Source organism: Anticarsia gemmatalis, chromosome 22 (assembly GCF_050436995.1).
Source record: "Anticarsia gemmatalis isolate Benzon Research Colony breed Stoneville strain chromosome 22, ilAntGemm2 primary, whole genome shotgun sequence".
Lineage (NCBI taxonomy): Eukaryota > Metazoa > Arthropoda > Insecta > Lepidoptera > Erebidae > Anticarsia > Anticarsia gemmatalis.
Window position 1 is genome coordinate 607,348 of NC_134766.1, and position 246,887 is coordinate 854,234.

The window sequence follows — 246,887 nt, forward strand, 5'->3', positions numbered from 1 at the left end:
GAGTATTTCATACTCCTTCAGGTACTACAGGCGTGTATTATATGTGTTGGCTATGTTGATTACATATAGATATTTCATGAATGACGGCGACCGCTGATGTCTCAGGTAACCACGTAATAACGCGTAATGGCGGTAATCCCACAATATCTAATGAATAAACCAATATTTTCTCATTCCATTGATTCACAGTAATTCTGTGAAATATACCAAACATTTATATTCTGCTCGCGCCCTTGACCATCATAGGATTTATTAAGGTTGTCACTCAACAACCAATGCAACTTAAGCTTAATTTGTTAATTGAAATTAAAAGTTCTGAAGACCAAAGTCTCTACAAATAAATAAGAAAATACATTTTTTTTAACAATGAACAAAAGGATTTAAAATTTTTAGTACTTTTTTTTGGGTAACGTGTAATGATTTTTGAAAGTTGTCATTCATCTATACTAATATCTATATTCTATATCTTCTTCTATATTATAAAGCTGAAGAGTTTGTTTGTTTGTTTATTTGAAAAATTCTTTCAGTGTTAGATAGCCCATTTATTGAGGAAGGCTATAGGCTATATATCATCACGCTACGACCAATAGGAGCAGAGTAACAGTGAAAAATGTTACAAAAACGGGGAAAATTATGATTATCTTAAATGACGCAAGCGAAGTTGCGCGGGTCAGCTAGTTATAAATAAAGGAGATCATCCATTTTGGGCCTTTTTTCAAAGTGCCGGCCAACAAAAAAAAGTGGCATGTATCGATAGAGCTAGCCATTTGAAGCAATAGTTAGTATGGCACGAAACCGGTAGGATCGCTTTGAACCGAGTTATACAGGTTTGAAGATTCATAATATTCAAAGATTAATTCCTTTCTGAAAGTGCTGTGAAACATAAATAATGATTGATTTTGCTAGAATTAACTATCTAAAACAATTTTCATTGTGAAGCGATCACTCTAAAGTTGATTTAAGCTCGTAAGCACACGTATCAACTCGGAAACGGGTCGTCACCGTATCAACTCGAGCTCATCAGTATTATTTGTATGTTATTCCCTACTGTAACACACTTATCGGAATCGTTATGTGATCGCCCCGGCTCACGACCATGGGAGTGGTGCGTATGCGCATTATGCATACACCAGCACACAGGGTGGAGTGCGGGGCTATGTGCAAATTCCGATAGAAGGGTGGGCATACCTTCTAAACCGCAACATGTGTCCTCATAACAAGGGCCCTAATCACAAATGGTGCCCGAAGCACAAAATATTGTTCCACATGCCGATGAGTCGGACATAACAACCCAACGGCAACACTCTAGATGATCTCTTACCTAGACGATGGTTTGTTAGTTGCACACAATCGAGGGTGCGGCCCCTTGGATTCGCTAAGGGAGGATACGCTGACCTTGCGCTAGTCGCCAGTGACCAGTCCAGTGGCGACGCATTGAGGCGCCAGGGGAATCAAACTCGCACCTAAGGGGCCGCACCCTCGGTTGTGTGCAACTAACAAACCATCGTCTAGGTAAGAGGTCATCTAGAGTGTTGCCGTTGGGTTGTTATGTCCGACGCATCGGCATGTGTAACAATATTTTGTGCTTCGGGCACCATTTGTGATTAGAGCCCTTGTTATGAGGACACATGTTGCGGTTTAGAAGGTATGCCCACCCTTCTATCGGAATTTGCACATAGCCCCGCACTCCACCCTGTGTGCTGGTGTATGCATAATGCGCATACGCACCACTCCCATGGTCGTGAGCCGGGGCGATCACATAACGATTCCGATAAGTGTGTTACAGTAGGGAATAACATACAAATAATACTGATGAGCTCGAGTTGATACGGTGACGACCCGTTTCCGAGTTGATACGTGTGCTTACGAGCTTAAATCAACTTTAGAGTGGTCGCTTCACAATGAAAATTACTTTAGATAGTTAATTCTAGCAAAATCAATCATTATTTATGTTTCACAGCACTTTCAGAAAGGAATTAATGTATGAATATTATGAATCTTCAAACCTGTATAACTCGGTTCAAAGCAATCCTACCGGTTTCGTGCCATACTAACTATTGCTTCAAATGGCTAGCTCTATCGATACATGCCACTTTTTTTTGTTGGCCGGCACTTTGAAATAAGGCCCAAAAATGTATGGAGCGTGGATGATCTCCTTTAACTGATTACTATCCCACTAGTGGGCAAAGATCTTTCTACAAAATGAAGAACAGGTTAGGCTTTGAATTTTAAGCCTTTTAAGGTAAATTGAAATAGTTTTGTATGAAGTGTAGTGACAGCCCTGTTTCTAAGAACTAGTGGTCTCTGAGTTAATGTAGTGGAAGCCGTTATTTTACATAAATAATCAGTTTATAAATATACAAAATATAACCTCACCTTACCTATCTCACCTCAAATTAAAACTTCCTCGTAGGTCAATATTATTTAGTATTTACTTTTTTCTAACTCTTACTGTCCCACTACTGGGTAAGGATCTCCTCTCTTACGAAGGAATGGTTAGGCTTTGAGTTCAGCACGCTGGCCAAGTGTGGGTTGGGTACTTTGCATGCCCTCAAGAAATGTGTTTAACAACTTTTTACAAGACGATTCCATCACAATGATTTCCTTCACTGTTAAAACTAGTGATCATTATTTCTACAAAACCCGTAGCTTGGAAAAGTCATTGGTGTGTCATCGCGGTTTCAAACCATCGCTCATTTAGGAATGCTACCTTAAACCACTCGGCTGTCACTGCTCTAGGAACAGCCGAGTGGTTTTTGTAAATTACATCGTTTTTCTTAAGCCTTTTACATATTGTAGTGACTTGATCTATTGCAGATGACACACGGTACACTATAGTCTACATAAATTTAATAAATAGATAGTGATTCAGTACAGACTATCATCGGCGCCGGTCGCCAGTGATCTGATCATACGGACTTGGAATACTGATGTATACCCATAATGTGCCCGGTGTGGTAGTGACGTCACTGCTATGACGTCACGATGAAACCGCAGAATAAATAGACATGTTGATTCTGTGGTTTTACCACTTCTTAATATTATCATTATAATGGATAAAATTAATTAATTCAACGCGCCTAATATGACCGATCACAGCGCGAAAACTCCCGAGTGTACTTTCGGCAGGTGCGGCGCAATTAAAAAAAAACTGAAACTTTAAACTAACAATATAGTTATTATCTTCAGGATTGTGACGTGTACACTTGTACTTAAAACCCCTTCCTCGTTCAGAGGACCCTTGCCCAGCAGTAGGACAGTAACAAGTTAAAAAAACTAAAGAATAAAACAAAGTTTTATAATAAAACATTATTTTTATTAAAAATAATCTGTTTATTACAAACTACAAGATAATTAATACTAATAAAATAACAGTCATTTATACTTCCACGTGCAAAACATCAAAATAAGGCCAGCATTTTGTGCAAATTGAACGAAAGAGATACTAAAATTAATAGATTCAATTACAGATCAATTTAACAGTTTGTTAGAGAAATTACAATAAGTAAGTTGATGTATTTTTGCTTCTATTTATTATATAAAATAGGTAATTATTATTTAACACTTTCATAATAATAATGGCACTTATTTGTTTATTATTTGTTATAATAATAATTATTAGATGGTTTTGATAGTAGAGTAAGATGTTTAGTAATAGTTATATTAGCTTAATTAATTATTTATGAATTGGTATAATAATAGAGAAAACTTAGAATTATAGATAAAGATAAGAACTTTCTTCCAAATTAAGTCTGAGAGGCTTTTAAAATTTATAAATTGTCATTTGGTCGAATATTGTATTGTTTTAAAATATTAGGTTTTTTAAACTGAGGATGAAAAATATTATTAAGTATGTGAAATATAAAGGAAATAAAACTTAACTATGAATATGGTTTCCATGAATTTGGCCACAATCGGATATTATTCTATTAATTATTTCTACTTTATTCAGATTTAAATCCTAGTAGCGACATCTATTAGCTTAAAGACGAACTAACTATAAAGTTGGTACATTATACCTTAGTCTAACTCAATCGAGATTCATGTTCTTATAGCTAATTTAGAGTCTGTGAAGTTCTATATGCATTACGATACATTATAGTAACGTTAATTTTGATCGTATTTGCCACTTTTCCAGAAAAAAGTAGATTTTGTATCACAATTCGAATGAACGATTAGTTCTTGTGATACACACTAGGGGCGCTATTCAATTTTCCATTTAAAAAAACTCTCGATAGCTACTCGATATATAATAGAACATGGCAATTAACGCGAACACGCATTGTACTTTAAAATGCCTAACGTTTCGGCGCAGGTTGCACTCGCCGTGGTCATCCTGCGACCGTGCGTGCTTTATTCCCGTATTCTATTATACATTAAACATGCAACGCGAGAGTTTAAAAGTTATGAGTTACTCGATAATCGTTAGTAGTATAAACTCAACGTCATGAAACTATATCAGCTGTTTTTTTCTGTGCGGAGTGTGTGGAGTGTTGCGTGATGTGTCAGGCGCTGGCAGCCGTGGGGGGAGAGTCCTCCTGGCGCAGCTGACGCAGGGTGCGGCGGCAGGAGATGCGCCTGGAGCCGAGGCGAGCCAGGCCGGGGATGCGGTCTACTACCACCGGTGCTTCGCGTCTGAAAGAGAAGGAGAGAGTTACATACAGTGATTCTTATAAAACTCGATACTTGTGTGCTTTCATGAAGGAAGTTTAAGTTACATTTTAATTGACGACTGTTACTGTACTGGTACAATACTAAAACAAGGGATAGTCTGTAATCTTCATGGTGGGCTTTTAAAGCCAATAAAATGCCATTGGCTAAAAGTGCCGACGTATTTTGGCATAACTGGTGGCTAAATCACGAGCGTGGTTTGTAGTTTGTAGGATAATAACTACAAAGGTTACACTGCTCGTTGTCACAAGCTGATCGCGGCTTGCGAACCACACTGTTGATATAAGATGGTCCTGTTTCTTACCTAAAGAACATATGATGTTCAACGCTGCAGCGCCACAGTTTCTTGCAGGCGGTGGTGGCTCGTGTCCGGAAGCTGAGCGACGTCTCGAACTGGTCGAACTCGCCCGCGCGCAGCCGCAGCGTGAACAAGCGCTTGTTGTAGCAGATCTTTGTGATCTTCGCCCATGGGAAGCGGTTCATTAGCATACTGGAACAATGGAAGAAAGATTAAGTATAAAATATTTAATATTTCTTAAGTGGTTTCGACTTCCTACGAAAGTAATTGAAGGTTCAAAATTTAGGCAACACAGCTTTTCAGAGTGAAATGCCATTTAACAGTGCAAGAAAGTTTTGTGAAGAAACTTTAGGTATCTGCGAATTCTTGTAAAATTTTAAGAAGTAATGCGAAATTCATGAATAGTTTGTGCCAGTTGGTTAGAGCGTGATGAATTCAAGAGTATACCCCTTTATCCAATAACATTCAGTAAGTATATAAGACTAATGGCGGGCACTTATATTGACTTGTTGTTGTTATATTGACTTGTTACCCTTTAGATCCACCTTCGGTCGAGTTATGCTCATGTGTGTGACTATTAGGTGATTGTTCATACCCGTCTCTATAGACAGCGATGCCAGAATGACTGACGGCGAGCGATATATCCACGTCCTCACTGTCAGTGACCGCGTGCAGCTCGGCGCCGTACAGCGCCAGCCGCTTGGCGCTCTCCAGGTAGTTCAGCTCGGCTTCTGCTGGCGTCTGACCTCTGGAGGCAAAGACAAAACAAACGTGATTAGAGACTGGATGTCATTATATTAAAGGTTAACATTATATGAAAAGTTATTATTAGATTATAGTTATAAGGATGAATAAATAAATAAATAACAAAGTTCTACTTATAAATTTGTTGGAAGAGTATTTGATTTTTAGCCTTGAAATCAGAAATGCTTGGAGTATCGGGGAGTGATATTTTTTTGTTTTTGAGATGGTTTGAATTCTAGTTAAAATATTCGCTTACACTCTGGATAAGGATTTTTTTTAGTTTTTGCTATCTATGGTAAAAATAAGTACTTAAATGGTTTATTGCCCAATTTCGTTAGCGTTCTCAATGGAAATATGACCATGAGCATTTGTTGTGCTTTTACTTCAGTAGTGTGAACAGTTAAATCCAGTTTAAGCCCTATCTCTGTCCACGACTATACTTACTTATGTTTCTTATAAAGGTCCTCAATCTTGTTCTCGAGCTCGGGCGTGATGGCGGCGAGCGGCACGGCCCGGTACTGCGACAGCGTGGACGGCGTCAGGCTGCTCTCCTCGAAGTCGCCCAGCTCCGCCTGCAGCACGTACGACGACAGCAGCGCATACGTTATCTGAGAGCATGTGAGGCGATCTGGAAGGGGGGAAAGTAGTTTTAATAATAGTAAAGAAACTGTGGCAATTTTCTGAATGGAATTGGAAATGTTAAAGGCTTCAATATCGATTCTTGGATATTGAATAAAAGTACGAGTTTAGTGCTTTTGAAAATTGAAAGTAGGGCTAGGTATCCAATTTTAGGGTCAGCTTTAGTGAGCTTGCAATGGGAAATAAACTTTTCTTCAATAGACGAAAACTCTAGATTTAAATATGTGATATCAGAAGTCGCAATTGAAAACCTTATGACAATCAAATTGTTAGTCATCTAAAAATATTTATTTTAAATGTATGAATGGTGATAGTTTGTTATTTGACTGACGCGAAACAAAGCTATAAGCTAGGTAAACGTACTTTCAATGAGATCTCTTCTGACTGCTAGAGCTATCTGATATCTCGTAGCGTCGTCCTTTAACTCTGAAGGTTCTGGCGGATAGAACTTCACAGCGAAACGCACGTCCCATGGCTCATCTGTAATACACAAATAGCAATATAGGTATATAATTTACCTACTGATATATAAAAAGTTTATAATGATAACTTGGTTGGTTTATAGCCTGTTAAAACCAATGCCTGTGTATGTTTGTTGAAACTATAGGAAATAAAAAAATACATCATAATCTTTAAATTCTCATTTACATCGAATAAGTATTACGGTGGCAGTAAAATATTGGGAAGATCCATGGTTTCAATTTGCATTATTTTTATATTATTAGCAAAGATATTTTCGGAAGATCTCTCTTAACTCAACCTCACTTTTTATCCTCGAAGTCTTTGAACTTACTTTTGAAGGTCTTGGCGAGTCTCCTGTTGAGGTCGAGCCAGACCCTGGTGTCTCCGCGCTGCACGTACAGCATGCCGAAGTAGTCCTTCTCTATCACGTCCAGCGACTCGCAGATCTTGTCCAGAAGATCACCGCCACGGGCTTTACGCTGGAATAGGGAGAATTATATGGTATTTGTATTAAAAGCTATTGATTTCATTAATTCTCCAGGCTCAGGTTAATAGAAATATTGTAGCATTTGAAGAAATCAAAAGAAAATGTTTGATAAATTGTAATTTTAAACAGTATCTTCGTGTCTTTCTGCCGTGACTTCTCATTCTTCACGGATCAGTGACTTAAAATAGATCCCTGGTTTTTAAATCTCTTTAAGAATTAGCATGGGTCCGCGTATTGTAACATCAGAATAAACGGCTCAATATAAAATCCTTTTGTCTCATATAAGACTACTATTCTACAAACTAATTCCCATTAAAATCCCTTTAGGTTCGAACTTCGTGTTCCATCCTTTGTGTGTTATTTTATTTATTTACTTGTACTCCATTGTTTATTAGTGTTTGTTCTACAATAGAACAGTTACAACGCTGACCACGTATCCACACAGTCGGTACACTACTGTTATTTACAGTACTCGACACTGGAGAGCTCTCTAGAATATTTTATTAACTGGTCGATATACATTACTGGAATTACTCTCAATTATTTCTTTTAAGATTTACTTGTTGTGCGCTGCTGCTTCAGTTGTGGTTATGCTTAATTTGAGTAGCTCAGTTTAAAAAACCTATCTCATGAATCTGGCTATGATATAATATTATTTGTATCTTAAATTCTAACAAATAAACAAACATAACGTATAATCAAGTCAACTGCACGTTTGGCGCAGTAGTTTAAGCGGTCACCTCGCCGCAATAACCGTAGCGCCGCGTGTGGTGGGTTCGAATCCCACCCGGGACAAATCTTTGTTTGATGAGCACGAGTATTTGTTCTGAGCCTGGATGTTAATGTATCTATATAAGTATGTATTTAGAAGTATATAAGTATGTTTATCAGTTATTTGGTTACCATAGTACAAGCTCTGCTTAGTTTGGAATCAAATGACCGTGTGTGAGTTGTCCAATAATATATGTATATAATAATAATAATCAGCTGTTCTATTAGCTTTATCGTGTTGATAGATCACCACCTTTAACACCATTGTGTTTTTGTGCGATTAGCATTTGAATTATTAATTATTTTGTTCGTGACAACCGCTCTCGGATTTGAACTCGAAACCTCCAGATTGCACTTACCACCACTGCGGCACAGTACATCGCATACTTTTACTACTAACTCTGCTAAGTACACCTTTTATACAATAGTAAATTCATCCCAAACATAGCAGGTGTGGTCTAAATTCCCTACATTCTAACAGCACGTGTGTTTGTCAAGTACCGTGTGTAAGATGTCTGCTGCCCACACGAGTCGTTAACAGTCCACTGACAGGGGGCCAGCAGTGTGCCAGTAGCGGGTCGGCTTTTATTAACACTACAATTACGTAATCAAGATTTGTTGCTGGCTTAAAGGAGAGAAGGACGATTGAAAAACATTAGTTTGAGAGTTGATATTGACAGTTTTTCAAGTGGAAAATGTATTGCTGTGTACGTTTTCCTGTCGAGTCCGAGAATTTTTGTATGTGACATGAATAAAGGTCTCGATTCCTTTAGCTAAGTTAGGTTTTAGTTTTTTTTTGGAATGCAATCCGAAGGTTCTTCAATATTTTGAGCCGTGAGCTTAGTTCTAACTGCATAGGAATTATAATGTGATAATAATAGTTAAAAGTTAATGTCTTTATTTTCAACAAATTCGGATATAACAAGTGGTAACAAGAGGCAATAAAAACACTATCTATACCTAGTACTTACTTACACTATTCCAAGGAAAATGAAATTAGTAAAACGTTACCACCAATCACAGTTTCATAGCCTAAAGTTAAGTGTTGGATAACCAATCAGACAGATATTTTATATTAAAAACTACATGATAATATTCGCCGTCGAGGCAGACCTAAGAAGCACTGGCATGATGAACTTGATGCAAGCAGATAGGGTTGGAAAAAAATGGGGGAGGCCTTAGCCCAGCAGTGGGACAGTACAGGCTAACAAAAAAAAAATACTCACATCAATGTCGATGGTGATGTGTTCAGCGTCCATGAGCTCGACCCGCACTCGCCGTGTGTTGTTGCGTCCGCGCCGCGCCATGTTCTCGTCGGACGAGTGCGCCAGCCGGCGGAGACTCTCACGCATCGTACAACACTGCAACACGGATTAATTGATTGTTTACTGATTGGACTGATTGTTAAAGACTAGTGCCCAGTATCTGAGGCACGTTTAGCGGTAGTTTTTCTATTCAATAGCGTTTAAGCTCATATAAACATGACAGTTTGACATCAAAACATGAAGACAACCGAGGGTATATGCTGCCGGCGAGTTTGGCCGAGTGAGATTTTCTGGGGCAAAAACATAAGATACAACAAAAGTCCGGATATAATGAATTACCCTACAAAAACGATACAGCTATTTTGGGAGAAGGATAGACATTCACATTGAAATTATTATTAGTAAGTATACTCGCAGGACAAATGAACTCTTGCACAGATAACTGATATTATAAATAGTAATTATCTTTACTCTCACGTCTTGTCTCAGTTGAAAAGTTGCTTTTTGTTTGTTTCAAGTCAAGGCAAAATAATTTTGCCTTCAAAAATATTATGTTTGTTTGTTCGTCGTATGGTTAGTGGTCAACCTAGTGTCAAAGTTGTTCAAGCCGCCCGAGAGGCCTTTGACGTGGCTTAACTACTGTTATCTTAGTAGACAACAACCAGGACCGACTTTTAACGTGCTCTCCAAACACGGAGACGCTCGGTTCAAATACCACTATGCGGTCACCCATCTATGGAATGACCGCGCTAATGGTTGCTTCACCCACAGATCGTTTACCGACCGGTGAGCGCAAAATGTAGTATTTTGGTTTTAAACGCGATTTTTTTTATTTTGTATCATACAAATTTTTGCCACTTCACATTTCTGAATGATTTTTTGCCTATATCTGTGATTGCAATCAATAAGAGCCAAGTGTTAGTTAACTACATGGCAGTGCGTAATACTAAACAATCACGTGTTCACAGTCTCACGCTATGAAAGTTCCTAGAAAGTGCTCAGTATTGAGTACTGTGGTACTAGGGAACATGTGATACCTCGTGTGACTAATGACTTTGTCGGCTAGAAACTATTTTAAAACATAAGTGATTGAGGTATAATGATAATAAGTTAATTATTGTCCCACTGCTTTACAAAGCTCGCCTTTAGAGATAAGGGATACTTTACCTAGCTGGCCAAGCTTTATAATTCCTTAAGAACTGTTTTAAAGAACTCCCATACATGCAAGGTTTCTAAATTGTATTTTTATTGACAACTAAATAAAATGATTGTTATCCAAAGAATGAATATCATTAACACACGGTCATTTGATTCCCAACAAAGCAGAGCTTACAATATGGTAACCAAGTATCTGATAAGCATACCTGTGTTCGTCTAAATACATACTTATAAAGATACATTAACAACCAGGCTCCGAGCAGACACTTGTGCTCATCACACAAATATTTAATTTTGTCCCGGGCGGGAACCAAACCAACTACACGTGGAGCTGCGGTCATTCCGGCGACCATGTTGACCACTACGCCAAACGACAGACTCCATTACGCCAAACGATACACACAACTTCAAAAAGTCATTGGTGGTGTTGTTAAAAAATTGCGATAAAATCTTTTAAACAGTTTTAACCGATACTGATCTATTTTTTGTAAAAACTAACAGTAACTGTAATGGATTACGTCAGCTACTGTACTATGAAATAATCTTCTACTTCGTGACTGAGTTTGTTTTCTGTAAAACAATTTGAAAAAAACAACAAAGTATGTAAAAAAGTGTATTGCTAGATGATCGCAACATTTTTTTTTCAATTGAATAGAAAGTCATGAACCTAAGACTTGTAATAACTAGAACCTTCATAAACTAAAAACATCGAGTTCTTTCATAAAGAAGGAAGAATAAGTTTGTAAAGTTTGAGTGTGACATTTCAAAGCTATGTGTGTATTAGAAATTATTATCACTTGTTCCAATGATGAAGAAAAAAAAACAGCTTAAAACACCATTGCATGCCTTAGAGGTCTTTAGAACAATTCTTGAAGATATGCAAAGTCCTAGACCCGCACTTACCCAGCATGGTGAGATCAAGGTCTAACTCCTCATTAGGGAGAAGACCCGTGCCTTGCAGTAGAACATTAATGGGTAAATTGATTGCATCTAAATCTTTATCTGCCTCATAGCACGTGCAGAAAAATGATTACTTCAGATCAGTCGCAATCGTCTGAGACTAGTGAAAGCACATCAGGTCACAGCGCGTGACGGAACAGCTTGTCTGATCAAGCGGAACTACAAGTAACTGGACAAATTATACAGGGAGAGGGTCTTTCATGTGCTTGTCTTTGAACTGATTATTATTCATTCTTAACTGCTTCTGTGTGTGGGTTTGAATCCCGGTTCGAGCAGATTATATCGCAATATATGAGGTGTATATGAGGTGGGTTAAGTAACAAGTATGAGGGGTTGTGAAGGTCCGATAGGCCGGTGAGACTGGAAGGCGACTCCAACGTAGTTGGAAGAAAGGCTAAGCTTAATTTTATTATTTCGAAATAAAAATCGAGGCTCGGAAACATGCCCGATATATTATGATAATAGGCTCGCCCCGTATTCGGACTAACGTAATTGGCGAAACATAAATCTAGTTCATATCTAAATGAGCAATTCTATCAGTAGACTCACTGTAATGTAAATCAATTTTGCGTCTCTGTACAGATGATCAGCCAGCTCTGGTCAATTAAGATTACAACCACACCGTGGATGTGGTTTAACCAACACCGACACTTTTAAACGAAAATTTTATTTAAGTCACACAATAATATAATCTTTTCTTTAAGCGAATTAACGTCTCACAAAATATTTAACACATTCAAAAGAGATCTGTAAAGAATTTTCATTGAATTCTTAAGTAGGTACTTGGTAGTGTAAACATTGAGTGTAATAAATCACTAGATACAACGTTGATGTAATTCTCATTGTTTTGCTACAATCTCAGTGTGCTCGCTCAGTTCGGGCCTTCTGCCAACTATGAGATGTTATTCCACTTCTGCAAGTGAAATATGGATTTAATTGTGATCTTTACAGACTCACAACATACCTAGTCAAAATATTTAGAATAGTTCTAATAATATGTATTAAATTAAATTGAATAGAAGTTTAATTTGTAGATAGTATACGAGTTTAACATTCTTAATAAAAATTAAGAATGTATATTTTTCCCAGATTTTCCGCAAAAACTCTTGGTTATTTCGTTTTTACCTGTTGAATTAGTGGAACTATTAATTAATTTTAGATTCATCTTCAAACATATTTTTTTCATACTTACTATCAATTATTGTTTTATCAATAAAAAAATTTATAACTAAGAAACTAATTTCGTAACAATTCTTATAGTAACTACCATCAAGACGTTACGAAAACGCAAACATTTTCGTCAAAATTAAATTTCCGCTCCCTAAGAACCGACGAAAGACCGAAGAAATCGTATCATAACGGTGTACTAAAATGACTTGTAAACTGTACAGAAATTCATACAATAAGGGCTTGATACCTTCTTGAATCTGTCCTGAATAAAACCAGTTGTTTTGTTTTGAGTCCAAGCTGAGACGCCGGGGAATTTGGCAAGAAACGAGTTTAATAACTCAACTCGGATACTATTGACAGATTGAGAACTGGCTGGGTGAATGGAAGAGTTTTAAGGGTTTATCTTTGATTGTTCGTGGTTCAAATCTTCAGGAGTAAGTTTAAATAGGATTTTTTTAATAAATCTTGCCTCGTTTTTGTTTTCGACTAGGTTGCTGCCATTGACGTTTAACTTCAGAATTTCCCCATACATTTAAGATTTTCGAAGGGAATCGACGTTAGGCAGGCTCCGGGTTGTAAAAGCATCAGCCAAAACCCTTGATAGCATGTTTTAGAAGGAAACCATGCTGTGCGGCCTCTTCTTAATGTGGGATAAGGACAAGGCAAAGAAGATCTAACAATACATGCGAAAGTTAGTTAGGTTTTATTGATACTCTTTAACGCAAAATCCCCAGAATTTTAATAAAATTTCAGCAGAGAGGTAGTTTATAACCTGAATTTTACCAGTTACCCTGGAAAATCTTTTCACTCACGCTTTCCACATTTTACATTGTAGAAAGTTATCAGCGGAACCGATAAACAAACATAATATATTTCGTATCAACAATTACTCCATATAATTTACACAGTATACCTCACAGGTTTGCGCATGACCTAGAACTACATAGTACTCGTAGTTAAGACCTAGATCCCGCTGAACGTGCTAGGAAGGCGTGTAGCAGCTAGATTTTGATTGAAGCAAGATTGGGTCAATGAGATGGACGACACGCGAGAGGGCAGCTGTTTCGTGTGATCTTGACAGAGATTCACTGTTGAGATAGAGTCGCGATACAAATTGGGTAGTTAAGTTAGTAATAGTATTAGTAGTAGTAGTTACTGGGTTAATGAAAAAAATATTAAACTTGTACTCTTAAACGGTTCATCCAAAATGCTCACGCTGTGCAATTTGAAATTGTAATTATTGCAGACTGATTTTTTTCTTAGACACTCATTTAATACCAACGAAAATAAGACACCGAGTTGTCACTATGTCATATTTCTATATTAAAATGTGTTTTTGACATTTCTTAAATAGTAGGTAGCTGATTCGATTGGTATTCAAGTACCGTATTATTTATTCTGATATCTTACTTCAGTTAAATTTTTACATTAATATATTTATTTTGGCTTTGTAAAAATAGCACTGAGGAAAAGTAAAGTAAAAAACGCCACCTGCAACAATTCCAAAAAAAACTGTGTTTTTGGTTTAAATTCACAATTTTTTTCCTAATTATAAAAAAATAATTGATTAATGTTAAAGTCACCTCAAATACAGATCTGTGTCATATTTATCCTCCTAAGAGACAAATAAACACGTCTACATTATTTAATTACCCTCTTAATTTTGCTGCGACTACAGCACCCTTGGGAATAACAAGAAAAGGGATAACTTTCTCGGATGTTGTGTACTAAATCTATACTAATGTATACGTAACTTCCCGTGACCAGAATGCTGGCATTTTCTTGGGACAAAGGTTAAGCATTGCCATACAACGTGGCAATGCTGCCAGCATTCTGGGAACGTTCCCGATAGACAGCGATGTGGAGGAGTACTACGACGCGTAGCGCGCTTCCTTTCTTTTATATTCTTAATGTTTTTTTTTATATATTTGTTTCTTTTTCGTCAATGTGTATATATAGTTTTAATTTTAATAATTTAATGTAAATATTTTGTTTTATAAGTTTTGTATTGTATAATATGTAGTAAATACTAATATTATAAAGCTGAAGAGTTTGTTTGTTTGTTTGATTGTTTGTTTGTTTGTTTGAACGCGCTAATCTCGGAAACTACTGGTCCGATTTGAAAAATTCTTTCGGTGTTAGATAGCCCATTTATCGAGGAAGGCTATAGGATATATATCATCACGCTACGACCAATAGGAGCAGAGTAACAGTGAAAAATGTTACAAAAACGGGGAAAATTATGATTATCTAAAGTGACGCAAGCGAAGTTGCGCGGGTCAGCTAGTGACTGATAAATTGTCAACAGATACTTAAAAGATAGTTAATAATAGCCTAGTCTGTTAAATGGTTATATTTGATTCCTGGGTCAGGCGATATGTATTACTTCCAGAAAATTACCCGATACAAAAAGACGACTACTTAGTGCAATACTTATTACTTTGATCAAACACTTCGGTGTCTTTACCTAACAATAGATAGCAAGCAAATTCAGCGCATTTCTGTTCTACAGCTGGGTAAAGGTCTAAAAATAATTCAAGGCAAATAATACTTACTTTGAACACGAACAAGAATTACCTACTGAACTTTCAAATCTGCGTATACGCACAGCACTCTAGAATTTATGCGCCAAATGTGTTATCCCACTGTTACATACAGTTTGATGTATGAACAATAAACATAAACGTCTTGTTCGTCTTCAAACACTCCCCAACAGAAAATAACACGCGTAACATAGATTTTATATCGCTTTTCATCTTCAATAACACAGTGTAAAGTTGTAGACTTGTAGACAATAACAAACAATACTGTTTTCTTACGAAATTTACGTCAGAAGTAGCCATGGAGAACGTTATCCTCGATTTGTGTTTTAAAAACAAATATATATTTGTTTTTCAAATGCGTAAGGTGCCAGTACTCGTAGCTAGCAATCCATTATGATAAGATATGAATTGGGTGAGGGAAGTTTGTAAGAATCGTACTAAATGACGTTCATTGGTTTCTGCCTACCCCTATGGGAAAAAATTACGATATACTACTGCTGATCACGATACCGCCGATCATGATGTTGCGGGTTCGATTCCTGAGTCGGGCGATGGGCTATAATTAAACTTTTCTTATTGATTCGTAAGGATATTCTTAATAGTAGTCCAGAATCTGGTAACGTGCCCGGTATATATTATGCCAATAGGCTCCCGACTCTTCTATTACTTTGGGATTAACTTTGTTAATGGTGATACGTTGGTGTATTTCATAAACTTCTGTACAGTTATAAATAGAGTAAAAACGTATTATTCCATTCCGTTAAGTTATGTAGCTGATTGAAGACAGCACGCGAAGAGTTTCCGCATCTTTACGTATTGCTGCACGATTTTACTGCTTTAAAATATATGTAAGTATGGGATTTTTCATGTAGGTTATGTACGTAGGACCTCTTTTTAACCCATAATCGTCCCACTGCTGGGCAAGGGTCTCATCCCGAACAAGGAAGGGTTAGGTCCTGAATACGCTCAGGCCTTCACAGAAGCTACTATTTATAAACAATATATATGTTGCTAATAAAATAGCAGCACTAAACAAACTATTACCATTAAATTCCACGTTTTTTGTTGCTTTTTAGACTCCTCCATTTTGTTTTTAAATTGATAAAAAAGCACAGAAAAACACTTTTCCTTTTTCCAATAATCTGTCACTAAGTATAAACGATTACTCTGTCCGATTTTTTTAAGCGTAACAAAATACAAATTTAAACATATCTTATAACTACAAGTCACTTTTACAACTCTTCACTTTACTATTTTAAACTATACTAAAGTAAATACTTCAAAGATAAGAGTGAACGCATTAGCAGTTAAAATTAACCAATATTATTAACTTTAATTAACTTAATCTTTACTCATTAGTTAAACAATAAGTTTGGTAATATTTGTAATCAAATCAAGGTAACTTTGTGGGCTAAGTGCGAGCTGTTGAGAAATGCTAATGGCCCTTTGACATTTGTGTTTAAATATTTACTTGCACATAATGCTATGCAATACAGTGACCTAAAATATATACCCTCTTATTCATAAACACACTATAAACCTATTTTAGTTAAAACATTACTAAAATATGTTTTCTCTTTTTCATTTCGCTAAGGAGTGAAAGAAACAAAACACTTTTTAAGCCGTCAAGCCACTAAACAGCTACGAAGGTCCTGGGTTCGATTCCCATACCAGTGCGATTTATCTTTTTGTCTTAAACAATCCTCGGTGAATTTGTCATTTTAATTCTTTTGATTGAGAGCTGTTAATAAAACTTGCTCGATTCTGTACAGTCGGTAGTTTCGCGTATCGAGAAGTTAACACTTAAAATGTACTGCAAATATAGTTTCTACGAGCCCGCTAGAGACGCTGAACCGATTGTCATACATTTTTTTCGATAGCTAGCCGATTGTCGGTAGCCGATACGGGTAGAGAATTGCGGTACAGTTAATCATGCATTTAGTTAATTTTGAGAAGCAAACATTGAAAATTCGTTATGGGTCTCTAAAAATAACTCGTTTTAACTTGTAGCTTTGTACTAAATATAACAATATATGGTAATTAAACATACCATTACATATTATTGTTAATTTGCATCTGTTTACACAAAAGCGTGTCAAATCATTAACTTTTAAGTTTTGACATTGAATATTAATTAGTTTACTCACTCATTTTAATGTTAATACCTCTTGAAATAGTTGTTAAAGGTGTTCAAAGACCACAACCCACATTTGGGCAGCGTAGTGGACTCTGGGAATAACCTGTCTCTCACTCCGGGAGTATGCTACCTTGCCTCCTAGTGCAGTATAATATAATATTTTATTTATGCATAGGTACTTTCTTTTTAATATTATTAATGCTAAAGTCGATATTATGTCTGTCTGTGATTCTTTTATGAATAAACCGCTGAACTGATTTCGATGGAATTTAGCGTGGAGAATGGAGATAGTTGCATATCCGGGATGAAATATTGGCATATTTTTGGAAAGATCTTTATATGCTAAATTCGTTAAAATTTTGCGCAGAAATACTAGTATATCTGGGGTTAATTTTGGTCAGTTTAACAAGATTAGCTCCCTTAGGGACTGAAATAGGGTAGCTAACATTATTAGGCAAGCGAAGCGGGTTTGCCAGTGCATTACAAATCACTATCCAAACTGAATTACAGTTTGACGGCTATTCCAAACATCTAGATTTATTTACCAAATGAAATATGGCGGCGTAATGAACTGTCAGTGGGGCATTAAAATGGCGGCATTTTACAAGCAATCAAATGAAATAGGCCATTGCTAATGGAAGACAAAGAGTATGTTATTTATGTTTACTTTGTTACTAGGTTTACTGTGTAAGCATGTGGAAATTAACTCGTAAATGACAGAAATAAAACATACTGTGATTTTGAAAAGCATGTTAATAATTCACTGTTTATAGACTACTTACTATAAATTCTATATAATTTACCTATTTCAAGTCCAAAAACCTCCTAGTAGTTACCTAGCCTAGTTATCTAAAAAATACTGGCTTTTGCCCACGATTTATTTCGCGTGAATAGATTTCCCAGGGTAGAAACTAACCTTTATGGTGATACAGATTATAAATAAGTTTTATGAGGGCCAAATTTCATGAAATCAGTTTAATAGTTTTGGCGTGATTTTGTGACAAAGATTTATCCAGAATACATACATTCATACATGAAATCACGTCTTTTTACATAGAGGCAGTCAGAGACCAAAGAACACCACATGCTACGATCTCTACAAACTTCCCTTCCTTCATGAGTAACATTCAAAATTTCGCATTCATAATATATCATTAGCTATAGGTAACTATAATGTAGATGAATCAATAAGCATAGTTCCTATAATCTCATGAGACCCATCTCAGAGCGAATGACGGCTGTCCTTAATCCACAATTAAGCAAGCTATGAGACATAATTCGTTGCTATATGATCCTGCGGCCAGCGTGGTTTCGTCACGTCTCACTATATTGTATGAAGGGCAAGATTATAACAAACAATCCTAAGATTATTCACCTTGGGAGGTTCTTTCTTAGTCCAAATGTTAGCTAGCTTCTTATTTAGATTCGATTACAGATAGTTATCTTTAAATTATTCTCGTAATTGACCGTTGCAAATTATAATACAGGCTTGCATGTTACACTGGGTTCTATTGGACAAATATCTAAAGAACTTTGACCATCTATGAAAATTATCGGCAAAAAATTGATCAAGCTTAGATTTGGCATGAAAAATAATGTAGGTACTAGGTAGAAATGCTTGTAATTAATTAAACATTTAGAAAAAAATTCAAAACGATGAATTTACAAAAAATATTCAGGTAATTTCTAAACAAACTGTACCTGCAGAAATATTAAACTATATCTCTTATGGTCTTAATCAAAGCTTGCACTCTCTACGTTTTCCTGCCATGTGGTTTCGTCACGCTAGCCCTCAGAGGGAGAGGCACATATCACTTACACCTACCTCACTATCTATCGCGGTCGCCGGCCGACTTTTCACGGAGATTTACGAGCACTTCCGATGATAATACGCGACCTGCGTAGATATGGCGACTTACGAGATAAGGGCTTTAAGCTTACCTACTGCTAAAGCTGGTACTTCCTGTAAACTGTCAATGGTAAAGCTCTATTACGATAGACTTTTTAAAGAGGAATGTCAAGAAAAGTAGAATATAGACCCTTTTCTTTGAAATAGTCGGTATAATCAGACGACGTAGAAAAAAGCTCGGTTTATAGTTACTATATACATTTTCCAAGGCATATTGGTTGTCTGTATACGCATAACCACTGTGAATTATCCACGTGAATACTTTCGAGCAGTTTCACAACTCGGTATTCAAACCTAGTAACCTAGTAGTAGGTACTAGGTACTACCTCTAGAGTAGTACCTCTTGACAACCACTGTTTTTATAATGAAATACTAAATGAATACAGCCTACAACAAAATATAGTCTATTTTTATAGACTTTTCGAACAACAGAAACCTCTGATCTTCCGGCAAATTGCTCTGATTCTCCACGCTTTCAAACGCCTCTACGGAAATTCATCTTAGAATCGATTCATCGCAACAAATTTGCAAACGATTTGGACATTGACCAAATCTCATTCGTTTCAGCTCACGCGAGTAATGTGAATAAATGCGAATAACAATGTTGTAGCGTGTTATTATATGTTACTCTTTGACCAAGAGCCATGCGTGATTGGGAATTGCACTTCCTCTCATTTCTACTGGTACCAGATATACTCGTTTTGTTTGCTATTCTTTCATGTTTAAACTACTTAACGTATTTCATAAATATTTGGCATGGAAGTCGTAAAATATCCCCTGTCAAACACAGGCTGTTTTTTCAAATATCACACCCTAAATGGCTGGAATAGCTAGTCTTAAAAAATCTTTTCTAAGTCATATTTTTCATTACTGAAAATCATCCTGGTAAGCCTTGGATAAGCTCATGAGCTGTTACTATCTCACTCTCATCACCTTGTCTGTCCTGTCTTCAGCTTGTCAAAGAAAATCAAAAGCGCGATATTGTACACTCAGTTCCGGCTATCGAGTAGCCAGAGCGTTTAAATACATGAAAACTTGCGGGATACGGTTATGACGTTGAACAGTTTTTCATTAAGGATTTCCACTTCTCTATAGATAGTCAGTAGTGGAATCTGAGAAGAATTTTTTATAGCGTCAGACCATCAGGTAGTAGAGATGTACAAATATTTATATGTTTTGACTGACTGCTATGAAAGATGAAAAGCGTAATAAAATCAATGGTATAAAGCTTGAAGTTTATGTTTATTGTTCTTCCATTAGCTTGTCCATAAATAGAGAATATCAAAACACATTTAGCACTCACCATCAAACGTCTGTGCCCTAGTGAGTTTAAATTTAGCAAGTGAATTTAAGCCTCAGGGTAAGGAATAATCGAAGTCGAACTATAAAATCTTCTGCATAATATAAAGCAGACCTGGAGTCTAGATCGGTAGTAATAACAAACAATTTTTTGTAATGCTTCTTCCGTACTATAAGTAAATATTGTATCTTGTGGGACTCCTAAACAATTCACAAAAGCTACACCAGACTATGATTAAGTTCCCAACTGTTTGTTTGTTCGCAATAAACTCAAAATCTACTGAACAGATTGTCATACGGTTTTCACCAATAAATAGAGCGATTCTCTAGACGGTTTAGGTGTATAATTTGTCAAGTTTTGTTCAAAATAAACGTTTTAGACCGGGGAAAACCAGGACTAATCCTTAGTAAATATTTATTTTGTATCCTTGAGTTTATGTGCTTTTCCAAGTAGGTACCCAAATAAACTGTTTTGCAAAATGAATTACAGATTTTAATAGATTTTGCTTCGATATAACAAATAATGCAAGTTTATCGATAGTTTCTATGTACGAGTCGAGTAGTAAATCATTGTAGATTATTGTAAGGTATCAAGTAATGCGATTTAATCTAACATGACCTATATTCACCTACTATAAAGTTATTTACTAACCAGCGATCGTGCATCATGATAAATTCCATCCAATGGTACTTTTACCTACGTGCTAAGAAGAACTATTCTGAAGGCTCTAAAACAGGTTAAAAGTTGATAATTTGCTTTTAATAACAACTAAAGTTTATCGGTTCGTCCACGAGTTAAAACATCTTGCTATAAATTTTAAAAAAGCCATCCAAGTTATGTTGGGATCCGCATACTCTTAGCGTTGCGTGCCCACAGCCAGCCCAACAGGATTAACATAGTGACATGTATGAAGCAACTGTCCTAAACGTCCAGATTATTCATTGAGAAGAGGTGTAAGTATATAAATAAATAATAAATAATAAATAAATATCATTGGACAACTCTCACACGGTCATTTGATTCCAAACTAAGCAGAGCTTGTACTATGGTAACCAAATAACTGATAAACATACTTATATACTTCTAAATACATACTTATATAGATAAATTGACATCCAGGCTCAGAACAAATACTCGTGCTCATCACACAAAGATTTGTCCCGGGTGGGATTCGAACCCACCACACGCGGCGCTACGGTTGTTGCGGCGAGGTGACCGCTTAAACCACTGCGCCAAACGTGCAGTTTGTATGTCTCATCCATCCATAAACAATCAGTGGGTTAAGTCAATATTGGCGCGGACATTTCATAGAGTGGTATTTTTAATAGTTGGACGTCTTCATGTGTCAAATTATGCGTTAAATGTCGGTTCCAGTCATGCAATTCTCTATAGTCAATACTATCGAGTACCAAAAGTTTGACATTTAAAATGTACTGCAAAAATAGTTCCTATGGCATCCATTACAGGCGTTGATCAGATTTTCTAATGATATTTCTCGATAGATAACCGATTGTTGACAATCGATACAGGTGGAGATTCCCATGCCGCATAAATGTTTTTTTTATCCACAGCCTGCTGTAAAACCCTGGATGGTATCTTTGAAACATCGCTGCTTTTCTTCTAAATTTAGGAGTCAATAAATTAGGCATGTCAAATGCGTAACTAAGTTAATACCTAGTTACGCATTTAACAAGTATGCCTATAGTCTACTAGTCCGGTTTTAACTTTAAATATGTCGAACACATGCATGACATAGCAACGTACGTAAATCAAACGACTTAACGTGACGTCATGTAAATATTATACTGACACAACGTAGACCCTGCCTTCATACCACAGTTAAAATAGTCTACCCAGTCCGGAATGTGCAAATTGTGACTCACTTACGATCTAAAAATAAACAATTCATATGCATTCCCTCGTTTGCGGCTAATAACAGCAATTTGTAAGATAGGAATACTCAGGTAGCATCGATTGAGTAGGCTGTAGGACTCCATCATTGCTATTCTACAAACTTAAAAATTATCATACACAATGCTAAATTAAAATAAACTTTAACGCATAACTCTATGGTTCAAAATTGTTCATTAATTTTACTCAGCCGCATTCCAAGAATTGGCGGCAAAACGTGCAGTTTTTTTTTCTTTTTAGGGTCCCAACTCAGACAGCCTATAGCGTTGTTAAAAATAAGAATCAGGTTTTAAAACGTGGAACAAATGTTTTTGTTCGTTTTGTGGTGTACTAATATCAATTTAATTGCATGTAAATTATAGGTGATGTGTTTATGTATGCATGAGAGAGCACGTTTTAAATTCTTGCATTCATCATTATCAAACTCATAAATGACGAAACCTTTATACCTCAGTAGTTAACATTGAATTCTAATAAGAATCTTGTTATAAACAATTTTAAATGTAAATAAGTCAGTAGCTAAAATATTTAAAGGGCGAAACGTGAATTATTAGAACAATAGAGTGCATCTCCGACTGCAATTAACGGAGTTATGCAAGAAAGTAAGCAGCTAGGCTCGTGTCACGATGCAGTGTGACTCTGCGGTCAACGCCTCCCAGAGTAGTCATACAACTTTTTACAATAAACATTACCTTAAAATATTAACAATGTCCAACAAAAAAATACTTCAAGTACACGACTGCTGAAACTTCGATCAAAAAGTTCGATTGGTATGCAAACTTTTTTAAACAAAAACAAAACACTATAATTAAAAAAAAAAAACAAAAGTCTTCACTCAGTCCACAAACAATTTTTTAAGGTTTTCTTAATGTAGCCCAAGGCATATTTTAATTTATAAAAATAGTTTTTTTATCGATGAATAACTTATTAAAATCAACAATCGCGCAGGCGTTATTATCGAGCGCTATCCCGGCCGGCGCGCGGCGGCAAACTAGTTTCGTTCGCTTGCTTGGTTTCCCACCGCTGCACTCGCATTTCTCTGGTGCTAGAAAGAAAGGTCTATTCTCCTCTCTTTCTAAAGCTTTTTACGTCATTATTTTGTGGTCTCAAGTTGTTTTATCGGGTTGATATTGACACTGATTCCCGGTAAGAAAGAATGCGTGAATTGATTTAGTATGCACGTAACGTAAGAACAATCGTAGTTCACTGCTGTTAACTTTATGTTAATGAGTTAACATTGTGGTTCTAATAATACGTCAAAGAGACTTGTTGGGCAATATAAATCGAGCATGACTGGACTGGACGTATTGAATTATTTATTAAAGAAACTATGTAGTTAGTTAGTTAGGGTACGTTAGGGCCACCGCCTTAGTTCAGGGTTACAATTACTTTAAAACAATGGATTGCATTTTCAGGCTCAGTATTGCAGTTAACATAACATTTATAAGTAAAACAATTCGTATTTGCATAAAAGTGATTGGTGTTACAGGTTCAGTTTCCTAACCAGAAGAATATGACCTTACTTGCATTTTTAACATATAAAAACTGGTCTTTTATAATTTATAACGTTACAAAATATCAATTTTGAAATTTGAACTTTTAAAATAAGGAGACACTCCATGGTTCAACGCGATGATTGATTCATTAGCACTTAAGAGGTCACAAGTTCAAATCCTCCATTCAAATTAGACGCGTTCCAGATAAACATTTGCAATGTTAAGCTTAAAATGAGCTTTCCATAAAAACATTTATACCTATTTAAATTTATAACCTTTCTACAAAATTAAAGACTAAAATTATTTGTTTTGTTCCTAATGTTTGACAAGGTATACTTAAAATAAATTGTAGTCAAAAATAAACAAATGGTCCAAATTATAATGTAATGCTAACTACTAATGTTATATTTAACCTGAAACGCACAAAAGTCAAATCCACATGAGTTTGACTTTGACATTTACATAACCTCTTTAGCCACCTGCGTACGCATTGTTTTGAAACAAATAAACACATTTATTACATACAAAATGAGTGAAGAACACGCAGATACTAATCCTAACAAGAAGAGATCAAGGAAGAAACGTAAGAACTTCCTTTCAAATGCGAAGAAATATGCGAAAAAGGGTCAAATGGGCCGCGGAACAAAGATTCCAGAGGAATTGTATCAATACTTCGTTGGTATCTTAGATGTGATGAAACAGGGCATTGAGAATGAGGAAGAAAGACGTAAGTCACTCTTTACTCCACCTTTGAAATCTATTTTATTAGTAATATCAGTGATTTTGTTAGTTTACTGATCAAAAGTTGCTAAAAAATGTTTTCGTAATTTCCAGATGCCCTAGTCAACAATGTGTTAGAGCGTACTAAAGAAGAGGAGCTCAACGTTATAGGGAATCAGCTTGGCTGTCGAGTTATAGAACTGCTCCTACCATTCGCATCCCCCGAGGACTTAGAACGGTTCATAGAAGTACTCTCACCAGAGATTCGTAGACTATGTTCAGACAACTTTACCAGTCACGTGGTTGAGACGCTACTGAGAGTTTCTTGTGAAAGAGCCACAGCACATTTACAAACTGGAGAAGATAATACTTCAGATTCTGAAGAAGCACCGAAGAAAAAACCTAAATTGGAAGCGAAAACTGAATCAAAATATGAAGAAAAACATATTAAGAGATGTCACGAATTCACTATAACAATGTCAAAATATACACTAAACAATTTAGAAGAATTTGTTTGGGACAAATACGCAAATCATATTTTACGAAGTGCAGTAAAATGTCTGAGCGGTATCACATTAATGCCTGGAGAGAAGCCTAAAGTCAACATCTTCAAGACCACAGTTGACGATGGGAAAGGAATACCACCGCATTTGACTAAAATGACATACAAAAACGTCCCAGATGAATTCAAGGAGCTGGTTAAAGAATTTGTAAACAGAATATCTGCATGGCCTCAGTTCAAAGACTTACCGTATCAGAACAGTACGTCAGGGCTTCTACAAGTGATGTTATATGCTATAAAAAATGTTGATAAGAATATGACAAAGGATGTGATTCGTAAGTTGTTGGATGAGAGCTTTGCGCCCGAGGACTGGGTGGGGAACGGTGATGATGATAAGAAGGACGTGAAGGATGCTGACGCTGAACAGGTGTCAAGTAGTAATTTGCCACCGGTGTTTGAATCTGAACCTGCTGTCAGGTGAAATATTTATGAATTTATTAACTAAAGCATTTTACCAAATAATCTGTACTGTACGAGAGTATAGAAAATGTTGCAAGACCTTGTTGATTTTCATTTTAATATATTAATTAATTTGTACACTTGCCATTTTGCTTGCATAGTAAAGTCTGAAAGTTTTTTTAAATACCTCTATATAGAATGTAAAGTCCTTGCCAGGCACTTTGTGGACTGAAAATTTAAATCCTGTCTTATTTAAAAAAAGACACATATCTCAGGAATGGAGCAGTTTTAATGTATTTGAAATGCTTGTTCTGAATTAATCTGGACCTATTCTCTGCTTCCAGGCTCTTAGAAGCAGCATTATTTGTATCAAAGAAGAAGACATACACTCAGATCTATGCGCGGTGCTTCATCAACCGCCTGGGACAGCTCGCTACTATGCCCATGTTGAACTACACTGTACAGAGACTGGTGGACAACTGTGATGTTAAGGAAGAGGTAAGAACTTATTTATTTTAAATTATTATGGTTAGTAGTCAACCTTTTGGCAAAATTTTTTAAGCTATCTAAATGCCTTTGACTTGATAACTACTTTGATTTACATTTAACCTGCTCTATTGAGCATGAAGCTGTTCTCTAATCAAATTCCAATCTATGTCTGAATGAATGATTAATCCCTAACAGTAGTGGATGCTTCCCGATCTTTCTCCTCCACAAACCTCACACTCACTCAGGTCTTTTCCAAGTGTCAGTATAGCATTAATTTATTTATTTATAGCCTCTTTTCGGGCATGACAGTATTTTCTTAATTTTCATATATTGTTTCTTTGTTCCACTTCTGCGTGTCCGTTTGCCAGGTGGCAAAGGCCTCCTCCAATCTTCTCCATTCTGGCCTTTCTATAGCCACTCTACCCCACGTTGTCCCCGCTACTTGTCTTATATCGTCGTCCCACCTTTTTTGTGGTCTACCTCTCTTTCTCTTTCCATAGCAGCATAGCATTAATACTCATGCATTATTAACTATAGTTGTACAAAGCAGAAGTTTTAAAATTCATGGCTTTGACTATATTAAATAAATAAATAAATATTATTGGACAACTCACACACGGTCATTTGATTCCAAACTAAGCAGAGCTTGTACTATGGTAACCAAATAACTGATAAACATACTTATATACTTCTAAATACATACTTATATAGATACATTAACATCCAGGCTCAGAACAGATACTCGTGCTCATCACACAAAAATTTGTCCCGGGTAGGATTCGAACCCACCACACGCGTCGCTACGGTTGTTGCGAATTAGTGTTAATGACACAATTTAAAGTTAAATAACTGATTGGTTGTTGATTTATTGCAGTTTGAGCCGATGTTCGTGGAGTTATCAGACAAGATGCCAGCACTGTTAGCGTGCGGGAACACCGGCGTGCTGGTCGCGCTCGCTAAGGCGTGCCTCAGGCTCAAGGCGAAGCAGACGCAGTATATGACTGTAATTATAATATATCTTATACCTCTCATTACCACTTTACTAAGCTTACATAGCAAATACTACTGTGACTGCACATATATGCTCGTTGGATTGACGATGTCTATTTTATAATCTTGTAAAGCATTTCATGGATATCATGTAAAAATTATTAACTTTGATGGATTATATGAAATTTAATTTCCTAGTCCTTCTTTGGATTCAGTAGTACTCATAACACAAAAAAGTAGCTATCAGATGTTATTATCATTTATCTTAGAAAATGTATTTTGTAAAAATACTTGTATATCTTATTACTGGGTTTATGTGGTGTTATAAAAAACTCTCAGTAGTATTCTACGACCACCTATCTTTGGTCTCTGCTTGCCCCTATGGGGGAAAGGCGTGATATTATGTATGTAGTATTATAAGTATCGTATTTAATCTTTCAGAGTCTAGAATCAGCTCTCAAATGTTCTGAGGCGGACAAACAGAAGTACTTCTCAGTGTTGTGCCTGCGCCTGCTGCCGCTGGACCGCGTGGACCTCACGGCGCTGGACAAGGAGTACTTCATCAATGTACACGGATCTGTTATATTACAGTGCATACTGGACTTTCAGGTGAGTTCAATTACTTTTACACACGGTTCATTTACTATTTCAGGGCTTTAGGGATTGATTTTGGAAAAAGGCTAATTGTATTCAAAATAGGTTCATCGGTATTGAGGTGAAAGCCTTTCGCATTTATAATACAATAAAAATTATCCATCTGATAGGTTAGATTTGCCTTTGAAATTATAATAATATTTAATGTCAATCATCAAACCAGGTAATATGTATTATTATCTCATATTATTATGTTAAATGGTTCCAGTGGTTGTTTCTGTTATGAATATAAAAGGTAAGAATATTGAAAATAGTATAATTTTCTGACTTTTATTACACAACCCAAGTTTACCAATTATGGAAAATAGCGCCAGGGCATTTAGGTACATGATTTTATAGATTCAGGTAAAACTGTGCATTTGACTTCATCTATTTATTTATTTCTTCCCAGCGTCCAGCGAAGGCCGTGACAGGTCTTCTAGAACTAACGACAGAACAGCTTCTCGTGATCCTGTGTGACGCGAAGGGCTGCCACGTGGCCGACGCGCTGTGCAAGGGACAATGTGTGGGACAGAAGGCACGAGACAAACTTATATGGAGACTTAAGGTATAAACAAAATTTAATTTTTATTGACTAAATCTATATAAATAAAAATGAATCACTGATATGTATATACGCACATAACCTATTAACAACTAAGCGAAATTGGATAACACCTTTTTAGTACATTTGTAACGGAGTCAACGGGATAATATTGTACTTTACCCGGACGAAGTCAGGCCAGTTCGCTAGTTTATTATATAATAAAAATGTCGCGATTCATCTGCTATTCGACATTCCGTTTTTATTTACTAGATGGCGTTAGGTGTCTTATGTTTAACACTTTTAACAGTCAGATTCCTTTATTACCACATTAAAAAAAAACTTCTTGATATTTAGCTTACTCACCTTAAAAACATATATATTAATACTTACGTTAAGTCTATATGTAATTTTCTCTTCCAGGGCTACTACCAACAACTAGCGCTCTCCCAATACGGTTCCCGAGCCTTCGAGCAGGTGTTCGCCGTGGCCACCATGGAACAGAAGCTCAAGATAATGACCGAACTGTCGGACAAGAGCAACCTTCTCAACAGCACCAACTACGGCAGACTCATCGCGACTAAACTAGATGTCGCCACTTACAAACTGTCGCAGAAAAAGTGGGAGGAAACTTGGAAGAAGAAAGATAATAAATAGTTGCTTTATATAATATGGAGTTTTATTATTACAAAACCTTTAAAAGTAAGCGGCAAACGATCGGTATGTTATGTAATAGATAATAGAATACGGAAATTAACGTGAACACGCATTTGATTTTGAAATCCCTGACGTTGTTCGCGTTTATGCCCGTATAATATTAGGCCGGGGAGAAAGTCTTTTCACATTATAGTATGTATGAACTTGTAATAAAATCTTTTCTCTACACAAAAAAGCTCGATATTTGCGTACCTCACGAGCTCATTTGTGATTCTTGAAGCCAATGAGATTTTATTACAAGTTCATACATACTATAATGCGAAAAGACTTTTCCCCGACCTAACACATTGTGCCATTTATAAAGTTAATTTACGACAATACTACTCTCAAAACTTGCTATAGCCGAAGTTGGTCGAACACTGCATCATGCTATATTATATTTTTCCTATAATTTCGAAGAATTTCACAAAACTACAGTTAAAATGACTCACTTAATTACTATTAAGTGTTTAATATTTGCAGTTCATTAGTTGTCCAACGTTAAATATTAGTTTTCCAACTAATAGCATTATGTTAATGAAGGTAATTAGTCTCACTACTCATTACTACGTATTTACTAAGCTTGTGCATTATTTATTCAGCTTTTAAAATGATTCATTGTTTTAGGAGTTAGAACTAAGTAAATTGAGGTTTTAGTCGCTTGCAGAATATGAAATACGTAAGTAAGAAGGAAGTCACACAAATAGGTTATTACTGAATTACAAAAACATTAAAATATAGCTTTCAAACTTTCGCGTTGAATGTTTATAAAGTAGTAGATTACGGGAATTTACGTGAACACACATTTTACCTTAAAATGCCTGACGTTTCGGCGCAGGTTACACTCTCCGTGGTCACAAAATAGTCCAAACTGTACCTAGCTTCGTAGTGTAAGAAAATTCGGAAAGAAATTCTGGAGTTTTTAGCAGGATTAAACAATATCTTTGCCGGTATAAAATAGTTGTTATTACACTCATTACGATTAAAAAAGGACTCAAATCTTAAAATTAGGGGATTTCAAGAGCCAAAAATTTATATATTTAGGTTTTCTTACTTATTTATTACTTACATCTAACTTAACAGTACAAAAACATAACTTATAATATAGGATACTGACATTCACCGTTGCAGTTCTTAGGTTCGACTCCCGGGGGGAGCTTGCACACTTTCTTGCCGCACATGTACTCGCCTTTTTTCAAAGATGGCGCTGTCGTCGTCGGCCGGAAGTTGAACAACGGATGCACTGTACAAAGTTATTAAAATCTTATCAAATCTGTATACATAGGTAGGTAGGTAGGTAGGTTATATTTTTAAAAGAAGGAGAGACTAGTTCTGTAGTTCAAAAGAAGTGCTTTCGACTGTAAATCACGAGGTACCGAGTTCTATTTCCAGTTCGGACAAATTATTTAAAATATTTCCCTTGATAAATAACTATATGCTACGTTTTTAGCGACTACGTTTCTAGACAAATAGAAATTTAAGATTATAATAATTTATATCGGAATATTTATCAATAACGTAACCCGAAGTGTAGCAACTATTATTATACTTATTGCTAGGTGCCCGGTATAATATTATCCCTCTTATTCACAAAAATATATGAAGTTATGAAAGGCATAAAGTGTTTTGTTTCTTTCACTCCTTAGCGAAATGAAATAGAGAAAACATATTTTAGTATTTATTAAACTAAAATAGGTTTATAGTGTGTTTATGAATAAGAGGGTATGACTATAGGCTATTCCCTATTACCGTATAAATGGCGTATAGAACCATGTAAATAGCAAAACAAAGGTGTATTTCATTCACTACTGCCTACACCTTCATGCATAACTGGCGTGATATACTTAATTGTTACCTTTAACTCCTCCCTGCGGTGCCCTCTTTGGTCTGTACCCATAGATATCAATCTTAGGTCTATTGATCAACTTCCGGTCTGTCCTGTTCTCTATGGCCGACGTCAGGCATATTACCGCCAAAATAGCGAGGAATAACAACTGAAATTGAAAAAGATAACGTAATTAATAATATGATAAAGATATTTTAAAGTTTAAAACTTATCTTGAGATATGATTTGTTTAGCTTATTGTTTTAAAGAGAAAAAAAAAAACTAAAATCGTACGATAACCGAATCAAACTTGTAGGTCAAACCTGGTCACCTAGTATCTGTCAATCAAAATAACTGTCCCACTAGCTCATCATCTGATTTAACTAACACCATTCTGTTAATATTGTATTAATTTCTCAGTAAGTAATAGTGATAGGTTCCTAGTAGAGAATGAAAAATGATAATTCTTAGTACAAAACAATACCTGCTTAAAATTTCGAGTTATTGCCCTAATAAAATTGCAGAAGTTTGCGGTTATAGTCATACCTACCTAAAAGCCTAAACAATAACGATTTTTTTATTATTCTAAGTAGGTACCTAGGTAGGTACATTGTGCAGACAAATAACAGACTCTTCGAACTGGACATTCTGTCAATGAACTTGTACATAACATTTGCATAAATAAGAATGTGGTTTGCAATGAATCAGAATCTAAATTTCCTTGAATTTAAGCCAAACTGTACAAAATAAATACTCATAGTACATAAAATAAATGCACATACCGATATATAGGTATTTCGATATATATAGGTATTAAATACATTTGTAGGAATATTATTATTTATCACAACTTTAACTTACTAATGCCACAAAAATGAATAAAATGGGGAAACTATATGCTTGCTTACCCGCGACTGTCCGCACTGGACAATTTCTTCAAATATCTATTATATAATCTACTTATGTGTTAACCCAGATTAAAAATACTATCAGTGTGCTAAATGCCATCAATCAAGACCCATTCGATAGTTTTTGCGTGATAGACAGGATATTCACTTTTCGCGCTTTTCGCTTCGCGCATTCTTAATATTAGAATTTTGACATAACATTTTTTTTCATAAACAACACTATGGAGAATATGGTACAGGTTTTACTATCACGATTACTTAATAATAATTCAAATCCCCGTCCCACACGCTGCATTTATCTTAATAGTCTACAGTAATAAACAAACTCGTTTAGGCACATACACATCCACAAATTACGTATTTCAAATGTCTATTAACTTGTACTTTTATCCGATCTATCACAATCTAAAAACGAGCATTGAATTAAAAAATATCGTAATGTTTTTAATACGAACATTCGAAAAGGTCACGGTATTCAAATTACGTCCTCCACTTTCGCAATTTATACGTGATTCTACTATAATTAAACACCTACGTATCAATTTTAAACATAATTAATCAACAACAAGAAAAAAACAATACTAAAAAATTTACAGTAGGCGTAGAAATAAATCAATTAATTTATAAAACTTACCGCGAATTTCATTTTTGTTTATGGCACTAAGACGTGTGTTCACAACAAGGCTGATTGGCACACTGGTCTGTGCGTTATTTATTTACAAAATAAAATCACTGCCACAGATTATGTAGGTAAATTGAGAATCGCATTTGTGGTTTTAAATGAGGAAAATTAATAATTAATAATAATTTGTGCTAAATGGTGTTGGTAATTAACGAATTATTCATTGGCAAATTCTAGATTTCAACCACAATAATCGGAATTATCCGCTTCTAAGTAATTTAGAATTTTAGGTCATCAATCAGTACCTGGGTATTTCTATTCAGAAATGTCGATTTAATATACTAATCAGGGCTCAGTTTCGCGGCTCATAGAAAAGTGTGGAACCTTTTCGATAGTTAAAGTGAAGGAAAGTGCGCGTGTGAAATTACCTATCCTATAGAGAAAGTGATAGTATAAAAAAAACTCATATAATTCCAGCTGTGAAGCTAACCAGTATTGATTCCGAAGTAGTGAAACCAGCCAGAAATATCTTTAGGTAAGTTAATCAATTAATTACCAATTATTAAAGATTATCGTAATAAGAGTTCCAGAGGCCAAAGGATTTTGTAAAAAATCAATATAGCATATAATAAACTATCTGTGTAATCAAAATCCGATTCAGAAGTGTTTGCACGAAAGTGTGATAAACACATAAATATAATCTAGGTAGGTAGGTATATCGATATTAGCAAACTTTTGCATTTGTAATTTACGTAGTAGGTACCTACACAGCACTTATGTCCTTTCGGTGGTATGCCTAGTCTACATACAAACAATGATTGTTTGAGCGTGGAGTGTGAGTCAGAGTCACTGAGACCTATTCAGATATGACCTGTGACTCACGGCACATGGACAAGCATGCCGTCTCGAACACGACACAATACGCCTGACCCAAGATTACCAATACATAATATAATATTTAATATAACAACTAGATAAATATATCTATCTATACTTACATAGATTACTTAATGTAACAGCTAGATGTCAAGCACGGTATATGTTCAACGTTTCATCCCCAGTTACAGCCACTTAAGGGTTGGTTTTTGGTAAAAATAAAAGCCTATTTTTAACTTAGGTTCTTCAACTATCTCCTTGCTGAATTTGATCAAAATCCATTCAGTAGTTTTTGCGTAAATAAATCATACATAAATCCCCACAAAATTTAGCGTTTACACACCTTTATGTAGCAACATAGGGCTTTATCAATTACTTATTTTATGGTAAAACGTATTTTTAACAAAGTGACGCACACCACAAGGGTCATTTCTGACTCACTTCCTCCATCGTTACTTAAGAACAATGAACGAGTAGGGAAGTAACCTTTCTTAAATAAACATGACATTGCGACCGCAAAATTGTCCACTATTTATCATTTACATTGCGTGTTATACTGGAATAAACAGTAGCTAAGTTTTCACTGTTGAGGTAATGTAATTTTTACAATCAGAAAGAGTACATACGAAAACCATTTATTAATTGCCTCCTGACCGAAATTAGGCTATGATGGTCGGTTTTATTCAAAGCTGCGCACGACTTTATAACAATGTCCAAGTGTGTGCACAATATCATAGAAAACGAAATGTGTTAGTACAATACACATGTCCGTACACTCCATTTTCCTTAATTCTCGACGGCTACATCAACACGATCAGTGAGAGGTCAGACGTAGTACCCGCAACTTACGCTGAGGCAAGGAGAGCAACAACCTTATGTTCTTAATTCCGGCTTAATATTTCATTAAGCATATCTTGACAGTTTATCTCTATAGTTCAAGAATACATTTTTACACATCATCACATCATACAGGACCGCCGGCTATGTTATTTACTACTACGCACCTGACCTTTTTGAATGCCAATGATACCTTCGAACGCATATCTTGCTAAAGCAATATTTTTACCGGGGGGTCAGCGGGCTTGCTTAAGAGACAAGTTTACTTTTTAGTACCAGAAGACTTTTTTTGGTTTTTGGAAGGAATGATTATGATTATGAATGGTCCTTGAAATTGTGCTTGGATTTCAACAAGTCCACGATCTGGAAAATATTAAGATACGCTGTTCTAGGGCATTCCCACCCGGTATTTCCATTCGACCCATTAGTTAAATTTCTCTTTAAATTAACCTTTTACCATTTCTGTTCACTATCAATTCTGTTAAATTGTATGCGTAATTGCATTTGATGCCCTGATTCAAATCCAGGTAATGACAACGGAAAACCACATCAGTGCGATTAAGAGAATTATTCATTTTTCGGTACGTCTACGTGACCTGTAATTATGTGTTTTACCTGGAATACCTACTTTGACGTAATTTTACATTATACAATTTATAAATTATCCTACTATAATATTTACAATAAACTGTCTTAACACCTTTTCTTGTTTGAAGTATAATAATGAGTCGTAATTATGTTTTTTTTAAGCTATGTGTAAAAATACTGGAATGTCAAGAGAAAAAAAAATCTATGCTAAATTTGTTGTAAGTTTCTTCACGATGTTTTCCTTCACCGTTAGAGCAAGTGATAATTCTATTAGGTCGGGGAAGTCTTTTCGCATTATAGTATGTATGAACTTGTAATAAAATCTTTTCTCTACACAAAAAAGCTCGTTATTTGGGAACCTCACGAGCTCACTGAAAGAAACCTAATTTACTACTAACTACTAAGTTTACTCATTTGTGATTCTTGAAGCCAAAGAGATTATTACAAGTTCATACATACTATAATGCGAAAATACTTTTTCCCCGACCTAATATTAATTACTAGCTGACCCGCGCAACTTCGCTTGCGTCACATAAGAGAGAATGGGTCAAAATTTTACCCGTTTTTGTAACATTTTTCACTGGTACTCTGCTCCTATTGGTCGTAGCGTGATGATATATAGCCTAAAGCCTTTCTCGATAAATGGACTATCCAACACTGAAAGAATTTTTCAAATCGGACCAGAAGATCCTGAGATTAGCGCGTTCAAACAAACAACCTCTTCAGCTTTATAATATTAAGTATAGATTAGTATATTAGTATAGATACCAGTGGCGAAGGCTCCATACAACTCGATTCCTACCGGCTTCCCTTTCTGGACAGACTTAATATTAGTGTTAAATTAATTGTTTACTTTTGCCTAATAATACACAATTAATTAATAATCAACAATATTTAAAGCGAAATCTTTAACTAGAATCAATAATCTAATCGGAACAGTACGAAAACGCCTACCCTTCAAAAGTTACGCTCCGCTAAAAACGCAACGTGAAGTAATAATAATGAAATAAACCGTAGGCGCTGATCGGGAATCGCGTACAATAAAAACTATGGCGGCGATGTCGCTTACGACCTTTTGGATCGCGCTTTACACCGCGCTGCATAGTGGCGAGCAAGCCGGAGGAAGAGCGGGTTGCCTCGCGCTACAGCGCTCGCGCCGCCGCGCCGCGGCGGACGCATGATCTTACGCATGTTTCTGTCGCGGCGCGAGCCGCGTGCAAGAGCGAGATGGCGAAATATAAGTATGAGTCGAACATTGTTCACCAGTTTGACATTAGGTTATGTTTGTTTACTGTTTTTTCGCGCGCTCTATAACAAATTAGAATATTTGTGTTTATTACAACATTATTCCTTATTAAATGTTTGTGCATAACTGTGAACGTATCAGTGTATTAAAGAGTAATTGTTTTGCATGTTTCTATTCGAGTAAATTTTCATTTTGTCAGATTTATAGGTTAAACTCATTTCTATTAAAGTGTTCTGCGTTTATCCATAATGTGTTTGATATTTTATTGTTGATGAATACATTCTAAATTGCTTGTATAATATGTTATAAAACAACCAGTGCGAGACAATCATCAATCGTTCGATATACGTTATCTTAAATATGTGCTGTTGTGTTACCTACGTGTTACTACACTGAAGACAGAGTAACTTAATGCAAAACAAGCATGATTAGGTAGCATGGTAAGTACCTATGTATTATTAGACTGTAGAGACAGAAATAAGAGACTGTAGTCGAATGTAGATAATACTCTCATATTGTTATTAGGTAGGTATGCAGAATTTTACGTCGATATTCTTACGATGTACATAATATGTAGGTATTTTACCTAGACAATGACTAATAGCTCCGGCTTACCTTTTGTAAAAACTGACCCTTCGCCACTGATAGATACACACATAAATTGGAAAAGTCATTGGTGTGTCAGGTTCGAACCGTCGACTACTTATCTGGGTGGCAACTTATACCACTCGGCTAACACACTCCATAAACTCGATATATCTCGTTAAAGTTGATTGAACAAGCTCTCATACTAATCATCTGCGTATGACGTATTGACAAGCGCGCGATTTTTCCCGCGACGTGTGGTGATGGCCGATGATTAAATTCGCTCGTGAGTGGACCGCTTTGCGTCGAGGACTTTTCGGACCGAATGGACGGTACGATGGGGAACAGGGGGACTATGTTTTGGGATGAAATAGGATAAATTGTGGTGCTGTTATTTTGGTATTAATTAAATGGGTAGTTAACTAGTTATTTGACTCTTATATTTATGAGTAAATGTTTTTTAAACAGTTATTTTGTTTGAATTTTAAACACAACAGCAAAACGTCTTAAGATAATACTAATGGAATTTGTTTATAATTATGTTGGAATCACCGAATATGTCTGTAAAAATTTAAGAATAAGGAAAAAAAGACTGTGTCTTAATGAATAAGCTTTCAATCTACTAATTCATTTGTAACAACAACGTTTTGTACCTCTATTATGTCAATATTTTTTCAATATACACAATTTGCGGAACAGTTAAGACTGTTATAATAAATTTTTCATCATTACAACAAGCAATTTCTATAAGGCAAAATTTATCTCTATCGTGTTCCCATAACTCATGGTGTCCGCTATCCGCACGAGTGTTAGTGAGTGGTGGTCGAGCGTGGCTCCCGGTGACACGGCGTGACAGACGGACAGACAGACGCTCCTCGCTCCTCGCCGCTCCTCGACGCTTCATTACCGCGGTACTCTCATCTCCTGAGAGCACTGAACACAGCCTGCATCATCTGTTTATTGCATGAGGTTTTGAGTATGTTTTTTCGTTTAATAGTTTTTTGCGGATGATTGAGTTTTGGTGTTAATTAAATTGAAAATTTGTTGTGAAATATACTATCGGTTGATGTAATTTAAACTTTGATGTTAAAGATGTTTCTGTAAAGGGTTTAGTCACTTATTCTAGGGTGTAAGATAAATAAAGTTCTAAAATTCTAAGCCATTCCTTCCTTTGAAGGCGATCAGCGAAGCTAAACTTTGATTTAACTGTCTTGCGGTATAATATCAATGCTGAGAATTGAAATGCGTATCGCCATACTTTTTACTGTCGTATGATTATAGTTCATCATTATCAATGACAGGTTTAGTTTATAACTTTAACATTTTTCTACTGTACTATGCACAAAGCGAAACATCCAACTGCCCTTTCCAAAAAGAAATTAGCTTGCGGACTCATAAGTCTATATGTTATTGTAAAAGCCCGAGCAGTGGTAAATCCTAAGATTTTCCGGTATAACCTAAGATTTACCAACTCGCAATGGTAAAAGTCCGAACAATTCTTTTATTTCGAACTTTTACCTATATTCACTTCATGATGTCGAGATGTTGCCGGAGCCCCGCTTAGCGGGGCTCCTCCTTCTGGGTGGTTAAAAAAAATAACCACGAAGGCTTAGCCTTCTAACCTATCCTACCCATGTCGCTTTGCCCAAAACTCCTTCTTTATAACTATGTCACAGTATATAATTATACCGTGAAATAGTTATAAACATAGTTATGAAGGAGGATTTTTTTATGTATCGTAACATAGTATTTAAACTCCGGCTTGTTCGGACTTTTACCATTGAGAGTTGGTAAATCTTAGGTTTTACCGGGAAATCTTAGGATTTACCACAGTTCGGGCTTTTACAGTAACATATACACCACGAATGTCGTAAGTACAAAAAACACCCCATGATTCATTTACTTCTACCCAATTTACAATCTGCCAAAAACCTTCGCTAAAACAAACAATACTTAAAAAACGTTCTCAAAGCTGATTGGCCGCGGGCGCCGACGTTTCAAATTGAGAACGAAACCGCCACAACGATGTCAGCCGTCGTCACGGGCGGACGTCTACAACAAATTGCTTCTAGCCATTGCTTTGTATCAAAGATGCGTCAAATGTCATGGCCGTGATGTGCTTTGTAGTTCCACCAAAGAGTTGTCAGCTCTAAGATGTGACGTTCTTTGGCAAGCCTCAGGCTGGTTGAAATGTTACTTTGTGAGCTTGAAATTTAAGTAGGTTGATATTTCTTTGATAAGAAGCTGCTGAAATTCGCAAAATAATTTTGTCTTGAATAAAGTTTTACGTAAAATTCTATAGTATAAAATTGCTTGATAAAATGAACGTCTGTAAATATTTAGACGGGCCACTTAATTAAATACAATTTGATAATGAATTAAGCAAAAATATTTTTTTTTGTTGTAATTTTTACTGTTACCACGCATTCTATTTTAATTATTTTTATCATCTTAACAAAGTTTTTTAACCAAAGAATGCTGCAGCTTAATAATAATCAAATCAAAACGGAATTTAACCACCTTTTATAATCCCTACAAGATCTGCTTAAAATGAACATTATTGAACATTACACTGATTTAGGAGTCATAAAAGATTAATAGAAAACCTGTATAAAGTGCACAAATATATCATAATCATTATTTATTATAGTCCTATATAGTCATAGCACCTATTTCATGGCTCATAATAATGACCTATGTAACCTAGACTTTAACAACCGTCTATAAAACCTACCATTATAAATTGCTGTACCTATATTGATAGATCGTGTCACGACTGATCCAATAGCCACGTAAAATGATCGAGTACGCTATACTTAACTGTGACTTACTACTTTGTGTAACTATTACGAGTAATTTAAAGATATATAAACATAATATATCTTCTTGCAAAAAGATCATGTGCGTAGTGCTCGTAACCGGCGGTCATGTATAACTACATGTATGTGCACATGTATTCGAATGAAGGAAAGGAATTTTCTAAGGATCGTACCAAATGGCATTCTTTGGTCTGCCTACCCCTATGGGATGATTTTATGTATGTTTGTATGTCAGCTCCAAAAGTCGCTGAACATATTCAATCTTTCGAAACCCTATATTTGTAGTATTGCATATTATTCCATTAAGAAAACATCTGACGGTGATAGAAATGATTAATTCCAACTAATTCTACCTGATTTTGTTCATGTATTTAACATTCGGCAATAAAGAGGTTTTGAAAATATGAAGGTGTAAAGCGACTTATGGAGCTGACTGTATGGATGTATACAAAAATTTACAATTCGTGCTTATAGCAAAAATATTTGTCTCTTAAGAGATGATAAGTGAATGACGGACTGACTGATGGACAACGTACAGCCGAAACGACTGAGCGTATAAAGTTAAAATTAGGGATAAGGATTCCTTTGAAAGTGTAGAGAGGTAAGGCAGTACATATTTTGTATAGTTTTAAGGAAATAATTGAGATTCAAGATTTATTTTTGGCTGAATAATTTAAAGGATACGGCGTTTCTGAGTATCCGTCTTTTCCTAATATGGATGTAGTAAATTCCCGCAGTCGTTTCTTTATTGTGCTGTGTACCTATTGTATACAAAACTTAATTAAGAATAAAGTATTATATGTATACATGACGTTTCACAGTTTCTCTGAACAACCATAAAAACATGGTGTGATATTTACTTGTTCCTTGATTTAAATTTATACTAACATTATATAATTGAAGAGTTTGTTTGTTTGGTTGAACGTGCTAATCTCAGGAATTGCTAGTATAGAGCGAATTGAAAAAACAGTGCTGGATAGCCTATACATCGAGGAAGGCTATAGGCTATATAACATCACGCTACGACCAATAAGTAGGAGAAGAGTACCAGTAAAAAAGGTTACCAACACGGGGAAAATGATGACCCATTCTCTCTTATGTGACGCAAGCGAAGTTGCGCGGGTCAACTAGTAACATATATTTGTTATTGTAATTGCATTTAATAATTACTTTTTTACGTCGTATTCTGAGCTCATTTACAAGTTACGTAAATTCCGTTTAAATCAAGTTATTATTTCAATTGCATGTTTTATGTAAATGCACACATTCGTCATAGTTTATGCATAAATCATTGGTTTCTTATTATTCAGATATTATTATCCACACCTCAATCTTATGAGTTGTATAAAAATCGTGTTTGTGTCTGTAAAATGACGTGCCTGCTTGTATTGTACCGACTTTTGCTTCATAATAATGTCCTGAGTCCTCCTAGCCGATATACGACTACGGCGGTCAGTTTCATTGAAACTGGCCATCTGTGCAGGACTTTGTTTATAGTGTCCAAGTGTGTGCCCAATACACAGGTACACTCTCTATTCCATTACTCTCAAAGTCTGGTGGGACGGATAACCGACACGACCAGAGAGAGGTCAGGCGCAGGACCGACGGCTTTACGTGCTCTCCGAGGCACGGAGGTCTTCGACCTCAACTTCCCAACTCCGGGCAATATCTAAGAAATTCTTAACAGAAAATCTGAGAAATTACTTTTTTTTTGGCCCGACCCAGGATTCGAACCCGAGACCTCTCGCACGGGAACCGTATATACCTACTACCGACTGAGCCACAGAGGCAGTCATACATGAAACCACGACTCTTAAGCTTAAAGGCTTAGACAACGGTGTATGACGGTCTGTTTCATTGAAACTGGTCAACAGTGCAGGACTTCGTTTATAGTGTCCAAGTGTGTGAACTATACACATATTCTGTTCTTTATACCCCTCACGGCCCGGTTAGCCGGTAGCCCGGTTGGTCGGCTAAACCGTCACGTTCATTGACAGGTCAAGCGCAGGACAAAAACTTTAATATGTGCCCTACGGCACGGAGGTCTATGATCTCAACTTCCTTACTCCGGGCTATCTCTGAGATTTTTTTACAGAAAACTCAGAAAAACTATTTAGCCGACCGAGAGGTCGGGTCTCGAATCCGAGATTCCTTGCAAGTCGTTACCCATTAGGTACGTAACCCTAAAAAATACTAAATACTTTAGATAAAATGGCGGGTGGTTTATAAAACAAAGAAAACTAAAACATGTACCTACACATTCAGTTTCATTGTTTAATTCATTGTTCCTGGAATATGGAGTCAATGTGATTTTGAAGGTTATATTATATGTTTGTATATGAATCATGTAATAATGCGCTCATTTACTTATTTTAGTATATTATTCATTATTTCTTCACATTAAAACATATGTATGTTATTTTTAGTGCCTTTGTTAAGTTTCTTTAGTGTTGAACTGATTGCATTAAATATAAATTATGACTATAAGTTCTTAGTAATTTATACATACTTAATATACCTATGAGCTTACATTATAATAATGTTCTTTGGGAGACCTATTAGCAAGATTTTTATAACTAGAAAATATCCCATTTTAAAGTACTGGCATCAATAAATTGTCTAATTTTTATGGTTTGTATATTCAAATACTAGGAAAAATTAACTGTGCACGTGATTTCGTTCGTGGAAACAACGTACAATTCAGTAGCTTATGTTTGAAACCATCGTTTGTGTAAATATCGGAATATTGTTATAGCCTTTGCTTGACAATTTTCATTAAATTTCACCGCTATCGATTTAACAGTTTAGCAGCGTGACAGACAGACAGACCGGAAGACACTCATTTGTATTATTAGAAAGGGTAATATGAAGGTTGAAGGTTGAAGTAATATGAATTGTCGGAATTGAAAAGGGTAAAAAAAACACAGTAAAATATTTCTAACACTTTTTTATTTGATCATTACGACGCAAATACGCAATTATTTGTAATTAACTAAAATTATTGAACTAATACTTAAACATTATTAAATTCGAAATTTTATACACCGATTATTATGATTTATATTATTAATATTGCACATTATTACAAGAGGGAACATGTTAGTTTAATATTATTATAGTTAAATATTATATTGTTGTCAATAGAATTTCAAGAAACAAGGTTTTTCTACGAAAATTATTAGAATTTTCTTATTTTTTATAATTCAACTCCCGCACAAAGAATTGCTCTAGAGTCGTGGGGACTTTTCCAAACATCAAACACAAAGTACAATCAGACCCGAAAAAACTATTTGTTAATTGCACAAATAATTACTGCGTGTGGGAATCGAACACTCCCGACGCAATAGTAGTGGTACCTTAGCCACTGCACCAAGAGGCCATCAAATAAAGAACAGGGTTTCATATTATGAAAGAAAATACAAACTTCTATCTTTGTCCTGTGACAGATGACAATACGAACGACATAATAAAAGTTTGTAAGAATCGTACCACGTGGGATCCTTTGGTTTCTATCTACCATGAACAAGGCACGATTCTATGAATGTTTATATCTTTTACTTAGATAATAGTTTTTTTTTTGGGAAATAAAATCTAAGTTTCTTACTAATTTAAACTAATAAAAGATTATAATAATTGACGAATTCTATTGACAACATTATAACAAGTAGAGTGTGTCATAATAATTGTATTATTATTAATAAGGGGTGCTGTAGACTGTAATTATTATTATATAATGCATTTCTTACAAAGTTTAGCGGACAGAGATATTTATTACATTTATATAACGGGAAGTAGTGTTGGGAAATAATAATTATTATATTGGGGTGACACAATACCGATTATTAATTATTATTTATGATTATAGAGTACCAGACTATTGATTATAATAATACTATAACCATTATAAAATAATTATTATTCTCGATCGTATACTTAAGGTAACTTAGTTCAATATTATATTACATTTTAAAATATTCATTTAAATTACAATGGTCATAGTACTTTTTATATTATTATATTATATTAAAATTGTGTCTCACTGTTATTATAATAAGATATATTATTATTAAAATTTCGTTATACATTATGAAATAAATTATTTTTTACACAAAATAATAATCCTTTTTACAATAATAACATCACAACTCTCAGACATTTATAAATTATTTTTTATTAAATAAAATAATCCAAATAAAATATATTATTATGGCAGTATAATGTACAGAAATTATTATATTTTGTAATAAATATGGCACACATTGTATTTACAATAAATATAACGTGAAAAGAACATAATATATATAAAGTATATAAGAAATAATTACATCTATACATTGGCTTATAATTACTCTTTGGTATAAAATAAAAACGCTGTATTGACTGCTTCTCTTTGAAAACAGATGGTGAAAACTACGGGTTCTCACAAAATATGTGCAACTATATACATTTTGTTGAACATGAATATAATAACTATTATATAAAGTTCCATAACTTAAAAGTGTATAATAATATTATAATATTATACCCAGTCCAGCAATTTAGTAGAGAGCCTTAACATGCACGATTAATATAGATTATGTTTAATAATTAAGTAAGTATTTCTTAAATAAAGTAGCCTTATCAAACAGGCCACTGTCAGCTGCATAGTGCAAGTTAATGATCTTAATTGGAACCTTGCATACAAGGTCTCCACAAAGTTGTTAGACTATAGTTCAGACACTTCAAACGGGAGCATAAGAAAACATTTTATTAGGTCGGGGAAAAAGTCTTTTCGAATGATAGTATGTATGAACTTGTAATAAAATCTCTTTGGCTTCAAGAATCACAAATGAGTACACGGTTCATTAGGTTTCTTTCAGTGAGCTCATGAGGTACACAAACATCGAGCTTTTTTGTGTAGGGAAGATTGTATTACAAGTTCATACATACTATAATGCGAAAAGGCTTTTTCCCCGACCTAATACTTCAAGCCTTGATTTTTTACACAGTGTTACAAAATTACTGACTGTAATACAATTATGTACATAATAATATATATACATAATATCTATGAAAAGGTATTTATCTACAACTCAATCCAAAAAATTCTAGAAGCAGTCAATGATCCCACATTTCTTTACCTCCTAACTTTCCTGGGGAACCTGACAGCGTTCACAAAAGGCTCCTTGTTCAGGCGTCATTTCTTCCCAATGCCGATCAACCCTTGCGCTGAAGACAGAGTTGCTAGCGTCAACCGCTCACTACCTCGCTCTGGGTTGAGCAACCGTTCAGCTGAGTTCAGCGTGGTCAGAGATAGCCGGCTGTCTGGGAGCGTGGTTGGTGTGGGGTTGCTCGTGGTTGCCGTGATGGGGGTCGTGGAGCGCGTGAGGGGCTTAGGAAGGGATGGTTGGGTTGTTGGGGGGGAGGTACGGAGAGTTGTGGGCTTTTGGTCGCGGCCGCTGCACACCTGGGGAAAAAAGTGCTATTAATATTTTGGAAGTCGTAGCAACAATTAAAGTAGTCAATGTTTTATGAAGTTGTAAAGTCCTGTGTAACAGTTTTGTCTCTTTAGACTTCAATAAAGAAAAAAAAAAAGAAAATTTTTGTGTAATCACCAATCCGCTGACATAATAAGTAGTAAATGGAAACCTACATCTTTTTGAAGAATTAAATGCTATGATGCCAACTTTTTTACCATGTGATCCAATGCAATATGGAAGATCAGTTGGTGTCAAGATAGAGTATTATTGTTTTACCTGGTGGTGGTTCTATAGAGAACGTGGAAGATCAGTTTGTGTCAAGGGGTATTGTGTTACCTGGTGGTGGTTCTCCCAGTCCTTGTGCTGGCAGAAGGCGCCGCAGTAGCGCGCCGCGTTGCAGCCCGAGCACGTCTCCTGCGCCTTGCGCCCGCAGTTCCAGCAACACTGCAGGTTATAACACCATTACAAAACAGCCAAGGATGAAGAAGTAATTTAATGGCCTTGAACCGCATAATATCATTAAAAGTTTAATGGGATTGGAACTTAAGGGTAACTTTATATGTTTTATATTTGCGGATTGGTGATTGAAGGAAAGTTATGTTGCTGCTGCTCTGTTTATGGATGGGTAGTTTCTCTTGAATGAAATATACTATAACACTAATATCTGAAAGAAAGAAAGAAAACATTTGTCTTTCTTTCTTTCAGAGATCTTTTTTTGTGTTCAGTAGTCAAAAGATTGGTTATCGAAAATACTGGAAAAGCTGTCAAACATCCAACTTCGAAAGGTTTACCAAATAATAAAGTGAGGAGGAATAAAATAAGGGGAGACTTAAATGGGGTTATTAAATAGTTTTAAAGTACTCACGTTCTGCTGGCTTGTGGTGTTGGGGCTGAGCTCCCGGCCGGGCGGCGGCGGCGAGTGGCGGCGCTCCATCATGCGCTCGACCTTGCCGCGCTCGGCCGCCACCAGCTCCAGCGCCTTCGACTCCGCCGCGCCCACCGCGCGCTGCAGCTCCAGCAGAGCCTGACGCTTTACCTGCACCAATCAATCAATCATTGGCTTGAATACATCTATTGCAGATGATTAAGGCGGCATCAGGTAGAATTACCTGCACCAAGTAAGATAATAATCATGCCTATTTTGCTACTTGATTTTTTGGTTTGAAGAGCTCGATTTGCCAAATATTGGAAAGTGACAATAGACGGTAGACTGATGTGAGACTTAAGAGTACCTAGTAAGTTTATTTGAAAAAGAAAAACGTAAAAAACAGCGAATTAATAAAGTTTAACAATTGCTTCATCACGCCACGAGAAGAAAGTTATCATCATCAATTGTGGAATGTTGGATTTCGGTTATAAGTTTGCAGAATATTGTCATATTGGTACCTGGTTGACGGCGTCCTCGGCGCGGCGCCGCACGTCCGCGACGCGCTCCTCGGTCTGTCGCACGGCGGCCGCCATGATCTCGCTCGCCGCGCGCTTTATGTCGTTGCTCTCCGTCGGCTCCACACCTGACACACGACAATATCTTGAAGATTATCCTTTGGCATTGGGAGTGAACGTAAGTCCTAGTTAGTACTCCGTTTAACTAAAGCAATTTGTAGTGTTCTCTGACTTAATTGTCTTCCAACTGTTGACAGGAAGAAAGAATCCTCACCTCTCCAAAATTAACCAATTATTTTCCTATAAAAGATATTTTGGCTAGCTACGAAGGTATTCTTAGCAAACATTCGTATCGTAGCTATAACACGGAATTATTTTTCAATGCACGCTACATTTTCAAATTGATCAATTACCTTTTAAAAGCAGAGCGTGTGAGCACATAAGAACATTTTTAATTTTCTTTTTTTTTTTGGGACAGCTCTTGGTCTTTCCCGAACAAATAATATCATCAAAATACTTGTCCCTGTCAATAACCTGCCTGGTACATACCTCTCTGCTGCAGTATAGCGAGCGCTCGTTTAGTCTTCTCCACCATGCTGAGGATACAGTTGAGCATGGTGTTGATGTTCTTCCACTCATCGTCGCTCTTCAGCAGGCCGCCGGAGCTGCCGCCCAGCCGGGGCTCCGAGAACGATGCGTTCATTGAGGAGACGTCGCGGACTGTTATACCACCTACCAGAAATGGAGATTAAAGGACAATGTTCTTTTAGACAAATTACATGTAATTGTATAAACCAGTCGAAACTTTTAAAGTAACAACTAGTGTGTCTAGTCTATTACATAAGACCAAAGAGTTAACCGACTGTCATTTCAACAATCCTTTTTCAGGATAAACTTGACAGGATTATATATGTATTACCCTTTTTTTATTGATTCTGGAAACAAAGAATATGAATAGATCTCGGAGTGATATAAGAAATTTGCCATCAGTTTCCAAAGTCAGGATCTATCTCAGAACTTAGTAAGTCTTGTTGAACGAAGCTAAACTTTATTTTGATATACCCAAAAGGCCACAAGTCGTATTTCGAATTTGGTCTCTAAAACTCTTTCTTCGCTTCTTTATTCTCCAGGCTCAAAGACTCCAAAACAACATGATACTCACCATCCCTCCTCTCAAAGCCCCCCTCCTGATTGGCATGGTACTGATGATACGGGTGCGCATAGTCGAAGAGCGTGGCGTTGCTCGGCAGCGGGTAGATGAAGGGCGAGGGGTTGAGGAACAGGCTGGAGGGCGCGCGCTTCGGCTGAGGGGGGTACTCCTCGTGGGAGCCGTTCGTTTGAGGACCGTCGTAGAACCTGGGGAAGAATGGTATCCTAAAATGATTGGGCATGAAAAAACTAGTTTGTCATACATAATTCTTAGTAAGCAATAAATGATTGAGTGCCTCCGTGGCGCAGTGGTTTAGGTCGCCACGCCGCTACCATTGCGTCGAAGGGTCGTGGGTTCGATTCCGGGATAATGGAGAATGTTAACAAATTTGGATTATTAGCTTTCCATATTCTCTGTTAAAAATAAAAAATACTAGTGAAAGAATTACTTTGATACGTCAATTAGTTTCCGATTTATAAGTAAAACAAGTTGTAACCGCCGTTGTCGGTGTGACGTCATTGTACATCACGCTAAGTCTGGCTCAAATAGTCTTTTTTAATAATATTTACTATTATTACACTTTAAATGTAATAAGCAGACGAAAACACAACAAAATACTGCATAAGCTATTACATCTACGGCTGGAGACTTGATATTAAGCGGGACGCGGCCCGCGCGGCATGGTGTAGTATGACGTAGCGCTGTTAGCGGGACTCGATATTTTTTGAAACTTTGAATGCTTGTAAAATCAAAACTACTTGGTATTTTTGACTGAAACAAAAACTAGTTTGCATGTACATGTACAGGCTTTACTGAGTCAAAATTTCAAGCGATTTGGCATACCTAGTAACATTCTCCATTGTTTGTGTGATCCACAAATAACGGTTTCGGGTATGGTTGTACTTTGTGTTCGTTGTTTGTAAAAGTCCCCGCGACACAAGAGCATTTCTTAGTGCGGGAGCTGTCTTTTTATAAAAAAAAAAGAAACGATTTGTAATATATGAACAGCTGTCTTAAAACTGACACCGGTCTATCATAAGGATCAATCGTAAGCCCTGTGTTGGCTTGTGTAGTGGAATAGGGAGGTATAAAAATACACAGGCAGTAGTCCGCACTTCTGCATACTCGGTATTAGGTAGCAGGCTTACATCCCGTCTATTGTATACATGTACATGTACAAGTCTTTTCTGAAAGGATATTCAAAATGCTAAATAGCGTAGTCTTTTGTTATATTGCATTTGCATAATAGCTAGTGTTATGCCCTTTTTTTAAATTGAAGGTAGTTTTCGTTAATAGGTATAATTAAATTGTTTATGAGTAAAACATAGCTTAATATCGTTTAGCGGTAATTCACAAACATTGTTAGTCACCAACCAACCAATGGTGACTAATAAAGTCCTCCTTGTTTTAAAACATTCCCATTTCTATAAAATCGTTAACAAATAGGAACCAGACAAAATACATTAATTATAGAACAAAATGGAGCGTACATACAGTGAGTGGCGGTGGAAAACAATAGTATTGTGAACAGCGGCCCCTGGCGGCGATCAAGTGGAAAATAAAGACAATACTCAACTTTAAAACAACTACTGAACAAAGCATAATTCATTTGTTTTCAATTAAAGTATAGAGATATGGCCGGAGTGTAAGGATATAGAATTTTAGACATTATTTTAGAATTTGAAGGGGTTTCTAAACTTTTTATAGTCGTTAAGATAAGGGAAATTGAATTTTGATTTTCTCAAAATATTGATTTGATTGCTGAACTGTTGCCGGGTCGATTATGTGCTAAACTAAATGGCCGTTTAATCAATAGATAAGAATGTCTTTTGAATTCTATATGAGCACTTCATTCTTCTAAATAAGTTCAACTAATTGTCATCTGGTGTCCCGCCAAGTCGAGCATAAAATCGTACAGCCATACCGTCCTTTTTTCAAAGAAGTTCTTTCGGTTTTTGTCTACCAAAGCCTCGTTGTAAGTAAAACTGGATATCCTGGATTTTCAATAATCAAACGAGTATTGTATAAACATAGCGAAAACAAGTAAGTCCGAAAAGCCACAGATTTTTATAAATCATAGTTATGCATAAATCATTAAACTACTATTAAACAACCGCTCATAACTTGTACCACACTGATAGGACGGCAAACATAGGCAAACTAAGCGCGCAGTGCAATCGATGCGATAAATAATAATCGGAACAAGGGACCCACCACGCCCGCCGGATCAACCGATCGGGCGCAAAGAGTGAGCGGACGCGGGAGCGAGTTTAAAATACTAGTTTTATTTGACACTAAAATGCGTGCTATTGAGAAAAAACGTGAAGATATTAATACCTATATGTCAGTTTTTATTAATTTGTTATAGTCGAAGTAAGACTAGTTTTAAGAGCTTTTGTTGAGACCTAAAGTTTGGCCTACTTGTTGTCTTCCAAAAGAAATGGGAAAATTTAATAGCAATTTTCAAATTGCGGGACGTAAACCCAAGGCCTCGTTTTAAGCATACAAATTGCAACTGCTTACTACAGTCTACAAAAAATATAGCACTATACACTTTCTTATGATACACGTAGCTTATAAAAAACCTACATTGAAAATAACAATGTTTTCACAGCTTTGAACTAAAAATAGAAGTAAAGCTCCCGTTTTCTATGAGGTTAAAGAACCGTGACCTAATTCTAGCTGCGTCCGGCACTAGGTACACTAGGTACTAACACTACGTGTGCAAAGCCGTCACAATACAAGTAAAACGTTTGTTATTCGATAAAAACTGAGCTTTTTTTGCAATACAGCGGTACGTTTGAATATACTATAAAGGCTGGGGATTTAAATTTAATAGATTATGTATTAATCATAGGAATTTAGTTTAGTCCCTTTAATATGTATCTAAATTCTAAGATTAACTTCAATGAAAATACATTGTTTACATGACAATTTTCTATCAAACTCTGAAGACTAATACTCATCAGCCCTTTAATAAAATAGGAAATAAATATCTTTTATGCTTTTGATTCTGAATAGTACCTAAATCGTTCAAAACATAATATAAAAATATATTTATAATAATATATGCAATATTGGTATTGACGAAATTTTATATTCAACTTTTTGACTATGAACTTGTTCGTAATATACAAACCTACATACTTTTACTATTACTTATTCTATAGGCCTTAAAAATGGCTTAGTATTAAAGTGTAGGTATAATAAAATTGTACGTACTATCATACATATTAGTGGTTAAAGCTGTTTTATATAACAACAGTGGTTGGGTACACGTTATGACTCAACACTCCGCGCTCACAGCTCGGCGCACAATTTGTACCGCGCGTGTTGCGTTCCCACGATACACACACCATTCTATGCGATATAATACCATCCGGATTTTGAGAGATGCGTTTTATATTTTTTATATATTTTTTTAACACTCATTTTATATATAATTTATGTTAAAGTAGTATATGACTTGTAGAGAATGGATTTGTAGCATTTAATCGAAGTAATTTTACAAATCCATTCTTTAGTTTTGTTTTGAAAACGTAAACAAACACAGTCACTTTTATATAAATATTTAAACTGTAATACTCCGTTGAATTTATTCTATCGCGGGGGTTTAATTCCTGTACAATACAACATTTACGAAAATCATTTTAATTTACAAATTATTTATTATAGCTAAACTTAACTTAGCTTCTTTTGAAACTTCCGTTCCAAATGCTATACAAGACTTCTCCAAATTGCACCAAACGTTTCTAACGTTTGGTGCAACCTTTGTCTTTGGAGAAGTCTCGTACACCTCAATAACATTTACTTTAAGCAACAAAAAATAAAAATAAAAACAATGCTCGCTACCGCTTCTGCCTTGTCCCACAGTACATGTAGGCTTCCCAATGTTTGATTCGTGCGCGCGTGTCTCTGTACTCTGTCGCGTGCAAGCTCGCCATGATCTATACGACCACTACTACTCGCCATATACGCCTACCGTTTTTACTTCAATACGCAAATTATAGACCACAACTAGGGACCTAGAAAACTAATGGAGAATACGTAGTTTTAGTAATAAAATGAAAAATAATATTTTCGTAAATGAAAATGGATTCTACTCTTGTGTGAGACAACTAGTAATAAATAGATTAGTTACTATAACAACGTAAAAATGCGGAACAAAATAAATTACTTAAATTATGTTTTATTTTTGGGTAGTGTTGACATAAAAAACAATTTTTACTACTACAAAATGTTTCCAGTAAAAATATATAATATTAATTAAACACTACAATTAACATCAAGTCATATATCAAAAGCGAAAACAGTAATTTTGTACGCAACATATGTTCGCGCGGCTACCAACTAGCGCCTGACTGTTTACTGTTAGCAATTAGTCGACGATCAAACTTATCGCAGCTGCGACTAATGCCAGGCGCCGGCTTGAACTTGAAAACTTTCTGTTTATACGAGCTATTCATAAATAAGGGATAAATTAATACTCTTTCAATTTGCTTTAATTGTAAGAATTTTATGCTGTGGAACTTGGCACATCGACAATATTGAATACTTAAAAATTTTTGTCGAAAATACTATGTACCTATTTTTGTAAATACAATTGGCTGCTGCATTTTATTACACATATACCTATTGAAATATGATTCCTATCCAATAAGGTAAGCTAATGCATCAGAAAATCATTTATTCACATTCATAACTCATTTTTGCCAGATGGTTAAGCAGTTTAAGCATTATTTTAAATTATTACTAGTAATTTTGCACATAATCGCTAATTTAAGATCCATCAAACCGAACTGACGCTCACATATTTGAAAAATATAGCTCGAAAGGTTGAAACCGACCTAACCAGTGCGTTAAATTATTATTATTGGACAATTTGGCAGGGAGTGCTGTGGCCGCGCCAGCTTAAATACTGCTCACACCTATTCGTTAGCTGGTGTGTGCTTATTTATTACAACATGCGCGCAAACCTTTGCCAAGAGCTGTGTGTTAATTTTTAGCTGTGAACAGTTGCTTAGTTTGTGGTTTTAAGCGAATTATTTACAGTCACCGCTGTGTTGTTTATTGGTTTCATTTTGGTTGATGAAATTTGGAGACTAGTGGCAAAAATATTTCCTTTTGTGCCGCGTATAGTGTCCCTATGATTATAGGAGACGGCTGCATCAGTTCAATTTAATAATAATTTAAACGGAAGGATAATTATTATGATTATTTTTAATAAGTGGCATAAAAACTATTTGTTGGTGAATTAAAAAAATATTATAATATAAAATAATGTTTATTTTTTACTTTATAATTATTAAAGCGTTCGTAAGCGGTCCATAAATAAAATAATAAAACCATCACTTATCACTATCTAAAAATAGTAGGTATAATAGAATAAAATCTTTATTCTTTCCCCAACTAATAATAATAATTAAACAGTTGACGAACGAAGGTATGAAACTTGAAATAATTAAGGTAACGAGGTAAAACGCCTGCCAGATTAGTGTTAGCAATTAGTGTGATTAGGAGTTTGCTATAACGTTACAAGCAGGCGCTTCGGTTAATAGCGTGCGCAGATGTTGCTGATCGGCTGCTTCATTATCACAACTTGTGATACGAAAGGTTTAGTAAACGAAGCATTTGTCAAACTTATCCAAATACTAGTAAAAATAAAGTAATTTGTATTAGAAACAAACGTAGGTAAGTTGAGTTAAAACCCAGATTTCCGTTTCAAAATATCTCTTTAAAGTAAAAATTAACATAATTTTAAATACAAATTTTCGTTTGTTATAATTATTTACTTGTTTAGTCCGAGTCAAATGACAGATGTCGCTAACACAAGATGCTTTGTTTGGTACCTACATTAATTTAAAATGCTCTGGTAAAAATGTTCGTTAACATTAATTATATTTAGGTAGCAATTAGATTATCAAGCACTACCACAACTTCGACTATTTTTATATTATGTGCAGAATTATAGGAAGCTCTATAAACTAAACAAATAGAAAAAGCACTTAATACTAAAATACAGGCAAAAAATGACTTTTCCTGACTAACCCCCGGTTTCTGGGGTATATTTAACGGTAGTTTATCTATTCAATAGCGTTAAAACTCATATAAAAAAAACGTTATGAATAGATACACTACCGTTAAATGTTTCAGAAACCGGGGATAAATGATGTACCCCATTAATATGCTTATTTCTGTCAGTAAAATGGAATAAATATAAAAAGCATATAACAGCCTTTTCGCGTACACATTTTCAATTTTCCATTAACCCAGTCAATAACCCAGTGGCATATAAATTCGTGTTGTACCTAACTGCCTAATAACTTTTTAGGTGTAGTAGCTACAAAATGAGATGTCAAACACAGCGTTGTGTTCAATTGACACGCGTGTAGGTGAGTATTGTTCGTGGATACACCTGGCGGTAATGGCGGCCGATATTGTGTGGTCGAACTGAGAACGTGTGGTGTGTGGTGGCTTTTAATGAGATTTGGTTTTTAAGTTTGATTGATTTAAAAAAATACTGTTTTTAGTGAGAGTTGAAGGTTCCTCAGAACGACAATCTTGTGTTCAAAAGATACAATTTATTTGTACCTATAATGTACAATAAGTAATAATTGTCATAATTAAAAGAAGTTATTAAAAGTACCTACTAGACTAATATGGCGTTATCTCTTTAGTTTGTTTCTATAAAATTCCACTAAAGTAGGTATCCGTATTTTACATCGCTATTATACACATCTAAAGATAAGTTTATAGATAAATTCATTAGTTTGACTTCTCGCCAAAAATCTCTATAGAACCATATAAAGTACTAGCTGACTCGCGCAACTTCGCTTGCGTCACTTAAGAGAGAATGGGTCAAAATTTTCCCCGTTTTTTTTACATTTTTTACTGGTACTCTGCTCCTTTTGGTCGTAGCGTGATGATATATAGCCTATAGCCTTCCTCGATAAATGGACTATCTAACACTGAAAGAATTTTTCAAACGGACCAGTAGTTCCTGAGATTAGCGCGTCCAAACAAACAAACTCTTCAGCTTTATAATATTAGTATAGATAGGTATGACGTATACTAGCTTTGAGGCTTGGATTAGTCGTCGGCGGGGTAGTGTTACCTTCCGGTTGACTCAGATACTCACCGGACATGGATGTTTCGGTGAGTACCTGAATCGGATCGGGCGCGAGGAAACAGCTCAGTATCACCACTGTACTAGTAACCTCGATTCTGCTCAGCACACGCTCGAGGTATGTCCAGCATGGGCGTCTGAGCGTGAAATAATGGTTCACAAAATTGGGCAAGATTTATCTCCGGCGGCCCTTGTAGCATCTATGCTGATAGACGATGAGAAGTGGGAAGCTGTAGTCTCCTTTTGTGAAGCTGTTATGTTTCAAAAGAAGGCTGCTGAGCGGGACCGTGAGAGAACTGATCCGGATCGACAAAGGAGGCGGCGCCAAAGTAGCGGTAACAATCGCTAACTTAGGTGCTGAATATGAATCGTAGGTGTCTACAGTGGGGGCTAGAGCAGGCATGAGATGCGGTTCGGGAGGTTAGCTAACTGATAGCTGGTGGCAATTTTAGAAGCCAAAATTGCCACCAGCTATCAGTTAGCTAGCAGAATTTGAAGAGAAGCCCATGGGCTTCTAGTGTGGAGCCTCAATGAGGCGAGGTGCAGGTGGAGAGCACTGGAGAGTTTTTTAGGTCCCAGAGCCTTTCCATTTACGCGCCAGATGGCTGGCTACCGGGGTGGTTTCTTTGTGGAAAATACACCACATACCCCAACATTTCTCCCCTAAGAAAGTTGGGCATCCGAAGGGATTTCTCCCCCAGAAAAAAAAAAGGTATGACGTATACTCACGGATCACTAGCCCGCCTCTTGACGCCGGTTTCGGCAGTGCCTGGTGGGTGTGCGAAGATGTCGCTACTGTCGCCGCCTGACTCCAGGATCAGGTGTTCGTGGCCTCTGATGTACTGCAGCGGCGTCTAACATACCAGACAAAACAGTGAGGTTTCTTATTGCTCTGCAGGTTTATCTATACTGGCAATTTAACGAACTTTTGAGAAAATGAGAAAATAAAATCGTGTAAGATAACAATATTTTTTAGTTATTAGGCGTTGCCAAATATTCTTAAAACGGTTTAATAATTTTTGTGATGTAGCAGACAACGTCTACATTTGATCTACTTATATTTTACGCGATGGATAATTTTAAATCTTCGATGCCCAGTTAAATCAATCCAATAATTGATCAAAATTAATTATCACCTTATTTTGAAAAATATTAAATTTTTCCTTCTAAACGTAATTTTTACGTTTTGACTTTATACGCATAAGCTTACCTGTTTAGCTCTCCTAGCCCTCGCATGTAGGTCTCTCTGTGCTAGAGGTAGCAATGCTCTCAGGAAGCCTGGTACTGACGCCCGGAGGGGATAGTTGGTGCACTCCTGAACACCTGCTTGAAACTCCTCGATGTTCACTGTACCTGACTGGATAGGTACAGAACATGTTGTTAGTGTCTGATTATTTTACGCACTAATTAACTTTAACTTTACACCACCTATACCCCAAGGGGAGTAAGGCCCGTTTCCCATTAAAAGATCCTTTTCCTAGCATAGGCTAGGAAAAGGATCTTTTGGCATGCCTACAAGCGCACTCTGACAGAAAGTAGGTATGCCTTGGCATGCCACTAGGAATGTTGAGGACATATTATAAAAGTGTATAAAAATACACCCACTCAAATGTTATAAATACTTGTCCTTTGTAAAAGAAGGCGAATAAACTAATTCCCAGTAATATTGTGAAAATTGAAAGTCCTTATGCTATTTCTCGCGATTCAGGAATGAAACAAAAAACTTAATGACTGACGCTTCTGACGCTTCAATTTGGATTACAATAAATTTCAGTTTCAATTATAAACATCTTAGTACCAATTAAAACTACTGCTGATTATCTACCAAAAGAGACATTGCAGTAAACGAAACTCATAAAAAAAAGAATAACTCATAGGAATCATAAATGTATTCTACTTTAGACTCTATATTACTTACCACAAGGTTATAAATAAGTTGTCGCACCCTCTCCCCGGTGTCGGCTCCCACGTCGGTCGCAAACTGCTGCAGTGCTGAGAGGAACCGTCGCAGTCGCTGCAACGCCGGCGCTGATCGTGAACCCTCGGCTAGAGGGGGGGAGAGGGACTCTGTCGAGGAGAGGGTGGCTGCGGACAAACATACAAGTGTGTACTTTCAAGCTTTTTAGCCAACGTAGGACTGTCTTATTACTAGGCAAGGTTCTTCTCTTAGAATTAAAAGGTGGGCCATGACCAAGTCCAGCTTTAATCATTAAAAGGATTTTTTTTAATAACTTTAGTAATTACTTTTAGCATGCAATTTTCTCCTGAATCATTTTGAATACAACTTAACTATGAAAAGTTTGAGTATATTTATGTAAGTTTGAATTAAGGTACTGATCTAAGTAACCTTTAACCACTTCCATGGGAAACAAATTCGCGACCAACGGTAAAATGCATTTCGTTCAGTACATTTAAAGTAGATGCTATGAAGATCTTACATAAAAGTTGTTAATGAGTAGGTCTTACCAGCAGTGCCGTTGTTCTGTGGGCTGGGAGGTCCAGGAGTGGGAGACGAGCGCTGTTCCTCCTGCTCCGGAGATCTGTGCTCTTTTGTAGTTGTGGTGGCTGTAACAATGACAAACACATATTTTACTATCAAAAGTATCTAATATTATTTTGTGTGTTGCGTTTCGAAATAGACTTGGCAATCGTAAAATAGCTCGTTGGACTTTAGGAAAAATACGGTCTCAGGCATCTCACAATAAGTTGCAAAATACTGAGTTTTATGATATGACACTGAGTCGTACTTAATTCTCATTAGCAACAATTCATGTTATAGTTCTTGCATAAAGTAACATCGTACGTAACATGAAATCAAATATCTGTATTTATATTTCCTTATCTCTAAGTATTCTTTACACTTAAAGGAATTTAAAACATTGCGATCGTCATTTACAAAATACTGACACCACACTGAAATAATATGCAGTTAATAACAATTAACTTAACAAAAACTATATTGCAGGATCAATAGGGGCGATACGGGCCGTGACAAGTACCCCGGCGGCACACAAGTTGATCGCCACATCGTATGCGGCGGCACGAGCCGTCGCCGGTCAGCGCCGGCCAGATACCGGCCGGTCCGCAGTGCGCGCTAACTTCTGACATACCACCATGACACCGTTCATTGTTTAGTGATGAAGTTTGTTGCGAAATTGCGATATCTAGTGTGCTTCGTCTTTAATTACAAAACAGATAGGCATATACCTAACTAATAAATAAAAATGAATCACCGAAACGCACATAACTTTTGAACTAAGTAAACTAAATTGGATAAGTCTTTTTTTAATGCATCAAAATTTTATACAAAATGAGATTAATGGAATCTAAATTCCCACGGGAATGGAATCAACGGAATAAAATTGTACTATACCCGGACGAAGTTAAGTCATTACGCTGGTATTGTTAACATTAACTAAAGACATGAATAACAAATAAAAGATAAAGTTCTTGGTATCGTCACATAGCTTAAAATTCGATAGTTCAAATATATAACTAATAATGTCGTATTCTATGGTCCTTGTTCTCCAATTTTTGTTAGATAAACTAAAACCATTAAAACAAAGATAAACTGACAAAAATTCGCAGCTCTACACAAAAAATTTAAAAGTTCGATATCTTTTTGCAGCTGCGTGTTAAACAAACTAAAATTCCAAAATATTGTCACAGCGAGCAGGTGTCATTGGGTAGTACTGGGTACACTAACCTTAAATCTAACGCTCTCTCAATATCGGCATAAACAGGCCGCTCTATGCCCGCGCACGTAACTCATCACAGAGTTTGCACAGGCCCCAATACTCTATGGTAAGTGCGCGGCCATCATGGAAGCGGTGCGCGCCAAAATTGTGGCGGGAAATCTGACAGTTTGCTTTTTTAATGGATATTGGTTTTTAATCGATTAGTTTTATGATTATGGACTACTTTACAACAGATTTTGAATGATTTTTTGGTATTTTAGAACAATAATTTGTTATTTAGATTATGACGATACTTTTTGATACAATTTTGTATAAGTACTAGCGGACCCGACAGACGTTGTCCTGTCTAATAAATTAAAATTAATTAAAAAAACATTGTCCAGCGGACAAAATTGTGAATCTAAACCATTCTCAGATCCCCTTGAACACACACAAAAAAGTTCATCAAAATCGGTCCAGTCGCTTAAGAGAAGTTCAGTGACATACACACTTACAAAATAATTATATATATAAAGATTACATTTCTGTGATGAAATAACATTTCATGATAAAACCTTAAGAAGGTCTAAGATTGGAATAAAACAATGTATTTAGCCTAAAAGGAACGTTTTATGTTGGCTTAAATTTTAAATATTCCTTGTATATCGTATAGTTATAATTTATTCCCTACTTGTTTTAGTGGCCGCACAAAATCGATGTAAAATATCTGCAAACAAGCCGCCCCATTATCCACTTCAATACTAGTACGTATTCAATATAAATTCACGCTATAACGATTACTTTCAATGTAAAAAATATTGAGGTTACCTAATAGTGTTTTTTTTTTTTTTTTGATATTATATCACACTATTCTTTTTTACACAACCAGATATAAAAAATATAATTTCAGATTATTGCTCCGAACCTTTTTCATGAATGTTTGAAATCACATAGATTGTGTAAATAACACAATGTGTATATTAGATTAAAATACATATAACCACAACAAGACTTTCTAGAAAAGTTTTAGAACTAAATGTTTTTATCAAATAACATATCCCGTAGAGCTTCGTAGACGTTTGTAGACGTTCGTAGATGCTACGCAAATTTGAAATACGAAATAGTCCTAAAAATTAGATAAACATTATTCTTATGAAATATTTAGATTACCATCAATGAAAGGAGTCTTATCAAATATGATTAGATACTAATTTAATAATTATTAAGTCTAAAATTATAATGGCCTAACCCCTCCCTTATGACGGGCGGAGACCCTAGCCCAGCAATAGGACATTAATGGGGTTACATTTATTTATTTAAGTCTCAAATTATTATCCAAACATGAACATAAACAGCAATATTTTAATTACAATCAGTATATACATAGCTGTATATAAGGCATATAATAAAAGCGCTAGGTGTGCGGGTGACAGAATAAATAAAAGTTTAGTGAAACGCTAGTGGTGTGCCAAGTGCGGGCCGCGTGCCACCGACACGCGCCCTCCATTGCACGGAGGAGGGATGAGACACGAGAAATATATCGATAGATTTATGTAATTTTGTGATATAAGATTTTTTTACATGGTTTTTGTTGCTTATATAATTTTATTGTTGCGAGGATATTTGACGGAATTCGTTTTAACACAATTTGTAACATTTTTTTTTAATTTCGGATAATTTCTTGTAGAGCTTAGTTCTTAAACCATATGTGAGACCTAGCCCCCTTATTTATTTATATTCAGAGTATACCTTTATTGGCATACTCTGAATAAAAATAAATCCCGTATTGGCATCGAAATTGATTACATTCCTTTTATATTTCATGTTCAATGTATGTTATTAGGTTACACGTATACAATACACTACAACATCAAATAACGGGCGCAGTCTCATTTCTCGGTTTCCTGTCTATCGCGGCGCGAACCGCCAGTTTTACAGCAAACCCATTAATTATCCACTTAACATCAGATTAATTATTATCTATCGACAAGTAAGTACCGACAGAGTCCCACCCCTCCTCGTTAGGGGTAGGTTGCGCGTGGCAGCCGACACCTCGCCCCGGGCGTCGCTTTCATCTCGCCGACACTACACAATTACTGCGAAATATCGCTGACTCGCTCCACGTCTAATGCGACACTACAACACTATTGTATTTGTTTAATACTAAGATAATAGAAAAAAATAGATTGGCACTTGTTGTCTATGGTATTTCAGAAAAAATATGCAAAGGCGTGTTTTTGTTTTCTCAAATGTAAAAATATCGCCAAAATAAAAATAATTTCATCGATCTGATTTGTAAGGTAATATTTCGTATCGTGGTCTCATTATGGACTGCCTCCTTGACGCAGTGGTTAAGACCATCTTAACCACTGCCATGCTACAATTATTGCGTCGGAAGGTCGTCGGTTCGAGTCTCACACTGGACAATTATTTGTCTGGTTGTCCTTCTTGTTTGTGTCCGTTATTTGTATGTTTAAAATCGTAGTGAGGGTTGTCTTTTTTTTCTCTTTAATTAAAAAATAGACTCCCTGTTATTGGCGTCCTTGCCTGCTTTGCGTAACTTTTAAGGGCTTCACGAAAATTTGGTTATTCCTACACAGACAAGTTAAATGTAGGTACATATTGTATTGATAGATATTATAAAATATTTAATTGAAAACTTAATGCTTAAACATAAAGCCGAAAAATAATTGATAATTATAAACATTTGTGTTAGAAATGCCTATTTCCGTGTCCCAACATTCAGCTTTGATACGTTCATTGCACACACACACACACATACACAACACACATGCACACACACCTGTGCGTGACAGGTGATGTGTCGTGAGGCGCAATTATAATTGTATGACCTGCCAGCAACCACATCATTGAACTAGGTTCAATCAGGTTCATATACTGTGCCGTCTATATACTGAATGTTTAATGGAAAATCAAATTGTTATAAACGTTGTAGTCATGTACTAATGCTTGATATTACTTACATGTATTTGAAATAATATAACAAAAATAATCTCTGTGAAAAGAAATGTCTGAAAAGACCGAAGACATTATTTTTGTATTCGTCGGAAATCGCTAAGAAATGCCAAACCAGTCCTGTACACCAAGAAAAAAAAGGTTTGGTTACTAAGCTCGCATTACGGGATTAAAAGTTATGAGAGTTATAATACACTAGCTGACCCGCGCAACTTCGCTTGCGTCATATAAGAAAGAATGGGTCAGAATTTTCCACGTTTTTGTAACACTTTTTACTGTTACTCTGCTCCTATTAGTCGTAGCGTGATGATACAATTTATGCTTTTTTTTCACGAAAAATATTCTCAAAATTATTTATATCTCTTAAATGTAACGAAGTTGCGCTAAGGCATATCCGTCATTAAAACAGTTGTCATGACAAAGGAATTTTGTTAATTCAATGTTATTATAATATTGATTATTCGGGACCTCGTTCGCCACTAATTATTAATTTTTGATACTAATTACTAATACAAAGCTTAATTATTCCTAAACAACAAAATATGCTTTTTTTCACGAAAAATATTCTCAAAATTATTTATATCTCATATAACTCGTGCTAAAGCATATCCGCCATTAAAACTGTTGCCATGACAACGGAATTTTGTTAATTCAATGTCATTATGATCTTGATTATTCGCGACTTCGGTGGCGAAACTTGAATTTTCCCGGGAAATGTGTCTTTTTCCCGGGATAAAAAGTAGCCTATGTCCTTTCTCGAGTATCAAAATATCTCCATACCAAATTTCATGCAAATTGGTTCAGTAGTTTAGGCGTGATTGAGTAGCAGACAGACAGACAGACAGACAGACAGACAGACAGACAGAGTTACTTTCGAATTTATAATATTAGTATGGATTAAAAGACCTCCTCTTTTCAAAACCTAAATTGTTTTTAAATCGGTAAAATGGTTGATCTATACCTTTTTTTCTACATTTTGTTGTCATGTTTCACCGTTTTTATTTTTGAGCTACTTATAATTACGTTACAGGTAGACCTATTTTTATAGCCCAAGTTACGGAATTCCAGGCCACGTCTAAAAATTGCAATAAAATTAATTTGCTTAGCTGCAATCGATATTGTGATAAACAAGTATTAACTAATACTATTTGTGTGTTAACCAAACTTATTAAAGTAATGGCCTGATAATAATTGTTATTATTAAGTAAATGAGGAAAATTTCGTGAGAAAACTGCATTAATAATGACAGGTGCACGACAGACGGAACACGTGCTGAGTGCGTGCACACTGTGGACTGGTTTTAAGGCATGCGTGAGTTATATTGTTATGAAAATTAGTTTGTCTATAATATCGTGGTAAATGCAAGGGTTTGATTCGTGGTTTTTTTTTTCTTAAGCCCATGGCTATCTGCTAGGCCCTTGAGTCCACTACGCTGCAGAGTGCGGGTGGAAACTGCGTGCTTACAAGAAATGGGTTAAACAATTTTTAGACATGCAAGGTATCGTTACGATTTTTTCTTCGCAGTTAGATGAAGTGATAATTATAACTTATACACACATAACTTTAAAATGGCGGCCCGAAATATTTCTCAATATATTTTTTCATTCATTTCAATCATCATAAGGTTTTCATCTCTCAATTTTCTTTTGTTTTTTTAAGTTGCCTGCGTGGACTGCGTTTTTTAAAATAAAATATTTCCAGCCATTATTGTACCTGGGAAATATTCTATTACCCAGCCAAAATTTCAGCTAAATCGGTCTTACCGTGTAGCAAAATAAAAATCTTTAAATCATTTAAGTACGTACTTAGGTTTCTTCTAAATAAAGTACATAAAATCACGCCTTCTTCCCATAGGGGTAGGCAGAGACCAGCAGCTGCTACTTATCTGTGACAGAAAAGCCTTGATGTCAAATCAACTAAGAATAATGTTTTGCATTGTCAATTACCTACATAGTTGTAATAGATAACAAACGGTATTCCATGGGAAATACTCTCCTGATAGATATTTATTTACATGCAGGTTGCATAAGTAATGGTTTTAAGAATTCTACTATAAATACGGGTGTTTTATTTTAACAAGCTTGTAAACAATAATAACTAAAGTAAATAACAGTTACACTGAACTAGAAAATGAACAAAATAATGTGTTCGTCGTTCATTCAAAATATGCAAAGAGGTTGCATATACGAAACAGTGATAAATGCAAGAGAAATACTGGCAGTATAACCTCAAAAAAATTGAGGATGACCTTAAGTTAAAAGAAAAAATATGAAGTTCTTTTTTTCTTTTTATGGCTAACGCATATTTTTTTCGAAGCATAGTTGCCAGTAAGTTTACAAAATTCAAACTAAAAAGATTATATATAATTTTGACCTCAGATTTAAGAAGTACATATTTTGTTTTAAACTTTACGAATATTCAATAGCCCAAAATCACGGTAGCTATCTAAATATTCTTAATGCATACAAAACCCATATATTTACAGTTTAAAGCTACCACAACAACGCTATAACCACCATTCCACTCAATCAAATCTAAATCTCCTCCAATAATTCACCACTAGAGGCGTCACAGGCGTGAGGCCCTCGAGTCTCAAGCACCGGTCAGCACATCACGGTGAGGAGGGGGGCGGGGACACGTCACCACGTGGCGGAGTGCCATCGTATTCATTGTTACCGCTTACTACATGCTTTGAAAGGGGGTGAATTCTAGAAAAATTGTGGTAGGAGTTAATGATTGTTGTTTTAAACGTATTTTCTGTAAATAACTATTTAGTCTTCGAGAAAACGCTTAATTTTGGTTAATTACGAGAATATTTTGCTGATTAAACTGTAGTCATTATAGAGAAAAGCCGTTTTTTTATTAATGACAACCAATTTTTTTTTATTTCATTCTCAATCTTTATCTTAATTGAAAAAAATGTAGGCAAAAGTTTGTGACATACATCGTATTCGAGTTATTTTTATTGTTTTATTGATGCATTAATTAAACGTATTAAAAATAAGGACTGAACCAGTCATAAATCCACCCTAGAATATAACAATACTACGCAAATAGTAAAACAAGAAGCCACAAAAAATACATCGATAACAAAAACTAAAAAATGACAATTGCTTTTCAACTTTAGACATGTCTAACGCCTGAAAATGAAGAAACCCTTTTACATATCTATCACGGCATTACACACAAAAACCTACAACTTAACTCCATATTTCAATACGTAATCACTACAATCATTCCTAAACACGCTGATCTATAATTCAACATGGCCGCCGTTACTGGAATAAAAATGCCTTTCAAGTTAAACAAATAAGTGGGACGAATGAAAAATGTAGTGAAATGAGCCACAGGGACGGACTGTGACGTGATAATAATAGGTTAGTGGACTATGGTATTATTTATGGGAAATTATTGATGGATGGACGGACTTGGGAGATATTATTAGTTAATAGATATATTATTATGAAAATATCGTAATAGAAATTGCTTTTTCATTTGGTCGTTGGATATGAATGCAGATTAAACATATTTTTTTATTTAAAGCTAATTCTGAGGATTTAAATACTGATTTACTTTGATGAGTGCCTCTAGAACTTATAATTAAAGTATACTTAAATGTAATTGTGATATTTTACTTCACAATCGAACATCTAACGACATAAATGTCGCACCGTAGTTTTTCATGACATATTTTTTATTTTCACTGTTAAGACAATACAGAATCAAATAATAAATACTTAAAATTCTTTAATACTCCCTACTATTATTTTCATGCGAAATTAACCAATGTACTTAACACTAAAGTAACAATTTCCTCGGCACCTTTCAATTAGCCTAGAAATATCTATTTATTTTTTTAATTACTTACCTGAAAGATTCTTATTTTGGAAACCACATACCCCATTCTTTCTGCTACGTTTATCCTGACACGACCGGCTCAACCTTTCATCAAACACTAATGATTATAAAAACAAAAATAAAAGCCTCAATATTTAAATGAATACTATAAATCACAGCTCTCATTCTCCCAAGTCCGTCCCCATAAGTATAAGGTGGTCGTATGATTGGAAGGTAACCGATGAGCGGCGTCAGTAAACACACTGAATTATACACGCGTGTGGGAATATACACCTGTACACTTATACACTTATACATTTATACATTGTAAGTAGTGTGTATACAGTGATGGGGTTGTGGGATAGTTTTATAGGGTACTAGCTGACCCGCGCAACTTTGCTTGCGTCACATAAGAGAGAATGGGTCATAATTTTCCCTGTATTTGTAACATTTTTTACTGGTATTCTGCTCCTATTAGTCATAGCGTCCTATAAGAATTTTTCAAATCAAACCAGAAGTTCCTGAGATTAGCGCGTTCAAACAAACAAACCCTTCAGCTTTATAATATTAGTATAGATTTATTATTATTCATATTTTATCTGACTAACTGTCTCATTGTAAGAATTTGGGCGCCATTAAAAGTAAAATGTATAATAAAAAAAAAAGACAAAACACATAGACAAAAGCTGTTTTTTTCTGAAATACGTTTAGTTTTTTTTACATTCGGAAGTTTAAATTGACAAATTATCATTGTATCAATATTTTTTACTTTCGTTCTATGTAATTAACTCATGTGTATTGTAAAACTTTACATTCATTACTTTATCGTCATTAACGTAACTAGACTTTAAATAATATTTTATCATTTGTAAGGCTAGAACAGTCTACGGAGACAGAGATAGATACTAAATAAAATACTAAATGAAGTCTCAAATTATAGGAAGTTATATTATTATAAGTTAACACTATAACTTGCCACAATTTCACATATTTGGTAGAAGTGACTCCGCATTTTCAATATAAATAACATGAATTCACTGCAATAACCAGAAACATTTACATTTAAGTATACAAATGTGACCTTTTGTAGCAAGGCCTACGACGTAGCCTTGCTACGCGGCTACGGTGCTACAATAAAGGTTGTTGTTAGCATATTATTATGTCATGTAACTAAATAAATGCTTGTTTGAATAATTGATTTTATGAGTTACAACGTAATATAAAGCAGTAGCATTATAAGGTATTTTTCATCAAATGAAGAATAATTTCTTAGTTGTAAAGAATTTTACATACCGTAAATTAGTTACTACTTACAAGCAACTAAGTACTGCCTGTCAATCTTTTTTTAGCTCATTACTATTTCTCTGCTGAGCAAGGGTCTCTACTCGCAATGAGGAAGGGGTTAGGCCTTACGCCGGCCAAGTACGGGTTGGGAACTTACAATGTCAATCACATGCATACAATATTTTTCCCAACCCGCACTTGGCCAGCGTGGTGGACTGAAGGCCTAGCTCCTCCCTCATTACGGGAGGAGACCCTTGCCCAGCAGCGGGACAGTAATGGGTTAAATTTATTGTTATTTATTTATCTATCACAAACCTTATTTTTATTAATTAATACCTAATTCAATTTACTAAAAAAACGACATATTGAAAATACATATTTCCTATTATTACTGTTCATTAAAATCCTTTAAAAAGTACTGCGCGTGTCTACATTCAGTATCGAAAGCTTAACTACAGCAGTTTACTATATGTTGTAACATAGCAATAACATTATATAATAGTTAGAGTGTAAGTGCTAGTTATAGTAGGAACGCAACAAAACGGTTCAGTTTAAACCTCTCTCAGCGCAAATATAACGGGTTTACAACAACGAGGTGTGACTAAGATGTAGAGTTACTAGATGTTATAAATGTAGGTTGTTAACTTTATAAGGATTTAGAGAAATTCCTGTTTAAATTGGTGATTAATAGGAGTATAGGTATCTACATAACGGTTAAACATGTAACTGTACTGTGTGTGTGTGAAATGTTTTCTAACAAAATCTTATTCCTACATTTCACTATACATATTCTTGCTGTCAAATGTCATAAATAAAAATATTTTACTGAAATTGGCCTGAGTGGCGATTTTCTTCTTCTGTAGATTATCAATTTAACGGCTCACGACAATTGTTATAAGTATGTATTTAGAAATATATAAGTATGTTTATCAGTTATTTAGTTACCATAGTACAAGCTCTGCTTAGTTTGGAATCAAATGACCGTGTGTGAATTGTCCAATGATATTTATATTCATTTATTTGTTGTTGTATAAAATCATTAATCAGCGCCTCTAGCGAGTGCCATAAGAATTTCGCATTTCAGTTTAAATGTCAAACCTTCGATACTCTATAACATCGACTGTAGAACATCGTTCTTCAAGTATTATTTTTCTTGATAAATATGTATCTAACAGAGTATAAAGGTAAATACAGTAAAAACATAAAAACTAAGTGGTAGAGTTGAACACGAGATACACATCGCGGGTGGATCGTGGGAGCGCGCAAGTGTCGCTGATAATCTATCAGATGTGGCGCGCGGCACGGACCTGCACTACTGCTGTGTACACTATTTACTTACCTATTTAAATGTATTGCTGTTTAAATTGGGTGGAAATGTTGGGGTTTAGTGTTTAAGTCCTGATGAAGGGAAATAATGACAGGATGTATGGATGTGATTGAAGCATAGGATGTTTGTCGGGATCGTACCAAGGTGGTGTTTTGTGGTGTCTACCTATGGAAAAAAGGCGAGATTTTATTCTCTTATTTTATCAAGTATAATCGAATACTTGGCTGTAAAAAGGTTGGTTTTGGTTGAAAATTCATTAAATAATATCAATCGGGCAACAGGCAAAATAGGGTTTTGCGATCCCACATAACAGGAATTTCTACAATTCTTTGTAAAAATATGTTGCAAACTTTTATCATTCCCTTTCATGATAGAAGATAAACCATTTTCGATTTGACAATATTAGGCAATAATTTCATTTACATCATCCAAGGCATTGATTATGGTATTGTCGGAACCCTTTCCAACAATTAACATTAAAACTACATCAAAACCTTTTACTCATCATCATGGCTTAGCCTTTCTTCCAAACTATGTTGGAGTCGGCTTCTAGTCTCACCGGATGCAGCTGAATACCAGTGTTTTACATGGAGCGATTGCCTATCTGACCTCCACAACACAGTTACCTGGGTTCTAACACGATACCCTTCGGTAAGACTGGTTGTCAGACTTTCAAGCTTCTGACTACTGTTAACGACTGTCAAAGATCTTCGAAATTGACAGCCGATCAAAACCTTTTACTAAAAACCCAAAACCTATCAAACGTAATTCTCCTTCCATGTTAGTGTACATGTAAGTCCGTGCCGGCAGCCGGCATCGTCAGATTATGATCGTCACGTGGTCGGTGCCCGCGCGCTCCCACGGTACCTACTCACTTACACACGCTTTTTGTACCTTTTCTACCAATTCTGCCGTTTGTAGCGCTTGTATTGCACTAGTATATACGATCAGCTACTATATCATACTAGTATATAGTATATACCAGTGATCGGGATATAGGATTGTTTTTGGATATGTAACTGTAGTTAGCACTCAGTAAGCTTAGTTAGCGCAGAAAGATACAATCTGAGTGCTGCCCAGTGGCCGAACACTACACAGTTTTGAGAGAAGCTCGAAAATAAATTTCGTATATGTATGGGCTTTTTTTGTTTATTGTTTTTAAAAGACAACTCCCGCACTAAGAATCGCTCTTGAGACTTTTGCAAACATACATACAAGAGATACAAGTACATCCAGATCCGAAACATCTGATTATCCAAATAAAGACAGAATTTATGAGACCACCATGACCTCCCGACGCAATGGTAGCGACGAGGCAACAAAGACCCATAAGACAGACTTTAGTAAAAATGACTCGTCAGAATAATGTTAAAAGGAAAATCGTCTCTATAAGTACTACATCGTCATAATACAGAAATATTTTCCACTTAAAAACCTCACAAATATTACATTTGTACGAGTAAATATCTATGTAGGTAACATAATATTTGTATGTCTGTCCGTGCTCGCAGCAAGCGTCGTTAGATTATGATAGACACGTGCTCGCTCCCACGGCGCGCTCGCTTTTAACACGCTTTTATTTGGTCCTGTACCGCTATACGTATTGCATGAGATAAGCTTCAAGTGAAATATACTTTTCTAAAAAATGCTTTATATAACGGCATTTGCGGGTCCATCGTGGCAAAATATGGCGCAAAACAGACAGTTATGGAAAGAAAGAGGAGACGCCTTTGCCCAGCAGCGGGCCACATGAAAGGCTAACAAAAAAAAATTGCTTTTATTAAAGGACCATGCAAAAAAATGTATGGGCAGTGTCCCATCCCATCAACAGACATGGGACAAGTTTCAATATCATTATTACGTCCCATGAAAAGTCAGTACCAATTTTTAGTTCGGAATTCGACGGGGTTTTTTTTTAAAAAGACTTTTGACAAAAATAAAGTATTTTTATTTTAAAATAAAAAATTACATTTTAGACGATAATTACAAAAAGCAATTGTTCAACTAGACATTTTAAGTATTAATAACACAAAAACAATTGTGCAAGTAGATACTTAATAACAACAGAACTATTATCCAGACAAAAATAACGTTATATTATTCATCTATTATAATAGTCGATAACATTGCCACTGGTAGATTAAAGTCGATATGTCGACCTTTGCCCATATACCATATAATTGATATTATATGGGCACAACTTCCAACCGTACGCGCCCCTGTTAGGCATGTGCAATACCACTGTTCAATAGCGGGCGCAGGCGTCGAAAGGGTGCGGTCGGGGTAACGGAGCAAGGAGGGAGGGTAAAGTAAGTCTTAAGGCTGTTCTCTCTCGAGTTTTTTTTAGTTAAATAGTACATTTTTAATTCAGTTCTTAATACTTAATAAAACTGTATAAGTATAACATATTTTTTTTTATTGCACGATAACCCCATATCCTACAGTGATGTCGCCATAGTAAAAAATAATCATAATGTCGAGATGTATTTAATGAGATATGTTTGGCATCTGTTGATGATATGGGACGATTTTTTGCATAGTCCTTTCTCCTATTTAATCGTTCTACTGTTGGCAGAGAGGCACTCTTATATAAGTCAAAGGAGATTTGAACCTGATATTGTATGATACTAAAAGATACAAGTCACCGGAAACCTCTTTGTCATATGATTGACTGATGCGTAACACCTTTCTTGCTGCGAGAAAATGGAAGTGTCTTTAATAGTGTATTCTGTAAATCGACGACTTAAAAAAAATACAAACAACAACTTAATCACTGGTAGAATGTACTTTCGCGGTACTAGATCAAGCGAGTGCCCATTTCCTTAAGTTGAGAACCAGTAATGTGACTATTAGGATTTGCAAAAGAGGAAATCTATTACGGTAAAGTAAAGTATGTAACAGGAGATATGAGACATGGAGTCCTGCCCATATCATCAACCATAATGTCACTACATCATGACCTCGTAATGAAAATGGTGCCTTAATAATCTTCGTCATGGTGTATGAAGTATATAGCACGGTGCAATATTATATACTTGTTATATTTACTTACATTTTCGTCTCTCAGTAGTGGTCGGCTGACTGTAATCTTTGTCCGGCACCTCTTCCTTCACTTTTGCTTCCATCTGAAACAAAATAGTTGAATAATTAGGATTGTTATAGCGAAATATAAATATACAGGGTGTTAGGTGATACGATATAGGCATTTAGTGTCGACTGCTGCCGATACATTGCATTGCGCATTGGTACCATTCAACTTAAATGAGAACTCTCTGTTTCGTAAATTATTTTTTAAGGTTCTAAAATTGAGTTTTTTTTTAACTAGACTGCAATACAAAGATTTAAAATAGGCTTTTCTTGATTTTTTAGACATATCTAACTTCTAACAAATATTGATCCTAGTAACTTCACTAACTTCCTATAGTAAAGTTATCAATTCTTTTAGGATCATAAAAAATAAAGCGAATACAAATCGAGTTTTTTTAAATCCATCATTAAAATTTTCTATCTTTTTAACGCCAATAAATCTTTTTTGTTCCATATTCCATGACGCCACTGGTGCTGGCTACAGTGTGTTGTCGCTGGTGTCTGGTTAACGTGTGGTTAACGTCTGGTTATCGTCTGGTTATCGTCTGGTTGAGCTGGTTATGGCTCCGTGACGTACAACAGACGGATTCCACACAACACCTGCACACAGATACAGGTGCGGTCACAATGACAACGAAATATCAACAACTTTTTTGTTTATTTAACTTTTTTATTAATTTTTATAAAAGATCAGTTCACGTTTAACGTACGCATAACATGATTTTGTGGTATACTGTTTCAATTTACTAAAGAAGATTATGATATAGTATTGACAAGTTCCATTTTGTCCGAAGGATTAATAAAGAAAGAACTACAGCAGGCAGCAAAAAAACATCAAGAAATGATTTTTTTATACAATATTTAATGCGGTTTAGAGCTCACTCACTTATATCTCTGTCAAAACAGTGCTAATTAAAAAAAGTTTTGAATTTATTAGTAGTATTTGAATCGTAACTTTGACACTCAAAAGTACAAGACTGCCAACATTACGATCTAAAAACCATAGAGCCAGAATTAAACAGGCTAACAAACGAAAATTATCAATTTAATTAAAGCTATCATATTATTTAAAACTGGGTATCACTGTGAACACACCACAAGACGATCGTCTGGGGATCTGTACAGTATCGCGCGCGTCACTCGCTCAGCTCACACCGTGTTATTCAGTACATCCGCTATTTGTGTACAACGCCATCTAGTAAGTGCACCGTGCACTAGGTTGTCACGTGAGTAGTGAGGGGGGGGTCTCAGGTGCAAGGCGCCAGGTTATTGGGAAACGGTTTCATAGTTAGATCTTCAGATCGTTTTGAAACATTACTAATGCTTTCTGAGATTAATTGCATCAGATGTTTAGATGCCTTCAATCTACTATTAGATACGGTTCTTCTTTAAGAATTCAAGTAAAGTGGTTCGACCACCTCATTTAGACATGAACAAGGAAACATAAATTCTTCGCTCATGTTCCACTATCTGACCATAGGTCTTTGGACTCCCCTTGGTTGCTTAACTTAAAAACATAGTTTACAGACCAGTGAGCCAAAAAGTACAATAATTTCACGTACATTTCCAAAAATTAGAAAGATTTTCCATTATAGACGATCCCCAATCTCATTTTTTCTCTACGACAAGCTATTTTTTATGCAACTCTTTCAATTTTTGTCACCATAATCAAATCAATACTCAAATAAGTTACGGAACCTATCATCAAGGTAATACAAACTTTCTTAACCATCAAGTAATATGTTCGGATATAACACCGCAGTAACAGCGGACAAGCCGCCCGCATGTAAGTCGATGCGGGCGCGTGATTGGTCGCGATGTAAGCGCAAACACGCAGATTACACTGTTACACTGATATTTAAGCGATTGTTACTTTTATATGGATTGTTTAGGAGAAAAATATAGCTAAATTACGTGATAAATAGGGCTAAGCGCAATAATGCCAAGAATTGAAACTGTCAGTTGTCACGTTATGGCATAAAATATTGAAGTCAGAATATGTTAAAGTAGCTTAGCAAAGTCTTAATTTAATATAGCGTTGTGAGCACTTTCTGATTTGTCGAGTAAAGCCAACCGTGGCGGTCATAGGGTTAAAATGTACTACAAAAAATAGTTCTTACGGCGTTCGCTAGAGGCGTTGATAAATTTTTCATATTAAATTTCTCGATAGCTAGCCCGTTTTGGATAGACAATTAAAACTCTTTAATCTGTTTTATTTTTATCGCTTATTTTAAATTCCAGAATGTTCATAATCTTCTTAAAATTTTTGCTTATTAATGATGGGCCCTTGTAATCGGGATAGCTATTATTTGGCTAGATTTATTTAGTTTAAAAACACTTTACCTAGCTCTGATTGTCAGAATTTTAGGCTTACATCTCAAAGCTGAACACAAAATATTTTCTCCTCAAAATTGTACCTTAACATAACCTTTCCTACAGATTTTCTTTGTTGCAATATCCACAGTATGTCGCTTCATTTGTGAGAGAAGGCAGTAACTAGAAGTAGTTCAATTAAGTGAGAAAGTAAAAATTGTATTGGTAGTCGCACCTGTGCGCGCACCTGGCTTCTCCCGTCCCACTCGCGCCGGGGAGGCAGGGTGACGCCCCTACTAACTGTGGACGACCAATTTTGTTACTGAGGTTTTATAAGTCACTTTGATTGAATGTTTAAAGTGATTTTTGTTTGTATAGTTCTAATTGCTTGTTTGAGTGACGCAATGAATTTAGAAAAGATTTGGTTGTTGTAATGTCTGAACCTTCTTTTGAAGATTCGTTTCTGTTTTTGTGATCGTAAAACCTACGTTTAAATATACACTTTTCTATTGACTTTCAAAAGGGTTACTTATTGTAACTACTGATAACTATCAAGTATTTTACTTGAAAAAAAAAATACTACTAGAAATGGGTTGTGCCCAAAAATAATTTGCATAGAAAATCAATTTCCAGAAAGGACCAAACCACATGTTTCTTATAACTTACATCTACACTACTACATATTCGACTAGAAAGTGGTCGCTATGTAAAAATGTATAGCGGTAATGACACGCTATTTGCTCATACACAATACAATCAATTAACATATTTAATATATCTCAGCAAAAACTTCACTTAGAAGCCCAATATGAAATACAGTAGACAGTTTACTATTTCTTATAACTCACATATTTCTCGCTTGTATAACGTTTGTATTTCGTGTAGTTACAAGTGGTAGGGGCTAGTCGTCAGGTGTGCGCTACCGATGTTGAAAAATATCATATTTTATGTTCCACCTACCTCCTATGTGTTACCTATTTACACAAATCATTTACGATATCATTTGTTATACCTTTATACATACATACATACATGTGTGTAGTAACAGTGTGCTACACAAGGTAGGGACTTATTTAATGTGAAAATATTTGAGACAAAAACATCCATAATGAAATTATAAATGCTGAATTGAAAGTTGATGGATTTCTATAAAGCTTTAGTTAACTTTTGGATAGCTACTGGACAAGTTTCAACAAAAACTGTGTTTTGGCTCCTCAAAATTTATTATTTCAGTTCTTATGTTTTCAATAGTTAGTATTTCATAGTTACTAATGACTAGCCAAGCAAATGTAAATGCTTAGTCTCCAACCTGCACTTAGCCAACGTGGTAGAGCTAGCAAAGCCTAGACGCTATTTCTTACGAGGGAATCCCGTTCTCAGTAGTGGGACAGTACCTAACAAGTGAAAATCGCTAGTTAAAATAAATATCCAAAATTGTCGTCGCATATAAGACCCGTCAGCAATTTTATATTAGCAAGTCTAAGTTTCAAAACTAAGGAAAAAATAACTAGTATTTTGCAAACTTCTTTTTATAAGAGTATTTTCCTTATTGCACCTAACAACAGGTAAGAATTTCACTGTTATCGTTATTAACAAAAGTACAATTTGTTATTTGATTCTGTACGAGCTCAGGTAATAAAGTAGCGTACGTTTCCTGTTCAGTGCGTGATGACGTCACGACACACACACACACACACACACACATACGCAAGCAGTGACGCGAACTGAATCACTAATCAGTGGAGATATGTTTCAATACTAGAACATTACAGGAAAAGGTGGATATACATTAGACACTTGAAAAAAGTTCTTTTGAGCAAGTAAATTTTAGCAATCATCACCGTTCCTCTTCTGAATATACTGGTCATACTTTTCTGAGTCCGGGCCGGGACCACCTTTGTATTATTTTTGTAAGCAGGAACCACTATATAAGTATATTAAAAATAAAGTATATAATCATCCTGAAAATGTTAAATTTTATAATCATTCGCGGACCATATTTTGACTTCCACGGATCACTGGTGGTCTGCGGACCACTAGTTGGTAACCTGGCTTAGAACATTCTCGGGCGTGATTTTTGTCATCATTAGCTTAGAGTAGATTGATTTTAAAATCGCTAACAAGAATTTGGACACTAGCAGATGTTAAGATTTTAATTAAACCTATAATTACCACAGTTTCCTGTTCAAGACAGATACTGTCAAACTTCTAAAAAAACAGTGTTTCCTATTTCAGTATAAAAGTTGAGATATAATAATAATTCACTCACTTGACGTATGAAAGTGTATATACTTATGGAATAAAGGAATTATCTGCCTTATATGTCACGAGCATTCAGCCAAAGACTACTCGAACTTTACAAACACTCTAATGTATATTAGTCATTTACAGGTAAAGCTACACAGAATTTTATTGTATGTTGTGTCTGCTTCGCCTAATAACTTGTTTCTAATACGAGTGGTTTGTTATAGTTACGTAGTGGTTTGTTATATACGTCACGAGTCACGGCTCGTGGGCTTAACGGTCTCGTGTCCAGGTGCTCGGTCATGAGACTAGGTGTAGTTGTATTTATTTGTAAAAGAAAACGTAGGATTGGTATAAAGATTTAAGATTAAGCTCTTTAACACATTTCTTGATGGTATACAAAGTCCTCAGGTGGTGGACTCAGGGCCTAACCTTAACGAGGGAGGAGACCGTTGCCCAGTAGAAAACTTAAATTAAAAAATTGTGTGACTTAATTTTTCGTTGCGAAAATTATATTTGACAAACGAGTGAGTGATAGGTTCGAGTAATTTTACTGTATAATATAAAAGCTTTGTTAAATTGCATGGTACGCATTGTACCTGAAACAAAATTCCTATTTTGCGTCCACCCGAACATGAATCAAATGTACCAACTAATTGTCTTTCAACCAATTGAAAGATATCGAAAATGTTTAAGGTACTGAACATTAGTAGGATTAGCCTTCACTACAATCACTACCGATAGATTATTAAGAATGACTGAACTAAAAACGACACACCACCAAAGCCAGCCAAAAAAATATTTTAAACATCAATCACACTCATCAAATCACTTCACTCGTCACAATATCTCATACACACGTACATACATACATACATACACACATATGTATGTATATAAGTGTATATGAGGCACACGCCACAGAAACATATGCGTTGCACGTGGCTCCTGTTTACCGCGCACTACGTCATGCACATCTGGGCACCGAACCTGCACCTATTAACGTGCGGATACGGTATATTTGATTAAATCGTTATTTATTAATTAACTAAGCATTAGAATGTCTTTAATTTATTATTCGTTTTTGTCTCATTCCATTCTTCTCATATCCTAAGTTATTAATTTAAATATTTTTGATGGTAATGTTAATTCTTAAGACTACTGTAATAAAACGGATTTTTAAGTTTTAAATTAATGTATTGCTATTTGTAGAATTTAATATAAATAAGCTTCATTTAATATTAACGAACCAAACTAGTTTCTTATGTAGCCAATAAAACATAAATTTAAAGGATTGATTGATACGTTAGTATCACAGAGCAAATCTTAACACACAATTTTCATACTAATACAAAAAATTACAATAATATTATAGATCTTTAAAAAAAGGAAAAGATCAAAGAAAAGATCTTTAAAAAAAACAGTTATATGTGAGTGAATTTACGCTTCTTTTACTTCGACAAAATAAAAAAAAACACCTCACAAAAATCTCTACCGTTCAATATCATTATAGTTCTCAGTTTCCAGCAACAGAAGCGGTAAGCAGACGAGTGCTTGCGTCACACACATCTGTGCGCGCCGCCATCACTGCTGCCACTCATACAAACATACAAACAACAGAATTACTAGCATTTTTGTAAATTGTGACTACACTGCGTGGGCGTTTCTGCTTAGCGTTCAGGTGTGAAGGCGTGATGGTGCATTGTATATCGAACCCACGGAATCGCTCGCGTATTATATTTTTTTCAAGATTTATTATTTTTAAATATTTTCATCTACGTATTACATTTTAGGAAACTTACGTTTGAATGAACTAAATACTAAAATATAGAGATTGTTCATCAACAACTTAATGTTCGTAAAATAAAGAGCTACTACCATTAAACTTAAAAAAAAAAAAAAAAAAGTAGCAAGTTAGTCGTAAATACGTAACAGAAATAAGATAAGACTCACTCCTGCCGAATCTCTGCAAAGGGTTAAAAAATAAACAAAAAGCATGGTGTACTTTAATATACTTTGACAAGACGACAGAAAACAAGTTTCATTGTTATATGAAAATAAATTCCCAAAAAAGATCCAAATTTTAATATACAATAATCCAGACCTGAATTTATTTCTTTATTAAAAGTTGTCGCACCAACGATCTCACTCAAGCGATCATTCAAAGATGCCATACATCAATACTTCATTCCGTACACAATCTATTTACATCTAAATGGTCCACATATAGAATAACTAGTAGTCGTTGTAAATAATAATGTAATGCAATAAAGTAGCGCAGATGTAACGGAAGCGCCGCGGCGACCGCAGCGGTTCATTGTTTACAACCAGACTAGCGCCTAGCGTTAGTCGCCGTTCATATGTGTTGTTAGAGCTTTTAATTGATTCTGTGCCGCGGTCCGTAGTGTATGGTCTCGGCTTCAAATCCCGGGTTGGGACAAAAAAAATCGCTGACTTTTTAAGTACCTATTTAAAGATCTTAATAAATATGTTACATTAATTGACAGATCGGAGATGCTGTAAGTGACCTCCGAACACCGGGTTATGAGATTGAGCCGAAAGTGTAGGTGTATAAAATACACTTCAAAAAATCAAAATCATTAATTTGCTATAAACGAGTTAAAAAGATCTTTCACAATATAAAATTCATTGCCCATTCAGCCATATCAAATAGCATGCACTTACAGTTCTCCATAAACAATGTTAGTCCCATGTAATAGTGGGCAAGCGTAATGGATTAAGAAGTCAAATCTATAAGTCTATAATAACTACAATGATTTTTACTATGCGCCTGTGAACGCATCCTTACGTAATATAACGGTAGGTCGCTGACAGCGATATGATTCACTATGAATGTGTCAAAAATAACACACGGTTATTTTTAGTTTGATGGACAATAATGTTCCTAAATACAAGTGCTTGGGCCACCGGTGTAGTAACTGAACAGATGGTTTATCAGGTCGCTATAGTACCAGCGAAAATGTATTCTTAAGCATGATCGAATAATATCTAAGGTCGCGAAACTGTTGCTTGAAAGTTAAAAATATATTTTGTAACGTTAACTTCGTACAAAGTTTTTTGTAATAATTATAATATTTAATATGTATATTTTTTTATATGCAAGAAAAGTTTAACTCACTTAAAGACGGTCAAAATAGGACTTATTGGGAATTTCTTGCGCATTATTGAGTTTCCCTGATTTGTACGTTTCCATCAAAATGAAATTAGAGTAAATGCGAAAAGGACAATTGAATGGCTCGTGTAAATTATATTATGTGCGATATACTTCCTATCCGGCTCAAAATGACACACGGTTATTTTTTCAATTATAGAGTTACAGGCTAAATTAAATCTTTCTTACCGGTTACACCTTTCTTCGTATACGTGTAAGGACTACAAGACCATCTAACCAAGACCGCAAGTGAGGTGATTCTTTTCTTTTGATATTGTTCACGGACTCATATCATAAGGCATGTCTTGTTTAAAGGTCTTGAACATCACTAATACTAGGTTGATCAGACACAAATTAGAACTTCCTCATTTTAGCGACGTTATAAACGCAAGTCAATAAGCACAATGTTCTCACGTTTACAATTCACAGCAAAATAACCGTAGATCAGTGAAATCCGGCGAATGCAGACAAAATCCAAAATGATCCTGATATATAGTATGTATGTTTGTTTGTTTGTTTGTCCGTTGTTTGGACAAGCGCAGGTGGCGCCTACAATTTATATGTTTACTGTTTTATATCCCGACCTATGGTGCGCGTAATTAGGCATTGTTTGCCGATTTACGGATTATTGCCCGCTGCCGCCCGAGATATGGAAGTTAAATTGGCTTTTTTAATTGCCATTAATTAAACAGTGTACTGGGACTTTTTAGAGAATTACTAACGGGTAAGTCAGTCAGTCAATAAGGGTTGCAGCTTTAAAAGTCGTAGTCAGTTTCAATATGTGACACTGTTTTGAACCAATTACTTTTCAACCTCTAGTTTCGCCTTCTACACTGGATCACCACATCGTTTTGAATTGTCAATTGTATTAACATTATAATGTCGCGACCAAAAGCGATAAAACCCAATCTAACTATGAGGGAGAACAGGATATTATCCTAAAATCCAAAAACTACTGTACTTACTAAAAATATTGTGTAAAGATTCTGTAGTTTATTCATTTACTTGTATTGTTTTATATAATTCCATGCCCTCACAAACTTAAAAACCATTTTACAAATTAAAAACACTTAAAACTTACTTCAAATCAAAGAAAAAAGTAGCCAAATACAGCCACGTTAGCAGTAGCGCATAGCAGAGTGTATTACCGTACTTGTAGGGCGCGTGTGTGTGTGTGTGTGTGTGTGTGTGTGTGTGTGCGCGCCATCTGGCGGCGGGCTGCGAATCTTTTCTATATTAATGCCGCGACAGCTGGCCGCCTGAGCGATATTGTATTATATTATACAACTGTATGAACCAACTGAATCGACACACTATTTACTTATGATTGTCGTAAATGAACTGTTAAAACTGTGTAGCAGTTAATAACACTCGTATCATCGATAGATGGATGTTAAACACAGTTTAAAGTGAAACGTACGATACCTTTTTTGCTTCACGTATAGAAGTCTTGAAGTGGCTTTGGTTCGAATCCCACTTGCGACAAAAATATTTGTGTGATGAGCACGAGTATGTGTTCTGAGCCTCCTTGTTAATGTATCAGTATAAGTATGTATTAAGAAGTATATAAGTATGTTTATCAGTTATGTGGTAACCATATTACAAGCTCTGCTTTGTTTGGAATAAAATGATCTTTAGTTGTCCGAAAATATTTATTTTCTTATTTATTTATTGTTGTACGGCAGGATATCATTACAAACGATAGTCCGAAGGCAATTTCATTTCACCTCATTTTATTATCCTTCTTTCCTTTTTCTATTCAATAAACTATAACGAAATGTGTAAATCACATTTGATTATAAAAGGTTTTCATGAGAAACTTGTAGCGAGAATACCAAATCTGCTACGAGCGTAGGCTTTCGTAGCAAGGTGCTACAGCCTACTGCTACAATGCTACGAATTTATTTATTAATTTTAGCAGATAATAAAGTCATAATCATTTCTATTTTTTTATTATATTCTTAATTATAGCTCTTAAATAGTTGGCATAAATTTTGGATCAATTTCGGATTCTCGTGTAAGTAGCAGATTCAATGCCAATCTGAGGTCTCTGTCCAATAGCTTCAAAATCCATATATTTAATCTAACTAAAAGATTTCTTATTAATTCTACTTTCATGAGGTTTTTATTAAATAATTGACTGTAACTTATACGTAAGTGCCTATATGAATTGGGGGTAAGTTTCGTAAATTGATTTATCTACTTATTATCCCACTGCTGGACAAGGGTCTCCTCCCGTGTGAGGGATGGGTTAGCTAAGAAAAAAATAATAATTTAAAAATAAATATACTTACAATTGTCAACAGTTTTCACAAAACTAACCACTATCCAAAAACTTTTAAAAACGTACCACGGTCCTCAAACTGGGCACAAAGTCCACATAATCTGCGATGTCCTAAGACAATAGCGGGCCCGCACTGTGCATTAGCATAGCATGAGAACAGCCAGCTGAGTGCGGCCCCTTGTTGTGATAGCTTGATTACGCCTGCCTCTGTCCGTGCCTCACAGGGGCCGCTAGATCGATATACAGGTTTACTGCTTTGAGAGAGATGTGAAAGGAGTAGGAGAAAAAAATAATAAGTTTCACAGTAGTTTTGGCAAGTAATGCTTAGTTATTTGTGATTGAAAGTAAATAAAAAAAAATCATAACTAAGTATATTTTGAAAAGTTCCCTGTCTGTCTTTCTATCTGTTTGTGAAAACTACTGAACGGGTTTTAGTGCAGTTTTATCTAATGGGCAGTAAGATTCAAGCAAAAAAAAGTGGATGAGTTTATGATTGTTGAAGATCTAAAATAAATGTATAGTAAGCTGCAAAAGCTATTGGGCTTTAAGTTACGGCAAAGCAATGTCTGAAAGATTCAATACTAATTTTTTATTGGGTAAGTTTCGTATAAATATGAAAGGTACAAAAAGACACACACACAATCATTTGAGATGAAAAAAGCTCTATGGAGATTTTTATTTTACTAAAAGTATATCTACAATATTCGAAATCTACTCTACAAATACAAATAGATAAAAAAAAAATGTTATTATGATTTAAAATCACCTCTTATCACCCAATAAAGGCATATACTATCTAGTTTTTCCATCATTTTATCCTACAACGTAACAAGTTTCTCACAAATACAGCCTTCAACACAGACAGTCTAGATATAGCTCAGTATTCAGTCCCGGGGCCGCGGGGCTCCCATTAGCCCGGACTGCGGGACTGCGCTGAGTCGCGCGGGAACCGAACACCTGGCCCATGTTATTATTTCATTAATGAACCACCCATCATGTAACGCCGGGATATTTCGTGGGAATTTGTACAATCAGTACGTATTTAGGGAATGTAGCCTTAGGCGAGTAAAGTAGCTATTTTTAGAAGATTAAAATATAGTTTTATGTTTATTAACTATTTCCAGTCTACCTCTTTTAACTATTAGATATTTGTTTGAAAAATTCATATTTCATTGCGCTATACAATTCATGATATTTTCTGTAAAAAATTACTTCAAATAGCAGGCGGTCCGACTTCGCCTGGGCTACACCGGATTAATTTTAACTAATAATACAGTTAAATATTCCTCTTGAATCATTTTATCTATTAAAAAATGCCGCCTCAAAATCAGTTGCGTAGTTTTAAAGATCTAAACAAAAATCTTTTATAGATCTTACATAGAGACACAGCGGAAAGCGACATTGATTCATTTATACTAATGATTAGACCTAGTTTTCTAACTTTAGGCTATAGACCTATTGTTATCTTTATCGTTTTTGTTTGTATAACATTAATTTTATGATTAGGTTTTTTCTCATATACGTAACACTTTTATGTACAGCAAGTAAGTATTTTATTCAAAATCATAAACAATTTAATCATAAACCAATACCTAATCAACTTCCAAACCATAAGTAAACCATCCTACATACATACATACATACAAAATCTCACATGACGTATAATCGTGTGACGAGCACAGCTGAGCGATGTGTTTCATCCCCTCGGCCACCCCCAGCTACCCCAGCAGTGGGCCACTGAGTCCCAGCTGCCAATACGACCAAGATTATAAGGATTTAGTGGGATATTTATAGATTTTTAATATGGCCATTGCGTACTAAAAAGTTATATTGTACTTTTTTTCGTCTACGAAAATGTTATACTATAGTTATCCTTTGAAAGTAAAATTAAGTTAGAACCAAATACTAAGTTTCTTATATAGTCGTATTGAATTTATGAAATGAAATTATGCAAATTAATGGTTGGTTTATAAAACCATGTCAATGTTTGTTATTGCTTTTTTTATTTTTATTATAGTACTATTTAATCTCATACGAGTTTGATGACATAATAAAATCTATAATTATTAGTTATTGACAAAAAATAATAACTATTTTTCGAATAGACTGAAAATATAGGTTTTAAACAAGATTTACGATCTTTATTCACTTTCAATTATGGAAAAATACACATATTTTACTAAAATCTTGCCATTTTTTCTCAACAAAAAACACCAACTTTATTCTTCGCTCAATCGTTAACATCAACTAAAACAAAGTCATCACAAAACATATCAATTAACCCCTTAACAAGAACACAATACTTAAGAACTACCCCTGTTTAAAACCCTCTACCCTTTTATCCAAAACAAGCCGGTCGGCTTACAGGACTGACCATCAACTTGCAATGTTCCTCTCACCAGGCACTAACACTGCTAATAGAAAAGTTAGTTTTACTTAGATAAGTAGGCATTAGTTGTGGTTTTTATAGTTGATGTAAGCGTTAAGTGGAATTCAATGTAGTTTTCATATACATACATAAAATCACGCCTTTTTCCCAAAGCAGTAGGCAGAGACCAAACAATGCAATCTGCTACGATCCCTACAAACTTTCATTGCTACATTCACATCCACGCATCTTGTCATACAGATACGCCACTGGATACTCTTCAGAAAGTAGTTAAATATATTTTTATAGATTTATAAATAAACTTTTAGCGATTGTAAGATAGTTTCTGAGTGTCGTCGTTCAATTAGTTCAATAGTTAATTACTGCTGTCAATAAATATATAGAAAATTTGGGTTTAAACGGCCTATGTTATGCATCGGTAAAGTTTGCGATCGCTGCGCTGAGGATTCGAGCTCCAAGCTGGAGTCGGACCAGAAATAATATTACATAAGTACTAGAGTTTTTATACCAAGACATTGTCAGTTTTTGGCCAGGAGTAAGAATTACTAAAAAAAAATCGACAAGAGCGTAATTACAATTCGCTATTTACAATGTTTTGCCATTTATGTTTGTTGTTTTACTTTTTTTTTAAATTTTCTAATATATAAGAAAACCCCATTAGCACTGTGCGACACTGGAATCGAATCCAAAACAGTCCGTTAAAGAAATTATGCCTTATTCTGTTTTAAATCTTAGCTCCATAAATCTAGATCCTTCATGATCAGTAGGGTGAGAAGTGTCAGCGTTTGTTTGTGCTAACGATTTACTAGGAGTAAATCATGTTTGTCTAGGACTCTAGGACTAGATGTAGGCTGGAAGGTCAAATGTCGATGACCAGCGAGAGGGTAAGGTATTAGAATTTATGAGTTAAAAATTAATAAAAACACTTCAGCTTAGCCTTTCTGTATCTTGGAGTCGACTTCCAGTATTACCGACTGCGACTAAAAGGTGGTAAAAAAATGGTACGTCCCTTTTTTTTTATGAATGCGTTAGAAAAATGTAATATTGAATATTTTTATGTAATTCATTTAATTTTATTTATTTATTTTCTTGATTTAAATTGGAAACGCTTTTCTTTATTCTGACTTTGACTGAGAACATCCTATCCAAAATATTCATAAAGACTCCACATTTCCTGCTAACTGACTTTAGGGTATTTTATTATCATTAATATTTTTTTACATTTTTTACAAAATAAGCAGTTTATCCTTTTAAAATATTCCAATATTCTTTTCCTCCCCGTAGCAACAAGGTCACAAAGGTAACCGTTATAATAACATCTAATAACTATTTCTTATAACTTACGACCTTTAATTTCCAATTCCTTTCAAGTCTATAACTAAAAAAACCAATGGAAATGTATCGAAAACTCTTGCGGCCCTCACCACGTTGTTTTATGTACAACTACCACTATGTACGTTGTACATCGCCGGGCGGTAGAGTGCGGTGTGACCCGCTGTGTGAACTAAAGCGTCGATGTATTTCGCACAAAACAATAGCGCGGTGAACGGTCGGCGTCAGGTGCGGACGACGGCGCCGCGGGTTTGGCAAATTTTAATGAATGTTGCCCATGATGTTGTATTACTAGATGTGACTTGCTTTTTGCAGAAATGCTTGCTACGATTTGTATTAAAAAGACGGAATATGGTGTGATAAATAGACAACAAAACAAGCCCTCGTTTTGTTACGTATTTATCGCATAAATTACTATTTGGGCAGGGATTTATCTTGTAATTGAATTTTATAAATATACCGATATTTATTACTTATTACTTAAACATCGCGATATTTCATACAACAATAAATAATAATTCATTGTTGAATCAAATAAATACATCTTTATTCGCAGCGCAATAACTAATTACAAACAAAAACAGCCATCAGCAAATCGACAAAAGCCTTTGTTCCCAACCAACTACGCTCACACCACGCATCGCACCGCACTCGAACCCTATCCAGCACTTCCATACATCCGTGCAGGTCGCCATGTGCCGCCGAGTGGCGTGTTATATGGATTTTCATTTAGGAAAGCGTATAACATCGTCAGGCTAAGCCGGCTAATGCGACTTTTTATGCGTGACTTAAAAATACGCGCCGGCTATGCGACAAATCTTGCGGTGAATTCATAAACTATGGGTCATACTTCATTTCTGCTGGGAGTTTCCGCTGTAGCTATAAGGGTATTAGGAATTTGATATATTGTTTTGTTTTATTAATATTAGTAAGTGGAGAAAATGTCGGTCTTGTAAACAATAGCATGTATTAGCAAAATAAATAAAGTAGCAAAAAAAAAGTTAATTGTAAATTATTATAGAAGATACAAAGGTACATTTCATGTAACGAAGCTGAATCTAGATTTAGTAACATTATAAATTTTTAATAGTTGTAATGTACCCTGCACTCCACTGAAGGGCCTAAAGAGACAAACTAGAACATGCTAGTTCTATCTGATTGCATCTATGGGGACGAGTACAAAAGTGTGTCAAGTCTACCATCATACACTTGCCACTTGTGATGCACTACAGACGATTCTGAGCCTTGCCCTCCATACTAGAGACCAGTGCGTTTAAGTAAAGAGTAAGATAAGAGATATACAAAAACTATCGCAGATTAAGACTAATATGAGATTTGAAATATCGATTAGATGGTATCAAAGCTCCAATATGCGTTTTACATAAGGCGAAACTAAAAGTAATATGTTCAATAGATGCTATAGGTAAATTAGATATGTTTCACCTTAAAAAGTTGATGCATTACAACAGATTTAATTAAGAGCTTGCGTGAACAATTGTAAGCTATTAATACATATTCAACTAAAACGCAATTAGCCCGTAAAAACTACAATCAATTCAAGCAACATTATAATAAGTAATGTCGGTAACATATCAAACAAATCAATTTGGAGCTCTTCAAATAAATAAACGGTTCGGGGCGGCTGTGGCCGACAGGAGTCTGTAAGGGATGGCTAGCACAGATGTTACTACACCACCCCCCGACCAACCCCCACCCCTCACCCTCCACCCCCTCGCCCCGCAACCCCCGGGGGAAAGGATTACAATTATCGATGCTACGGAAAAAATGGCAGGCTTATTTTTTAATAGAGATTTTTCATAGTTTGTGTATGATGTCTGTTAAATTGTTGGCAATGTTCTGTTTTTGATGTTTGGTTTAAATTATTTGAATGTGTGGGTTGTTGATAATTATTAAATAAAACTGTTACAGGCATGATTATGATTGAGAATAAATATGCCGTGATTAGAAAAATATGTAGAATGATCATTTATAAATCATCATATATACGATAAACTTTTAAACTTTCTCGTTGCATAGCTATCAGTAGAAAATCTTACATCAAGTTAATCTCCGAAACCTTAATTTAGCAATTTGGGCTGTTTTCGCAAGTATACTTTACGCAAAAGTTTAATTGTGTTTAACAAACATAATATGTACGTGATAACATTCGAAATTGATATCAATTTTCAACGTGGAATTGTCACGCAATTATTATTTTCAAATCTACATTATTCAAATTTTCATTATCAACATATTTTTTTCTAGTTTTAAGTTTGAACTAAAATATAAACTATCTAGAGAAGTCATTTAATTTGCGTTCATAATAATATTTGTTCCGTTATCAAAAATTCCATGGTGCACGTGTTATACAAGGGCGCGTTGTAAATCAAACAACAGTCTATTACAAGAGAGGGGGGGGGGGTGATGGAGGGGTGATCAGCTGACGGTGACAGGTGACGTGTACTTGCACTTTACTTTGGTCTTATAGTAGAGGGTTTCGATACTTTTCTTATAATTAGTCACAACAAACTTGTAGTACCAAAAATGTAGTGTTTTTGTTCGGTCTTGTCATTTTTGTTGTGCTTCAAAATATTTTATCGCATCAGAAAATGCTTTTTAGTATGTTAGGAAAAAACATATAAGTTGTCAATTTTATGTTGTCAAGTTCTTAAAATGGTTCCCAAAATGCGACGACATTGCTGTGATATTATTATTTTTGGTGAAATTAAGGCGATTAACACACTGCCCCGCACCACGCAGCGTAGCGCGTGAATGCGTGTTCGAACGTTGCTTGTAAGTATCTCCGTTTGTATGGAAAACACGCACAGTCTAACACACAGAAAATGCATCCACGCGCGTTCATGCGGATCACGCGCATACACGCGGAGAAACATGCACCCCCGCGCGTAGGTGCGGGGCGAGACGCAAGGTATGGCACACAGAATCCGATCTGCACTCCCGCAGGAACGCGCGTAGGTGCGTCGACACGCAATATGCAGCATGATGCGGGGCAGTGTGTTAATCGCCTTAGATTTGTCATTGAAAAACACGATATAACTATATCTTTACTTCAGCAGTCAAACAAAGGAAAGCAGTTACAAAATTAATAAATTCATCTATATTTTACTTTATTATTCTACTTTACTATATTTTTGTCCCACTGCTAGGCACGAGTCGCCTCACAGAAGAAGGCTAAAGTCTTGAGACCTCTCTTAACATATTTTATTGTATTGTTTTAGTTCAAAGAATGCACTCCTCCCAAAACTGGTTCACATTTTTGACATTTACAATATTAGTTTGGAGTTTATCAATATATTTTTGTAAGTAAATTAGGACGTAGTACTTGTTCGAAGGGGGTGAAGGGGTGGGGGGTGGTATCAGCTGTTCTCCAACTGTCTCTGGTAGAGTTTTACATACACATGTGACGATATTCTTTCAACATTGTTTATTGAAAACAATTTACGTATGTTTTCTGTTGAGAGACTTTTTGTATGGGTGTTGAAGATAACTTTGAGATGAAAGGGTAGGCGTGACGCAGTCTATGTCTAGAATATAGGACGTATCAATGAACTTTAAGTAAGTGTGTGTGTAAAACAATCGGGAATAGAATTAAAGGTCAAAACCTTTACTTATCAGCCTTTCTTCTTACTTATGTTGGAGTCGGCTTCCAGTCTCGCCGGATGCAGCTAAATACTAGTGTTTTACATGGAATGCCTGCCTATCGGACCTTCACAACCCAGTTTCCAGGGTAATAACACGATACCCCTCGGAAAGACTGGCTGTCAGACTTTCAAGCTTCTGACTACTGGTAACGACTGTCAAAGATTTTTGAAAATAACAATCGGGACGCAAAATTAATATGCCTTCTTGAAATGCTTTATTATTAATGCAATATAAAAAGCTGCAGCTCTTTTCTTTATTATCGTAACTGTGTGTCAAACGAATTAAGAAATATCTAATCATTATTTTTTATAAAAATAGTATAATGCAAGATCGAATTCAATCTAAACATTTGTTGACAAAACACGTTACCATAACATACTAAGCTCGGTACACTAAATTTAATGACTACGCAACCCCCTGTACCAAATAAGCAATTATATTTAACAACAACCTGTATATGTCGTAGCCCGTAGCAGCCGTAGGTAAGTTATCATCCAACTGTTGCTACACACTCTACGGCGCTACGAGACTCAGGTATCATTGTGCTACGAACGTGTGACGTAGACCCGCTACGTGCAATGCGTCTACGTAATAACGTGTTGTTGAGGGAATAAGGAATATTAATTAGTATTGATTTTGCCTAAAACAACTTTACTACACACGAACTTTTCCTAATACACAAGTTAGCTATCAATAAAGTGAATTACCGAAATGTATGTAGGTACGCGCATAATTTTTGATCAACTAAACTAAATTGTTTTTTTCTTATTTCATATGTTTGTAACTATGACAGACAAGGTTTGTATCGATGGTATCAAAATTCCCACGGAAACATAATCAACGGGATTTAATTGCAATATACTCAGTCAAAGCCGGGCTAGTCTGCTAATACACAAAATTAGTACCCTACTAGTACTGTTTATTTACAAAAAGCATTAGGACCCTTTCTGCAACTTAACCGAGTCGTAAGCCTTAAATTTATTAAGTATTGACTAAAAATACTGTACCTAAATAACTTTTTATCCCAGATACTGCAAAATAAACTCCAAATACAGAACTCCTACTAAAGTAAGGTGTTAAGAACTGCCACAACCAAAGTTAAACCACATTAAACTACGAGTTCAGCAACTAATTGTCCAACATCTAAACAATACAAAACATGACATCAATATTCAAAAAAACAATAAACAACAAATACAAAACTACAATTGAAAAACCAAAATCGCAAATATCGTCGGAACTCGCGAAGTGGCGTGTGGTCCGTGGTGGGGGGTGCACCCCCTAGCCCGGGGTATACCCGGTATACAGGGTATACGGGGTACGAGGGGGGTAGGGGGCGTAATCGAGCTGTCAGCGCCAGACCACCGGCTCAACACTTGTGCGAGCCTAAGCGAAGGATTATAGCTTATACACTACCTGACGAAAAACTGATATCAAACTGATGTTTGTACTGACCAAACTTGTTTATTGTTTGTACAGTCATAAACTGGTTAAATACAATAAAGTTTTATTAATTTATTACGACTAGGTGTTCGTGTGGAATATTAATAATAGATTTAATCAAAAAGGATTATATAGATTTTGATGTTAGGCGTGTAAACTTTAAATAAAATATGAAATTATTGCAGCATAAAAAGATATTAAAAAACTCAGATTTAAATCGGTTAAGAACAAAAAACTGGTCTTCGATTTTGCTAATAAAATTATGGCATTCGTATATGGAGCAATTTTAATTAGCAATTGATTATTACTTTTAATAGTAATAAATTAGCCATTGATTAAGTGCACAATTATCAAGTATTTGGTTAACAAACCCTGCCTTATTCGACACATAAAACATAGCTTAATTTCATATTTTTAGCACACGACAAGCTGTAAAATATTCTTTCCCACATCTCATTACTGTTGCTTAAACAAACACGCTGATAGATTCAAGGTAATTAACATAAAACGTTATTTTTTCTCGTGATTACGATAACATGGTATTAGCATGTCGGGCCGCGGTGAAGAACAACACACATGTTAGCTCTCACGAGAGAGACGCTTGTAGAACACCAGAGCGAGGGGTTGCTATTGGAAAATATACTTGGAAAATATGCTACTTGTTTTAAATTAAAATTGCAGTTAAAAATCTATTTGAATATTAATAAAACGGTTTTTTTTTGTAATTTATGTGTGGTAAATTTTCTTAGGAAATTAGCATTAGGCAGAGATAAGACAACGCCACTAGGTATGATCTTTACAAACTTCCCTTGCTTCTTTCACATCCATATGCTAATACCATAATATCCATAACTTATCAATTAAGTTTATTTACCCCCGGTTTCTGAGTACATATAGCGGTAGTTTATCTATTCAATATCGTTTTTTTTATATAAGTTTTTACGCTATTGAATAGATAATCTACCGCTAAATCTATTCAGAAACCGGGCGTAGTGAGATCCTTTATATGACAACAACCTGCGATATCGGAATAAAAATAATATTCTTAAATCTATTTTTTTCGGTGATACCATTTCCTATAAATCTTTGAAAGCAATAGAAAAAATTAAAAAGTTGTATAAATTAATTATTTCTGTACAAAAAATCAGTGTTAAAATCACATTAACAGTGATTAAATTGCAACAACATACGCGTACGAAACAAAAACCTGAATATATTTCACTGTAATCATTTACATGCCATTATTCGCTGAACAAAATTAATTGAAATACAGTAACAATTAAATTTCCTCGTAACATACCCTCCGTTTATTATTATATTCAATGATTTATTTATTATTAAACTTTAATAATAGGACTAAAATATCCCATGCCCAATAGTGGGATAGTAATGTGATTATAATTACGTAGCTATTTATGTAGAATAAATATACCAATTCTCATTATACTATATTTATAATGAAAATTGATATATTTATAAACGTAATAACGTATGAAAAAATTACGTACACTTTTATATAATTTACTTTTGCAATCATGGCGGCCAAAATATACTTCTAAAAAAATAACCAGCCAGCAACACCGTTCTAAATTCAAACATTCTACACGTTCTAAAACTCTTTTCATAAAAAAAAGCCCACGCTAACGCTAACAAAGAGGTTGAACGTGCGAATGACAGTGCCGACACAGTTTTTACTCATAATCGAGTATGTTAAGTACGATCGCGGCATAATCGAGTTGTCATTCGCAGGCGCGCCAAACTTTGATTAAAACCGAAGCAATCAACTGTTGGGAACCACTGCGGTAGATAATATTACTGGGAAATACTCAGGTGTTTTCATGTACTTACCGATATACGATTTTTGTAGTTTGATGTTTCGTTTGATATGTTGGAAATTATTTGAGTGACTGGATTGGTTTTAAAAGGTCACGCGTATTACTCTCTGAAGTTTTTTGAAAAATAATTATTTTACGTGTATATTTTAACTTATTACTTGAATTAGTTTCTACATTTTGTTTTTCTTATCTTATTAATATAAAATCTGCTATTATTCAGACATTCGCAGCCAGAGACGGATAGAATAACTTCAAAACCTATATTTTTTTAATTGTGTCTCTATTCTGCTTTAGCTGAACCGATTGCAAAAAATTACAAAGCTAAATTATTATTTATATGTCGAGATTGTCCTGACTACTTAAAAAAAACACGCTACAGGACCACAAGAAATGCAAAACAATTTGTGTCATAAAGTAAGACCCTATTTTCAGCATGTCAAAAGACTTAAGTGGCTTAAACGTAAATAAAAATGAAATTTTAAAATAATATACGCCACGCATCAGTATTTATATAATATACATAATATATGTCCAAATCACAATGCGTTGTTGTATGTCCGTATGTCTGTCCGCGCGTCGTATTGACGTGTAATGATTAATGGCGGCCATAATAGATTGTAATCAACTTAGTAATTACATGCACTGCTCATTTCTAATCTGTCACGATTTAGTTATTTCGTGTTTAGTCGATTTTAGTGACACATTGGTTTAATACCGTTTTAGGTGATTAATTGTACGTTTATATAGTTTTGGAAAACTGTAGTTTAGCAAAACCTACTTATCATTACGCTTGTTATACCCAAACGTATAGGCATTATTGTTATAGGTATAAATATACTCGCTACTATCCCGCTTTTTTAGTTTCACGTATTCGGGGCAAATCTATCGCCATATACCGGGCACGTTATCAAACTATAATATAAATATTATAATAATAAATATTAAGAAATATTGTAATGTAAGCGATCTCCACAGGATGACGTCAACAAGCCTATAAAAGACAGCCTTCTAGACAGGCTCGTCCATTTTGTCGTTGGCGCTCGCGGTGTACGGACGTGTGATTAGTGTTAATCTGTGTCGGTCGCTATTAAGGTCACGTAAGCCATTCTTTGTTAATTTCGTTATATTTCTTCGTTAAATTAGATGTTATTGAAGTGTGCAGTATTTGGTTTTGTAATAATTGTGTTGATCGTTCTTTGTGTTATTTTTGTTTGAATTGTGAAGGTAGTAAACGGATTTCTTGTTACTTTTTGTTTTTTTTTAATTAAATTCTACTTCTGAACCCAAAATCAGAAGTGGGATAAAGAACTTAACTACCCACATTAACGTTAGCTTGCCAAAGGTCTAAAATTTTGTTATAAACAAGAAAACCGTTAACATTTAAACGAGTTTTGTTCCCAACTACTGCTCACTTTGTTTCTATGTTGTGTGGTGCTTTATTTTACCGGTACGAATGAGACGAACAATGACACCTAGTCCACGAAGGAGTCGTCCCAGGAACGAATTGCGTTATCAAACCCGGCGTGTTTCTAGCAGGTCCCGCGACCGCCGCGACCATAGTGATGATAGATCGAGCCGTGGTTCAAGCGTTAGACGTGATATTTTGGAGGATGGCTTGCGTTCTCGAGATCGACAGGATTTTCACCGTTCGGAGACGCGTCGATCGCGTACGCGGGATAGATGCGGTTCGCGTTATAGGGATCGTTCTCGTAGTCACCATCGTGTCCGATCAAGGTCGAACTCGCGTCCGGTTTCACCGATAGAGGCGCGGTCGAAGGTTAGGCCACAACCGGTTTGTAGGACTGATCAGTACCTGGAGTCTCCTACGCCAGGCTCTGAGGCGTCTACCCTCGCTACTGCTTTGTTGCAAGCTATAAAAACGATGCAACCCTCGCGGTCTCAACACTACTATGTGTCTAGTTTCGATCCATCAATAAACAATATCCAAGCATGGTGCGAGGAGGTGGATCGCGCCAGAGAAGCTAACGGGTGGAACGATCACGAGTGTTTGTCGCGGGTGGCATCGTGCCTCAAAGGTGACGCTAGAGTTTGGCTTGGTGAGTGGGTCTCGAATGACCGGACGTGGTCCAATTTTAAGCGCGAGTTTAAACCTCTTTGTCCCGGTAAATTAGACTATGCGAACATATTATTCGAAGCAATGAGTACGACTTCGGAGAAATATACTAGTTACGCAGAATACGCTCGTCGTACTCTTTTGCGTTTGAGAATAGTCCAGGGGCTAAGTGACGATTTAAGAGTCCTCATAGTGATACGTGGTATAGATAACCCTCAAGTACGTGCCGCCGCCGCTAACGCTAGTTTAACCCCGGAAACTATAGTTTCGTTTTTGTCGATTTACACCAAGCCCTCAACAGTTAAACGCGATAAAGTAGTTGAACATAAACGATACGGTCAGGCGACGAAGCTAGGCGTTCCCCCGGGTCCAAAATGTTTCAACTGTCACCGGTATGGTCATGTCAGTCGCACCTGTAGGCGACCTAGGTCTATCGTATCGGCCGGTCAATCCTCTCAAGTAGATTCCAACACTCCTCGCAATACACAACCGTCGTCGAGTAAATCTTGCACCTTTTGTAAAAAGCCCGGACACACCGAGGACAAGTGTTTTATTAAAGCTAAGTCAGAGCAACGTAATCATCGCAGTGTCAATCTCTGCTCCTACCCATCTAACGTTTCGCAAAACAATGATATAACTTCAGCAATTATAGATGGTATCCCAGTGGATGTACTCATTGATAGCGGAGCCTTAGACGTTTCTCTGATCTCATCCGACATTTTAAAGCATTTCACATGTCAACCAAAACCAAGACGTTGTGTATTGAAGGGTCTCAGCGATCGAGAAGTGATTAGTAGATCTTACGTCACGCTTACCGTGGAGTTTAGTGACATCTCCATCGAGGTTGACCTAGTAGTAGTTCCGGCCCCCTTTATGAACGCGCCTATTATAATAGGGACAGACGTGTTAAACCGCGACGGGATTACTTACGTTCGAACTAAAGATGAGCAATACCTTACCCGTGCTGATGGAAGTAGCAAAGGAGTTAATGTCGTTAGCGCAGATAGCCAAGTAAAACTAAACACGCCTCTGCAGGGTGTGGAGTTGGAAAGCCTTATGACTGTCATCAATGAATTCTCTCCATTTTTGATATCGGGAACTGCCCTGACCACAGTCCAAACAGGAGAAATGGAAATAAGACTTTCCAGCGCCACGCCTGTCGTTTATAAACCGTATAGGTTATCGCACTCCGAAAAGTTAAAAGTTCGTGAAATCACTCAAGATCTTTTAGAGAAGGGCGTTATTAGGCGTTCCAAATCTGAGTACGCGAGTCCAATCATACTTGTAAAGAAACGCGATGGGTCAGACAGACTTTGTGTAGATTTCAGAGCACTCAATCGGATCACTATAAAAGATCGCTACCCTCTGCCACTAATTGATGACCACATCGATAGGTTGGGTGGTTATAAGTTTTTTTGCTGTCTTGATATGGCTACCGGGTTTCACCAAATCCCGCTCAAAGAGGAATGTATTCACCTAACTGGCTTTGTAACTCCGGAAGAGCATTTTGAGTACGTCAAGATGCCTTACGGACTAGCTAATTCTCCGGTAGTTTACCAAAGAATTATTAATAACACTCTGCGTGCGCACATTGAAGAGGGAAACGTACTGGTCTACGTTGACGATGTCCTCCTTTTAAGCAATTCCGAAATCGAGGGGATTGAACTGTTGCGTAAGGTCCTTCAGACTCTCACAAGTGCTGGCTTCTCCATCAATTTGAATAAATGCTCGTTTCTAGTAACGGAAGTCGAATATTTGGGGAGGCTGATTAGTCAAGGTCAGGTTAGGCCGAGTCCACGAAAAGTGGAGGCCTTGGTTAATACTTTACCGCCAGAAAATGTAAAGCAGGTACGACAGCTCTTAGGGTTGGCAGGTTATTTTAGAAAGTACATAAAAGACTACGCCACTAAAACCGCGCCCATCGCTATCCTCACGCACAAGAACGTGAAGTTTAACTGGTCCCCCGAATGCGAGACTATTCGCTTGAGTTTAATCAAAGAGCTGACTAGTGAACCGGTACTTACCATCTTTAACCCCGATCTTCCTACTGAAGTTCACACAGACGCCAGTAGTATTGGATATGGCGCTGTTCTTTTACAAACACATTCCGATTCTAAGAAACATGTGGTCGCATATTTCAGCCGATCGACGCAAGGAGCCGAAAGTAAGTACCATTCGTACGAACTTGAGACCCTTGCCGTTGTTAAAGCTCTCCAAAACTTTCGCCATTATTTAATTGGTTTAAAATTCATTGTAGTCACTGACTGTAATGCGCTTAAGTCCACAGAGCGTAAGAAAGACCTCTTACCTCGAGTAGCTAGGTGGTGGGTGTACCTTCAAGATTTTAACTTCTCGGTTGAGTATCGCAAGGGAGCAATGTTACCCCATGCGGACTACTTGAGCCGCAATCCCGCCGTTGTCAATCAAATTTCCAAACCCCGTAACTGGGCTCAGGTCGCACAGTCAGCTGACGACGAAAGACCTGGAAGACCTGGTTCAGAAGTTGCATGATGGTAGGCTTGACGGTGATCGTTATCAGATTCAAAATGGGGTCCTTTACTATAAATATGTGCCAGTAGGTCAAGAGCCGAGGTTACTTTGTTATATACCCAAAGGGCACCGACTTAGCCTCTTGAGAGTGTTCCACGATGAACATGAGCACATAAGTGCAGAGAAAACGATTGATCTCATTCTTAGACACTTCTGGTTCCCGGGTCTGAGGCGATTTGTCTCTAAATATGTCTCTCATTGCCTTGTGTGCATTTCTCAAAAGAGGGTTCCCAGAGCACCATTACAAAGTATAATTTCTTGGGAAAAGCCCGATACTCCATTTAATACGGTTCATGTTGATGCCTTAGGGCCATTACCAGTTTCGGATGGGTATAAATTCATTCTCCTCATTGTGGATGCTTTTACCAAATACACACTTCTTTATCCTATCTACCGACAAGATGCCGCTGAACTCAAACGTGTCATTACTCAGGCTATTTCTTTGTTTGGGGTGCCTAAACTATTGGTCACAGATAAAGGACGAATGTTCGAGTCTCACGAGTTCGTAACTTGGATCAACGAACTGGGCTGCAATCAACACGTCATCACGCCCGAAATGCACCAGGCCAATGGTCAAGCAGAGCGCTACATGCGGACCGTTCTTAATATGCTACGCATCCAAGCCAACTACAAGCAGCTGGAATGGTCAGAGACCTTGTGGAAGCTACAGTTGGTGCTAAACATCACAAGGCAAAAGACGACACGAGCATCTCCTTTAAATCTTTTAATAGGCACAGAATCTACTACGCCCGTGGTGCGAGCACTGGTACGTGACGTAGCGATCGAGGGTTCGGCGCCTAACAGGGAAGCTCTGCGCGAAATCACTAGGAGCAGAGCCCGTGAACTTCTCCGAAGTAACCAATCTCAGCAAGATGAACGAGCTAACCGTCAACGGCGAGCACCTCGACAGTTCTCCGTCGATGACTGGGTGTTTGTTATAAAATATTCTCAGTCGGCAGGCAAACTGGACTCAGGCATGCGTGGTCCGTATAAAGTGGTCAAAGTTTTGCCAAGTGGACGCTACACACTGCAGTTACTCAGCGGCAGTTACGGCAAGACTACACAAGCTGCTGCGCAATACATGGTGCCGTGGCGGGGTGAATGGAGCCCCGAAACATGCGCTGCGTTTTTCGAGAGTGAGTAATTATGTGATAAACAATGGTCATTATCATGCGGTTAGTGAGGTAAGCCTGAAGGGCGAGCTTCACGTGAATATTTATGTTTCATAAAGTATCCCTCACATGCACGATTACGCTCTGCATGTCGAGATGGCTCAATACGTAAGATTATGATCTGCGTATTGGGAAGCTTCGAGTACATGTGACTATGTCTGCGTGCCGATAAGTCTCGGCACATGTGGCTATGTCTGCGTACTAGGAAACCTGGGTACATGTGGCTATGTCTGCGTGCCGGGAAATCTCGGCACATGTGGCTATGTCTGCGTACCAGGAATCCTCGGCACATGTGACCAAGTCTGCGTGCCGGGGAGCTTCACACGTTCGAATACGGTCTTCGTGTGGAATACACTCGTACGTTCGAATACGGTCTTCGTACGAGTGGGTCTTAGAGGCCACGTTGTTACAGGATCCGAAGATAAATTAACAACGAAGTCAAATGGAAAAATGGAAGCGCTCTTATCTTTGGTATCAACAGGAATATGCCTTGGCTTTATTATGTTTTTTTTTTGAGAAAGATGTATGTAGTTTAAGCGAGTGTGAGTTATTGTGATGTGTGAATTAAGAAAGAGTGATGTATGAATTAATTGAATGTGGATAGACTGATAGCCTGTGAGGTTGAACGTTTTCATTTTTATCCTTGAAGGAGTATTACAAATATTTTGTTTTTAGGTGAGGTCACTGACGATGAGGAAACAGTACCAAAGGATCCAGCACCTGCAGTTGGACTGTCTATGCCCTTGCTTGACGATGACGTAACTAACCCACCTACATCCCCAGTGGCGGGTCCTAGTGGGATAACTCAGAGATCTTGCGTCGAGGACGACTTGGCGTCAGGAGAGGCCGTGTAAGCGATCTCCACAGGATGACGTCAACAAGCCTATAAAAGACAGCCTTCTAGACAGGCTCGTCCATTTTGTCGTTGGCGCTCGCGGTGTACGGACGTGTGATTAGTGTTAATCTGTGTCGGTCGCTATTAAGGTCACGTAAGCCATTCTTTGTTAATTTCGTTATATTTCTTCGTTAAATTAGATGTTATTGAAGTGTGCAGTATTTGGTTTTGTAATAATTGTGTTGATCGTTCTTTGTGTTATTTTTGTTTGAATTGTGAAGGTAGTAAACGGATTTCTTGTTACTTTTTGTTTTTTTTTAATTAAATTCTACTTCTGAACCCAAAAGTAATAAAATTTAATAAAGACCAAAACACCTTTGAATGCCTCGAAAGTCGAACCTGAAACCTTGTTACCACGGAGGCAGCCTGTATTTTAACAGTAAAATCCTTTTAAATCTGCGCGTATGATAACCATCAGCTGACTGCCTTCTTGGCGCAGTGGTTTAGGTCGCCACGCCGCTAGAGGTCATGGGTTCGATTCCCACACGGAACAATTATTTGTACGATCCACAAATAATTGTTTCGAGTCTGGTTGTGCTTTGTGTCTGTTGTTTGTATGTTTGTAAAAGTCCCCGCGATACAGGAGCAATTCTTAATGCGGGAGCTGTCTTTTAAAAGTGAAAAGTTATATATTCTTCTGCCAATCATTGATTACCAAAATCTACTTATCTTAGAGTCTTGTTGACCAGGTGGTGACAATATTTCGTGCAAAGAGGTCCGTTCCTCAGGTGTGCTCTGATTAATGCCAACAAACAATTAATATCGCCCCTCTCTTTCACACCCCTTGAAGACAACCCTCGTTATTGGAAATACTGTAAACAGCATGGCAATGTTTTATGTTTCAAATCTCCGTGCTTCGGAGGGCACGTTAAAAGTCTGTCCCGGTTGTTGTCTACTAAGATAACCGTTGTTAAGCCACGTCAATGGCCTCTCGGGCGGCTTGAACAACTTTGACACTAGGTTGACCACTAACCATACGACAAACAAACAAACATGCTTCAAATTCGGTAATGTTTTTTTTTATTGGGATAGTGTAAATTTGGATGAAGCAAGTAGAGAATATTTCGTTCCTGCTTATAAATTGGAAACTAGGCATGATATTAAAGTTGTGTACCTATAATTATATGAATATGTGCTGTAATATTTTTTCTTTTTATGTGTTGGGAAAGCTTTACTGGGAATCACACATTCATAAATTACGCTTTTTCATAAAACGGTAGGCAGAGACCAAAGAATAATACTTGGAATCAAGCCCGGAAAACGACAATATTTATAATCTGGTTATATTCTTCGATTTGAGAATTTAGATCGTGATTTTACTTTGGTTGCGACATTTAAAACGCCATCCGCAACACAATATTTACAAAAAAAAAACTGAAAATATTAAAAAGTATTTAGAAAAGTACAATTTAATCCTAGCATTGAATAATATAAATAACCAGCATGTATTTTATCTAAGTGCACAGCATCTAAAAGTGAATGAGAGGCGAGTAGCGAGTGATGCGGGCGTCCCCCATTCCTTATCACTGTTATCACTCAATGACGCGCTACCGATCAACATTATATGTACATGTATACACGCGGACTTGCTTCGAAAAACCGCTGTTTTAATAAATAATTCGTTCTGTTGTTTTGTTAGTAACAAGCAGAGTATTGTTCATTATGCACTATTTTTGTACCAAAGTTTCTTAATTTCAGAGTGCATTAGTAAAAGTTATAGGTCTTAGCGCATGTCTTTTTGAAGTTACGTGTGTCTTGATATAGAAAGATCCAAGTTAAAGCTTACATGCATTGGGATATGATACATTTACATACCGACCGTAAGAATTGTCAAAGTGTCATATGCTTCAATATGTTCTAATTACTAGAGGCCGCCCGCGACTTTATCCGCGTGGAAACCCTTCCCGTGTAAACCCCGATTCCTCGGCAATAAAAAGCCTCTGTGTTATTCTGGATCTTTAGCTACCTATTTACCAAATTTTATCGTAATCGGTTCAGTAGAATTTGCGTGAAAGAGTAACAAACAGCCATGCATACATACATTCTCACAATTTTTAGCATTTATAAATATTAGTAAGATAGTAGGATAATAACTGGCCCTAAAATATCAAAATAAACAAACAGGCAGGCTGTGTGTGTGTTTGTGGAGTGACAATTAAATGTAGATAATTTGTAAACACGGTCGGCGGGAGATAAAAGTGCCCTCATAGCGCGGACTGCCTGCGCTATCGTATGCGGGCCGGTACTGACGACAAACATACACACGGATTATTTATAAGTAGGGACATAATTATTGATGTGCAATATCAGATTAAAACTATATTGTTTTGTTGTTCAATAGACATTTTTCAAAGGCGCATTCAAAGAATAATTTTATTGTTATGCAAGACTAAGTATCAAGTACATATTTTTTTGAAAGATCATTCTTGATTACTTCCTTTTGAATTGATTAAACATATAATTGTATTTATATAGGTACGTTTGATTTGATCAATATTAATGTGTATGCCATGTGTAATTGTACCTAGTAACTGTTTAATCTGCAAAATCTTGTTCAATATTAAAGACAAAAGTGTTTGACACAACAGATTGTGATTGTGTTGTACATCAAATAAAACCATGAGGAAATAAAGCTGCTGTATTTCTCAAAAATTCCTGTCAATCAAGGAGGAGTTTATAGAAACTCCTTCCAAATATAATATACTAGTACTTAACAAGCAATATTAAATCTTTAAATAGATGATTAAAGTAGTAGTGGTATATTGTGCTGTCGGTACAGTATATGCGGGCTCGTTTGAGGAGCTCCTTGCCTGCAGCGCCGCTCGCCGATACTGTGATAAATTGTCGCCACATCGCACTGCCCGCACCGCCGCGCTTTACCAGCCGCTCATTACTTATACTACTTATACAATTATTATTGTTTAATGACTACTATGAAAAAACAGCTCATTTAAGAATAACTTATTTTCACGATTACCCATTATAAACTGCAGGTAATAGAAAACTGATACTCTACCTAACTGATGCTAAAGAGGCAACTCTTGTACCTCTAGTACCAACGAGATATTCGGCTTTATGTTAAGAAAACATTTCAAAAATCCCCCGTGTAGTGGACCTAAGAGACTAGCTTGTTTTATTGACCTGTACTGTCCCATTGTTGAGCAAGGGCTCCTCAAAATCTTCCACCGGTTTCTGTCATTAGCTAGTAATAATATTTATTTGTAGTATTCCTGAATGAATTTACTATATAATACGAATCATTTTAAATACCTTTGCTGTTTGCTATTACTATGTTTAGTCTGATTAGGATATAAAGTAAAATTAATTGAAATTAGGTGAGCTAAGTTTTCAGTTTTGAGGCCCGACAGTTTGATCCTATTTGCCACTAGTAGGACCACATTATACCAAAGATTTTTGAAACATAGAATTTCATACATAAATGTCATTGCATCCATTTGTAAAACGTGTATTAAGAAGTAACCCTGATCTCTCTTTTGCAGATTAAAGTTATTACTACAATTCACTATTAAATAAAAACCCGTACAGTACAACAATCAGTACATAGATACATGACGTATATGTGATAGTACTGTGGTCCCGCATGCAGCGCTGTTTGAGGGCCGACGTTTGCGCGCCCGCACCAAGTATTGTGATACATACATAACTACGTATATACATACACAGCTGACCCGACTGGGCTGTTGCTAGGGAGATTATTGTGAGAAGTTATACATTAAACTTAATTATAAATGTTATTTTTATTCTATCGTATAGTTAGTTCCCAAGCTAGTTGTAACACCTTCAATATGGTTTAGGGGCTGTTCTCGTAATCGGCAATAATCATAATAATATAGACTTTTTCGAAGCACGGAGCACCTTCCTTCATTATTCAAGAATCAATTTTTAATCACTGTTTTAGATTACTTTTAAATATGCAAGATTGTATCACAATGTATCCTTTTTCCATCAGAGCAAGCGATTAATCACATTTTCATTTCTACATACACACATTACTTCAAAAAGTTACCACTTGAGTAAGAGATGAATGATTGCACCACTCGACTGCTCTCCTGAACTAGAAATTGCTTAAATAACTTTTATATTCACTACCAAAAACCTACATCTTTCTGTCCTTACCCTGAACAAAATTTATCCAATACCTAGAAATTTTTCAACACGAAAACTAACAGATAAGAAAATATAAAATTTTCGCAATTCCACGTTACCTTCCGAGGCACCTAGCCCCATCTGCATTGAAGATTAGCGAACCGTCATAGCAGTTGTGTGTTCGTTTGTTTACTTAGAGCTCGGGAACAGCTGTGCCCACCCGGCGGTGACGGCTAAATGCATCTCGCACGTATATCACTCACCGCTAGTTTTAAACGAGGCAGGTGCGCGTCAAATACTGAGAGATTGTGCTTGATGGATGAATAAAAACGTACGATATTGTATCTTTTGTTTCTGTACTTTATAGCTTGAGAGTATTATACTCGGGTCATTACTAATGTGCGAACTAATTCATAATCTAAGGAATTATAGGAATGAGACAATGTGTAAGTGCAAGTGAGAGAGTCTAATAAAATGACAAAACCTCCGTGGAGCTATATTGACAAAAACAATGTTTTTTTTTCTGTAAAAATGCAAAGAGGAATACAGAGTTTTTTATTTCGGAATAAAGTTAATAATGAACTCTTAAAATATAATATATTTTAAACATGTAAAACTTCGTGGATTTTGGAACAGACGTGTATTTTAAATCCATAGAATTTTCAATCTCCTGCAAGAGTAATTTTGTAATTTCTTACTCATAAACGATGTTTAAATAGGAAGTTAATTCATCCACACTATATATACGATTTTTATATACTACCCAAACACAAGCAATACTATTGCATAAATGGAAATTTCTTAAAATGATACTGTAATTTATTAATAGTTGTTGAAAAGTCTCTTTCTGTTTCTTTTTATCTATAAACAGGTGAAGCCGTGTAGTTTAGGCGTGATTGAGTAACAGACAGACAGACAGACAGACATAGTTACTTTTGCATTTATAATATTAGTATGGATAATACAATACTTAACTATTAAAACGTTATGTATAATTTCCTTGTTTTCGATGTGATAAACAAGACAAGTATAAGAGTGTTGGTCGCGGGCCTCAGCGCCGGCGCCGGCACGCGCTGTGCGTTGACACAGGTGTCACAGCAATGTAACCGAATCTCTCGGTGACGTCACCACTGTACAGACACTGTTGCGGATACTTTCGGATATATTCGGATATTGTGCTGGACCTGGTGATTTCTTTGATAATCATTGACTTTGCAGTAACTAATGACGTATTTTTTTTTAGTTGTCATAAAATTTGTATATTTAATAATATTATTTATTAAGTGAAATTATTTAAAATTTCGTAACATCCATATTTTATTGTAAGTAGAATTTTTCTTGGTTTAAAAAATCAACTTGTTTGAAATATCATATCAATAATTAACTATGCCCGAATTTATTTTAATTCCCAAAAAAATCGATGCACTTTTTTCTGCTATCCTGTGGTCTCTGGTTCATATGGAATTAGTTTAAATATTAACTGAGATCAAACTAACTTTTAATCTTTTAAACCCAAGAAAACCTGTTCTATACGACAATAAATACCCGAAAATTACCTCCACTATATGTACAATGTATCACATGTGAACAAGTGTGGTACAGAACAACACAAGCAAAGCGCTCGGGTGCGCACGCGCCGCGCGTTGACACAAGTGTTCATACAAAGTACCTCGACGCGCGACGTCACCGTCTGTTGCCGGGCAACACGGACAGAAATAGATGACAATATGTTGGTTAGTTAACATATTTCCTTTTAATTTTTAACTTTTAATCAGCCTTTTTCAGAATCTAATTTTCCTTTTTATTTTAAACTAGCTGACCCGCGCAACTTCGCTTGCGTCACATAAGAGAGAATCGGTCAAAATTTTCCCCGTTTTTGTAACATTTTTCACTGGTACTCTGCTCCTATTGGTAGTAGCGAGATGATATATATGTATATAAACTATAACCTTCCTCGATAAATGGACTAACACTGAAATATTTGTTTCAAATCGGACCAGTAGTTCCTGAGATTAGCGCGTTCAAACAAACGAACAATCAAACAAACTCTTCAGCGTTATAATATATTAGTATAAATATCGTTGGACAACTCACACACGGTCATTTGATTCTAAACTAAGCAGAGCTTGTAGTATAACGAAATAACTGATAAACATACTTATGTATTTCTAAATACATTCTTATATAGATAAATTAACAACCTCAAAACAGCTACTCGTGCTCATCACACAAATAATAATTATAATGAGCCTTGATTCCACCACGCTGGCCAATAGCTGGTTGGGGCCTGTATACCTTTAAGAACTGTTCTAAAGAGCTCTCAGGCGTGCAAGGTTGCATCACGATGTTTTCCTTCACCATTGGAACATGAGATAATTATTTCTAATACACGCATAATCACGGGAGTTACGAACTTATACTACTCGGCTATCACTGGTCTAGTTTGAATTAAAATTACTAGTGCAAATCTACCCCACTACTCTTAAAGCTTAATAAAAGTATTTGCCTTTTAATTGGCCGTGAGTTTCTCGCTAGCTCTTCTCATAAGGCTCTACCCCCTTTCCGAGCTAGTGGTAGATTCAGTAATTGTAACGACTATCATAAGTGTCAATATTTGACCTAAATTAATAAATGATTTGATTTTGATTTTGATTTTGAATTAACAGAACTAAAATAATAAACATTCTAAGTCCAAAGAAGGATTTGAGTACCTACTTTTACACGTTACCAAAGTAAAACTCAGCATTTAAAAGTTTTTAATCTATCTATGGTGAATCAATCCCTAAAACAATGTGACGTTTAGTCATAGAATTACTAACGCCTTATATAAATTGAATATACAGGTTATGAATTACAACGGCATATCATTTTTTATTTTATTTAAACCCACCGAATAGTATAAATTTGGTACGTTTTAACTTAAAATAAAACAACCAACTGTATATTTTTTAAAGATGAGAGATAATGAGTTATGTCTTCTACAGACACACCCTGTATATGACAGTGTTGTCAGCGACACATACTGTAGATGTCAGAACGAAAACATTATAGGATCGAGATCTTTGATTCTACTCGTAGTAAAAAAGTCTGTGGTGAAATTCAGTTGCAATGATGAATAAAAATTGATAGATAAATCTAAAATATAATCTTTTCCTGATTTAGATTAAACGTTACAAGGAGTATTTAAATTATCTATGGGACCACTTTAACCAATTCAAAATCATTTATATTTTTGAAAATCTTTTCCAGCCGACACTACTACTACTAAATCGTCAGAATAAAATGAACTTTTAAAAAAGGGGCGCAATGGTTTAGGTCGGGTGTTCGATTCCTACACGGAGCAATTATCTGCGCGATCCACAAATAATTGCTTCGGGTCTGGTTGTGCTTTGTGTCCGTTGCTTATATGTTGGTAAAAGTCCCCGCGACACAAGAGCAATTCTTATAGCGGGAAATCTCTTTTGTACCAAGATAGTATGCAAATCAATATAGCTTTAAATCATTGAAAATAAATATTATTATGATAGGGTCAATCCTGCAACAGCTTACTCTCAATATAATTGAACTGAAAAAAAATACGATCGTCATAACTTTGAAGGAAAAAATCTAATAACTGCGACAGTCTATTCACAAAATCTAACCCTTTATGTCGTTGTGGAGGCTTTAACTATGCGGGACGACCACGGAACGACCACGATACGGGATAAAAAGGCTATTGGATATACGTATGTGACTGTAAGATAATGATCCTGTACGTTTACGATGACAATTTTTAGTGAAAGATATTTGGGTGTATTCTACTTTAAAATACACATTGAATTATTGTTTTTTCTTTTCTTGATAATAATGATGTCTAACTATCTACTATTACTGATTCGTACACTAAGAAAATACTATAGCAAAAAACTGAAATGAAAACTGATATTAACATAATTAGAAACACAACTGCTAGAACTCTTAATCATTTCAAACACTACACATACCAATAAAATATCAATTCCCTACTAAAACCACGTTAGTATGTTCCGTGGCGTCCCCGTGACGGTACCGTGTCGTGAGCACTAAATCTCCCAACTGCGTTATTGGAATTTCCCTGTTACAATTTATACGTAAAGCCGGCGGCACACCTGCGTCGCAGATGGCGCGCACTTATTGTTGACGCAGATGTTGTGCGCTGGATGTGCCACTGCCTTTACGGGTTTAATTGGCTTTCCCGAGATATGTGTGCTACGGAGTTTTTCTTTTATGCTGTGTATTGGTGGGAAAACTGTTGTTTTTGTTTTGAGATAAAGTGCATTTATGCTAATGTTATGAAAGATATGGTTTGGTTTTAGAGGAAAAGGTTGAAATTAGCTTACGCTATATTATTGATATTTGAGTAAAATGCTTTTATTTGAACTATAAGTACCACTGCAAATGACTCTTTAGATTAAATTCCAATCGTGAGAAATACAAACTTATGCAATAGTCATCGATAGTTGTTTCAAAAGGGTATTTTGAATAGGCAATTTTTAGAATAGTCCACGAGACACAGTACTGAGATTATACTAAAAGCTTAAAAAACGTCAAAAAATCTTCAAAAATACATGAAAATAGTAAAATAACAGTTTCATCTGAAAACACTTATCAGTAAATATATAAGCCCATATGTACATAACAGTGACACAAGAGTTGGCAATCAGTCGGCCACGAGACCAGCATGGCAGCATGCGGGCGCTAGGTGAGCCGCATGCTCATGTGGGCTGTGAGCATGGCGCATGCATGCGGGCTATATCTCGTTACTAATGTGTGCTAGGTTTTATGTTTTAATGTTTGGATGTTGCAAAAAGATGAAGATTTATACAAAAAGTGGTGCTAAGACAAACTGTAACTGGTTTTGTGGCTTAGTTTAAGTTCATGACGCACTAATAATTAACAACAGTATTGTAACCCCACTACCATACCGTATTCATAGCATATAAGAAAGAGAGTATTTGATCTAAGCATATCCGTGCTTCGAAGAGAACTTAAAAAATCGGTCCCGGTTATAGTCAATTAAGATAACAGTCGTTAAGCCATGTAAATGGCCTTTCAGGCTTGAAAACCTTTGACACTAGGTTGACCACTAATCATACGAGAAGATAAAATAAAAAAACCCCGATAACTACACGTAACCTTTCAAAGAAAAGGCGTAGATAAATAAACTACGTATTTTAAATTGAATTATTGAGAGTCGATTGTTCAAAGAGTATTAATTATGAAGTACAAACGGCTCTGCTTTCATTGTACAGTCTACTTTCTTTCCTCCCACACAAGTCTTGTAGGAAAATGAAAATTACAGCTCTTATAGAGTAGTTAATTCTAAAGTCCTTTTCCAATCCTTTATAAGAGGCTTAAGGTAGAGTACCTAGCTTAAAATATTTAGTTTATTTCTAACATTTTCTTAAGAAATAGGTGTTATTTTAATCAAAAATGTTTGCTATTGCGGACTGCCCTGTGTAACACACAGCTGATCCACCCGACACAGAACAAGCCCAGGACATGAGGTCCCGGATTTGAACCCTGAATTGGCCAGAAGAACTATTGCTTCATTCTATCATATGTTTGAAGAAATGGATGGTTAGTTTCGTTCATTCGCAAATTATAATAGTCTTACAAAATTTAATTTTCATTCAAATGACTTGGAATTGAATGAAATCGCAGTAAGAATCAACCGAAATGTTGTACGAAGGTTCGTTTTCGTTGAATAGTGGAACCCTCTTCTTTTAGTAAAGTTAAAGAGTCACCTGTACCTTAAAATAATGCAGGTTTTGTCTGAAAACTTTCTTATATTTATAGTCAGTTCTGACCGGTCAGTGCGCTATTTAAACTATTCTCTTTTCATGGGTCTAGTAGTAGGTACTGTGTCGTATTAAAGAAATTACTTAATTTTTTACTATATCATGGGTTTTATGACTATATACTTATGTATGTTTAATAATTATATTATTTTCCTTGTGTTGTTATAAAAGTCGCATCAGTCTTTGTATTTTTAATGTGTAGTATATAATTGTAGTCGTTTAAAAAATACGTTTTACAATCATTTCGTATTAATATAAGAAGAATCCTACATCAACATAATGTTAAAAATATATTATTATACATATTTCTTAATAATTTATCTGGCGTACCCCTTTGGGAAAAGACATGATTTAATGTATGTATCTACGTAAAAAATATTTTCAAAACTACCCAACACGTCGTTACTTTAAACTCACACTAAACTATAATTTATAAACCATATTCACAACGTGTTCGTTAAACGATGGAAAAACACGTTCCGATAGCAATAACCATAGAGAACGGTGCATGTTTCGTAGAGCCTACACAACAGCCACCGATGCAGCCCAAACAGCCAGCTGATGTCCTCACGCAGGTGTCCCGCCACTAATAACGCTTATTTATTTCATACGCTTCCCATCCCTAATGCATTCTGATTTTGAATGCTTTTTTTTTAATGGTTTTCGTTTATGGAAACGTTTTGGAATATTTTAAAATGTTTCGTCGATTGAAAAAGGGTTTTGTTTTTTTAGTATTGATATTAAGGGAAAACTGTAACGTAAATGTAGTTGTTGATTTTTGAGCGTGTTCATAATAAACGTAGGTTTTCATAAAAAAACGTTTTTCTTGCAGAATAATTGTATTTTTATCTTTTAAAAAAATATATATGAACTTTGTGACGGTAAAGATATTGAATAGTTATTTATGCTTATGAATAAAATAAATAATGTAAGGTTTTTCTCTTGTTTCTGTGTTAACGACGTCCGTTTCTGTAATATTTAGTATAACATACATATATTTATTTTATTCAAATCATCAAACAATAACTCAAAAACATCATGTTTTACACCAGAGCTTTAAAAAGCACACACATATCTGCCATCAATCTTTTACAAAATAACGTTAACCACCGGAAAACATAATATTACTTTATTATATCTAATATTCGGATACAAGTTTGTACAAAAAACTGATGTACGATAATATTATAATTTATATCTGGATAATAAATTAAATTTCATCGCTCACCTCAACGTTTTTGACGGCTGACAGCAAACAGCTTTCCCCGGTTTTTATTGCAATCTTACACAGTATCACGCACTATTGTAATAAATCACTTTACATTAAAACCAAATGTTCACGGAATAAACAGAATTTCAACGGTGGAGATGTGATCGATATGTAAAATAACTGATATTGTAAACTTTGTGGATTTTTTCTTTTATTTTTCGTGCGCGATCTGTCGGCGTGTTGGTGCGGTCGGGAGAGCGGGACGTGCGTCCACCGCGGCGGTCGGTCGGCCACTGAGGGCGGGAACGCCTGCGTCTAAGCGCTATTCGGACATCGCTTTTTTTTTCAGCGAAAACTGTTGAGTCGTTGGGCGGCAAACATTTAGCGTTTGTTTTCCACGCTAGGACCGCTTTGATAATTTTCTCGGCTGTTTTAGAACGTTTTATTGTTCAAAGTGGTGTTAGTTAGTACTGTTTTCTTTATTGAATTAAACATTATTCGTAATATCATTTCTACTGAACACTGTTAAGAGTTCGTTTAAATGGATAGAAAAAAGTACACATAAAAAACCTATCAATTAAAAGTTATAATACTCTGTTCAATAAGTAATTTTCAAAGAAAGTGATTACGATAATAGATTATATGGAAGGCTGTCGGCGACACTGTCATATGTCTGAACAAGACACTAAATTATGAAAAATACTAGCAAACATAAAAATCGTTAACATTTTGTAGAGGCAATATCAAAGCAGTATTTAACGGTGTTTAGACACGAATTTGCCTCTTTATAGTATAAAAAATTTGAGATATGTACAAGTAAGTCTGTCTCTGTGGCGCAGTCGAGAGTACAATGAGTACATGCGACTGCTAATCATGAGGTCTCTGATTCGATTCTCTTATCCCTCGGTCACCGGTATGTTCTTATACATTTTAAAATGTTTCTCCATTATATAGTAGTACGGAGTGCAGTTACATGCCTATGGCAATAGGCTCGCCTACTCTTACTAACTCGACTAACATTGATAATGGCGAAACGTGCTAAGCTTTCTGGTATAACAGGCGTGATATTATGTATGTATTTGCTACATTACGGTATAAAAAAGAGAGGTAGGTACTTTTTATATCCGTCTAGGAACAGCATATTGTAAAATGTAAAAGCAATTATAAAAATAATCTATTGTTATCCCAATGCTGGGAAAGGGTTTCCTCCTGGAATGAGGGAGGGGTTAAGTCTTAAGTTTAATAAACTGTAAATTAAATCTATACTAATATTATAAAGCTGAAGAGTTTGTTTGTTTGTTTGAACGCGCTAATCTCAGGAACTACTGGTCCGATTTGAAAAATTCTTTCAGTGTTAGATAGTCCATTTATCGAGGAAGGTTATAGGCTATATATCATCACGCTACGACCAATAGGAGCAGAGTGAAAAATGATACAAAAAAGGGGAAAAATTTTATGTGACGCAAGCGAAGTTGCGCGGGTCAGCTAGTTATATTTAAACGTCTACAAGTTAAATGTATTTATTTAACAGTCAGATAAATAAGTTTAAACCAAAAAGGAATCATTGACCTCTGGCTTTATTGGCGGTGTATTTTTAATTTATTTATTTAACAAAAATGTAGTGCAGCTATTAATATACCTATCGACAAGTTAATGTCAATGCCCCATTTGTTTTATTTTAAAGTATAGGTATAGGTAAAAGAAATATGGCTGGTTCTACCTTTACTTTAAGCAAATTATGCAATTTACATAAAAACTTTTTAATTCTGGAAGTATTAGATAAATATAGGAAAATACTCGTGCTCATTACACAAATGTTTGTCCCGGCTTGGATTTAAATCTACGACTCGCATCGCGGCTAATACAGTGTGTGAGGTCACCACGTCGTGTTCATATAAAATATCGTTTGAAAAACACTACGTATGCTATGTACACTTTCTGATAAGATTAACAACAAAATGTATAAATATGACTAACGCAAGAGATCGGAAGATTATCGAGGAAGGTTTTAGGGTATATGACATCACACTGCAACTATTAGGAGTGGAGTAGCAACGAAAAATGTTACAAAAAAGCATTCTCTCTTTTGTGACGCAAGCGAAGTTGCGCGGGTCAGCTAGTGTAATAATATGTATACTCAATTAATACTGTATATATTACATACATACCCTCCCATCGAAACAAGATAAAGCTTTGGTCAATGTATTGCCAGAAGATCCACGCAGTATTCTAGTTAGTATAGCCCTGTGGCGTTGCGTGCTTGCGACGTCGCACATCGTACACTCTCATACTCATATGATTGGCATCCAATCACTAGGCAGACTGCTGTAGACAGCATTCTGGGAAGTCAGGAATATCTTACAATTGTTTGTAACGGTGTAGACTTCGCTTTGTGGTTTGTGTAAGGATTCGGTTTAGTTCATTGTATGTTAGATAAAGATAAATTCATTATTATAAAAGGTGTATCTTGGTATTGTAGTTAAAAGCTTAGTCTTTGTTTTAAATAGTCCTGTGTATTAGGTACCAATCTGTCTTAAATTTCAAGTGCATATTTTTCGTTAACCAGAGGTGTCTAACTATAGTGTAAATCTATACACTATTCTTTACGTCGTGCATTTGTTTTTTAAATGGCTATTATTTAATTTTGTGGTTATAATGTAAGCCTATAGCTTTTCTTTTGTCCCGTGTGAAGTTCAGTATAAACGTGTGTTCTTTCATTACGCTGTGAGGTTTCTGTGTATTGTATAAAAAAATATATTGAAAATTAAACACTATAAAGTTACAACAGGTGAATGTTCTAACAGCATGACAACAATACAATGTAAATTAGCATCGCAGAGGCCCAAGAAAATTTAAATTATCATCACTTTCTTTAATTTCACAACATGGAGTCACTAACGAACATTTTTCCTCCTCATCATAATAACAATAGCCATAGACAACAGTCCACCTGTTCTGTCGCAAATCGAACGTTATTTCAAATAATTCAAATGTTGTTTGTTCAGTTGCGCGGCGGACGTGGAGCCGCACGCACGTGCCCCACGCCTGCTCCATGTTGCCTCAGGTGGCGCCAACAATTATGTGATATAATATTGTTTTCCCACATTTACATATGTTGGTTCTGTTTTTGGATATTTGAATACAAATTCCTTTGTTCTGGAAGTAAAAGAAACATTTTGTGGTAGGTTACTTTTGCGTGAATTTTAAACTGTTCCGATCGTTGATACCTACCGTGTTTAAATGTTTGCTGTGTAATATTTATTACTTGCAAATAGTTTAATACTTGAACAAAAAATGTGTACAAAAAGAAACATCTAGGTTTTCAATTAGCGATAAAGTGACTTAAATTTATTTCCCTTAATCCACTCCAAGCATATCCGATGTTCTTACGAGTATTGTACGATATTATATTCCTCTAAGCAGTTGATATACGTCAATTGTAAAAGTAAAATCAACAGCCTAAATTGAACACCAGATTTGTAGACCTTACTCAACACAATCGTCGTTCTTTCTAACTTAGGTAATAACGAACTTAATAATATAGCATTTTCATACATATACATTTTTCTTTAGTTAAATATATGGCTACGCTTAGACAGTGAGCTATATCATATTATTATGTAACCATTACTATCACATTATAGTTGACCCGAGGTTCTTCCCGAAATGAGGGGCGCGAACCTTAAATCTACCTTCTGGGCTAGCAAACCTGTCACACTGTTCCGGTGACGGCACTCGGAGTGGTGATGGTTTGCTGTTGTGAATCTATAAGTACCCTTGTCTTCTCCACCGAATAAGTGCACCTAGGAAACGCTGCTGGAAATTCAGTGACGCACTCATAACCGCGCCACTCTTACTATCATCATTCATTCATTCATTCGTCGTATGGTCAGTGGTCAACCTAGTGTCAAAGTTGTTCGTGTCGAAGGCCTTTGACATGGCTTAACGACTGTTATCTTATTGATAACAACCGGGACCGAGTTTTTACGTGCCCTCCGAAGCAAGGAGACGCTCGGTTCAAATACCACTATGCGGCCACCCATCTAAGGAATGTCCGCGCCAAGGTTGCTTAACCCACTGATCGTTTACCGACCGGTGAGTGCAACTAGCCACGAGCGCCTCTTACTATACTCATAGTATACTAGACTCTTACTATAAATTCTGTTTATGTCAAATTTTATTAATGTAACAGTATATCATCTTAGTTGAGTCTCATTCTTTTACGAGTACGTCCTACGGTATATACCTAAAACGTTATATACCTTCAGGAATTAGAATTAAAGTAAATAGCTAACCCCTAACTACAAGGTATGTGATAAAATCACTGCTTATTACTCGGAATGATTCATTCACTGTTGAAAGCTTCCACCTTTCAACCCACAGAGGGCGTTCCCGATACAAATCACTCATCGCTACTCATAAACTATTCATATTTTAACCGCTGTTTACGATTGTCTGTGGTTTCATGCCGCCATTAAAATTAAATATTTATTGATGGTATTTTTTCGAAAATAACTGTAATTATTGACTGTTTATTGTCCTTTTGACTTTGATGGGGTGAGCTTTAGAATTTTAATGTTTGTTTCGATAGATTTCAGGTGTCAATAAAGTACATACATTATTATGTTATTGTACATACCTACATACGAAAAAATTGCCAACTCTCTATTACAACATACTTAATTTTATTATGAATATGAATTGAATCCATCATAATTTAAAGCCTTGAATAGGATTAACAATTAAGCTGTAAAGATCAGCACACAGGGAATTTTACTTTACCTATTTATGCCAATAGTATGTATAGTAGAGGACATTATTTTTAGAATAGTTCTAAAACTCACAGACTGCTGGGCTTCCTCGTGATCATACTAACTAATTATTCTAATTAACTTATTTAATCAGTCACCATACGGCCAAGGCCAGTATAACCTGCACTGAAACATCAAGCAATCTAAGTTAAAATGTTCGCATTAATTAGATTATTAGTTCGCATGAATTAATATTAGATTAATTATTTCCTAACTATATTTTCGTTTAGTTCTTCATTAGTATCAAATAATTATTTCAATACATAATAACGTAACTATTACTTATTATTATTACAGTTGTTCAAAACAAATATGTAATGTTAATGCATTACATTATTAGCGTCATTAAACTTCGTAGAAGCTCTACGCCGTAGCAGCAAGGCTACGTAAACGTAGCCACACCGGGACTAATGAGTTGAGAAGTTGGTAGTCTAGGTCTACTATTCTTCATTTGTTTATGGTTTTGTTAACTATTTTTAACACATATATTCATGTTATACCTAACTGATGGTAAGGCAGAGGTTTAATACACATAGTTTCGCTATTCAGTCTACATTACAGTCTTAGTCGAGGCTGTTACTATTAAGAAATATTTTAATACACATTAGAAAAACCCATTATGTCCCCTCAGTCATCTTAATCGACAACTAGTGTACCTACGTCAAATTGATAGCCACTATGCAGTACATTGCTGCTTTCATGTGACGTGTCGCGTGTTAATCACTGAGATACGTGATAGCCCCCTGACGTGGGTTGGTTCTTGTGTACATAAGTAGGTTCATAGTACTTTTTACTAGTTATTTTACCTTTAGTTATATTGTCGTATATATTTATTACATCACAAAAACCGGTTACAATACAAACGACACATTAAATTGATATAAAAAAAAACCACATTACCATAAACATTAAACATATATGAATAATAAAAGTCATATGTCATAGCTTAACACTAACGCGCCACAAACTCGCGGTTGGCGGGAAAAAAATGCAAATGGCGGGCGGATCGTGACGTCACGTTTGTGCCGGGTGGCGCGCGTACCAACCTGATGGCGTTTTAATTACACAGCATTGGTGTTTTATTGCTCAGGCTTGCTGATTCCCATGCTGATCTGGGAGAGAAAAATTTAATGGCTCTAGTGGCTAGTTGGTTTACATGACTATTTGATGAGATATAATATGGACGTAATTATCCACTGGGATTTGGTTAAAAAATTAAATGGTTACTTTGTTTTAAGATAGTTTGTTTTGAAATTACTCAATTTACTCTTCATTTGTTTCATTATTAATAAGGTGAAATATCAATAGAAAGTTTAATACAGCCTAGCTACCTTTTATTACTGCTACACTAATGATCCAAAATGTACCTACGCAATATATTCCTGTAGGAAATTCATACACTTATTTTTACCTTTCTAAAGAAAAGATGTATAATGGTATGGTGTTCTCCTAGCTGGCGCCGGCGGCCAGTTTTTATGAAACCAACTAAAGTTGCAGGACTTTGTTTATAGCGTCCAAGTGTATTCACTATATACCCAGGTACACTTCTTATTACATCACACTTAAAGCCCGGTAGGACGGATAATCGACTATAACAGTGAGATTTTTTGAGGTGAAGGATCGAATTTACGTATTCTCTTTCTGGATACGGGCAATCACTGACAATTTTTGACAGGAAAACTCAGCAACAGCTTTTAAAATTTGAGAACTTTCGAGACCTCTTCGTGGCAGGCGCAAACACTATCAAAAGGGCCACTGAGGCAGTCAAACGCCATAATGGTATAACTACACAAAGCGGATAAAATGATTTCTATAACAGCCAATGTCGAGCGTCTAGTTTTTCTCAGCAGTTGAATAAACGAGTTGCAACAAAGTTGAAAGTTAATTAAAACTACGGGCATAAAATTGAAATGTTAATAACTTTGAGGGAAATACTCTTTGTGGAGTCACATGGTGCTTAAAATGATTTGTTATTGAGAACAAAATGGTAAGGTTTTTAGACTTATTTAGTATCCTTTTTGGTTATATTACTGCCTCTGTGGCGCGATCGGTAGTATATGCGACTGCGGTGCGAGAGGTCTCGGGTTCGAATCCTGGGTCGGGCCAAAAAGTCTTTTCTGAGATTTTCTGTTAAGAATTTCTTAGAGATTGCCCGGAGTTAGGAAGTTGAGGTCGAAGACCTCCGTGCCTCGGAGAGCACGTAAAGCCGTCGGTCCTGCGCCTGACCTCTCACTGGTCGTGTCTGTTATCCGTCCCACCAAACTATGAGAGTGATGGAATAGAGAGTGTACCTGTGTATTGTGCACACACTTGGACACTATAAACAAAAGTCCTGCACAGATGGCCAGGTTCAATGAAACTGACCGCCGTAGCCGTATATCGGCTAGGAGGACATTATTATTGGTTATATGGGTCTTGTCTTGGAGTATAGATGCCGCCAAACAACGTGAACCATTTCGTTATATTATAATGAGCATAATCAATGTTAATGTCCGCTTGAAAAGAATTGCAGGCAAAAGCCATTGCGCTTTGATCACCCTATTAGTAGAACAGTCAACCGAGAGTTCTTTGCAACAGGGTCGTATACTCAGTACCTTTTTTAAAAAGGTTGTTTAGCGACAACTATACTAAATAACTTATTCTATTACAGATTTTTTTCTTCTTACTGCCTTTACATCAGGGTTTAATTACCACTGACCAAATTCTAGAATAACTTAGTGGCAACAATATATTTCCATACAATTTTAAATACTTCGTACTTCTTTACAGATTCCATACCAATCCACAATCTTTTTCGTCCTTGTATCTCCTGTGCTCAGTCAACTGGCATTAGACGCCATACAACCAGACGTGACCTTCAACGACGACAACGACCGATACGACGTCAACAACATCATACAGGACAACAACAAGGCTTTCAGACAACACCAGTTCATCTCCCAAGAAGAATACAGAAGAGACTTGAACACCCAAGAAGAATTAAACCTGGGAGAAGAATTCAACTACGGCTTGCCTGCTAGAAAAGCCCACGATTATGACTCCGAACCTGACTTTTCTGATATCAAAGCGGCTTTAACTGGTAGACGGTTTTTCGATTTCGATGGATTCTACCACGAGCAGACGACAATGAGACCTGGAGATTTTGAGGAGAATTTAAAACCTTTTATGAACAATGCTGATAGGTTGAGGTACTGGAGACGGATGGCTGGTTACGTAGACCATTTGCATGGGAAGCAGGAGACCAGGAGAAGTGGGGGGTCGAGGAGGAGTGGGGATACGAATGATGAGAATGAGGTGCTGATGCATTATGCTGTACCTATTGCTATGAATATTGATGGGTTCTTGAGAGTACCACTGCAATGAGGTCTTAGGTCTTAACAAATATTGTTAATAAATTGAATGACAGTTGTAGGAATATTAAATTCATTGAGCTACGTTGTACTGTTTTACTCTTTTATTTTTGGAACTTACAATAATCCAGAGGTTCCTTAAACGATTGGCTCGTTTTAGTATGAGAGGTAATGAAAATTAAATCTATTATCATTTAAAATTATATTTTGAAATTCCGAGCTGCTACCGAGAAAGTCCTAACAAAAAATGCAAGTAATCCTTTCTATTTCGCGATCCTGTACATTTACGATATCTTATTATTTGCTGTTTCCTTGATTTTTTGACAAATGCTGTTCAGTCTTTCCGAGAAACGCATTGGTAAATGACAATAAATGTTAGAGACAGATCTCGTAACCCGTAGTGAGGGTTATACATATTACACATCTGTTTTGTTATGCGGGCTGAGGTATATTTTATAATATGTTAGTAGATACGGCACTATAATCAACACAAAACATGAGCTTAGTTTGTTGAACTTAAACTACATTCTCTTGGCGATTGAGACGATTAAAGTTTTCAGGCTTGAGCATTAGGAGTTAAATACTAAGTTTAAAGTGCGACAATTGTTTACTTTTACTCGTGACGTCTAAACGCAGTAAGAACCATGTAAAGACGAACCTCATACATACAAATCCCTTTACAATTCTGTAAGAATGTACTACCAAAGATTCCGGAATACATCAACCAAATAACTGCCACCGCGGCGCAGTAGTTACGGCGGATCCCAAACCACTACCAGTGCGTTGGGCGGCCAGGGGTTCGATTTCCACATGGAAGCATTTATACGTGTATCAGCACGAATATTTGTTTATGCTCTGGTGACAGGTTGTCCGTTGTTTGTATGTTTGTAAAAAGTCTCCGCGACACAAGAACAATTCTTAGGGCGGGGATTGTCAAAAAAAAACAATAAAGATGCATGAAGGTACGATGTGAGACACATTATATAATCATTTAATAACGTTTATAATGATGGCGTCAGAAAACTAATCAATATTGTTCATTTTCATCAGTCTAATATGTAATAGTAACATCAAGTACTTTCCAATATCACGCACAATTAATTTCAATAACTACTTACATCAATATAATAAAAAAATAATCTTCTGATTAACATTTCAGTACGCACTGCTCATGGTTTAAAACCATGGGTACTAAAATCTACTTCTTCTTATTCACAATAATAACTTTGACAAATGGAAAACCGGCGAAAAGCAAGTCTTCGGTAATAATAACTAATGAGAGCGAGTTGGAGAAGTTATTGAAGAGTCTGTCTAATAAAGGTAGATACAATGTAGAGTACAGTCATGATGAAGTAGGTCCGAACATGTACCACGAGGACAGAGCATGGATCAGCCACCAGGACACCATTCCCCCAGTACAACACCGCGGAAGACTTGCTGCGAAACCTCGAGGAAAGAAACGTACTTCTGTTTTCAATAAACGAACGGACAACGTTCTGCAACAACTGTTAAATAAAGACGATGACTACGGAGCCGACGAAGCCCATATTATACAAGCAAAAGATCGTAACAACTTCGTTCCGACTACCAACGATAATATCGCTGAAGTACTAGAATTTTTAAAAGATCTCGACAAAAATGTACAGGAAGGTGAACGACTTGAAGCTAGAAACAAAATAATAACTGATGAAGATACAGACCTCATTGCCACCGACGAAAAAGTACATAACCTGATACAGTCACTAGCAAAGAAACACCCCGTGAACAATGATTTAGACGCCATAGTTCTTGATTTATCCAATCTTGATCGGTCTAATGGAAAATCGCGAAATAGAGACGATGACGACGATCTACAAAATGAAATTCAATTCGTAGGCAATATTGATTTGAACGACTTAATAGGCAAAAATGGGTTAAAATCCGCGAAAAGACCTTATGCCTCTAGTTCTGATTCTAATATAGACGTGTTAGTTGTTGATTTAGATAAAGCACAGAACAGTTTGAGACGAGACGTACAAGCGTTGGTGGAAAGTATAGACAAGCCAAAGAAACAAAGGCCTAAGCAACGCTTTAAGAAGTTCAGACCAAAATCTGGACGAAATCAAGCAAAAATCCTCGCACACAATAAGAATAACAACAATGTATACGTTCCAAAATGGCTGTTGAGTGATGTCTCTTCAAAAATGTCTGGTCGACAATTTCGCAATGTTTTACCTCAAACTAGACAACAGAGAATAAAAAAAAGAAACAAAAACAAGGATGGCCAAGTTCCAAAGAGGATTTTTCGCCGCAGTTTAGATGACGATATCGGTGTTCCTTTCCATCTTCAAATTGAAGGATTGGGTCAAGTGAATCCTTGATTATGCTTTTTAGGCAATAAATTCTATCTTCTAACAAATAACATTGTATTGATGACGAATGACAGTTGTATTTGATTATTTATTTTTAAAAGAAGTCTTCCGCTAATCTATGACTCTACTGCTAAAAGTTGTAGGCTGCTTAATTAAATGAAAGTGGCTATCGCGAAATAACTTACTTTTAAGGGCGGAGACATTCATCCCTTTACAATTTTGCCCCGTGTTAATGTAATTACACGGTGCATCAAAACAATTATTGAGAACATCATTTGTCCTTCACATTGATTAGATATTGCTATTATGATCTGTGAATAACCAATTTCACTCCCTGGGAGAGTAAAAAATATACAGCAGTAACCCGTGACCTTACCTGTCCCTTATTAGAATGATTAATTGGACAAAAAATTCTGAAATAACAAAATATTACACCAACCATTTTAAGCAAATAAGTATTCTGTAAATTTAAAATCGAAATAAATCTTTGTTATATATAAAACTTTAATATTGGAGTGCTAAATTTGTGGTCGTGTGAACAGTTTGGTCTCTTACCTATTTGTACTTATCTGAAAGCAAATGTATTACATTGAACTCATTAACAATATCACGTCAACACAACATGACAAATCATTATCACACTTGCTTCCAATATCATGCTTAATTAAAAAGCTATAACTTCGCGTGAAAATGATCTCACAATCAATTATAACACAGCACTGTAACCACAGCTTAAAAATGGCTTTAGTCGCGAATTGTATTGAGTAGAGCACCTGGCATGGTGGAGAGAGGGTGCCATGGGAACCAAAGTTTGTTTATTTTTACTCGGAATAATAGCCTTCACTCATGGAAAACCAGCCAGAGATCACGTCAGCGATAACGAATTGCAACAGCTACTGAAGAGTCTCTCTAATAAAGGTAGATATAATGTAGCGTATAGCCATCACCAAGACGGTCCCCTGTCCCATCATGAAGACAGAGCTCGCATCAGCCATCATGACGACAGTCAGCTTCTGTACCCGCGTGGTCAACTCGCCACCAACCAGCGGCCCGGTCCGCAACAAGCAGATGACGATTCTCCGAGCTACACTAATATACAAAACCTCAATTATTTACTACTGAACAAGAAATCTACCGACTCTTCAAGATCTGATGATAACGACAGCAGTGGTGACGCCAATATTGAAAGTTTACTTGATAAAGGTAACGACAATGCTGCTGAAGTACTAGAATTCTTGAAAGATCTCAACAAAAAATTGGAATCGGCCAGCAGAGTTGACGCGAGGAACGGCAGAGACAGGGATGATGATGATTGCAGAGGCGATAGGTGTGGGAGGGGGAGGAACGGCGCTGATAGAGATGACTGCAAGGGCGATAGATGTGGGGGAAGAGGAAGGAGTGATGATAGAGATGACTGCAGAGGCGACAGGTGTGGAGGGCGAGGAAGGAGTGATGACGACAGAGAAGATTGTAGAGGAGACAGGTGCGGCAGAGGTAGGAACGATGACGATCGCGATGATGATGATGATGATGACGATGATGACGATGACGACAATGATCGCGATGACGACGACCGCGACGACAATGACAACAGAGACTGTACAGGAGACAGGTGCGGCGGCAGGGGACGCAGCGACGACGACCAATATAGCGACGACGATGATTATCTGAGCAACCTTCGTGAACGTCTACCTTATGGCAGCGCACAGATCCAGGTGCTCCCGCAGTCGCGAGCAAAGAAGTACAGACTCAATAATGACTTAGACGCTATAGTAATCGACTTGTCTGACTCAGACAAACAACAGGGGAAATCTCAAAACAGATATTATGATAACAATAATCAACAGAATGCAATAGAACAGATCAATCTGGATAATCTTCTAACAAACAAGTACTTGGCAGAACTACAAAGTCTCAGTAGCCAGAACTCACCTGCTTCGGATTCTGCACCCATAGAAGCCATAGTTGTGGATCTCAGTCAAGCACAGAATAATTTGGCCGACGATATACAATCTTTGGTTGGTAATATAAAGAGTCCGTTGAGAAAGGGTAAGCGTAACAAAAAACGTTCCCGTTCACAGAAAAAACGTACAAGAGGACGAAGTCAATCAAAAATTTTACCTCACGGTGAAAATAACAACAATGTTTATGTACCACAATGGCTTCTGAATGATGAGAACTTTAAAAAATCTCCTATTAAAGCTTTGAAGAAAGTTCTTCCGTTGACCGAAAAGCAGAAGGAGAAATTGTTTAAAACTCTAAAGCTTTCCAATAAAAATGTAATTAATGATAAAAAGAAGAACACGCAAAAACAACACACTGGAACCTCTCGTAGATCTGATATTGGTCCGCTACCACCCTCTCGTAGATTTGAAATTGGTCCGCTACCACCGTAATAATACGCCGAAACAATTTGTGTGGTTCTTTTATAAGAACAGTAAAACTCATATTAAATGAATCGATGTTTTATTTGTACGTACTATTAGTGTTTCCTAAAACATTATTTCCTAAGTAGTTATAATGAGCTACGTAAAACGAAGCGCATTTATACTGACAGCTGATGAGCTGACAGCTGTCATTTGTTGTGTTGACGTTTCTGTAATTTGTAAATCGATTTACAATTTGTAAATTTGGTTAAAGAACAATAATAAATTACAAGAAAATGGCAAACGACACGCCCGAGAGTGACTTTTCTATAGAGTGTTTCCAGAACTATTCGGCACCAGAAGTGTTTGTGCAAGGTTTGGCGGGAATGGTGAACCAAAGTGATGTGGAAACTGTGATAAGAGCTCAGAAGAATATGTAAGCTCGTTTAATAACAATATTACAACTTCATTACCGTCTATACGGTATATTTTATTTGAGTTTCTGTTTAAGAATTTGGTCTTGGTTCTGAATATTGGTGTAATGTACATATATATGGTAATAGTGAGATATTGATAATCAATCAACTCCTATTTTATCATTTTATTTAAATTGATCAGCAGTTTCTCTAATATTAAAAAAACAATTATTATTATTATCATCCCATACTTTCCCACTACAGAATAAACGCCTCCCTCTCTCTACCTTTGTGTAAAGCTATTTAAGACCAATCTTTAGTGTGAGAGTCCAATTAGAAACAGCTAACGTAAAATACTGTACCTATGTAATACTGGCATCCAACTGCAACTTGTGAGACTGGTAGCCACTCCAACATAGATGTAAGAAAGGCTAGGCTGATGAGCCCACACAGAAGACTGTGCTGTGGGCTGTGAGGACATTTGTGTCCCTATTCTCAACAAGTACAAAGAGAAAGATAAAAAATACCATTTCAACATGTCTAAAGTAAAACTTTTGTACATTCAAGGTTACAACGTTTTGAGAAGACAACAGAGATGTTAACTAACTGCAACCAGCTGTCTGCGAGTCGGCTCCGAGCTGCATCAGCCGAGTTCAAGAAACACACACAACTCCTGCTGGAGATGAGGAAGGATTTAGAGTTCATTTTCAAGAAGATTCGAGCTATTAAAACTAAGCTTAGGTGAGAGAATTTAATTAACTATACTTGAACATTAGGAGTGATTTGAACAGCAAATTTATTATGCTGGTAATCTAACATTTAGAGGAGACATCTCTCATAAGCTCAAGAGTTGATATAACAAGGTACCAATTTGTAAGATCTCATATCAGTGGCAGGCTAAGGTTTCTCCAGGCCCAAACAGCCTTGAAGCAAGGCTAAATTGTAAACTATATTAGTTTACTAAGATTGCCAGTAGATCTTATATGAGTTATAATTGGAAAGCTGTACATTAATGATAATTTTTTTGATATTGTCAATGTGTAACCACCAATGAATGATGATAAGCAGCATGATCCTACTAAAACTAAGCATTTTACCAACATACTAATTTGTATTTTCCCTGCAATTTCAGTACCCAATACCCTGACGCATACAAATCAGCCGTAGCAGCCTCAATAGCCAACAGAAGACCCGTAGACGACGAAGATGACGAAGACTTACAATCTACTGAACCGAGAACCGAATCCAAAATGGTAGCAACAGTCTCAACAGAAACGTTAAAACCTACGACCAGTGAGACTAGTAAGAAATCTAAGAAAAAGGATGTTAACAGTGATGAGAGTAATAATAATAAAGAGACTGTTAATGCAGACAATACTAAGGAAGTTGGTAGGAAGGTTAAGAGAAATAGTAGTTCGTCTGAGACGGAGAGTGCGAGTTCTGGAGATGATAGTAGCACTGATACTGGTTGAGAGTTAGAAGTAGTTTATTGTGTTCAGCTTCATGCTTAATGGAACCAACTTATAAATTGAAAAAATTTGCTTGTAAAATAGGTAGAGAATGACTTTAAAAATCACTACTACACTTAAGAAATAACTCAATTTTAATTAAAAGTTTATAGACAAACTATTAATTTTTCATAGCTAGTGTAAAATATCTTGTATTTCTCATTACTGCCATGTAAATCCCACCTGTATTATTACTTAACTTAATTGTTACATGTAGTGGCAGTTGGTTCCAATATAAAAAGTACTAGTCATTAAGTTTGGCTTAAGCATCACATGATTCCATTAAAATAAGTATAATATTACCTGCCCCTAATCAACAGTATTTAGCGATTTTATGCTTAATATAATAATTGACTAATTAGTTTGTTTGGGTAGTTGTAAAGCTGTTCGACCAGGACCGACTTTATATACATGCCTGCCGAAGCGGAGACACCCACTAATATAATGTCCGCACTAAGGTTGGTTAACCCAATCCTCATTTACTAACTGGTGAGTGAAATAGGCGTGCGAAGGGGGAGGTCTATACTTACTCAACTGTGGGTGGAAACAGGCTGATAAGATAGATAGAGCGAAAATAGCTGCCTCACATAGATAAAAAAACCGAGAGCACCTCCGTGGCGCAGTGGTCGCCACGCCGCTACCATTGCATCGAGAGGTCGTCGAATTATTGGCGCGTTCCAGAAATAATTGATTCAGGTCTGGTTGTACTTTGTGTCCGTTGTTTATATGTTTGTAAAAGTACCTGCGACGCAAGAGCAATTCTCGGTGCGTGAGTTATATTTTTAAAAAGATTAAAGAAAAAGAGATTGACAATGTATAGTGGCAATCAATAAGTTACCACATGAGTTCCTTTTGCAAATCTACCTAAGTTGACATAGTATAATATTGTGACCACAGTGTGACTTAATTTTATTCCAAGTCAATTTTTAATTAGATAATTTAATCTCTTTAGACAGCTACATCTTTGAATTTGCTGTGCAAAACTTACTGTTACAAACACATGTGTGTTGAACAAGAAATCTGAAGAACTCATGAAGTCATAGTTAACATGATATTTTATGTCCCTTCAATATTTCATAGAATACTACTAAAGTTTTATGTGGAAAATAAATTGAATATCAAATTAGATTTAGACAAAAGTATAAGTATTATCTATATTATGCATGAATGTCATTTTTGTACATAAATAATTATATATTATATTATATTTATCGGTATATTAGTGTTTAGCAATCATGTAGAAAACCAAGCAACCACAAATATATTTATCTCTAAATAACAAAAACTTACAACCCCTATTTGTGATGAACACAAATTAATCTATGTTATATCTGCATTAGAAATAAGGTTGTAAATAAAATAGATTTTTTATAAAATATGTTGTTTATTGTTAAATTATTTTATTGCTCTTATTTTTCAACTAGATAAAGGATACTAAATACATACATAAAATCATGCCTTTTCCATAGGAGTAGGCAAAAACCGAAGAATGCCATATGCTATATGATCCCTACACAATACTTCACAAACTTCTTTTGCTTCATTCACATTACTAAATATTTAACTAAATTAAATATTTTAAAGAAGCACCAAAGCTAATATTAATAAGTACTTGTATTTATTACCTTGTGTTTGACTTAGAGTCACATAAGTTTGCTATGTCACTGCAAAGAATTACTACATAAAGTGATAATATTAGGATAAATTTATTACATAAAACTTTTAGCTTATTTATTCTACAAAATATTTCGCAGTTATTATTCCTTATCACCACACCTATTCATCTCTAACCAAACATTTTTGATATCTTTTTACAAGCTTAAAGCATTACATAGACTTGTCAAAGTCAAATATCATTAAAGTGCAATGTTGCCACTGATAGTTGTTACAATTACTGAATCTACCACTAGCTCAGAGTGCTCAGAGGTTTTATAAGAAAAGCTAGTAAGAAACTCATGGTCCATCTTTTCAATCTCCAACTATATACAATGTGGTGGATACAATACTCAATCATGTGAGAACCAGCCAACTAAATACATGTTAATTAGGAGTTTCATACAAAAATTGATCATGCAAGGAGCTGTTGATACAGTAATGTCAATTATGTATTATAGGAGAAGATTATTGCTCTGTCAATTTTTCAGAATATGTATTTTATACATACACTACATTTTAAAATATACAGTGCTTTCCATAATCATATACATAATCCCTGTTTCCTCTTTACACACCACCATCAATACATAATTACTTTTTAGCATACATTTCTGTGTGTTTCTTAGCATTAACTAAATAACTTTCTTTATTATACTTGTATTCATTGGCTAGGTCCATCATGAGAGGGTCATCAGGGTTTGGGTTGCCGAGGAGTGTTTGTATTGACACTAGTAGTGTTTCAAGTGTGATGGTCGGCAGCCAGGCTCCTCGGGGTGGCATTTTTAACATATCCATGCATATCCGGCCACCTGGAAAAGGGAAAATTAAGTATGGTTTAGTTTCATGTGATTTATGTGATAAATAATCAGGATAAAATAAAGTGGGTAATCATTTGCATTTAAAAACAATAATTCACATTTTGCAGTAAGTGAAATAAGAGAGTATGAATGAAATTAAAGTAAAAGTAATTGAAATCCTTTCCACAATAATATAAATCTGATAATTATTACAGATTTTATATTATTGTGCTATTCATATGTATACAAGATAGCAGGAGACCGGACACGAAGACGTAAACCGGTGGTCGGAGTACTTATACAAAACTGAACCCCTATCTGATTGTTCATTACTATTCCTAACGGATCCGAGCCACATACAAAATAGCTGCATTATTCAATAATGCAGTGTTTACATAGACAATGAGTCATGCCGGCAACTGTCAACAACGAAAATAGGTCGGTACCAACCTTTGTCGATGTTTGGATGATAGACAGGAGTAATAAACTTCACAAGCGGCGGCTCAAACGGATACTTCTCAGGAATAGTCACACTCAACTTAAACGATCCATTCTCATAGGGAGATCCCTTCGGCCCTTGTACTGTAAATTCTAATTCATCGAAGATATTATCTTCGCGGGGATGGCAAACTATACCCCAGGGAGGCTTAGTTTCGAAGTTTTTGATTTCTCTAGCCAGCCGCGCTGTTCTGGCATTGGGTACCATGTTTTTCTTTTATATACTGCACTGAGAATATGTGAAATGCGACATAAACAAAAACAGATAGAATTTATCGCCGTTGAAGCGCGCGCGCGAGTTTTGACATTGATTTGTGATTGAACTATGTGTCACTTCTGACACTAGTGGTTTCGTTCTAAAATGATTGGTGAACGCAAATCGGTTGTAATATTTTCTGTATATAGTTATCAAAATAATTACTTTCAACTGAGTAATATTTTTAACTGCACAATAAATTATTTAGTTTTTTTCATTTGTGAAATATTGTTTCCATTTATAGCAATCACAAAACTTTATGAACGCATCTAAAACTGAAATGTCATAATATGACGTTAGCGCCACCTGGCGTAAATCAAGTGAAGTTTACCACGGAAAGATCAAAGACCAACGTTGAAATACCTTGCGGAAGGTTAAAATACGCGTTTTAGTAGTTTTTCCGTGTTATTTCCACTGTAATTAAGTTTCAAATTTAGATTGTGGATCTAGTTAGTTCTTACGCTATCATCTTTCACTAGAATATTGTTCTCTAAGTCGACAAATAGTGTGAAATATAAATTATTCAGTGCAGTACTTTTAACACCATTGCAGCTCCGTATAATTTGGTAAGTAAAATATTATTTCTGTATTGCCTGCCGTACTTTACACGTAAAAACTAAAGCAGATACTATATTCCCGTTATAATTTGAGACGTAGACAGGAAAAATCAATTAAAAAATTACTTTTATACGGGCCAAATCAATACGTGTATATGGTGTCTTAATGATTTATTTACGTTTGTCGTATGATGTTTCATCGATCTACGTTTGCAAGTTAAGCTTTATTAGAGTGTCGGAGGGATTAACAGAGGTGTTATATGTAATTTGAGAGTACATGAGTCGCGCGGAACACAATAATATTGAGTTTTGTTTTGATTCATGCGCGTTCGCCCGGTGACCGCCGCCACTGGTTCTTTGAATACGATGTGTGTATTATACACGTGACGTATGTATCAGGTTCATATTTATACTATTCAGGCCTGTTCTCGTGAATAAGCGGTAGTTTTTATACATAATTCAGGATTATGAACACACTAGAAACTTGTTCTTTCAAAGGGTAAAGAACTGTCATTTATTTATCCGCATGATGTAATCTATAGCTCATAAATATTTATCTTTTATGTATAAATAAGAATTATAGCCACTAAATTCAAAGTAAGTGCATAAATGTACAGATTTTACATGTTTGTTCATGTAAAGTTTCACATTACGCCACCTGCATAGTGTAAATAAACATTATTTATTAACAAATAAAGTGCACATTGAATTAATTAATGCACTTAAATAATTATAGGACTAGACTTCAAGAGCACTACCACCCTTCTCTACCACATACAGTTGATTGAACACCTTTCTTAAGAAAAAAAATAGAAAAATAAAATAGCACTTAGCCTAACCTGGCAAATAAATCCAAGAACTTGTGATCAGCACTTTCATCCAGACTACATAGGTATTTCATTGCAGAAGAGTCACTCTTTTTCGCACAAATGGCTGTGTATTCCACCAAATTCTTCTAATATTATAGATGTGAAAGTTTGTGAGTATGTACATATGTATGGATGTTTGTTACTCTTTCTACAGAATCGATTATGATGAAATTTGGTATGTGACCCAGAATAACACACAGCCTATTTATCGCGCAGTTCCCGAGGATCCCGATTCACATGGGAAGGGTTTCCACGGGAACGAAGTCACAGGCAGCCTCTAGTAGTAGAATAAATTAATTTTATTGATTTCCCATTACCCTGACCTGTTCCACCATTAGCCGCTAGTTCAGAACATTACAGGTAATCTAGCACACTGACCTCTTTCCTTATTGATTCAAAACTTGCAGATGTTATGTAACTCCTCAGCAACAGTGCCAAGAAAACAGCATAATATGCATCACGTTTCATTGAACTTGTTTGTTGTGTTACTGGTTTTATTTCTCTGTTTATTTTTATATTGAAACAATTTTTATATAATGCAAGTAATTTTATATGTTTAGATTAATGTCTCTCAATATGAGGATGAAGCTAGTTTTATTTAAACTAGACTTGTGCAGTTGCCACAGGAGTTTTTTTTATGGTGGGCCATAGGCTTGCAGCACTTTGTGGCCTTCTGAGAAATAAATTCCAAGGCCCTCCTTTACATAAAAGATAAACCAATTTTTTCGTAAATGTCATTTTTCTTCAGACCTGCTGTTACCCCCCACGGTAAACTCTAGCGCCCATTAGAGGCGATATCGCCCCCTTTGTGAAGCTATGGGCTTGACCATACAGAGGTCGTTTCTGTCACTCCCGATGGACGGGCGATCAGGTGCAAGACTCACGACTTATATACCTTGCCTTACCTCTTAACATAGTCTCATAATTAGTAACTAGATTGACAGCTATATGTATTTTGATCATTTTCATTCGAATCGGTCTGAATTTCAGTTGAATCGAGCATAACTTACTGCCTTACTAATAAACGTCTTTTAAGCTCTGATTAGAGCAGTGGTTCCCAACCAGTGGTCCGCGGACCACCGGTGGTACGCAGAAGTCAAAATATGGTCCGCGATTGATTTTAAAATTTAAATTTTTTTACGACGATTATTACATTTTATTTTAAATATACTTACCCTACTAAGAAGAATAATATAAAAGTGGTCCGGGACAAATAAAAGGTTGGGATCCCATGGATTAGAGTATTTCATCGTTGTGTGTGAATGAGATACCTACACAGTCTCCTGCTGAAATCTGAAGGCTACATTTTATCCCACACATCACAAATGCTATAATAACAAACTGATGTTTTACTTACGATACATACACAATGTACAGTCGTCCCCGAGTAATGTCAGACAATGATATTGTACCGACTGTTATCAAAACAACAATCTAGTGAGGCTTTGTTAGTGTTAGATAAACATTTGAAAGAAGGCGCCGACACAGCCTAATGTAGAAGAAAAAATATTTTTATAATGATGCTGTATTTGTTTATAAGCATTGTTAGACAATAAGTGTGTATTTCACCCTAAGGCCGTACTCAATGGCTTGTGTTAGGGGTGTGTTTACGTAGACGGTAGCAAGATGAGTTACAAGCTTAAACTATTTATTCGACTATTTGAAGTTAAACAAACAATTTCTTGATCGTTTTTTTACCGAAACTACAAATCACGTAAATTAGGTATATCAGAACCTATTTACAGTTATTGAGAGATAAATTTAATCATCGAAATTGTGAAAATTGGTCTAAAAGTATGAAATCTAGTGAATCGCTGTTGTTCGGATTTACATTATAATATCTAATAGACTTCATGATAGTACGCATACATTATAATTATGATAATGCTACTCGTACTACATACAATGACGAACATATATTATTAAAACTCGTTGCATTATAATATTATGCGTACAAGTCGCGAGAGTTTAAAATCTATCTTCTATAATATAAAAATGAATCGCAAAATGTTTTGATAAGTGCAAATCTTGATAGCCGCTGAACCGACCCCGAAATTTTTTTTTATAATATCCCTTGACATACGAGTATGGTGCTTACGGAGAGAAAATACACAAAAAATATTAAGAATCGACTATTAGAGACAGTACGAAGTTCGCCGGGGCAGCGAAGTAGCAAAATCGTTCATCTGATATGTTGACCTCGTACGTCATCGCAGGTTTTACCCCACAGCTCAGTAAACAATAGGCCAGCACGTTATACCCCATGTGCGTCCAATTAATTAACTCTCGACAGTATTATCACAAGTGGCACTTAATGCCATTGTTGTTATTCAAGTAATATAAAGAAAACTAAAGAAAATGTGATCAAACACTTTTGTATTTGTTTGTTGAGATTTATAACACGTGTTTGACATAGTTTAAAAAATATTACATAGTAATATGCTTAATAGTGAAAAAATATCACAGATAGTATCGATTGCTTTAGTTTAGGAACTAGTCGAGTTCTAGATACTAGTGAATGCAATCCCGATCTCGCGAGATCCCGTGTATTTTTTCGGGATCAATCCCGAAGCATAATATGACGAGATCCCGTTCGGGATTGTCGGAGAGTGCATTTTCAGCAGCTGGCTACATTGCAATAGACTTAAGATGCCGATTAGAAGCTCGTACTATTGATACACTTTGTATTTTTAGAGGCTACTTTCAAAATGCCATGTGATTACTTTTTATTTTGATCTCCTGGAGCTACACCTACTTTTTTTATTATGTTCATGTTATTACACCTGTTAATTATGTTACGTTGTTAGTAATATTCAAAAATAAAGGCTTTTATTTTCTTTCAAATCATAATTTATTGCATTCACCACACTATCACACACATATTACATTAAACAAGCCGTTCGAATTGTATTATTTTTACTAACTAGACGGGATCCCGAAAATCTCGGGATCCCGCGGGATTGATATTTCTGATCGCGAGGGATCTCGAGTTGACGATCTCGAGTCGGGATTGCATTCCCTACTAGATACATTAGAAAATGATGTGAAAATTCGACGATGCAGATTTTCGTAAAGTAGAATTAAGCTATAGATTTTGTTTTTCATTTCCTATTAAAAGTTAAGTGTTGCCGAGAAGTGTATTTTTTACCGATTATTCACACCTATAAATATTTATCTTAGCTTGTGTCTGCGTGCCGTTCGTAATAGCACTTGGTAAGCACAGCACATGTTAATAAAATCATCAAAATCTGTTCAGTCGTATAGCTATACAAGCGTTGCAGACAGATATATTTACTTTTTGATTGCACAACATATTTTTCAACAAAAACCATCTCTCGTACAATTTTAGTGGTTGTTTACTATAGAATTTCCCTGGCGTCACCTCGACCCCGTTCCTCCGACCTTGAGACGTTGACACGACAGACAGATTACGAGCCCTACGAATAACACCGTGAATTAGATAGTGGTAGTTGTGTAATCATGAAAACTGTCTTACTGGTTTATGGGACGGATGATCACAATAAAAATTTAAGTATTGAAGTTTATAAATACTGGCTACTGTGGCGCAATCGGTAGAGTATCTGACTGCTGATATTATTATAGTAATGAGGCCTCGGATTTAACTCCCGGGTCGAACAAAAGTGCTATCGGTGTTTTCTAGTTTATATTAATTTTCTAGTTTGGTAACCAGTTAATGGCAATAGGCTTTCTCTTATTACATGGGACTAACATTGTTAAGTGCGAAAATAAATGGGTGTTTTTCATATACCTTTGCCTTCACCTTCGGGTAAAACTAACTTAACTTACTTAAATGTTTTATTACCTGTGTTTGATCCCGGATCTTCAACTATGTACATAGTTGAAGATCAGTATAGCCAGACTGTCAGAGTTAAGCCTACTTGGTGTTATCGTTTTTGAAAGAGAATAAAACCTTTATCATTAACCAAGACATTGGTCACAGAAAAAATAAATAGTGAAAAATATAATATGTGATTCCAAGTATCTATACTAATATTATAAAGCTGAAGAGTTTGTTTGTTTGTTTGTTTGAACGCGCTAATCACAGAAACTACGGGTCCGATTTGAAAAATTCTTTCAGTGTTAGATAGTCCATTTATCGAGGAAGGTTATAGGCTATATATCATCACGCTACTACCAATAGGAGCAGAGTACCAGTGAAAAATGTTACAAAAACGGGGAAAATTTTTAACACTTATGTAACGCAAGCGAAGTTGCGCGGGTCAGCTAGTGCCTATATATAAAGTTTCTACAGCGGAACACAAAAATAATACATGCCCTTATTACTATGTTGTATATCCCTTTGATCTTAGAAGCTAATGGCTGTGTCATCCGTCAGAGCATGGGGCTTACGGAAGCGGAATTACTGCGGATGTTGTCACTTGGTGTTATAGGTCAATAACTATGTCTTGTAGCGGTTTTGTTTATCAATAAATATGTATTACGCCTGTGTATTTATGTGCGAATATATCACGTTTATATGTAAACAGAGATTCGTGATTTGATCTTACATGATAAGGTGATTAGTAATAATGATTTACCAAGATAAAGTAATCAACAATATATGTATTTTATATATATGTATCTCAAATTGTAATATACCTTTCACTCTTATCAAAAAACATATGAAGTGAAATGCAACTCTTCGAAATGTTTTTCAAAATTATGAACAGTCACGCCCCTAACAAACTTATTATCAGAGATGATGACGATAAGAAAAAAACGCTTACATTACCTTATTGCATAACATTTAGCAACATCTTGATAAGTACATAAGTACATAGGTACATACTGCAAGTATATAAATAAATATTACTTATGCCACGTGCGGTGATTCGACATGTATCGTCGTGACTTGAAGATCTTTTTGTTGCATTTTAATGAGCAAAAAGTATATACTTAAAATGGATGTAGTTTTTTTGCTAGTTGTTAACAACTATACCTATACTTAAGATAAAGAAGAACTTTAATGGTTATCTGTATCCTAATCTTAGTTGATTTCTAGTAATTTCTACACAAAAAAAAACACGGTAATCCGTCGACTCCGCTAGTATGAAAGAAAGACAAATAAACCCACCTTCGCAATTTTAGTACTAATATGAATTATTGATATAAGATGGACCTCCTCTAGTTACAATTTGATTGCTTAAAACTGGATGAAAGACACGGCTCGGAAGAAAATATACGATGAATTGCTTGAGCTTCCTAATATTTTGATCGTAAGTTGTTGCTGAATAAAAACACAAACAATAGCATCCCTCGACTTCCAAGATATATTGTAAGCACTTTGCTCTAATCAGCTATACCTACCGAAGTGCCTGGGTCATCTCGTCAGCCTTTTTTAGCCATCCTTTATCATTTTTTTAACCTATTACCGTACCACTGCTGGGCAAGGGCCTCCTCTCGAAAGGAGAGAATTCAATTGCAATAGTCTTATTTTTATTTTCTCTATAAACTTCTCAACAAAACGGTTGTTTTAAGTTACCTAATACCAAATCAATTATATAAATCGAGTATCAATCAATATAACTTCAATTGAAAACCCAATAAATAGGAAGCGTTTAATTTCAATTACCTAACACAAATTACCAATAAAAAACCAATAACCACGATGCAAATTTTACTTTAAAACACACAACCTTACTCCATTAACTTAAAGACTATAATCGCTTAGCAGAAAACACAGCTTCCCTAAGATCACTCCCTAAAAGACCCAAGGGATATTCACCCTTGTCGTCAAAGCTATAGGTGTGAAATTGTCTCATATTCCTGGCGTCTGCTCCCTGAAAGACCCAAGGGATATTCACCCTTATATCTTGAGTAATAGGTGTGAAATTCCCTCGTATATCTGGTGTACGTTCAGGTCGAAGCATGGCTTTGAACTTGGCATAATGCCAGATGTGATGTAACGTGTGATATCAGTGAGTCTGCTTCATGTTTCCGCGTATGTGCATAATAATGTTGGTATGTAGTGGTGACCTTTTGAAGGTTTCTGATAGATAAATAAAAGGGTTTTAGGTCTGGATGAAGATAGGTCGTTGTGGAATTTGAGGTCGGAAGTTGCTTTTTAAGGTTCAGGCATCGGTTAAAATATTTTGTGAAACGAAGAACCTCTTTCAATTTTTGAAGTCGGTTCAAAATTAACAGCTTAGAAAACCTGACCACTGGAACTAGAATAAAAAGTTTGTTTTTGTCAAATTAGCTTTTCTACGTTGTATATGACATTTTGTAAACATCAGAGATTTCTTCTACTAAGTTAACTAACTAAACATTAACACTACAGCATCATAACTCATTCATTATTATTTCGTCAACTTAAATTTTAAACAGTATTTAAGTTAACGTAATAACAAAAACCCCTATTTATTGGAATTATTTAGTAAAAAACCTTTTTACAAACGATTTAAAACCCAAACCGCTTATGTCCAACAAAACCCATTCATCATTATCGTAACAGCCATAAAATATCAGCATGAATACTACCATAAATCATTTATCAATATTTACATATTTTAATAGGGGTCATGTCTATTCCTGTATTACGTCTCACAAACACTCAAGTAGTTAAAATCGTATCATCTCTTTGCAATAATGATACAGCAGTTTTGCATACATAGGTACACATACATACTAACACGTACGACAGACACGCCTACGAACGTAGCCGGTTGATACACATGAGTATTTTAGCATTTTTTATTTGCAATTTGATCGAACATTCTGATACAATATTTATTTTTGGCAGTCAATTGAGTATAGAACGAATACTTACGTATTTACACATAGATTATCGACTGGATTAACACATAGGATCTAATTAATATGTCCATGTAGTTGTCAAAATCCGGAAGTCTAATAAACTAGTGTCTTTTCTTGTATAAGACTCCATCTAATGCAGAGTCTTAACAAGGCAAAATGCAAATAGGGGAACTGAAGTATCTTTTAGGGCCCAGGGCCCTCCCTTACACGTACAATCGGTTACTAGGGTAGATTTTTCATAACCCAACATTTTTACCCCTAGGAAAATAAACCCGTAGGGATTTCTCCCTCTGAAAATAATATGGCCTCCATCCAGTATCTTAGTTGATAATTAGTGTACGTCAAATTGATGGTCACTATTCAGTTGCATGCTGCTTTGACGTAACGTGTTTATCACTATAATCTAACGTAGAATAAAAAGCATAATACAGTGTCTTTCAAATTGTTGTCAACTGAGTTACGTGATAGTCCCCTTACCATCAGACTCTGGCCAGAGCTGATTCTTGAAGAAGCATCTTAGCATTTCGTACAATTTATAAATATAATATTTTTATTCTTTTATCTGCTCGGTATAGTATGTATTTACCTAATACCGATATCGACTCCTGTTAATGACTTACCATCTAGGTATTAAGAAAAAAGCCAACTTTCTTTTTTATTTAAAAATACTTCTCTCAAGACCCGTGCGTGTGGCATAAACTCCATAATTCCAAGTTATATCTATCATCAGACTAACACACACACTAATCACGTTTTCTATTCAGGAGGTGTGGTGGATGACGCACATACACACACATAACTTACAACTACATCAATACATAAACATTATGTAACTAGCTTATGTACAAACATTTCCCTTTCAAGAATTCCGCTAAAGAACTTTGCAAAGTTTAGGAAAAAAATAATTCTAGTTCTTGCTGTTTCTTCGTGTAGTATTTTATCAAAATCACTTTGTCAGTTCAAAGTGATTTTTGTATTGATATTATTATTATCTGGATGTGTGTGCATGATGCCTACTTATATGTTATCAATATTTAACTGTTATTATACTGTATGTCTGTTTGTTTGTTTATTTTAAACCTTTTCAAAAGTAGCTGCAAACTAAGTATTTATATTAAAGCTACTGTCTAATACCTTCTCTCTAATGAAATAGCTTTATTCATCTCAAAACATCATTAACAGACAGACTGACAAGGGCATTGTCTTATAAGGGATTCGTTGTGCCTTTGTTTTTTACCTACTTGACTTTGAAGAAAAAGAAGTTTATCCATTAGTCCGGCTTATAATGTATATTTCCTCAAAGACGCGTGAACGGTTTTAGGAAATTAGTTTTTAGCTACGATACCCAGTTCGCGTTAAATCCCGTATTCTATTATACATACCCTAAAAATGATCGGTAGCAAACCTAATAAACAGTAAGTAAATCCGCTAGATTATAACTAGTAAATAATATAGCATTGTTATCAGTCCCACATAGAGTGTTGTGATAGTGAGTGAGGCGTGTTTACCCTCTACACGCAGTACTTTACGATATGACGTGCTATCTGAGATAATTCATTAGTGCTTGTTCAATTAGTCTAGGTCTACTGGAAGCTTGGAAAGCATGATATCGGGATGTATCGTGATGGTATCTTTGCTTAGCATTATACTTATAATGATAAGTTGATGGGTCCAGGGTTTTCTTTGACAGGGAGGTGAGACGTGTCTGAAAAGTAATTTTGTTTGGGGTTACCTGGCCTGGGTATTGTGAGAGAGTGATGATGTTAGGTACTAGGTAGACCGAAATTGGTTGGTGCCTAAAATTTAAACGAATACACTTATGGTTTTCTAAGGTGTGTATTTTTTCTAATTTATGCTTTTTAATAAGCTACAGACTCAATAACTAACCAAAAAATCTGTATTTCATTCAAATGAGTAATTTTCTTTACATTCAAAGGTATGACCTTAACGTACAAACGAGTGCAAATCTGCCCGCGTAGAACTTTTGCGCTCCTTCAAAAACTATTCTAACTCGCAATTTTCACGACAATTTCCTTTCTCGATATATCAAAAGATTAATAATTTTTAATTCTAATCGATAATATTACAAATAACTTACAGATATGCGAATACCTATTCACAATATCTATGTGTAAATCATCCCGTCGCCGGCTGACATTTTATCTATCGAAATATGTTATTGTCACCCAACGTGTTGCGCAGAAGTACGGATTAAAAGATTACGCGTCGTGACTCGTACTTTACGTTGTTTTCCATAAAAATGTACAGAATTATGTGTTATCTTATCAAAATATCAGATAGTAATGTTGGATAAAGTCCAAGCTTAACTCTACGTGGAATTCAATATTGGTACCATGGGACTTAGTACTTGTGACTTGTAATAAACCATGAAGTGACATAACTTGTTAACAATGAAATGTAAGAAACTATAACAATTTTTTATGTAAGTCATAGGTCTTTTTTTGTTATAAAAATACTGTTAAGTACCTATATAATATTTTTTAAGTTATAGGTATTTAACTTTTCTTAACGGAAGGAAAACCTCTTTAAGAAAACTTTCTTAGGTACCTTCTTACCAGAATTTGAAGAATGCGAAGGCCCCAAATCGTTCCTGTCCGCCGTAGATGTAGAGTCTTTGTCACCACAGGGTCCTCTCTCATCATTTTGGGATCCATGACCAGCAGTGGAAGTAAGAGGCTTATTAAAATTGAGAAATAATCAATTTCTTTCACAGGTAGCGATTGTTACAAATGTTCTTGTTGGAGACTTTGAATTGTATATAAATCACTACGTAGACATCGTTAAAGTAATATACCTCAGCGTTACGTTAGTCATATAGCAATTAGGTATATAATATAAGTATTATAGTCAACACATAACTATCCCGTCATACTTAGCTACCTACGTCATATGCCATAACATAATGACTTTACGTGGAACACACAAAAGTTTACCAAGAAGAGTAATGTGTTCCAATAAGCGTGATGGTGGTACTTATCGTTAGTTAATTAGTGCTAGTGATCCGTTTGATAGACTATGGGATGATGATAGTGATTAAGTATATTGATGGCTTGGTTGTTGTGGGTTTTCTCTGATACATACTATTCCTTGTAATGGCTGCAGAATCTAGATAATTGTTTTTTAGGCTGTGAAAATTCCAGTGGACATTTCATAATAAAGGTGTGGAGCTCGTGGCTTAGTGACAACAGCCGTTTCGATATCTGAGGTTAAGTTACGCTTGCCCAGGTTGTTATTTGGATGGGTGACCGTATTAAACGTTCTGAGTTTCTCCGTGTTTCGGAAGGCACGTTAGATTTAGGTCCCGGCTGTCATATTCAAAGATCTTTCACAGTCATTACAAGTAGTCAGAAGCTTAAAAGTCTGACAAACATGTAATCTGTTTGTAATCGTATCAGTTGTAAACCAATAAAGCTTACACTCTGTTAAACCGTTTATTCAACTTTTTATATAGAACAAGTAACCAGTTATGCGACAAGATTAGCCTCGTAAACTCAAAGCCTATTATAGCACGTTGTGCGGCGCTAGTACTAAGAACTGACAATCAATACGTATTGCCTAGGTTGCCTAGGTCGATGCTACACGTACCCTTTGTCCGGTTTACTATTACAGAATTACTTAAGTGGGTAGAACAATGCTAACTTCTATAGACGGCGCCAAACAACTTTGACATAATTTGCTGTATTAGAAATTAAACAGAATGTAGGCCCAGTGCAGAGGACACTTGGCTGTTATACCAGTCGGGTGGTAGAAGCTGAAACGCCCTCGCCTTTGCGCAAAACTGTTATTCCTAAACTGACCTAAAAATCGTTCACTAAGATGTAGCGAAATTGTTCAAGTTGTTTGGCGGCACCTATACATAGCTTCTAAGGCATGTGTGACTCTGAAAAAACATAAATCAACCCTGTTACTGTCCCACTGCTGGATAAGGTTCTCCTTCCGCAGTAAGGGAATGGTAGGCTTTGAATCTGCCACGCTGGTCAAATGCGGGTGCAGGACCAACCCGCGTTTCCCATCAAATCGTATTTATTCAATAGCTTTGTCAAAGAACTCTCATGATACTCTCTAACTCTGAGAGGTTTCATTAGAATGGTTTCTTTTTGCGTTAGAACGGCTAATAATTATTTCTAATACACATAACTTGGAAAAGACATTGGTATTTTGCTTTGGGTTCGAACTTACAAACACTCGTCTTTTCTATACTAATATACTAATATTATAAAGCTGAAGAGTTTGTTTGTTTGTTTGTTTGAACGCGCTAATCTCGGAAACTACTGGTCCGATTTGAAAAATTCTTTCAGTGTTAGATAGCCCATTTATTGGGGAAGGTTATAGGCTATATATCATCACGCTACGACTGGAAGGATCAGAGTACCAGTAAAAAATGTTACAAAAATGGGGAAAAATTCTCTCTTATGTGACGCAAGCGAAGTTGCGCGGGTCAGCTAGTAAATAATAAATAAGTTATCGTAATTTGTAAATATTCAATGCATTTTCAATTGTTATATGAATAAACTATTGCATTACGTCAGATCGATCGTCAATATTTTTTAACAATCACTTGTAGTATAATTAACGTACACAACTGCGCAGTATTTCAGTCTAACGTATAATTTCAGTCGTCCGACCTCCACGATAGTTCACAATGCCTCGTCATTGTACGCCATACTCCATCAAGTATTTACTCGTAATTGTCTTTTTACTAGCTGTCCCGCGCAACTTCGCTTGCGTCACATAAAAGAGGATGGATCATAATTTTCCCCGTTTTTTATACGTATTGGTCGTAGCGTAATGTTATATACACTATAGCCTTCCTCGATAAATGGGCTATCTAACACTGAAACAATTTTACAAATCGGACTTGTAGTTCCTGGGATTACCGCGTTCAAACAAACAAACTCTTCAGCTTTATAATATTAGTATAGATTATTACGTTTTTTATATCGATTCTCTATACAGTCGTGTTTACTGCAGGTTTTTTGTGGGATATAATGCACTGATTGAAGTTAAGATAGTCGTGTCTCGATCTTTTCGAAGTGAAAAGATGGAGAAAGAGTTAGTTATTGGCGAGGCTGTTCAAGCAAATCTTAAGATGCTAATAATTTAGGGTTGACTTTAATTACACATACATACATGACTACTGGCTACACAGTGCTCAATAATGTTACTATAAAATTTGATCTTATTTTGTCCGATTTCTTTAAAATACTGTACACAAAACAGTCAAAGGGGTTCAGTCATCAATCATGTTTTGGTTTACATCGATTCACATGTGTATTCGAACTACTACGGCACAGACATCGGTCCTATGGTTACACAAAGCTGTCAAACTTATATTACCCCTATTATTATCAGGGTTAAAAAATAAATATTATTCCTCATTTACCAAACACATTAATAATCATGATTTGCCAAACTTTAACAACTGTTATATCATTGCAATATTCCGCTTTAAACCGCTAAAATCACAATATCCCATATACATTTATCTTTTTCAAAATATTTTGGCTATTGTCCATAATATGTTCGATAAGTATTTATTGAAACACTAGCTGACCCGCGCAACTTCGCTTGCGTCATATAAGAGAGAATGGGTCATAGTTTTCCCCTTTTTGTAACATTTTTTACTGATACTCTACTCCTATTGGTCGTAGCGTGATGATATATAGCCTATAGCCTTCCTCAATAAATGGGCTATCTAACACTGAAAGAATTTTTCAAATCGGACCAGTAGTTCCTGAGATTAGCGCGTACAAACAAACAAACAAACAAACTCTTCAGCTTTATAATATTAGTATAGATTTAATGGTCATAAACTGCATGGTAACCACTACGCAGTAGTACCTACATAGTTGCTTCTTGCTTTACTGTAATTAACCTCTACAGATAAACTTGTGATACGCAATCATAATTTAGGACATTGAGTAATTTTATTGTTGTAACATGCACCTTTAAATATTGGATGTAACTGGATAGTTTTAAAGAAAAACTAGCGACGACCCGTGACTTTGTCTGCGTGGATTTTAGTTCTGCCGTTCTCTATTTTTTTTTATTTCTGCACTACTCCTATTAGTCAAAGCGTGATGTTATACAGCCTCCTTCCTCAATAAATGAACTATTCATATATGTGTTCAATTCGAAACAGTAGTTCCTGAGATTAGTGCGTTCAAAAAATGTTTTCTCTTTAGCTTTGTATTATTAGTATCTAATTTACTATCATGTTTTAACAACATTTGAAGTTATATAAACGAATTATATTATTTACATTCAGTAATTGAATTCAAGAGGTTCCTTTATTGGGACCTACTAATGGTACTATAAGCTTACTTTAATTATTTGTTAAATTACTCGCTGACTGACTGAAGACTGCACTCAACACACTCAAACAATTAACTTAAGTTATACTTCTAAAAATAAATAATAAAGCCAAAAATATTCCATTCTATAAAAATAATATTTTTTCCCAAAACCTCCGTGATCTCAACACGATGCTGATCCGTGTCATCATCTATCAGTTATCATGTCTCGCCGCTACAATCAGTTGGGGTCGAGCAGTTCACTAGATACAACATACCTACAGCCGCACGTGCGAGTACTTTGACGTAGCACTTAGCAGACATTTCAGAAAGTGCAGTCTTGATTTATAAAAAGAGTGACCAGGAGTTTCTTGCCAGCTATTCTCATTGACCCTACCTTCCGAACTGGTGGTAAATTCTCTGTTTCATTGGCTATCATAAGTGTCAGCGTTTGACTTAAATGAATAAATGATTTGATTTTGATGAAACCATGTAATATCACGCCTGTTATACCCGAAGGTGTAGATAGATGTGTATCAAACGCAGTCATGTTTTGCCGTGAACAAAAATGTTAGCCTCATGTTATAAGAGGCGAGCCTATTGCTATTTACCGGACTCGTTACCAAACTCCGACTACTATTGTGAAATTTCCTAATATAAGTTAGAAAAGACAAATGACACTTTGCCCGAACCGGGAATCGAAGTCGAGACCTTATATCAGCAGTCAAACACACTACTGACCAACAGCGCCCCAGAGGCTTTCAAGTCAGTGAATTTTCGACATAAAATCGAAAACGCTGATTCTATTTTGACATATTTTGAAAATGTAGACTGAAGACGGTCTTTTTTCAACAACGCCATAAAAACGTAATGTAAAAAATACAGTAAAATGATACAGGATGTGACAATTCATTGTCATTTAGTAGTACGCAATACGCGACCCGTGTGGCCGACCCGTGCGTTATATAAGCTGTGTGAGCCCTATCAATTCAGTAAAAAGTGTTATTTATTGCCTTTGTTCCAATGAAAGTTGATTATTTACACAGTTGAGAACAAGTAGTGATAACACGCTTCTTTGTGTTGTCCTTATAAAGCGTGATGTTTTTACAACGGTACCCCTGGCGTCAGGTCTTAAATACTGTAACATTCGAAAAAACACTAGCTCTGCCCACGGCTGCGTCTCTGTGAGAAGATTTTATAGGGTCAAAGATACTATGTGTTATTATTAATCCAGCTTACAAAATATCATCCGGGATGCTTTTACTTACTTTTTTAAAGGGGACAAAATCAAAGGCAGAGTCTAGGATTCAACCCCGGTACCGCGCTTAAGCTCATAAAAATACCCTATTGAATAGATAAACTACGGCCAAATGTACTCAGAACCCGGACATTAATCAATTTTAGTCTTCAATTGTATTTAGTACATGCATTTTTTGTTTATTGTACATGAAATGACCGTTTGGCGTGTAAAGTGGGTATTCAGGGTAGTGGTGAAAATGTCCGAATTTCGTATTACGAATTGATGATGATTAATGATGAATACAAAGAAACATTCAAATTCGACAAGGAATAATGATCGCGGTAAAACCCGATCGAAAATTAATAAAAAACGTGGGTAATTTGATATTGAATGACCGTATAATCGCGGGTGTGTAATTAGTCCTTAAATTGATGATGCTTCAAGTATCCTGGCATTAAGTCCATACAAACATAAATTAATATAAGAGTGTGCAGTGCTTTTTAGCCTTTTTAGTCAGTAAAAAGTTTTACCCTCATATTCATAAACACACTATAGACCTATTTTAGTTAAACAACTACTAAAATACGTTTTCCCCTTTTCATTTCGCTGAGGAGTGAAAGAATCAAAACTATATGCCTTTCGTAACTTCATATATGTTTATGAATAAGAGGGTAATCATAAATAATTTAATACATATCAACTGGTTTTTAATATAGTATTGTCCTTGATACAAGTACGTGTAATCGTCGCATGTTCTCAATTGGCATGGTAACGTGTGCCTACTAATTAAGCAGGTCGTTCACCTCGGATCAGATGGCGGGCCGGTTATCTGCACTTGCCAGACGGATGCTGTCTCTACCTCACACACTGTATAGTATAGCGATATAACAGAGAGTTAAAATATTATCATTAATACAATTAACCCAAGTCGGTTCCACTACCGGGTCAGTTCGCCCAGTACAAGCCCATGTGCGGTTTGCATCCCTGCAAGAATTGTTTTTAAGAACGCTCAGACATGCAACGTTTCATCACTTTGCTATTCCTTCATAGCTTTCGAAAAAAATATAACGAACTTTTAGGAGTCTCAAAAAGATAATTTAAAATCTTTTCGAGGTACTCTATACATACTTTATGGACAGAAATTTCAAAAGATATTTTATGCATTTTCATCGTATTGGCATTTATTTAGAAAAATTCATTTATGAGTATAGTAATAATACTTATATTAATGATTATATTACAATAAATGATTTGCGTACTGATGCTGTAGTACAAAACTGTTAGTTGTAAATTTTGTGAAGCAGACCCTATGGCATGCGTTTGCGCAACGTCCAAATCAAATCACTACAAGTATACTGTGGTATTTATTATCTTCAGCCGGAGTAGCTCGCCTTCAAATATCAGTTCCCGTGTGATCCATTATTATTATTGAATAATAATATTATTATAATAAGTTAGAATGTATTGCGCCGGATTCCATAACATCACACGAGTGCGTGTATACCTAAGTAGGTACTTGTTATATAAATATTTAAAACAGCCGCCTTTCAGGTTACGTTTCATTTTCTTAAATATTTTTCTTAATAACATTCCTGGGATGTATGTTTTGTTATCTATGGACTGAAATGTGCACCTGAAATATTATTTAAAATATTAATATATTCTTACTTTTTTATTTTATGGACAACTTACAACGTAATAATGGCCCTAGGTTCTGAGAAAACATAACAGGAAAGGTAATTCAAAAAACACATTTACAAAAGCTTAATTACTTAATTGGATGTTGTAAGAAAAAGTTAAATATTATGCGTAAATAAATAAATATTAATACGTGTTCTTATATATAAAGTACTGTCATCATTAAGACAGGACCACCGGCCTATGTAACCAAAACGTCAATTCAAAATTGAAGCAACTATGATTGATCGAGTCACATCATTGAAAACGCAAATAATTTAAATTTCGTTCTCCCCAACCAGCACTTGGGTAATTTGGTGGACTAAGAACTCCTGCCATGCCGAGGGGGAGACCTGTATTCAGCAGCTGGACAAATGTAGGTTTCTTTTATGTAGTAAAATTATGATAACTGTGTCAATGTGTTTCGATGCTCTACCACTATCGACTAACGGCAACCGGCTATCGTGAAATTTTGTGTGAAAATCTGATCAGCGCCGCTAACGGGCGTCGTAGGAACTATTTTGGCAGTACATTTTAAATGTCAAACTTTCGACACTACAATATCAACTGTAGAGAAGCACGCTACTGGAAACTGGTTCTTTTTACTCCTCTCTCTCTGATTGCTTTTATTCAAAAATATTGTTGTTATAGTCTAATTAGTTTCGCGTTATATTTAAGGTATATTAATTGTTTACACTACCAATATTTACGGAGTATGACACATGTTTTCTTCCAAAAAAAGCCTTTACCTATGCAACTGTAAGCCAGTCGGTCATATTGATAACGTTATCAGTAGATAACTGATAACAGCTGATATGTTCAGAGTACCTACTGTGACGCACTCAAGTGCCTGTCAGATGTATGAAGCTTTATCGATACGTAGAAAAATTGCGTTGCGTTATTGAAAAAATAGGTAACGGTAATATATTTATAATCTTATTATGAATGCCTATGTATGTGTGTATGTTTGTTACAATTTCACGGAAAAACAGCGCAAAGGATTTTGATAAAATCTTTTGCACAGATATTTGAAATAACACATTTTTTTTCACAGTTTAATCTGTGATCGTACCACTACTTGACACAGGACTCATTCCATACGAAAGCAGGGTTAAACCTCGAGTCCCCCACGCCCTCAAGAAATGTCTCAAATTAATTGACAATGTGCTTAATTAATTGATATAGGATTCTTTTTTAACCTGGTTACGAGAACTATCCATTTAGGATATATGTAGTTTTTTTGCTACAGTTAATCCAGATTATAAACTACCCAATCTGGGGTTTTCTCACATTTTATCGTAGCTAAATACATGTAAACCGTACAATTATAAATAGATGCCGCGCATTACCGCCGCGACCTTGAAACAAACTAATCCGCTTAGATAATGACAAATTAATGATCTGTTTTACAATTACATCATATTACCAAATAATTTTGTTGACCACTAAAAAAATTGAGTGGAGCTTAAAATATTCGCGATTATTTCGAGACACTATATCATACTACAGTTTTTTCTACTTAATAATCAAGGGACTTCTGAAGTGATTCCTAAGATATTATAAAGAAAATTTTGTATTTTCTTTCGAGCTGGCTATTTAAAGTGCTGGACATTAACTAAACTTTAATTTATTAGAATGTTAACAACTTCAAATTTAAATTCAGCAGCTAAGAAGAACAGGTCTTGGACCATATTTTCCCGACCCCGAAGGAGCCTTTGACAGTCCAACAATTTTTTAAATTGGCGTGGTATACAAACAAATAATTGACTGATTTTAATATAGCTACCGATTCAATAAACGCAATTTGAAACAACCTTGTATGCATTACTTATCGATGGAAATTAAATGCAGTGACAGTTGACTGGTGAACTTGCCGAGGTCGAGTGACGAATGACGAGTTACTTTCAAACATAAACTGTAGTAAGTGTTTATAATGCGAGAAAAGTTTTCTATATACTGATTATTCATCGTTTTTAGCGAATATATAGTATACTTTGTATTTTATTTCTAACTAGCTGACTCGCGCAACTTCGCTTGCGTCACACAAGTGAGAAAGGGTAATAATTTTCCCCGTTTTTGTTACATTTTTTACTGGTACTCTGCTCCTACTGGTCGTAGCGTGTATGTGTGTAGTGATGATATATAGCCCATAGCCTTCCTCGATATATGGACTATCTAACGCTGAAAGATTTTTCAAATCGGACCAGTAGTTCCTGAGATTAGCGCGTTCAAACAAACTCTTCAGCTTTATAATATTGAGTATAGATAAGTACTACATGATTTATATTGTGTACCTTAATTTCTTCATCGTTTTCACAAGTTGCTTCAGTCTTTTAACGCTGACTTAGGTGCACTCTATATTTTACGAGCGGGCCCAGGCTTCAACCGGGTTAAAATATAAATATTTGTTAAATATTATTCACTAAACCTTCCTCGAACATCGCTCTATCTTTTGCTGAAAATTGCATAAAAATCTGGTCAGTTGATTTTAAGTTAAATTCTAACACCAGACTTGTGTAACGAGAATATCGTAAGAATGATATAGTCTTATGAATGAAACTCGACCTGTGAATAAATATTTACTAACATGAGGCACACGTCTAAAATAAAATGCATTCATACGAAGCTCACTGAAGAAAACATCAAATTCATCCGAAGCTCTACGAAAAATCCTCGAATAGCAGACAACTATGACGTCATAGTTGTGTGACAATGATTGTCAAAGTTTTCGTGGGTAGTTGGTGATAGACACAGTTTCCCAATCTGTTTGTAACTGGCACTGCGCCCGCTCATCTCTCATTATGAGTACTTTACACTTTGGCCTATTTATTCACCTCAGTTTGTTACCTTTTTGTAAACCACTGTAAATTTTTACATTTACGTTAAATTCACATCATACCTGGACTGAGAACCAACAAAATACTGGGAAATGGCGCTATCGAAAATTTATGAAATATGATATTAAATTTATAGCAAAATGTGTGAGGATCGCAGAAAGAGCATTTATATGTCTTGTTGAAAAATAAATTTTGAAGACTAATTTAAAGCAATCAAACCAGATTTTTGAAAAACATTCCAGGAACAGAAAGCTTGATTATACCTCGTAATTGTAGATAACTTTTTACAAAGGATATTATCACGAAAAGAACGCGACAAAGTCGTAAGCAAAGCCTAGTGCAACTTAATCTTCATACCACTACTCTATCATTACAGACTACCCATCAACAATTATAAAAAGCATTGTATTGTTTAAATACTTGTTGTTAGAACAATGAATGGAACAAAATTGATCAGTGTTCATTATTTCTAATGATACAGTAAAAATATTTATAAATATGCTTCTATTGTTCTTTTTAACTGTGTTAGAACTATTGTATTTAGTAGTAGTTATATGACGCTTAAAAGAATGGTATTTTATGAGCCTTTAGATACTAAAGCCATCTATTGGTAGTGATTGCTTCTTATCCCGGGTCTAACCAAAATGTTGTTGCAGAGATTTTTTGCTAAGAAATGATCAGTAATAACTTCGAGTTTAGAAATAAAGACACCCATCCTCAAAAAGCAAGAAAAGTTTTGGCCCTGCACCTGACTTCTCGCTGGTCGTGTCAGTCTACTATCCCATCGGATTGTGAGGATGAGACAGTAGTTTTATCTTTATGGGATAGTGTATCCATCGAATTCTAAAACAGATAGCTAACTCCAATGCTACCTATGGATTATTGCATTAAAAGAAAAGAGTTTTAAATTACTATTCATAACAATAAAATGGTGTACAGGTGGATTATTTGAATTATTATGTCGTTTGAATAGTATACATGCTGGTCATGTAACATGTTATAAGAATTTTATTATAACAGTGAATCTACACTATTTTTATAACATACAATGTCTACTTATGGAAATACGTTATATAACAATGTTTATATTATCACAATAAAATATTATAAAACCTTAGATTTTTTATAACAAAATTCTTACACAATAGTAGCATTGGACTGGAAGTCTAGGGGAGAGGCCTTTGCTCAGCAGTGGGACACAGAAATAGGCTAGAAAAAAAAAATAGTAGCATTAGCAGACTGCCGAGATCCTTTACAGTCACTGAAATTGTTACGTTAACGATGTTTTTCATAATGATGCATGAAAAAGTCCCACGTTGGGAGCCATTAACACTTTCGCTGCCGACAAACCCACTAGGTGGGTTATTGACAACAAAATGTTAGACAAAGGTGACCACTTATTGACGCAAAAGAACAGTACCTAGGAACTATGTAGGATCTGGACCAAGCCTTTTTGTTGTTTATACCGTCGTTAAGCCATGTAAGCAGCTTGAAAAGCTCTTACTTCAAGATAACCACTAACCTTTATTTTAAAAAGAAAAAGACCCACTATGAAAAGAAAACCCAATAAATACTAAATGGAAAATTTTAAAGACGCCTTTTTAAATAAACAATGTGTTAGGAAAATAGATGATTACGTAAATATCAATGAACTAGATTTGTTTCTGAGAATGAGAGTATTATTTACGTCTTGATAGTTTTATCAATGAAGAAAATAATACTGAATGGACGACGTTCTTTGAAATGTATTTATGGAATATCTTTGATGGTTGTATCAAAAGTTTTGATAAAATCGCTCTTTCAATTTCTTTATAAATTAAATAATAATATTAATAATTTAAAGGTTCGTTTTACTCGTTGAGTAATGACGGTAGAATAGTCAATTTGTTAAAGATAGTCAATATATAGCTTGTCTGATTAAATTAACATAGTAGTAGAGAATCAACGATTCTGCAGACAAAGATAATCCATACTTGCAAACTCTTTTATCGTCGAACTACTAATCCGATATTAACGAATCTTAGCAGAACGATGGCTTATTTCCTGAAAAAGGGATACAATTCAACAAAAAATGACCATGCGAGCAGAGCCACTTGCCAACACTGTAATAGCAAAAAAGTTTTTCTTAAGTATCAACTTATGAAGCAGTTGTACAGTTAATTTAAGATGTGATGTGCATGCGTCATAGACTCTTAGTTATTTCAGTGCGTCTGCGTATCTACGTCTACTACTGATTATCTTTTACAATTAGTTCCGCTCGAAGCGCGGGCTTTAACAGCTCAAACGTTTTGATAAATATCTGTACACTTGAGATTGTTCTAATGAGAGGATTATTGAGATCTTTAGTCAGGAAAAAGAAACATTAAAGAGATTAGCTGTAGCTAGGAAATAATGTCGTAAAAAACGTTAAACTCTTTTTGTATTCTGTGGTTCATAAGATATTTTTATGAACTAAAATGTCATATTACTCCATCACAGGCATTCAAGCGACCTAATAGAAGGTAGAGTTTATAAAACCTGTACTTAGAATGATGAAGAACATTTCGCATTTTTCAGAACAGGATATTAACAAATACGTCGAAGCAGTTATTTTAGCTTACTTGGAAAAGACGAATTTGCTATTGATTCAGACTTACTGTTCTTCTGTCTTTCATTGGTACTCTAAACATGGTATATTTTCGATTTTTATAGCATAATGTAAGTAATGCTTTATTTGAAATATTTTTTTACTAGTGCAGCAATAAAAGGCCTGTATTATTTCCCCTTGTTGATCCAAGGATATTGTGATTACACGCACCGTCAAGCATAATGATCTTGGTCACCGAGATGCACTGAAGCTAAACTTAGCTATATTGACTTACTATACAGTCTATACACTGTTCGAGATAAAAACTTATATTCTATCTTTAGTAAATTAAACTGCTAAACGAACAATAGGTTAAAACATAACGTCTGCCACTTGTTGGACTACTTTACAATATACACAACTAACTGACCCGCGCAAATTCGCTTGCGTCAAATAAGAGAGAATGGATCATATTTTTTCCCGTTTTTGTAACATTTCTCGTTGCTACTCCACTCCTAAAGGCCGTAGTGTGATGTTATATAGCATATAGCCTTCCTCAATGAATAGACTATCCAGTAGCAAAATATTTTTTCAATTCGCACCAGTAGATTCTGAGATTAGCGCGTTCAAACAAACTCTTCAGCTTTATAATATTAGTATAGATGAATATCTTGTTTTTTTCTTCTGTAGATATGGAACATTTCCCACAACGCAAAGAAGTTAAAATAAATGTACACTGCAGTGACAGTTTTGGCTTGTAAGATTTTATTTGTGTAGTACGATAATGGTCTCAATAGTTTGTTAAATAATTATAACTATTTATCTCAAGGACCTTGGCTTTAACGTATTTGGCTATGGCATTATTAGAGCAATGCCCTGTAGATAATTCAAAAAAGTAGATTCTGATAAAGCTAAATTATGAAGCTAAAAAACTAATTAAATATTATCATTACTTTTCACGGTTCCGTAATTATTTACTTATAACTACAATTACCAACCAAAATTACTAGAATTTTCTCTGTTAGCTGCTATAAAACGTACATTCACTAGTTTTTAGACTTTAAATAGTTTAAAAGTTTCCAGAAATCACAATGACCTTAATCACCTAAATTAAATATTGCCAGTTACTTTCGTATTTTCAATGTGCATGTTAAATAAAAACTTGTACAAACAAAATACTTATTTGACATTGGTACCTTTTTATTGGCCTTATGTATTTTCCAAATACATAAAATATGCTTGTAACAGTGATATATTTTTTTTCAATATTTGTACAGTTGTGTGATGACATTAACATTTATTTATCTATGTCAGAAATAAGCGTAAACTTTGGTATTACCTTAACATTCGGTAAAAAAGAAAATTATTTATGTAAATTTTCCTTTCAATTTGACTTTGTAACAATTTTGTGAGTAGTTTTTCGTCAAAATTATATACAACCATGCCATTTCACATAGAGATAGGAAGATACTATAAAACACCCTTTACTACGATCCTATTACACGAAAAAAGGTTGTAGACATCGTCGAAGTAAAGTAGCTTTATTATTTTTTATGTCATACATGATATATAAATAATAAAACTATAATTATACACTGCATAATGCACGTGTTTCAGACTCTATTCCCAAAGTGCCCATGTGCCTCTACACTACTACATCCTACATTTAATTACACTTCATATTAATCAGTCTCTTAAATCTGAATTATTTAGTATCTAAGTAACCTAACTGTTAAGATAACAATATATACTTGTAAACAATCGTTCACGTTTGTACTTGTATAAAAGTGACTCATATATTACTAGTAATGAAAAGCTGGGAATTCTGAAGTATACGATTTACTTACTTTCATATGAAAACTACTTATGAATTAAGTAAAATTTTGTATTGTTGAACATACAAATATAGCGGGCACAAGGTACTATCCATCAGCCTGCAACCACGGCCAGTGTAACCTGCGCCGAAACGTCAAGTATTCTAATGTAAAATGCGTTTTCGTTATTTCCCGTATCCCATTATGTAATAAGTACTATCGACTCTTATAACACCAAAAACTTGTAGTTGTAAGACTACAGACTGCTATTTGTTCAGTGTGAGAACCGAAAAGAGAGTGCATTAATAGTGCACCGTAGCCAATTTAACTATTGCGTCACATTTCCCATCAAAGCTTACTAGCATTTTCTACCAACTCGTTAAACCAGGTCAAAGACCTCCAAGCGACATGTCCAGCTGATAAATCTGAGTACCCACCGAAATATTTATAACTAAAACGTGTTGAGCACGTGCTTGACCGGTGGCAAAGAACAGACTGTGCAAACTTACCCCCGGTTTCTGATTAATTTAGCGGTAGTTTATCTATTCAATAGCGTTTAAACACACATAAAAAAACAGAATGATTATTTATTTAAAAAAGACAACTCCCGCTCTAAGAATTGCTCTTGTGTCAAACAACGGACACAAAGTACAACCCGAAACAATAATTTGTGGATCGCACTAATAATTGCTCCGTGTGGGAATCGTATCCACGACCTCCTAACGCAATGGAAGTAGCGTGGCGACCTAAACCACTGCGCCACGGAGGCAGTCAAAATAAACTAATAGATAAACTACCGCTAAATGTGCCTCAGAAACCGCGGTTAGACTAATAAAGCACTGGCAACATGCGCGTATATGTGCGAAATTTAAATAAAGAATCCCATATCAATGTCAGTTGTCAGTTTTATTTTCAGTCGGCGTCTCACCGCGATCGAGGACGCACGTACGGTACAACGCTCCGTTACACTCGCGTAAAATAAAAATATAATTTCAGTTAAAAAATATTCCAGTTTTGTATACCAGTGTTTTTGTGTGTGACTGTTTTTTGTGTAGTTTTATTTTTTATTCAGGTATGTATTTTTTTTTGTTAATTTATTATAGTGAAAAGTGCTTCGTGTTCGATTGTAATTAGTTTCGAGTTTAGACAATTGAATGCCGATTAGTTATTGTGTTTTAGATATAATTACGAGTGAACATGCAATTTTAGTTCGATATTAATTAACTTCCCTAATATATTATATGAATAGCGATATAATTAAACATTTGGAAGTATTTTAGTCATGTTTTGTAAATAATTCTGACTGTTATAAATTAATCTTACGAATTAGATTAACTTCTCGGAATAGTTTATTTAATTATGTTATTTTAATTAACATGAAAATACAACAAAATCCTTTAATATAGACATTTTATAATTTATTAAACATTAGGAAACACGCTTTTTTACAAGATTCGGTACGGTTACGGTTCGGCAAACAATATTTTTTTGTTCCAAGTACCAGCTTAGAAAAAAAATATTTTTTTCAGCCTACAATATTCTGTAACTACGTTTAAGTTTATGGTTACTAACCATGAACGACAAAGTTCACAGGCCACATGTTTCATAGTGATCAGTGATGAAACAATGTTATCTACCATATAATTAAGAAACACATACGTTTTATATACCTATCGTACATAGGTTATCGCTCTTTTAACATTATTTATAGCGTGCTAATACTTAATAGGTATGTTTAAATAAACATTTTATTTAGATATATATAGCGACATTTTTAATACAATGAATATTTTTTTAAGCTTGTAACTTAGTATTTTTATTATTTTTACGCAAGAATATTTACAATTCATAACACGTATTTTAACTAAATTAAACTTAATTAATATGTACAAATTGTACAAAAATGATAATTATATAAAAATAAAAATACTTTTTTTGTAGATAATGAAATACGAAACCTGGAGAAATGTAAATAACGATATATTTTTATTAAAATTATATTCCTTTTAATTTTCATAACAATTATATTAGAAGCTCTCTTAAATAGGTAGACGGCTTTATGAAGAAACTTTGAACTGTCATCACCATTGCCAAAAGTAATACAAACTAACACAAAGTGTAAGGATTACCCAAGTATTTCGTTCATGGTCAATATTTCAATAGTCAAGATCGTGAAACACATTCCGTAACTATAGTTTACTTCTTTAGAAATGCCTAATAGGAAGTCAGCAAAATAAAAATCTATAACATAAATTACTTGTCTTTGGCGTCTGAGGTACATTTGGCGGTAGTTTATCTATTAAATAACGTTTAAACACGTATAAAAAACAGTTTGATTATTTTTTTTTTAATGAAAAAAAAAAACTCCCGTATTAAGAATTGCTCTTGTGCTGCGGGGACTTTTGCACATACAAACAACGTACACAAAGTACAATCAGACCCGAATCCCGTAGTATTGCGATAGTCTAAAAGTAATTGCTCGAAGATGAGTCAATTAAAAATCTCAAATAATCAAGCTAGACATAAATTATACTAGGATATAGATATCGGCGATATCTTGCAAAAAGTTCAGGTGCGTAGTACTCGAAACCGACGGTCATGTATCATCATGTGACAACATGTATGTATGTGAATGAAGCAAGCGAAGTTTCTAAGGATCGTACCAAGGCGTTTTTGGTCAGTGACTACCCTCATGGGAAAATGCGTGATTTTATGACGTTTCGTCTATATCGCTGATTGTTGGCAGCTCCTCGCATGATCAATTATTGTATCAACCACATTGTAAAACTTTTGACGATTGAAAAGAGTGGCCGTGAGTTTCTTGCTAGCTCTTCTCATAAGGCTTTACCCCCTTTCCGAGCTAGTGGTAGATTCAGTAATGGTAACGACTATCATAAGTGTCAATATTTGACCTAAATTAATAAATGATTTGATTTTGATATGTAAAACTAGGTACCCGGTAGTCTTTATTTAAAACATAGATTCTTTTCTGAAAACGCTTAATTACTAATTACACGCTATGATTCTGTAAAACGAAGACTGGAAATGAAAACATATTTTCAAATGTACGTATTCTGAAATAATTACATAACTCCCACACATATACAGAGGAGGTACTTCATTATTTCATAGCTAAAGGTTAAACGAATATGTAACACACCCACTACTTGTTATCTTAAATGCCAAGCGTCTTGTTTTAACTTAAAACACTCTTGTTTAGAAACTATTTGAAGCTTCCACTAAAACTACAGAACTTTGAACTTAATTCAAATTATATTTATTGAAATTGAACAAAGAAGACTATTCCTCTGTGGCGCGATAAGTATCTTGGTGTATCCGACTGCTGATGTGAGGCCTAGGATTCGTTTACTGCGTCTGGCTGATTCTAATTATCTATTATATCCTAATTAGAATATTTTTGAATAGTAAATGGCAAAAAACTAGAAATCCGGGTGTATTTCATACCACTTCTAACCACTGTTGAGTGTAGGCATCCTCTTCAAGGCACCACTTTATACAGTCCTGCGCTATTCTCTTTCCTTACAACCCTGCATTTTAACTATATTATTAACTGGTGGAACGTCTTCCCAGCGATCTTCGCCTGATCCTAGTCTCGCATGTATAAAATAAATATCATTGATTCAATGAGTTTTACTACAATAGCATAACACACAGACAGATTTCCGTAGAAATTTAAATAGTTGTTTTATCTTAAGCGCCAGTGACCTCTAACACCAAAATACTTCACACTAATGAACACACGATAACAGTACTTATACAGTTTCAATATGAACGGATTATATAGAGATAAGCGTTATCTAGGGATTGTAACATGAATGATTTACTCTGAGCTCGGTTACGTGACTACAGATAGATTATCTATCGCCTGATAGATTATAAGATTAACACAACACGTTTTTATTTATTTTTACTTAATTGTAAAATAAAAATTTAAATTAAAATATAATTTTTTAAAAAAAACCTGTAACACGAGGCTGTAAAAACATATAAAATCAGCTGTTCTATCTGTGGCTACGTCATGGTCTAACATGATATATCGTAAAGTCCTTCTTAAAATCTTTGAAGAGTTATTTTTTTAGTTGGTATTTAAATACATACATTACTCATATACAGTTCTGATAACTAAATGATCTTTACAAAAACTAGAGCAATGTAAAAATATTTGTGTTCATTAATCATACAATATTAACAGTTGGTTAGGTGAATCGTAGCCCTACAGTAACCTAAACTCCATTAACAATGAGTTTTCCGCTCATCAAGTTACACAAAAGAAAGTTGCAAACAAAGAAATAAAAATGCCAAAAAATAAAATTTTCCTCACAAAGATTTGAGTTTTCAGTAATATATTGTACACAAAGTCCCGTCTGAAATATTAAAGTACCGCTACACGTTCTTCAGCACTCACATGAATTTAACAACGATTATGTACTTATGTATTCATATATTCTGACATGACACCGGCTTGTCACATAAATGTATACACGTTTATAAGTTCACGACATCTTACGTTATTTTAATGTGAGATACATAAACCACTTGTTTTCCTTCTTTAAGTTAATATTCTGCATTTATTTTGGTAAAATTTTGGCTGGTAAAATATTAGATCGGGGAAAAAGTCTTTTCGTATTATAGTATGTATGAACTTGTAATAAAATCTCTTTGACTTCAAGAATCACAAATGAGTACACGGTTCATTAGGTTTCTTTCAGTGGGCTCGTGAGGTACCCAAATATCGAGCTGTTTTTGTGTAGAGAAAAGATTTTATAACAAGTTCATACATACTATAATGCGAAAAGACTTTTTCCCCGACCTAATATGACAGAACCAGTAATCTAAAGAGATACTAACGGAACCATATTTTGAAGCCTCCAGTAACTAGCCGTCTGTCTTGAAAATGTATCTTTGAAGAACTGTGAAAGCAGACCCTTGAGACCGAAATCGAGGCCACCACTTATCAGATTGTAACTACGTGTGTTCAATTCCACGTTTTATGCATTTTTTCTATAATGATACGAACTACCTTCGGTTGCTGAAAAGCGCAGTAGTCAGAAGTACCTCCAAGGCAGGTTTACTAAAAGTTTTTGTAGAAATTAAACAGGTGTGAAAAATATTTTTGTAAAATAGCAAGTCACAATCACTAAGCTTTTTGCAAACTGTGCATTGTTGTGTCATAACATTTATAATCTGTACAAACGAAAATCAGATTATGTCATATATACCTACAGCTGTTACACTGAATTGTGCAATACAGCTGAAATTTCAGGGGATTATACCCCCCACCACCCACCACCGCACTTGTAGGTAGAAATATATGTTTGTTTTTGAAATCAATGAGTAACCAATGTGGTAATGTCGTAACAAACCAAGCTGAAATAGATGTTCGTGTTAATTCCCGCATAAATAAATAATGTAAGTATATAGAGCCTTATGTCATTCTCTTATCATTGCTTTGCGAATAATATTATAATGTAACGGGTCTTAATCGCGATTGAAAATTAAAGGTTTTTTGAAAGTGTCTCAAAAAGACAGTTACTTTTTATGCATTGTATCAGCATAGATAAGCATTTCTTAACATAGTTTTCAGAATCGCTTCGTTCGTTTCGAAGGTTACCCCCCAACAAACGTACAAAACTTCTGCTTCTTGTATTCTTAATAAGACTACTCCTGCCCTAAAAATTACTTTTGTGTCGCGGGGACATACAAACAACGGACGCAAAGGACGACCAGTCCCGAAACAACTATTTGTGGATCGCAGGATCGGACAAATAGTTGTTCCGTGTGGGAATCGAACACACGACCTCTTGCCGCAATGGTAGCAGCGTGGCGACCTAAACCATTGCGCCACAGAGGCAGTAGTTTCAGAATCTTTTTCGTTAGTTTGCCTTTAACAAACATTCATACTTTAAGTATCTCTAATCCTACAGATTCTATCTGTACCTAAAATAACATTCAATTTAAAACACAAATCATGCTAAATAAAGGCAAGTAAGAACGACTGGTAGAAAAAGATGATGATTGCGCAGTTTCCGATCTAAGTGAATGATTGATAGCACTTGATGTCAGTGGATGTACCCTGGCTGACCTGGCGCCGTGCCAGCATGGACGCCTTGAACTACACCATTAATGATTCGTATCATTGACTCGTTTATCATAGATTTGTGGGGTTCTTATGAGCTTTGAAATATGAGTTTTCGTTCATTAAGTTTACATACATACTAAAAAATATGAAAGCCTCTTTGTTGCCTAGTGCGACTTCGTTTGCCAAAACATTAAAGTAGAATAAGACTGTACCAAAGTCTATTTCCCGGAAAGGACATTTTTATTCTTGAAAATGAACAAGTTTGTCAAATACTCATAAGTGTTTTTGAGATACCTTCTCATACAACTGCGCCGCATAGTTAGGTATTCTAAAGTAAATTGCGTGTTTCGGTTAATTCCCGTATTCTATATTTTATAATAAACATGCATGTTCAAAAGTTCTACCACTTATCCTTTAACGAAATATATCCACTTGTAATGTATACTAAAATACTGGTCCCTGTAAGGATAAAAAATAGTTTTATTTTGGCAGAACGCAAAAAAGCATTCAGACAAAATGAGAAGCAAAACGGTTCGTTTAAATTTAAGGCTATCCACTTACTTGTAAATAAAAAACTGTACCAAAAAGAACTACAAATAGAGATTTATGATACATGCTTAAAGGCCTAGATGAAGGGCTCTTTGTTTAGAAGGAAACAGGAAAACATCTTGCATAGTGCACGGGAAAAACCTTTTTAATGTTGTTTAGAATTCAAGGAATTAAAAGTGAACTAGGTAACGTTAGTATTAATTACTAAATAGGTACCTACAGGTAGTTTCATGAATCCTCCACTTCTTTAGCTTTTGATATATCTATATTAATATTATAAAGCTTAAGAGTCTGTGTTTGTTTGTTTGTTTAACCCGCTAATCTCAGGAAATACGAGCTGATTTAAAAAAATCTTTCAGTGTTAGATAGCCTATTTATTGAGGCTATAGGGTATATATCATCACGCTATGACCATAGGAGCATAGTAACAGCAGTAGTTTTCATTATAATGCCTTCCATATTCCGTGCGGGAGATGACTCTTGAGAGCAGGACATTAAATGGATTTGATTTATTTACTTTTGTTATGGGTGTTACATAAGACCAAATGAATTACATGCTCTGGAAGGTACCTCCTGCCCCGGCAGTGCGATATTTAAGGGATTTTTTTATTAGAAGAAGAGCTTTTCACTAATGTCAATTTAGCTTGATTACTGAGTATCGTCTAAGAAAACAATACAAAAACTGTTATATCTAACTTCATGAACTACTAATGAATCCCTGGACTATTAGGGCACAGAAGCATATTTACCATACCTACAATATTTTATTCCTAAATTCCGTCTTGTTATAGCTTTATGGCCTTATTTTAAGCTTTGCAACAATAGATAGTTGTAAATACAACATTGTATTACACGATCTCTTCTTACACATGCCAATTGTGGTACAATTAGAACTGAAACATTTAGATTCAGTCTTATATGGTGCGTGGCTAAATATAGAGGTTTTTATACTCATGCACAATATTACGACGAAGATAATGATTAAAATCTGAATATGGTAGTTAATCACCAATCAAATCAACTACATTTTAATACGGTGTAGTCACAGTTTCGTATTTTCTTTGGTATCAAATGAGTGCCTAATGTTAAGTCTGCAATAATTACCATTTTAAAATTATTTACGCAAAAAATATAATATAGCCTAAGCGTTTTAGAGGAACTTTTTACAAGTACAAGTTTAATATTTTTTCGTTAATCCAATCAACTACCCAATTTTTATTAGAAGTAATTGTTACTTGCTCTAGGTAGAGGAAAACCTCATATTCTTGCAGCATCCCTGCAAGTTCTTGAAATGCGCTTTCTTGAAATGCACATTTCGCTAGCGTGGTAGACTCAAGTTTTGACAATAGCAGGGTAATAAAAGTCACCAATTATGTCAATCATAAGTGTCAATATTTGACCTAAATAAATATTTTTTTATGTTGATGCATGGAAATATGCACAAGCCTAGTCATTGTGACTTTCTCAGCTGATAAACGTAATAAGTACCACACCGAAGTTTAATACATAGGTATAATCAGTGCCTTATCAGAGATGATATACATAAATGAATGGCCTTCGTCAATGCCAACGAAAATCACAACTGAAAATGTTGTAGGGCATGGCCAAAATTATGAAGTATTTTCTTGTATTTGTAACATCTTAAGTGGTAGTGGTGTATGAAATACCCATGTTTGCTCGTTATCGTTGCTTCCAAAGCGTATTACCATATTATTCATCGGAGGAAAAATGTATATTTACTTTGCAGGACTCGGGAATCGAACCCGAGACCTCGTGATTAGTAGTCACATTAACTACTAGTTAGACAACAGACTGAGTTATTGTGTAGGACAAACGGACGAAATGATTTAGTCAGTATATGTACATTATGTAGGTATGCATATTATATATGGAGTATAATTGCCATGACCTTATCGATGTCCTGGCAGCCAAGCCGGCGTGGTCCTTGTCCAAACCAGTCTGATACATAATTAAATAACTAAGCAGGTTTATTATATCATACGGTTACGTTTTTTAAACTTATTTTTTTACTATAGAATTATTTTTTTTCGATTGTATTCTCGTCTTTTTTTTTATAAGACTGTTGGAGTTGCCATGCACAAAATTGTATATGAAAAAAAAACTATATTTGATTTATACATATATAATCCATTGCATATTCACATTGTATACACAGTGGATTTTTCATTAAATCTTTTAATTTTCAATTTATGTCTATAACAAATCGAGTAAATGTAAACATATATTATAACCTTTTAAAATTCCTTTTAATATTAAAAATATATATGTAGCTTACGGACATATTATGTAATTACTTACATGTACATACTAAAACGATGTAATTATAAAAATACGTGGTATTATTTCGAAAACCGACCAATTACATTCAAATAAGTATTTGAAGACATGAATATAGATACAAAGTAATACGAACGATACGTATACCATTATCGTAATTTTATTGGAACCGCAATAAAACTATGAATTGTATTGAAAAGTAAATAATTAATCCCAGATTTCTGAGTACCTCAGAAACCGGGGATTTAGGCTTTTAAATTGATCAAACTGTATTTAATAAGTCAAATAGTAACAGTTGTAGTCCACACCGAGCTGCGAGAAAGTGCTGGTATTTTCCACAAAGTTTTACGAAATTTATGCATAGACAATAGACATTAGACATTATATTTCAAATTGCTTGCTATTTTCGAAAATCTCCCGAGTTAGTATAAAAGTGTTTTAAACAATCATAACATCGCGAATTGCCTAACAATCCCTATTTATTTTGCCAATTACACATGTACTTAATGTGTCCCTATAAATGTAACATATTATCACCTAATTAACCTACATAGAAGTGAGCTAGATTCGTACCAGTAGCCTAGTATGTGAGACGTCGGCGGCGCCTGCAGCCGCGCTGACACCGGTGCCAAGTGACGAGAGCATCGCCTTCCGCGTGCGCGCCCTACATCGTACTCGATCTGGACGTGGCTGAATAACACATCAAGGGAACGAATTACATTATTTCATAGTTTACTAAAAACATTTAAAAAAGGGAGAATTTGTTTATGGAAAAATCTGTTGAGTATTGAAAAGAAAAATGATTTTAAAATAGGAGTGAAATTGAAATGTGTGTACATTTTGAAATTTTGAAGCTGACACAAATTGTTGTTGTCGCTAATGGATCTTGAGTATGAAGGGATCGTTAAGCTTTCCTAGTTTCGAAACAAATAAGTATATGTACATTTACATTGTAGATTCAACCACATTAAACATCCAACACTTACCAAAATCGTTACTCCGAAAGTAATTATATCTAATAAATTTTACAGTTAAACTACAATTAAGATTTTAATTGTATTATCATGTAAGCATACACAGACATGCGCTGCATTTTAAATGAAAAAAAAAATGTACCTGTACATGGAATAACCATCTTTTGTGCGGCGCAGTCGGCTAAAGGCAAAAGTCAGTAAAACCATAAAACACTTACTATTTACTTGATTACCTCACAATACAATAATAACGGTTATCATCAAAAACAATAGTTATCATGATATGACATCACTTGACAGGTTGATAAGTTGATAACACGATACATTGCTACATCATCGCTCTTTGATATGCGTCATGTGATAAGTTGTATGTGTATACTCATGCTGTGGCTTCACCTGCAACGTAAAAATCATCTAACTTTTACTGCTCTACACCGGAGTATTTAGCTTTAGTAGATACAAATTGGGTTTGGTTTAAAAACCACCTCTTGCAATATAGTAGGCCATACCAGCTGCATTCGGGCACTTGTACTTACCCATTCAGTGCTGATTTAAACCCATCATCGGTTTAGATTGAATGGGTATCTGCATGCATGCTTGACCCAAAAACGACAAACCCGAGCTTGATAAAAATTACCTTAAAATAATACATGGGGATAACATTTAGTCAGCTATGAAACAGCAACTTAAAAAATGTTAGTATCAAGCTCTCTACACGGAAAATCTCACGTCTCTCTCTTTCCATATGGCATGAATAAGGACAGATATAGTCAGTCATACATACACATATATACTACTAGTATGTGATGACTTTCGTTTTATTAAGTAGATAAATAGGCAGTATATATTTAGGAGGGGAGGCTCTGAAGGGGGTATGCCTTTATCAGAGACGTCCTTGATATTGTGCGTAGAAAGCGTGAATAAATTTGTTATATTTATTACAAGATTATATGAGTACTGTTATTGTGAAGGATATGAGCTCAATATAAACGGGGAAATATTACCTAAAGGATATGAATGAATTATGACAAGCTTTTGCGGTTTTGCCTGCTTATTGAAGTGAAGGTTTTGTATACATACCTACATAGGGAAATTACGTCTAATTTTCATAGTGGTAAGTAGATTTTCAGGTGATCATACCAAAGAATGCCACTGCATCATTTGGTATGATCCTTACAAACGTTTCTAGCTCCATTCACATCCAAACATCTTGTCACACTGCGGGTTAAGACAGTTAATTTATTTTCTGAAAAACATAGCCTATTCAATCCGGGAATAAAAGCTCTGCCGAATTGTATTTAAATATAATCAACAGTAAAACTTTAAAGACGCGTCAAAAAGAATTTCTTCGTATTAATTCAGATACAAAGATTTAAATTCATGAAAAAACGGCCCCAACTTTGACCTTCCGATCAAAAAGGCCTACCGTATGGCTTTTCGTTCCACGTACCTATTATATACCCCTTTACATACAAAAATACATGTAAAATACACATTTATATCCTCAAGGCCACACAATGACCTAGAACAATTGGATCTAGATTATTCCACCTGTCTGAACTAATCTTGTTAAGTAATATTGTGTAATCGGTTACACAATGTTAGTTCACATATAAGTCTATACTTTATACTTAACTTTTGTCTAAAGCTGTAGAGATAGTACAAGTTTATGATATGATAAAGAGTGACTAATAAAGTGATATAGTTTCTCGTTCTCGTATTTTGTAGGTCTGGAAGGATTCTTTGGATTTCCGCGGTAAACACCACAAAGTATCCTATGTGTTATAAACTACCTGTGTACCCAATTTTATTAAAATATAGTAAGTTTTTTTTAGTAAAACTCGTTACAAACTTTTGTCCAGAATTCATGCCATACAGATAGCATTCATAATAAGAACTATGTATGTGTCACCCCTGAATTATTTTCATTAAAACTATTTTGCTGGGACAATTTTTTCCTTGAATCAGTTCAATAGTTCAGCTTTGCAAGCGAAACTATGATGCAAATGAATAATGACATTAGGTAATTGATCTGAATGACTGGGAAATACCGGGGAAGTGTATGATTTTACACAGTATAAACAGGTAAAAGACTACACAATTGGACTTAGTGACTCTTTAAGTGATTCAAAACTGAAGAGGAAGAGACTTAACTTCCATTTTTTTATATAATTTTGTTGCGGCTGCCCGCGACTACGTCCGCTATTTGCATGAGTTTTCCCGTTTCCGTTCTTTTATATGAAAGTTTTTCACCCCTTTTTACCTCTTTCGGGGGTGATTTCCAATTATCCTCTCTAAGTGCTCCTCTACACTTCTTAAGGAATCGTCATAGCATATTACAACTTCCTACGCTCAATAGTTTCAAAGTCAAAGTCAAATATTCTTTATTTCATAAACTTTAACAAGTATTTGAAATCGTCAAAAGATTTTTTATCTACCACCGTTTCGGAAAAGCTGTTGCTCGTGAGAAGAAACTGCAAGAACCTCACGGCTTGCTCTTTTTAAATGTCAATATTACCAAATTAATAACAATGTCATAATAATGATTAATAACAATGTCATAATGTCATAATTTCAACATTGCGTTTTCCTTCTGTCAGTCAGTTTAAGATCAAAACATTTTTACATGTATCGTTTTCTACTAAATAATCTTTAAAAAAATGCACTAAATTTTAATTAATTTTTACGCCATATTTAAAAAGATTACTAATTAAACAGATATCTACACAGTGTAGGTCTTCGTCCGTACTCCGAGGTCCTCGATTGCCCCCCACCGCGTCTTATCACTGAGTTATCTCGTGTCACTTGAGTACATATATACACACATTTAAATATATATATGATTGTACGGTGTGTGTGTCTGTGCATATAAACACGCACTGTTCCACATATACTTAAAATTTTCCATTATATACAACGACATGTTTGTATGTTTGAATGTATTAAGCTTTATGCTGTTTAAATTTCCACAGCGGAAAGTTTTGTATGATTACATTTTATTTACTGATTAAATACAAATTTATCTATCTATCTAAATAAATAACGAATCACCTATGTCGGTTGAGCAATTAGACTAATCATTTCAATCACATCTACATTAGGCACGGATAAGGTTTATATATAGAGAAAAAACTAAAAAATAGTAGAAAATATCAATCTACCCGCGTAAAGAGCTGCGTGATTAAGGTAGTTTTGAATAAATAGTCTAGTGACTTGTTATATCCCCTAATTATTATAAATCGGCTTGTTATTCGAGAAAGGTATTGTGCTTAACTTAATCATTTTAATTTAGTACATTGAAACACGCGAATTTCGTAACATTATTTATTTGCAGGTTTGACATAGTTTAAAGTAATGTTGTTTAATAGTAGTTAGATATTCATTTACTTATTTGTGACAGCAATTTCTATACCCGGAACAAATTTTAGCTGTCCTAAACATTCTTCTATATAACTAATATAGAGTTTTGAAAATCAGTTCATCCCTTTAGGAGTAACAATGTCACAGATAGACGTACACAGACAACAAACTTTTAACACTTTTGCGAGAGTCAAATATCACTAATACCTACTTATTGTCGATGACAAATTGGGATTACACGACATCACAAGTGATTTGTTCACAATAGAGCTTATTTTTATAAGCTTCTGAATAAGGTCATTGTTTTAGACGCGAGTCATAACAATGCACTACGATACTAGGTAGTGTCTAATACCTATTATATATGATTCAAGTAAAACAATTGTACTTGTAGGAAAACCACAAGAATTACTTGAAGATCATTCATTTACCTCCAGGGATAAGAATGCTGAATATACCTAGGCAGTACTCATTTATATGCTTTTCAGCTCAGTTTTATTATCCGTAGTTTTTTATTGAACTTACTTTTGCTCGCGGCTTCGTCCGCTAAAAGCCATTTCCCGGGGTAAAAAGTCGAGTTATAAGCTAGCTATCAACGTACAAAAGTATCAATCAAAATCCAAAACGTTTTTCGTAAATGAGTTACAAACATACTTTCATATTTATAGGAGGATATAATTAGAATAGCAAGACTTATGACATACCATATCACGCTCGTATACACGAATAGAGCTTGTCAGTAGGCAAAGATTTGGTGTTCGATCTACTACCTAATTAAATAAAATGTTAATATTTACTTTTCTCTTGTTTCAGATAGCACGACAATCACGGCACTAAAAGATAAGCAGCACTGATCACAAACAGCACTTTAAAACTATCAATTAAACATAGACTAAATAGTCCGTAAGACTCAAAACTGCGTGTGATATTAATTTTAAAAAAGTATTTATTCTGACTGCATTTAGAATTTAGAACGCTATTTAAAAAGCCCGCCATTGACATAGACCATAGACTAAGTCACAAAGAGATAAGCATAGAGCAGAAGCTGGAATCAAGGAGGTTGTATGATATAAAATCAGATAAAATGAAAGACAGTATGAAAGCTTGCCAGCACACGTTGTCTGAAGATGTCGTCTATAAAGAAGTTGTTGTCATTGGTAAGTACATACATTTATTTACTTTTAATAATTTGTTATAATTATTTCGCACACACACCTACAGGCTATAAGCGTCATTTGACTGCCTTCGTGGCGCAGTGGTTTTGCAGTAGGTCGTGGGTTCGATTCCCACAAGGAACAATTAGTTGTGCGATCCAGAAATAATTGTCTCGGGTCTGGTTGTACAAAGTGTCCGTTGTTTGTATGTCTGTTAAAGTCACCCCGACACAAAAGCAATTCTTAGTGTGGGAGTTGTCTTTAAAAAAGACAAAAAAAAGTTGTCCTAACTATATACATCATTTATTATTACTAGAACGTGAGTCACTTCTATTGATCCAAGTTACAGTCTGTCTGAACTAGCGTGGGTGATATTACTCAGGCTATAGAAAAACTAATGGTGTTTGTCACCCTGAACTGCTATAAAGACTAGTTGGTATGACAAAGAACATTTCGTCAAAAGTTTTTCGATTTTGTGTAATAAAAGCTCAAACTATGAACTACTGTCTATATATTTTCAAAGTTGATGAATACAAATAGCTAGTCTAGATTCACAAACATAAAAGGAATCAAGAACTACTTCGGTACTAGGAATTACACAAAATTATATTTGAACATCTTACAACTATTTTCCATTGTTAAAGATTAAAGATTATAAATACGTCAAAATTAATCTATCATTAATAGATTTCGGTAGGAATTGCTATCCGTGGATTATAAAACGATAGATAATACTGTTCTTAAGTGAGTAAGCAGTAAGCACATAGGCCATTGAACATAGCTGTTGTCGTCCGAAAACGATTTATCTAGATTATAATTCTTAAAGTAACTTTATCAAAGAAACTCGTCTTCTTTTACCTTACCAACACTAGGATGCCCTTATCATGAAACTGACTGATCGCCTGATCAGTTTGTGTGCTATTGGTGCCCAACAGTGGCGTATCTGTAACAGAAAATCTACCGTCAACATGGCTTATTAAATCATTCACCCCCGGTTTCTGGGGTACCTACATCTAGCGGTAGTTTATCTATTCAATAGTGTTTAATCTCAAACAAAAAAATCTAAACCTATTGAAAAGAAAAACTACCGCTAAATGTACTCAGAAACCGGGCATTAATCAATTGACATATTTAACAACAAATTCACCATGATTAATCATCTAAATTCTGATATAGTCTGCCAGTACATTTCCGTGAGTACACGCGTCGCGCCGGTCCCGCCGAGACGGATCAATTGACCCCTGCCACCGTTTACTATGTAGTATTAATATCTGACTTGCAGTCGTTCAGGTCAAAACGATTCGTTGATGGCTTGGAAACAATGTTCAGATGGACTTCGGACCTTCCCGAAAAATATTACATAGTAATTAATGTAAATTTTCCTTGTCACATCGTTACATTTACTGAATCTACCACTAGCTCAGAAAGGGGGTAGTACCTTATGAGAAGAGCTAGCAACAAACTCACGGCCACTCTTTTCAATCAGCATACCTACTTGTATAATATCACAGTTGTTACACCCGAAGGTGTAGGCAAAGATGTGTGCCTCGTTTCACCGTTTACACTATTAGTCCCATTTAATAGGAGCCTTACGAGCGAGCGAACGAGTTTACCATAAAAGCCATTATTTCCAGACATAATCATTAAGCTTAAAGAACACTTTATGAAAGGAAATTTTGAATTAATTTCATATAGTATAGTCATAGTCATATTTTACTGATCCATTATTATCGTATTTTCCCTGTAATACTAAATCCTATTGTTTCATCATTTCCTCTAATGTTTATCGCACTGAAATGATCATTTAGGTACAAAACACAGCTATCCATACCACCAAAATTTTAGGTAAAAATCCTAGCCTTATCTATTCCGGTGTAAATATCAAATTTGCTAAATCACCTCACAGATTACCCCCTATAATCCTAGTATAGGTACAGTTATTATCATTGATTAGATCACAATCGATTTATTTGTATGTTAGTAAACGACTACAATTTTATTAATTACCGATATCTTTCCTTTATCAAAATGATGACGAAGTATTCTACCTAAATATACTTCTCGAAGGAATATGTTATCGATATTAGTCAATTTGACTGATAATAATTATATGACGCTATTAATGGGCAACTATAGATACAGTGACACTGAAAAATATATACTCAATATCACCAAAAACTACAATTTAAATGACAGAAGCTAGAAAGCTCTCCTAGCCAACCGCGAAACGAATCAATCCGGCGATCAACTAAAGTAGTGGTTGCTAATCTGATATCTGCTCTCTTAATGGGAAAGTTGTACTAGGGGAAAAGCAATGTTATATTGTGTTGTCTATAAAATCTTTATATTTTATGATCTGCAATAAACTAATACAGGCCAATGATGAGAGTATTAGCCAATTTTACAGTTTAATAATATTTCCTACTGTTTTTTCAGTATTCATTAAAACAAAACGAGCGTACCACAGTATGTAAATTTGTAAGAATCCATTATCCAAACATACTATGCAAAAAAAAAACTTGAGGAGCTCGTGGCTTAGTTAACAACAGCCGCGCGGATCGATCTCTGAGGTTAAGCCATGCTTGCCGAGGTTGATTTGTTGGTGGGTGACCATCTTATACACATCGAGTTTCTCCGTGTTTCGGAAGGCACGTTAAATTGTGGGTCCCGGCTGTCATTTTCGAAAATCTTTGACAGTCGTTAACAGCAGTCAGAAGCTTGAAAGTCTGACAACCAGTCTTTTCGAAGGGTATCGTGTTATCCCAGGTAACTGGGTTGTGGAGGTCAGATAGGCAGTCGCTCCATGTAAAACACTGGTATTCAGCGGCATCCGGTGAGACTGGAAGCCGACTCCAACATAGCTTGGAAGAAAAGCTAAGCTGATATATACTTTGCAAAAAAACTTAAAAAGTGATCTTTAACAAGAATGTATTATACAATAAATCTATTCTAAAAACGGTATACGCTATGTATGAAGATGCACTTAAACACAGTATCAATCATCAAAAACTGCAATAAACAGAGCCACGACGACAGATATTGGCAAGAGCTCAGGTGTTAGTGAAATTTTAGTTTACACTCGCTCGCATTCATTCGCCTGCATGCCATCAGTCTTGCACTCTTCTGGATAATATAAATAGAAACGTAATCTTAATTATTTACTTACTTTTTTTGCTAGATTTTTGTTGCTGTAGGATGATTCCTGTTATATCATGGTGTGTCTTTAAACCATTTATTTTTGTTACACATAAAGAAACATCACAAATACAGAACTTAGTAACTAGTCAGTACATTTATGTGCTACAAAGGGCTACAGCTCAGTATACGCTGTGCTAGGCACAGCACTTTGATTGTCAGCTGCCCTTTAGCTGTGGTAGTATTAGCGTGATCCACAAATAGTAGTTTCGGGTCTCAGTATACTTTGTATTCTTCTTGTATGGTAGTAGTTTTTATAGTTCTACTCTACTGTCTATTTATACATTATCATCGTGTCAGCCAACATCAGCCAATAGACGTCCACTACCTTACAAAGGCTTTCCTAATAGTGTCCATAACGCCGGAGCCAGTCTCTCACTCACCTTATTTAGTACCTGGCTACATCGATTACTTTTCTCCGTGTAGTCAAATTGTAGAACATTATTGATAATCTTTTCCTCATATAAACATCGTCGTAAAACTGTCGATAATCCTCTCACGGTAATTGAGGTGAATCCGCGTGCAACACATAGTGAAGCGAGTAAATCTTTACCGATTAGTGAGTTGAGCGACTGCCAGGATTATAATAAGATTATGTTGTAAACTGTTCCGGAGATATTATTAAGGTGTCAACAAGTCTTTACTAATATTTAGTAAATACTAAATTATTATATTTATCTATGTATAAAACGTATATGGCTGGTTTTGGCATCATTTTGAAGTTATTTTAGCTGATCATTGATTGGTAAACGATTAGTAAAGTAAACAAACTGTCGCGCATTGTTTGTGCTGAGTGATGAAGCAAAACTTTATTCGAAATAGGATTTCAAAGCTTTTTTTCGTTCAGGCCTAAGTGCTGGTCTAAAAATAAATTAATTCTTAACTGTCACAAGAATCTTAAAAGATCTATCATTTCATTCATTCATAGAAGATTTTGATGGCTGAACCAATGTTACAAAGTTCTCTAGTTCTCTACTTAGCTCTCAAAAAAAATAAAGTAAAACGCATTTCTTACAATAATTATTCCACTACATTCCGTCAAACGTATAGATTATCATTTACTACTACACTATCCTAATCGAACCCATATTTTATGTGCCATTGTGGTAGGGGGCGAGCCTTACTCACCCATATCATGACGTAGGGCAGTTACTCCAGACCCAAGGTCTTCCACGTAGATTTTGTTTTCTGACGCCATATTGTGCAATACGCGGAAACAACACCAAAACTGATCAGATCTTCGCTAAACTGTCTTTTAAGAATGGCTGGATGCCAAATAAATAAATTTGTTTTATTACTATCTCTAAAATTTTACTATAGGACTGTTTGTTAGTGTTACGAAGAAACTTAAGCTTTTCATGAGATGGTGTAATTTTGTAAAAAAAAAAATTATAATTATTAGAATGAAGCTTATGAAGTTTGTAGCTTGTGGCACTTTTTGGTCAAAATCTATGATTTAGTATACACAAAATTGCGATGCTTCTATTTGCTCGATAATTTAAGGCTAATAATCTATACTAATATTATAAAGCTGAAGAGTTTTTTTGTTTGTTTGTTTGAACGCGCTAATCTCAGGAACTACTAGTCCAATTTGAAAAATTCTTTCAGTGTTAGATAGCCCATTTATCGAGGAAGCTATAAGCTATATATCATTACGCTACGACCAATAGGAGCAGAGTACGACTTAAAAAATGTTACAAAAATGTTATAAATGCGTGGTTGCGCGGGTCAGCTAGTATTTAATAAACGCTTTTCCAAAAGTCTTTCTGACTCGGCAATAACGTGAAATCATCTGTAAACGATAATGACATGGTATTTAAGCGGCACTTGAATTTCAGTCACGTTGCTGAGTACAACATGACTCATTGAAAGTTTACTACACAAATTGATAACTTGCCAAAACTATATCTTATTATTATAACTACAAATTGTCATTATTTATATTCAATATTCTTAGTACAAATTGCTCTTGTGTCGCGGACACTTTTACAAACATACAAACAACAGACACAAAGTACAGCCGACGCGAAACTACTATTTGTGGATTGCACAAATAATTGTCTGTATGGGAATCGAACCCACCACCTCCCTACGCTCCTTGGCGTGGCGACAACGTTAACCACTGTGCCACGGAAATCGTCCTGAATTATTCATGTAGTGTTTGCCTTCTTCCATAAGAGTATATAGTGGTATTTCATGTATGTTTGTTTGTTTGCAGGCAACGGCCCCAGCGGAATGGTGACGTCATTCATGCTGGCCGGCAATGTCCCGTACCTGAAAGAAATACCAGATGATTTACCTATAGATGAAATGCTCAGAGCCAGGTGAGGACACTAATACATTTGTACTTACTACTGCGGATTGCATTAATATACATTTTGAAATTATGAATGACTCTTTGAATTTGTTTATTTTGAAATCAAAAATCAGATTGCAGGAAGGTAACTAGCATACTGGGGCTGAAAAGATCTTTGCATGCGAAGGTTCAGCTTTCCACTAAGCCAATTTTTTGCAGTAAATTATCGATAACTTGTTAAGATAATTAATAGGCTTATTTTTTCTAGGAGCTCGTGGCTTAGTTAACAACAGCCGCGCGGATCGATCTCTGAGGTTAAGCCATGCTTGCCGAGGTTGATTTGTGGATGGGTGACCATCTTATACATATCGAGTTCCTCCGTGTTTCGGAAGGCACGTTAAATTGTGGGTCCCGGCTGTCATTTTCGAAGATCTTTGACAGTCGTTAACAGTAGTCAGAAGCTTGAAAGTCTGACAACCAGTCTTACCGAAGGGTATCGTGTTATCCCGGGTAACCGGGTTGCGGAGGTCAGATAGGCAGTCGCTCCATGTAAAACACTGATATTCAGCTGCATCCGGTGAGACTGGAAGCCGACTCCAACAATAGTTTGGAAGAAAGGCTAAGCTGATATATTTTTTCTAGCACTCTCTTTTTACCGAACGTGTCACATTTTTCAAAATACACAGTAGGCCTACTCTTTAATCTGTTGGTTATAAAAAGCTTTTTTTAATAAATAAAACAGTCACGATTTCTTTCGGCCGATTCCAACAATCTTTCCTCATGACCCAAACAAACGGAGATATCTACAATTTCTTAGAAACACATCAACATATGGTAATTATTATCCTGTAGGCAAATTACAGACAGTTAACATCTATCAACTTCAATAAAAAAACCCATTTTAATTCATGCCTATTAAAAAAACATCAATGTCTTAAGAATCTCGGCAACAGGAAGGAAAGTAGTTTATTCGTTGATCAGAAAAACCCTCAAGATCAAATGCGTATCGGATACAGCCACAAGAAAGGATAATGTAATCGATTATTTTATTTGTACCGGTTTTCATTGCGTATCGAAATACCCAATATGTTAGTCTTTAATAATATTACATATGTAAAGTGACTAAAAACGGTGTGCTTTTAATTTTGAATGACATTTTATGATTTTGAAGCGATAGTAGCAAAATTCCACAAGTGTCCAAATACAAAATGCAATTCGTTAATAGTTTATTAATTAATGAGGAAAATTACAAGGACTAACGAACTAATTTAGAACCTCAAAGAAAGTTATGCAAGTCTTCATCCTTTTAAACTTTTGTCAGAAACTTCTTTCCGACCTAGACGACGCGACTTTTAAACCAAAAGCATTCACAAACTGCGCTATCATCACGCGGCTTAAAATTTCAAACACACCCCATTACTAAAGCACCCCATTACTGAATCGGGAGGGAACACTTTCAGAGAGGCTTTAAACAAATATTTTAAAACAAACAGTAACTGGAAATCTCGGCAGTTTTCCTATATACCAGGTAAAGTATAGCAATAATGTGTTATGTTTGTTTCAGACTATCAAACCTGCCACAAGGACAGAGCCTGTACGACACAGACCTCACAGAGCTGGCGGAGGGGCTGGAGGGCAGGAGCCAGAACCCCATACCATTACTGGTAAGTTTTACACTTATAATAATGTCTTTTAACTGTTACTACGCTACAGCGGCCAGTTAAAACCAGCGAACGATGCAGTAGCTTATGACTTTCAACCTTCGCGTTGCACGTTTATAAGACATATGTATTATGTATATGTTAGGATACAGGAATTAACACGAACACGCATTTTACCTTGGAAAGCTTAACGTTTCGTAATCATTTTACTCAGTAAAATCCAGGAATAAGTTATAGGTTCGAACCTGAGACCTCTGCGCGATAGTCGCTCATACACGCCTTAGAGACAGCCAACAGTTTTTAATAGTCCAGTTGAAGAATGGTGTATAAAGTCTTGAGTCAAGGTCTGATCATTCTCAATTGATGTGACATGTCAACAATTTGACAAGTGACAACCAATATTATTATTTAGAACAATCATATTCAATATTTGTAGTCTATTTATCAAGATGGTTAGTTTTTGAGTGTGTTGTGTGATCGTAAAAACGAACGTTTAAATTAGGATAGCATATTACAAATAAGATCACAAATAAGATTTATTGGTTGTCACACTTGCCACCTGGTGACAAATACTAGAAAAAAAAAATACAAAAACTCCTTGGTAAATGATTATTATACCTAAAATTTTGTCTTAAAACTAGGTTTTTAATTTGAAAACGAGTTTTGTTATAGACATAAATCTACTTAACGTTCTAATTCATACAAAAAACTAGTTTAATTCTTGAAATACGTGTTAAAAGTACGCCGAATTGTTGCCATATATCAATAGCCTTTTATTTTATTTTTATAACAGTTATTAAATAGATAAAAATAATTACAGCCTCCGTGGCGCAGCGGTTATAGTTAACGTCATGCCGAGTTATACGAATACGAACGACAGGTTCGATTCCCACAAGGAACAATTATTTTATACGATTCATATTAGTTGTTTCGTTTCTGGTCGTACTTTGTGACCGTTGTTTGTATTTTCATAAAAGTTCCCGCGACACAAGATCAATTCTAGGAGTTGTCTTTTTAAAAACAAACATAAAAATACCTAATAGGTATGGTATATTGATAAGCACGTCACGGTTCTTATCGCGGTGTAGTGCGTTGATAATATTCGGTCAGTAGGAGGCTCGCTCCCATGTCCCTCCCACTCTTGCGGTCGAAATTTTCCTGAATCACTTTAAACAACAATGATTTACTCATACTCGCTTCGTCTAGAATGATTTTGAGGCTAATGGTGGGCAGTGAAATTTACGACAACGGTCTAAAACTAATAGATAATACACTCATGAAGAAGAGAACAGACGTGCGTGAATGTGAATGGGGTAAAGGGAATTTGGTAAGATTCGAACTAAGTGGCGATCGCTGACCTACCCATAGGTATAGGAAAAAGGCGTGATTGAAGAAATTAAAAAATGGTTTACCTTTCCCGGGAACTAGTAATCATTTTTTACAAGATAAAAATATGTTTTAATCAAAAACTAGCTTTATAAAATAACAAGTAAAGTAACACATGTCTTGTGGAGAATATGGATAATTTACTATAGCCAATGATACTTTGTCTTTTTTTAAAAAATTACTCGATTTTGATCACGGAACTGTATTTTGCAAGGTCGGTCCAACTTGCCCAGTTACCATGCGGGGCTAATACAACAGTGACAACTATTAATAGTCCCATGTGACGGCGACACGTGTGGGACAACGGGTTTGGTTCCTGGTTGAGAACATTTCCCAACTGAATATATACTTGCCAAAATTCTAATAAAGTAGACCGAGCTAAGAATTCAAGTGGGACGTACATAAGTTCCCCATGTTTTTTCATCTAATAGACATATTGATATTTAATATTCTGTCTACATTCAAATTAATCCCTCGTGCTAAGGGCTCAAGTCTTCATTTTCCGGGGTAATTAAAGGGCAATGAACCTGTCAATAGCCATTCTTGTGGTTAAAGCTTTCATTGCTGGACATGGGACGTGGTGGAATCCCGGGCAGACCCGAAATTGTGCTACCCATAGTTGACATTATTGTCATAAATATTTACATACATACACACGTAATATCACGCATTTTTTCCATAGGGGCAGGTAGAGACCAAAGAATATATAAAAAGTATAGTAACGCTGTACCTAAATATTATATACTATTTATTAGTGCCGTAACTATTTGAACAATGGCTATTACTCCTATAGTGACCATAGTATACGGTGTAATCTAACAGGAAGCTGAACAACGGTACACTAATTATAGCAGACGTCATCATTGTTGTACTCTTGCCTATAGAAATAGAAGTGTTAAGAGTTATAACACCATACCTTACCTGTGGCTAAGTTCATGCAATTTTTGCTTAAGGCTCCGACCGTAATTTTTTTTTGTTGTTTGAAATAATTGTGGAATTTCCAAACTCCTTTTTAATTCGTAAAGTTAATGAATTTTGGTAAGACACTTTCAAAGGCTGACGAATTAAATAAGTAAATATATTTATTTTAGGTGGTACACTTATACTTAGGTTCTAAGCCAGGGGTTCTGTAAACCAATTAATTTGAATTGCAGTCAGATACCTTTTAGCTTCAACTTAAACACCTATATGACAAGCCAGCGTTTCAAACAGTATTCCTTACCCAATCATACATATATGGCACAAAACGTAAACCAAATAGTTTGCGAAAATTGAAACATTCAGTTTTTAATAAGTACAAGAAAAAGTTATAAGTTTCCAAAAACACTAAATACTAAAGACGTAAAACCTAATATTCGATAAATACAAATTGTCTCGCCAAGTCTATTTTTCGCTTGCACACCACTTACTCGTGAACAGTGGCGCCACGAGAGCTTAAAATACTACACCTACATCACTTAGACAATTTTAAGTTCCCTCAATATTATCGTACGATGATCACGCCACGTCTGCTCTATATTTATATCTGTATCTTGTCTGTCTGTCTATTTATCACTTGCTGATACTATCTTTGATTTTGTCTTTTTTATCGTAGTATTACTAAAGTCTGTGTTACACGAATGGGTTCATTTTAAGCTCGTTTGATTAATTTTTCCATAAAAAGATGATTAGACGCATGGTTTCTTTTTCGTTTTTTATCGTATGGTTAGCTTAGTAGTCAATCTAGTATCAAAGTTATTAAAGTCTGAAAGGCTTTTGACATGGCTTAACAACTGTTATCTTAGTAAACATCAACCGGGACCGACTATTTACGTGCCCTCCGATGCACGGAGACGTTCAGTTCAAAAAACGCTATGCGGTCACCATCTACTTTAACCAAAATAATAAGTAAAATCGGTTAGTTTCGCAGTTTTACATTCACAGAAGAACATACAAACTGTTATAATTTTAACTTAAAACAAGTCTTCAATTTGACGTAAATAAACCACCGTTATTTTAAACATAAATTATGTATTATTATTACTATATAAACTAAAGGTTAACTAAAACTGGTATATTAACATAACCCCTTAAGTTCATGGCTTGTTATATAACATATATTATGTAAATGAGAACATATAATACAATGTATATGATAACATGTTCCGCGCTGATAACTGTTATATATAAAGGTCAGATGGTCTGATTCGGTTTGTATTTGATACGCAGTTCGAAAAGGACACATGTGTGTTCTCAGTATTGTCACATGTGCCTTTTTGAAAATGCGTTCAATCAATTTAACAATTAAGAATTTTGATCGCATAGTTCGGCTTCTGACTAAGCAGTTTTCTCCTAAGGGGTATTTTGTGACTTTATTCCTTGTGAGCTGCTTCAAAAAGTAGGCATTTTTACACCTTATTCCACAATTCCTCTGAGGTTTAAATTCAATTATTTTGGCTTCTAATCGTCACAACCTTCTCCTACAGGTATAATAATTAATATTGGAAACCTGTACTTCTTAAAAATATCTTAAAAAGAGACTTTATAAGGCTGCGTTTTCTGTTAAGGATATGCTAGATTGCTAGACGGAAGAAAACCTCTACCAATAGGATTAAGGGAACGTTCAAATCTGACGAAAGATGAGTCTGGCGTAATTAATTTGTGTGGGCACATCATCGGTTGAGTGTGAACGGTCGAGTGTTTTTCTATACATTTGTCTGTTCTGGCATTGCGCGACCGATAATACGCGACGTATGTTCCGTGAGATATGAACCTTCCCTTATACTGATCTATGGGCAGTAGTGGCTTATGTAATACATAACAAAGTATATACTAAGCCCATTACTTACATTATGTAATATAACGGCGCATTGTGATCGATTCGCAACGTGACACAGTTGCCGCTGCCCACCCACTGCGCCGTTCAACCGTGATGCGTAGCTTGCCGTGGTCGTGTGACTAGAAATATCAAATCATTTAGTAGTTTATTTAAAGACCAATTTTTTATATGTTTTTTCTTGCTTTATTTTGACATAGCGCCGGTTATTCATATTGTTAGTTCTGTCTAATATAGCATCTATCTATCAGTGGCGAAGGGTGAGTTTTGTTAAAAGGCAAGCCGGAGCTAAAACTGCTAAAGCTAAAGTTAAGCAACTCTTGGTGCGGTCATTCCATAGGTGGGTGACCGACGCGGCGACGCGATGGCGGGCGGCGGCTTGAACAAATTTGACACTAGGTTGACCACTAACCATACGTTAACAGAACAGAATCGTTGTATTGCGATCCGATTTACCAAACTACTTTCATAGTAGGTAAGAACTAAGTAGGTACCTACCTACCTATGAACGAAATTATTGATGAGGAATGATTCATGTTAAAATAAGTGTTTTAATTTTTAAATACAACTTTTATTGACTCCAAATGCTATCTACTAGAAACAATCGGAGAAATAATAAAAAACACTTTACAGCTAGGTACCAATACGCCATTGATAAATATATAAAGTTATATCGTAGCGAATAACTTAAGGGAATGTTTAAAATACTAATTACCTATATCCTTTGCATTCTGTATTATTTATTTTGGTAGATAGGTACATGTTGGCACTAGGAGCATTTTGAAAACAATGTCACAGAATAATAAGTACTAAAGCACAGAATAATAAGTACTATAGTAACTAAAGTAACAATATCATATATATACTAATACAATCCTAAATACAATACTAAAGTGACAATGTCTACACTCTACAACATTAATTTACTGATTAATAACTAATTTAACAATATTTATTGCTTCTACTTCTACCTACTTGTTGTCCCTGATCGCAATACTCAAACAATAACAATGAAAGTAATAAGTACTTACAAATACACGTAAGATACGACCAGTACATTCACACAATCACCACGATTTTACACTAAATAATAACATTCATAGATAATTTAACACAATTTAGCTCATCCAAATATAATAAACATAATAATCCAAAATAACCTAAAATAGGCGCGCAAAATGAAAACAAAACTAAATCTAAAATCATAAATGTCATCACAACAATTGCATTCATTGTCTCTCTCTCATCAAATATCATTGCATCTCACTCACACATTCGCTAGTTGCCGCGCCGCCCGCGCCGCTGCGCTTGTCGTACCTACTAGTCGCCCAATAAGCCGATGAATTCCGGGTTACCTCGCCGGTAAAACGCGCCATAGAAAAGTACGTCCGCGTGACGTCATCGACATCTTTTTCGCTTTACGCGATTCCTGCGCACGCCGTCGAGTTGTTTGACGGCAATTTTCGGTATGCAACTTTTGCAATGACAAATAGAACAGGCGTTTATTCATTTATTTATTTTTAATTAGTCGTATTGAAAATATTAATGAATGTCGTAATAAATATAGAATTTAATTTAAATAAACGATCTTTTCTTGAGAATAATACACATTTATGTGACGCATTTTAAGGAGTGTTCCGAAGGTAAAGCCGGTAGGAATCGGGTTATAGGGAGCCTTCGCCACTGCTATCTATCTATCTATCGTATAGTTGATGGTCAACCTAGTGTCAAAGTTGTTCAAGCCGCCCGAGAGGCCTTTGACATGGCTTAACCACTGTTATGTTAATTGAGAACAACCGGGACTGACTTTTTACGTGCCCTCCGAAGCACATAGGCGCTCAGTTCAAATACCAATATGCGGTCACCCATCTATAGAATGACCGCGCCAATGGTTGTGACCGAACTGTGTGAAAACCGACTTGTGAGCGCAACTGTCTATGAGCGCCTCCTCAATATAGCATTATAATTTCCACTGAAAGACTAAATTTCAGGTTGCTTTCTACGCCAATAAAACTGTGTGTGACTCGGGAACAGTACCCAAAACATCTTGTTCGACGGTAACATAGGCTCAGTTCATACAAAATATGTGGAAACATATTTGTTACCTAGTTCTTATCAATTTCATAAATTAAGAGTTAAATGCGCATTGTTGTCCTTGCCCAATTAAAAATATAAGTAAGTGTGTCAAAATTTTAATCGCCAATTATTTTTTGTAACCAGTTCACTTATTTTGAAACCGATTAAATATTATTATCTATTCGAAACAAATTAACTAAAATAAACCATTATCATATTAATTTAAATTATTTGACACTATATGTAACCTTTTTTTGAGTATTCTTGTTACGTGAAACACCTTATTTGCAATTTATTTATCGACATAATTAACTAAAAATAAAATTATTTTTTGTTCGAACAAAACCGGCACACATACTTATATTTAACAGTAAAAAATAACACAACCTGTTTTTTATGAGCAAGTATTTCGCAAGGACCATTAATCAAAGTTTTGTAAATAAAAAAACGATTGCGGCCTGGGGTTTCTTGTGCGTGAACATTAATCTATACTAATATTATAAAGCTGAAGAGTTTGTTTGTTTATTTGTTTGTTTTTTTGAACGCGCTAATCTCAGGAACTACTGGTCCGATTTGAAAAATTCTTTCATTGTTAGATAGACCATTTATCGAGGAAGGCTATAGGCTATATATCAACACGCTACGACTAATAAAAGCAGAGTACCATTAAAAAATGTTTCAAAACGGGGAATATTAAGACCCATTCTCTCATAATAGTATGAGATGCAAGCGAAGTTGCGCGGGTCAGCTAGTATTGATATATTGTAGTATATCAGCCTATCCGTACTTCCAACTATGTTGGAGTCGGCTTCCAGTCTCACCGCATGCAGCTGAATACCAGTATTTTACATGTAGCGACTGCCTACCGGATCTCCATAACCCAGCTACCGGGGATATAACACGATACCCCTCGGTGAGACTGGTTGTCAGACTGAAGCTTCTGGCTATCGATATCTTATAGTCTAGACGAGATATTTATCAACGGGTAAATTGCAATTTATATTTAAGAATGTATAGATAGCGGCAGATATAAACAGTTGAAAGGAAAAACTTGCTGTAAAATGCAATATAATTTTCAATTGGAGATAATCTTGTGATTGTTCGGTTTCTAGGCAGTATCTGTAATTTCTGCGTAAAGTATAATATTTTAGACTGCCTCTAGTGACGCGGTCGGACCTGCCAATAGTGAATCCGACTGCTGATCATGAGGACTCCGGTTCGATTACCGCGTAGGGCAAGTTAGAGTAGCTTTTCCCATCGAAAAAAGCTGAAAGGTACTTTAAAGATGTGGTTAATATTTAATTCAAATAGTTAAATTGAATAACATGAACAAACAGATTTACAGTTATATCTTTTTATAAAAGATCTAAGGCTCATATATACGTCACAGTGGTTATAAATCAATCAGGTATATAAAAGATATGTACATAATATATAACAATAAACTACATACGTAATTAGTTTAATGTTCGTTTTTATGTGTATACTTTATAGTCATCATTCATTCGGAACAAAAAGTATATAAGGTGGAGAACGCAGGTCCGACAAGGCGATTTATAATCGCAGACTGTTTGTGAAGTTAAAATGAAATAATACGTAAGCTATTCATATGTGATACTAGCTGACCCGCGCAACTTCGCTTGCCTCACATTAGAGAGAATGGGTCATAATTTTCCCCGTTTTTGTAATATATTTTACTGGTACTCTGCTCCTATGAGTCTTAACGTGATGATATATAGCCTATAACCTTCCTCGATAAATGAGCTATCTAACATTCAAATAATTTCAAATCGGGCCAGTAGTTCCTGAGATTAGCGCGTTCAAACAATCAAACAAACTCTTTAGCTTTATAATATTAGTATAGATACAGACAGATAAACAGCTAGATGCATATGAGTTTGCCAATGTAGCTTTTATACTGAGAAGAGAAATAAGGTGCTTTTTCCTTAATCGGGATAGCCTAGCATAGTAATCTCAGTCTGTACTTTGTAATATTTGTAATAGTATCTTTAATTTGCAGTCCGTACTTTCTACTTAGGACAGCAGCGGTAAGAAAATCTTGCATGCCCAAAAGTTTTTTAAACTGTTCCTAAGCATTATAAACTGTTTTGGGACTTCACGCTTCCTTAGAATTTAATTGCTTGCGAAGTCCCCAACACGTACTTATCCAGTGTGGTGGACTCGGGTTTCAACCCTTCCCATTTAGGGGGGATACTCGACAATAAGCCTGAAACTATTTATATTTATGTCATAAAGTGTTGCGACAAATCGCATAATATAAAGTAACTTAATACTTACGTCTACAATTACGTGACGTTAACATAAACCAGTTTTTTTTTGTTCAACGGCCTTCGATTGTACTTGCTATACAGAAGGTTGTACTACACTTAAAACGTTATACAAATATAACTTTATTACGTACGAATATTTTAACTAAGACGTAAATGCGACGTAAGAACTTAAGACAGTATCTCATTATCAGCTTAGTCTTTCTTACAACTATATTGGAGTCGGCTTCCAGTCTCACCGGATGCAACTGAATACCAGTATTTTACATGGAGCGACTGCCTATCGGACCTCCATAATTACCTATATCCTTTGCATTCTGTATTATTTATTTTGGTAGATAGGTACATGTTGGCACTAGGAGCATTTTGAAAACAATGTCACAGAATAATAAGTACTAAAGCACAGAATAATAAGTACTATAGTAACTAAAGTAACAATATCATATATATACTAATACAATCCTAAATACAATACTAAAGTGACAATGTCTACACTCTACAACATTAATTTACTGATTAATAACTAATTTAACAATATTTATTGCTTCTACTTCTACCTACTTGTTGTCCCTGATCGCAATACTCAAACAATAACAATGAAAGTAATAAGTACTTACAAATACACGTAAGATACGACCAGTACATTCACACAATCACCACGATTTTACACTAAATAATAACATTCATAGATAATTTAACACAATTTAGCTCATCCAAATATAATAAACATAATAATCCAAAATAACCTAAAATAGGCGCGCAAAATGAAAACAAAACTAAATCTAAAATCATAAATGTCATCACAACAATTGCATTCATTGTCTCTCTCTCATCAAATATCATTGCATCTCACTCACACATTCGCTAGTTGCCGCGCCGCCCGCGCCGCTGCGCTTGTCGTACCTACTAGTCGCCCAATAAGCCGATGAATTCCGGGTTACCTCGCCGGTAAAACGCGCCATAGAAAAGTACGTCCGCGTGACGTCATCGACATCTTTTTCGCTTTACGCGATTCCTGCGCACGCCGTCGAGTTGTTTGACGGCAATTTTCGGTATGCAACTTTTGCAATGACAAATAGAACAGGCGTTTATTCATTTATTTATTTTTAATTAGTCGTATTGAAAATATTAATGAATGTCGTAATAAATATAGAATTTAATTTAAATAAACGATCTTTTCTTGAGAATAATACACATTTATGTGACGCATTTTAAGGAGTGTTCCGAAGGTAAAGCCGGTAGGAATCGGGTTATAGGGAGCCTTCGCCACTGCTATCTATCTATCTATCGTATAGTTGATGGTCAACCTAGTGTCAAAGTTGTTCAAGCCGCCCGAGAGGCCTTTGACATGGCTTAACCACTGTTATGTTAATTGAGAACAACCGGGACTGACTTTTTACGTGCCCTCCGAAGCACATAGGCGCTCAGTTCAAATACCAATATGCGGTCACCCATCTATAGAATGACCGCGCCAATGGTTGTGACCGAACTGTGTGAAAACCGACTTGTGAGCGCAACTGTCTATGAGCGCCTCCTCAATATAGCATTATAATTTCCACTGAAAGACTAAATTTCAGGTTGCTTTCTACGCCAATAAAACTGTGTGTGACTCGGGAACAGTACCCAAAACATCTTGTTCGACGGTAACATAGGCTCAGTTCATACAAAATATGTGGAAACATATTAAATTCCTAAGCATTATAAACTGTTTTGGGACTTCACGCTTCCTTAGAATTTAATTGCTTGCGAAGTCCCCAACACGTACTTATCCAGTGTGGTGGACTCGGGTTTCAACCCTTCCCATTTAGGGGGGATACTCGACAATAAGCCTGAAACTATTTATATTTATGTCATAAAGTGTTGCGACAAATCGCATAATATAAAGTAACTTAATACTTACGTCTACAATTACGTGACGTTAACATAAACCAGTTTTTTTTTGTTCAACGGCCTTCGATTGTACTTGCTATACAGAAGGTTGTACTACACTTAAAACGTTATACAAATATAACTTTATTACGTACGAATATTTTAACTAAGACGTAAATGCGACGTAAGAACTTAAGACAGTATCTCATTATCAGCTTAGTCTTTCTTACAACTATATTGGAGTCGGCTTCCAGTCTCACCGGATGCAACTGAATACCAGTATTTTACATGGAGCGACTGCCTATCGGACCTCCATAACCCCAGTTACCTGGGTTATAACACGATACCCCTCGGTAAGATTGGTTTTGGTGATTTTCAAGCTTCTGATTACTGGAAACGACGGTCAAAAATCTTTGAAAATGATAGCCAGGACCCACAATTTAACGTGCCTTCGTAAACACGTCTAAAACCAATAAAACTGCGTCTACGTAAATTATACAGAACTTTCGCTTACGTATCTGTTCAGCTTGAGCTTGCATCTTCAACCATCCAAATGATCAGCTGACCAGCTTGGGTTAAAATTGAGGTCAGCTTTTCTTGTCATTGACACAACAAAAAAACAGCTGTCACTCGTGCATAAGTTTTCCGACAGCTTTACTAAATGGACCACTAATCAAGCGAAATAAAAGAAAACGTATTGGTGCTAGGCATCGCGTCAACTCATTTGGTCTGGCTCAGTGTCTACAGTCTCAAGGCTCAAGTGATTAAACCATGACTCATACAGATCAAGATTATCTATACTAATATTATAAAGCTGAAGAGTTTGTTTGTTTGTTTGTTTGTTTGTTTGTTTGAACGCGCTAATCTCAGGAACTACTGGTCTGATTTGAAAAATTCTTTCAGTATTAGATAGCCCATTTATTGAGGAAGGCTATAGGCTATATAACATCACACTACGGTCATTAGGAGCAGAGTAGCAACGAAAAATGTTACAAAAACGGGGAACATTTTTACCAATTCTCTTAGGTGACGCAAGCGAAGTTGCGCGGGTCAGCTAGTCTTCAATAAAAGCTCAGACATACATACAACATATCTACATTAACTACATACATATCTATACCAATATTATAAAGCTGAAGAGTTTGTTTGTTTTGTTTGTTTGTTTGTTTGAAAGCGCTAATCTTAGGAACTACTGATCCGATTTGAGTTGTGAATTCTTTCAGTGTTCGATAGACCATTTATCAAGGAAGACTTTAGGCTATATAACATCACGCTACGGCCATTAGGAGCGGAGAAGCAACGAAAAATGTAACAAAAACGGCGAAAATTATGACCCATTCTCTCTTATGTAACGCAAGCGAAGTTGCGCGGGTCAGCTAGTATACTATCACAGGCATCGAATTCGTGAACAGACAGTGGGCAGCTCGCCAAGCGCCGAGGAATTGTCGTCAATTCAGACGGAATTTCGCAGTGATTCAATTAACAGATTTAAATCTATGTTTATTATACCTATATTGTTAATTGGTTAAAATAATAGATCGCATTACTAGGGAAGTCCCCTAGGCTTTACGGATGTGAGTTCGAATTCTTCATGAACATAGACATTTGTAAACCGACTGATTGACTGATGGACAACGCACAGCCGAAACTAATGAGTTAAGAAAGTTGAAATTTGGTATTAAGATTCCTAGACAAGTGTAGAGGAGCACTATGAGAGTATTTTTGGAAATTCCCTCCTGAAGGGAGCAAATTCCACGCGGGTAACGCTGTTAGCGGAAAGATATGATTAGAAGCTAGATTAAGTATTGGTCAACCTATTATATTTTGGCCCCGTTATACATCTGTAGTCACAGTCACTCCACCTTTTCAATTATTAATCTGTAAATACTATTCGTACTTACACACATTATATCGGGCCTGTTATACCCGAAAGTGTAGGCAGAGGTGTATTAACCCACGTTTCGCTATTAACAATGTTAGTCCCATGTAATAGTGGACGAACCTATTGCCATAGTTACCAGACCACTATTCATTTCTTTAAATTATTCACTAGTATGACTCACATAATGTCTGTCAGATATTTGAATACATACCTAAAGTAAATACACAATAAATAACAATAATTACCGGTCTACGTCGTTTGATAAAAGCCTATAATTGTCTTCCATTACAGTTATTATTTATTGGAAGACATGGCAATTTAGCTGAAAGGTTTCAAACAAGTCGTTTGTCAAGTGTCTACCTATGTATGATACTTTAATAAATACCGCTTTTTATATATAATATGCTATATGTATCAGCTTAGCTTTTTTCCAAGCTATGTTGGAGTCGGCTTCCAGTCTCACCGGATGCAGCTTAATACCAGTGTTTTACATGGAGCGACTGCCTATCTGACCTCCACAACCCAGTAACCTGGGATATAACCCGATATCCTTCGGTAAGACTGGTTGTCAGACTTTCAAGCTCCTGACTATTGTTAACGACTGCCAAAGATTTTCGAAAATGAAACTAAATTTAAGCATCATCTAGCTATAACTTAAGTATAGTATAATACATAGTATTTTTTTCTTATTTTTCTTTGCCTAAATTGAAGCTTGATTTTTACCGAAACAGTCAAAATCGCAACTTTTCAGGAGAGGCAAATTACAACCACGTCTTTTGATTTTTTAGCCAAACGCATGGAAAATACAAAACTGACAATAAATGACTTACCTGGTGATAGAATTAAAACGACGTTATATACTTCTAAATACATACGACAATATTTTCACTTATATTTTCCGCTGGCAGTTGACAGCGGTACCTCGATTTTCTACTACTATCGACTACCGACAACCGGCTAGCTATCGAAATTTTGACATTTAGAATGTACTGCCAAAATGTTTCCTACGACACCCGTCAGAGGCGCTGATCAGATTTTCATACAAAATTTCTCGATGACAGTTCTGTTGTCGGTAGTCGATAGTAGTAGAGAATCGAGCTACGGGTATCGAGTGATTTACAAGTAAAATAAAACTTGTAATGACAGTCATTGAAAGTCAATCACCCTGTAACTATTAGAGTAACGACCACTACACCGACTGTACAAATGATAATACAACTTATGTAAAGCTGAGTACTCGCTAGCTCACTCACTTTAAAATCAAACGTATCACGTTACTTCACATCCAAAAATTCATAATGTCTTCATGTTTGGACTACACTATCTTTTTCGAACATCAAAGACTTTTTCTAGGTGGAGAATTTCACAATTTTTTTCGCCATATCTGCTATACAAGTAGTAATTGGCTATGAATCTGAAACACTAGGTATAGTGTGTAGCAATCGCTTTCAATACCGATAAGTAGGTGTTTGCAAGACTAGTAAGCCTATTGTAAAGGGCTTATCGTATCTTCACACGTTTATATTGAAACCTTATATTAGTGTCTCTGCTCGGTTACAGTGCGCTAGTGAATGTCTAGCTTTATAGATAGACGGTGTGTGGGCGGGCGACGTCAGGTGCGACTGTAGTGTTGAATTAATGGACGGTCGCACTTTGCTAAAGGTCATTGCCACGATACCAACGAAAATAAAAATATTTTAGAATTGTTAAGTATTTGTTTCTTCTACTTTCATGTTTCTTTGGCTAAAATTGGAATCTGCACATATACATTTCACAGAGGTTTTTTTTTTAGAGAGTTTGATAAAGAAAGCTTACTTTTTAATAGCCGTCGGGTAACTTACCCGCATTTTTCAAAGTTTTTTTAATAATAGTATCAGAAGCGCGATTGTTTACTATTGGAACCGAGTATCGAGAGTTTGACATTTAAAATGTACTGCAAAAATAGTTTCTGCGATGTCCGCTAGAGGGGCTGATTAGATTTTCATAATTTTTTTTCGATAGCTAGCCGGATGTCGATTATATTATCGATAGTAGTATGTAATCGGGCTATTGATATTTGTTAACCTCATTTGGGAACCAAACACGTGAGCCACGCCACCCCTCGTTTAAATAATTATGCCTTGACATTCATTATTCAATAAAAAATTTCTTAAAATTAAAGTTAAAAATAAGTAATTTACACACAATAGTCGTAATACGTAATATTACAAGTAAGGTTAATGTAACTTTCTAGAAAGAGTAAATGTCTACAATTTTCATTCACAGACTATTCACGAAAAGTAATTTGAAACTCAAATTATATTTAGCCACCCTATTGTATGAAAATGTTTGAACTTGGAATAATACATGTATGAGACACACACCCACACATTTTTCATATAAAATTTTAATGGGAGACAATCGATTCTGCGTCATAATATTTATTCATAGTAATTTACACGTATTACTATTATTTATTTAACCTTACCGTGTCTGTCTGCCTGTCTGTTCGCGATAAACTCAAAAACTCAAAACAATAGGTAGAGTAATTCTCGAAAAAGGTTACGTATAACAATTTGTTGAGGTTTTGTGTCATACAAATCATGGAAAAGACTGAATAGTCTGAAATATTTGTTAAATAATCAGAAATATGCTTTAAATGTTACTTCAAAAACTGTTTACTTGCCTCTTGACCCCCTATAAATCCTAATTCGCTTATCGTTATCGTTCATATAAATATGTAAGTATCGTACGATTAAATCACCTCACGTATAAATCACAATCATTAATATCATGACTACATTTATATACCTATCACAATATTAAACAATATGTTACTTAATCATTAGCAAATTAATTGCAATTCATTTAATATACATCTTAAAACGCCTTGATAAGGCCACTTGGAGTCAGCTGTGCCATTTTCAAAGACTTAAGATTTCACGATGACTAGGCAATAGGCATACATATATTATGTTACTACTAGATTTTTTTATGAGAAAGTAATAAGAATAAAATACAGTACCGATTTGATATAATTAAGTTATAATACTAAATTACTAAACGGATATTAAACACGATGAGAATTTTAAGATTACGATACCTTATTCGTTGCAGGGCGATACGAAAAGAAATCTTTAGTAAGGTGATAGGTTGTCCGTACATATTTCACAAGCTACCTTTTCAATTAAATTATACAAACGAATCCAACCATACGCATGTGCTAGTTTCGGAAAGCTACATTTTATAACAACGATTTCCTTCCTTCAGAAACATCTCCTGTGTCATATTACTAATAGGAAAAATCGATATAGAAATGTTCTCGAGGCATTTAAATAGGAAATTATTTATTCAGCGGAAAACGGACTTCACAACTCAATTCAGCATTAAAACGACTTCCTCTAAAAAACTTCACTTCCTCAAAATTGAATGGAAGCAGGAAGAAATGCAGTCTTTATGATAAAAACTTGCGAGTCTTGTCACAAGGGTATTATTTATGAATGCACTGTACGACCTTCAGGTTCAATCGATCGCTATTTCTGTCAACACGTGATCATTTCAATAAGTGTAAAACTTTGTATAAACATAAGTAATTATTATTTAAATAGATATTTCGGACTAAACAATAGTGGGATAAGGTGGTCATCGTTACTTTTTGTAAAAAAGGTAGGTACCTATTCAAATTTTAAGTCGTGAAATGTCTGCTTATGGCCGGTTTATTCATCAAAAGTAACGGCCAAAGTATAGGGGTAAATAAAAAATTATACAGTCAATTTTTTTTCTTCACAAATGTCAAATAGTAATCAATGGCTTAACTTTTACTCTAGATGTAAGTATGAAGAAACTGGCCTGAGTATTTGAGTAGATTTTCAGGTTCAAAATCAAAACCTTTCATAGGGGCAAATTACCTAGGTTATTATAATCGTAACGGCTATGAGTAACCTTAAACCTTGCTTCATCGTTCATTGATTAATGTTTGATAACAGGTGAATTATTGATCCTCTTTAAAGGTTTTGATAAAGAACATAGTTACCAATTTAACTTTTTTTTGTTTGTTTTCAGATGGACAATCTACTGAGGCCATGTGCAGACCTCGGTATACAGGCAGACTCACTTATTGAATGGAAGTTTGAGATAGAAAAACAGGTATGTCACACTTAATTAATAATACTTGTCTTTACGAAATATCGGGAACTACCCAGAGATTTTTTCTTTCTTGAAAGACAAGTACCGCATTAATTGCACTAATAGAATTGCTCGTGTCGCGAGGGCTTTTACATACATACAAATAACGGAGACAAAGTACTACCAGACTTGAAACTACTATTTGTGGATCGTACAAATAATTGTTCCGTGTGGAAATCGAACCCATAGCCTCCCGACGCAATGGTAGCGGCGTGGCGACCTTAACCACTGCCACGGAGGCCGCCAAAGCTGCTAGGCATTTGAAAGGAATTCACTTCAGGAAATGACTGAATGAAATGTGGTTTCTCATTGTTTTTCTTTATTTTTCACCGGTATAGTTAGTGATAATATTTGAAGTTTGTGTTAAAATAATATGTCAGACAAAATAAAGCAGTTATCTGGACGTGTATGTCAAAATGTTTGTTTGAGTTTATCAAGACATGCGGTTAGTGAGTGACGGTGGGTGTTCCCCAATTCTCATAATTATGTTAATAGTTCGTTTTGTTTACTGATTCATGGGGCATTACCAAGTACCGGAAATGATTCATATATCAATCCTATTGTCAGGGATTTATTAATTACTATTTTGTTTTGCTAAAATATTTTGATTTGATTTATTTGCGCGGTTCAGGAACTGTCATTTGAACGCTAGTTCGTCTATGTGCCGTTAGATGACAGTGTTATACAGGGTGTGGCGTAAATAATGGATAATCCTTTACCAGCGGATGGGCGACAACCCAACTGATCTAAATATCAAAATTTACCTCTGGCACAAGTTTCATAGTTTTTGAGATTTTGGCCATTTTGTGTGTTTTTTAAGAAAGCGATTTAAACTCGTTCTTTTTAATGCTGTGATCACAATTTAAGGCTTTTTTTAAATCGGTTTTTTGCAAATAAATCCTGAATAGATGCGCTATTGAATCTACAATCTTGTTTTGTTATTACTACTTGTTTTTTATTTAAATTATGCATTCAAAGTTGAATTTTATAATCTTTCACAACATTTGTGCAACTTTGAGCACTTGTGGTGAAAAAAAAATGTATGGTGGCTTTACTGCCCACGCCATAAATAATTTCTAAATTTTATTAGAATTCTAAATTGGTATAACATGCAGCATTAATACCGATTATTGTCAAAATATTACAACGAACTTAAATTATTAACACTTTTGCCGGTCGACTAATTTTATTTTATCAGCGCGTTTAAGCTAAGTTTGCTTTCAAATATTCATGTTTATAGGGTTATTACACTATTAAAGATTATTTAGATGATAAAAAAGCTTGGAACTGTGCTGCTTCTACCAAGTCTATTTCAAAATAATGTATAACAATTTGATGAAAAATGATTTTTTTGTCAACAGAGTAGTTCTCTTTAGATTTCTAATTATTTTTATTATTTGAATAGTATTTGTGTTTTGTATTTCTTTTTTTTTTTCAACACTGCACACAAGTGTTCAAAGTTGCACAAAAGTGTTGAAAAAGTATAAAATTTAACTTTGAATGCATAGTTTAAATAAAAGACAAGTAGTAATAACAAAAAAAGATATTAGGTTCAATAGCACATCAATTTAGGATTTATTTCCAAAAAATTTTAGCCATTATGTGTGTTTAAGAAAGCGATTTACGCTCGTACTTTTTGGTGCTGTGATCACAAATTAAGACTTTTTTTAAATCCGTGTTTTGCAATTAAATCCTGAATAGATGTGCTATTGAATCTAGAACGCGCTTAGTGTGAAAAAATAAAATTAGTCGACCGGCAAAAGTGTTAATAATTTAAGTTCTTTGTAATATTTTGACAATAATTGGTATTAATGCTGCATGTTATACCAATTTAGAATTCTAATAAAATTTAGAAATTATTTATGGCGTGGGCAGTAAAGCCACCATACATTTTTTTTTCACCACAAGTGCTCAAAGTTGCACAAATGTTGTGAAAGATTATAAAATTCAACTTTGAATGCATAATTTAAATAAAAAACAAGTAGTAATAACAAAACAAGATTGTAGATTCAATAGCACATCTATTCAGGATTTATTTGCAAAAAACCGATTTAAAAAAAGCCTCAAATTGTGATCACAGCATTAAAAAGAACGAGCTTAAATCGCTTTCTTAAAAAACACACAAAATGGCCAAAATCTCAAAAACTATGATACTTGTGCCAGAGGTAAATTTTGATATTTAGATCAGTTGGGTTGTCGCCCATCCGCTGGTAAAGGATTATCCATTATTTACGCCACACCCTGTATATCTACTTACAGTTTCTCATTCACATAGTGGGTCACTACTAGCAAGAAATCCCATGAACTTTTAATTGTTTTGTTATTAAGTTACAACCCAAACAAAAAAGCATGCTGACGTAAAGTTTTTCACTCTCTTAATACAAGTAGCTTACGCTTATCAAAGCTTTGCTATGTAGAAGACTATACTACAAATGCGTGCAAGTCACCAATCTATCAAGACGTGTCACTGAAAGGTTCGCAACCAAAAGAACAAGAAAAAAAGCATGCAGGCGTAACGTTTTTCACTATCTTACTACGAGTAGCTTGCGCTTATCAAAGCTTTGCTAAGTAGAAGACTATATCACAAATGCGTGCAAGTCACGAATCCATCAAGACGTATCCCTCAAAGGTTGTTATTCCGTCAGATATCGCACGTGGTGCTGGGGCGGGGCGCGCCGGGCGGCTCGTGGCACACGTTCCCGCCGACCGTGCGCACGCTGTCGCCGGCCGCGTGGCTGTCGCTGCCGCCGCACGCCGCGCTCGGCACCGCGCGCCTCTCCGCCCGCGCCGTCGCTAACTACTGCCGGAGATACGTACATGCGTGCAAACTGCAGGTGAGGAGCATATTATAATATCGCCTAATGTTATTTTCATGATTATGTAAGACGTAGTACTTGACTCGATTGATAGCCCAAAAAAGTAATGTTTCAACCACGTAAATCATTTGGTGATTGAAAAGAGTGGTGATCATCATCATCATGATCCTCTATTCAAGCTAGTGGTAGACTCAGTAACTATCATAAGTTACATTTGACCTAAATTAATTATTAAATTGAATCTGTTTTATGTGCTCTTTTTGGATCAGGCAAGGTTTTTACCTATTCATATTTGTGCTTGTTTATTGCAGAAATACTTCCGCAGCGGCGTGACAGTGACGAGCGTGACTCGTCTGCCGCAGTCGGACGCGCCGCGCTGTCCCGACACACAGTGCCCGCTCAACGCACAGTTCTGCGTCTCCGGGTACGTTTACTATCAACCAATGAATTAATAATATAAAACACAATCAAAATCTAGCTTAGAATTATTAATAAACGGCCTGCCTCAGTTTTACCCAGGTTAATCTTAAACGCTAAAAACTACCTCAGAAATCACTCCATCTATTGGTGAAAACCACTCAATGAAAATTCGGTCACTAATGACTACTAATTTTCTCTTCTACTCTTTTAATTTTTAAATTTTATATTATGGTAGTGATATTTTTCTGACTTATAGACAAATAACGGTGAATCTAACGTCACATGTACATTCCGGCAGGTACGACAACACGACGTGCCGCGGGTTCCGCTACGCGTGCCGGCGCGTGGTGGTGTGCTGCGGCGGCGGCGACCGCCCCAACGCGCTGGCGCCGCGCCTCGCGCGCCACGCGCTGCACGCGCTCGCGCCGCTCGAGAGAGCGCTCAGGACTACCAACAACCATGGTGAGTGCATGGTTGTAGTCTTGATACACTACAAGTCATTGTTAATAAGCAATAGTCCCTTGTTAGTTCCTGAATCTGTCTAAAACCTCTTGTTTCGTATTACCAAAACTACCCGAAACATTATTATAGACCCACCTATAGTTCCAGTTGCTACCCTTGAAGGCACATAAATTTGTTGTGTTTTTAAAATACTGCGACTATGACAAAAGGTTCTAAGTTCAATTCTTAGTAAGAACAGTTATTTATTCAACCAAATTCAGCTCGTAAAGTACGTCAATCTTAACATGCAAATCAAAGTAACATAAATGTTGTATATTCCAGTGACGTCAGTCCCGCCGTCGGTGCTGATCGTGGGGTCGGGCGTGTCGGCGGCGGACGCCGTGTGTCTGTCGCGCGGCGCCGGGCTCCACGCGCGCCACCTGCACCGCGCGCCCGCCGACGCGCTGGCGCGACTCGCGCCGCAACACTACCCCGACTACTGCCAGGTAAACTACACTACACGACTAGCTTAGAAACGTAGAACCATAAGAACTAAATTACCTACAAAAGAACTTCTGTCCTTCTCTGCTTCAATTCGACTCGCTCACTCTCTTGACACACACACACTGATGACAAACTTGTTATAACATATTACTGGTACTCTGCTCCTACTGGTCGTAGCGTGATGATATATAGCCTATAACCTTCCTCGATAAATGGGTTATCTAACACTGAAATAAATTTTCACATCGGATCAGTAGTTTCTGAGATTAGCGCGTTCAAACAAACAAACTCTTCAGCTTTATAATATTTGTATAGATGAGCGATTCTAATTCCTATATTTCTTTTATTCCAGGTGTACAAAATGATGTGCGATGGGCCCACAGGCAACCACAACAACTACACACCCTACCCCGACCACATGATAGTGGACATCACCCAGGACTCCCCCGCCTCCGCCCCCAGCGACATCGAGGACTACGCCCTCACGCTCAAGAGGGTCAAGCTCCTCAACCTCACCACCAAGGAGATCACCGAGATACAAGTGTACATCATAGGAGTCTTCATCGGCTCCAAGCCGGACCTCTTCTTCCTCCAAACAAACTATCTTGACTGCATCGACACCAAATTTGACTGCGAAAAATGCTCAGACGAATCCAAAATAGCCAAACGGAAGATCGAAGAGAAACAATGCTTCTTGAAGAACCACTGGATGTACATCAAGTCCATGCTCGGACAGAGCATCCAGAGCTGCAAGTCCAGATACCTCAACTACTCAGAGATAAACGGCAACAACGACACAAAGTGCGAAGTACCTGACTGTAATAGACGTAACGACAAAACAGACAAGCTAGACAAATTAGAGAAAGCAGACAAAATTGACATAAATGATAAACTACAAATCATTCCATACACTGACGAAGAGAAAGTGAAGTGTCAGTGTGACTCACTGAACCCTTACTCGTCGGGTCTGGGGTTCGGCATCGATCCTAAGAAGCCAGTGGACGGTAGAAACAATCCTATAGCGATAGACAAGAGCTCGCACGAGATCCTGAACGCGCCGGGCGGCATGTACGCGCTGGGCCCGCTCACCGCCGACAACTTCGTGCGGTTCATCCCGGGCGGGGCGCTCGCCGCCGTCTCACACATGCACAGGAATAAACAGTGACTTGCCATACCATTGTGATTGCAATACTACTTATTCTGTTTTTTTACAATAAATTATTTTTTATACCCGGTGTTTACTGTATTTTATTACACCCACTTAAAGGCTGACACAGGAATATACATTTGTCCACTATGTTCAACTCCACTAGCTAAAAGTCTTGAATTATTAATGAGAAGGCTAACTAGAGTAGAGATGATGAAATAAAACAACAGGAATAACATCAAATACATAAGCTATATAATATATGCTTTGTTCAGATCTTATATACTACATTTACATCTTAACACTATGCTTATCCTTACAGACATGGCACATTTACAATTTATTAGCAGTTATTAACAAACACAATTCAATTGATAACATAAGATATATAACATAATCTTTCCTCTTATTCTCATTTAATAGCACCCAGATTTTATCCCACTAGACACAACATAATGTGTTGCATTCCAAATAACATGAACTTATAATTAACAGAATATTAAACCTGAATAATGTTTTATTCATAATAGGCATACACCCATGATGACAACATATTTTATTTTTATTCACAAAAAATATTTTCTGTTACAGAAATTAGTCTCTTTTACATCCTATCTTAAATTTTAATGTTACATAGGTTAGGTACAAGTTGTCCACAAAAATAGTCTAGAATAAATGCTGAACTTACAAATAATTTTAAATATATTAACATTACTTACAATAAAAGCTCTCAGAGTGCTTGTATTTATCTAAGTGCAGTACATACATATTTTACACCAACAAAGTGCTCTTTCTTTTCTATCCATAATTCCATCAGTCTTATTACCTTTAGGTCTTCCATTTCTTTCAAGCTTTCCTCCCAAATTGAGTGAGAGTTTAGGCCTTGAGTCTACCACGCTGGCAAAGTAAAGGTTGGGGATTTTATCTAATATATATCGATTTAGTACTCATCTAAAGCTTTTTAAAATTGTTGAGGAGGTCCCATAAGGTCAAGTTACTTCAACTCATATTAATAATTGAGTGAATGATACATTTCAAAAATAAAAAAAAAAATGCCTTAATCAAATTTGATTGAATTCCTGCATAACAACTATAAAGTAGTGTCACATAACAACATGATATAAAAAATATTATTATTATAATTTAATAATAAGATTGATAAGTTATTTCAGTTGAATGACCTTGCTCTCATTCATTCACAATCAGTTTGTTACCACATATTGTCATTACGAACACTTTACAAACTATTTTATATTAAAGGTATACTATACAAGTATACACCAACATAAAGAAAATAAATGTTTTTACAGTTAGGCAGTTTGTTGTTAATTGATTAGTAAACTGGATTTCCAGATTATTCTAGAATCCTCAGTGATAATTGTGTTAATTTAACAAACAATTAACAAGTTAGAATGACAATTAAATGACTAGTTTTATTTGTGTAACTACATTCTTCATACCTTAGGCTTTAGTATATTATATACAATATAGACTATTGTTGTTCCTCTTGTTGTTGCTGTTGTTCTTGTTGCTGGTTTTGTTGTCTCTGTCGTTGCAACTGTATATAACTATTCATAGGCTCCGAAACTGTCCTTAGTGTGGTCACTAAGTCCCCGAGCTCTCTACTAAGCATAACCGGCAAATCTAACATCGTAGCAGTCTCTGCGTTAGGTAGCAATGATGCCAGAGCCAGCATAGCAAGCCTTCTTAAAGGCCGCACTAACACAGATATATTCCAGTTAGTTCTATACATTAAATTACCTATGTGATTGGGTGCTCTGAATATAGGATTATTGTTGATGGCAAACAGCTCGTTAGTAGCAACATCAGTAAATTGCCAAGGATGAGTTATGTACGTGTCGACAACGGCATAAGTGCCAGGGTTGAGACGTAGGTAGTGTCGTTTGTTACCGCGATAGTCCCGCCACCAGACGTCTACAGGGCGGGACGTTCTGTTTGTGAAGCGAAGGTAGGCAGCGCGAGCTGAGTCCACCGATCTCACGAGTATTCGCTCTCCTTTATCGTTCTCTTCATACTCCAAATCAGCGATAGCCATTTCGGAAAATTCATTACACTCAATCACAGTCGAAACATAAATGTCACTTAACAATCAACTTCTGAATCTTGAAACTACACAGTTAATTTTGTAATCAACAATTGTCGCCTAGCCTTTAATGGCAAGGATAATAAAAAGTTTTTTTTCGTTTCTTACACTTGAGTTCACCACACTTTCTTGCACTATAACAGACTTAGCTATTATTATACTAAGTTTGCAAAAATCGTAAACAGATACAAACAATATCGCCTTTTCTGGTTCTAAAACTTGTTTATTTCTCAACTTAATACCGCCGGGCGCCGACGTGACCGACGATCATCATAAACAAAATGTGATGACAGCTGAAATTGTTCTGTTCGTTCGGATACATTATCAAAATATAATATAAGCCATAGACAAATACTTGTTTAAATTAAAAGTGAACCCAAGTTCCACCTAAATAAATGTCCTAAGACTATTGGGTAACGTTTGTTTTAGACCGGGCGTAGTATATTACCGATTTTAACATATTTACATCGTTTTCGAAGGGTACATCTGACAATATTTGTAGAGAATTTGAAGATCATTTCGAGCTGTTATTTAATTCTTGAGTTCTGATACAATTCATCATCTTAATAGTACAATAATCAAAATATTAGTCCTCTGTGCGTACAATGATGGGCACCGTGTGCAGCGTCAACACAAGTTCAGCTAACTCCATGGCCAATGTCAGCGGCAAATCTAACATGAACGCATCCTCCGGGCTCTGTAATAACGTACCCAGCGCCATTATGGCTAACCTTCGCAGAGGTCGGACCATCACAGTTATGTTCCAATTAGTTCTGTACAACTTCCCTCCGACATACTCTGGTGCTCTGAATATCGGCTTATTGTCAATGACAAAACTCTCTTTCGTGGAAACATCTGTAAATTCCCAGGCGTGCGTTAAATAAGTATTGACATCGTAGTAAGACCCAGCGTCCAGACGAATGTAATGCCGTTTTTTCCCCTCGAAGTCTCGCCACCACACGTCAATAGGACGCGATGTCCTATTTGTATAACGTAAATAAGCAATTTTGAGGCAATCTGTAGATCTAACGAGCACTCGTTCACCTTTATCATTCACTTCATACACAACATCGTCATTGATAGCCATTTCGAATTTATTCACTTCAAACGCAAAACAGATTTTCACTGTATATTAAATTTATTATTTTAGCAAAGTCGCGCAATTATTTTCGAATTTTCCCGCTCGTGAACGGCAGAATGTCAAAGTTGACAATTCCAGAACAGTTTACTTTGGTCAACTAATTTGACAACCATGGCCGTCTGCGTAGCTGTTATTGGCAAAGATGTAAGTTTATTTGAACTATTATTTTTCAGTATTGTCTTTATCACTTTACCAGGTGTTAGTTTCACTTTCTAAATTATTACTGCTGTCCTATCGATCAGCATTCAGTGCCTTCAATAATGTAAATAAATAAAATCTATTGATTATCTACTCACGTCATGGATGTCAAACAAAGGTGACATCAATTTGTTCGGATACACCGCGAAACAAGAGCGCTAACCACAAAGCTCTTTTTCGATTGGGAAACATTGCACTTTATCTTTGCTGTGTTCTCTTGTTAAATTTATTAGGTATATTCTAAAATTATCCTTCCATTTGTTTTTAAAATACGTTTATGGTAAATCTTGGCCATAGGATAAATCAGTCGTGTCATGTAATTTCGACACTGGATTACTGAACGTCACAGGTTCAACTGAGTGGCAAATAGATATTCGGTATTTTTTTGTTATCACAGAATTCGCCACTATACATCGGTGGTATTGCTAACGACACAAGCACGGACAACGACCTGTCGCGGCAATGGTTGGTGCACACCGCCCTGGACGCGCTGGAAGAACGTCTGGCGACCACAAACACTAACAACAGCGGTGCCAATGCCAACTCTTCGCGCACAGATCTCAGAGACTTGTATCTAGGCCTGCTGTACTCTACTGATACTCATAAGATGTGAGTACTGAAGCATTTTATATATATTGTTTAAAATGTTTTACTTTGCTCAATATTTAATTTGAAAGCCTGGGTAGACATATAATAACTTTTAAAGAGTAAATAATTTAAGAATGCCTGTAATTTAATTGTTTCAGTTACGGCTACGTAACAAACACCCGCATCAAGCTGGTGCTGGTGACGTCATCGACATCTCCGAGTGGCAGCAACATCCGTGACGCGGAGGTGCGCACGGCTCTCAGACGTCTGCACGCGCTCTACGCCGACGCCATCTGCAACCCCTTTCATCTGCCTGGAGACCAGATCAAATCACCGTAAGGAAATTTTCACTTTACTTTTTTGCTTAAATACTATTAAAAAGTTCATTATGACACTAATTTGTATTGTACCCAGTTATTTAACTGCACGTTTGGCGCAGTGGTTTAAGCGGTCACCTCGCCGCAACAACCGTCGCGCCGCGTGTGGTGGGTTCGAATCCCACCCGAGACAAATCTTTGTGTGATGAGCACGAGTATTTGTTCTGAGCCTGGTTGTGAATTATCTATATAAGTATGTATTTAGAAGTATATAAGTATGTTTATCAGTTATTTGGTTACCATAGTACAAGCTCTGCTTAGTTTGGAATCAAATGACCGTGTGTGAGTTGTCCAATGATATTTATTTATTATTTATTTATTTATTAGAAACCTCGCCATGATATTGCAAAGTACCTAGCAAGTTATTTTGTTTTCATAAATAGTCTATTCTTCCCTTGTGTGGTATTTCAATTTTCAAGCAAATAATCTGCTAAAAGATGTCCGTGTTTATCACTTACTTTATATAATTGCGATTTATCGCTTTTTTGCACAGAGGTGAATTTAAGTATTGTTTTTTTTTTGTTACAGGAAATTCGAGAAACAAGTCAGAAATATAATGCTAAACAACGTGTAAACAGATAAATCTCAATGTATTAATTAATTTATACCAATCATTACTGCATGTATCAACAAGGTATAATGTTTTAATTTTAAGTTATTATACGGCATCTAATGATGTTCGACTGTTTAATATGTTATGAATAAAGTATATTCTCTATCGTCAAGACGTTGTTTCATTAGGACAAAATTAAATATTAAGACGATAACTACAATCCTGTTATTAGGACCGACAAAAAACCGTACGCTAGCTAGGTTTTCAATATTTTATCGTCAGCTAACGTTGTTTGATGTGCTAAAGTTCAATAAACCTATGTGAACACAGCATTAGATCAAATTTTAATTAGATACCTAGGTACCATACATAAACATTTCATGCGTTTTATTAAGCGTGTAAATTGCTTATGCAACTAAAATAATTTATAAAAGCTTTTTGTAAATATGGATACATAAGCTGCTAAAATAAATTATTAAAGTTTTGTATGATCATTCTCTTTCAGTTTATTAAAAGTGTAAAATAGTGGTAACGTGATGCGCAAAGTAAAACGAAACGTTTGACAGGAGGAAGATTCCGATCTTTTTTCTCTTTCTTTCACCAAGTTAAGTGAAGCTGTGCTCCGGTTCAGCGCTGTGCAATTTTTAATTTTAAAATTGTTTATCTCGACCGGAATATCGCAACAATATGGTAAGAAACGTTACTGTTTTAATAATATATATTGTGATTAATTCCAACGCATAATTTATTCCGAAATTTTAACATAAACTTCTCTTAAAGTTTTGAGGTTATGCATCGCACGTGTCAACGCGAATTCCCGCTTTATTTTATTGAAATCCGCTTAATAGTGTAAACATAAAACGTTGTTAATGTATTTAGTGTTAATATTAATCGTTACAATCGCAGGAATCAACTGTACACTTATAAAATAGGTACTTTTGCATTGATGAGTTGATAAGCGGCATGACAACAACACAATTCGCTGGAAAACTACAATTTACCATCTCAAATCAAAACAAATTACATTTATATTAAGTTGAAGACTTCCTATACCCTAACATTACTTTGTTAACATCAGACTAAGGCGTAAATTTTACCATTTTTGTTGTAACTTGCAGGCAGCCGCCGTCGTGTCAGGCAAGGACATCGAGAAGCCTCAGGCTGAGATCTCGCCCATCCACCGCATCCGTATCACGTTGACGTCACGCAACGTGCGCTCTTTGGAGAAGGTGTGCGCTGACCTCATCAACGGAGCCAAGAAACAGAAGCTCCGTGTTAAGGTAAATAATAGTCATAATATAACTAATAGTAAAATATTTATAAATAGATTGTATTAATAAGATACTCGACAGGCATATCCAGTTACACAGTTCGATATGTCTATGATCTGAGACTTGAGTTTAGTTATCCTGTGTTGAGCCCTTGCAGTTTTTTCAAGATGTATTGGGTAAGCAGTAACAGCTTACCCAATACCATTGTTATATTTTCTGATATATTTTTATTTGTGTTGAGAAAAAATATGTTGATATATGCTGTCACTTAAGACATTGGTTGCCAGAGCCTCACTGAGTGGGTTCAGAAAATCTGCTAAGTAGGTTTGTTGGCACCTAAAGCTATCAGTCGGTTACCTGATGCTTGGACGTTTTAGCTGGCATCAAGCAACTGTCCCAAAATTGTTATTAGAAAATGCCAAGTAGTGGTATCAATCTTATGATTTGCGCTTAGATGAAGACACCACAGGTGTTATACTGTTGTGTTCACCAAACCAGCGCTAGAGTAATACTCTTTAAAGTGCTTTATGTATAAATACACACTACATATTGTTCATATAAGAGTTACAGTTATTTATTTCTTTTTAATGTTTTCTAAAGCCATTTGTAGTTAGTCAATAAAAGAAAAATATTGTGTGGCTTTTATAAATATCAGTAGTAAATAGCATTAGTCCCTATTTTAGAAAATTTTACTATGCCAGTTATTAATTTGAATTGTCAAGTTGTAAAAAGGTATCTACTAGATACTATCACACACATTTCTTTTGCATATTTATGAGAAACATTGTAAATCAACATTACTCTGTTCATTGTAAACTAATGAATCATTCTCCACTTTCCAGGGACCCGTGCGCATGCCCACCAAGATCCTCCGCATCACCACCCGTAAGACCCCTTGTGGTGAAGGTTCCAAGACCTGGGACAGGTTCCAGATGCGTATCCACAAGCGCGTGATCGACCTCCACTCACCCTCGGAGATCGTCAAGCAGATCACCTCCATCAACATCGAGCCTGGTGTAGAGGTTGAGGTCACCATCGCCGACGCGTAGGCACAACTGCCAATATATTTTATTAAGTAATTCTGTTGTTTTATTTTTCGGTTTTTTATTCCTTATTTGTGGGTTGTGTAGTCAAACAACTTGAACATAAGCAGATATAGATTATAGATATAGCAGCATATTGAAAGTAGTCTACAATTCTTTCTAAATGGAACTAAATATCGTTAATTATGATTTAGCGAAATTGTACATTATATACGGTGACACCTATACTAAAAATTTCGGTCGAACGCCATCTAGTTTTAAGATTGGAACTTTAAACACTTTATGAATATTCAAAAGTCCACGTCACCCGTATTAGTACCTATCATCATCAAGTTGAATACTAGATGGCGTTAGTATCAATCTAAAGAGGAGTGCGTGATCAAAATCAGTGTTCATTTGTTATATATATTCATTGATTGGGTAGTGGCTAATTAAATATTATTATTTAGTTGGATGGGTTAATAATTGCTCAACTGCTGCTTTCAATCAAAATTAGTGCTGCTGTTAGTGCTTACCCCACACATAATAATATTATAGTGGTTAAGGGCCTAACAGTTAGCCATTTAATAATATTTGATGTAACAGTAATTACGGTTAGTCAGGCTGAAAGTTACTGACATAATAATATTATCTATTAAAACATACTTATAGGTAGACATCACACAAAAGCTCAACCAATATAAATATCTACTTACAAATGTTATATTTTGAGGTCTTAGCGTACGTTATCCAGGGGACGAGATTTTTTTTTTATGTGAAACGGGATCAATACAAACTTAAACTCAAGTTTGTAGGGTCCCAACATTAAATGCAACTTTTCAGTAGACTATATTTGGTTATATAAAGTCACCATACATCCTTCACCGTTTAACACGTTACCTACATGGAGATGACCTCTATCAAACGTCCCAGTGACACGATCACGCGAACGACGTAGCAGCAGGAACACGGAACACAATGGCGTGCCTCGATCATTATGATGACAGACGTTTAGATACAAACTGTCGCGGCGCATGAACCACCCGCCTTGTGCTGTAAGGAACCAAGATCAACATGAAAATGATTATAATTCTTCTTATCGTATGGTTAGTGGTCAACTTAGTGTCAAAGTTGTTCGAGCCGTCTGAAAGCCTTTGTTAATTAACGACTGTTATCTTAATTAACAACATCCAGGACCGACTTTTTACGTGCCCTCCGAAGCACAGAGACACCCAGTTCAAATACCACTAGGCATCCATCTATGGATAGACCGCGCCAAAGTTTGCTTAACTCGCAGATCTTTTTCCGACCAGTGAGCGCAACTGACTATGGGCGCTTGTATACCTAATTGCATTGACATGAATTTTAATTATATGCACTCGTTACATTTCAGGAGCTTTTGTAATTTATAGTAATGGGTTAAGAAAGATCTATGTTATTATTAAGCCAGCTCACCACGTGTTTGGTGCATAGAGATGAGTCGCCTATGACATTTTGTGTGTGTGTTTTAGGTTCAATTTCCAGATGAGATATTTTTTTGGGGAATTAATTTTCTTTGTTGAGTTTGCCTCTCCCAGAACATTCGTGTCTACTTCAAACATTTCTCATTTCTTCTCCCGAACTACAAAAGCCTCAATCTCCAAAATTCGGGAATTAAAAGGCACGAAAACTTTTACAACCATATACCTAATTTACTATTTACAGTAAACGAAGCTTATTGACTTTTACATAGCCATAACCGCAACAAAATCTAATTTAGATTACAATATTACATTCAGAGGTAAACAAAAAGTAAAACACGCAACTTCCATTAATTTATAAACCGCCTTTATTTGTGATACCATAAAGTTTATATTTCGTGCCTATTTTTTTTTTCATTATAATCGCGTGTACAAATACAGTTAGCGATTTTTTGACGATCCCTTTATAAATGGCTGTGTTTCAACCTTTTCTGACCTACTATATTGCGATATTAATATATGGAAGCGAATGCAATGGTGCGTGATCACAAAATATATGTTATACGCTTTTATGGTGAAGCCATGGGTGGGCTTTATGGGTTATCCTTATAGAAATATGTATATTGCTTCTCGTTATCGTAAACTCCTTTGTAAATCTTTGCGGAAGTTACATTTTGTTGACAGAGTAGACAACGAGCTTGGTTGAAAGTTTTTCTATAATACGGTAGCTTAGCTCTAACATTTTCTTTTTCGTAACTTCCGTGACTGTCCCTGTGATTTCCCATTATAAGCTAGAATTTAATGGTAAAAATCTGAAATGTTTAGTGGTAATCCTTTATTTCTCACTCTTCCTGTTAATATTTTAGGTAGTCTCTATTCTTAGGCATCGTCTGAAACCAAACATTGATACTAACGTCAGCTGTTTGCATTTCCTAGAATTAATTACACAATCATTTTAATAATATTTCTATGTTTTTTTTTTCAGTTATATGCAAGCATAGCTGTCTATAAATCTTGCAGCGGATGCATCAACGTCCATCCGCGTCGCGTGTTCCCGTCATAGACAATTATGTCAACTTTATTCGTTAGCGCCGGAACATGGCCGCCGCGCCCAAGAATTATTGCACTATGATACCTACTCGGCATCCTCCTGTTGAGGTAATTCCGTAATCTGCTCTTTATGATACTGTTATCTGTTCTATTGGGTAGATTAAAAGCGGGAAGATGGGCGAGTGTTAGGTTACGGCAAGTTTCTTCGAAAAAAGCCATTGCGCCACAGGACGATGGCTTTCCATGAAATCAGCAGTTTGAAATTTTATACTCCAAGGCAGTGAGAATTTATAGAATATTAGTAATTTGTCCTTTGCCTATTCGCTCTATCCGGTATTTGAACCCAAGACCTCCGCCTGGCAGTCGCATACGCACACTAAGCAGACATAAGGTATTGTTGCTTTTCCAAAGTAGCAAAATTAACTATTAAACTTTTTTATGTTACTAGCCATTTCAATTATAACAGTGACACAACGATCCTTTTATTTTTACATATAAGATAAGATTGCACTATGATATCATGACGACATCACTAGTATGAAGGTCGGCAGCTATCTTATCGAGGCGAACGACTTGATGCAGCGGCTACTATGCATTTTATTGAATAATATCTTTGTTGATAACAACTGCATAACTTTTGTAATGTCCGTGTATGCAGAAAGTTGTTGAAAGGAGGGTTTAATGTCCATAGATAATAAATTATCATTCTATTATTTCTTTGTGCAAGCCACTCAGAAACTCGATATTTTAAAGAAAGAAAAGTCTGTGTGTCACTGCGGGTCTGTAAAAATACCTGTAAAATAACGTTACTCGGGATTTTTTAGCACCAAAAAAAATATTTTTGTCTCAACAATCAATGCATCATCCGACAAGGCATTAATTATAATTAAGAAATGTATCATAATCAACACTGAGGTACATAATCATTAAATTTTTAATCCGCGTGGGAATCGAACCCACGGCACTTAGCTCGTGGCAACCACCTTCAAAGTTGCCCCACACGAGACGTCTAAGATTATAATCTCTCATTCTCTACGTTAGATCCCTCCTATTCGTCCCATTTGAAGTAGGATGCACTCAAAATAATGCTCTTACAACCGCCAATTGCAATTTCCTTGTCGTTGACGTCATTTATCTAAACCGTCTAGTATATCTATAGCAATTTAATTGCCCACTTTATCAACTTTTGCGACGCTGACATCAGCATAGTGCAATTTATTTAGGCCAAGAAATATTATTTAAAACTCAAAACATTGTAATTAGAAATATGACGTAAATTAATTTCATAGACAAACACAAGTCTTGATTCTTTTTAGGGCATTAGAAGCACAGACATTTCACATACAGCCAATATGGCGGATTTAAAAATGTTATTGTTAGTCATGTCATGTCATCGCCTACACAGCCTAGCCGAGTAGGCTGAATGTAATACAATAACACAATATTGATGAGTAAGCACACGTCTTAAGGCCGTGCCCCACTATTTAGTTCAATCTTAGCGAGATATAAAACAATTATTTAATTCAGAACAAATTATAATGTCGGTGATAAAAGTTAATTGTGAAAGTCATACGCTATGACAGGATGCACTTTTATACTTTTACTTTGGTGCATCACACATTTTTTATTTCTTTCTGGCCTAGTATTAATCACATCACATGTAACTCGAAAAAAGATTATTTCGGTCGATCCCTATTTTTACTAATAAATTAATCCCAGAATTTACAACTTATGCCCGGTTTCTGAGTATAGTTTATCTATTCAATAGCGTTTCAACTCATATAAAAAAACAGTTTGAATAGATAAACTAACGCTAAATGTACCTCAGAAACCGGACATTATTCATCTAAGTACTTATTGTACATTAAAGACAGTAGGAAGGTGTTATAAATCATTATAAAATTCATCAATCACTATTACACAATGTGTTACGGAAGTGACTTCGCCGATTCATAAGCTTGAGGGCGTAAAAGCATGAACGAAACAGGAGTATAGTAACTAGTCACTAATCACGCAAAATTGTGACAAAGCGTTGGTGGAAAACACTGAGGGCATAATGTATACATAGGTTTTTTTTTATTCTTCATACAACTAACTGCCTATATTGGACATGCCAATGTGTCAGTAGTTACTGGTAGGTATTGATTTCTATTCGTCATTGTTATTCGACCTTCGTGGGCAAATCTGGTCCCATGTTATTTTTTACAGCACCTTTATCAAAGATTATTTTTCTTTTAAGATTTGATTGTATAACTTCCTGTACCTACCTATTTGAAAAGAGTTTTGGCTGATATCGCCATTTTCGGGTTGCGAGTGAACTGTAGAAAGAAAATATACATGATTAGGGAACCATCGAATGTTAATTCAAGTTTCATGTTCTTGGAAGACGTCAAATTAATATCGATTGATTAGATCTAGAGAACAATGTTAGTGGAACTAAGTACCGAGCTAAGTAAATCAAATTAAACGTAAGTAATAAAATTTACGACATCATTAGCCGTTTTACGAGTTCATTCGCAAAATGGCACGAACGGATCAAAGTGCGCTCTACATTCAGTTGTGTGAACAATAGGAACTCCTTAACGACAATGCCTGAAATGATGCAACGATATAAAAATAAAAATTGCCTTGTCTCTGGCCGGCACCACACTCGATTGGCCATAGACAATCGAATGAAATATGGCCGTGATTATATTTCGGCTGTTTCATATGACCTTGTTGGATTTAGAGGAAATTATTTGAGTTGATTTAATTTGGTTCGCAATGTTTCTGTTGGTTTTATTGGCGTGACATGTTCATCTACACTGTCCTAATTTATATTTAACTATCCAAGAATTTGGTCATAGAATCTTTTTTCTTCTCCCATTAGAAGATTTACGTAGGCGATCTAAACTTCATAAACCTATCTTGTTTCATTGATATACGAGACATATTTATTACTAGCTGACCCGCGCAACTTCGCTTGCGTCACCTAAGAGAATGGGTCAAAATTTTCCCCGTTTTTGTAACATTTTTCTATCGTTGCTATTCCGCTCCTTATGACCGTAGCGTGATGTTATATAGCCTATAGCCATCTTCGATAAATGGGCTATCTAACACTGAAAGAATTTTTCAAATCGGACCAGTAGTTCTTGAGATTAGCGCGTTCAAACAAACAAACAAACTCTTCAGCTTTATAATATTAGTATAGATATTAGAACTTAAAATTAAATTAATAATTTTGGACGTTTATGTACATACGTACTGCAATAATTTTAGAACTAGTGCGATTATTTAGCCGAAAAGGCAACCGTATTTTCGAGGCGGAACAATGTCGGAAAATGTGGAGCTCTGTTTAATTCGCCAGTTGACATCATAAAAGGCAATAAATTAATATAAATTAGTTCCCTGTCTACGGCCGCCTTCGTTTATTAGTGCATATATAAAGTTAGGTAATATTGCAACAATGCACGGCTGTCGGGTGCATGTGGGAGCCGGTGTGACCGGGGCCTGATGTCATCGTCTCTTTGAACTCGTACCTATCAACAGGACCCGGCTTGTGGTATGATAGTTTAGCCACAGTTTGTTACTGTAGTTATTTTTAATTCACCTAAAGAATGACGTGATAATTAAGAGGGCTTTATTCTTAGGTACAATATGCAGTTGCAGTATTTTTTATTCATACTTTCTGAAGTATAATTCCTTTCGTAGAAATCCGTGCTTATTTAATTGATTATATCTCATATTATGTAGTTAAGCATAACACTTATTATATTAATGTTATGCTACTAGTTTATAGTGTCAACAATAACTGGATTGCCTTATAAATATTCTTAAAAACCAGTTAAAATAGAAATTAAAACTCAAAACCGGTAAAGTCGCTAAATATAAACAAGGGCAATATTGGAAAACAACCAAACACTTTTAAATACATATCATAACTACTTACTTAAGATTATAATAATAAAGTCTTATATACCGTCCTAGTACATACTTAAACATAAATGCGAGAAAAATATATCGTCGTGAGCGTGACTTTTTCTGGCTTTGGATATCATTTTCCAGGAAACTTCCACAAAAAATTTACAATCATTTGTGAAATTGGCACATACCCTACCTAATTCTTTTTAAACTAGCAATTTAAACTAAGTAGTATTAGAGCATTTAACAATAATAGGTCATTCTAAAATTCCAGTTACACATGCAAACATATTCATATGATTAGAAAAAGCTACTTAATGCAAAGCACTGGGTGAAGTAGCCCGCATTGCGTCTTGTCAAGGCAAGATGGCTGCCAGGTCTGGACAGCGATGTTACGTAATAGGAGTTTAAATTTGATTGCGGACAGGATTATGTAAAGAAACTTGGCAGGCCTAGACTGCAGTAGGCTGGACTATTGATTTTGTAGACTGAGTGCTGGGAATTGATGCGGGTAAAAACGGGTAGGTTATTATACGAAAGGATATTTGGAATACTGCAAGTAACTTGGAATAGGTATATCTATAGTTATCTAGATAAATATAAATGCCATATGTATCTGTTTACGTGTATAAAAACAGGACGCTATTTTGACATTTGCGACTATCAACTAGAAAGGAACGAATTGGCTACTTTGGGTATTTTTCGGTAAGAAATTCAGAATGCAATCTTTGATAAATCGTTTACTATGATATCTATATAAAATCTTCATTGCATTTATTTTTATTAAGCTCTTATACGTCCTTGTTAGTTTGTTTTAATGATTGTGCTTAGAATTTAAAACGAAACATAATTCCCTAAACGTATATTTTTTATAGTTTAGCATCTGGGGTTAAATTGTTTTTATATAAGAGCAGGATATTTATCTTCAAAAACTTTGCGTGATCGTGTTTCTCGTAAAAGCATGACTTCCAAAAATCCATTGCCTTTAGCGTGTCTCAAGTTGTTAACTCATTTTTGCGTGCAGGCAAATAATGATACCGATCAGACAGCGGGACACACCTAGATTATAGAAAAAAATGCGATTAATATAATGCACCGGTTTTTTTACGAAAAAGCATTATAGTAGTTATATATTCTTCTTGAGTACAAGAGAGCGACATTATCTACCTGCCATGTGCGTAAGCAAGTGATTTTATAATAGAACATGTCCCTTTTACCGCAATTTTGCTTCTTTCGTCCAAATACATATACATTTATACTATTAATGAAGGAAGAATACTTTTAAATCCTTAATAAATTCAATTATTTTACGCCAGACGAGACCGGCTTCCACAATATCGTCATAATAAAAAAGTTCTGCGCATTCATATCAAACAAGTCTCTTGTAAACTCGTTATGATATTCCATATTCCCCATTTTGCTAGCTCTCCCAGTCAGAGCTATACGTATACTAGTGCTTGTATGTCTGTCCGTGTGTGTGTGTGCGTTGTGGGTCGTTATACCGCGAAATCAATACAGTCTGGGTTTCTGTAGCGAGGGTGACACCAAACTAACTGTAGTTAGGGTTTCACGGCTGAAATAGGGTGGGTTTTGACGTGAAATTAAGAATAATGGGTGTTGGTGAATAGAGACATTGCTTTTTACTTCTATTTTGTTCTTTATTCGGTACCTAAGGGATAAAAAATGCCACAGTAACATAATAACATCATTCTGATATCATACAAAAAATCTTAAAATGATTAAAATTTTAGGGATTTCAGGTTCTATTCTCTCATTAAGGACAGCTAATCCTGTTGTTTCTTTACCCCATTAGTGGAAAAATGGCCTAAAACTAAATTTTCCGACAATTTGGATAAGTCACATTCAACATCCAGTAATTGTCTACCACCAAATTGTTTAAATCGATATAAAAACCTTCAAATTCAGCTATAATAGTAATTAAACGCCTATTATCTGACCAATTATCTGATTTAAAACAAAATAGATTGTTCCTGTCGCCGTGTGGGCGAATGACATTAATGACAGCCTGAAATATTGGCGGCCATGTTTTAATTAGATAGGTATAAAAGTGCCTTCTAAATATCTTGATGAAGACTAATTCGTAGTATATATTCTAGTTTTTACGTAGGTGGCACGTGAAAAGGAGTTTTAATTGCCAATTGTAGGTCGTTTTGTTTAGATAATGAGCTGTTTGAAACCGCCATTTAAGGATTAGGTGAACGTGTCTAGATTTCTAATGCCAATCAATTCCAAAAGAAAATACATCAATGCGATAAAGACATTTTGCCATTTTGAAATCGGCAAAGAATAATATAAAATGTAAACTAAACCTTTCTTTCTGTTGTCCGGTTGCCCACAGACAAGACAAAGGGTCTTTTACCACTCCCTTAGGAATAAAAGAAGAAACTATTTGGGGTTGAACTCACAAATTCAACTTAATCACATTCAAATTCCCTGAAGGAGCTTTTGTAGAGTCTAGCTAGAGAATTATTTTTCCCTTACGAAAAATTTCACCTGCTACAACATATTGATATCCTTCCCTAGAACAGACTATCACACTACCAAAATTTACTAAAATCGGTTTTGCCGTTTTTGTGTACAAGAAGAAGAAACAAACATACAATCACATGTTATAATAATGGTTGTATTTATATGAGTAACATGAATTATAAGCCAGGGCTTAAATAAATCTAAATGATATATTGGAATTTCTAGAATATTCCCGCACCTAAACCACAGATTAAGTTAAGTTTTACCATTCAGTTCAACCCGCCTTCCTCACCTACCCATCCCACGTAACTTAGGCCCAATTCTACGACCTAGCCTGGGCGTGGTGCCTGCAATACGGACTAGTTTCGCGCTAGAGCGAGACAAAACATACTTGCGTCTCTTTCCCACTCACGGGGGGACTCGTAAGCTCTCGGCAATCGCTCGGCTATTTCCGGTTGCCATGACAACCGCGGGAGACGAGAATAAAGTGTTCGAATGCCACATGTTTGTTACGTAATTGTCGTATAAAGTTAGATAATACGGGTCTGTATTGATTTGTGGAGATATAACGTATGTTGGGTGACAATTAGCTTGAGATTTCATGTTTTCACATGAATAAACGCATTTTTTTCTGTTTTGTCATAAAGATGACATTACATTTTAGAATTGGTAAGTACCTACCTACTTATATTTATTGTTGAATATCTTATAAAACACTATTTTTTAGGGATCAATACAACATGAAACTATATTATATTCTCTATCTGCTTTTCTGCTGCATAATAAAATTCTGGCTCTACAAATACAAAATAGTTTTTTCCCAAAGAAAGATGTTTTTCATTAACTTTTACTCAATCACCAATCAATTAACCCATATTTTTGCTTGGAATTGACACATAGCAGGTCTGTTCTGCATCTGCTTATCATATCAAAGATTTTCCGCCATTTTTCCCCATTGATTTCCCATTCATGTTTCCCTTCCGTCCAAGATTCGCGACTGCGTTCATAAAATCGTTTTAAAGCTATTAAAATACGTAATTTATTAAACAATTCGACCATCTGGTGCAGACATACAGTTTATAACTTACATATTATTTAATTACCTATGATTCATAAACAAGGTTCACACAAGGTTTCACTCAATGTTTTAAATAAGGTAACTACTTGCATATCGACCACGCCCGTACATGCAAATACATACACGATCATACATACGAATTTACGAAAGCAATTAAAAATAAATAACAAAAGATGACGAGACGAGCTTGACTCCTACAACCCGAAATGGATACAGACCCCTGAAGATCGTTTGCAGTGAAAAGCTTTAGGGGAGGCCTTTGCCCAGCAGTGAGACGATATAGGCTCATAATAACAGATTTCAGGTTAAAATACGTACAAAACATCACGCCTGATATAACCGAAGGTGTAGGCAGAGGTGTAAAAATACCCTCACTTTTCTGAACAACATTAGTCCCGTATAGGGTATATAGGCATATAGGCGAGCCTATTATTATTTATCGGGCAAGTTACCAAACTTCATGCCACTGTTAAAAAATATTCAGAGACTTCGTGATCAGCATTCACATACATTTACAAACAAATGACAAAAGCATTTAAGTTATATTATAAGCTTTCAAAAAGAATAACTTTTGTAACAATCTATTTAGTAATTCTTGTATTATAAGTTTACAAAGTAACGGTCAAATATTTGTTATTTTAAGAGGTCAGAAAGGGCTCTTTGCACCCCATGTCTGGATATAAAAGTGTACCCTATTCTGTGTAATATTTGTATGTATGTATGTATCTATGTATAGTGTGTCACGAGTTTTGTACGAAGGGGAGCATTCACTTACACAGTGTGACGTCATAATGTGTCGTTTGTGGTCGGTAAATGGTACCTATATTGTACCTAAGTACGTTTTAATATTTAACAGAGAAATATTGTACTTATAATAATGCTTTTCTATCTATTACTGATGAAAATCACTTGAAGTTTATTATATAAGTAGACTAAAATGGCCCTACTCTTACTACTCTACATTTATTAAGGCGACAAAATTGCGAACATTAATTGGACATTGATTTAACTTTAATACATAAACTGAAAACTAGTTTATGAATTTGAATAAGATTTATGAATAATACGGAAGACTTTTCATTCTGTGAAAACTATCCACGCGAAAGAAGGCAGGAGCAGGAACTACTAAGTCATAAATATACACTAAGTTTACTTATTCTTAGGTACTGCCAAGATTGCAGTGGATTTATTGTATGACCAATAAGTATTTTAAAACAAATAATTACAAAAGTTATTACATGTTAATCAATAACGCTACCTATTTAATTACACAAAGATATCCTTCAACAACAAACATTAGCACAGTCATAAACAAGGAGTCATTGTATTACCATAGATATTGCTACAAGAGTAAGTAGTTAATCGTTTTATTACGAGGTGTATGCTGATTCTGTCCATTTGAATAATATTAAGCCTAATAATAGCAAGAGGGGTAAATAAAAGATGTCTTTCCTTTTTCAAAAAAGCTAATGAGTTTGCAAAATTGTACTGAAAATATTAGGTTTAGAATGAGCTGAAAGATTAAAGACGAATAAGTCTTGGACGATATCAATTGCAAATTGATAAAATTAAATTTATTAAACACTAGAAGTTGTCCTAAGTAATTTTACATTGTAAAAGATTAAACAATGATTTCTAATTTATAAGAATGACATACTCAGGCTCTCTCAGTAAAAATATTAAGGACATGTACCTATTTACTATCTATGACCTGGATTACCTCGATGCGTTCCGGGATGGATAGCCAGACGCAACAACCGATCCAGGGGACTGGAAATTCAAGGGCAAATTTTAAAAAAGTGATTATTGTGTTAATATCCAATGGTGTTATTTGATCTCTAAGTAAAAATAATATTGACATCAAACATCTACTATTTATTTATCAACCTGTATCGATCCTTGCGTCTCTACACACCTAGTTCTCTAGTAACCCTCAAATATTACACCTACCACAAAATACCACCAAAACACAGCTCAATGAGTCCAAGGCTGTCTTCGTAGGCGTTAAGTAGGCGCTCCTTTCCTAAAAACAACTGTACAGTCACAGACACTCTTATAAACCTACCAATAGAGCCTAAAATCCAATAACACAGTGTTTTAATTCATAATGAGGCCATAAAACTCAGTTGGGAAGACGATCCGTCTCAATTTACGCGTTTGAAAACATATCTGGAGCGACACTGAGCAGACACAATTTAGATTTATTTCTTCACAGGTTTCACTGTCCCAAAATGGCGGAAACATGACAGCTGTTTTTGGAAATAATCTGTGGTAATTAAGGATTATTGAATCAGATGTTCTAACTTTAACTGCACGTTTGGCGCAGTGGTTTAAGCGGCCACCTCGCCGCAACAACCGTAGCGCCGCGTGTGGTGGGTTCGAATCCCACCCGGGACAAATCTTTGTGTGATGAGCACGAGTATTTGTTCTGAGCCTAGATGTCAATTTATCTATATAAGTATGTATTTAGAAGTATATAAGTATGTTTATCAGTTATTTGGTTACCATTGTACAAGCTCTGCTTAGTTTGGAATCAAATGACCGTGTGTGAAGTTGTCCAACGATATTTCTTTATTTTATTTAACTTTAAAAAGGGATTAATTGTTCTGTTAACCTGCATTCTGCTGCCTTTTCTTATGGTTAGAGGTAGACAATAGACATTGCTTGAATCGTTGAGAATTAATTTAAGTTTATAGATGTCTTATACTAAACGAGATAAATAGGTACAAACTCTATCTACGGTATTAGTATGTAATAAGCCTTGAAATTGAAAACTTTTTAATGTAGTCTTAAGGACTATAATGATTGATTTTACTTAGGCTTACACTTATTGTATAAATGACTAACTTTCATACGAAATTACGAACACTCTACTTAGGCAGGTACTAGTCGTTTTCATTTTTTAGGAAATATTTACATGTTTACTAAATCGTAACAAACTATTCCTCAAATAAAATGAGAATGTTGTTGTTATTTAGACCACATGAATGGTGACTTGTGGTATATGAACGTGAATCAATAATTATTTCTATTAAATGTCACGGCCGAACGTGTTTTCCTGTTTTTAACTTACCAAGAAAAGTGTGTTAGAAAACTTGAAACTGTCATTTAATAAATAAGAAAACACATGTACATACTTTAATTTTTTGCCTTTTGAAATACTAATTTACTGTATTTTTACAAGACATTGAACACAAATAGTATTATTATCAAAAGCCTACTAATATATCCGTTCTTGTTTTTGATAATAAGATTCATTGTGACATTGAGAAGGTCGTCTACTTATCAGATAAAAACAAAATATATTGTTTTGTTATCTGAAGAATGTATCGGTACACAACAAATATTAATTCCTTTCTTTCATTAATTTCTTTAATTCTTTTTAAATAAAACATTTGCAAAAACAAAGATAACAAATTAGTTGTCTCCCTTTCTTAAAATGTAATATTAAAAACAAGTCCCAGTCGGCCCACGTTACGTAAGTGGTGACTAGTCGCGCTTGCCTTGAGTAGGCGCCTCTGTCCGAACCGGCTTCGAACCCACTGACAGCCACTGACTCACGCTCAACCTGCCCGCCTACCGGTGAACGTGGCATATGGACACTGTTTCACATGTTTTTAGCTATTTTCTATAAACAAACATGGCGGAATAGCGTCGAGATGACTCGGGGGATGAAAAGGTATGTTTTGGTCTAAATTTTGTTAGTAAAGGGTGGATTTTATTGATGCTGTAAGGTTTGTAGTTAAAACAAGATATTTTTTCTTTTGTTCTTACGTAAACATTTCTCTGTAAAGTTAAGTGGCACTATTAATAACAACTGACATTGTTTTGAAGAGATTCTTGACATTACTATTATAATTTGTTGGCATTTTATGTTTTCTTAGTGATAGATCTGTTAGATTATTTTTTTTATTTAAATTAAGTTAAAAAAGGTATATTAAACAAAGGCTTTAAACATATAGGAAAGATTCCTTATTAATTTAGATCGCATCGTGAAGTTTTGTGGATGTTTTCTAGTTCATTCTTAGCAAGCAAAGACTAAATAAATTCAATTATTATTACCCTCTAAACTCAATAGTTTAATTTAACTACTTATATCTACTCTCTAGTATTTCATTATTTGTTTGCAATAAGATCAAATACATAGATAACTAGTAATAGAAATCTCTCTATTGTACCATTTCTTATAGAATAACTATCTTTTTTCAATCTGCTATCATACGCCCATTATACTATTACACGCAGTTTACAATTGAAAGTGAAAAAATCACTATATTTATAGCTAAATGGACGCATTCATTTTCGTAAAAATGTTCAATGATTAAACAACGTTATAGACCTAAATCTAGATTGAGAGTTTTTTAGATGTGTAATTTTCCTCATTAATGAAATTAATTGAATTCATTAATAGGTTTGATAAGATTAGTTGCCATTGAAGATTTGATGCCGATTCTTTGCCGATCTGTAAAGATTTCAACTGTCTATCTATCACAAATTATGAGATAATGTCAATGCAATGCAATGCAAAGCCTTTGCCAAACCTTTCGGAGTCGCTGTAAAGGATCGACCCACCGGCTAGGACCCCGCCGCGGTTACAGACAGATTCTGTTACTCAATCAGAAGTCTTAGTAAAATAGTCTCAATTTTACCCTATGGATATGGAGCCCTAAAAAGAGATAAACATTAAAGAAAAGAGTTAAGAGTAGTAGTAGTAGTAAAAATAATAAGCTTGAATATGAAATGGTTTTATAATCGGACGTATTCGTTAACAAAACAAATTCATCATTTCGAATAACATTTATTCTTGCATTACTAAAAGTTAGTAATAGTTGTATTTAGGGGAAGGGTCCCCCATGTGTCACCTGCTCCGACCCCTAGAACACGTGTTTCAACTCCCTGACCTTGTGGGACCGGACACGATCACGTTCACGGCTGCGGGCTACGACGCACCGTGATAACCTTCGTTATAAGGGGTGGCCGGTGATTCATTAATGTTTTACTTCCACGGAAATAAGAAACGAAAAATATAAAAGCAATATAAAAAAAAAATGTTGTAGTAAACTTTGTTTGTCAATTTTACTTCATTTTATTAATAAGATCTTATTGGTGCCAGAAACTTTTTAGTTTAATTTTTAGATCCATTACTGGCAATATGCCGTCGAAAATTATTGGAATGCCATTAGAGTTTTCTTTTTAATTGTTGCTTTTTTATTTTATAAGGCTCTGGTAGTATTATTTTCACGTAATACGGCCGGTTTTATTTTAATTCGAAAGTGACCTTTTTATTTGTGGTGAATAAAAATGTTTTCAGTAATAATTAATAAGTACTTAATTTTAAAAAAGGTTCCATCTAAATAACGAAACACATTATAAACACACTTACTGTATCTATGTCTTGATTGGATTCATAGATTTTTTTAGGTATTGCAAAAAACTTTCAGTTTCAATTCATTGTGTAAGTAATTGTATTCAAAATTACACTTTTACTTTCATAAATGCAAATATTTTTTTATTAATCACGTTGCTATATCATACGCCATATGACCATAATAATACTCTGTACAGTCTGTACCTACATATATTATATACCTACGTTTGAGAATTCTACCTATATGAGTAAGTATAGGAAAACTACAGCCTACGTGCTGAATTTCAGTAGATAATCTAAATATTTACCTAAACTAAGTAAATAGCCAAATTACTCATCAGTGTTTTTTTATTACGAAGATAGATGTCACTTGGGAAAACCAAATACTTTGATATTATCGTGTTATAAAGATTAAGATTATGAACAATTTCTCTGAATACATACGCGGTTTTCTTTTGCAAATTGGATGATGTCACTTTACCATCTGTCGTGTAAAAACATCCCCTTCTACCAAATAGTCAATAGTTTTGTATTTCATACACTTAATATGAAAATTAACCTTACATTTAACGTTACTATTATATTTACTACTATTTTTGTAATAAAATAAAATACCTACTCATAAACTTATATAAAATCACGCCTTTTATTATGGGGATAGGTCGAGACCAAGGATCGCCATTTGCATCGATCCTTACAAACTTATTTTGTTTCATTCACATCCATACATCTTGTCATACAGAACCTAAAGAAAAAAAAACAGTCAAATTAAGTCAAATTAAGTCAAATATATAGTTTATTTCTACCACACCCATTAGCATTATGTTTTATTTAAGTACCTATTGTAAATATGTTTTTTTTTAAGTTTATAGGTACCTATTTCAATTTTAAATCAGGTTTTTAAATTGCAAAATGTGATTCGTGGAAACCAACTTATCAGCAACAAAAATGTCAAATATAATCATACTACAGGAATATAACCTCAAAATGTAATAGGTACTAGTTGTTAGGCACAGAGGTTTCTCCCACGCAGTCGGATCGATACCGAGCCGGCCTAATATGGCGGCAGACGCGAACTTGTGCGCTAAAACCTAAAATATTGAGCTGTTCACTTTTATTACAGCTGTTTGGATAATTTCTGCGTACATTTGGATGGTTAGTGTACTTTTTGGGAGTAATAGTTAGAATAAAGTTTTATGCTAGTTTTGTAAACTGAATTTTGGGAGACGGATTAACATTTGGATCTGACTTTTCATTGTGTAAAAACTTGTTTTAAATACGATCATTGTATCTGAAGAGTATTGATGGATAAAATAAAATGTTAGAAGCAAAACTCCATATCAGAATTTTCTCTAAGATTGCTTTAAAAACACTTTTTATCTATATGTTCAACTACAATCTTATGTATGTACCTATATTGCATATTTCTGTTAATTAACAAAACCCCCATAATATTCACCATAAACTTAACATTTTTAATCCAAACCAATTAATTTTACGTGATCGTACTTCTAACAAGCCTACACTTTTACTTACAGAGGTCAACAACAATTCAAATGTAGCCCACATAACCTAAAACAAAGATTAATTAACTAAACTAGCGTACAAACACAGAATACTTAATAAAACGAGGTATAATGTAACCCATTTATTTACAGTACAAGCACAAACTAAACGTATCGATAAGATCAGTATTGTTCTACTATTTCCCATAATACTGATGGTGTGAGGTCAAAGACCTGCCTCTTATTATGGTGCTGCGATTAATTGTTTTGCTTTAAAAGGCAAGATCTATCGACATAATTTATATAAAGACATATAAATATTAATTTATTTGAGAGATGGTCGACTGCCTAATTGTAAAAAAAGTTAAATTTTGTTTATGGTTTAGGACATAAAAAAGCGGGAACTTCGTGTTATAAACGTCAAAATTGCGAGCCAATTTAGCTTGATAAATATTTCGATTATTATTATTTTAAAACAGCACCTTACTTATAATTATGTGCGATTACTTGGGCAGCTAATGGTTTTTCATAATGGTCAATGACAGTACCTAATCATAAAAGCCACAAATCCCGAAAACAATATCTATTCAGCAAAGTTCTTCTCTAATATTTGTCGTTCTTTCCAGAAGGCAGACATGTTTGGCAAACAGCTGTAATGAAAATCAATAAACAGGCGCCCCGAACCAGCCAAGCATGGAAACAGATAACAGCTGAGCTTTCGCATAATAAAGCAATGTCACAAACGATCTGGAAAATATCGCACTACGGCTCAAGTATGGCGACGAATGAAAATGAAGTCTGAAGTTGTGAAATGATAAATGAATAATAAGTAGTTAGGCTATTTACATTTTTTCGTTCTTCAGACTAGAAATAAGAATAGAATTATATATAAATTTGTATGTATATAATATAAATAACAGTCTCATTTTCAGGCAATTTTCTTATTTCCTATCGATGTGACGCAACCTGATAATAATTGAAAAATAAAACGATGTTATATCTATTGACTTTTACTACATATATAATATTATTATGTACAAAAATCAAGCCTTTTTCTTACAGGGATAGGCAGAGACCAGAGAACGCTACTTGATACGGTCTTTACAAGCTTACTTTGCTTCATTAACATTCTTACATCTTGTCATACAGGACTGCCGGTTACAAGTAGCCTTTTTGTTCGGTTTTCTCTCAGGGACAGATACAAGTAGATAGTATGTAAATGCTATGATATATTAGGTACATAGATATACTAATATAAGACCTTGTTGCAACTCGTGTAGGTAGATTCGACAATCTCTACATACTTTTTCCCTCATACAATGTTGTAACTTTCATGAAACTTGCGTCAGGCTGCCACGACAGCTGTTCATAGTATTGTAGTATTACTGTATTACGCACAAGTCCTCAAAAAACTCATCATTGATTTAATCTCTGATTAGATTTAAAACAACATTGATAAAGGATTATTCAGTTAACAGATATTTTGTATAATCCGGTTACTCTAAATACCGTAACTAATACTCATACGTAAATAATAAATTATTTTAATGCATACTTTTCCAATGGAAAGCATGGCCGACTGGATTGTGTATGTGAGAGCTTTTCATAAAAACTATTTACACAGACAAAATATTCTATCCTATTCTACCAAATAAATAGGTAACTAAGTAATACACGTATGTCATACATAGGTACATAAAATAGCCTTTTTCCCATAGGGGTAGGCAGAAAATACATTGAAAATGTAGCCAGGAAAAACGAAAGAAAAATAGTTTATAATTAAACTAAACTATTTCTAACCAGCCTTCAAAAACGGTTATAAAAGTAAATACAGCAGGATGAAGTAAACCCGGTTACGATATTGATCGCAGGGGTTGATTCACGATGACGTCACGCCGCACCCTCGCCCCTAGTCGCCGGGGTTCAACCACTACATGTTAATTTCGGTAATGCACACGAAATACCGCCATTGTGTATAGTTTTAAGAGAATAATGCGAAAGGCGCGACCATTATTTATGTAAGGGTAGGGTACTCGTGAAAATTCGACTGTAATGTCTGTTGTATGAATATGAATTGTAGTTTTTAGAGGATTATTTTTACTTTTATACAATTTTTATGAGATCACATGTGCCCATTGTGAATATAATTTATTATACGTGGTTTTACATTCTACAAAGTACACATATGAAAATTAAAAAAAAAAACAATACTTACATAGACTATGAAAAAAAAATACCAAGAAAAATTTGATACAAAAGTTGACTTCCTCATGCATACCTGTCATCTCGATTAGACACAAAGGTTCAATGTCTATCTAATAACCGAACGATACGCGACAATTTCAATAAACTACTACTAGCAAACCACGCAGAAATAATTTATTATGGCCACTGGTCAATAGTGAGCATAATACTATTTAGTTACATCTTGCACCTATCGAATGATAATCACACCACTAGGTATATCAAAAGAAGCAGCTCAAAGCCTGAATAAAAATCATCGGGTGAATTTCTGGACTGCAAATTAAAAACATCTTTATGGCATTCAATTCAGCTCAAATACGCGCGCGATGTCCGATAACATAACGGTACTTGTATATTATTGTGTGATGTTTGTGTGTGTGTATGTGTGTGAGCGGCAAGATAACTTCCACAAGTTAGTAGCTAGCGGGACTTGCCGCAAGTCACGCGGCACTCATCGATCGCCAAAATTTTATATAAAGTTTGTTACCTATATTATTACTCCATGTTCCTGTTCGCTCACAAAATGGGTGACAAGAAAGTTTGGGAACGAAGCGAGGTTGTACAACTAATAGAAAAATACAAAAGTAAAAGACATCTATGGGACACGACATCCAAAGATTATAGGAATAAAATAAAAAAGAATGCAGCGTTGAAAAGTTTGGCGCAAGAGTTTAACACTACACACATAGAAGTTTGGCGCAAATTACATAATTTAAAGACACAGTTTGGACAAGAATATAAGAAAGTACAAAAGCGAAACGCTGAGGAAGAGTCTGATGAAGTTTATAAGAGTAAATGGGAATATTACGACAAGTTAATGTTTATTATAACTGGACAAGACACACCCGCGCCGCCGTCCGAGCCGGAAGACTCTATGGTAAGAAGATAATGCACTTATTTGGATAAACGGAATAATGAATATTTCAACTGCACGTCTGGCGCAGTGGTTAACGTTTGCGCCTCGCCGCAATAACAATGATAACACGTGTGCTGGGTTCGAATCTTAGCCGGGACAAATATTTGCGTGTTGACCACGAGTATTCATAGAAAACAGTTTTCTATGTATCTGTTCTGAGCCTGGTTGTTAACTATACATAGTATACATGTATGTATTTAGATAAGTACATAAGTATGTTGCAGATATTTGGTTACTATAGTAGGCCTACAAGCTCTGCTTAATCTAGAACCAATTGAACGTGTGTGAATTATTGTCCAATGACATTTATTTACTTCAAAACTTATCAAAGTCAATTCAAATGATTGTACCAATTGACTGCTTAATATTGAAATCTTAAAGTAATTTCTAAACATTTATTGACACTAAATACAATTTTCTTTTATTTCAGGACAGCGTGGAGGTGCTTGAATGTGAGCTGTCATCAGAAGACATAGCACACAGTGCCCCAGTAACAAAACGTCAGAAACAAACACCACAACCAAACTACATACATTTTCCACAACACAATGACAGCAGTGAAGAAAAACCTGTCAAAACATCCCTTAAAGTCCACGACGAGTATCAAATATTTGGTGACTATGTAGCCAGTGAGATAAGAAACATGCATTCACCTAAATACAAAGGTATCTTGAAGAGGAAAATACAGCGATTGATTATTGCGTATACTGATGTAGATGACAATGATTTTTTTAATGAAAGTCTTAATACGCCGTCTACTTCTACTTAGTGGGAAAATTGACGGTCTTGCCGCAGTGGTTATGGTGGCTCCACGCTACTAATATTGCGTTGGGATGTCGCGGGTTCGATTAACACGGGACAATTATATATGCGATCCACAAATCGTTGTTTCGGGTCTGGTAGTAATTTGTTATTTGTATGTTTGTTAAAGTCCCCGCGACACAAGAGCGATTCTTAGTGCGGGCGTAGTCTTTTTACAAAACAAAAAACGATCCAAGTTTGTCAGTTAGAAAGAGACAATGCTATTTTCCCCATTCATATCGCCAACTCTTTTTTTGTACAACTTATCGCAGAATTTTGCTTCACAGTATTGACATTACTAACTGAAATTGTTTTGTGCTTTCTACTTTTGTAATAAAGAAGAGTTTATACTATTTTGTGTGGTTATTTAATTACGGTACCTGGGTAGAATTTTAGCCTTTGTAACCAAGGAAGGTAAACAGGCAACCTGCATGCGTATCACATATCTCAGTTGACATCTAGTGTTTATCAGCTTAGTCTTTCATCCAAGGTATGTTGGGGTCGGCTTCCAGTCTCACCGGATGCAGCTGAATACCAGTATCTGACCTCCACAACTCAGTTACCTGGGATATAACAGGATACCCTTCGGTAAGTCTGGTTGTCAGACTTTCAAGCTTCTGACTACTGTTAACAACTGTCAAAGATCTTCGAAATGACCTCGTAGTTGACATAGTAGTGTATATCAAATTGATGGTCACTATTCACCATTATGCTGCTTTGATGTAACGTGTTCTTAAACATACATATTTACGGGAGAAAACAATGTTCAGCATAGTAGCTTTTAATTATTTTAAAGATCATGAGGTCACATGGTAGAATTTTCCGGGTGGATTTCATGACGACGACGTCACATGGTAGAATTTTCCGGGTTGATGTGTTGATGGAGACGTCTCATGGTAGAATTTTCCAGATAGATTTCATGATGAAGACGTCACGTGGTAGAATTTTCCGGGTCGAGGTGATGATAGAGACGCCACGTGGTAGAATTTTCTGGGTCGAGGTGATGATGGGGACGTCACATGGTGGAATTTTCCGGGTAGATTTCATGATGATGACGTCACATGGTAGAATTTTCCGGGTAGATTTCATGATGATGACGTCACATGGTAGAATTTTCCGAGTAGATTTCATGATGATGACGTCACATGGTAGAATTTTCCGGGTAGATTTCATGCTGATGACGTCACATGGTAGAATTTTCCGGGTAGATTTCATGATGATGACGTCACATGGTAGAATTTTCCGGGTAGACGTGATGATGGGGACGACACATGGTAGAATTTTCCGGGTGGATTTCGTAATGAAGACGTTACATGGTAGAATTTTCCGGGTCGAGGTGATGATGGAGGCGTCACGTGGTAGAATTTTCCGTGTAGATTTCATGATGATGACGTCACATGGTAGAATTTTCCGGGGAGATTTCGTAATGAAGACGTCTCATGGTAGAATTTTCCAGGTGGATTTCATGACGATGTCCTCACATGGTAGAATTTTCCGGGTAGCTTTCATGATGAAGACGTCACATGGTAGAATTTTCCGAGTAGATTTCATGATGATGACGTCACATGGTAGAATTTTCCGGGTAGATTTCATGATGACGACGTCACATGGTAGAATTTTCCGGGTCGTGGTGATGATGGAGACGTCACATGGTAGAATTTTCCGGGTCGTGGTGATGATGGAGACGTCACATGGTAGAATTTTCCGGGTCGTGGTGATGATGGAGACGTCACATGGTAGAATTTTCCGGGTAGATTTCGTGATGAAGACAACATTGAAGAATTTTCCAGGTGGTTTCGAAGATCATGACGTTACATGGTAGAATTTTGTCGCGATCGGGCTGTGACTTTGCATATTATTATATAAAGTTACTATGACGTAGGTTATTGGTTAACAACAGCCGCGCGGATTGTTGTTCTGTGGATATCCTTCCACCATCTTACACATATCGAGTTCCTCCGTGTTTCGGAAGGCACGTTAAATTGAGGGTCCCGGCTGTCATTTTCGAAGATCTTTGCCAGTCGTTAACAGTAGTCAGAAGCTCGAAAGTCTGGCAACCAGTCTTACCGAAGGGTATCGTGTTATAAGCCAGGTACTGGGTTGTTGAGGTCAGATAGGCAGTCGCTCCATGTAAAACGCTGGCATCCAGCTGCATCCGGTGAAACTGGAAGCCGTCTCCGACATAGTTGGGAACAAAGTCTAAGCCAATATACTATGACGTGGGTATACTCTGAGAAAGGATTTGCTGAATTCCTCCCCAAAAGGAATAAAATAGGAGGTAAAAGTAGTATAAATCTTCTTAGATCTTCCACTTATTGAACTGAAATTAACCTAGATTCACAAATAGGATACTTTTTTCTACGGGAAACCCTTTCACGCGGACGAAGTCGCGGGCAGAAGCTTGCCTGTTTAAAAAAACTCTCGATAAAAGATACTTGACGACCCCGAGACCTCAAAATGCATATTTTGAATATATATTTTTTTTATATCATTGGACAACTCATACACGGTCATTTGATTCCAAACTAAGCAGAGCTTGTACTAAGGCAACCAAATAACTGATAATCATACTTATATATAATACCTAAATACACACTTATATAGATACATTAATATCCAGGCTCAGAACAAATACTCGTGTTCATCAAACAAAGATTTGTCTCGGGTGGGATTATAACCTACCACACGTGGCGCTACAGTTATTGCTGCGAGGTGACCACTTTAACCACTGCGCCAAACGTGCAGTTACGTGTATTGAATATTCTCTTCCCTACAAGGTAAACAATACGGGCCCTTCCAAAACCTACCTACATACATATGTACAAAATAAATAAAAAGATGTTTTTACCAAAAGCTGGCAGCTGGGAGGTTATGTCATGTGTGTTACGACACATGCACAAAAACAGCACATCTCTCACTTATATGGGGATGCAATTTGCTGCGACATGTTCAAGGAATAAGGTGGGTCTATACTGTTGTCAGTGCTTTAAAAAATATAGAATCGACGCACGTTAACAGATTTTCGACAATTTTTTTAAGGATATTTCTGTTTAGACAATATATCTTTAACAATTTATAAGTGGTAACCTTCGAAATAAATACTAGCTAATAAATAAAACAAAAAATATTTCAGAGGTATTTTTTCGTAATTCGCCTCATTTAATATCTTTAGTTAGTTACTTTTCTCTTTTTTTAAGAAGTGTTTTACATTTTTAATTTCTTATTTCAAACATGAAATAACAGCAAGAATATTTCATACATTTTATTAAAATGTCACAATATACCAAATACACATAAAGCTATACTTAAAAGGAGGCACCTTATTAAAATATGAACTACGACAATTCAAACTAAACAAACATGATATTGTAGTAACATATGTGATTAATATTTAAATTTTAACTTGTAGTTACAGCTGATGACCTCGTGCCATATCCGCCATGTTGGTCACCTAAATAAAGTATTTAATAACGATTATTAAAATAATAAGAGTATGTTATAAATTTAACTATGTATTTTTGAAATTTTTGACGAATTTTAGTTTATTTATTTCTCGTTATAAAGCTTTATTGCTTTGCAAAGGGGTAACCTTTTTCGACGGTAATCACACCTGAAAAGGTTATACCTCGCTAAGCAACTTCTTACTGTAAGATACTGTGTCTTAGGTTCTGTAATTTTATAGTCGAAGAGTCATTCCCCGTCGTAAGAGGTTCATCGACATGCAACACAAAACATGGTCTCTCTCAGAGGAAATTTGTATGCTATGCGTTTTAATACATTCATAAAATTGCGCTATTTCACACAAGGTGAGGTGAAAACCAGAGAATGCCATTTAATCCTTCATCGTATTTCGTAGTTATATCACCGACTCACGACATAGAAAATGCATTTCATTTGTTATCAATGATATGTAAAAAATCTATGTGTCGCTAACACGTTAAGTCACCCTGCAGTTGAAAAGCGTGGATATTGTCACGTATTATATTGTAATGTGAAGCGCTCGCTCGTAGCGGCGGCGAGACGGTGACGAGACGTATTGAAGACGTCGGTTTATGGCATCAGCTGTAGTTGCTTACTAGAAACTAATACTACTACTGGTTACTGGTCTACTTTAAAATCGTGTTTAGGCTTAAGATTTGGTTGTTTGTAAAAAGGAATATTACGCAAGAAAGGCGAGAATTAAAAAAAATAATAATAATTAATTTAAGGCAATTATTATTAACGTTTTCATGAGTTTTGAAATCTGCTGTGCTAGAGACTAAATAGTCTACTTTACTCGCTACTTGAAAACTATCACCGGAGATAATATAAAGTAAATTCGGGTATCTATCTCAGATAACATAAAAAATATAAAGTTATCTTTAAAAAGTCATCAAATACAAATTTACCCCCTTATTCATAAACACACATTAAACCTATTTTAGTTAAAAAAACTACTATAATATGTTTTCTCTTTTTCATTTCGCTAAGGAGTGAAAGAAACAAAACTCTTTATAAGCCTTTCATAACTTCATATATTTTTATGAGTAAGAGGAAAGTACAAAACTAAGTAAAATCACCAACTTACAATGGAGACAAACACAAGTAAATAGCAGTAGTTAGCGGGGCACAGATCTCCGCTCGTCCTACATACAGTACATACATACAGTGACATGTACAGTACATAGTGTAACAGGCACAGTTTGTAACAAGTGACACACGAGTGATACAAGTTACTATAACAGGCGAAGTGATCGAGCACACGGCCGACATCAGGAAAATACTCACTAAATACACTCATTACACTGTAATTTAACGCTAAATTTACTGGTTAAGAATGTTTAAAACAGATATGAAAACTTACTTTAAACTATGAACGGTTTTATTCCTTTAAAAATTGCTTTATGTGGGTCTGGAAACCAAATAATACGATGTCTAAGCAACCTAGCTATTGTTTGATTAGTCTATGATATAGTTTTGCTTATTCAAATTTTGTATGATGATATGATACATACATGAAATCACGCCTTCTTCCTATAGGGGTAGGCAGAGACCAGAGAACGCCACTTGGTACGGTCCTTACAAACTTCCCTTGCTTCATTCACATCCATACATCAAATACATTCAAAATCAATATCATTAAACTCAAAATCAAATAGAGCCCCAATCTCATTCATCTTTTTTTTTCAGCGACACCACTAAAAAAGCTCTGAGATAGCTACGAACCTCCTTTTTCAAAACTTTCAAAAACGAACTTTCACTAGACGTAGGTACTTGTCACTATTAAACGACAGATAACAGAAAAAAAAGGTCTATGTTTAATCCACGTAATAAATTAAATGATTGCTTATTTTATTTTATACAGGCTAAATCATAACTGTAACTTATATGTATAATTAACTCGTTATACAATTATCGTAATATAACATTAAACAATTAATCAAAGTGAACATTATAATATAACATATAAATATCCAGTTAGATACATTAATATTAAGTTAACCAAATATGACAGCGTGTGGATCTCGCGTGTAGGTGTCGAGTCGAATAGGAGACACAGCAGTTTTACTTATATGGCTATAGCGGGACTAGCTCTTAAATGCAAGAGTTAAACTATAATCATATGATTAGTATGATTTTAAATTATTTCTTAGACTATAGTCCATCATCTTTGTAACGTAAAGATCCTTGGATGCAAGGCTCGCGGCCGGCCGAGTTATACAAATTTTAGAATATCAATGGCCCGTTGGCTTATTATAAATGCAGCTGACAGTGGTCTATTTGATACAGACATTTTATTTCAAAATCTACAGAGTCTGAACTGACCCGACGCCGACGGTCTCCTACATGTCCTATCGACAAACAGGATCGCTGGAACTATTTTGATCCTTTTACATGTAACTGCTGCAAAAGGGGTATAACGAAATGTATTATCTTAATTCATGCTTCTCAGTGAAACCTGTCTGTAAATCATTGAAACTGGGGTATCCCTGGCATAGAAATTCCTTCCTAAATTATTAATGTTGTATTCTCTATAAAGCCTTATACTTACCCACTGCAATTTGCAGAATAAAGAAAACATTTCCCTATTCAACAATTAAAGCTAGATTTCTTCACAGCGTTCCTACATCAATATAAAGCAAGTGACAATGACTGATTAGCTCAAAGTAAGTGGTGTCATGAACACTTGTCAGCTTTCGCTAAACTTCCTACATACTACATACCTAGGTACGAGTAGGTGTACTTATGTACTAAGTAAAAAGTGCTGGAGAAAGCTTAGCTGTTAGCCATAAACTCAGACTTGTCTATGTTAGGAAAAGAGTTTTAATTGACGTGTATTTATTGATTGTTGCAGTATAATTGAAGTTTATTTGGTTATCAAATGTTTAATTTAAATGTGGCTTTAAGTTATAGCTAGCGTATCACAGAATTCTTTAATTAAGATCATAGAGTATATTGCGAAAACCTGTTAAGATTGTTTCCATTGCCCCTAAAATTAAACTAATCAAGAACAACTAAATGCGTATGTACCATATTTCAGCCATAAATATTGACAATACAATAACGTCATGTCTATCCAAAATATACCACAAGGTTAAATTACCATAGTATTTCACGCTACAGAAATATTCTTTTCATAAAACATTATTTGTTTGCTGTGCAAACATCCAACTAATTGTCCATGGTTTGCAGCCATATTGTTTTTGTTGTCTGTGACTCATTTTTGGCGGCAAATGGTGGGATAATGAATAATGTTTGTTTCATAATGTTATATGTAGATGTGAAGTAATGTAGGTAACTTTGTGGTTATTGCTTTAAATATTAGAGCCATTGTTTATTTTATGTACTAAGTCAAAATACACAATTAATCATTTCAGATACTAATGGCTTGATATTGTACCCATTCATAAATGAATTTAGCTAGGTATTCATGTCATTTTTGACAAGCTGAATATTGGTATCTAAATAAAAAAACCTAAGACTATAGGAACAGTGCAAGTTAAAACCTAGAGATGAACATATTGAGAGTTTTCAGACACATTGTCATAATAATATATTATCCTGTACAAAGAGGACATTTTGTCATAAAAATCGAAAATTTTATAGCCAAAACGTTATCGCGAAAGCAAGACCGCTATCGTCTTAAACATTCTAAACATACAACAGACGTATTCCCGCTCTACCCAGCCCTACAGGGCAAGTCAAGCGTGACAATATGTATGTACAGTTACGCAGCAAAGATTCGTGTCTCGCTTGACATTCATTCATTCACTCATTCATTCATGTCCAAGGGAAACCGCAGTGATGTCATACTTCCACTGAACGGCATAATACTGAGTTTCCTTTGCCTGCTAAATGCATGTCATTATCTTAAAATTTATTACTGTTTATAGTATAATTGCGATATATTCTTGTTTTATCTTGTTATTTTGTTGTTGCAACGTTTAAGGTAATTAAGTGATGCAATATTAACCCATATCTTCCCAAAGCAATAAATATTCAAAAATACATTGTTTTCTTTACACATTTATTTAAAGTAGCCTTTCAATAAGACAAAAATAGGCGTCAAATTTTTTAGGGTTGTAGGGTAACTGAAATTCAGTACCGCACCTTAAATGGGGCGTTGGGATAATATGCCACTGGTATTTGTATAGAGAAAAAAAATCCTGTTGTTATGTTATATCACTTTTATTTATGGAATATCAAACTAATAGATAAAATTAATCATTCATCAAGTAATCATATTAAATAATAAATAAATAAATGAAAAAGAAATCAGTAAAACAAAAAATATTGAATTGCGAGACAATATTGCAGGCAATGTGCGAAAAATTACGCAAACCCTTCATTAGCGGCTTCTAAAATTAGGCTTTTGTGGCATTCACGGTACCAAATTTGAGTTCTGTTTTGATAATATAATGATCCTTTCCTTCCTCTTGATCATAGTCTTTACTTTCTTAGGGGCGCAGCAGACATATCCGATCAAATAGGGGTCTTCACCGCTTCGCCTTTCCCCTTGACGTCAAACAGTCGTCCACATTGCCTTACCACATAACTTCTGAACTTCTGATGATGAAACCGTACGTCGAACTTCGGCTTCAGCCAACAATTAGCGACGCGCAAGATTATAAATCGCCCCTGCATCCTTGCTTCCACTATCTTCGTCACTCAAATCATCATTTTCAGGTGGCGTGATATAAATATTAGCTGAAATTGTAATGTTATCGTCTTCTAAAGCTGATAGAATTCACTGATATTCAACCTGTAACTAAAAAAACAAAAGTAATAACTCTAAATTTTATATAAACTATGTTCCAATAAAATTGTTCAAACAAATTATCATGGTGCCTTCTGTTCCCAACGCACCTCAAATGGGGCGTTCAATAGAACATTGTAAAATTCACATAAAAATATGAAATAACTTTATGTTACTATTATTACCTGATAATATAACCTTATTACAAACCAAAACATTGCCCCACTAAAATTAGGAATAATAAATAAAATAGTTATTACATACCTTTTGCTGCCACTCGTGTTGCTCGAAATTGACCAAACTCGGAATTTTATAAATAAAATACTAATGACCACAATCGCTGCCAATCACTACTAGATTAACCGCAAAGATGTCTAGTATATAATAAAATTATAACATTTATCGTTAATTGTTAACATTCAGGTTTTATCGTGTAAAATATAAGTGCACCTTAAATGGGGCGGTGGGAAGATATGGGTTAAAGTAATCTGATTTTAACATATAAATATACTTTTTGCGTTCAGAAGTACGAATTCAGAGCTTTATATTTTGATTCTGATCTTTAGAAAGACTGTAGATTTGCTAGCGGACCCGGCAGACATTTTTCTGCTCTTCTCTTGCTATTTACAATGTTTCTATTCAATAAGCATAATTCCTACAATTTACACAGAAACGTTCTATATTTCATACTAAAATCTTCCTCGTTAATGATTCTATCTATAGGTGAAAATCATATGAAAATGCGTTTAGCAGATTTTGAACTTTACGCGAACGGATCCGGTCGATGATGACAGTGCTTATTATAGGTAAGTATTACTTGCTAACATTTAAGTATAAGTAAGTATTTAGATACTTATAGTACCAATCAGCCCGCATGGCTACCAAGTTACGACTCTACTATCATAATTATCATACTTGAACAATGAACATACTCTATAGACTAATACCGTTAAAGCAATAAACATAGGTTACCCAAGTTAAAAGGAATGAATTTATTTTCAGTACCTAAGTGAAATTAACAATCATTATAATAATATGTTTTTGAAGGATGTATATAATGAATATTATATCCTATCTTTAGGTACACGTATCTATTACATTGTCCTGTCTACATACATACTTATTATACGTGAAAGTTTAGGATGTATTTGATAGAACTACCGACATAGTCCGACAATTAGCGGAAAGCTTAAAAACGTTTTAATTAAGAATTCTGTGTTATTCTAAAATTAGTACTTAGCTGTAACAAACAGGACACCGTCAGCTGCATAGGCCTGTGGGTCACTGATGTTTTTAATTCTACATTTTGTATACCTCAGCTAGCCGCGAACCTTGCAGGCTCTCTACTAAGTTGTTGAAATAGAGAAGTTTATTATTATTTCACGCAATCATCTACTAATTGAGTTTTTCATTAATTTTTGCCTACAGGTACCCCGGGAAATCTTACCAACGCGCACATAGTTGAGGGCTAAATGTAGTCATTCCTAACAAACACCTTTTCATACATTTTAAACAAAACCAGAACTCATCGTAAAACACTTCTAACGAACCATAAACAATGGCTCTTTAGTCTAACTTTCACCCATAGACAATGTAGAGAGTCATAAACTATTTGTGGCCGCATAAATCCTTTTTGAATATTAAAATTTAGTACCATACTAAATGTCTATTTTAAGGCTAGACTTGTGCAATGAAATCAATAACTCCTGTGACCTATTTCGCGTTGCCTGGGTAACTGCGCAGGGGAGCTAGACTATCACCAATATGGCCGCTTAACGCGAATTTTTATTAGTCTGTTCAATTTAGCTCTTAGTAATGGTTTAAAGGAAATTGTACTGTGTATGGCGGATATTTCTTTCGTTTTATAATTGCGGATGTGTCTCAAAAGCTTTTTGAGTTGGATTTATAACATAAGTCCTTCGAAGTAGAATGCTAAATTAAGGCTCAAATTTAAAGCTTTTCAGGTCAATACATTACTTTCCGGATTTTTAGGCATTCATTAAACCTTATAATTTTCCTGCCGAGCTAAGAAAAACAATGGATTCAAAGTAGGAAAATTTTACCGTTCTCCTACACAACAGACTTAAGTATAAGAACAAACCTGTCTTCCAGATAAATATAATAAATAAAACATGGCTGACAATAAACTCAAGTAAGTAAAACACTACAGACTTTATTACATGTCAAAGCTCTCTAGTTGCCCTAGAAACGGTCAGAGCATGCGCACACACACACACACATACACACACAAACACTTATATTACATAATAATGCCTGTACGCACACATACACACACATCACGTATACATATACACAGGTGCAACAACTTAATAATGCAGAATGTATACTTGTGTGCAACTTTAAAGACAAATACATACATACGATTATAGATATAGAAATACTACCTTTAATACCAGAACGTCCTAAGTATGTTACGTCAATTTTAACTTAAGCCTTTTTTCAATTAGACATTTCAATCGTATTAAGTGTCCAGTGTCAAAAAAGCTTAAGTAAACCTTCACTATTTGTGTTATAAGCCCTTATTCCACTAAGATAATACGAACATTAATTTAAAATTTGTTCCATTCGAATTCCACGCACACATTTGCAATAACACATCTTTGCTTTATACAGACACAGGTATCCCAACTAGCACACAAGCTGCTTATACAGTCGTTATACAGCCTGATAGTTGCATAAGAGTCAATAAGTGGACACAAAGAAATTGCTCTCCCTAATTTTATTTTTATTTAATTAATATAATAGTTTATTTTAAATTTTATTCATCCAATATAATCATTTAAGTACTCACAATTATTAGTTTATATTATATGTAGTGATACTGTGTCACTATACACCACCTGCCAGCTCAACACAAACCACAAAATTTGCAAGTCACTGTCACTAGTTGTTAGACAATATGTCTCAGCTTAGTGAAATACTTTTAACTCAGACGAAGCTTGAAGAGACCTTCAGCAAGAGGATGGCTGAACTGGAGGCCCAACTGCAGACGGGTGCTGCGAAGGACACAGTGGCGAAGGTGGCGGAGGAGTTCCGGACTTTCCGTGAGCTCATTTTTGGTGTCCTCAGTTTGCTCCGACAACAAGTTGCTGAATGTGCACGGATGGTGGACTCCATAGAGACGAGGCATCGGAGGAAGGATCTCCTCTTCCTTGGAATTCCGGAGACTGAGAACATAGACCGGCAAAGTATGGCCTCCAGCATTCTCCATGCCAAGTTGGGCTTGACCACCGTCACTGCTGCTTCCATCAGGGTATGTCACAGGATTGGCACCCCCGGAGGTAAGCACCATCGACCAATTCTAGTGCGCTTCTCGGATGCAGAGGTCCGGTCATCTGTCTGGCGAGCCAAGGCGAAACTGCGCGGGACGTCAATATCGGTCCGGGAGTTCCTGACGAGGACCCGCCAAACTGTATTTGCGAGGGCCCGGCAGCATTTTGGGTTGAAGGACTGTTGGACTCAGGACGGCATCATCGTCGTCAAAACTATGGATCAACGACATAAGATCGTCACCTTGGAAGAGCTGAAGTCGTTAACTGCCCTGCATCCAAAGGTGGCCACTGCAGTCCCATCCCGGCCGAGGCACGGAGCGGCGAACACAGGATCATCTGCGGCGGGATCTGCTAAACCGCGTAAGATCTAAGTAAGTGTACTTGATCGTATCCTGAAGCGTGTGTTTATGCATTTTAGTGGCACTGCACAGTCCGGTACGCGCGGCCATCAATTTGTTCATTATTTTATTTATTTAGCAATCACCCTCGTATTGTATTTATTGTCTTAAATGTTATTTTCACACTCACTGGGTCGCAGTGTTGTCACTTGTCAGCTGTCAAACTGACAGATGACGGCATTGTGACTTTGGGAGTTACGTTCAGTAACGTTCGGTGTTGCGTTTTGTTATGTCTTTAATTTTAATTTTTTGTTTCAATTCACTTACCGTTTTTATTTCTAAGTTTTTCTAGTATGTTGCTTTTATGTTATGTTTTTTTTATTTTTACTTGTGTGTGTTAGCTGCCGGGTGGTGCAGAGAGCAATTTGCACCGTTATATATTTTGTTTTTTTTTTTTTATACCTATTTGTTATAATTATTATATTTATATATATTTATTTGTTATATTATGTATAGCAGCGATGATGCTTCTTTCGCATCAGCTGACAATTTCAGCTCTTCTTCAAGTGACAGCTTTTGTTCCACAGAGGGTACGCTCGGTGATTTTGTACGGCAAACTTTTGTAGGCTCAAATAAAAATATATTTAATGTGTGTCACCTTAATGCACAAAGCATTCCGAGCCACTACGCTGACCTACAAGAAGCATTCGTTGATGCTGACGTTCATGCCATCCTGATTTCAGAGTCTTGGCTCAAACCTCACCTACCATCTTCTTCCTACTCTCTCTCTGGTTTCTCTTTAATACGCAACGACCGCATAGATAAGAGAGGTGGTGGCGTCGCTATCTACCTTAGGAGTGACTTCCCTTATCTAATTCTTAATTCCTCTTGTCCTAATTACTCTGCATCAGCCGAATTTATTTTTCTCGAGGTTTGTGTCAAAGGAGTCAAAGTCCTTCTCGGCGTTGTATATTGTCCCCCTTCCATTGACTACTTCTCCAGCATCGAGTCCGTGCTGGAATCTACAGGGTCTAGTTACACACATCAAATCATCATGGGCGATTTCAACACCGATCTCCTTTCTACCCGCTCACCTCGTTCCTGTAAACTCCTTGAGATCGTCGAGTCCACCAGCCTTCACGTTCTACCCCTACATCCCACTCACCACAACACTGAAGGTGAAGATACCTGGCTGGACTTAATCCTCACGTCTGCTCCCTCCCTTGTCTCATCCTCTGGCCAATACCCAGCTCCTGGTTTCTCTCATCACGACTTAATCTTCATGTCCTATACCCTAAAGCCTCCTAAATCCCGCCCAAAGGTTCTGTACAAGCGCTGTTTCGGCCGTATGAATGTCGACAAATTAGGTGCGGATGCCGCTAATCTTAACTGGGAGCAGCTAACAACAGCTTCAAACATTGACGACAAGATTTGTATTTTCAATAAAGCTGTTGTTGGGCTGTTCGATGTCCACGCGCCCGTTAGGAAAGTTAGGCTCAAACGTCCACCCGCTCCCTGGATGTCCGAAGGCGTTCGTATGGCCATGAGACGAAGGGACAGGGCCTTTGCCAGGTTTCGCCGAGACCGCTGCGACGAAAATTGGGTTAGGTTTAAAGCTGCAAGAAACCGATGCAATCAGATGGTACGCAATGCTAAACGCCGACATTTTCTCAATAATCTTTCCTCCTCCTCCCCTGTCGATATCTGGAGGTTTCTCGGGACCCTGGGTATTGGCAGACATCAGAGTAACGACTTACATTGCACTGTTGGTTTGGATGATATAAATCGTCATTTCACTTCCACTACACCTATCGATCACCAATCCAAGTGCAATACTGTCCGTTCCATTTTAGATTTACCCCGCCCAAATCTTGAATCCTTCTCCTTTTCTCCAGTAACGCCGGAGGATATAAAGAAGATAATCCTGTCCATTAAGTCGAATGCAGTAGGCGCCGATGACGTCAGTCGTCGGATGATTGTCTCTGTTTTGGATCACTTGCTCCCAGCTATTTCCCATATCATTAATTTCTCCCTTACCGTCGGTTCCTTCCCTTCTCTGTGGCGCAAAGCCTACATCATCCCTTTACCTAAAATTCCAAATCCGTCGCTTCCAGCTCACTTCCGACCCATTTCCATTCTCCCTTTTCTTTCCAAAGTGCTCGAGGCCTGTGTGCACAAACAGTTAACACAGTTTGTGTTCAACAATAACCTCCTTAGTCCATTTCAATCCGGGTTCAGACCAGGCCACAGCACTACTTCGGCACTCCTTAAAGTGACTGGCGATATTAGGGCGGGGATGGAGGATACAAAAGTCACTGTGATGGCTCTGGTAGACTTCTCAAACGCCTTCAATACCGTCAGTCATGATATCCTCCTCTCTATCCTTTCTCATCTGAATATATCTTCCGGTGCAATAAAATGGTTTTCCTCATATCTTCAAGGACGCCAGCAATCAGTTCACTTCGGTGAATCCTCATCGAGCTGGCGTGAACTTGATTCTGGCGTCCCGCAAGGCGGCATTCTTTCTCCCTTATTGTTTTCTTTCTTTATTAATCTGGTTACCCAAAATCTTCAAGGAGCGTATCATCTGTACGCTGATGACTTGCAGCTTTATTCGCAAGGAACTGTGGACTCCATATCCACAGCGGTTGATGTCGTGAACGGCGACCTCGAACATATCAAGTCCTGGTCCGAGAAGTTCGGCTTAGCCGTTAACCCTACCAAATGTCAGGCTATACTGGTAGGCAGTCACCGTAACATCTGCAGGCTTGGTCACGTTCACGTTCCACCTATAGTTTTTAATGGCTCGACTATTGAAACGACGTCTGCTGTGCGAGATTTAGGGCTATACATTGACTCAACTTTAAGCTGGAAAACCCAAATAGCCAATGTTTGTCGCAGAGTCACTAGCATATTGCGGGCTCTATATCGCCTCAAGAACATGTTGCCATCTAAGACGAAAGCGATGCTTGTACAGACTTTAATTTTCCCTCTCATCGACTATGGTGACGTGTGTTACTTTGACTTGAATGCAGATCTCCTCAACAAACTCGACCGTCTTCTTAACAACTGCATTCGATTTATATTCAATCTTCGCAAGTATGATCATGTATCTACTTATCGCTCTCAACTTAGGTGGCTACCAATCCGTGAGCGCCGTAATTTACGCGCTCTCACGACACTCTTCTCTTTCCTCACTTCTTCTTCTCCCCCAGCCTACCTAACTCCCTACTTTCAATACTTGTGTGATAACCACAACCGTAATCTCCGCTCTTCAAGCAATCTCACTCTTCTCTGTCCATCCCACACTACTGGGTTTATCAACTCTTCTTTCCCTGTCCAGTCAGTTCTGTTATGGAATGCGCTCCCTCTTGAAATCAGGATGTCCACTAACCGTCTTACGTTCAAGAACAAAGTGCGGGATCTTTTGTTGAACAAAGTTGCAGAATCGTCACAATTATCTTAGTGTATATTTATATTTATTTATTATTGTATATATCTCATATTTTATAGTATCTATATTTATTCTTTATATATCATAAGTAATATTTATTATGTTTATGTACATATTATTTATGTTTATGTATTTACACTCATATCGCTTATTTATATTATTATTTATTTGTACACTCTTTCTTAACTCACTTTCCTTCCTCTTTTAAACACCTTCGTAATAATCTCTGCATCACCCTAAGGTAGACTGGCAGAAAATGCCCCTGGCATTAAGTCCGCCTTTATACAAATTTGTATATTAAGTTTAAATAAATAAATAAATAAATAAATAAGTTGTATACTAGCTATTTAAAAAACCCTTTAACAGCTAGGCGGGACAGTAGCCGTTTAGTAGGAAACTAATGACTTATAGTGATATATGAGCATGTAATTGCATCGCTAGACAGCCTAGGGAAGTATAACTGAGTTAATGGAATCTTCTATAACACCGTTAACTGTATAAGGGGACTTTAGGAGATAAAGGAGTTTAAACGGAGTTATGCGTTGCGCTTATAGCGCTCAAGAGCGTAAATAAGCTTTTTGTAATGCCTTAGGTTCTATAACAGATTTTTTTAGGGCTAGTGTATTACTCATCTATAAAAGAGTTGCGTAGGTCTTTAATAGCGCCTTGAGCGTTATATCAGATATTTATATGGCTTCTGTACGGGTAAAAGATGTATAAGGTATCATTCGAAACATTTTTACAGCCATGGGGATTACAGAATTATGTTAAGCACCTAAAGCGCTATAACCGAGTAATATACCTTTATACTAAAGCTTAAAATTATTATCATAATATATTTACATAGGTGCAGTGGTGGTTCAGTCTGTCAACTGTTTTTAAAGAATAAATAAAATAAATAAAATAAATTAAATAAATAAAATAAATAAAATAAATAAATTAAATAAAATAAATAATATAAATAAAATAAATAAAATAAATAAAATAAATAAAATAAATAAAATAAATAAAATAAATAAAATAAATAAAATAAATAAAATAAATAAAATAAATAAAATAAATAAAATAAATAAAATAAATAAAATAAATAAAATAAATAAAATAAATAAAATAAATAAAATAAATAAAATAAATAAAATAAATAAAACAAATAAAATAAAAAAAATATATATGTATTTTCAAACTATTTTAATATTCAACGACTGACCCCTAAAAGTACGAGTAAAATACTGGTGTGCAACCAAAACAGTTATATTGAAGCACTCCTAAGCCACAACTGCAAAACCTTGAGGTCTACAACAGCAAACACTAGAGCCTTTGTACAGCTTAAGGCGCTAGAGCAGATGTAACCAACTCTGAGAGCTGCTTGATCGAGACGCCATTATAGCATTTGGTAAACATATTTTTTGAGGTTATTACGATCTTTTGAAGATCATTTAAATCTATAGCCTGGTAACGTTAACATAATTAAAATCATTTTTTATTACCTATAACCCTAATTAAACTATCTGTAACCCTCAAAGTCTTATTTATGTTCAAAATACAATTTAGAAATCCACATATCTATATAATTTTTGCATTTAAAACTGAATATTTTGAGGGCGCATGAAAATATTGACGATAATATACATATATATTGACAGCAAACTGGAACTCGCACTTTCATATCACGTACACAAAGAAATAAAAGCGATAGACTACTTGTTATTTTAATAATCCAATCCGTAAAAATAAAATGTCTCCTCATTTGTCACTGATGATTCATTTAAAAAAAATATATTTAGTTTACACCATAATAAACCGACCATATTACTAATTTAGAGCGTTAGCATTTATAACCGTTACACAGTAGCGCTAAAATAGGTAAAGGTGGTATAATCGCGCTGCAAGAGCTTTTTCGAACGCTCGTGGCGCTAACCACCTCTGTACAACAGCTGGTAAGCGCCACGAAGCTGCGAAAAAGCTCTTGTAGCGCGATTATACCACCTTCATCTTATTTTAGCGCTCCTGTATTACTACTATACTGCGTACTATTATAATTACTATTTACGACCACTGTAGATCCAATGTCGAGCTATAAGCTGGACAGTATGGGCCTATTTGACGCTACAAGAGATCTGTAGCCGCTTATAGAACCACTATACTTCTTACTAAGGAGCCTAAGGCGTTATAAAAATCCTTTAACCGGCCATTGTGCAGCTTGTTATAGCGCTTGTGTGCTAGTTGGGATTACACACACTAAAGCACTTTATGCATGTGTGAGTACCCACAGATGATAACATAGATATATTTCCGTGTAGGTACATACACAAGTGCATTGACACCACACAGGTATGTCTGTCTGTCTGTGTGTCTCCCTGCATCTCCCAGTTTAGCTCGAAGCTGCAACTGGATCAATAGGATTGAGCCTGCGTCAACGAAACCATCAATTTATATGCAATATGTCTTCTATTAGGTCGAGAAAAAAGTCTTTTCGCATTATAGTAGGAACGAACTTGTAATAAAATCTCTTTGGCTTCAACAATCACAAATGAGTACACGGTTCATTAGGTTTCTTTCAGTGAGCTCGTGAGGTACCCAAATATCGAGCTTTTTGGTGTAGAGAAAAGATTGTATTAAAAGTTCGTACATATATTACTATAACGCGAAAATACTTTTTCCCCGACCTATTATTATAATATATAGATTTGTGAGGAAACGCCCTAGAATTAATTAATAAAGATCTAGATTACTTGGAATCTTTTCTTGGCAGATGTGAGATGAATATGGATGAAGCAGAAGCATCTAGTATGTATGAAGAGATCGTTAAGGAAGATTTTGTAGACACAGACCCTTCTTTATAAGCAAGAAATTATAATAAGTAAGTAATAAGTGTTTTATTTCAATCAAGATACAGCTTTTATAAACGAAAGCATCATAAGGAAATTCGATTCAAAGAACACTTTTTTTTGCTCATATTCCGAGTAGCTGTTAAGTTATCCACTTAATTACAAACATGAAAGTTTTTCTACGTCGATTATTTAAGAAATCTGATAAAGCAGAAATACTTATCATCCGTTTCATCATTTCAAAGTTAATTAAGGTTAGATTTTCAGGCGGATGGCAAATTCCGATGATTTTTTATACATTTATGCTACCTATCGGAACTTTACTCATCCACAAACCGTGAAACTGGCTATTTGCGAAGACAATTTTGGTTAGAATTTTGTGCAGTAGATATCAGAAATATTTCTTTTCGAAGTCGAGGATAGAGCGAAGTGGACGAGAAAGATTAGGAAGGCTGACCCCACTAACATATACATAGATATATAAAAGGAACAATACAGATAGCGAGAGATATATAAAAGGTATAAACTCATGTAAAAAAACGCTATTGAATAGATAAACTACCGCTAAATGTACTCAGAAACCGGGGGTATTTCGACACTTAGCTAAAATAAGTATTTAAAGTTTATATTTTCCAGGCTAAGCCAGTCTGTCAGAGTGACATTTCTAATAACAAATATCATCATAATTACCGTGAACTTTATTTGCAAATGGCCGCTGTTGTTTAACTCAGAAACGCAGTGAAGCGAGCCACATTACTTGTCAATATATTGATTGATATGCTAATTGTGATACGCATGACATTACGTGATATATTGAGTCTATGCTGAAATTATTATGTAGTTGGTTCACTTAAAATTACGTTAATGAACATAACAAAATGGCTAGCTAAAATGTAAAAATATGAAAAGAGGAGGTGTTACTGAAAAGTTATTTTCCTTCGGTGTTCAAAGCTGATAAAGTGTTACAAATCGTAGAGTGCAAAACTCTATAATTTAAACATTTGGTCTGTTGATGGTCTTTACATCTGAAACTAGCGATTTAAGCTGAATTTCAACAAAATTTCGGAAAGTTCTGGCCTCGGTTTTACCACTTCCGAATAAGTAGCGATTAGTTTATCAAGCGATATTTTGACAGTTGTATTCTTGCATCTGACGTCACTTTATGTATTTTATATATGTTTTGTGGAACTATTAAACTGACTTTTAAAATTTATCAAATCCGCTTTACCTGTGCCCCGAGAATAAACGGTAAATCACGGAGAAATTACAGGTTCCTTAGGTAAAATTATTTTTCAAACATCTAACTTGTCAAATAAGTTTTGAAGGAAATTGAAAATTTTAACACGTCACTAGAACTGACTTAAGGAAAATAGGCAGCAATATTATTGTAAGAACTTATAGGTTAAACAATTTTACCCTAAACATGATGTCACTACAAACCAATCTATAACAAAACAAACATTGAAAACGACCTAAATAAGTTTATTTTGAATCAAACGCCAATCACAAGTTATTTTCGCGCGTTTAACCGCAGGAGCCGGGCCGCCATGTTTCTTAGAACGATGATACACTGATGACTTAGCGTCCTTGGCACACAAGTCACACAACTAACTACTAAGAAGTGTTTGCATTTAGTTCTTGCGTTGTTTTTCCTTTTTAAGAGCGAATTGAGGCTGTAAGCCCTTGGTATTACTTAGAATGTGTGATTTTTGCATGAAACATGTTTGTACCATTGGCGTTATGGAGAACGAATTTGTCAGAAACTGCGTAGATTCTAGTTTAAACACTTAGAAGGGTCTTTTTGGCCCTGAGCTGGACCAGAGGTGAAAAGTAGAGGCTGAAAATTTTCCCAAGCATTGAAGCAAGAAGAAATAAAGATGCATGTTGGATTAGGTTAGGGTCTATGTGGTCTGAAACATCAACAAAGTTGTAAAAAATTACTTATTTTACCTACTAATCTCATAAAGAGCTTCGAGAGGAATCCGTAGAGTCACTTTTGATGTCAAAAACTTTTTACCATTGTGAGACAAAGTTTTACAGTCAAAGAACTTTATTTGTTTGTTTGTCGTATGGTTAGTGGTCAACCTAGTGTCAAAGTTGCTCAAGCCGCCCGAGAAGCCTTTGACGTGGCTTAACGACTGTTATCTTAGTAGACATCTCCGTGCCCTCCATAGCACGGAGACGCACAGTTCAAATACTATGTGTATGCGGTCACCCATCTATGGAATGACCGCGCTAATGGTTGCTTCACCCACAGATCGTTTACCTACCGGTGAGCGCAACTGGCTATGGGCGCCTCAAACAAAAAGAACATTATGATGTTAACTAACGAATACCTAGATAAATCATAGATATTTACTAAAGCAAGGTTAGATCCGTTCATTAATATTATAAGACGTGTCTGTAAGAACCAATTATGTGTGTAGCAAGCTAGAGCATTCATAATCTTTCAATCCTTTTACCCAAGGCAACAGCATCAAGATAACTATCACTACATTAAATTATGAATGTAACATTGTAATATCACGCCATTCTGAGGGCGTGGGCAGTCTTCAACTCAAAGATCAATATTTAATCTTATAAACTGGGCGACGTAATCGATTCAACTCCGTCGTTCTCGCCCACTACACGCACTTCCTAACTTAGATCATAATCGTACCTTTTATAGAGTATAGTCATATTAGTTCCCGTTAATATTATATTTAATATCTATTGGTAAAAGAATTGGCTGATTGGATAGAACTTTCACATTATTAGAGCATTAGTTTGGATGAATCTCTCTTCTTTACTATATAAAGCTCTGAAAAAGCCCTATATCTCCGATTTGACTTACTTCTTACGGATTGAAATCAATCAGGATTGATTCCTAATAATGTATCAATTAATAGTAAATTGAACCATAAAACAAACATACTAATAAACTGAAACACATTTCAAAGCTCTTTTACTGACCACGTCAATCATGGCTTACCTTATTGACCGCTTACCACAGACTATAAAATCTTCGAGGTGAAATAAATCTACATTTAATTAGCACTAAACACCTACAATCATGCCTGTCGTGTGCCATTTCTCTCAGTTAACTTTATCTAGCAGTTATCTAATAGTTACACAAGGTAAGGATCTACGTTACGATCTGCACAATGAATTAATGACAGGCAATCTGAATTGACAACTGTCATACGCAATATGAAGACGGATCGCTGATGTGCACCGGTCTACTGGGAAATGGCTGCAATTTTGTCATATTCCTTTAATTCCTTAACGGTCTAGATATAGCAAAAAGGGATGCCCTTTAAAAGTAGGCAGGTAAATAGGAGACATTTATTTCGTTTCATGGCAAAGAAATTACGCAAGACCACGACGGTAACAATGTAAACAGATAGTTAAAATTTCAAAATAAAAATCTGCGTTATATTATGTACTTTTTTGTTTTCCAAATAACAGGATAAATGAAAACTTCCATAAAATTTAATAATTTTGAATTGTAATGACTTAAAAATAGTTTCTTACTTATCTGTTCAATAATGTAGAAGGGTAACTTATATAGGTAGTTCCCATTGATTCTACCATCCAATGTATCCTAACCAGTGGTTATACATAACAATAACTAGTTTATTTATTACCGCCTTACATTAAGAGCATATTTAAACTAGCCTCACATTTTAACTTAAACAAATAAACGATAACTATATTTTGAACCAAAATGGTGAGAAAATATTGCTTAACTAACTTATAAAATTGTATTATCTTTAGCTACTTAATTATTTCATTCTATATTTATAAACAAATTAGTAGATAACTGACATAAGTCCTACTAAAGATATGAAGTATTTCGTTCTCTGAATGGGTATATCGTAACCCAACACGTCCCAACAGCTGACAGCCGCAAGTGTCATGTGTGACATAGTGACAAGTTGACAAGCATGACAAGGGCCGCGAAGGAGCAAGCTGACAGTGTGCCGGCTCCACTGAACTTTCTCTTTTGTTGAAGTCGTGTACTGAAACCTACTTACGATCTTTCAGAACTGTTAGGAAATGTCCCATCTTTACATAAGTTAGAGAAAAATGATTCGAGCAGTGCAACCATGATTTAATAATTGGAGATCAAAGTTCTAGGTTCGATTCCTGAGCTAAAACCTGTTAGAACCGATTTCCAGGTCAAATGGTAATGAGTATAAAGTTTCTTTGTCAAAAGGAATAGTCTCCTGAAATAAACCTGTGTTGATATATAAAGCTGGAAAACATACACTACAATTACAGGGTAAACTGACACACAGACCTCTAGATGCTTAGCCCTTAAGAAGAAAAACAGACCTAAAGTTACATACCTACGTAAAATCACACCTTTTTTCCATATGAGTAGGCAGAAACCAAAGAATGCCACGAAAACCTAAAGTTACAAATGAAAATCAAGAGATTAAAGACAAAATACGCATAAAATCTGTAAAAAATCAATGAAAAAAATAAGAATGTATGAGAAATCGTAGTGTCTCTACACAACATATAAAGATGCGCTAATATGTATGTTTCGATGACATAATAGACACATAGACTTATATGCAAATACATTGAACTATGACTCATATACCTAGCTCATAATCAAATAGAAAAATATATTTTATCATTAGAAATCACTCAGTTTACCTATGTTTCTAGTTATTACACTTATTAGTCATTAAAAATAATATGTTATTGTGAAGTGTAAAATAAAATTATCTTAGTTATCTATCGACTATCATAATAATGTTATTTTACCTATTTAGTTCTATTTATAGCTGTACAGTCATACTCTCTAGGTAAAGAAGGCAACGTATTGTGAAGTACGAAGTCTTATTGACAATAGTATTCCTGTTTGATATGCTCAAATTACATAATATTATATTACGTATTTTTATATGCGAAACCCTGTCGCTCTGTTTGGCAAAAATGTTGGACCGATTAAGATGAATTTTGGTAGAGTGGCAAGAGACTTTCCTTTTACAGTCTTTTTAATAATTAATTAGCCATACACAAGTGCGAATCTCGCGCAAAAGACTAGCGACTCTACCACTGAAATTAAACAAAATTACCCAAATTTCATTTACTTTACCTACTTAAAAAATATCTAATCGATACATAAATAACACATCAAAATTAGATTATAATCACAGCCATTAAAATCAACTCCTTTATTATGATAACATAATTTGTCGAACAGCTGATCATGCGAACTTTTTGCAACGAACCTTTTTTTGATCGTAAGCCTCAGTTAAAAAACCAGCAAAAAATATTGTTGATGTTTATCATTTAGCTTCTGCCGACCCATTTAAGGACATGAATAAGTGATGACAGTTCGTGATAAAGGTTAATCAAAATAATGTTCTTATTTACATATTAATATATCAATAAATTAAATTAGGGACATTTGTTTCTTAGTTAAATGCGACCTCTCGGCATTTTCAGGAAAAATTGAGAAATCTTTATAATTTGAAAGTAATTCCCGCCAATTTCTAATTGTCAATCAAATTTAATGGCCGTTTTATTATGCCTGTATCGTTTTAAAACGA

At 35.5% G+C, this 246,887-nt stretch overlaps 14 protein-coding genes across 15 annotated transcripts; 9 read left to right on the forward strand and 5 right to left on the reverse strand.

Moving 5' to 3' along the window:
* Positions 1–3,305: 3,305 nt before the first annotated feature.
* On the reverse strand, positions 3,306–23,423 carry LOC142982863 (protein 4.1 homolog). Its single transcript, XM_076129564.1, has 8 exons — positions 23,118–23,423; positions 9,299–9,433; positions 7,146–7,293; positions 6,716–6,832; positions 6,158–6,341; positions 5,565–5,717; positions 4,976–5,161; positions 3,306–4,635 (listed from the first exon to the last, which is right to left on the reverse strand). Exons 2-8 carry the CDS (start codon positions 9,422–9,424, stop codon positions 4,506–4,508), a joined length of 1,044 nt encoding a protein of 347 aa, XP_075985679.1. The 5' UTR covers positions 9,425–9,433; positions 23,118–23,423; the 3' UTR covers positions 3,306–4,505.
* A 953-nt stretch (positions 23,424–24,376) lies between these two features.
* Positions 24,377–28,943, forward strand: LOC142982663 (nucleolar protein 9). The gene is made up of 7 exons (XM_076129284.1): positions 24,377–24,648; positions 24,756–25,620; positions 25,947–26,100; positions 26,966–27,094; positions 27,523–27,690; positions 28,127–28,282; positions 28,682–28,943. The coding sequence occupies exons 1-7, from the start codon at positions 24,450–24,452 to the stop codon at positions 28,913–28,915; spliced, it is 1,905 nt and encodes a 634-aa protein (XP_075985399.1). The 5' UTR covers positions 24,377–24,449; the 3' UTR covers positions 28,916–28,943.
* A 1,042-nt stretch (positions 28,944–29,985) lies between these two features.
* Positions 29,986–32,444, reverse strand: LOC142982664 (uncharacterized). Its single transcript, XM_076129285.1, has 3 exons — positions 32,322–32,444; positions 30,810–30,948; positions 29,986–30,197 (listed from the first exon to the last, which is right to left on the reverse strand). Exons 1-3 carry the CDS (start codon positions 32,331–32,333, stop codon positions 30,052–30,054), a joined length of 297 nt encoding a protein of 98 aa, XP_075985400.1. The 5' UTR covers positions 32,334–32,444; the 3' UTR covers positions 29,986–30,051.
* A 10,957-nt stretch (positions 32,445–43,401) lies between these two features.
* nvy (CBFA2/RUNX1 partner transcriptional co-repressor nervy) lies at positions 43,402–109,343 on the reverse strand. Its single transcript, XM_076129286.1, has 12 exons — positions 109,087–109,343; positions 70,532–70,604; positions 56,845–56,943; positions 56,297–56,463; positions 55,589–55,735; positions 55,108–55,232; positions 47,265–47,458; positions 46,652–46,834; positions 46,106–46,230; positions 45,585–45,755; positions 45,056–45,163; positions 43,402–44,706 (listed from the first exon to the last, which is right to left on the reverse strand). The coding sequence occupies exons 2-12, from the start codon at positions 70,602–70,604 to the stop codon at positions 44,437–44,439; spliced, it is 1,662 nt and encodes a 553-aa protein (XP_075985401.1). The 5' UTR covers positions 109,087–109,343; the 3' UTR covers positions 43,402–44,436.
* On the forward strand, positions 95,956–98,175 carry LOC142982527 (uncharacterized). Its single transcript, XM_076129050.1, has 2 exons — positions 95,956–97,001; positions 97,713–98,175. Exons 1-2 carry the CDS (start codon positions 96,350–96,352, stop codon positions 97,889–97,891), a joined length of 831 nt encoding a protein of 276 aa, XP_075985165.1. The 5' UTR covers positions 95,956–96,349; the 3' UTR covers positions 97,892–98,175.
* A 6,375-nt stretch (positions 109,344–115,718) lies between the features above and the next one.
* LOC142982678 (uncharacterized) lies at positions 115,719–117,320 on the forward strand. The gene is made up of 2 exons (XM_076129309.1): positions 115,719–115,866; positions 116,649–117,320. Exons 1-2 carry the CDS (start codon positions 115,864–115,866, stop codon positions 117,240–117,242), a joined length of 597 nt encoding a protein of 198 aa, XP_075985424.1. The 5' UTR covers positions 115,719–115,863; the 3' UTR covers positions 117,243–117,320.
* Positions 117,321–118,343: 1,023 nt separating this feature from the next.
* LOC142982589 (uncharacterized) lies at positions 118,344–119,651 on the forward strand. Its single transcript, XM_076129161.1, has one exon. It carries the CDS (start codon positions 118,414–118,416, stop codon positions 119,587–119,589), a length of 1,176 nt encoding a protein of 391 aa, XP_075985276.1. The 5' UTR covers positions 118,344–118,413; the 3' UTR covers positions 119,590–119,651.
* A 2,463-nt stretch (positions 119,652–122,114) lies between these two features.
* Positions 122,115–125,221, forward strand: LOC142982590 (kxDL motif-containing protein 1). Its single transcript, XM_076129162.1, has 3 exons — positions 122,115–122,382; positions 122,930–123,103; positions 123,495–125,221. The coding sequence occupies exons 1-3, from the start codon at positions 122,243–122,245 to the stop codon at positions 123,832–123,834; spliced, it is 654 nt and encodes a 217-aa protein (XP_075985277.1). The 5' UTR covers positions 122,115–122,242; the 3' UTR covers positions 123,835–125,221.
* Positions 125,222–125,241: 20 nt separating this feature from the next.
* LOC142982591 (ubiquitin-conjugating enzyme E2 T-like) lies at positions 125,242–127,132 on the reverse strand. Its single transcript, XM_076129163.1, has 2 exons — positions 126,774–127,132; positions 125,242–126,335 (listed from the first exon to the last, which is right to left on the reverse strand). The coding sequence occupies exons 1-2, from the start codon at positions 127,027–127,029 to the stop codon at positions 126,118–126,120; spliced, it is 474 nt and encodes a 157-aa protein (XP_075985278.1). The 5' UTR covers positions 127,030–127,132; the 3' UTR covers positions 125,242–126,117.
* A 273-nt stretch (positions 127,133–127,405) lies between these two features.
* Positions 127,406–195,213, forward strand: LOC142982914 (oxidative stress-induced growth inhibitor 1-like). 2 transcript variants are annotated; one of them, XM_076129646.1, is made up of 10 exons: positions 127,406–127,643; positions 165,823–166,166; positions 171,577–171,682; positions 173,219–173,318; positions 189,673–189,756; positions 192,441–192,629; positions 192,923–193,035; positions 193,330–193,493; positions 193,815–193,978; positions 194,329–195,213. In XM_076129646.1, the coding sequence occupies exons 2-10, from the start codon at positions 166,094–166,096 to the stop codon at positions 195,139–195,141; spliced, it is 1,806 nt and encodes a 601-aa protein (XP_075985761.1). In that variant the 5' UTR covers positions 127,406–127,643; positions 165,823–166,093; the 3' UTR covers positions 195,142–195,213. The 2 variants fall into 2 exon arrangements, with proteins under 2 accessions (XP_075985761.1, XP_075985760.1); XM_076129645.1 differs by lacking the exon at positions 127,406–127,643 and adding an exon at positions 152,624–152,800.
* Positions 195,214–197,728: 2,515 nt separating this feature from the next.
* Positions 197,729–198,328, reverse strand: Vhl (von Hippel-Lindau protein). The gene has a single exon (XM_076129651.1). It carries the CDS (start codon positions 198,312–198,314, stop codon positions 197,814–197,816), a length of 501 nt encoding a protein of 166 aa, XP_075985766.1. The 5' UTR covers positions 198,315–198,328; the 3' UTR covers positions 197,729–197,813.
* A 79-nt stretch (positions 198,329–198,407) lies between these two features.
* LOC142982915 (trafficking protein particle complex subunit 2-like protein) lies at positions 198,408–200,256 on the forward strand. The gene is made up of 4 exons (XM_076129647.1): positions 198,408–198,512; positions 198,964–199,175; positions 199,313–199,489; positions 200,060–200,256. Exons 1-4 carry the CDS (start codon positions 198,480–198,482, stop codon positions 200,103–200,105), a joined length of 468 nt encoding a protein of 155 aa, XP_075985762.1. The 5' UTR covers positions 198,408–198,479; the 3' UTR covers positions 200,106–200,256.
* Positions 200,257–200,616: 360 nt separating this feature from the next.
* RpS20 (ribosomal protein S20) lies at positions 200,617–202,434 on the forward strand. Its single transcript, XM_076129648.1, has 3 exons — positions 200,617–200,774; positions 201,203–201,364; positions 202,198–202,434. The coding sequence occupies exons 1-3, from the start codon at positions 200,772–200,774 to the stop codon at positions 202,402–202,404; spliced, it is 372 nt and encodes a 123-aa protein (XP_075985763.1). The 5' UTR covers positions 200,617–200,771; the 3' UTR covers positions 202,405–202,434.
* Positions 202,435–221,902: 19,468 nt separating this feature from the next.
* Positions 221,903–223,525, forward strand: LOC142982754 (uncharacterized). The gene is made up of 2 exons (XM_076129435.1): positions 221,903–222,349; positions 222,819–223,525. The coding sequence occupies exons 1-2, from the start codon at positions 221,975–221,977 to the stop codon at positions 223,155–223,157; spliced, it is 714 nt and encodes a 237-aa protein (XP_075985550.1). The 5' UTR covers positions 221,903–221,974; the 3' UTR covers positions 223,158–223,525.
* The last annotated feature ends 23,362 nt before the right edge of the window (positions 223,526–246,887 follow it).

What these genes read in the sequence shown, in the direction of transcription:
- Vhl (XM_076129651.1), bottom strand. Translation starts at nt 198,314, where the DNA reads ATGGCTATCAATGACGATGTTGTGTATGAAGTGAATGATAAAGGTGAA.
- LOC142982590 (XM_076129162.1), top strand. Translation starts at nt 122,243, where the DNA reads ATGGCAAACGACACGCCCGAGAGTGACTTTTCTATAGAGTGTTTCCAG. An exon ending in ATAAGAGCTCAGAAGAATAT is followed by an intron (nt 122,383 to 122,929) that starts GTAAGCTCGTTT and finishes TGTACATTCAAG; the next exon opens with GTTACAACGTTTTGAGAAGA. An exon ending in GCTATTAAAACTAAGCTTAG is followed by an intron (nt 123,104 to 123,494) that starts GTGAGAGAATTT and finishes CTGCAATTTCAG; the next exon opens with TACCCAATACCCTGACGCAT.
- LOC142982591 (XM_076129163.1), bottom strand. Translation starts at nt 127,029, where the DNA reads ATGGTACCCAATGCCAGAACAGCGCGGCTGGCTAGAGAAATCAAAAAC. An exon ending in TCATCCAAACATCGACAAAG is followed by an intron (nt 126,336 to 126,773) that starts GTTGGTACCGAC and finishes TCCCTTTTCCAG; the next exon opens with GTGGCCGGATATGCATGGAT.
- nvy (XM_076129286.1), bottom strand. Translation starts at nt 70,604, where the DNA reads ATGGAAGCAAAAGTGAAGGAAGAGGTGCCGGACAAAGATTACAGTCAG. An exon ending in GGGCTTTGAGAGGAGGGATG is followed by an intron (nt 46,835 to 47,264) that starts GTGAGTATCATG and finishes CATTTCTGGTAG; the next exon opens with GTGGTATAACAGTCCGCGAC. An exon ending in ACTGGGAGAACCACCACCAG is followed by an intron (nt 44,707 to 45,055) that starts GTAACACAATAC and finishes TTTTTTCCCCAG; the next exon opens with GTGTGCAGCGGCCGCGACCA.
- LOC142982663 (XM_076129284.1), top strand. Translation starts at nt 24,450, where the DNA reads ATGAGTGAAGAACACGCAGATACTAATCCTAACAAGAAGAGATCAAGG. An exon ending in GAATCTGAACCTGCTGTCAG is followed by an intron (nt 25,621 to 25,946) that starts GTGAAATATTTA and finishes CTCTGCTTCCAG; the next exon opens with GCTCTTAGAAGCAGCATTAT. An exon ending in AGCAGACGCAGTATATGACT is followed by an intron (nt 27,095 to 27,522) that starts GTAATTATAATA and finishes TTAATCTTTCAG; the next exon opens with AGTCTAGAATCAGCTCTCAA.
- LOC142982527 (XM_076129050.1), top strand. Translation starts at nt 96,350, where the DNA reads ATGTTCGAGTCTCACGAGTTCGTAACTTGGATCAACGAACTGGGCTGC. An exon ending in ATGCGCTGCGTTTTTCGAGA is followed by an intron (nt 97,002 to 97,712) that starts GTGAGTAATTAT and finishes TTTTGTTTTTAG; the next exon opens with GTGAGGTCACTGACGATGAG.
- LOC142982589 (XM_076129161.1), top strand. Translation starts at nt 118,414, where the DNA reads ATGGGTACTAAAATCTACTTCTTCTTATTCACAATAATAACTTTGACA.
- LOC142982754 (XM_076129435.1), top strand. Translation starts at nt 221,975, where the DNA reads ATGTTCCTGTTCGCTCACAAAATGGGTGACAAGAAAGTTTGGGAACGA. An exon ending in CCGAGCCGGAAGACTCTATG is followed by an intron (nt 222,350 to 222,818) that starts GTAAGAAGATAA and finishes CTTTTATTTCAG; the next exon opens with GACAGCGTGGAGGTGCTTGA.
- LOC142982915 (XM_076129647.1), top strand. Translation starts at nt 198,480, where the DNA reads ATGGCCGTCTGCGTAGCTGTTATTGGCAAAGAT. An exon ending in TCTACTGATACTCATAAGAT is followed by an intron (nt 199,176 to 199,312) that starts GTGAGTACTGAA and finishes TAATTGTTTCAG; the next exon opens with TTACGGCTACGTAACAAACA. An exon ending in GGAGACCAGATCAAATCACC is followed by an intron (nt 199,490 to 200,059) that starts GTAAGGAAATTT and finishes TTTTTGTTACAG; the next exon opens with GAAATTCGAGAAACAAGTCA.
- LOC142982863 (XM_076129564.1), bottom strand. Translation starts at nt 9,424, where the DNA reads ATGCGTGAGAGTCTCCGCCGGCTGGCGCACTCGTCCGACGAGAACATG. An exon ending in ACTCGCCAAGACCTTCAAAA is followed by an intron (nt 6,833 to 7,145) that starts GTAAGTTCAAAG and finishes TGTGTATTACAG; the next exon opens with ATGAGCCATGGGACGTGCGT. An exon ending in GACCTTTATAAGAAACATAA is followed by an intron (nt 5,718 to 6,157) that starts GTAAGTATAGTC and finishes CTTTGCCTCCAG; the next exon opens with AGGTCAGACGCCAGCAGAAG.
- LOC142982914 (XM_076129646.1), top strand. Translation starts at nt 166,094, where the DNA reads ATGAAAGACAGTATGAAAGCTTGCCAGCACACGTTGTCTGAAGATGTC. An exon ending in GCACAGTTCTGCGTCTCCGG is followed by an intron (nt 193,036 to 193,329) that starts GTACGTTTACTA and finishes ACATTCCGGCAG; the next exon opens with GTACGACAACACGACGTGCC. An exon ending in ACTACCCCGACTACTGCCAG is followed by an intron (nt 193,979 to 194,328) that starts GTAAACTACACT and finishes CTTTTATTCCAG; the next exon opens with GTGTACAAAATGATGTGCGA.
- RpS20 (XM_076129648.1), top strand. An exon ending in AACAGAAGCTCCGTGTTAAG is followed by an intron (nt 201,365 to 202,197) that starts GTAAATAATAGT and finishes TCCACTTTCCAG; the next exon opens with GGACCCGTGCGCATGCCCAC.
- LOC142982664 (XM_076129285.1), bottom strand. An exon ending in ACCGCAGGGAGGAGTTAAAG is followed by an intron (nt 30,198 to 30,809) that starts GTAACAATTAAG and finishes AACTTTGTACAG; the next exon opens with TGCATCCGTTGTTCAACTTC.